Source organism: Etheostoma spectabile, chromosome 1, assembly GCF_008692095.1.
Source record: "Etheostoma spectabile isolate EspeVRDwgs_2016 chromosome 1, UIUC_Espe_1.0, whole genome shotgun sequence".
Lineage (NCBI taxonomy): Eukaryota > Metazoa > Chordata > Actinopteri > Perciformes > Percidae > Etheostoma > Etheostoma spectabile.
The window spans coordinates 6,500,508-6,788,865 of record NC_045733.1 but is presented as its reverse complement, the minus strand read 5'-3'; the positions used below and the strand labels follow the sequence as shown (position 1 = coordinate 6,788,865).

The window sequence follows — 288,358 nt, the reverse complement described above, 5'->3', positions numbered from 1 at the left end:
AATCTGTGATCAGATCACCTTTATTTATACAGCCATGCAATTGTCAAACAAATAACATATACAGACGTAAGAGAGAGAGAATGTACGAAGAATTTATATAGCATGAAGTATGTCACACAGTATTGCGAGCGTTTGTAAATTTCTCTATTAATTAGAATATTTTACCTCAACTATTAAAGCAAGCATCAGCACCAATAATTAACAGCAGTGTGTGCATACACTCTCCAGAAGGAGGGGGATTTTACTAAATAATTAAACAATTTTTTTCTCCTGCTTTTAACCTCATCAGCTCTGCACCAAATGACCAGAATAAAAATCAACAGAACAGCAAAACCAGATGCCAACATAATTATTTAATTGCATATGTTCTACTCACAAAACCGCTAATGAAGTAAAGCGCTAATGACGAAACCTCTAATGACAAGAGAAAATATAATTACCACCCATAAAACAGAGCTTTATCAAAAATGTCTGAATAGACCGTCATTTGTAACAAGCCGTTTGTGATGCTTCTTATCCATGTCCTACAAAAATAACGGCAAAGCAGAGGGTCACAAATGCAGCTTAAAAAGAGATTGTGATACAATTAAAGATAATTACAAACAGAGAGTGAGAGAGAGAAAGGAAGCGTGTGTAGAGCGGAAAGAAAGGCAGAAGGAGTAAAATGGGAAAAGGAAAAAGAATGAAATGTGGTAGAAGGAGGACTTTGATTATTTATAAAATGCCAGGACAACATTGTGCGGTGGGATCAGCCAGCAAAACGTCAACTTAAATCAGCTACAGTCGGATAAGCAGCTTGAGATTCTTCACGCTGTACTGTGTCACATACAGGCACAGCTCACACAGGTTTTGTTGCACAACACTAGGGCTTCTGGTTGAAAATTGAGGCGCTCTCTTTCTCCATGTACGACCAATGAAGAGGAAGGGCAAAGCAGCGGCAAAGCTAATGCCAGGTACCGAGGTTACACGGTAGGGCGCAGTTAGCCAGCCAGCTTACGAGAACTGCTAGACAAAATCATCAGCTTTTGGAATCAATTAACCCAAATGTTAATTAATGTCAAGCCCATAGAAGAAAAAAGGGAGATGGAAGGCGGGTGTAATGGGCATGTGGAAGGAAAGCTAGGGAGAGGAGGAGGGTGGGTAAGAAAGGGACTGAGAGAGAAAGGGGATGGGCAAATAAGGGAAACAACGAGCGAATGCGGTTGATGGCAGAGAGAAGTTGGCACAGTGCCACCCATTCAGTGGTAGCACCAAGGCGGACTTCTGTTCGCTCTCAAGGGTAGATGGTTAGATGAAGCCTGAGAGACAGAAGGGTCCTGTCGTCATTTTGGTAATGTCACATGAGTTTTTAAGTCGTCTTGTTTTTAAATTTTTCTTTTGCGGATGGGGGGCAGTCTAGTATTAAAAGTTGCACTGAAGATACGGTCTTTAGACGTAAATTCATTCTTTCTTCAGTACAGCCATGGAGGACAAGTAAACATCTGCTGACGAAGACTTCAAGATGTGACCTACTACTGAATACATTTTGATAGCTGCCATTCAGATGGATTAGTTGTTGCTGCATGGCACCATGATGGAGGTATAAGGGTGGATATCCAGCATTCTAAAATACAGAAAAACTGTAAATCACAGAAGATGTGAGACAGGAAGTGAACCTACAGTGATGGGTGACACAAATACAGAAGATCGGGAAATGGAAGTGGCGTCATATAGGACTAATGAAAGGGATGGAAATTCAAAAACAAAAACATCAAAACTTGGGGGCTGTTTTGTTGTTCTAGTGATAATGGGGGGGGTAGCACAAAAGGAAGCTCCTCCCATTCGCTCCTTCTTGCTCTCTCTCTAACCATCTGAGGCACAGCTCTCTGTGCCAGGCAGCCAGCCAGCCAGCCAGCCATCTGGGCAGGAAACACCATACTAACTCCTTGTTAACGATAAAGGACGTACCCTTGGAAGATATGGGCGATGACAAACGGACATTTCCATCTCACATTTGACATTTATGGACTTGGATGAAAGTCATTGGTTTGGAGGATGCCCAAGGAGTAATAATTTGGCACTTGCAGTTCTCAAGTGGTGTGCCAGCGGGAATGCAATGGCATCTGGCACGAAAACTGGCAAAGGACGGGGAATCTATACCACAATTAAGACAAATCAATCGGATCACCTTCACGATTCAGTTGCCAAAAACAAAAAAAGCAATGAACAACAATGAGACATTACAGCGCCAGATATGACTAATTAGAGCAAAATTTGCTTTGTTAATCAGGGTGACCCAATCAATCAAGGGAACGACTTGAATCAACACCAAAAGAACCGATAATGGGGATAAAACAACCAAAAACAACATGAAGACAAAAGCGGCAAACTGTTCAACTATTAGTAGAGGGTGTGAAGCGAGTGTCTCTTTTTGTACCAACTCCCTTCCCCCCCCATTTCTGCCAGTGTAATCTTCCATTTCTTATTGCACTGGATGGCAGCCACATTGAACATCTACCATAGACACTGCTGCAACAGACGCTGCCAATCTGCCAATCGCTTGCGTGCCTGCCTACAAAAAGGAGGAGGGGGGATGAATAGACCTGAGGGACTATGCCTGAAGCTCAATAGCAGCTGTTTACAATGTCACAGACACAAAAGACAGACACAAAATGCAAACATGAGGATGCATACTAATGAACTGCCAAAACAAATTCTAATCAGCAGACAGACAGGAATTAATTAACTTTTTTTTCTTCTATTTGAAGTTGTGCTGATCAAAATTAATCACACATCTTGTTTTTTCTCTAGATGATTTTTTTCTGTGATAGGGGAATCTTCTTGGAGCACAAAAGTTTTAAAAAGTCATAAAAAGATCATGAATTTCTACATCTGTAGCAAGCAAAGCAATAGCAGTTAAATGTAGTAACCAGCTGCATGAGAGCCAAGTGAGAGAGACATGGCACAGACACAACAGGAACTCAAAGAAATGGGTACAGAAGGCACAGGAACAAGGAGGCAACCTGAGTTCAAGAGACACTGAGGGGGAGGTGCTGACCAGTCTGCAACAAAATGGGGGTAGGAGAGGCCGTGGGAACTCATTACATCCTCCACACCCACACCCTTTTTTTGCCCCCTTCTTGCCAACCATCCAAAAGAAATGAACAAACTCCACCCTTTCAGGATTTTCTCTCCCGTGCTAAAGTATCATAAACATATGCAACGCAGACTTACCAAATGGTGTGAGTTGCGTGTTCGTGGTACTCTCTGGGTCCGGAGGAAGATTTCTGTGGTTCCCGCGAGGTGTGCTGGCATCGGGCATGGAGCCAAGGATGGGCATCGCTGCAAAGACACACAACAGAGGCTTTCATTAAGTTCGTTTTCATTGTTAATATGCATAGTCGGAATTAAAACAGTAATTAGCGACGCAAGGATATTCATCCACTGGCATCCAACAATTGTTTTCATTTTTTTTCTCCTGGATTTCTTTGGACTAGAGGCATGGTTGTGCAATATCAATTATTAAGGAAGTAATCCAAAGGGAGGGACTATAACATCTTTGTGCTTGCTGCCCAACCTTGGCACTACCAAGATGTCTGAATCTGGTTGTACCACCACTGAGGACGGACCGCTTGAAGGATGGCATTTTTTAGGACATCGCAAATGCAATAATCGTGATCGCAACAAATACAAATAACGGTTAATCTAATTTGTAATTGGTGCCGTATTTTTTTCAAATTCATCAAGGGGAAACACATGGATATTCTAATCTTTCGGAGCTAATGAACTTTGGATAATCACCCTTTTATGTAATTCCATGGGGAAGATTTAATTGTGCAGTCTTCATTACACAAATGGATTACAAAAAAAAAGGGACTGCACGAGAGAGCAGCATGGAATGGGAGGTGGAGTGTGTGTGTGTGTGTGTGTGGTGTGTGTGTGTGTGTGTGTGTGTGTGTGTGTGCGCGCAAGAGAGAGAGTGAGTGAGTGAGTGAGTGAGTGAGAGAAAGGGAGAGAGAGAGAGAAAGAGAGAGAGAGACAGAGAGAGTGAGAGAGAGTGGAAAGCAGGAACGGGGATATTTTTCTTCCTTCGTTATATGCCAGTAGTCAAATAATGCCACAGAACTCACAAACAAGCAGAGAAAAGCTCCTGCATTGCTAGTGATGTTCAAGTGCTCTCTGTTGGAAAACCTGGTCTCTTTGCTCTCTGCCTGCTCTCTAGAGCACAACTCTCACATATGGAGACAACTGACTTTCCTGGGTCTGGATCTTACAAAACTGGAGCGAGACGACACCTTCCTGGAATCTAATTTCTGTCAAATCGGATATTATTTGTGGTATTCAAATGATTAGCGCATTAGCAGAATTGATCGTTATTAGAATGGTTGCTGCGCCTGGCCGAAGCGGAATGCAGTGGAGACAGCAGACACTTTGGTGGGCACTGGCTAATGTCCTCTGTGCTTAATCATCTTACAGCAGAATGGTTTTATGCCTATTTCATTTGCATATTATTAAATCGCAATGGCATATGGGCAAATGACAGCAGTGAGCGCGGGACTGGAAACAGAAAAACATAAAATATATATTAAAAAAAAAAAGCGTCTCATTATGTGATGACAATCTTCAAAGATGTGTGCCTGGTTTCTGGTATCCTGCCAATTCGATTAATTCGACATTAATTAAAAAAGTCAGTGTGCTCAACCTTTCCGACACAGACTAATTGAGCACCTTACAATCTGTGCAGGGAGCCATCTTATATACAGTGATTGTCTGTTCACGTAGAACTAATGGATGTTTGTGGATTTGTGAATGGAACAAAAAAATTATTGCTTAGCCGGACTTCATTAAATATTTGCATGTGACCAGCTACATTAATGATTAAAATGTACAGATGAAGGCAGAGCGTTGCAGGTCACTGTTGGCAGCAGGTGTGAACTAAAAACCTTCTTAATTAATGGGAATAACTTCTATCATGTCTTTCCCATTATCTCCTTGCACAAGACAATAAAACTGCTTCAAGTTATTCCTCATATAAACATGCCCCAAAAATAAACGTCAAAACCAAACCTTGATATTCACTTTAGAACCAGGCCCATCATATGTGGACTAATCAGTGACAAATGAATCCCCCCGACACACAAACAGATGCAGGACATACTGTAAGATTCAATATTATGCACATACAGTATTATGAACTTACAAAAGAAAATAATACATAGAATTCAGTAGAATTCAGGATGTAGAAGGAGATACACACTGTGACGCACGGTAGCACTTGAAGAGTCTCCTCTTAAATCCATTTATTTTAAAGATAAAAACATTTTAACAATAAGAAATGAGACCGCAAAAAGACTTTTTCTAAAGAAATCTTCCAAATGAATCACTACTTTAAAGAAGATTAAGATTACTAGGACTTCTAACCAAGACGTTAAAAATAAATAATTAAGCCAGATTTAAATTGAGTTCCTAATTTGATGAAATCCGAGCTCATACAAAACAATACCCCGGCGAGGAACGACATTAACAGCTCAAAAACATTTCCGTGGTAAAATTTTACTTCACGGAGACCTATGTATCTAATTGCGGATCCTCTATTTTCCAGACATCCTTGCTTAATTCTGCCCCTATACAAGACAAAATCCCCCCAAGCCAGAATATTCAAATGAAGTGAGCTCCACGCCTCACACAATTAGCCATGTTTAGTAATTTGAGAACAGACTGCCGCAGGTGCAAGGAGGAGGGGCAGCACAGACGGGGCGCAGGCTGGCAGGGGAAGCCCAGTGAAGTGGGTGGGTATGAGCCTGGCGCTTTGTAACCATGGCACATGCAGATGTCGCTGTAGTTCTTCCAAAAGCTTCTACCAACTGAATGGGAGGGAGGTAACGAGTTACTCGTTTGGCATCACACACCTCCACCATGCATTTCTAAGGAGGAGTGTTAGTGTGCAAGACTGGTGGACTGTGTGGGAAAGAGGCAGGCAGCAAGGGCCAGAGGAGCTGATGTGGGTGAGACCAGGCTTAGGGGAGATTCCTCCCTGTATGAGGGAATGTGGTTGCAAATAACCATGGTGAAGAATAGGAAAGGTTAAGTAGCACCAGTGAGGTTTCTGTGCATTTCTGAGCCTGTCATAAGATGAAGACATTATGCAGAGTGCTGATATTAATATGCATGCAGGCCCTCTTTATTATGCAGCTCAGCTTGAGGTACTATTGGCGGGCAGTTCCGCCTCGCTTTGGTTACTGTCTGAAAATGTTATCTCTCTCTGAACAAACACTGTCTCCTGTCAAAATGTTTAATTATCAATCATAGCCACAAAGGTCAATTTAAAAGGGAAACACAGAATCTTAAGTGATGACTTCTACCACTGGCAGGAAGAAGAACTGACAATGGTAAATATGTCAGCTGGAAAATATGGTCCATATGTTATTAATGTCATTTCCTGGCTACTATTACCCGGAGCATCTTCAATGCATATATTCAAATAGCAGACTTTTTTTTTTCTATTTGTGGAAACGTCTGCACTTTATCACAATATCTCATATACAATCTCTTGCTACATGAATAAAATAAATTATATGGGAAATTCAAACCAAAGACAATGTATATTTACGTGGCGTTAAGTGCAAGGAGCTCCTTGCGCAATGGAGCAGCAAAGATCTGTCAAGATCCGCCGGATGATGCAAAACTCACCAAAGGTCCCGCGAGATATTGGCAGATCTCCACTGCTCAAAAAAAATCCACGCAGTGGTGCCACGGAGGGAAGCCAAACACAGTTCATCCAAACACACTGCCCACACAAAGATGACACACAGCTTTGTTAAAATTGGCCATTAATGGAACAACTACAGGGTCTGTCAGAATTTAAGCCATTACATAAAATTTGTTTCCTACAGTGAGGTGCATAGAAACAAATTTACTTCATACATACAGAACACAATTTTCTGATATACATTTTTACTATTTATTTTTAATGACTGTAATACCTTTGCCAGGCCTAGTAGTTTTTTTTAAAGCCTGATACGGGTAGTCCCCAGAATTACTTCACAAATATTCCCCATCAGAAAATGTTAGCAGATATCTCCTCAGAATACAGTACATTTAGGCTAAATGATAGTTTTTGTTGAAATAGGCTTTTTAAGTTTTTCTGCCTCACTTTATTTCATGCACTAATAAGTCAGCTTTATACCATGCATTGCAACATCATCTAAACACTTGCACAGCCATGACGCCTCACCTTTTGGCTTATGACGAAGACAAGGGTTTGGTGGGAAAGAACCACTGAAATGGACCTATGTGCATGGACTGCCTCTGCCAAGTAAATCATAGGCCTACACATGCCAACAATCACATACACTACACACATACCGAATCATGTGCACAAAGGACTCTGGGCATTTAGTGACTATATCGGCAAAACCGTACTATCTCTATAACCACTGTCTTGTCTGGGGTCTGCAGATTAATTGGTTCCTGGTAATTCTATCAGATTAGTATTAATACGCTGTCACAGAGGTAATCAAGGTGACCCACTGTATCTAGCAAGCTCTTCATAAACTGGTGTGAAGGTCAACTGTCAATCAACCTACGCAATATGATAATCAGTCTTTAAAGTCAGTATGAGGATGCCATTAACACTAGCAGTAATGGCTGATGAAAGAACTGTCATAACGGCAAGCCTCCGGGGATGAATGCTTATAGATTGGCTGGAAGCAGAGGGAAAGGGGAGAAGGAGGAAACTCAGCCATGAGAGTCAATATGCAATTTGTAAAATCCTGTCTTTGAGACTAAAGGTGCAACTGTAGCACTGCACATTAGCAACACCTTTTAGTCAAGAACACTCTATAACTAGCTAGGGAATATTTAGTAGCCTTTTATGTCTTTACCAATATCACAATTTAATCTCAAAGCTGCAAAGCCTTCTTTTTTAAGTGAAACTACAAGAGAAAAATGCCCTTGTACTTGAAGGACATGTCCAGTAGGAAGTTGACTGTGAACTCACTCCTCTAACAGAGCAGTTCTTAAAGCATGCTATGGCTGTCAGAGAGATAAAGATGTACTATCAGAGTGTGACTATTTTGCCTGGTCTATTGAGAAGCTGCTGCCTGTTTGTCTATTACAGTGAGGATAGACTTGACTGCCCATGAAAAACCCACTGTATACTGAATAGAGTAAGCTATCCTAGGGGATATAGTCACTAAATGTCCCTCTTGAGTCCTGCATGCTCAGTGAGATTCTGTGTGTGCATGTGTACGATTTACTATCTGTATAATAGAAAGAGACAAAAGATATGAGAGGCCTGCCATGGTCTGTGTCCAGGTCAGAGTTTAAAAAAGGAGACAGAGAAAGGAAATGAGGGGGAAGACAAGAGAGAAAGAGAGAAAGAGAGAGAGAGAGAGAGAGAGAGTGCAGGAGATGAGACAGTGAAAGAAATGGTGTGTCTGTGCTGAGTCCCACAGGGCTTGAACTGGGCAGCTGGCAAGGGAGCCATTACATGCGTGTCTCTGACAGCTTACTCTCTCATTATGCCAGTAGACAGTTAACACCACCACTCTTACACCCCAGCTTGGTAATGCAGACTATATCATCCCCCGCCACACACTTTAATTTAACTTTAATTTTAGTGAATACTTTGATATATGATGCGTAAAAAAGGAGCAACTAATAAAGCATGCTACTTTACATTTGAGCTCTGTAGAGCCACTTCAAGCCCGGACCACAATTGATGTCTTTGCCTTGGTAAAGTCAGGATATGACGTCTTCTGATAGACAAACTTGAAGGTAGCTCCGCTCAGGGCTCCCACAAAAGTTTTTAAGGGATTTTCTTTAATGTTTTGGAACCACAAAAATAAAATTTAAAGATAAAGCTAATGCAGCTCAGTTTTAAAATTCACAGGATATTCAAGTTAAGTTTTATTTTGATGAAAAACAAAAATAAAACTGTATTAAACTATAGAAAGATCTGCAGGATCTTTAAATAAATCCAATTTGGTGTGTCCACTTGCCGAACTACTGTCACAGAAGTTGTTGCAAGCAAACATTGACAACGAAGCCAGACGGAGGAGTTTGCAAAGTGCAGAGGTAGGAGATACAACAGGAAAAGCAAATCGTATAGTAGATGACACACGTAAAACTAAAAGGGCACTCAGAGAGAGCAGACCTCTACCTAGAGCCCTGGGCAGGACTATTTTCTAAATTCCGCTCCCACCTGCAATTTGTGTGTCTGATCCCACCAGCAGAAGCAAAAAAAAAAAAAAAAACGTTTTAAAATTTCCTTTCCCTTATTGGTTTTAGGGATATTTGTGATTTGGTAAAACAGCACTCCCACCGGCGCAACAGTAACTGTTCAGTTGGAGAGTGGTACTGCAGCACGGAAGACGGCAAGACTCTTCTAAAACAAAAACCCACAAAGTATTAAGTACTGTGTAGTCTTGCATTGCCCTTCCACACATAGACTTCTGGATGGGAGAAAAAAAAACGTTTTGGGTTGTTTGTATTTCTTTAACCCAATCACAATCGTCTTCGGCGGCGATAAACTCAGATCACAACAACAGTGGATCTACAAAGTGTTCTCCTGAAGGAATATGTTTTAGTGAAACATTTGCACCCGACAAAAGAAAGCGCCACACACATTATTAAATTAAAATAACTATTCCCACACTACATTAACCTAAGCTATTTAAATTAGCTGGATACATGGTTAAAAGTAATTTGCGTTTACCAGTGTATTGCCATGTGTATTTTGTCCATAACAAATCCCTGCCAATCGGCCCCAAAACGGCCCAGTTAAATAGTAAATGCCATAAACACTATATTTCGAAATCTTTACAATACCTCCCAGAAAGAACCATGCAGGCCTTGTTGCACTAGGGCTGCACGATTATGGCCAAAATGATAATCGCGATTATTTTGATCAAAATTTTGATCGCGATTATTCTCACGATTATTTGTTGATTTTAACCAAAACTAATTTTATTGTCACATAGGCTATTTATAACTGCGAGAGGGAGTGTGATGGACGCTACTCACAGAGAGACGGCTGATCATCATGAACAGGTCCAGCACGGGTCGAACGGCGGATACACACGTCGTGTGTATTAAACGTCTGTATCTTCACTGCGCTGCATTTTTATGAACTATGATATTCTGGCCATGGGTCACATCTCTGGTCCTGGTCCAGGCTTCAGTACAGCAGCTCCGTCTCCCACGCTGTGACTCTACCAACTGAAGTTAGCTGCATTCAATAACTTCTTCTGTGTTCTTCGCCGTAGCGGCCGCGATAACAGTTACCCGCGGAAACACTGGTACAAATACAGGTTTGCCCCCTCATACTTAACAATATACAGCTGTGTTAATGAAAAATTAAAACTGTAGACATACATCAGAAGTGTGGACCGGCGGCCGCTGTGTGGCGGGGCGCGGAGAGTAAGAGGAGAGAGAGTAGGACGAGAGAGCGTAGAAAGATCCAACACAGGCACGGCTTTACAGACGAAATGGGTCATGTAACGCAAAATTAAACCGTATCCATATAAACAGCATTGCAGCGGATGCGAGGACATTAGCACCGGTGCGTCCTAGAAGAGCTAACAGCTAACAGACGCTACTAGCTAACAGCTAACAGACGCTAACTAGCACTGGTCACTGCTGTTGTCTGAAAAACAACAAATGGGACAAAGTGTTGCGTTTAATGGTAAACTGGTAAACCTTGAGACTGACGTATTACCGACTGCTATCTGTTGAGTTTTCCTCACGCTACTCTGTCCTCTGGGACTGTCTACATCTAGAAACTTAGCTGCACGGGGTGCAGTGAACTACTCTGACTGGCTCATGAGCAGACGGCTTTATGGAGCGGGAGATTGGCTTTGCAAAAAACCCGGAGCGTTCTATGAAATGACGCTTTATAAAAAATAATCGCTTGATCACGCAAATTTGATCGTGGGAAGTCCAATTCGTGATCGCGATTAAAATTCGATTAATTGTGCAGCCCTATGTTGCACAATCAAAATTTTCTTCAAAATTTGCGAAGCTTGCTAGCTCAAAGTTTGTTGTAGTTTCCCAAAACTAACCGAGTTTTGCAAAGCGGGGGACATAACAAGCTGCTTAAATCAGGAAGACATTTAAAAAGGAACTGTAGAAAGCGCAGGGTTGTGTCATAATGGTGTTTGCAAATCGCACGTTACTCTTGCCGGACTGCTTTTCTTTCTGTCCATTTTGTGTTAATGAGAAACACTCATTTGTTGATTTTAAACATCTTTAACCTCTTTAAACTGCCAGCTGCTAGCCGTTCTCCTGCTAACAACCAAACAAACCGAGCCAAAAACATAGAGAGGTAAAAAGAGGGTAGAGGAGATACAGTGAATAAGATTGAATGTGTACAACATTTTGACAAGTTTGGCTAGGCATATATATCATGTCTGTGTATACAATGATCAAAGCCAAATGTGTGTATGTTTGTGGTTTTCTTTTAGTTTTCATCACCTTGTCATTAGTGGCTTTGCTCTCCCTCCACCTTTCCTACCGCTTTAACCCCAGTTTTCTTCTATCCATTAATCTGTCTGTAATAGAATATGCCTATTTTACTTGGCTCACTCCCATTACTCCCCTGGCTATCTCTACTTTGATAGCTTTGTACTGATGCACTATGGCTGCCAAGATGATCTCCCAGAGCTCAGCATGAAGGATAGACAGCTACAGTACTACCTAGAACAGGATGTTCCCTGTCCCATATGCCATACTGATGTAATAATACTAAAGTCCTGCTAAACAGTATGAGTCTGTGACACTGAGAATCTCTAGAAATTACATGTTACTCACAATTTACAGTACTGTCAGGAGACAACCTGTCTGCCTCTCCGTGTCCCACCCACTCAAAAGGAGCTGAGGCTGTGAATGTGATGAGGAAAAGGCAAGAGGCACTCAAAGCAAGCACACATGAACATGACCTCTGCTGGCAGTGGAAAAAATCTGCTGCCTCCACACTTTACTGCTAAAGGGCAATGACAGACTTAATTGGACTGAAAAAGACATTTTTCTTCAAGTTTCTTTTTGGCAAATCCTCCTGCTAAGGTTATAAGAACATCTCAAAAGAAGGAGCCAACTTAAACAAAAGAATGTGTGAAGTAAGAGGCCATCAGAAATGTGTAGCTGTTGTGTATGCATTAGGCAACTCATTGATACAAAAATATTGATATTAAAATAAACAGGTTCTGCATGGAGCTGTCCATTTTAAATATGTAAAAACATACAATTTAAAGGAAAAAATAAAAAAAGCATTCACATAAAAAAATCATTACGAAAAGGCCAAATACTAAAATTTAAGAAAAAAAAAAACAATCTTCTCAAGTTCAAGCTAGTGAGAGCGCCCTGAAACATCCTGCAACTATAACTTCACAAAGTAACGGTTTGAATGCTCCTGTTTGTTGTCTCCGTAGACTATAAGTTTGCACGGCTGATCTGAGGAATTAGACTTCAGCTTCAATGCCTGCTACCCACATAGGTCCAATCTTACATAAAGGTTTCAAAGAGAAGATGGAGGGAATGGAAATACTGTAGATGAAGGCCTTGTTTAAAAGTGATTGACACAAGAGGCTTGTTAAAGGACCTTGAGACCCATGTTCCTTTTTATTCCCACAAGCCAAAGACATTAAGTAGTGTTTTCAGTGCAAATCTGGAGAATTACCTCAATCATGGAAAGGACAAAAAGGAGGAAATGTGCCTTTTAGAGCTAACATCCTTTTATGCTTGTCACTTTTTAGAATGTTTTATAGATTTGCCTTCTTCTTGTGTGTTGACTCTAAGAAAAAGGTTAATTAACATCATATTCCTATTTCTATTCCTATTTCTCAATGTGATCAACAGCCATATTAGCCAATCTCAGCAGACACCAAAAAGCCAGACTTCCCATGTCCTAAGCTCTTTGGTAATGTTGGCTTTGTTAGAGCACTATGCCACTGCCTGGCTACCATAACACTGGTCACAGTGAAGAAGATGTGCAGGATCAAACAGGAAAGAAAAGGGGGATGAAATGAAAAAGGCACTAATGTGATGATAAAGTGTAAGAGTGGGGCAGAAGAAAGTAAAACTGAAAGGTTGGGAGGAGATGGGACAATATAGAGTAAGCCACATGAAAGACATTAAATGGGTTAAAGATAAAATGATCCAAGACTGGGTTATAGAGCAGCAGACTGTAAAGACATTCAGCACAATTGAGCTTCATGTCACTTTGAATATGCCACCATTAAATATGTAAGCAACATTTAGCCACACCTTTTGCAAAGACCTAACAAAACTTTAGCACTGCCTAGGAAAATATAATGCTGAATGTGTTACAAAAACATTATTCCTAATTCATTTGACTCTTATTATACATAGACAAGTTATATTTAGAGTAAATTGCTAAAGTTTTAAAAAGTTATTTTGGCAATAAGGTGAGGTGTGTAAATCATATTGCAGCCATTATTTGCCTACTCTGATTACACTCTGGCTGGCAGAGTGACAAAGACAGTTGTAAGGGTGGACTTGAGCTTTGTAAAGAACATAAACACTGTTAAGGGCGATAGAAAAGAGAATTACAAATGGTGGCACATACGAGTGATGTAGACTGGAACACCACAGTGACACATTTGCCAGGATCTACTGTAATTGAAGTTGTGGTGCAGAGAGAATGAAAGAAATTAACAAGACAAACATCCAAAAGACAGAGACAAGGAACTGAGATGAGAAAAAGTAAACAGATACATCTAGCTGTCTTCTAGTTGGGGAGAAACAGCTCACTGATGTCCAGCAGTGACAACAAACACTGATTTTCCTGGAGGCCAAAAACTGTGGTTACTTTCAACATGCATTTGTCTTAGAATATATGACTGGGACACTCCTATATTGTACATACTTAAATAATATTGTATAAAATAGAATAAGTCGTACCTAATGGGGGTAAGATGAATAATAAGATTCCTAGCACCTGGCGAAGTATTGTGGCACCAACACAGATCTCTTTCTACATCTAGGGCTGGGTGATATGTTTTTGTCCCGAATTCGATTCTTTCACAATACATGAGTGCCGATTCAATTTCTATTGCCATTTTCATTTATTGCGATTCTAGAAGAATTGTGATTCCATAGTATTGAGTACTGCAATTTTCTTTTCCTTCTTTTACAAAAACAAAAGTTGAATAATACACTCCTGGAGATAATATATCATGGAGACATTTCTAAAAACGAATTGTTTTTTTAAGAAGAATGCACATCACTTGTCAGTCTTACATTTGTTTCATTTGTAAAGAAGTACATAACATGCATTTTCTGCTTTTGGTCTGTTTTGCTGGAAATGGATATGATGTAGTCATTGTCAGCGGTGCAGTAACAGAAGGTATTTAGGTGAATTATTGGTAAACTAAATAAATAAAACGTATTGATTCTAAGGGAAACAAAACACTTTTAAAATCGTTCGCAAAAAAAGAAATCATGTATACAATTTTCATTATTTTTTGCCCACCCTAGCTATAATTGACAATGAATGGTATCAACCACATAATTCCAGATTTAGAAATATATGACATTTGTTATAGCTACAGTATATGAGCAGAACATACAATTGGAGCAATGCTCTTCACAGTGTGGAAGCACTAATCAATAAGATCCTCTTAAACTTTCAAAACAAGTGTACTACATTTTTATACACAATGGAAAAAAATCATTCAGCAAAGAAAAAAAAAAAGAGGCTTTTGACTTCCATTACCTATGTTGTAGCATCTACAGCCAGGTCTATCAATTTGTAGAACTGGCTGCACACAAATAAGTGCTAAAAATCAGGCCAGAAAGTGAGCAGTCCCCTGCAAAACTTCACATTGTAGCGTGGTTAAGTGTTAAACACTCTTTTTTCTGTAAAGAATAACATGTTTTGTCAATGCAAAATTTGTCAGTGCTTCCTAACCATCTCATATGACGTTTCACAAAAAAGAGCAACAGAATTTACAGGTGTCTTCAACTGAGGTCATATTTACAATTAGGGATGTACCAGTCTGAAAATTTAACCTCACAGTTATAGTGACCAAAATGATCACGGTTTCTGGTATTATCATGGTATTTTTAAAAGTGTTTTTAATACAGCATGTTCAGAAAACACTGATAGGCATATACAAGTGTAACAGTGTTTATTATCTTACAAAAATATAGGCAATAGGCTTAAAAATGATTGAAAACTGGCTACTGAAACACTGGCCCGCTGTATTTGACGTTACATGTGAAGTTGGATGTGGTTCGGAAATATAAGCAAATAATAATGCACGTTAATAAGCATCTGACTTACCATTAACATTATTTACCAAAACTAAATGTTTACATTAATTAAAATATTACATAACAGAACACATATCCATAACGGAGCAAACTGTGTAATACACCTTTAATAGCTAAGCACGTGGCTCCACAGGCTAGTCTGTTTACTGCTGGATGCACGTTGCTACCAAATTGTGCTATCACAACCTGAATATCAACACATGGCTGCACAAGTAATATTAAATAATCTGCACATCTATCAGCTATGCAATAAGAAACACAGCAACAGCATTATTATCAAGGGGATAATATATCTTGCTCTTTCTCTCTCCACATAAATGTCATGTTGTAACAAGGGCTAAATGTATCCACATCGTAGCAGAACACTTATTGGAATATGAATAAACATAGTTAACGTTTACACAAATAACGAGGCAGTAAAACCCATGACAGTTTAGCTAGCTACAGAATAGTTTTAACTTACGTTCTGGGCTACGCAAGAACAACATTTTTCCGACAATTGTAGTTCCTGTATTTCTCACCAAAGCATTTGTCAGTAAAATAATTACAATGGATAAAAAAATGTGAAAAATTGCATTGGGGGTTGATTTTAAGGTAAACTACCGTTTTTTTTCAACCTAGACGCCATTTTCCTATGTTTTTGTGTGTAGGTGACTGATAGGAACAGTAATCTTTGACGTTAGTCCAGTATTAGGTGTGAACGCTGTAACCGGCAGCCACAGACTGGGCTGCAATGTAACCCTATGGGGCAAATGTCCACCATCTATTTGGTCCACTAAAAGTGCTGTTTTTGCCATTGAAAGGATCAGAATATTATCCTACGTGTCTGACAACATTATGGAAAGGAGCCCTACAGATATAGGCTTTTTTAAAACATCTTTAAGACCTTTCTGTTTAACCAGAAACAGCTCCTAGGTCGCTAGCGCAAAACCCACCAGACTCCATTTGAAAAAACAATACCTTTTGCATGTAAATTGGTAAACCATGTGTTATTTCAACCAAAACTACAGTTGTGATGGTTGGAAAAGTGGAAAGGCGACCTCTTTAGAAATCCTGTCCATAATGTTGTCAGACACTTAAAATATTAATCTGAGCCTGTCAGTGGCAATCACAAGCACTTTTGTGAAAATAAATACAAGCTGCACATTTGCCCTAATAACTTACACTGCAGCTTGTTTCGCTGCTGCCGACTACAGCAATCTTGCTTAATACTGGACCAATGTCAAAGATTGTTGTTCACATCAATCACAGACACAACAACAAAGGAAAATAGGGTCCAGGTTGAAAAAACAATAGTTACCCTTCAAGGTGTGTGCCTCTAAATTTTCTGCCTGCACCCCTAAAACATTCAGTTGGGGGCTACAAAGTTATCCCGGAAAGAGTCAAAACTCCACAGCAGCTCAAATCATGTCACTAACATTAACCACTCCTCCTCATCCCCTATGGGACGTAACTAAGCCTGCAAAGAGTTCTCTCTATCGCATTTAGTACTTGATCAGCTAATAATTTGTTTAATGTTTTATTTAGGTCACTTTCAATGTCTTCTAATTAATTATAATGTCGAAAAACTAACTTTAAATTCGGGATTATCCACAGTCATTTTGGGACCGCTTAGATTATATTTTGGGACGGTTCCTGGAAGGATGACAATATCAAAACAATAGATAATATTCTAGTGAATACTGACTCATAGACAGGTGACAGGTTTTCTGGATCCAAGAAGTAACACTTGTAGGATACAAAACGTTTCTGTCATGATGGGCAATTCAAATGAAGTTACTGCTCCTATATTTATGTGCAAAAAATCAAACAATCTGATGCAAAAATATACAACATATTTGAATAGGGTCTAAATCAATGCATGGCAAGGAAAGACCACCAACAAATCCTTGCAATATGTATTTACCAGTAGGACTAGATGATTTGTTAAAAGCACACAAGATCCATTATCACATGGCACATTACATTATTCAATAGTGGCCCCACTGCAAATATTACAGCAAAACAAGGGCCTTTAATACAGAACTCTTCTTTATACCCTCCCAACAAGGCCCAGGAGTAAATTGGATTTTCCCTTCACTGTTTTGTAATTTGAAACATCCATCATTTATTATTAAAGAAAGGAAATAAAGGGAAGTACTGCCTTTGGCAGCGTCAGGAAGCCCTTTGCTAAATCACCACCTACTTTATGCTTTTCCACCAGGTAACGTTTGATACACAGAACAGATTAATGCAATGGCAGTCCTGCTATCTTTTGTTCTTTTCTTTTTTTCAATCATTATGGCTTTTAAATGTTTTAAATTTTACATTTAGGTGTTCTGTTACATTGACGATGCATTTCACTAATTGTCAGTGTATTCCATTTTATTTTACATCATTGTTAATGTCATGTCAGATTTACATTTTTTCAGGAAGTAACAAAAGATGGAAGTAAAGAACAAAAAAAAGAAATATCAATGGAATACAAATAATATAATGCGATACTGCCATGGAGATATTTTTCTTGAAATTTAAAATCCCTTTGCTGAACTGATAAAATGTTACTACTGTGTTTACATGTTGGATTATATGCAGAGGATGTACAGGACGTACTCTTTAATTCATTCTTTTAGGGCTGTTGAATTATCTAACAACAGTTTTGCCATGTTTTGAGTATATTCCGTATGGAAATCTCCAGGTAAATCAGGCCTTTTATGAAAAATAGCCAATGCCAAAAGCCAGCATATTTGAAAGGGACGTTTCATCCTTGCCGGGAGAGTTTGTGTACTTTTCTCTAAGGAAACTGTGACTTTTGAAGGAAAAACTATTTTTATTTTTTGTGTCCAAACTTAATAGGTTCAAATGATAAGTTTGTATAAAAAAGTGATGATTTTTATGATAATGGATGCTGAGACAGCCATATGTGTCCATATGCATGATAGATATGTCAGTCAGACAGGACAGGGTGAGGGACACACTGCTTTGAATGGCCCCCACAAAAAGAAGGTGGTGGTGCATCCCTCAGACACCCAGGAAATCCTTCTTAACAAAAGCTCCTCCATGTCCTTTTGTAATCCGGCTCTGTATTATCAGTATGTTGCAGCTAAGTGTTGCAATTAGGCCAGCCTTTTTCATGCAAATCAATTTGACAGCACAACAATCAGTTAGTTATGCTAGCTGCTGCTCTCTCATTTTCCCCTCTCTACTCCTTTACACCCTTGCTCTCTTCGTTCCTTCTACCTCATTTTCTCTGGCATTTGCAGAGGTTGCTACATTTGCATTATTTATCATATAAGGTTAGAATAGGCACCACTCAAAGGATGAGCATATGGTTATAAGCACAGTATTACAAATGTTAAATACAAAATGCAGTCATTTGCCATACTCATGCTTCCCCAATGCACTTTTGCTATTCAAATCAAACATGGGATGATGAAGGAGGGACCCGTCCATGGCTCATACAAAGCCAAGTAAACGGGTCTAAGTACTAGAGTTTTCCTGGTTTACATATTGCACACCCTCCTTTTCTGCATGTGAAGTCCTGATACCAGGCATCCAAGTCAATTTACTAAAAACATGCAAACAGCAGCCAGACTACACTTGACAGGTGGCACTACAGTCTCCAGCCTTGATAGGATTTCAACCTAACAACATGCCAACACAAACACAAACCTATACTGCATGAATGACTATCATATATGTACATGTTAAAGGCTACTTCAGCATTAGGTCCATCTTACATTATGATGCATGTGCTGTTGGAAGGTTGGTCACTGAGAATATAAATAGATACCATTTGTTCATAGGAGGAGTCCCATCAAAAGCCTGCATGGATTTGTGCTAGTATGATGGATAGATGTGGTTTTATTACCATTAAAAAGTAATTTACAAGACAAATAGGGACAAGCTTTTTGAGTTATGGTTACTTTATGAAACACTGGATCTAGAGTTAAAATTTCAAATAGGTAGTTGGTTTGCAGTTGTGAAGACAACGGCGTACTGCAGATGTCTTCCAACACCTGATTGTTTGCATAGTCAGTAGCGCAAGAGAACTAAACAAGTGTGGTGGACACAAGTACAGTACTGTAGGGGGAAGTCAGTATGGCAGTAGCTCTGTTTCACATACACAATTTAAAGTGTGTGTGTGTGTGTGTGTGTGTGTGTGTGTGTGTGCGTGCATCTGCGTGCGTGAGCCCAGAGGGCCTTTTAGTCTTGCAGCATCGGCGTCTCATTAACGTGCCAGCCTACTATAAAAACGATCTAAATTAATCTTTTCATCAAAGTCCTTAGTTAAGTACAGAGGCAAGATGGGGAGACGGCCAGGCTGAATCAGAAGGAAATAACTGCATGTGATCTTTTTTTCTAAGGGTCAAATAAATTAAATTTGACAGAAAAAATATCGAGCTAAAAAAAGAGCTGTGGGTGAGAGATGAGAGAGAGCGTATGTGTGAAAGGGAGAGCAAGAGAGAGGAAGAGAAACATAGAAGAAGTGCTGCAGGATGGTCTGTGTGCCTTTAAACTGAAGTCTCAATCTCACATAGTTTTGTTCCTTAAAAGGAAATCAGAGGACTAAGCTGAGGCATTGCCTTGAAAGTCATGAATAAACATCAGATTGCCATTCTGTGCATACATCATACATCACAAGATGACACTACCTAATGGAGGAGGATTCCTCGCCCTCCGACACATGAAAAGGCAGTGAAATTATCCACCAAACCATGCCGCCGCATGGTTCTAAAATGGACCGCTGAGGGAGAGAAAGGGAGGGGCTGAGGGGAGAAAGGAAGAGAAGTGAAAAGTGGAATCTCTTAGTAAAATGGATCCCTGTGAAAACCGCATTCTCTTTGTGCTGGCGAGCCAATGTACATTGCAGGAAAAATAACATATACTGCATTTACCATGCATAGCTACAATGAGAATTTGGTTCTTTTTGCATGTCTCCAGGGGCTCTCTCTTAATCCCTATACTCCCTTTGCCGTAAATGAGACCCCTCCTCTAATTTCTGTTAATTCTAATGGCACATTAAGTAGTGGGTGCCATTTCAGACCACACATTTAACAATGTCAAAGAGTTTACATTCCAGGGAAATAAATAGTATTTATCAGTATCTCAGCTCAAAGAGTGAATCTGTCATGCTGGGCAGTGGACTGACAACAGAAATGTCAACTAGCCAGCACAGAGGGCCCACTGATAAGAACATCTGCCTGGCTCACACTGTGTCACCTCCCAGAAAGGACATGCGGTCAAGGTGCTGCACCTGGTGAAGAGGGCAAAGACAGACAGATGCACAATTTGGAGAAAAAAGATACACAAAAAGGGAAAGGGGACATGAAAAGAAGGAGGGAGTAGAATACTCACAGAAAGTTCAGCATAGTGTAACGGTAGATAATATCAGACAGCCTGACAAGAGAAAATTGACTCAACCATGATTCTGCTGTTAATGTTTACCACTGTGCTAATTGTTTCAATGTATTTAAAGCAGACTGAGACTCTAAATTCTTTCAATGATTGCATTCCTAAAGAGCAAACTCCTTGTCATTAACACCCTACACATGTGAAAATGAAATGCAATGAATAAACATTAAAATAATTTCTTAATATAACAAAAGACCCCTGAAGAAAAGGTCTGATAAAATTTCAGTAGGAATGTGGTAATATGTCCATAAATAATTTGTGGTCGGGGTATGGAGAACAGACATCATTTTGAGCTCACGCATGTCCTCCATTTCCTATCTGCAAGCGTGGGTGCATCATCATCTGCAGAGAGCCTAAGGCAACTCTGCACAGGACATTTCCACAGAGGATCACTTGGAAAATATCCATCAGAAGGAGATACTAATTAGTGTGAGGCCATGTACGCATGTGTATCTGTATTTGTGTGCATGCCTGTGCATGTGCGTGTTAGGGTAGAGCGATGTACACCTAGCCAGGCATGAGAGCAGTGTTGTGCAGCCAAGTGCAGTAATTTCTTTGATCATTTTTAATGGCCATTCTTTCATGTGAGGCTGCAGCTTGCACACAGCTCCCTGCAGGTGTCATCTCATTCCTTCAGTTGTGGGATTAGTATGCGGCAGGGAATAAAAAGCCAGGCCATTACACTGTGCAGCACACATACATAATCTCAACACAGTGGGATCATTACCTTTTCAAAGGGTATCAGCTCACAGTCTACAGAGAGACACAAAGAAAGTGATAGAAGCTGAGCAAAAGAGGAAAATGAACCAAAAGAGGACAAAAATAAAGAGGCAGCCAACCACAGTTGCAGTGTGGGATGGAGGGGGTTAGAGAAGGAGCTATCAATCAGCTTTCTAAATAATGGCAGACAGGCAGACAGGCTGGCAGGCAGTGGATGATGGTCCAGTGCCCTCCAAAGGCTGGTATGATATTATGGACACAGTGTACCTGTTTCTGAAGTTAAGTAAAGACATTCTCACCTCTACCATTCTAAGTCCTCGGATAAAATATTTAGCCATTTTAGCCTTTCTTTAACTTGCAAAATAAAATAGATATATATTGACGAAAAGACTAAACAGGTGCTAAACTAATACTGAATGTTAAGATTCTAAAACAGTCCATCACAGAAAAAAACAAAACAAATCCAGCTAGCTCAGTACTGCAGGTCAGCAAGCTTGTCATCGAGTGCCACTCTGGCTGTGGTAGAACTTCTAACAGATCATCTCTACAGCACCACACATACGGCACTCTACACACCAAACACCAGTTTCCACCAGTAACTAAAAAACTCTCCACGAAGGCAAAGAGTGTTCCCACTGTGCCTTTCATGAACTCCTATGCTAGCGTGAGCTAAGAAGACAGGTAAAAGGTCTGTAACAGCACCTAAAAAGCCAATTTTATGATATGTGAATTTGTACAAACCAGCATGGTGTTTCATTATTAGTATTTCTCAGGAGGCTCTGTTACTTGAGAAAGACGACTTACTCATCACATCCACCCACACACTGCATCTCCCATGGTGGTCCGCTGGACCCAGTTTAATGTACACACAGTTTGTATCTATTCATTCAACTCCTCTAACCTGTTCCCATCAGCCAGAAGTCTTTCATCCAAAGAAAAAGTGTTCATGTATGTAATGTACAGTATTGTATATACGGATGTATGCAGTCTGAAGTCTGGGGAGGTTGATTGCTGTAGTATTTAATAGGAGTGGTAATTTCTGGGCACCTCACGATTCAATTCCAATTCAGAGGCCAACGATTCAATTCTAAACCGATTTTCGATGCTTGTCATGATTTGAAAAAATATACATATAAATCTGAGTTTGTTAGATTTTGACATATGCAGTATTTGTCACACACAAGTTTTAATGAAATTTTTTTTGTACTGAGGTTTTTTATTTTGTAGTCATTCCACGCTTAAGCCTTAAAACATGCTTGTGAAAGTCACCTCTCACAGTAATCTTCCGTGTCAGAGGCTCAGTCATGTTTAAAGGTGGATAATTGGCTTCTTAGAACATGAAACATAAGGTGGTCTGACGTAATGTGATAAATGAGATGAACAGACTTTTTGTATTTGCCTAATTATTTCATGCATGTCTTATTAGATCATGTGTATATATACACAAGTCAGTTTTGTTTTCACTTTTTGCTTTTAACTTGAAGTCACAATGTTACTCCCTCTTTAGTTACAAGCAATAGTCCATTTCTTTCAAAATTGTAAGTACCCAAGTTTCCCAAGCCCACACATATCACTATTTGGCCTGACATGAGGCACTGGTGCTGTGACCAAAGGGCAAACTCTCACCATGACCAAAGTTTGCATACCACTAAAATGGATTGTTTATAAAGGAACCACAAGAGAGAAATTTTACTTTTTTCCCGTCTCTCTCTAGTCTTTACTTCATAGAAAGCCAAACTGAATACAGTAATTAGTTGACTCCAGGGAAATTTCTTGACTCTCGATTCTTGAGCTTTGCATTCACGCAAAGCTGCTGAGCCCTAGTATTTTTCAGTAATCCCATTAATCACCAGGAATCTGATAATATTAATTATTTCAGTAAACAAGAAGTCTACATCAAACCCTTGCCCTTACTCAATCCCTGCATTAATTCACCACACAGATAGATTTAACAACTAATTGGAGTAAAATGGAGCTTTGTGAGGGATTTCTATACAGTGTGTAGTTGTGTCTTTAGGGAAAAGTAAAAGTACAGTGTATTTACAAGAGAAAAGGGTTATGGGTAACCTGACATGCCAGATGGTTTGTTACACAGGACAATCTGAGAAGCCGTCATTGGAAACGGTTTGGAAAAGGGCAGGCACTTTAAAAAAAAACATCTGGCAGGTCAATGGATGAACCATCTGTCTTTCACGTCCACCACTGTTGTTTTTTAACAAACAGTCACGGCCGTCACACACAGCTAAACTACGCCCATAGTTGCCAGTAACACCTCACCGGATGCCGATTGGTTTGTTAAGCTAGTACTTCAGAAAAAACTAGGCCTGTAACAGTTATTAAATAATTGTCTAATTGTCAATTAAAGCATTTGAGCATTTTTTTTATGAGATGGGTCCCACTTTAGTTTGAAGCCATTAAACACATGTCCAACAGCAGCGTGCACCCTGTAGCATCACAGAACTGTAGCTATTTTACAATCCTATGGATTCGTACCAGAGGACGCCCCAAATTCAGTTGCAAGTTGGCTTTCGAACGTTAAAAATCCACTGAAGCACCTTTAGTAAATTAAGTTAGTCTGTCTTTTTTGTTTAATCTACAATTGTGCTTTTTTAAATTATTAACGTTACCGTAAATGAAAACACTGTAGTGGACATGGTCATGAATTAACATTATGCTACTATAATCTCCGGGGAATGTCTAAACAGAGAATTTGAACACGCTCTGTGTTTTGTTAAAGATTGATGCTTTTGATTTTTATTGATAGGGATAAATGTTTAATAATAAAGGGACGTGGTTTACTTCATAGGCTGTGTATTCACATATCTGGGTCACATAACAGTGATGTATAACAAAACACATATCCTGGGATTCATTCAAAACTTTAATTTGTAAAAAAAAAAAAAATATATATATATATATATATATATATATATATATTTTTTTTTTTTTAATTTGACTGAAAGAGACAATTATATTGTAAATTGCAATTATTTCGGAGACAATTATTTGTACAGCAAAATTCGGACACACGATGCATTACTTGAAGCCTGACAAGACTTTTATGAGATACGTGATCATGCGATTCTCGCTCTCTCCTAGAGTCCAGCCGCTGTGCAAGATCTGGGTGTAAATGTTTATAATGGGAAATGACTGTTACTGTCACATAGACAAAAATATCATGTTTATTAGTGAAGCGATATTGTTTTAATCTAAAAGACAATTCTACAACATACATATTTCTTAGTTTAGTTCACCTGTGTTCTTTTAGTGTACTTCTTAGTTTTTTTATATTAAGGCCCAGCTGTTTTTTAGCAGTTTAATATTTGTTTAAATATGATTTTTCAACATACAGTCTTGTATTGGAAATTAACTCAGGTAGGGAAAAAATCTTACATATTTCCTTCTGGGCTTTTCTATTTCTGAGTCAAAGTGAATTATTTGACTGGCCAGGGTACATGCAGAATCCTGAAGTTAAATGTAATACCAAGTATTACCCGCCATACATTTTGAGAAATAGCCACTTCAATAATTGCATCCCTTCCTTTGTCAGACCAGATGAGTGTTATATGAAAAGTTCACCCTCAAGAGGTACCCATCTGTGCAATCCTGTTATTTCAGCCAGGAAGACGTTCACATATATGAAATTCACACTGTAATGCCAAAACAGCCCCAAATATGTCCTGGTAAAACAATTTGACTCGTAGGTCTCCAGGTACAAAATGATGGGGTGGATGCAGTATTTGGCAGAGGTTGGTCTTTTCACTCGCCAAAAATTGCATGCCCGCTTTCCTCAGTCCAGGTGAGTGTCACACGCGAGAAATGCACACTAAATGCATATGTACTGGTGAAATCATGTGACTCATATGTCTCTAGAGAAGATAGAAATTCTAGAAGTTAAGGGTTAAGGTTAAATAACAGTGGTTGCAAATTCAAGCAGCTGGAAAATCAAGCCAATTATGGGTCTAAACATTCATAAACAATAGACTTTAGATTGTTTACTATCTTGGATAAACCCGCAAAGAAGACTATATTGTATTTAAACAGAACTAGGATGTAGAAATCATCACGTCTAGCAGTTTTAGCTGTGTGTGCTTCTGCAACGTGCATGCACTTTTTGTTGTCATTACAAAGAACTGTGCCCATTGTAGTGAGCTAACTTATATTTCTATGTTTAACGCACAGAGCTAAAGGCCATAATCTTTAAACTAGTCAGATGACCACGGCAACCAGTTCAATGTCCGTTTTACTCTCATTCTATTTTGCCTGAGGGTTATTTCCAGAGACGAGCCTTAGCCATTGTTCAAACTCCTTGCCCTCCAACCATTTGTCCGAAAACTTACATTTTCCCATTAGCTAGGTAGAACCCGGTGTAAAGGGACCTTTGCGTAATGTTATGAAGCAGAAGCAGTCAGTGGGTCAGTGTGCATGCTAACAGTTCTTCTTTTCAAATGATGTCAAATCTAGCAGAATCCCACTACACGTCCACACAACAATAAAATGCACGCAAACTTTACCATACAACCTCTTTGGACAAATATACATTTTTAAAACAAGTTATAGCTACCCAATTTAATACCTTTTTGCTAAATTGATTTATCAATGTTTAGTACTTTTTAAGACTCCATAGACATCGTGCTGACAGGACTTCTGATTCCCTGGGTTCATAAAGGAGGGCTCCCACTGGTCCGATAAAAGACCAGGGTTCCTGCAGCAAATGATGCCTTTTCTCCAGACTTATGCCTACACTCTGCTTTTAATTGGTCTCTTCTGTAGCAGTGAACCTTAATGACTTTGTTCCAGGATTAAAAGCCTCAGTGTTCAGGCAAGGCAATTGTCTTAACCTTTTCTTGGCTGCTCTCTCTCCTAATGCACCCCTACCTTTCCCTAGATTTCTCTAACTCTGTTATTCTTTTTACATTACACCTGTCTCTTTCTATACTCCCCCGTCTTTTTTCACATGAATGTGTTACTTGTGTGTTAAATGTACGTGTTACAGGTCTGCCAACCTCCCATCCACAGTCACTTCACATCAGAGATTTTTGGGCAAAACCACTTAACTATTTATAAAATGTTATACTTATTACATTTTTGTTTTATCCTATAGTAAGCCTTTATTTACATTTTTTGTCCTCACTTTGGAATGTCAAATATGCCTACACTGCAGTCCTCGTCAGTGCCAACTCCACAATTTGCCTTTAAGTAGGTTTAAAAAAGCCCTCTGATATACAACTCCTCACTGGTGGTTGAACAGAACCGGTGCAGGTCTATGACCAACCAGGGAAAAAGACACAATTAAGGATTTTAATCTAAAAATATGGTGAATTTTATTTTTTTTAGCTTTCTCATATTACACCGACATCTCTTTTACATTGCCTATATCATCACATCATTTGTTCTGATCTGCTTTAATCAATAAAAAGATGCAGTCAGAAAGTTTGATCACAGCAACACTACAATATAACACTGGTGTTAAACATGACCTAAAAAAGTCTTTGTTTTATTTGTGTAATTTAGTAATTCATACAGTCATTTAGTATGGTTATGCCATCAGGGAAACTTAACACAGGCTTAGTAGTGCCTAAGAAGACTTTTGAGTGGACTGGTAGCAAGTTTTTAAAGGTATTTAAACAGGCTGTACCCGAAATACTGAAAAGACAGTGGACTGGCATTGCCTCCCCTACGGCTCTCAAAGACCTTTGTCACAGCCTTCTGCGTTTAATACCGACGCACAGGGCACTCACATCACTAACATGCATGCGTGACTGGCTATCAAAACACAGAACAGAGAAACTCAGAGGGAGTGCAACTTCATAATCTGCAAAGGACACTATTACTAAATCCACCATATCCTTCTAGGGCTGCACGATTATGGCCAAATTGATAATCACAATTATTTTGATCAATGTTGTGATCACGATTAATTATCAAGATTTGTTGATTTTAACCAAAACATATTTTATTGTCACATAGGCTATTTATAATTACTTTTACATCCATATTGTGCTACATTTTTCTTATGTTGAAGTTGTATGTTGTATAGACATACAGCTACTACACATGTACAGTTGTGGTCAAAAGTGTACATACACTTGTAGAAAATCACAATGTTATGGCTGTCTTGAGTCTTCAATAAGTTCTACAACTCTTATTTTTCTGTGATAGAGTGATCGGAACACATACATGTTTGTCACAAAAAACAGTCATAAAGTTTGGTTCTTTCATAAATTTATTATGGGTCTGCTGAAAATGTCACCAAATCTGCTGGGTCAAAAATATACATACAGCAACATTAGTATTTGGTTACATGTCCCTTGGCCATTTTCACGGCAACTAGACGCTTTTGGTAGCCATCCACAAGGTCCTGGCAAGCTTCAGGTCGAATGTTTGACCACTCTTCTTGACAGAATTGGTGCAGTTCAGCTAAATGTGATGGTTTTCTTGCATGAACCTGTTTCTTTAGCACTGTCCACATGTTCTCAATGGGGTTTAAGTCAGGACTTTGGGAAGGCCATTCTAAAACCTTAATTCTAGCCTGGTTTAGCCATTCCTTTACCACTTTTGATGTGTGTTTTGGGTCATTGTCTTGTTGGAACACCCAACTGCGCCCGAGACCCAACCTTCGGGCTGATGGTTTTAAGTTTTCCTGCAGAATTTGGAGGTAATCCTCCTTCTTCATTATCCCATTTACTTTCTGCAAAGAACCAGTTCCACTGGCAGCAAAACATCCCCAGAGCATAATACTACCACCACCATGCTTGACAGTAGGCATGGTGTTCCTGGGATTAAAGGCCTCACCTTTTCTCCTCCAAACATATTGCTGGGTGCTGTGGCCAAACAGCTCAATTTTTGTTTCGTCTGACCAGAGAACTTTCCTCCAGAAGGTTTTATCTTTGTCCATGTGATCAGCAGCAAACTTCAGCCGAGTCTTAAGGTGCCTTTTCTGGAGCAAGGGCTTCTTTCTTGCACGGCAGCCTCTCAGTCCATGGCGATGTAAAACACGCTTGACTGTGGAGACTGACACCTGTGTTCCATCAGCTTCCAAATCCTTGCAGACCTGCTTCTTGGTGATTCTTGGTTGACTCTTGACCATCCTGACCAATCTCCTCTCGGCAGCATGTGATAGCTTGCGTTTTCTTCCTGATCGTGGCAGTGACACAACTGTTCCATGCACTTTATACTTGCGTATAAGTGTCTGCACAGTTGCTCTTGGGACCTGTAGCTGCTTTGAAATGGCTCCAAGTGACTTCCCTGACTTGTTCAAGTCAATAATTCGCTTTTTCAGATCCACACTGAGTTCCTTTGACTTTCCCATTGTAGCTTTTGTAGCTGAGTCTAATCACTGGGTCAAATGAGCCCTATTTAAATGGGCTCATGAGAAGTCAACAGCTGTAGTCAATCAGAATCACTTAGAAGAAGTGAAGAGGCCATGACATGAAGCTAATTTGATTGACACAACTCGCTACATCACCAAAATTGACATATTTTGTTGCTGTATGTATTTTTGACCCAGCAGATTTGGTGACATTTTCAGCAGACCCATAATAAATTTATGAAAGAACCAAACTTTATGACTGTTTTTTGTGACAAACATGTATGTGTTCCGATCACTCTATCACAGAAAAATAAGAGTTGTAGAACTTATTGAAGACTCAAGACAGCCATAACATTGTGATTTTCTACAAGTGTATGTACACTTTTGACCACAACTGTAAAAGAAAATTAGCTATGCTATCTGTTTCTGTGAATTTCCTTACGTTACTCTGTCCTGTGACTGTCCACATCTAGAAATTAAGCTGCGCAGTGCAGGGAACGCTGCTGACTGGCACATGATCAGACAGTGGTTTACGGAGCGGTAGATTGGCTTTGCAAAAAACCCGGAGTGTTCTATGAAATGACACATTTAAAAAAAAAAATTAAAAAAAAAAATCACCTGATCAAGCAAATTTGAGCGTGGGAAGTCAAAATCGTGATTGTGATTAAAATTTGATTACTTGTGCAGCCCTATATCCTTCCGTACAGCACCTTTAAGTCCCAAAACACAAACATTTGTCTGAAAATGTGCTAATTCAGTGATAGGGGAACATACTGAAACACTGTTTGTGTACCTACTGTAAGTGTTTAAATGTTGTGTTATGTGTGGGTGTGTGATTTACTTCGTCACTTCTTTAGAATAGCCGTCAATGCTCCCTCACCCCCACCACCCATCCCACCTCCCCCCTAAATGCCCAGACCTGGCCAGTGCTGAGTGATAGACGAATCGATGTGCAGCCTAATCAGCCAGCTTAACTCTAATACCCTGGACAGGTCCACATCATTATCATATCAGCCTCCACACGTTTCGAGGTGACATGGAAGAGGCAAAAGATTAAAGACAATCTTGTAAAGAGGCAGCACAATTTTTAATGTGTTGCCCAACTAAATGAGGCCAGTGAAAGCTGGCAGCAGCTGAGGCTTAAGGTAAAAAGAGTGACAACCAAAAAAAAGAGGAAACCCGGACAAAGACTTCATGTCAGGTTGAGGCTGTCGCTTTCTTGGCTTGGAAAGCATCACGCACAAGGTTGATAATTAGCATTACAGGGGTGCAACCACTTTGAGACACGGGTCCCTGCAGCCAGGACAATGTCAGACCATTGCTGGGTGTCTATTAAAGTGAAGAGTTTGTATAACTTAAGCACATATGTAGGAGAGTTCAAGCAACTTGTATAAATTATCTATAAACTGCTTTACACAAACTGTTTACAGGCAGTAAATTACACATTAAAGAAGAAACACGTTTGAGGTTGAAGCTGGGAGCGCAGGGCATGTGGTACAGTCTGCACACGTAACGCAATTTTCTCCACATAGACACACATATGCATACACAACATGATCTGGTGTTGATTACACTTAGTAAGGGGATGACTAGATATCCACGCTTCCACAAATCCTCTCAATGATAATGTCATTGGTATCTGAATCATTGTTTGTACATAAGAATGTGTAATCACAGATCATCTGTATAATGTATCAACTTATCTTATTTAAACCATGCTAAAAGTTAGTCAGTTAGTTATTAAGTTAGCATTGTCTTATTGTATTGATGTAACTCCAAATTACATTACTCTGTGTGCGTGTGTGTGTGTGTGTGTGTGAGCAAAGATGTAATGAATGAGCAGACTGATGAGGTTTAGATTATGTAATAAAAACGTTCAGCCTTATGTTTAAAGACAAAATCCCTCTAAGTTCATGATTTTTAATATAATAGACACACAGTCAACCCTCTGCAAAAATGTATATTTATAATATTTCAGTTGTGCTCATATATTGGTACTCAAAGAAAACACAGGCAAGTCCACAATAGATGGCGCATTAATACCTTCAAACAGTTTTTTTATGCATTTCATTCATAGTAGTAGAAAATGAATGCCGCTTTCTCATAGTGAGGAGTGTAACTTGAGGCAACAACCCCCCATCATCATTAATGTTTAAGATGGTTAACAACTGTGCTGTCAACAGCTTCCAAGATAATCGACATGTCAATCAATGATGGGTGTGAGGCTGGCTTTTAGAGGGTCCCTAAGGTGGCTGTTTAGAGCATGCTCAGTTTAACACAGTGGCAATGGAAGAGTGTAAACAGAGAAGAATATAGACTCCAGGATTGACTGGCTGATCAATGCCATTGATCATTTAGCCCACAGTGCTTCCACTTCTTTGCTGCTCATTTCCCCCTTAGTCATCCCATTTTTAAGCTTCAAGCTCTGGATCACAATTACCCTACTCAGTCACCAACAAATGTAGCCTGCACACTAGAGGGAGGCAGAGAGGGGGGCCACAACAAACATTACATTTGGTTAATGGATCCTAGCTAAGATATATAAAAAATAAAGACATATAAAGACACACACCCACGCCAGGTTTTATCATGTAAAAACATTAGCCAAAGATAAATCATGTCAGAACTTTTTCCACCTTTTAATGTGACCTATAACATGAACTATTCAATTGAAAAAACTGAAATCTTTGAGAGGGAAAAATAAAAATGTACAATAACCTGGTTACATAAGTGTGCACACCCTTAAACTAATACTTTGTTGAAGCACCTTTTAATTTTATTACAGCACTCAATCTTTTTGGGTAGGAGTCTATTAGCATGGCACATCTGGACGTGGCAATATTTACCCACTCTTCTTTGCAAAAGTGCTCCAAATCTATCATATTGTGACATCATCTCCTGTACACAGCCCTCTTAAAAATCTCCCCACAGATGTTAAATTGGATTCAGGTCTGGGCTCTGGCCTGACCATTCCAAAACGTTGTTCAATCTTCTTTTGGTGAAGCCATGCTTTTGTGGATTTGGATGTGTGCTTTGGTTTGTTGTCATGCTGAAAAGTGAACTTCCTCTTCAGCTTTCTAACGGAAGCAGGAAGGTTTTGTGCCAAAATTGCCTGGTATTTGGAACTGTTCATTATTCCCTCCACCCTGACTGAGGCCCCAGTTCCAGCTGAAGAAAAACAGCCTGAAAGCATGATGCTGCCACCACCGTGCGTCACTGTGGGTATGGTGTTTTTTAGGTGATGTGCGGTGTCGCGTTTGTGGCAAAAATATCTTTTGGAATTATGGTAAAAAAAAAAAAAAAATTTAAATCAACCTTGGTTTATCAGACCATGACACATTTTCCCACATGCTTTTGGAGAACTTGATGTTTGTTTTTGCCAACTTTAGCCAGGCTTGGGTGTTTTTCTTTGTAAGAAAAGGCTTTCGTCTTGCCACCCTACCCCAAAGCCCATTCATGTGTATAATACGGGAGATAGTCACATGTAGCACACAGCCAGTACTTGCTAGAAATCCCTAGCTCCTTTAATGTTACTGTAGGCCTCTTGGAAGCCTCCCTGGGCAGTTTTCTTCTCATTTTTTCATCAATTTTGGAGGGATGTCCAGTTCTTGGTAATGTCTCTGTTGTGCCATATTTTCTCTACTTGATGATGACTGTCTTCACTGTGTTCCATGGTATATTTAATGCTTTAGAAATGATTTTGTACCCTTCTCCTGACTGATATGTTCCAACAATGAGATCCATCTGATCATTTGGAAGCTCTCTGCGGACCATGGCTTTTGCTTTAAGATGCAACTAAGAAAATATCTGGAAAATCTTACTGGAACAGCTGAACTTTGTGATTAATCAGTCACTTTAAATGATGGCAGGTGTGTAATGACTTCTTTTTTAAATGAGTTTGAATGTGACGGGTTAATTCTGAACACAGTCACATTCCCAGTTATAAGAGGGTGTGCACACTTATGCAAACAAGTTATTGTAAGGTTTTTATTTTTCAACCTCAAAGATTTCAGTTTGTTTTTCAATTGAATTGTTCACATTAAAAGTGGAAACAGTATACACACACACACACACACACACGCGTGCAAACACACACACACACGCAAACAGAGTATAGCTGATGGGTGTCTCTTGCACCCATTGCACTTTTTAATATATTTTTATATAAAACATAAAAGCCTGACATTTTTCTCAGGAGTTGGTGTAGAACAAAACAGTTTTCAGTTTGTTTCACTGCCCCCGAGTGGCACAAAAAAAACGATATTACATGGGAAATGTGGAGCACATAGTTTGGCTACATGAAGAATATAGCGGTCCAGATTAACGGTCAAGCTTGCCTCTGCGGCTGAGCTTCAGGCATTAAAATACTTTAGTTTCTCTACTTATCTATGTTGTCTCATTTTTCCTTATTAGCAGAGCTGCAAAGGCACTCATGTCAGTCACGTCAGGTTTAATGTCATGTTAGGATCTATCAGTTAAATGCCATGGGTATATAATAACAAAACATTCAATCAATTCAATGCAACTTTATTCATCCATATAAGGACATACAGTGGTGCTCAAAAGTTTACATACACATGCTTAAGTTGACTAAAAAGAGGAATAAAAAAATCATGTTTTGGAAATTTATTTTAATACCTAAATTAAAAAATGAGGTAAAATCCAACCTTTAAGGACACCAATTTTCTTTGTGAATGAATAACGTATTGTAAATAAATAAATGTTCTTATTTAAAATACAGGGGTCATAAGTATACATACCCCTATGTTAAATTCCCATAGAGGCAGGCAGATTTTATTATTAAAGGCCAGTTATTTCCTGGATTCAGGATATTATGCATCCTGATAAAGTTCCCTTTTCCTTTAGAATTAAAATAGCCCCACATCCTCACATACTCTTCACCATGCTTAGAGATAGGCATGGGATACTTTCTATAAAATCATCTCTCAATGCAAATCAAACCAGGTATTAGTCTAACTGAAATAAAACCATGCCTATCTCTAAGCATGGTGAAGAGTATGTGATGATGTGGGGCTATTTTAATTCTAAAGGCCAAGGGAACTTTATCAGGATGCATAATATCCTGAATCCAGGAAATAACTGGCCTTTAATAATAAAATCTGCCTGCCTCTATGGGAATTTAACATAGGGGTATGTATACTTATGACCCCTGTATTTTAAATGAGAACATTTATTTATTTACAATACGTTATTCATTCACAAAGAAAATTGGTGTCCTTAAAGGTTGGATTTTACCTCATTTTTTAATTTAGGTATTAAAATAAATTTCCAAAACATGATTTTTTTATTCCTCTTTTTAGTCAACTTAAGCATGTGTATGTAAACTTTTGAGCACCACTGTATAAGGGCAACAGTATGCAGCACCTTCCCACCAACTTAGACAAGATATACACAGTAGATAGGAAGAAAGGCATACTGTTAATCACAGTAAAATAAAATTCAATTTCTATGAGCTAAAAAAAAAAAAGTGGAATTTATAGTGATAAATACATAAATAAATAAATGACAAAGATACACAAGTTAATTAGCTTAACAAAATAATAAAACCATGTATAGCTATACTGATGTTAAGAGCTGTTGCCTGTAAGTAGGAACCATCTTTCAAACAATGATAATGCTCTGGTGCTAATTCCAGCACGATTGTCTTTTATGCAGGAATTGTTTATCAAATTGGTTTACACTTAGTTTCATAAAAACTATTGTTACTCTGTCAACAATGAGGCTGAAAATTGTGATAAATGCTCCAATTCTAAGCGATATTTGCTTCTTTTAGTGGTGTGGAAATAAAGACAAACTCAAAGTGGCAGTTGGCATACCTAACTTTACAACAAGACAAGATTCTGCCTTGATGACAGGCCGAGTCTACCACTTCAATGATTGTACAGGCTGATATGTTCTGGCAGCATTCACTATGAACTGTGGACCCAACATGAAAAGCAAGGAACCTCAAACAAAGACCTAATTTTCCTATTCCAATATACTGGTGGGAGCTCTCTTTGTGCCCGTGTGATGGGAAAGTGCATATTGCTTTCCCCAGGAGTGATACCATAGGCAGTTCCTTTTAAGTAGCCTTGCCATCTGTTAGATCGTTATAAATCTTCCAATCCAGCTGTGAACAATTTGACCAACAGATCTTCTGGTTAAGTTAAAATATACTGCTAACCAAATAATAACACATCATCCAAATGTGCCTATTACTAGCCAATCAATTAGATCCAGGGTAGTGGATATCTGTAACTACAAACAGTTCCGTCAGTCCTGAATTCATGATGAATTTTTATTCTTGCTCTTTTCTGAAAGCATCCATTTCAGATGAGATGAAAAAGTAATATTCCAGCAATAAAGCTTGATTTACATCCCTTTTGCTGTTCCCCCTTTTCCTTTTTTATTCAATCATTTAGCCAGGATCATATAACTGTATATCAGACACAAATGAAATCAGGTCCCATGCACATTAAGGCCATGTCTTTCTTCAGCTAACATCCCCTCCAACCCAACCACCCAGCTCCCCAGCAAGCCAAGGGCAGAGTCCCATTCATTTTCAGGCCCATTTCCTCCTATGATTAGGCGATCAATCAATCCCAGCATTCAATCTCATCAGGCAGACGGGATTATCTGCCCATCTTCCCCTCTGCCTCTTTCAACTCACTCCTCCCACACACACAGCAGCACATTAACATCAGATCAAGTATCACCCAACACAAGCAGTCTACCACATCCTCTGACCACAAACAGACAGCTTCTCATCGTGGCCATCTCTCATTCATCTATTCCTTCTCCTCCAACTGGCTGTTCTCACAAATACACATACATACAAGAAATAGTTGGAATGTACTGTAAGTGCTAACTATTTACCTTTTGTATGGGTACAAAGATTTCAGGCATCCTGGTATCTTAAGAAGAAATGGCCCTGTTTAACACCCAGGCACCCAGTCATTAAGAAACTAGTAAGATATGGTAATAAAGTACAATGTGTCTATATTACACCTCTTGTAAATGACCGTCTACGCTGCTTAATTTGATGATTACTATGGTCTACCAATTAAAATGTGCCTTGTGGAGTTTGTTAGTAAATAAATAAATAAAAGTTATGTTAACATTCATAATTACATTACTATGACACACCTAAATAATCACCTATGCAACCAACTGTTTTCAGAAGTCATTATGAGTTGAATGAAGATCACCTGTCACTAATCAAGGTGTGATAAGTGATTGTAGGTTAAATTTAACTATTTGGAAATCCAAATTATTGGTGAATCAACTATTTGCTACAAACTACACCATGATGATAACGAGTCTGTGACAAGTCTACTGAAAGTCTCTAAGGGTATAGTAAAATAAGAAAATGCAGCCACCAGCTTGAGGCGACAATGAATACAACACCAAATCCAAAAGCCGACAATATCATACGCAAACTGAGAAAGACTAAAGACCTGCTCATCCTCGTCATTTTAGTTATTCCCTAGTGGAGATGATAATGATGAAACATCATATTGTGAAATGTTAAAGAGAAAAAAATGAATTAGTAATAAACATTGAGAGACAAAAGCACACACCGGAAAATGAAATTACTTTTAATGCCATCACTAATATTTAATATTTTTTTAGATAAGCATTTGGTAAAATAGACATTTTCCTTGCAGCTAAAATATTTAATGATTTCTCCTCAATGGCAAAAAGCTTTTTGATGTAGAAATGCTAATTTTTGAAAGAACACCGATTCTTTCAAGACACACTACCTTTTAGAAACCATGTGCTAAGTCAATACAGGTTCACGTCTAAAAGGCAGCATTTGCTTCCATGCTAATACCCCCATGAAGGTACAGTAATACCCCAGATACAAAAATTAAACACAATCAAAGCTGGTACAGTCACATAGGCAAAATAACAATTCTGCAACAAAAACTGTGTCACATTGACTTTAAACAGTACTGTGGCAGGGCATAGCCGTGCAAACAAAACTGAGTACACACATCCATGAGTTCACATATAGATTTTACTACCTCGACCTTCTTTACATACCTCCACCATACATACCTTACAGAAAACAGTGTCTTCCCATCTCATGGTTCAATGAATTAGTACAATTTAGTAGCCTGGATGCCAGCCAAACTTAGCCCCGCCTACAACATTTGAGGTTGGGAAGTTCGGTCTGGACTTGATCCGTTGTGGAGCAACTATGCTCGAACCAGAGCTGTTCAGACCAATCAAATTATCAGGGCGGGTTTTATACGATGATGGACAGATATTCAACAGTAATGTAATCCACCATGTCACCAAAGAGCACTTGGGTTGAATTTGTTTACAACAAAGACGGCTTCCGCTGGAGAATTAATATGTGTCATCGCGTCTGTTATAGAAAATATCGACAGTGCATTCATTTTTAAAGAAGAACATAGAACTGCAATCAAGGCATTTGTCGATCGGTAAGATGTTTTTGCCGTCCTTTCTACGGGATTTGGCCAAAGTTCAACAACATACGTCACATACTCCATTGCTCTGATTAGTTATAGCTCTATCCAATTGAGTGCAGAGGCATTTTCTTTCCTGGTTCGGTTGAAACAAGCCCCATAATCACAGCCCAATAGAGCAGTATTAGACTCATATTCTGAATATAATCTGAGTATGACAACATCAGGCAAACAATTTAGCACAAGAGCTAATGCTGTAAATTATTTAATTAATTCACTTTGACAAAAGAATGTTGTCGCAATACTTCCCTTTTTTAACCATTTTCATTCATGTTAACTATTACTTCATTTCCTTAATGCTGCAATATGATCTGTGTTGTTAAAACAATACACACATTAAACAATTCAAGTTTAATTTAATTTCCCATCCATTTTTTTTTTTACACCAACCAATTGAAGGGTGAAATTGCGCAGTGTGACGATGTGAGGTCACCTGTGATGCTTTCCTGTGGTGGATCATCCATGTGGTCGTTGCATGATGGTAAACATGCTAAAGACCTTCTTGGCTGACCATCTCCTCCAGGATGTTTTGCATCAGGGTATCACTGATGTCCTATCAAAACAAACAAAAGGTTCCATCCTACATATTTGAACATCAAGACATAAACAAGTAATATCACAGAAGCAAAACATGATGAAACACCCCATGAATATATTATCAAAAAAATGTTTATCCTATTCAAATATCAATTGCAGCAATAATGTCAAACTCTGTGGGACTCTTGACTATCCGGAGAACTTGAATCCACTGCAATAAAATGCCTTATTAACACACCTAAATCCTCCTCAGCCTTTGTTCTATACATGTCATTGTTTAAATTATATGTTGGGACCAACCAAAAGGTGCTTACTCCAAGATGCAGGTCTTGGTGTGTCCCCTTTACCGGCAACAATTAATCTTAGGTGTGGCAAAGTTTCTCTTAAAATATCATCCACCAAGCCACAAACTGAAATTCAGACAATGAATTTTAGGTTGCTTATAGGCATTTAGTCTCTACACATGATTAGCAGTTTGATCAGCACTGGCCGCTGGGTTAGGCACAGTCAGTGGAGAGAGCTAACCTCAACAGCAATATATCATTATACAATACCTCCTTAATTCAGGCTTAAGCAAAGCAAAACAATGCATACTTATTTTTACCCTACAAATAAAGCATCTTGATCTACTGTAATCTGTTTGGACATGCTATAGGATGTCAATGGTAAATTGATTAAGATCCAGTTGGTTTAAAGTTTAAATCATTTGAATTCTTAGCACAGTGGTAAGGTTTAAAGTCAGAGTAAGCTATGGCTCAAAACTGCCCAAAAAAATCTGTAGATGATCATGTGCATGCAACAAAGGTGGTTGTGTTTATTTCCTTCAGTGTGGGTGGCTGGTGATAACACAGGGTAGGATAAAAGGGAAGCCATATGGCTACATCATATCTTCTTGCAGAGTAGCCTCGACCTGCTGGATGATCTTGATAGAGCTTTCGTCCACTTAATTCATATGGATACACTAACATCCCCAGTATACCTTATCTCACTAAGGCCCAAGTAATATATTTTGGAATGGATTAGAGTGATCCCACGGAGAGAGAGGGAGAGACAGAGAAAGAGGATATAACTGACAGATAGACAGAATGGCGGGCAGACCAACAGGATTGGTGCTACCATCAGCTTCTGACCTTGAAAAAGTAGAACCATTGGAAAGAAACAAACTAACTTTTTACAATTCTAATTTTCTGAAATGAATAATCAATGAATTTAATAATCAAGTTGTAATTACAAAGTGGGTGTCGTAATTATAAGGCAAAATTATGTCTACATAGGAATTTAACCCTGTGCAACTTTATGTCCTGATTTCATAATCTAAATAGGCCTTTTTCACTGAAGATATTTTGACATGTCACAATATTAATGATATTGCATTAAACACTTTGGTTTCAGGGTCCTAGCGTCTCATTTATAAACGTGGCGTACGCACAAAACGGGGCTGAAAATGTTCGTACGCCACTTCCCACGCAAACGTTGTGATTTATAAAAAACAAACTGGACGGGAGAATGTGCAATCGTCCACGCAAACTCTGACCCACGCCTACGCCCATTTTGGAGACAATGGGAATTGGCGACACAGATGAGGAGGTAAACTTATGTCAAAATGCAGAAAGTAAATATGGGAGTAATGATTACAATGTTCAAGTATTGATGCCATACTCCAGTAGCGTAGGCAGAAATAGTATTTTGGACGGGCCATTTTCAAAAAGACGTCGTAGCAAAAAGAACAAACAACAATTTTACTTTCCAACATACGGCAATGGCAGTAGCCTACTGTCTACAACATGCTTAACCAACAAGCTCTAAAAAGTTTGCACACAACAATATAGACAAAAACCTGTTGATTTTGACCTATTCAGAGTAGGCCTACAATATATTTGCACCGGCAAATTGGCTGTGCAGCATTGGCTCTGCACAGCACGGTTAGAAAATTAACCATTTCATTGCACAAAGTGGCAACTAAACATGAACCCAAACAGCAGAGAAGGCGTACATCCTGCGGGACATAGACTAGCCCACATCAGACAATTGCATTGTTGCTTCAGGACTTTTGCCAGAACATGAACAGTAATGCGCTAGCAGCAGTAAAAGAAAATCAAAGAATGAAAACTTCCAGCCAAGCATTGTTTGTATTATGAAAGATATAATGAAAAGTGTCCAGCAAGGCGCCAACTCTTATACGTAGAGTCCACAACGACAGGATAAAGGAAAACTAAAAACTACGTCACGCACAGATCAATTATCTTCTAATTTAATGTGGGCAAAACACAAACGCGTTTCAGCTAGATGTGTTCACCATTTCTTACTAAATAGGAAGGTTACTAAGTTACAAGAAGCATGAAACCCGTTTGACTTAATGTTACCTCTGTGAGGGCCTCCTCTGTCGCTGATGTCTGCACGTGCTGCAGTAAAGCTTGTCCTTATTTACACTCTATTCCACCCAAGAAAAGAGTCTGTACCACTTTAAAGAGAAGCTGTCGCGGTATAAGCAGTGCATTGCTAGCACATGGTACACTGTCTATACAGCCTGCTAGCTAATGTTAGCTGAATACATACATTTAAATATTTTTGATAACAAAACCTATTTTGATCAAACTTGGCTGGACGAGCCAGCGAGTAAAGTGGGCGGGCCAGCTAACAATTTTTGGTTCTGGAACGTTCCCTGAAGGTTAGATTTGGTTGCAGAAAGTTTGCTTTAGTTTTTACTTACATAGAACGTTCCCCTAACGTTGCAACCTTAAGAGAACGTTATTTTTTACATTCTCCTAACCTTTAAAAAAACTTTAACAACCATGATACCAGTTTTATTATTTTTTTTAAACTGTCTGTGCATGAGCAGGAATTATTATATAGTAGCAGGAATAAATGAACAGGCAAACTTGATGGGATTTAAAACTTTAATATAGCCTACAATATAAAAATTTATCGGAATCAGTTTTATTGGTAATATACTGTTGACACATAATAGTGCAAATGTAGTGTACAAGATGCATGTTGGAATGACAAAGTATTTTTAAAGACACCGTATTTTAAAACATATAAGTCACACACATTTAATTAGAAATGTGTTTCAAAAAATCCAAGACCAAGAACAGACATTCAGCACACAGACCAAGCTGAATACGGTAGGTGCCCGTTGTGGGTGTGTAACCAGGTTCTGATCAGCCTCCAATATTACCTGCAAAAAAAATAATAACCTCAAGGTCTGGGATCACTACTACATTTTTTTTAGCAATGTCCTGGTTCGAAGTATAAAGATAAAATGGATATAAAGACTTAATAATTAATTAGTCTTTGGCTTTAGATGAGTATTTACTTCACACAGAACTGAAAATACAACCGCACTGTAACTCTTTAAAAAAAAAATAATATTTAAAATGTCCAACAATGAATGTGACACTCCCACTTACTAACCAAAATGTCAGGTAATAATAACATATGTTCTGGCCAGAAGAAAAAAGAAAAGAAAATTACATGTTTATGTTTTGCTGCAGCAATAGTCCCTTCAATTTAGTTGTGTACAACCCAGTACCTATTTGAGTTCAATTTAAAAAAAAAATTGTATCCGACATTATCCTCCAACTCCACAGGAGGGAAAGACCTCATTGACGAGATGGTAGAAATGGAATTCCAAACTCAGGTCTGAAGTTCAGAGTCCATTCCGCTGTCCACCACGCTCTCTCCCGCTATGGCCGCCAGAGTGGAGACACACCGCTCCTCCGTCACACCCGCGCTGTCTCGCTCACAGTCCACCACACAGTCCTTCAGTACAGCTGTGTTAACAGAAAAGGTTTTTAGACGCCACCATCAGAAGAAAGAAAAAAATAATTCACTGTTCAGGATATTATTTTCTTTTTTCTTTCAGAGCTACGCGTTCGCTGTTTCTCCCTCTGCAACAGGTTCAGAAAAGAAACGAAGAAAAAAAAACAACCACACTGCGCCATGTTCTTTACATTTAGATCGGACTACAGCAATATACAGGCATACTATGAGCTCAACTCTAAATTCAGCACAGCATATGTAATTTAACATTTGGCCACATATGTCTTAACTAATAATATGCATAAACATAAACAGTTTAACAAATACATTGACATTGAACACAAGACCCACGCTTCTTCTAGAACTAGCTAGTACAGCAGCCATTAAGACTGTGTCCCTCCTTTCAACTGAACGCTAACATCAGAGTTTTAAAACTTGTACAGGATAACAGTTAGGAATAATCATGATATATGAGCTTACCTATGTTAACAGAAAAAGGTTTTCAGACGCCACCTTCAAAAAAAAAAAGAACAAAATAATTTACTGTTCAGGATATTATTCTTTTTTCTTTCAGAGCTACGCGTTCGCCATTTCTCCCTCTGCAACAGGTTCAGAAAAGAACACCAGCGTTGCGCAGTGGCCACGAAGTGGGCATTACAGCAAAATGTTTACCACTGCTGAAAAGTGTTGAGAGTTAAAATTATTCAATTAACACAAAGTGGCGTAACCTAAACTATTGGTGTCTAATTAATAAGGTGAACATAGGAAACTCATACTTTGTGTTGTGACAATTATTGATCACACTATCACATTATCCCTACTTAAGTTTGATAAGAAAACCATCAGATTTAGGGTGGGTTATAGGTGCACCCATCTTTGGACCCGTTCCTCCAGCCATCTTGCTTTCAGCCCGCGATTAGCATCCTTTGTTTTCTTCATTTTAGTAAGAGTAACCTTTTCGCCAGTCCCTCACAAGTTTCTGACTCACACTAAACTTTCTTTCTGCTGCTCTATCACCATTTCTGGCTGCATATTTTACTACACACAGTTTGTAACCTTCTTGACAAGGATTTTCTTTTTGGGGGCATTTCGTTTGTGTTCCGTCTTTCTCAGTTGTCTTTAGGAACAGCAAATAGTTGTCACAAGCCTAGAGCGCCCTCTCGCGGCTGTAGACGGTAATGTTTTCAGTATGAATTAACATTTAAAAACATGTTAAATTATATACTGTATATTTTCATATATAAGTCGCACCGGACTATAAGTCGCAGGACCAGCCAAACTATGAAAAAAAATGTGACTCATAGTTTGGAAAATACGGTAAATAATGTGAATGGCCAAAGTTGGGATGACCCCACCAGCAGTTCAGGAGAGTGATGGCAGTGGGAAATAAGCTGTTATTGTGTCTGGTTGTTTTTTTGTGTGCAGAGATCTGAAGTGCCTGCGAGGGGAGGAGGCAGGAGGATGGCAGCAGTGTAGAAGATGGCCAACAGCTCTTTTGATGGCAGTACATCCGGTTGAACCTCCAAGGCTTGTCAGGAAAAGTTATGCAATTATATAGTGTTAATCTTAGGGCAGGGTAGGGCAGGACTATGGTCAATTAATTATCATTTAGTTCCTCCTCTCCTGTTGACCGAGACTCCTGTTGAAATATGACTGGTTCTCTTAAATGCATGCATCAATTTTAACTTACGGAGAGGGATTCCAGACACACGCTGCGTCTTGGAATGTTTTCTTGTTTGTGGAATGGATTCATCTGAAATAAAAGACCATACCATTTGTACTGATTGTAAAAAGAATATTTGAATGTATACAGTCAGTGTGAACATTGTAGTAACAGGATTTCTACATTGTAGCCCAAAGACTTTCTAATGGAATGACACATCATCCATAGAAATGCATTGGGTTATTTTGTAAAAACAGTATGGCAGCTGTGTAGCCTACACACATTACATCGCTTTCTGTTCGCTTTCCCCTTCACTTAGCAGATGGCCGCAGAGTAACTTGCCTAAAAGGACTTTGATTGTACTGGCTTTATTAATGTACTATACACTAAAACTAATTAAAAGAACCGGCATATCTTATTTGTAACAAGAATGCAAGCAGGTTAACCCGATGACACAAAACATACAATGCGGCAAACCATACAAGTTGTGCACAGCAGCAAACAAAGACTCAAATAAAGCGCAATATATATTTTTAGAGTTAGACTCAGTCTTCTCGTTATTAATCTTTTCGGTATGACTCCCACACGGAAATTGAAATTTACAGCATCAGTTTTTGCAAGTATACAGTATAGAAGAAAGTATAAAGATAACAATAATAACAATAATAAAAATAGTAGTAATAATAACAATAAGAACCTTTGGCTATAAACAGAAATAAAAAGAAAACCATAAATTATCAGTCAAAAGTGTCCAGGTATTTATGTAAGTTCAGGTGTGAATGTGTATCTATTGTCCTCTCTGCCCTATTTCCTCTTCCCCCCGAGTGAGGAGTTGTACAGTCTGATGGCATAAGGGACAAAGGAGTCCTTGAATCTGCGGGTCCGACATTTGGGAAGGAGCAGTCTTCCACTGAACAGGCTCCTCTGGTTGCTGATGACAGTGTGCAGTGGGTGGCTGGCATTGTCAATGATGTCCAGCAGTTTGTCCAGTGTCCTCCTCTCTGCCACCGTCACCAGTGAGTCCAGCTTCATGCCGACCACAGAGCCGGTCCGCCTGATTAGTTTATCCAGCATGGAGGTGTCTTTCTTGGATATGCTGCACACCACAGTGTAGAAGAGGACACTGGTGACCACAGACTGGTAAAACATCCACAGCAGTTTCCTGCAGATGTTAAAGGAGCGCAGCCTCCTCAGGAAGTACAGCCTGCTCTGTGTCTTCCTGTACAGGTGGCTGATGTGTGCTGTCCAGTCCAGTTTGTTATCCAGCCACAGCCCGAGGTATTTGTATGATTGGACTGCCTCCACTTCAACTCCCTCTAGCAGGACTGGTCGCGGGCTTGGTCTGGACCTCCCAAAGTCAACAACCAGCTCCTTCGTCTTAGAAGTTTTGAGCTGTAAGCAGTAAGTGTGACACCAGAGAGCAATATGCAGTCCATTTAAAGAATAACTCTCGCCAAAATGCAACTTAGGATCTTTTTGTGAATGTACCCAAGTCAAACTTTCGTTTAAATACATAATTAGGACGGAAGCACCACTTTTAAGATTTACCATATTGTCGTTTTGTTCAAATGGCCTTTTGAATGGGCGTCTTAAGGGCCCTTCTATGGGAACATCAAAATCAACATTTTTCAAACACTAAGAACACTCGACACAACATGGGACTTTGCTCCAAGTCTCACCAGGGGTTTCCACACATGAACTCCTACATTGAGAACATTGTTTGTGCACAAAGAGTTTACTAAAAACTAAACAGTTTGAGCAAATCACTGCTTGACTGGCAAGATGGCGATGAGGGGAAAAAATAACTGCTAAAGTGAGTTGTTTACTTCAGTAAAACTTTTCTTTTTGGTCAACTTGATCAAAACCGGAATATAACAAAGCCCTACAAAGGAAAGGGCTTAAAGTTAAACCACAAACCCTTCCATTACAGCCACAACATCATTAAACTGTATTTCACTTGCTTTTTGTGAGATCGTGAAGCTGCATAGTGTGGCACGGTCCTGTAGCTGTGTCTCCAACACGGAAGGAGGACTTGAATCAGTCACCTCACTGCAGAGGTCTTCCCCCTACTGGCATGGGGGTGTAACGGTTCGATTTGCAAACTGAGCCACTTGTTAGAAGTGTAATGAAAGAAGTGAATTTTCTTAGTTGTGAAAATCGTTCTATTGATAGATTCTTGTTTTAAGTTTTTTCACTAATTCAGTTAAAAAACCGAAGTCAAACACAAAAGTTTTGTTTTAAGCTAAATTTATATCAGCCTTAAATTAATCTATTTATTTAAAAGCAACTGCCGGGTTCATTAAAATACATATCAGCATTCACGAGGTGCTTTGCATTGACTATTTATTGTTAAAAAATGGGCGTGTGGGGGCGGTATAAGAGGCTGATTCATGTACTCACACTTCATGTACGCACACTGGCTAATCTGTGATTTATAAAGGCAACATTGCTTACAGATGTGTGTGCGCAAGGTTTTTATGAATCTGAATTTCTTTTGGCGTACGCCATTTTTGGCTTTTTGGCGTACATACACTTTTAGTAAGGACCCTACACTTTTAGTAAGGACCCTACGCACGTACCTTTTATAAATGAGACCCTTGGTATCACCTTTTAGCACAGCAGACAGTTTGACTTTTCATTGCAGAAAAAGGTAAAACTAATTTGTAATACAAAAAAATATTGTCTTAATTTAAGTAATCAACTGAGGAAGTTTAATGGAGATATCTGTTACTTCAAATATGTTCCCCATCTACTGTAGTGTCACAACATGGGCTGCAATGGGGAAAAAATTGGCATCCCCAATTTCATTTTTCAATACTTTCCACCACTTAAATTTCTTAGGATTTTTCATGTTACAGAGGAGACCTTTGTCAGTAATAAACAACTGTCAGATTTTCTGTTGCATTTTGTTGGAGATTCACCAGTTTTTATTCACAAAATATTTGTACTAATGCATTTGTTAGAGGGGAAAAAGCTACTTTACCCACCTAATCAGCTACACCAAAAATAATCCTTAGGATGAGGGCACGATTACCAGGCAAGGGGTAGTCTCTCCTCTCTAACTCCCATGGCGCCATTTTAATGCTACGAAGCTATTAGCATCCAATTGACTGACATTCATTTTGGCGCCACTTTAACAGTGAATTACTTTACATCTGAAGCGTTTCAAGACTCTATTTGTGCATTGTGTATTTCTAAAGAAACACGACAATGTATTAAAGGCGCCATTAACTTGTAGCTCACGGTATGGCTCCGTAGCAGACATTTTTGTAAAAATAAGCTAACGATTGTGTCATACCGATGCAACTTGCTGCTGCATTGTTGACAAATCACCGTAATGCCAGGAGAAGCTCGCAGACAGTTTCGATTTACATCAGCTGTTTAGGTGTAATTACTGAAGTTAACTAGCATGTTAGTTAGCAGTGATTAGCCTGTGCCTATGTTATCTCCTAACATATACAGTACCTACACACTCCGTCCTTTGAGCATGATTGAGATTTCTCTTGGCACAGCTACTAGAGGACTTACAACTTTCAGACACATTGCCAACATCACAACTACGTCGTCAAGCTCAGTTGGAGGCTGCGCAGTAACGCCTAGCCATCACCGGAAAAGTGCTTCTATTTTTCTTCACTGGTCTCTGTCCAGAACAACGGGATCTGTTGGTCCACCTCTTTAACTGTCTACGGTACCAGGGACAACGTTAGCTACTGTACATAATGCTAGGCCTTTTTGTCAAAGCTAGCTAGCACAGTCACATTAGCCTGTGTAACTTTCAATAGCTCATCATCTGTAGCATTGACCCGCAGCTGACGTACTGTAAAGTAACCTTGAAGGTAACGTTACGACAGTTGTGAAAAAACAGGTAACATTAGTAAGACTTCTGCACTTGATATTAACGCTGGCATACATTACAATCACAGAGAGCTAGCTGGTTAGCTAACATTATCTTTAGCCTACACATGAAACTCTAAACAAAAAAAACAAAAATAAAAAAGCTAGCAAGATTTGAAAGAGGCATCTAATTCTGGCTCTGTCTTTAACCCCTTTTAGTGCCCTTGGGGCTCTGACCTAAGCGTGATTCCTTTTATTTATGACAACCCTGCCTTAATTACAGCTGCCAAGCCAATTACCAATTCGGTGTTTAAGCAAAAGAAATAGCCTATTTTAGCTGGTAGTGTAGACTTAAGGTTACCATTGCTGCATTCCTTAACCTTCTGACTATGTAGGCTAACATTACAGGCAACCGGCCAAGGACATATTTTATTGTGAACATAATAATTTAATATTAAAAAAGGGGAACTATTATATAGCATTTTCAGGGTCATACTGGTATTTTGTGTTTGTACTAGAACATGTTAACATGCTTTAATGTTCAAAAACTTAATTGTTCTTGTTCCTAATTGTTAACTGCCCAATGGCTTCTGCACCTGTATTCACCCTCAGGGTGAGACACTTTGTTGGAGCACCTGTCTTTTAGCCCTTTTCCCGAACAAGTCCAGTCTGCTCTGATTAACCAACACGTTTCCTGGAATCTCCTCTGCTCTCTAGATTTGTTTCATTAATAGCAGCTGCAGCTACTGCAATGGAGTATATAGTAGGACTTGGTACTTAAAAAAATTACAAATAAAGCCTTCTAAACCAAATACTACACATGTGACACGAAATTGGAGAGAATTTAACAACATTGGCAGCCAAGATTACATCTTTTACCACCATTAGCATGTAACTACTATAGTTGGCAGTGGACACTAATAGAATATAGCAGCACTCTTTACAATTAAAAATAAAGACAGATAAAGGCTTTTAGACCAAATACTTTATATCCGAAACAGATTCAGAAGTAATGACCCAGAATTGGGAGAACTCATCAACATTGGCAGCTATGATGACATCTTTTACTTCCGTTAACATGTCACTACATGCATTACACCGCAGTAGCTTAAAAAACAAAAAACAGCCTTCTCCAGTCCATAGATGGCTGGAGAAGGCTGACTAAGTGTAGGAGACAAAAGTGGAAACCTAATGCTCGCGCAGATTCCTAGCCTTGTCTACTTATTTTTTATCAGAAATTTTCTGATTTGACTAATTCATAAATGGAATACTTCATTTTGTACGGCTATTTGTGTTTAGACTACCCAAACACCTTTTTTTGATGAGATAAGTCTGATGTCTTATGGATAGGGAGTGAAGATGCTGGTCAATCAGTCCCCCGTCTTTGACTTATTTGACTTGATGGACACTGGATTAAATAGTGTATTAAATAGTATATTTTTATAGTACAATATGACAATGATAATGACAGTTAATATCAAGAAGCACAAGGAAATTCAAAAATCAGAATTTCTTGATGTTAATTAATACTGATGGGTGAAATGAAATCATCAGTTTAGTCAGAAGATTTTGTGTAAGGAGTGAATTCCTTGCGGCCGGTGTGAATTGTCTAGCCAGTAAAAGTGGCTATGCAAGGCTCATAATGCAACTATGACTTGGCCACATCTTTGTTACAAACTAAGATTATTAAAAATATGTCCCTTGGCAACTCATTATACCATCGGCTCAGGCTATTCTCTTCTTAAGCCTTTAATTAAATTTGAATGATTACAAAATACATAACAGTCAACCGCTACATGACTGCCAGCTAGAACAGCAGGCAGATGACTTATTATTTTTTTATTTTATTTTTCGACATTCTCACAGCTCCCTGGCATGCTTGTTCAATGTTGACATTTATTACTGCCTGTATTCCCCTTATTGTCTCTGTACCTATTCTTCTGTACCTTTCAGATGAGTGTATAAGTCATATCCCCCAAAATAAAATGCTTGTGACATTTAGAAGGGTAAATGTCTTTTGAAAAACATAATGGTTTGGCATGTAGATGAATAGATCCAGGCCATTCTTTGGATACAATAGTTCCCAATTATTATAAAATAAGGTTGATTTATTAACATGTTAAATATAACTATGAGTTTAATTAGAAAAGAAATCAGTGTGTCAACTCCACTGCCCCAATAAGGAAAGGAATTTCACAAATGACAAAGTTAGAGATTGTTTTTGTTCGTTCTTTCCACTGACTTGCTCTTAATTGATTTTTAAGCTGAACATTTTTAGTGATTGGGGTATTAGTGTGTGCTAAAAAGCAAGTAATGTCAAGGCAACTTTTGAATTGTTGTTCCTTTATCCTTTTGTGCTTGTGAGAGCTTGAAATGAAAGGAACATGGCACAAACAGCTCACCAGAACAGTGTACTTATGTGACATACAATAAAACATAATGTCTTTTTAAGTGGAAGCACAGTAGTTAAAGGTCCCGGCATGAAAATTTCACTTTATGAGGTCGTTTTCCATTAATATGCGTTTCTCCAGCCTGCCTATATTGTCACCAAGTGGCTAGAAATGGCAATAGGTGTAAACCGAGCCCTGGGTATGCTGCTCAGCCTTTGAGAATGAAAGCTCAGATGGGCCGATCTGGAATCTTGCTCCTTATAAGGTCATAAGGAGTAAAGGTACCTCCCCTTTCTCTGTTTTGCCCGCCCAGAGAATTTGGCCCGCCGATGAGAAAGAGAGAGACATCATGGCTTTCAAACGACCAAAGTGGCAGTTTGTCAAGGCCACACCCGCACCCCCCCAATGTTATTTTTGTAACATTGCTTCTTACGACCTCATAAGGACAAATATTCCTGATGGCCTATCTGAGCTTTCATTTTCTCAAAGCCATCACCTATTATAGGTGCTATAGGTGATGACGTACTGAAGTTTAGGGTAAGCGTATTGTGTCACTTTCGGTGTTCCCGTGTTACAGACGCTACTCTGCTGCTCCAGCAAAACTTACTCTGCTTTATTGTTTAAATTAGCGGCTAATTGCCTGGATTGCATTTAAATTAAATTAATTATAGTTATAGTCAAGCACTTATACTTCTCTTACAACGACTGCCTCGCTGATCTCACAATTGTTAAACTGCTGTTAGCTACTCTAGCATAGTCATTAGAAATGGCTAACTCCTCTCCCTCTCCTACTTTCTCTTGCTCTGTGTGTCAAATGTTTAGCTATTCCTCTGCCTCCTTTAGTAATAACGACACACGTAATAAATGTTGTATATTCACTGTTCTGGAGGCGAGGCTTAGTGAGTTTGAGGCACTGCTCCGCGCCATAGAATTAAAATCATATGCTTCTGTAGCTAGCCAGCACCCAGTAGCTGGTGCGGGCCAACATACTGCGGCTTCTGTTAGCAGCCCCCCGGCAACGCCCGAGCAGCCGGGCGAGTGGATGACTGTCCGAAAGAAGCATAGCGCTAGCTTCAAACCGGGGAGCGCACACAGCAACGGCCCCTCCAAATCGGAGCCTGGCAGCCAACATCTTTGGCTTTCTAACAGTTTCTCCCCATTCGGTAACACACCGGCTGAGAAGCCAGCTCTTGTTATTGGGAGCTCTATATTGCGGAACGTGAAGTTGGCGGCTCCGAAGGCCGCGGTTGTGTGTGTCCCTGGGGCCAGAGCAAGCGATATAGAATCCCATCTAAAGCTGCTGGCTAAAGTTAACCGTAAATACAGTAAGATCATACTTCACGTAGGTGGTAATGATACCCGATTATGCAAATCGGAGATCACTAAAATTAATGTTGAGTCACTTTGTGCACATGCAAAGACCATGTCGGACTCAGTAGTTTTCTCTGGACGCCTGCCAAACCTGATCAGCGATGACATGTACAGCCGCATGTCATCCTTCCACCGCTGGTTGTCAGGGTGGTGCCCAGCTAATGATGTGGCCTATGTAGACAACTGGAGTGCGTTCTGGGGAAAGCCCATGGTCTAATTAGGAGATGGCATCCATCCCACTTTGGACGGAGCTGCTCTCATATCAAAAAATCGGAATCTTTTATTGGCCATAAACCATGACAACCCAAGTCCCATATTACCCATATTAGTAATCAGAGGTGCAGTGCAATGCGCTCCTCTGTGCTTCCACTGGGTCAGTCGCCCACTCATAATCTAAGGTAAACAAAAGAGGAGCTATACTTAAGAATTGAAATTAAAACTACCACTGCAATGATAAAACAGATTAGGAAAATTAGATGTGGACTATTAAATATTAGATCTATGTCTTCTAAAGCAGGACTAGTAAACGATCTGATATCAGATAATCAAATTGATCTGTTCTGTCTTACTGAAACATGACTGGGCCATGAAGAATATATTAGTCAAAATGAAGCCACTCCTCCCAGTCATTATAATATTCAAATTCCAAGTGACTCAGGCCGAGGGGGGGAGTTGCAATCATCTTTGATTCAATCTTGTTAATCAATCGTAAATATAAACTAAATTATAACTCATTTGAAAGCCTTATTCTTAAACTTCAACATCCATCATGGAAAATATTACAGCCAATTATATTTGTTGTTATTTACCGAGCTCCAGGACTGTATTCTGAATTTGTATCTGAATTCTCAGAGATTTTGTCAGGTGTAATCCTTAAATCAGACAAATACAAATTGTAGGTGATTTTAATATCCATGTGGACGTTGACAACGATAGCCTTAGTATTACTTTCAACTCACTACTAAATTCAATTGGTTTTAGTCAGAGTGTGCATAAGGCCACTCACTGTTTTAACCACACCCTCAACCTTGTGCTGACATATGGCATTGAAATTTAAGATTTAATAGTATTTCCGCAGAATCCTTTTATTATCAGACCATTCTCTAATAACTTTTGAATTCTTACCACCCAACTATACTAAAGTAAATAAAAGCTTCAACACTAGATGCCTATCTGACAGTGCCATAGCTAAATTTAAGGAAGATATTCCAACAGCATTTAATTTAATTCCGTTCCTTAATATAACAGATGACCTTTATGTTAACTTTAGTCCCTCCCAAATTGATAAATATGTAGATGGAGCTACGACCTGCCTACAGATGACTTTAGACTCTGTTGCTCCTCTCAAAAAGAAAATGATGAAGCAAAGGAAACTAGCACCTTGGCATAACTCCCAAACTTCCAAATTAAAACAATTCTCACAAAAACTTCACCAAACTGGAAGAATCTTGTTTAGATTGACAAGACAGTCTGAAATGTATAAGAAGGCCTTCAGAGATGCCAGATCAGTATATTGCTCATCATTAATAGAAGAAAATAAGAACAACCCAAGTTTTCTTTTCAGCCCTGTAGCAGGCTGACAAATAGTCAGAGCTCTATTTAACCATCTATTCCTATAGCTCTGAGTAGTGATGACTTTATGAGTTTCTTTAATGATGAAATTGTAACAATTAGAGACAAAATTCATCACCCTTTGCCCTCAATTTCTAACAATTCACCTTTAAACGCAGTAGAAAGAACAACCAGACCTGACATATACTTAGACTGCGTCTGTCTGTTTATTGTATTTAGACTCACAAGTACATCATTCCTACTTCAAAATCAGCATATTACATTAAAAAAGAGAAAATTGAGAAAATATTAAATAAAATAGGATAAATATTAAAACAAACAAAAGAAAAACCCTAGATGCGTCCCCCACTCCCTCAACTCTGGATCTCTATAATATTATTGCAGGACATGAGAGTCCACAAAACCAACAATGTATTAACAGGTAGTGAATTACAGCAATTTCTTAACCTTATCTGCCATTGTTTGCCACGGTAAAATAGTATTGACTCCAGCACTGTGCATTCTTGCCACTGGTAGCTCCATATCAACCACGTCTATGTATGTGTTAATCCATTGGGACTTAGTGATTGTATGTGGAGGTTACCAACGTAGAGCCAGCATTTTCTTGGCAGCCGTAATGCCTGTTAAGAGTACATGTTTTTTCCAACATGTCATCTTCAGTGAGGAGGTATCATTCAAGAGTAGCACAGTGGGAGAACATGGTACACATTAATTACCTTAAAAACATACCAATGTCACCTTCATCTGTGTGGAAGATGTTGTAGGTTTAATGCGATAGCAAGACCAAGGTCGTCACCCTGAGATAGAGATCGAAACAAACTGTTAAGATCTGAAAGCAAATATTGCAACGAGACAAGTTACAAACTTTAACTGTTCGCTCAGACATCCAAGGAAGGTTTGGGCCATCTTTGGGCCGTTAAGACCTCTGGTGGAAACTACGAATAGCAGGAAAACACATCATCACAGCAAACAGACCCGAGTCTGGGAGATCATGCAGCTGCATCAAAATAGTCTCATTAAGGCTAAAATCTTTTAAGACAGGGCTGCAAATTCCACAATGTCTTAAATCTATTCAAAATAATTACACCTGGAAATTTGGATAGAATATATTTCACAAATGTGTTAAACTGTATTAGATTTTGTTTTAAAGTACTCATATTATGCTCATTTTCAGGTTCGTAATTGTATTTTGAGGTTGTATCAGGCTAGGTTTACATGGTTTACAAAAAAAGACTGTATTTATGCTGTACTGCACATTCCTATAGCTCCTCTTTTCACCCTGTGTGTTGAGCTCTATTTTAGCTACAGAGTGAGACATCTCACTTCTGTTCCATCTTTGTTGGGAGTAGCACATGCTCAGTATCTAGGTAAGGACTACTGGCCAGTCAGAAGCAGAGTATGAGGGCGTGCCCTGACAGTACCTAGGTAAGGACTACTAGCCAGTCAGAAGCAGAGGATGAGGGCGTGCCCTGGCAGTACCTAAGGACTACTAGCCAGTCAGAACCAGTACATTAGATAACGTGGTGCAGACCAACTTAAACAGCTTTATGGCCCATGGCTAAAAAGTATTGCCCCAGTTCTTCCTAAAAGGTGATATAAAACTCTGGGGGAATTCCATCCCATTCCGGAGACTTCCCTTTTTTTTATACCCGCTAAAGCACCTCTCAACTCAGTCAGAGTGATTTGTTCCCCAAGACGTTGTGCATCATCTTGTTTAAGCGTGGGGAGTTTAAGTCTTGTAAAAAGGTGTCACATTTAGTTTATCCAGTAATACTTCAGACTTGTATAGGTCTGCATAAAAGTTTTGGAAAGCAGCATTGATATCTTTGGGAGTAGTCAGCAATTTTTTATCTAAACTGATAGCTGTAATATTGGAATATTTTTCACTTTTTTGCAGAGAAAGAGAGAGCAGGTGACTTGGCCTTGAGCCATTAAAATAATAATTTCTTCTAGCCCTTTGAATTTGAAATTCAGCTCGTAATCATAAAATGTTGTTTAACTTAATTCTGACTGCGTTGATTTTCTTTTTACTGTCGTTTATGGGCCATCCCGTTGCTGAGCCTGTTCTAGCATTTGTAATTAATTTTCAAGTGAATAAATTTTGCTCAGCTTTGATCGATTAAGGTTGAAAGAGAAGGAAATATTAATGTCAAAGGGCTCTTCAGCTAAGCCGTCTCATAGACCCATTCCAACAAGGCTACTTAAAGAAGCGTTACCCGTGGTTAAAACTCCATTACTAAATATGATCAATATGTCTCTATTAACAGGTTATGTACCATGGTCATTTAAAGTAGCTGTGATAAAACCTCTCCTGAAAAAAACCCTCCCTCAACCCAGAGGTCTTAGGAAACTATAGACCTATATCTAATCTTCCCTCTCTCCAAGATCCTTGAGAAGGTAGCTGCTAATCAGTTATGTGATTTTCTACATAGCAATAGTTTACTTGAGGACTTTCACTCAGTATTTAGAAAGCATCATAGCTAGAGACGGCACTGGTAAAAATGACTAACGACCTATACTGCTGCCGACAAAGGCCTTGTCTCTGTACTTGTTTTACTAGATCTTAGTGCTGCATTCAACACCATTGATCATACCATCCTGTTACAAAGACTGGAACATTTAGTTGGCATTAAAGGAATCGTACTAAGTTGGTTTAAGTCATACTTATCCGATCAATCTCAATTTTTTTATGTTAACGATAAAGCCTGCAAGTACATTAAAGTTAGCCATGTTGTTCCACAAGGCTCAGTACTTGGACCAATTCTATTCTCCTTATATATTTTTCCTCTAGGAAATATAGGAAACACTCAACTACCTTTCATTGTTATGCGGATGACACCCAATTATATCTATCAATCAAGCCAGACAAAACCAGTCAGTTAGCTAAACTTCAAGCTTGCGTAAGTGATATAAAATGCTGGATGACTTACAATTTTCTGATGTTAAATTGAACAAGTTATCACGAAGTTATTGTGCTGGGCCCTAAACACCTCCAAACTTTATTATCTAGGGATGTAGCTACTCTGAATGGTATTTGCCCTGGCCTCCAGCACTGCTGTCAAAAATTTAGTTATTTATTTTGATCAGGATACATCCTTTAACGGCCATCTAAAACAAACCTCAAGAACAACCTTTTTTTCATCTTCATAACACTACCAAAACTAGGAATATCCTGTCTCAAAATAATGCTGAAAAACTAGTCCAAGCATTTGTTATTTCCAGGCTGGACTACTGTAATTCTTTATTATCAGGATGCTCAAATAAGTCCTTTAAGAATCTCCAGCTGATCCAGAATGCTGCAGCGCGTGTTCTGACAAGAACTAAGAAAAGAGATCATATTTCTCCTATATTAGCTTCTCTGCATTGGCTTCCTGTAAAATCCAGGATTGAATTTAAAATCCTTCTCCTGACTTATAAAGCTCTAAATGGTCAAGCACCAACTTATCTTGAAGAGCTCTTAGTGCCTTATTGTCCCACTAGAGCACTGTGCTCCCAGAATTCAGAGTTACTTGTGGTTCCTAGATTCTCTAAAAGTAGAATGAGAGCCAGTGCCTTGAGCTATCTGGCTCTTCTACTGTGGAATCAGCTTCTGGTCTGGGTTCGGGAGGCAGACACCATCACCCATTTAAGAGTAAACTTAAAACTCTCCTCTTTGATAGATGTAGCCCTTTGGAAATTAGGCTAAACTCTAAGTTGATGCATAACTATATTCAGTTCATAGAGACAATAAATAGTTAATAAATTACAAATATATGGTACTAAAAGTTAAACGGTTAAACTGTTAGTTCATTCTACTGTAATGCACTTTAAACCCCTGTATTCAGGATGTAAGGGTTATGTGGATAGAGATAATGTTCATGTATTTATTTTCTTATACATCCTGTTTAAGTTGTATGTCTTTCGTTATATGGAATGTTGTTTATATAAGAAAGTACTTGTGGAAATGTAATTTACTTAGCTATAAGGTAGGTAAGAATATTGTAATTGGTTGTTAGATATTTGTTTGATTCTAATTGGTTTACGGGTTAAAACGGGAAAAAAGGGAGCCTGCGGAGAGGAGAGAGATTATGCGTGACCTGGAACTGGAGAAGAACTGAAAAATTGCAAGACAGACTGAGTTTTTCTAAAACGAACTTTGTAGGACTTTGCTGAATCAATCCTGTTGGGAGAGATTGTTGGCTAAACAATCTCACTAACTGACAATTTACAAGAGCGAAGTAGTGAGATTCACGGAGCGGACGAATTACCAAGTTCGACCAGAATACGGTAGACGTTCATTTATTGTTTGTTCACCGGAGTGAAGAGGACATTGTCTTTACTGGGACAATACACGTGTAACGAACAAGGCTTGCTACGCCAGTGTGGTAGGGAGGTTTGTTGTGGGCCTGATATCATTATTATTATTATATCACAACGGAAAAAGGTGAATTTAAAAGACACCATTTCATGTGTGACTACTTTGTACAACAATAGAAAATAACATTTAGTATTAGTTTAATTGATCATCTGGAGATTTATTAATATAGGCACTTAAAGAAATACCAAAGTTAGCTAAACAAACCCAATAGTTACTTTCATTTACCTGGGAAGGGTTAAAGGCGCAACATAAAGCTTATAGTTAGGGAGTGAGAAGTCACAGCGTTTGCCTAGACCGGCGGGGGAGGGTGTATAGCCACAGACATGGAACCACTTCTCTTCTCGGCTTCTCTTTATTGTCGTCAGATTAATTTACCAGCTAGATCCGGCAGGGGAGAGTTCTAGCCTGACCATGCTCCTCTCTTTACCCTGTCTCTCTTAGTTACGCTGTAATAGTTTAGACTGCCGGGTGACTTCCTTTGACACACAGGGAGGCTCCAAAATCATGTTTGCAGCTGTTGCCGGGTTCCTGCTACATGTCCTGCGATGCTCTGTTACATCCTGCTACGCTCTGCGGTGCCCTGCTACGCTCTGCTGTGCCTTGTAACGCCATGCAGTGCCTTGCTATGCCATGAACTACTACAAACTACTATTTTTAGTCACTGTTCAAATATTTTTTACTGTGACTGTTATTGCCACTTCTCATTTCAACCCCAATCGGCCATCAGACACCACCTACCAAGAGCTTGGTATGTCTAAGGTTTCTTCCTAAAAGGGAGTTTTTTTCTTGCCACTGTTGCTTGTTCTAGAAGGAACTACTAGAACTGTTGGGTCCTTGTAAATTTTAGAGTTTGGTCTAGACCTACTCTATCTGGGAAGTGTCTTGAGATAACTCTTGTTATGAATTTATACTATACAATTACATTGAATTGTGGGACCATAGGCAGGCTGGGGAACGCATATTAACGTTAAAAAACCTCAAAGTGAAATTTTCATGCCATGGGACCTTTAATGGATCTAAACGCTGATGAATTTGGGAATTTTGTCTTAAGTGGATAGACATGCTGAAAGCAAGCAATGTCAAAGTAACATTTGATTGGTTGTTGTTTAATCTTCTCGGGGATTTAAAGCAGAAGTACATAAACCACACACAAGAATATTGTGCTGCATGTGACATCAACACAATGACAGAATATCATAGGACTAGAGAACTGGCATAACCCGGATACTCACTTAACCAGGCCAAGACCATACTCTGGTTACCATACTCATACAGTCAGTGGTCATTGTGACATGAGAAATACTTTCAAAGTACTTATGTATAAAAATACACAGAGCTAAAGCATCAAAGTCGTGCCGAGTGGAAAAGTCATGCCACAGCACTGACCACCTTTGTGGAACAAATCTATTCGCAGTGTCTCTCCCCATGTTGTGACGTTTGACTGTCAGTGTTTCGTTCATCAAATCGCTTCGTGATTCCAACTATATTGTTCTACACTGTCATTATACTTGTGGTGTGGACTCCACCTTCCACTGGCGTTAGAACAATTTTTAAAACTATAGCTGTATAATTATCGTTATACTATAGTTATTCTTGGTGTGGACGGTCCACAATGTTTCAAGGATCAGCAGGAGATAAAACATCAAGGGTTTGTGTCATTGATTGTGGCGATGTGAAATGGCTTTTGAAGCTAAATTGCTAAAGTTAAACTGCACTGCTGGCTTAAATATGTAAGAAGAAGGTGAAGTAGTGAGAATAATTGAAAAAGTGGAAATGCTTTCAAGGGTTTAATTTTAAATTTCATTGAAACGTTGAAAAGTGGAATATTTAAGGCTTTCTAAAAAAAAGCTGCACTAAATTGCTGGTTTAAATGTGTAAGTAGAAAGTGAAGTTGTTTGTCCTCGTTGGCCATTCACAATATTTCAGTTATTTGATACTAGCAATGCTAAATAGAGAACTATAGCAATGTAAGGATAAGGCTAACTTTTCAGGTGACTTGAGCAGGCTATCATCTCCATCTGCTTTGCTAGACTTTCAGATTGTAGGACTTTATGTGAAAGAAGGGTGAATTATGAATCTGCTTCATTTTGAAAGTAGTTAGAATTCTTCATTTCTCTTTGAAGCCCTGCAGAAAGAGGCAGTGTGGTGGTGGTGGTGGGGGCGACAGGTTAATTGAGGAATAATTCCCTTCAGAATGATTGATTTTGGTGACTTGAGATGTCAGAATCCATTATAGGAAATTTAAATTTGCAATTAAAGTGGGATGTTGGGTGCAGAATTCTTTCATTTTAATTCCCCCTTGCTTCCTCCCCTGTTATTAATGTTCTGCATTAAATGTCCAGGCCCTCTGTTCTCGGATTTGGCAGTCACCCACCATCTAACAGTTTGCCAAAATGAGGCTTAATTAATGAACTCATACATACAATAAATCAAACCGTTTTTTCTTCAGAATAGCAATGGTGGACTAGAGGGACATTTCATGAGGTAATTGAGAATACACACCTCATCATGTTAATAAAAAGAACTGAAAAAAATGTTCAAGCTTCAACATGCAGCCTGAGATTTGTAGTTACTGCTTAATTTTTTTTTTCCTGTGTTGAGAACTTTTTAAAATGTAATATTTAATCTTAGTCAAATCAAACCTTGTAATCTTTGACTGCGTGAACTCACTTTCACAAGACAGATTTTACTGGTAAAGGACAAAGACTGTAATGTGATGCCAATAAGCAGTTGACTACTGTTGATATTTCTGCAACACTTCATCTGTTTACATAGCTCCTATCCAAGGAATTTTGAGCTTTGGGTGGTGTGTGTCAATACATTTCTAATGTCAAACAAACTAGTGTGTGTCCTGTTGTGCATATGATTACTCTTCACAAATTGCATTTCCAATTCAAATTATTCAATGTACACCTCAAGATGTTATCCATTTTGCCCAGCTTTGTTTTTAGACACTGCTGACAAAAAGTATCAACATTTGGTAATATTGTCAATTTTGTCAAAAACATCTTAATACAGTGGAACAACGGATCAGATCTTTACTCTCGCAAGGATCCTGGAGGGGGCCTGGGAGTATGCCCAACCAGTCTACATGTGTTTTGTGGATCTGGAGAAGGCGTATGACCGGGTCCCCTGGGAGAAATTGTGGGAGGTGCTGCGGGAGTATGGGGTGAGGGGGTCCCTTCTCAGGGCCATCCAATCTCTGTATGACCAAAGCGAGAGCTATGTCCGTGTTCTCGGCAGTAAGTCGGACTCGTTCCAGGTGAGGGTTGGCCTCCGCCAGGGCTGCACTTTGTCACTAATCCTGTTTGTAATATATATGGACAGGATATAGAGGCGTAGTCGGGGTGGGGAGGGGTTGCAGTTTGGTGGGCTCAGGATCTCATCGCTGCTTTTTGCAGATGATGTGGTCCTGATGGCGTCATCGGTCTGTGACCTTCAGCACTCACTGGATCGGTTCGCAGCCGAGTGTCAAGCAGCTGGGATGAGGATCAGCACCTCTAAATCTGAGGCCATGGTTCTCAGCAGGAAACCGATGGAGTACTTTCTCCGGGTAGGGAGTGAGTCCTTACCTCAAGTGAAGGAGTTTAAGTACCTTGGGGTCTTGTTCGCGAGTGAGGGGACCATGTAGCGTGAGATTGGTCGGAGAATCGTAGCAGCCGGTGCGGTATTACAATCCGTTTATTGCACCGTTGTGACGAAAAGAGAGCTGAGCCAGAAGGCAAAGCTTTCGATCTACCGGGCAATTTTCGTTCCTACCCTCACCTATGGTCATGAAGGCTGGGTCATGACCGAAAGAACGAGATCCAGGGTACAAGCGGCCGAAATGGGTTTCCTCAGGAGGGTGTCTGGCATCTCCCTTAGAGATAGGGTGAGAAGCACAGTCATCCAAGAGGAGCTCGGAGTAGAGCCGCTGCTCCTTCGCGTTGAAAGGAGCCAGTTGAGGTGGTACGGGCATCTGGTAAGGATGCCTCCTGGGCGCCTCCCTAGGGAGGTGTTCCAGGCACGTCCAGCTGGGAGGAGGCCTCGGGGAAGACCCAGGACTAGGTGGAGAGATTAAATCTCCAACCTGGCCTGGGAACGCCTCGGGATCCCCCAGTCGGAGCTGGTTGATGTGGCTCGGGAAAGGGAAGTTTGGGGTCCCCTACTGGGGCTGCTGCCCCCGCGACCCGATACCAGATAAGCGGATGAAGATGGATGGATCTTCATAATATAGATGTTTTAAGAAAGTTAATTTAAGAAAGAAAATATTTTTCAGTCTTTTGTTTCCGTTTCCTTTATTGTCATCTAATTTGTCAATTCAAACCGTATTTGCATTAAATTAGATCAAATTAAAAGAAGCTGTAACACCAAGTAGTAATAGGATGAATAAGTGTGTAGAATACAGATGTTATATACACGTAAAGAAACATGTATACATTTAGTATATATATATATATATATATAATATCTAACAAGAATGCATAGATTTAAAAAAACATGAATTGCAGCATTTGTTGAATTTTATATGTATTATTTAGAATATGGATATGATTGAAAATATATTACAGAGGACAGCTGATTTTTTGACATGTTAACAATAATGCATTAAATATTGCATTAAAAAGAAAGGACTGTGAAAATTGAGGCGGTGGGGAAATAAATTCAGCATCTGTTTCCCTGGGAGGACTATCTGCAGCAGCAGCACATTAATGCCACTATCAGCTACTATATCACCAGTCAAAGTGACAAATGGCAGACAAGCGCCTCTCAAATATTCAGGGAGGGTGGAGTAGTGCAGGGGTGGTAATGGGTGATAGTGTTTTTCTCCATTTGGTAGGAGGACGATGTAAAATTTGGGGAGAGAAATGGTTGGAGTAAAAATGAGAATAAGCAGTGTTTGGAGACTGTATGTTTGCATGTCTACATGACAATGTTTCAGAGAGGAGAACAAATTATTGTCTTATTGTCCTTTTTCTGCACTCCCCTCCCACACACCCCCTCATCTCCCCCATCATTCGGACAGCTGGAAACAGAATTCATCCGATTCGTTCTGCTGCTTTTCTCTCCCCCAACTGCCCCATTCCCCCCACCATTCCCCAGTTCCCCTCACTGTTGTAATAGGATCTGCAGGAATCATTCAAAGGCTAGATATAATTTACTGCTTGCCGTGCACAATTCCCCCTCCCACTCTCACCCCCTTTCTCAATCGCACAAGGTGCCCTGCGGATGAACTAATCATACTTGAAATATTATTTCTGCTTCTTATTCCTCCATTTTATGAACAGCTCCTTTTTATGGTGCAATGGATTTAACCCCTGCCTGGTCACACTCACCCCAGTCTGTGTAGAAAGAAAGAGGGTAGGTGGTGTAGGTGGAAAGAGAAAGACATGAAACCCTTTTTGTTTTTATAATTCTTTGTTTACATGTCTCTCCTCTGTGTTTAATAAATTCATAGTTTACCCAAACCTTGATTTTTCCAGGTGATGACTCCATCTTACAATAAAAAGAATTACTTAGGAAACATGCAAGTAACACAGCCGAGCTATATAAAATAATAAAGGAAAAAATAATTCCTTTTACCCATAAACCCCTTGCTCTCTTTATTCAATCCACATATTTGGAGAAGTAACTTCTCTTCATTCATAATATATACAGCACAGTAAATGCACTCATGCATAACAGCTAGTATTAGCATATGAGCTGTGCTACTCTTTGAAAAAGTAGAAAAAAACATATTTTTGAAGCTATTATCAAAATGTTCTTTCTTATTTAAACTATGATGTACTGTATATCAAGACCTTCCTTCACTCTGAAAAACCCCACAGGCTCAATAAGTGTTGAGTTTAACAGTTTTTATTTAAGTCACTTGGCACCAGGATCTGCTTGAATGCTATACAGAGAGAGACAGATCGTAGGCCAACTTCTATGAAAATCTATTGATTTTGCACTTCGTCCATTGATCTCTTGTGGGACAAGAGGCCTGGATTAGGATTAATGTCCTCTAAACGTGCATGGGACCTGGCATCATGAAAGAATTGCCTAAACCTTTTTATTTTCTTTCTTCAAATTTGGTAAATTGAGAGAATTAGAGAGAATTAATCCATGACAGGGATATAATTGTGAAAACTCTCAGTGAGTGCATGAGATCACAGTCAAAGTCAAACAAGCTTTTGAAATGAAAAGGTTATTTAGTAAACAACAATAAAAAGTTAATTTTGTATCCCAAACTGTTAAATCAAAGAAGTAGTTTCAAAATTTGAAATATTTTCCCTTTAGCTGACAAATTTCAACATGTTATCCTAATGAAATATGGCCCACAGAATATTGAGGGTATACGTAATTTAAATATTTTTTTATATGGATTTAAAAGTGGGTCACATGCCTAGTGCCTACATCATATTAAACGTAATACAAATAACTCAGCAAGGATGCTAACATTTACAGAGCCAATTTTATGAGAATATTCAACAATGTATTGAAATTTGTTTTTTAACATCTGGTAAACATTGGTATTTGTACCGGCTTCAAAAGTCCAGTATCTGTCGAGCTACTAAGGTACAGGTGTAGCTTACATACAGTGCTTTATTAGGCTTTCGTTCCAGTTGTAAAGATAAAAGATTAAATTGTCCCTTTAACATTGTTTACCAGGTTTTTTATTGTAGTCTTAGTAATTCTATTAACTAATTCTAATAACTATTAGTAGCTTTAAGGCAGAAGCTATCAGGATATTGTCATCATACCCTCAGTTCTTTTTTGATCCTATTTTCTCTGTGCATTAAAGGTGGCCTGTGGAGGTAATTCTAAATTATTTCTTTTTTTGCGTTCAACATACTACTGCCACCAACCATGTAAATCGCAGATAGTGTTAAACTTTTCCACAGGGTACCTTTTAAGCACTACTTCCTTTTGCTTTATACTGTAGACAATCATTGACAATTTTAATCATAACTGTTGAGTGACTGTAGATTGGTGTCCTTGCATGACTTACTTTGTTTGTCTTTCAATTGTGCATTATATCTAACTTTGCTGATAAGCATGTGAGTAATGATGCATCTCAAAAATACATTCCCATGTCTCAACAGTGAACTGAGATTGCTTCCATTCGGCTCTCACAGACCGTTCCCCAATACATGAACTACCTTTTTTTTCACAGCCAACATGCATGCACAGCAGGACTATGAAGAACAGAAAAGCTCAGATCACAACACACACACAGGAAAAGTGTGACTTAATTCTCTGCTCAGGATGTCATTACTCCACTATATCTGATTCTTTACACAGCAAATATTTGTTTACTGCTAATGTCATTTGGAGTTATTATTTAACATCAATTACAGCTCCTTTAACATTGGCCTACTACATCAACTTTTCAAGTGTTTGTCCATGTGTTTCAAACAATATCTCAGGCAGAAAAAATATACTTTTGACCTAACTGTTGCAAAGGATGCATTCCACCCTTATTTTTCAGCATTTAAATTATAATTAACTATGAGGTGAGCTTGGAGTTTTTTTGGTGCCTTATCCTCCTTTTGTTGGGTAAATTTTAGCTTTAAAGACGTAACTGTAAAGAAGGATAAACGTGAGGGGGGAGAGGGGGATTCCCTTGGGAGGAGAGCACCGTAACGCTAATAGAGGTGTAACGTTACGATTGGCCGCTGTTCTGACTCGGGTGTCTGGGTCTGTTTCCCAATGGTTCAGTGAACAGCCGTTTGCGTCCTTGGCACCGGAGTTAAGTGCTGACCGGGTTTGGATTGCTGTGATGATAGTGGCTGGCTGGGGGCTGACTGTCGATGTGTCCCAGGGCCGGGGTTGTTGTCAGCTCTCATCCCGACTGAAGCCCCCTCTCCGAAGAAAGATAGAATTGAAGTTTGTATGGAATTGTGGGTCGAAAATCGTGATACGAACCGAAGGTTTGGTTTATTGTTACAGCCCTAATAATTAGGCTAACTACAATGTTTTCAGAAGATAGCATACCCAACCCTTTCAAGGGGTTGTCACACTGAGAAAGGTTCAACACCTATTACCCACTGCTTTATCTGTACTTTTTACACTGACATGGCATCTGCTCAATGAACAGACACAAGTAATAGATTGTCTGCACTCCATTTGGACACTGACACAAAATCATGACATCATGTATTTTTTGTTGAGTACATATTGGCTCAGCAGATGGAGAGATGAAGAGAATGTGAACAAAAGAGGCAGAAGGTTAAAGGTATAGAAAAAAGTAAAGAGGAAAAGAGAGATAGAAAGGCAAAGCGAGAGAGGTAGCCACAAGGAAGCTATCAGCTGTTCACTTGTACTTAGGGAGCACATTTACTTTCCATTGATTTCCAATGGTTTAGTCAATTTCCTGCCACTTTTCATTGCAAGTACTTGTGATCTCAGTTTAGCTGCTTGCAGGAAAAAGGAGAAAGTCCAAAATGGATATTTTAGAGTCTATAATACAACTGCTACAGACTGTGTATTTCCTGTCTGCAAAATCTAATATTAGTCTTGGTTGGTGTATATCAAGAAAAATAGGTATTAAAAAAGGTATTAAGCAACATCCCATATATTATTTAGTCAAAAACATCTTTATAAAACCAGTGTAAAGCTGTTATTGTGTAACCAGCTAAATGATCACTGTAGGAAAGTGAATACAGAAAAATAAAAAATAAAAATCTTATTTCAGATCATACTACATAAAACTCGTATACCTTCATACAAAATATAACCAGTCAACAGACAGCTCACCAACAGATGTGGTGTCCAGCAGTATCCATGAATCACTAAATCTACTGTAGCTTTAACAAAAGAAATTTTGTGTTATTTTTTTCTTTGCCTTGGATTCTGCCTCTGCTTTTTCTGAGTAGCAGTTTCTTTTGTGACTATATTCTGTGCACACAGCATACAGATTTGATCTGTATCGCAATAGTTTTTTTTCAATCTCCCACATCTTTTACTGTTTTTCTTTAATGCAAATACTCATTCACCTAGTTTTTATTTTGGTCTTTTTTCTGTTGTCTGCCTTCAGAGAGCATTGCCAACTTGATATTCAGTTTGAAATAGCACAACTCAAAGGGCATTTTTTCCCGAGCACATCTGCTTGCAAGGGAGACAGGGCCTTAACACCTGGAAGTAATAAAAGACCAACACTGAGAGAGAAAATAAGGTAGGATTATTGTTCTGTGTGAGGAAGAGATTATGTTCAAAGAAAAGACAGTGAGGCATACGGCTACACTTTCACCTCAAACAACGGGACTAGAAAGCAGCCACTGATTAAAACGAGAAGGAACCGAAAATGAGTTGCACTTCCATGCCGAGACAAGTAAAAAAGTTTTATCTTAAATGGAAATAAAATAGACTGGAATACTCCAAAACTCCTGTAGTACTATCACTCAGTTACAATGTCATTATCTTACCCAAAACTAAAAAGTTACTAGCTTAGAAAAAGGTGCATGGCATTTTCCTAATTTCAGCCGGTTTCAGCCAATTTCAATCAGCCGGTAATTTCATCAGAGTTGTACAAAAAATGAGAAGCACATGATGTCATCTGACTTTTTACATCAAAGCAATCCTAATTAACTTTCTTTGGGACAGATATTTACTATAAACACCTTACTTCAAACAAACTCTGTTGCATTCTAAAGCATAACGTAAAATGAATCCAAACTTATAGAAAATGCATTTATAATTATTTAGGAGCCAAAGCATGGGACAGGACAAAACAAATAGGGGACAGGTCATGTATTATGTGACATCCAGATCCATATTCCCATTTGCAGGCCAACATCAAAGGATGTAAGAAACATGCAAAGTAAATGTGCTTCTCCCTGGGTATATAACCTATAGCCAGCACAGAGTATGTTGGCCCATAACATCCAGAACAACCCAAATATTCCACACAAAAAAACAATTCAAACTGAGAAAAGGGAGTAAGGGATCCAGCACAGTCTCTCCCTTTCTCATCACTCTCTCTCATGTTGACTGGAATGACATTAGATGCTAGTGCTTGTTTGTGCTCTAATGACAAGCAAGAGGGAACTGCTGTCTCCATGGCAACAGCCAAGGCTCAATACATCATACCTTGTTACAGTAGTCAAGCGGGGACGTTTGGTCAAAAATTAATGTATCAAGGGAAGAAGAGAGAAAAAGGGTGCATTGTGGGAAGACTGTCCAGCATTTGTTATATGAGTTTGATAACTGTAGCATTGAAATTGTGGCCTTATTCATACTTCAGCAGTGTAGGCAACGATTTGAATTGAATGTTCAGTGAGAGTGACTTGATACATTGAGAGTATCATGTCTATAGGAGAAAAACAATGAGAAGGATAAAAGACCAAAGGGTAGGGTATGTGGAAGTGAGTGTGGATTGGGGGTAGGGCTGGGCTCGAGGCAGTATGCTGCAGATTAATTGCCTATGAATCACAACTAGAATTAAGTAGGATTTGCAGCATAACAGATACTCTTAGTCAACCTGCTCAGACTGTGTTTGACATACTCCTGTTACTGTGTTGGTTAGTTGTGTTATTTGAACTTAACAGTATGTCAGGTATTGCAAGGCTTGGATCCAAAAATGCAGAGTTGAGGTATTTTTTGAAAAAAGACTTACAACAAAAGGTGTCCTGAGGCAGGCAGGCACAAACGGAGATAACGAGAAGACATGACAGGGGAAAAACAACTAGAAAGGAGCCACGCAAGGAGGAAAGACAATGAACTGACCTGAGACAAAGACAGCCCAGAGACTAACTACACAAGGTAACGAGGTTGAAACAAGGGACAGGTGACACGAGTGCTCAGGAACAGGTGAAACCCATCAGGCCGGGGCAGACAATCAGGGAGGCAGGAAAACACAAAGCAGGAAGTAAAACAAGACAAAACAAAATAGAGAGAGAGAGAGAGAGAGAGAAAAAAAAAACCAGTAGGCCACTTCACACAAAAGTGAGTTAAAGTGAGTGTGTTGCGTTAGCTCCGTCTATCCTGTCCTGTAGACCAACCACTGCTGGGTGATGGAGAACAGTGATTTACTCTGTGCCGCTTGTGATTTTTCCCGGGAATGTTGCAACAGACACCCAGTTCAAACTTGGAGCAGGCCTTTTGGGTTTCCCCTAAAAAGATCTGGTTTGATTTACCTAATATGAAAAAGTTATATTATAAAACATGAAACTGCATTTTGGCTCACAAGATAAGACATCTTGAGTGACAGCCATTTTAATAGTCAGATAGATTAAATCAAATAGAAATCTGCCTTACCACAAATTTCTCACATTCTCATGAATTGACTACCTTTGCCTGCTTGTTCATATGGCAGACACTGTGATTGCGTCGTATTCATGTGGGAATAATTAGTAATTCACTCACTCAATAAAAAGACCTCAGTAGGACCCTGTTAGATTTAATTATGTGATAATCTCAGGACGACAATAGTCAGTGATGATAAAAGAGTCCTTCCTATTTGTATGTAATCAATGTTTAATATTTAGCATTCAACAAGCTCTTATGTAGAAGGCTTTAATGAGGACTTATCTTCACTTGAGTCCCTCTTCACCATTTTCAGCTCTCTCTTCAACTGACATTTAATGGCCTCGTGTAGAAGACAGTAGAGGGGCAGACTGTTTCTCCCACAATGTCTGCATGGATCTTTGAAATATGTTCTAAGAGGGCTCCTGTAAAGGGTTAAATTGTTGATGTTAAATGGAATGTTGGATTCTGCAAGCTGCCTGCTAATTATTTTTGTAATTACAGCAGAGCTTTGCAAGCCTGTCTGTTCCAATTAGAAACACTTCTGCAGCCAGTCTGCCTGACCTTTCTTTTAAAACTTTTCTATTTTAAATTACTGACAGATACAAAGGGCTAAATGCTTAAAATAGTTGTTCTGAATGGTCAAATTATCATGTTTATGAATACCACAGAGACAACCATTTGCACATAATTCAAGCAAAATATTGACATTCATTCCACATTCTCACATTTCTGAATACAATGTGGTTTTTATGAGGAGAAAAAGGTGCAAATACAGGTGCACCACTTGGTAGGTATGCAACTTAAACAACTTAAGCTTAAACTTAATAAAGTAATTCCTATATATATATTTTACATATAAGTACATACAGTATGTGTGTGCGTGATATGCAGGGAGAAATTGGACTGTGGCCCAGTCAGTTTTCAACAGTGGTAGTGTGCCCTCCCTCTCACTGAGAGGAGCTCTCTGACTGAGTGAGGAGTGTCTCAGGCATCCACAGCACACCTGGTCTACATTATCTCTCCGTTTCACAGGCTTGCACCCCCTAACAGGGCAGCCTGGGAATGGGCCTGGCTCTTTCATCTTCCCATCATTATAGCAGCCAGCCCAGGGTCAGGGCCCAGTCTGACAGGCATTCCAGCAGCAATACATGACAACTGATTTTGGTTAAGGTTTAAAAAAATATATACAAAAACCAAGTCAGAAAAATATTAATAGGAACAAGTCTCAAAGTAATTATTGTATTGAGAATTATTATTATTATTGAGAGTTGACATTCTCCCCAAAGCTATGTGAAATATGAGGCTGCACCTCAAAGCCTTGCCTCCTGCTTCCTCAACAGCATCACCTTCCCTCACCTGTGCCTCCTTTGTGGCACATGTACTCTGTCTCGCTGAAACATACATAGACACACACGTGTTCTACTGTTTACTGACAAACACACAGGAAAGACTACAAATCTTCCAATGTGAAAGTGTAGTGTGTAGTGATAGAACACTGATTGTTAGGCTTATTCTGCAGCTTATCACTCTTAAATCTTGTCCGCAGAGGGACATTCGAAGACAGATCAAGGAGAAGCCAAATTCTTTTCCCTTTTTCAAACTGTTAAATCAATTTAACAGACCCCTTCAGACAATCTGTGAAACACATTTAAGGAAAAAGGATACACCACCTGATGGTTCAGGTCTGACATGGTCCACCCATTATCATTTTGCATATGCGAACAAAATGAAGTGTGATAATTGATCTCTCATGTACTACAGCTCACTCTCTCACGACACTATCAGCCCAGCTTCATGTAAAGGCTGAAGCAGAGCTCACCCAAAGCCTTTTTAAAGCATCATCACTTTGAGGTTACAGAAATGACACCATGAGAAGCACTTTGAAGTGAAGTAAAATTATCCCTTATTTCTACCCCCACAAATGATTTATTAAGGGGGAAAATAGGGGGAACAAGGAAAGGAAAAGGGCAGACGAAGGATAGAGAAGGACAAACACATTCCCAGCACATATTCTCTTCATTACGAGTGAGTGGGGGGAGCCGATCATTCAATTACTGACTGCCGTCACAAGCTAATATTCCTGCCTGTCAGGGTCCATTCTGGCTCAGTTTTGGTCAGAGTTCTTCTGATGGACCTCATTTCCTGTTAAACAGAACCAGAAGGTGCTGTGAAAATGGTGACACCTGATCCTGTGTTCAGGAGACGGGAAATGCTCCGGCAAGGCCCAGAGCCTGCCAAGACACCCTCCACACTTACCCCAGCATGAGTCCTATGCGGGTGGGAAGATAGCGAGGTAGAGTTTAGGCGGTTAGAGGGGTTTCTAGGCCACTCACTTAACTAACACAGGTGGGGGCTAACACTGATATGTATATATTTTTTTCTGGGCATACACTATGAAGTGATGTGAGGATGTGTCAACTCACTTTGATCAGGAAACGGAAAGCTGTAATTCAAAAGAATCTGAGTTCTGCCTTTTAAATTTTTCATCCCTTTAATCTTCACTCACCAATCATTGAGTCACAGATTAGATTGAATTAGTTTGACCTGTCCTCAAGGCTGTAGCGTAATTTGCCTTTGACATTGATAGGAAAGGAAGACAATGTGGCCAGAGAGGTATATGTGGGGGTGGAAACAGGGGGGAGCAGTTGGGTATGTGATGTAGAAAGAAGGACTATGTGGCTTTTAGGCTTGGTGGAGAAATTCCTGTTCTTCACGGTCATCTATGTTATTTCACTACCACTGTCAGAGGTTAACCCTTGACAGTGGCAGTGAAAGCTGCTCATGTGCAAAACAGACCAGCTTTGCTAGGTCTTTCATTGGCTTAGTTGCAAATATATTCAGGATGTGCACAGTATCTGCTGGTGACACACTCCAATTTGTTACTTCAATGCGGTTCAGAACTATTTAAACACAATTCTACTTTAAATATTTTCCTAAAGCCTTCAACCGTTTTAGTATGAGTGACAATGCTTGGCTTAAAGTCTAAATTCTATTTACTTTGCAATTCATCATCAAATGTATCCTCATACCGTATGATGCTGATAGACATAAGGTAGTTTATTGCACCACATATTTGGGTATTTGTGAACACTGTAACAGGTCACATTGGCAGGGACACATTGGCAGACACTTAGATGTAGGCAGGGTGCCCTGACTATCTGTGTGGAATTGAATGCTGGGATGTGTGGTAGTGTGGTTTCCCTCACAGATTCTGCTCCTCATTTTCTGCATTTGTGGTGTTAAATGGTAATACCAACCTTAAGCCAAACAACCAAGAGAGAGCTATGTTTTTTATTTAAGACAAGGCCCAAGATGACATAGCACAACCACGGCTTTTGCAGTCATTTTGACGAGAATCATCCAACATTTGCACCATTTCGTCCCTGCAAAGGTTGAAAGCTGATCCTAAAGAGCTTTGGAAACTCCAACAAGCCATTATCCAAGCAAGAACTTCGGCATGTTAACACCACCCAGCTTGTGTCAGCGTGTACAACAGAGCCTGTGATATTCTATACAACAGAGCTGTGCTTGTCTTCTGTACCACGAAAGAGAACATTCTGGGGTATGTTGGGGGCTACTTGGGATATGTAAAAGGTTGACTGGTCGAAAGAGACAAATGACTCTAGGAAGCTGTCAGCTCCACCTCTGACTGAAATGACTGAGTTAGTGAGGTGCATTGAGAATGATAATTAAATATGGGGCCAAAGATTGGCATGGTGGGCCCTGTACCTTAAGGCCAGGGGAGAATGGGTTTAGGAGCTCACATTGCCCAGGGCCTGTGTTAGACTCAGGCACTAACCCAATTTCACACTGTGTGACTGGACCTGGCCGGTTTCAATGCAGCATATGAGTGTGAGTGCCATCTGGTCCAGGCCTGTGAAGGAAATGGCCTTGCTTTTCACACTGATCGGATTAGAGTGTTTTTAATTCATTCGGGATGTGCCCTTGCGTGTTAATTGGCTCAACATGGCCAAGAAATCTTGCCTGTTGCTTGATACAGGATGGCCTCTGCCTTAAACTTTCTTTAAAGGTTTGATGCTCCTCAATTTTGAGCTGTTTTCATATTTTCCATACAAAGTGCCATGATAGTTAACAAAGTTTCTGAGAAAGTCTTACACTTATAAAGATGTAAAGTAATTCAACCATATTCTCTGAGAAGCAGAGCAGTTCAGAGATCAAAGTGGCTTACTCCTTTTAGGAAAAGTAACAAAAATGGATGTTCATGTATATATATACTACTACTATATATTTACTGTATACACTGTATATATATATATATATATATATATATATATAGTCAATGTTTTGGGTTTGTGCTATGAGGTATTTCTTTACTTAATTTACTTTCTGATGAAATTTAATTGTTATACATTTTATAGCTTTTCTCTCTAATATGACATAAATGTTGTACAAGACAACCAGTGCCAAAAGGAGGAGTGCCAAGCAAGAAATAATGCCATAATCTTATAAATAATGCCTGCCTTAAATTAACGTATACCTTAATATCAAGTTAACGGTGTTCCCATATTTGTTTGTATAAGAAATGCATGCAAAAACTCTTTCATGACATTACATCTGATGCTTTTTTCTAAAGCATCTTACAATTGCTATACATGTCAGAGGCCGCGTGTCTCTGGAGAAACTATGGGTTAAGTCGCTTGCTCAGGGACATATTGGCTGATGTATCACAGTGGGAATTGAACTCAGATCTCCCACACCAAAGATATGTATCATATCCACTGCACCACCACCACCACCCACAACAATGTCTTCAGTTTTGCCAAAATGTCAATTCCAATGCAACTCCACTATTTTAGTGCATAGTCATTATAGTCTTGCCCATACTTGGGTGAGGTAAAACACCCAAAAATGTGGTTATTTTAAGATCACAGTTTTAATGCACTTTTAACAGAAATGATTTAAGAAGCAATTCTTTTATTAATTTATACTCCTTACAAATTTAAATAAAACTAATTTTAGGTTACATTTTTCCAGGCTTCATTATCAGTGCCTCTAATTACATTAGTTACACACAGCCACCTCTAATTAAGACGTTGTTGCCTAAATATGTATTCATTATGCAACTTAAAATCCCTATCAGCTGTCTAAAGATAATGCATGAACAGACATAATTTCAGAGGCTGAAGTGATCTGACAAGTTCCCTCTACATACCAATTAAAACAGTGTTAAGCCATTTTTATTTGTAACACTAAAGATTTAAAGGCACAATCGGTAATATCTTACTTGCTCTTGGTACAAGTTGACAAGTTTGATAACAAACAGTGGGGGGTATAAGTGTTATTAATTATTTCAGTCCCTCTGTTACTGTACCTCAATGTCTGCTGTCTGAGAAACACATTTTGCTTATAGGGATGTTTAGGAGTAATTTCACCCTAGGGTCCTTTGCACCATGACCTCGAGCAGAGAGTAGAAGCCATCAGGCAAGTGTTATTTAACCCTTGTATTGTCTTCACTTTCGGGACACTCTTGTATCCCTCGGGTCAAAGTGACCCGTGACTTTTTGGGGTTTTAAAAACAATTCTGAAATAAAATGTTACTTTATATTCTATTATCAAATATTGTTTTTATCTCAATTTAAAACAATTGAGATAGCATACAGTATGTTTAGGGAATGCAATCAGTCTCTACTAGAACACAATTAAAAATTGGAAGTGTGATTTGTTTTTGGTCATAAGGTTATAATTCATGTCAAAAAGCCACTGTGGCAAAAACATAAGTGGTCATATCCAGAATACTTTTCTGAATTGAGTCAGGAACATATGTTTATCACAGAAAATAAGATAAGGCCATTGATTTTAAGAATTTTTTTTAACTTGAACCATTTTTCTTCTTGTAAAAATTTAAAATGGGTCAATTTGAACCGAATCCCATACAAGGGTTAAATAAACTACTGTTGTACTTACGAACTTTCCAATGCCTTGGTTTGTGAGTACAGCACCTATTTTTACTACTGGAGAAGTTTGGTACTATTCCGGGCATTATTAGTGGGGTAATTTACAAGATACACATTTGGTTCCATTAGCGCCTGCACTAATACATTTGGCTGATAGCGCTAGTCAACCAATGGGAAAAGAGCTTCTGGGGGGTTGTTTGGCTCAAGGTCATGGTGCAAAGGACCCTAGGGTGAAATTACTTTGAATCATCCCTTTAACAGGCAGAGCTGGACCAGCTGGGTTTTCATAGGGAATGGTCCAAACTCCCAGGTCCCCTGAACTACCCACTGCTAACTGTGCTTGTTGTATTTTGTTTCCAGAGTTAACATCAATGCAGCATTTGGAAGGTGGAGAGAGATTCAGACTGTAAAATAGGCACTTAATTTGTCAGGTAAACAACCTATGATGTAGTGAACATTAGCCATTTCAGCTAAATTGTTTTGTTGTTTTGTTGTTGTATGTGACGCCCAGGCCTCATATGCTAACATTTTACAAATATCCAGCAGTACTCCCACTGGGCCTCGTCTTGCAAACTATTTACTATTTTATGCTGCAATTTTAAACATGATGCTATAAAAACGGGGTGAACCATCATGACTGACAGCTGTGATTGGTCGGGCGGGTGTATGGGTAGGACTTTGATGCTCCAGCCCGCTCACTACTGCAATAGTGTGACATTGCCAGACCTTCCTTCATGGCGCCGTGGAGGAGGGTCTGGCTAGACCAAACAGCATTCCGGCATGGGAGAAAAATGTGCTCTGGTTTATTGACATGTCTTTAAACCAATAGTCATTGGCTGCGATAAGCGCTGCACGGAGCCCCATGGCTGCCGCAAAATTGCCTCGGAAAGGAACTTGTTTTGGTGGAACGTATACGTTCAAAAGTTGTTTTAGTCGTTCAAACAGAAAACTCAGATTGGACAGATTTTCTAGCTAGCTGTCCGGATTTACCCTACATAGAGTTGAGGAGCAGTTAACCGTGGTCATCATAAATCCATCAGAGTTTAAAATTCCAACACAAAGAATGTGGAAGTTAACGGGCATCCGGCCGAAAAGATTGACATATGGCAGAATTTCAGTCAGCAATGGAGCAATCCTGAAAGTGGAACGTCGTGGTTATACTGCACAGACGCTGGCAGACTTTTTACTGATGGCGCTTTTAAATGAGTTATAGAACATGTTGATACTCAACAATGGTTCTTGTGTTACAGAAAATATAGAATTACAATGTAATCTATCCTGTAAATTATAGTTACATTTTATCTGTTTTCCTCATAAATGCAAAATCAGTGATCTTGATGTAAACACAGGGTTAGATTTTTTCATTTTTAAAGCAAACCATCATGAAATTATGTGTGCTTCCATTGTTATGGAAACAATGGAACATTTATTTACTGTTCTGATCAAGTACAAAAAAATGAACTAATCATATTAAGATTGAAAGGTCTTTTACAATATTTTTGAATATATCCGTAATATTTATGGTTAAAATAAAAATCTTTTTGGCCCTTGGATCACATCAATTTTTTCAATAAACAGGAGAAAACTAGTAATTATTTTTCGTCAATTCTCGGAGTTCTGCCAAGTTGTAGTTTGTAGACAGCAAGTGATCAAATCCCAAAACAGTCAAAGATGAGTCCACACCAGTGCAATTTATGCTCATACTTTTTTAATGTATCACAATGAGCAAGAAACATACTTGATGAAATATTTTCAAAGGAGTATATTCAATTACCATCTACAATCAACTTAACTAGGACAACAAGGTTTTGTGACAAAAGTTTCTTTAAAAGTCTGAAGTTCCATGTGGTTGTATGTATGTTAGTTTCCATGTAATTTGGTACAGTTTGGAAATCTTCATCATATAATTACAGTAACAAAAAAGCTAACAAGACTACAGTATAGAAAAGACATCAAGAACAACATTTTTGGTTTAACTTGCTCTTTTTTGTACATTGCAAGGCTGTTTTTTTCTACCCTCGGATGGGCTGCCTGGAGCCACAGAGCCATGCTTATGAGGCTCAAAGGAGGAGTAATTCAAGGAAACAAAAAGAAAAACTAAAAGCATAAAAAAACATTGTGGCACCAGAAGTCACAAAAGAAACAGAGAGCTCCAAGTAACAGTTCATCTTTGAAGTTGGAGCAAATGGTTGTTTGGTTGTTAGTTTGGTTGTTAATTTTGGTTAATACGCTTTTTTAGTGTAACTGCCTCTTTAAGAATGAAAGCTTTGAGAACCCGTCCCCGCTCTCTGTTATTAATTTCTCTTTTTAGATTATGTAATCAACAGAGAGAGGGGTGAGCCGCCATTTGACTAGAGAGCTTAACTTGTCAACTAGAGACAAGCACAAGGAAATGAAACGGGTAGCAACATGAACTGGGAGAAATGAAGCAAGCATGTCTGTCCATCCTGTCCTGAAATTTGGAAAATGTCCATCAAAGAGCAGAAGCAGAGGCAGAGCTGGAGAAAGAAATAGACAGACAGAAAGGAGAAAGAGGCTGGAGCCACTTAAGTTCAGTTTCACCTAAGGACTTTCCTCTCTGTGTCACACATGTCCATTGTTCCAGAGTCCATTCCCATTACAGAGTTGTCAGTAATCAAATAAGAAGGGGGTTTTAAAGCTGTTTTGAGCCTGCCTTTGGCTCCCATGTCCAGTTTTGGTGTGCCCACAACCTCTCATGTCCTCTTAACGAGATCTCCAAAGCTTCCCAGAGTCCTTTTTTTCTCTTTTCATTCCTTCTTCATCTCGAAAAAAACAAAAACAAAAGTTGATGTCTTGTTTTAAATATATCTATATCTGTATACAGGTACACACTCATTTTCACAGTGGGCAAAAGATGACCTCTACAGCAAAACCTTGTCTTCATCTCTCTCTTTGTAAGTGTCCATCAAAATCAAGTATCCCAATGTACGTCAGTGGATCCAATTATCCACAATAGCGTTTTGTGCCACAATAAAATATACACTTGTCTGGAGCACAACTTGTAACTTTTTTTCTTTGTGTATCAACTGCATAAAGCTTTGGCCACATTCATGAATTCAATCAAAGTAAAAACTGCTCAGTGCTTCGGTATCGTTTCTGATCATTAATTTAAAATTGGATGTTCTAAATTTCAGTTATTCATAATCCAGCTTTGTGGTTCAGTTTGTTTTGGTGTGTAACATATTAAAAAAATAAAAGGCAAACAAGAAGAAATTAAATTGATGCTGACTCTTATGAAACACACAGACACACAGACACACACACACACACACACACAGACAGACACACAGATAGACACACACACACACACACACACAGTCCATGCTGGCTGAATCTGATGTAGAGACCTCAACGCTGTCTTCCACAAAAGAGCCCAAAAGATTACACTTTGAAAATAAGAAAGCAAAAAGTATTCTCAAGACAATGAATATAAAGAACATTATCATACCATAAAGTGGCCAGGTCATATTTTTTGTTTCATAATTTCAACAATTCAAATTAAAGCTAGTGTTAATTTATGATAAAAAGTCATATACACAAACTAAAATACAAAGACTTATAAGAAAATAATACATGTCTGACATTGTCTGAAAATAAAATAAAGCAAACATATTTGAGAAAACTGTACAACTTAAGAATTTTCCAAAATAAGAAAGTACATGAACAGTATTTCAGGGAACTGGACTTTAGAGAAGTAGCAAGCTTCCAGACCAAATATCCTTACTTTTTAACAGCATGCTGTAGAATTACAACCAAATCACATTGCTCTGCAAGACAAAGCACTTTAAACACACCTCTGAGATGTGCCTTGTATTCATTAGGGCGAATATATTGACTACGCAATAGTGGCCAAAAAGTACTTTTTCAAATTTCAATATGTATTGGTTTTGGTTTTGAAAATAAAAGTTTTAGTTCATTGGATCGTCAGTGAGAGGGTGGGGTTACCTATGCTCATCCATTTCCATTGCAATACAATTAAGTTGGTGACTTCTTTGGACATGAAAGCATCCTTGCTATTTGAAATCAAGGGACATCTTCAAAAAACCTCCTACTTTTTCCAGAAATAATGCTTTGGAATGAAGATGTCCCTTTAAAACCTGTAATCTATGTGTGGAAGTGGCACCCTGCAGACACATGGGACATGTCACTGGTGGATTTCCCAGGAATGGGGCAACCACACCTCAGCAAAACCGCCATCATTTCCCTCTGAGGCTAGTTGTATGTTGACTGGCATAAATGTTACTAAACCTATGAGACGCATCAGTACCAGATGTATTATATACATTTTTTGGTAACCACTATTACTTGCCTTAACAAGTACGATACAACCTTAACTGGATGGAGGGATGTTCAGCAATGTTCCATGCCAGCACAAAATGACATATGGAGGTCACGTTGTTCAGCAAACAATGATGCAAAAGAATTACACAACAGTTTACAGTCACTTTAAAAATGAGAAAAAATAGATTGTGAGAATTAAAAGCAATTAAATGAAATAGGATCAGTCCTTGCTTAAGAAAAATCCATTGTGATATTTGGAATGCACTGTTCTTTACAAACGTTATAGATCATTGGCTTTAAACATTGGTCTGTTCAAAAAGAAAATCAGCAAAATGTCCTTTGGAACATATATTCACAGTCTTCAAAGTTCCGTTTTTGCAACAAGAACAAAAAGGTGTTGCAGAGGCAAGAAATTGGTGTATTGTTTGTTTTAGTTAAAGCTTAGCCAAAAGCAAAATGAGCATGCATCTAGGTACTTTTTTTTCCTTTCAAAATTCTACATTAGCAGCAAAACGTATGTCCTTGAAGACCAGACCTTATACATTTTCTTTAAAAAAAATGGACATTTTAATGTGACAAAAAAGTCAAAAAAAGATGAATAACCTCTATCTTACAAACTGCAATGGCTCTGTAACGGTGCTACTCCACAATGCAAGGACAAGGGCCCTTTTTGGTTTTTGGTATTTACGTAAAAAAGCCACCTGTTTGCTTGCAAAGAAGCAAAAACGGCAACTCTGATGCGTACTCCTTTATCTTTTAAAACTTTGTTTTCTTTCCTCTAAAAACAGCAACAAATTCTCAAGTATAAAGAAGCCTCTTTTCTCATATTTATGCACCAATGGTGAAAAGTGTTTAGTCTTTGGATTTTCTTTTTGTCTTAAAGCGTGAGAATTATTATTAGTATTCTTTTTTCATTTTCATTTATGACAACAAAAATGTCAAAATGAAAATAAATACTGTAGCCACACTACATGAAAAACAAAAGACCTGCTTTGTAGTGTACATATCTACAAACACAGGAGATCAGAGAAAAATAAGTGCGAAGAGAGGAACAAGTAGAGTGAGAAATAGGAGTCAGACAATGATAAGTGCACAAAGGTAACACAAAATTAAATAAAATAAAACTTTCAATATTTCACCCAGGATCATTTTTGTTTTGGTTAGCGCAATACCAACCAAAACATAAAATTTAAATAATTCTAAAAGAGGATCCTGCCTTGTCAGGAGGGGCATTTGGGTGAACATTTTCCCAAAGATTTGAGAATAAGACAGAAATAAAGCTGAGATAAATTACCTGTCCATAACCTAGTCTATCGGAATGACCAAGACAACATCAAATGAAGCGTCTTAAAGTTGAACAATACAAAAGCTAAATGTACACAAAGTTTTTTTTTTCAACCTACCATAATGTTTAAATTCATTTCCAATGCAACAATCTACTTAACACCAAAAATGTTCATATCTATCATAAATACAGAAGGTTGTTTTTTTCAATCAAAACTCTTTTTATCGCCCATTATGTCTGCAATGCTCTCCTTGTCTGGGTATGATGGGATTGCGATCCCTCCCCTCCCCCTTTAGAAGGATTTCCAATGTTAAAATCAGTAAATCATTTACCCTTTTTGAATGCCCAGAAACAATGCCTTATTAAAATTTCATTCAACTTAAAACTTTGTTATTAAATCAAGTTCTGAAAGAAAAAAAAATGCATATCTCCTGTTGGAAACAAAAGGTGTAAAACATGGATTTCTGTAACAGAAAAAAAACTTCTGTGACCTGTTGACCTGAGAATAAAATAGACATTACATTATTCTTTTACTTTTGCAAGCCATTTTCTGAATGCTTAAATAGCAAGAAAACTGATAGACTATTCTCCCATACAGTACATACTGGCTTTTTGTGACTGTGCTATTAAGTAGAAATTATTACAAAACAAAGGGACAGCTTGTTGACTCGTATTTCTTCAAACAGGTTCTTGGGCCATTTGTCAACTTTGAGGCAGTCCATTGCCATACAGTACAGCATTCCTCTAACATTACCCAAAACATCACTGCAGCGATCTTTTCTATTCTCATATATTAGTATGCATGTATTTCAGTTGAGTAAAACAAAAATAAAAAAACAAAACGAAAACCAGCATGTTGATATGGGAAAACAATCCACTAACATTTAAATTTTTGGTTACAAGCTTTGGAATTGCAGTTAGTCTTTACACATCTTTTTCTGAAATTGGTTTGTATACTTTTAATGTATTTTTAACATTGCTGCTTTTTATGTTTTTTCCATTTGTGATTTTTTTTGTCTTTTTTTGTGTGTTTTTTTTTTAAATATTGTCCATCACTGAAAGCTCTTTTACAATCTGATGGAGTCTGTTCCTACACTAGCAAGTTTACTACATCTACTACTGTCTTTGACAAAGCCAGGCTGCTGCGGCTCCTCCGCCGTCCTGCCAAGCCTTTCTGCTGACTTCTGACTGCTGTCAGAGTCAGACTCGTCGGTAAAGACGTCTGTTGGTATCGAGGTCTGAACTCCTGAGGTGCTCAATGAACTTGAGGTAACCGTTGAAGGTGAGGACATTGGAGGAAAAGAGGAGGAAGAAGAGGAGGGACTGGCATTGGGCTTCCCAGCTAAAGCTCTGGAGAAAGGGGCCTGGGGCCATGGTTTCCCGGCAGCTGTGGTGTTGAGTGGGGTGGTAGAGGTGGAGCACAGGGAAGAGGAGACAGCAGAGGATGGCATGGTGGCTGATGTTGTTGGCGGGGGAGGGGGGTTGCTGATGGGATGAGTGGCAGACTGCGAGGTAGATGCGGTGTTAGGATTGGGGAAGCAGGCTGAAGAGTGAGGTAATAAACTAGTAGCGTGCTCTTTGGCATTTCTGGCTGATCGCTTGATTGTTCTGTGTTTGTGCAATGCCGATTCCAGGTGTTGACTGAGTGCTTTCTCCCCATCCAACGTAGTGTCACAAGCCAGGCAGTCGTAGAGACTTCCAGCCCCTGCACCTACGCCACCAGGGACACGCAGCAACATCTCTTGCAGGTTAGCCACAGACTGACCAAAAAAACAGTTTGATTTAATGTGGGTAATAGCCGCTTCTTCCTTGGTGAAAACGGTTTGACACTTGCGGCATGCCAGTTTACACTGCACCTTGGGGACGATGTACTGGTCTAGATGGGGGTCCACAGCTTTGCCATCCATCTCTTTCTGCTCAGAGGGTACTTTATTATGAGAGGAGCTGGAGAAAGTGGGCGGTTCACTATGGGGTTTGCCCTTTCGCTCCTCTGTTTTCACTGGATCTTTGGCAGATTCTTTGCGATCCCCCAAGGATTGAGGGGGAACAGGAGTTTGGCTCGCCTTGGGTTGCTGGATCTGCTGAAGCTGCCGCTGCTGCTGCTGTAGTGCCTCCTGCAAGCTCTGCTGATATTGCTGGTAATGCTGCAGCAGGGACCCTGGAGACAGGCCCATCAGTGCTTGTGACAATGCTGGGTTGTAAGGGAAGAGACTTTCCATACCATACATAGGTTGCAGGTAGCCCCCTTGGAGAGCCCCGGGGATCTGTGGGGAGTAATACGGGGAAAAGCCAGGCATAAAGTATGGCAGGAACTGGTTTGTGAGGAGAGCTGTAGGGTCTGACGCCAAAGCAGCCTGCAGCGCCTGAAGCTGGGCAGGGTCTACCACATACTCCATGCCAGGTGTGGGCATTGAGGTGGCAGGTACAGCTGTGTCTGGTTTCTCCTTCTTGGCGCTGGCAGCAGAAGTTGAAGGGGCAGGCGTGCTTCCAGTTGACGATGGGGTTGAGGGCTTCTCTGTCTTTTCCTTGGACTTCTCCTTCTCTCTTACCTTGTCAACATCACGTTCTTTGGGGGGTTCAGGCCGGGAGCTGGACTGCGAGGTTGAGGAAGTGGAGTTGGATGTGGAGGTGGGGCTTGAGTGGGAAGCAGACGTGTTGGTCTGGGCTGGGCTGGATGCAGCAAGATACGATGAGGAGGGAGGCTTGTTGGGTAATCCAGATGTAGGGAGGCTAGGTGAGGGAACACTGGCACCAGGCATGTTCAGGAGGTTTGAAGGTTTTGGAGGAGTTAAAGCTGGAATTTTTTTTTAAATACAAACAAAAAATTAATAGTTATATTTCTTTAATGAATTCAAAATTATTTAAAAAGAAAAAACACAAGATAAGTGGATCATAATAAGATACATTGTGTCATTATATAATATACACACAAAAGAGGTAAATGAAAATAGAATAATAAAAAACTCATGAAATTTTTTACATAGTCAGTCAGGGTGAGCCATTTGTATACTCTGTTCTGGCATTTGTGGTTCTAACAGTTAAGACAACAAGGAGATTCTGTACTCAGAGATGTCAACAATGGCAAAAGGCCTTACGTTATGTTACACACACTACAGTATGTGTTCCAGTGTAAATGAGTACACGTGACAAGCTGATTGATGGCGTAGAAAAATTTTCTTCTGGTGTCGTACTGTCATTTACTAGGTTTTACATTTAAGTAAAATGTGTGGTTGTTAGTTGGTTAGTTAGTTACATGTTAATTAAAAAACACAACTACAACTCAAATCTGTAAATCATTGAATGAACATACCTGAATTAGATGAGTTAAAGCTGGAAAGAGAGGGGCTGCCAACCCCTGGCAACAGGACAGATGGGATGCCTTGCAGATTTGGATAAGCTGACTGGAGATTCAGAGCCTGCATTGCAGGGTTATCAAACAAACCCTGTTGCTGCATGGCCTGCTGCTGTGCCAATCCTAAAACTTCATTGGCCTTCTTAATGCGGTCCATCTCTTGCTGGGCCATAAGTTGCCGGACAGTGGCGGGGTCAAAGTATTCTTTTTCCTTATCGATCTGGCTGCCAATGGTATCCTTCACCTTAGAGATGTGTTGCTGGGAGAAAATGTGATCACGAACAGAGAGGCGAGCACTGTACTTGACACCACACAAAGTGCATTCAGTCTTCGGCCCCTCGTAGGATGTCTGATTTATTCCGAAGTGCTTGGCCATGTTGAGCTTTGCCTTTTTCTCCTTGGCACGGGCATTTTGAAACCACACCTGAACCACTCTCTTTGGAAGTCCAATGTCATTGCCAAGTACCTCACATTCCAGCATAGTGGGAGTCCTGTAGTCATTAAAACAGGATTTCAACACTTTCAGCTGGAGGTTAGTCATCTGGGTTCGGAAGCGCTTTTGGCCAGGTCGATCTCCGCTGTCGATGCTCCTGGTACCTGAGGCTCCGGGACTTGGTGAGCATGGGTCAGCCAGGCTGGACGTCTCACTGTGATCAATGATATGTTCATTCTCAAAGTCCTTAGCATAATAGCTTGTTGCAGGGCTTACCAGCCCTGAGGACATCTGGTCATCAGTTTCAAGGTTTGGGGCTGTGCCCCCAGACTTAGACAGGTAATCACCGCTATTTTGGCTGTGTTTTGCATCAGCACTGTCATTATCAGCATTGGCCTCATCACCTGTGGTTGTGTCAGTGATGGCTGTGTTCACAGAAGAGCAGTCATCATTATCCAGTTTGCTGTGATCAAAGCTGAGGTTTACAGAGGACACGGTTGCGCTCTCAAAATCTTCCATTCCCTCAACTTTAATGGACGAGGGGCTCAGTAGAGCCCTGGGAGACAAATCCATGCTTTTGTTTACTGGTGACATGGAGGAGCTTTGTCCATCACTGTTTGTTGGGGCCAATTGGGAGTAACTTGCGGTCTCTAGAGCATCTATCTTTATTTGCATACCCTCCTGGTCAGGTAACATACCAGCAAGAGCTAAATTATATCCAGCACGTTTGGCTTCATGCCAGTGACGAGAGCGAATGTGTGCCTCAAGGGCAGTTTTCGCTTTAAAAAGAGCTCGACAGAAAGGGCACCTACGATGTGCTTGAGCTGGCCCTACTGCTCTAAACTGACCTTTTCTCTCTCTGGCTCTGGTATTTTGGAACCAGACTTGCACTACTCTCTTTTTTAATCCCACCTCATGAGCAATGTGGTCAAGCATTTTACGTGTAGGATTTGAATCTAATAAATACTTCTGATAAAGGACCTCTAACTGCTCCGGTGTGATGGTGGTTCTGAGCCGCTTGTCTCTCTGTGGCTCTTCTCCACTATTTGTGCTGTCGTTCTCTCCTGGGCTAGTGCCAGCTTTTTCCTCTAACTTCCTCTTCAGGGAGTTCATGGTGGAGGTAGGGGTGGACGGTGAGGTGGCAGAGCTGCTGGGAATCTGTGGCATTGCCCCAGAGAGTAGCTGACTTGCCAGGAGAGGATTGCTGGGATCAAATAGCATGAAAGACATATCAATTGGACGGTCTAGGAATTGAGGGTGGATGAATTGATTTTGCACAGAAAGGAAGTGTAATTGCTGGTGTTCTTGCCAGTGCTCAAAGGAAGGGAAGCCAATCTTGCATTGCTCGCACTGATACGGGATCATCTGTTGTGCCAGTTGTTGGGTGGTCAGGTGTGCATTGAGGCTCATGTGAGGGCTTTGCGATGAGGCCTGGCTTGTCTGAGAGGCTGAGGGACCACACTGTTGCTGTTGCTGAGAGAAGGAGGGAGATGAATGTTTGATGGGCTTGGAAATAGATTGAATCTTCTCTTCTCTCTGGGGTCTATGGTGTTGTGCATCAGACTGTGGTTGATGCACAACTTCCTGCTTAATAGAGGTTTGGTTTTCTCGTGGATCAGCAGAAATTTCTGGTAATTGCTTGGGCTTCTCATCATAGAGGTTTGAGGTGGATGCTGGTGATGCCTCCTCTTTCTCAGTGGATGGGAGGTGTGAGAATGCGGAAGTGGAGGGTGGAAGTGGGCAGAGACTTGAAGAGGAGGGCATTGGGGTGTGACAGGAAGACCCAGAGGGAGTATAACAGTCATTGGGATAATCCACTGAATCCTCATTTTGGCTGTCATATTGTCCATCTTCATCTTCATCTTTGTAACACAGCTTCTTTTGGTGTTTTATTAGATCAAATATACGCTGGAAAACCAGACTGCATTTCTTGCATTGGTAGTTCAGATTTGAGGTGCGTATATAGCGGTCATTTGACAATTCTCGTCTTTCACCTTCCTTTGCCCCTTCACCCTGGTTTTCATAATTTTTCCTTGCCTTCTGGCGAGCATTTTGGAACCACACAACAATAACACGAGTGGGGAGGCTCAGAAGGTTGGAGAGCTGTTCAAATTCATCATCTTTAGGATAAGCATTGGCATCAAAGAAGTCTTGTAGCACTCTTAGCTGGTAGTCAGTAAATCTAGTCCTTGATGATCTCTTACTTCCATAAAATTCTTGTTTCAGAGGTTCAGGGGAAGGAGGTTTAGAGTCAATTTTTGTGTCTTCTAAAGTTGTCGTTGGTGGATTATTGAAATTGTAAGGCGAGTCTTTGTTGCGCTGTCGCTCTTTAAAAAGGGTGTTTCTAAACCAGTGCTTTATGACTTTTTGTGGAAGCCCTGACTTGTCTGCCATCTCCTTAATCTGTTCCTCATTTGGTGAATTGTTGATATCAAAGTACTGTCGCAGGACCCTAAGCTGGTCATCTGTGATGCGCGTCCGTGGCCTCTTGTTCTGCTGCTGCTGTAGCATGGCTGGTGTAAGCTGTTGTTGATAGAGCTGTGCCAGGTCTGAGGCCAAGCTTGGCTCAACAGATTGTAGCTGAGGAGGCAAGGACTGGAGAGACATGGACTGCATCATGAGCGGCGAGAAAAGGGGCAAATCCATTGGCATGGAAATTTGTGCCATTTGAACTTGTGGCTGTGGGGTATGTACAGTTGGGGGTGTGAGTGAAGCAGCAGAGACCGGAATATTTGGTGTGGGAGCTCTTTGGGGTGGAGGAGGAGGAGGAGGTGGAGGTGGAGGAGGAGGCTGTGGAGGAGCAGGAGCAGCCTCTGGTGTAGGGGGTCTCAGTGGATAGAGTTTATCATATTGATCTCTGTATTCCTTAGCGAATCTCTCGAGGGATCGAAATGGAAAGAAAGCCTGGTGGATATGCTCCTGGTGACTCTTTAGAATCAGTATGTTTGAAAACAGCTTGCCACAGGCTTCACATTCCAGTTTCTCTAATCCCTCAATGGGGTCCACCACTCTTGTTATCCCACCTGGACCACTTGATCCTGCAGGTCCAGCTGTCTTTTTCTGAGCTTTCTGTTTATTTTCATTGTACTGAATTACTAACTCAAACCCAAAATTTTCCAGCAGGGCTTTGGTTGCATTTCCTCGAGCATCTGAAGCAATCCTTGGGGGCAAGCCAGTATCATGGTTTATGTTTATTGAAATATGCTGAATGTCCTTCTTTTCTCTTGGCTTACTGTCTGTAGAATCTTTGTTAACATAATCCTCATTTTTTTCACTTGTGACCTTCTCTCTTTGTAGTTCTCTGTCTTTCTCATTGTGAGAGGAGGAAGGTCTCTGCTTTTTTTCAGCCTGCTGAAGAAGAGCTACACTCTGCTGCAGCAATGCCATCTGGCCCTGAGCCTGTGAGTGAGCCTGTTGCTGCTGTTGTTGTTGCTGCTGCTGTTGTTGCTGCTGTTGTTGTTGTTGTTGATGTTGCTGCTGAAGGTGGTGGTGCATCAATTGCTGCTGCAAGCAACTCTGCTGGGCTGAGTTTTTCAGATCTTCCAACAGTGAGGAGGTGGAGGATCCTGCTAGGCCAAGTGCTGAGTTACTGATGTTGATCTCTGGGTTCAGCTGAAATTCTGCTCCAGGGATGTAGAAAGGGAATAGCAACTGCTGTTGTTGCAGGGGGAGAAGTGCATCAGTTGTCATTGGGAAGTGCTGCAGAAGGGCTGGGTTAAATAGCTGTGATTGTAAAATAGCAGTCTGCTGCTGGAGCTCTTGCTGAAGCTGGGCTTGAGCTTGGGCTTGAGCCTGAGCTAACTGCTGTTGTTGCTGAAGCTGCTGTTGCTGTTGTTGTTGTTGTTGTTGTTGTTGTTGTTGATGTTGTTGATGTTGTTGATGTTGTTGTTGTTGTTGTCTAGCAGACAGCATGTCGGAAATTTTAGACTTTTTTAATTCATGGTTCTCAGATGGTGAGGAATAGCAGCTCACCGAAGAATTCCCCAGGCTTTCAATGCTGTGAGTCTGGCCCATTTGGTTTCCTCCAAGAATACTCTGAACTGTTTTAGAGCCAGAAGAACTGTGATTTGTAGAGCTAGTAGTTGAGTTGATGGCTGAGCTTGGACTAGATGTTGAAGTGCTGATGCTGGAACCAGTTGCACTTGCAGAGCTAGGGATCCCTCCTGCTGCTTCAAGCTTGGCTGCCCTAGCTTTTGTCTGGTGTAGAACAGAGCGCATGTGAATCTCCAGAGTAGAACTCTGGCTATATGCCACATTACAGGTGCTGCACTTGAATGGCTTGTTGTCAGGGCTGCTGGTAGGCTCAGGCTGGCCAGTAGTGGACTCCTGAAGAGCCCTCTTCACCTTGTGCAGGTGGGAGACTGAGTTATAGTGAACCAAAAGAATGTTCTTCTGTGTAAAAGACTCTTTGCATACAGTGCACTTGAAAGGTCGAGACGGATCCAAGAACTTCTCCATGGTAAAGTTAGGACCCTTTCTGAATGGCAAAGCACGTTTAGGTTCAGATCCAGAATCCTCCTGTAGTGAACCGGAGTCACTGCCTGTTGGGCTTTGTTTTTCCTCTAAGTCACTTTCATCTCCCTCTTTGTCATCTTCTCCCAGACTTCCATGCTCCTCTCCAAGGGATGGGTCACCCATTACCATAATGTCACCATTCATCAATAAGCCCCCATAAAGCTGCTGGATATCAGCTTCGCTCAGCTCCAAGTGGCTGGTTTCTAAATGTTTCTTCAAGGCCTGTAGTGTTCTGAAGCTTCGCTGGCAGAGGCAGCACATGGTGGCTGCCCTGATCACATGGTACTGTGAATGGAGCTGTAGTTTCTCTACAGTCTTGAAGGCCAGACTGCATTGGTTACAGCGGTACTTGTACACATGGCGATCTGAAACAGGCAATTGGGGCCTTTTGTTGTGAACTTCATTGAAGTGCATCTGGAGAGAGTTGGAGGACTTGAACACTTGATTACAGCCTTTCTTCCAGCACAGGAATCCTGTGGCATCATCCCTCTCCGACGGTTGATCTTCCAGAGGTGACTTGCGAGCTTCAGCTATATCTGTAAGGAGTGACACACCCTTTTCTTGATCAGCATCTGATGCATCTGTGAATAAATAAACCAAAAGAGAGCAATGTATTAGGTCCCTACATTAGGACATGAAAGCACTCATTGTGTTAGCACTCTTGGAAAGGTGAGGAAAAAAAGGCTATGACTAAATACAAGAACAATTATTTTGAATCAACAGAAGTACATATCCAGAATAAAGCCTCACCCGCCAGAAGTCCCTCACTTTCCGCTCTGTGTGTGTGTGTATTGCAGTTCTTTAAATCCCTTTAATACGGGAAACAACCAACTTTGTGCTTGCAAGCTACACACTGAAAATGGGAACTTTTGAAGAAACTGTAGATTGTGCAATGAGGCCGGCCTGCTTGTTTTTTTTCAATGAATGATTGTTAAGGCAATATATTTGCGGCTTACTGCAACGTTTTGGGACTGATTGGCGGGATACAAGTAAGAGCAAAATAGGATTAATCATGTATGCAGCTAATTTAAATAACTCCCATTACTATATTGTGTTTTTGAATAGTTCACTTAATTCAATAATTTATGTGGCATTTTTGTTTTTTGCAGGGTACAACTGTTTCTCTAAAACAAGTTCCTTCCCAAAACTCTTTTGCGGAGCCACAGTTGTTGCTTCCGGAGCATAGCACCACCCAAGACGATTGTGATTGCTTTAAAGAAATGCAAACAATCCTAGAATGTATCTGTGGTGTACCCAGACCATACTCCCCAGTGCTAATACGTCTGTCAATGCGAGACTAAAGGTCCATGAATATCAACTATCAATTATACTGTCTTGTAAGTGCATTGTCTTTCATATGTCTGTCGAAAATGTTATGAAACCTTTATCAACACAATTATTTTGTAAAACACTGAATACCTGAATAATGATTTCTTACTTACCAGTCTATCTATTAACAACTGACTTAATATTGCACCAGTCTGTGCATACACAGTTATAAAGTGATAACATTTAATTAAATCACAGATCTTTTGTACACTCCACCATGATTTCCCAATGTGATAATATGCTCATTACAGAACACATAGGTTACTACTGATAATTGTTTTATGGTTTTAGAAAACATTTAGCAGAGTATTTATGTGGCGAAAAGTGACCTACTTTATATACTTTATATATACTAACCAGCTTGCTTCTTTGCATCTTCAGAGTTGGAGTTGGCTGTAGCATGAAGGGTGCTCTGGGACTCTCTGTCTGGACTAGGTACAGGTATAAACATGCTTGTTGGCAGTACTTCAGATGCTGTTACCTGGAACACACAAAGCACAAAGGAAATATAGTGTGCATAAAGTGGGCAGAGTTGTTAATATTTACTTTAAATAAATAAAGGAAAATTACAGACACAAACAAGAGAATATGCAAAGTAGTTACCAAGAAGGCGGTTAGAGAGATCAATAAGGTAACATTTTACATTGCACTAAGGATCATTGACACTAAACATGAAAATCAAGAGAGTCCTCAGGTGGACCTCATCTCATACAGTATCTCAACCAGCTAAAAGCTTTGAGGGAAACTAATAAAATAAGACTAATAAAAAACTCTTAAAAAATAACTTCTGTAATAAATAAGAAAAAACATGTATACTACTACCTTACAGTTCAGCTTTAACTTCAGAATTCTCAGCAGTACAGTTGTAAGTGCCAATTAAATAAAAAATATATTCCATTTGAGCAGAACTGGGAAATTAGATTGTGGTGTGTGTTAATAACACACTAAAAGCAAAAAAAAACAATTTAATTGCTGATAAAAAAGTTGTGCATTTTACATTTGGAGAAAGTTCTTTTCTCTTTACTTTTCTAATTCGATTATTTCAAGGACGAATAAGTATTGATTGCAATAGTACAGAGAGGAAACCAGGTTCTCTGCTCTCAAAACGTTGGAGTCACTCTGTTTTCTCCTGCTGCTCTCCCCCAACTTTCTTCCTATTTTTGTATTTGATAACCTCTTTTTCATCCCCAAAACCTTGTCATTCTTCAAAATTACTAATTAACAGTTCCCTATGTGAAAACAATCATCGGCTGAAACTGGGTGAAATTGTAAGATGAGGCCCTGTCTTTATCATCATCCCTCAATTAACTTCACAAACAGAGTAATCTGCTTCCCTCTAAATGCTGCATTTCAATTAATACCACCCCACCTATGGCTGCACGATCATGGCCAAAATGATAATCACGATTATTTTCACCAATATTGAGATCATGATTAATAATTATGATTATTTGTTGATTTTTACCAAAACAATTTTTTTTTGTCACATATTTATAACTGCTTTCACATCCATATTGTTCTACATTCCTCTTATGTTGAAGTTGTATGTTGTACATACATACAGCTGCAACACATGAAAATGAAATTCTTCTGAAATAAATAGCCTAGGATTTATTTAAAAAAAAAAAAAAGTATCTCCGAGAAAGCTCCCTCACTAGTTTTCAACAATAATTGATTAAAAGAGCTAGGGAGAGAGAGAGGGAGTGCGATGGACGTGCTCACAGAGTGACGGCTGACTCACTATGAATGGGTATAGCACAGATCGAATGGCGGGTCAGCGGAGTTACACACTTCGTGTGTATGAAATGTCTGTATAGTCACTGCGCTGCATTTTTATGAACTATGGTATTCTGGCCATGGGTCACATCTCTCGCCCAGGTCCAGCAGGCTCCGTCTCACAAGCTATTATTTTACCAACTGAAGTTAGTTGCATTCAATAACTTCTTATGTGTTTTTTGCCGTGGCCGCCGCAATAGCAGAGTTACCAGCGGAACCACTGGTACAAATACAGGTTGCACCCTAGAGCTATGTGAGCTAACAGACAAACAAACTAGCACTGGTCACTGCTGTTATCTGAAAAACAACACAAACGGGACAAAATGTTGCGTTTACTGGTAAACTGGTAAACCTTATGGCCGACGTATAACCGACTGTTATCTGTTGTGGAATTTTCCTCACATTACTCTATCCTCTGTCACTGTCTACATCTAGAAACTAAGCTGTGCGGTGCTGGGAACAACTCTGACTGGCACATTATCTCACAGTGGTTTACGGAGCGGTAGATTGGCTTTGCAAAAAAAAATGGAGCGTTGGAGAATAATGCATTTAAAAAATATCGCTCTATCACGGAAATTTGATTGTGGGAAGCCAAAATCTTGATCGTGATTAAAATTCAATTAATCGTGCAGCCCTAACCCACCTACCTCCTCTTTTCCCTTCAATTACACTGGTTAACCATACATTTTAACACACTTTTAACACGTTTCACCTTTCACTCTTAGCCTAAATACTTATAGGTAGTCTTTTCAAGTTATGTTCAATTTAGATGTCTCAAATGATGGAGACAAAAGAGGGAAATAAATCTTAAAGAATGCATATTGGTAGAATTTGTACTGAAAAGTAAGAGACTGCAGTGGTTAGATCTGTATGGTTGAGGCTTTGTGCTCATGTACCATCTGCTTTCTAATTATTGCTCTAATAGGCACAGTGAGAACACAGCTGAACGTACTGTAGCATCATGTCATATAGCCTACAGGCCAGATCTAAATGGAGCAAAATCATCCTCAAGCAACAGGATTTTCAAGGTTAAGAAGAACAGTTAACACTCACCAAGTACAGACTACATTTGGTTAGTGCGTTCACATATTTACCAGAAAACACTCCCAAATATTTCCTTCTTTGTTTTTGTTACCACTCTATCTCTTTAAAATGAAAAGTGGAAAAAGAATGCAACCATCATTGAAAGTTACAAAACAAAAGAAAAACAATAATTTACATTACAAAGTGAACTGTTTCTATACAACGGCTTCATTAGGCGATTATTGGAAAGAGCAGAGTATCCCAAGGTCAATTTTAATTTGGACCGCCTAATTGGCAAACATAGTTTAAAATGGCTATCATCCAGCCAGACTCAGAATTAATGAAGCACAATTATTTTCATTACCACTATCTAACATAGACAGAAAATGAGACATGGAGTGAGAAAGGGAGTACTCCGTAGGTGTGTGTGTGTGTGTGTGTGTGTGTGTGTGGTGTGTGTGTGTGTGTGTGTGTGTGTGTGTGTGTGTGTGTGGCATATTATATATATATATACTGTACTGTATATATGTTCTGTATATGAGACAGAGAGGAATGAGACACATGGGGTGGAAAGGAAATGAGGGAAAAGGGAGTGCAAAGACGATAGGTGAATGAAAAGATGAAGGGTGGGATAGTGAATGCATCATTATGCATGCTTGGCAAGAAATAAACGTCACCTATTTCAGAATTAATTAGGCTCCTCTCCTTAGACATGTGGAAAGGATAAAGTACCTTTCTGTCTGCATTCACCAGTTATAAAAAGGTGCTAGCTTTAATGTGTTATATTACCTCTGTTCTATCACGGTCCTCTTGTAGTGGCTCAGTACATTACTAACTCTATAAAAGAAATAAATATTGCCGTCCAACATACTAATGTGCTTGCCATTTACTTTCTAGATGGAGGATGAAGATGGTGAGGCAGCAGACAGAGTAATGTTTTACTCTGTGATTGTCCGGCAGGCTATTTAGCTTCACAGAATACAACAGAGCAAAGATTTTCTCAGTGATTTACAAGAAAACAGGGCAAATAAAATTTTATTTCCTCTTGATTAGCATTATCGAAAGAAAAGAAAGTATTCTCTCTAGGTGGAAAATGATGCCCCAGTGCATTGCAGTTGATAATAAATCTAGGATTACATGATTCAAGATACAAACACTACATATTTTGCATCTTATTTCATGTAGGAATGAACCTGAAAATTGACACAGATTGTGTTTCATTGTCTATAAATCTGTCTATAAATATATACAGTTTTATATGAGACTTGATTTTGGGCTGATTTGTAGTGAATAATAACATTTCCATTGCTTGTACTTGAATTTCATAAAGTGGCAAAACTGTTCATTCAATTTTGATTAATCTGTGTCGCAATTATTTTAACATATTCATCATGAAAAGCTTTGTTTTGACTAGCACACAGGTGATCAAAGACATGGCAAGAATGTCAGTGTTGTAATAAATGAACTGGGAGCTAAGAGACTAACTCATCTTAAAATCATTAAAAAAATACAAAAACAGATTATGAGTTCCCCTCCCCAAATGACTGTGATTAGAGGAGAGCGGGAGAAAGGCTCTCTGATGATGCGCATATTAAGACAATGAAAAAGAATAGAAAAATATGCATCTTAAAAAGGCCCAATCATTTACAATGAGCCAAAGGGATTGCCTGCAGCCATTTCGCAATTAACAGCATTCTTTGTGTTTGATAAAAGACTGAATGTTGGCAATTTATAAAAGGAAAGATAGGAATGACAACTGTTCTCACAGCTAGGCCGCTACTACATGGTAAAGGATTGATTAAGAGTGAGTGACTAATCTTCTTAGCATTGCAGAATCCTTACACTGGTCCTTGACCTGACCCAGTGTCTGCAATCTGACAGTCCATAATATGCAAGTACTGTAGCAATATGTCAGGCCTATACAGCACAGTTTTGACTGGCTGCAGTTTCTTATTAATAACTGTGAGGATAATGGTAGACACAATGGGACAGAGTGGATAGAGAAATTGGAATCAAAACTTAGATTGGTAGTGTGTAATTCAGTTTACCCAGATGGCAAGGCCATACATTTGTTAATCTATAGTGCTTTTCCTCCTCTGCATATCCGAACTTAGAAACTATGGATAATGCATTTCTTAAAGTACTTTTGCATTCTATTTGCTATGGCACTGGATGACCAGAATAAACAATGTGCACATACCAATCTAACAAACTTTAGGTTACCTTGAAATATGCAGATTGGTAAGGAAAATGATTCAAGAGCATTGCTGGCTGAGAAATATAAGAATGATAATGGAGTTAACTTTTCAACCTTTCCAACCACCCAGTATCCAATCACACACAAAACAAACACAACAAAGGACTTACTGAGGCAATAAGCTTATCCACACAGTCAGGAGCCACGCTGTGGAGGTGTGTGAGGTGAAACTGCAGGTGGATCTTGTTGTTGAGCATGTCCTGGCACAATGGGCAGCGTAACATGGGCTGGACAGAGTGCTGCGTCATCACGTGCATTCTGAGACGATTCAGGTCTGTGTTAGTGAACTTGCAGTAGGGGCACTGGTACATCTGGGTAGTAGAGATAGGAACAGAGACGGGAAAAGAGAGAGGGAGAAACAGATCCACTGTGGGTTAATGGGGTGAAATGCTGAGCACGGCGGGCCTGCTTGAAGAGGAGCTGTATATCAGGCGGAAGATTGGGGCCCCCTTCCCTCAAGCAGGCAGATCCCTCTGATCACAGACAACTGTGTAATATTGAGCACCACTGAGTCTCGGCACCTACTTCAAAGTGCTCTCATCTGTCAAATACTATATTGATTTTCCACCTTATACACAATTAGCAGTGCAACTGCAGCAGAAAGGCTGAAATCTTTGAGATTGGAGGTAAAAACAAAATGTATAAAAAGGGTCAGCAAGATAACTGACTAAAAATTATTAGGAGTATATTTTTACATTTCTTCTTTTAATTAATGTGTAAGTTTCAAGCTTATAATGAGGGCTTGGTATTTGAGGATGAATTAACCTTTAGCAGGAATCCCCTAATTCAAAGAGTTTTAAAAACAGAGTTTCATGAACATCTGGAGACATGAATGTTATCCAAACTGTGTGGTTTATAACTCTTACCTGCTCCGCAGCACTCTTCTCAGTTGTCCTGGGACGCTTTGAGGAGAGCGGGCTCTCAGAAGTCTCTGACCGCGAAGAGGGCCTTTTGGAAGGGATTGGAGAATCTGACTGGTGCCGTTCAGAATGGCCAGACACTGCTGCACATTTATACAGATGCACACAAACACGGAGGGGAAAACAGAGGAGAGCAGACATGTCAAGACAAGGTGAGGACTTGGCAGCTCGGGAGCAGGTCAATCAATAACACTGTGGATAAAGGGCTTTGGAATGTCTTTCTTAAATGTGATATAACTGTATTTAATGGGAATTGGGCAGAGAAAGGGTTGTTATACAATTCATGTCTCCCCGTAGAAAATACCACACACTGTTTCACTTGTCTTCCCATGTTGGTGCAAGGGGAGCAGTCTTTTTCTATGTTGGCTTGTCCGGATATCATAAAACACCATAAAATGCTAATGAAAATATTAATTTGCCAGAGGGTGCAACTTTAGGTTTCACACGTATTTTCAGTTCACATGAGTTTTCTAAATTTGAGATAAGGCAATCAAACATCTTGAGACCTCATCATATAGCAAGAAAGGTAAAGAGATCCACTTTGAACAACTTGATTCTGTAATTACTTCTTACCTGTATAACCGTGTAAGGCTATTCATTTTTCAGGTGATCCTGATATTGTAATACAAATAATTTTGACCAATAGTCACAGTTCTGCCTTGCCAAAAGTTTAATTAATTTCAAAAGATTGATTGGAAATTCCTCAGCTATTTGTTTCCAAAAGCAGTGGGATGCGAGTGAAGTCTCTGTTTCACTGGCATTCTGTTACCAGTTAAGCCCTCTCCAGTGTGCTGTAGTTCTGTGCAAGTGGACTATGACAAAAAGAAAAAGAGGACAGTGAGATTAGAAAAACAGTTTTCAAGCTCCTGAGCAAAGCTAAATTTTTCTTCAAAGAAAGATTGCATACAAAAAAAACCTTTCATTTAATTTGAGGATTTTTAAGACATAAAAACATGCCATTGGCCTCAAACATGGCATCAGACTAAGATTAGTCATTCCCAAGCACATTCACAGGATACAACCATGCTTCAGTGCTCAGTCTGTGGAAAGGGCTACAGTACAATTGTCAGGTGGCTGCCAATCTTTGAAAAGATTTCCATTATAGTCACCTATACTGCTACACTCAAGTGTTTCACTAGCTCACACTGAATCACGGGCTAATCCACATAAAACAATATTAACAAAATAGAATCTCTGCAAAGCAAGGCTTCACACAGGAGCCCCTGCAAACCATTTTTAAACTACTCCACTTTATAAAGAAAAAGGGAAACTAGAGGTGGTGACAGAGATACATCACAGCTGAGCACTCAGCGAAGCAAAGGCTCACAGAGGAGCTAAATCTACATGGAGCCAGCACGAGGGAGCAGCAGTAGCATCCCACTTTGTCACCAGTGGAAAGAATTCACTGTGAAACTTAAGGAGGTGTCTTGCCAACAACTAACAAGCCCATAAAGAGTCAAATTTGGCCTGATTTGTACAGTTCTAGAAGGGCAAATTGAGAACAGAGGCCATTGGTCGGGGAGGGGTGGTTTGGTGGGGGGTCAGGTTAAGCAGGGCTGACCACGCTCCTGCTCCAGACATTAAAATGTCAGCTCCAATCAGGACGAGGGCAGTTGAGCTGATTACCCAGTGGGGGACCTGGCTTTGGACAGAGCAGCCTGCGAGATCTCTCAGAGACACCAGGATCAGTCAGGGAGGCCCTATTAGGGTTCAGTCACAGTCAATCCTATTAAACACATCCGCCAATAAACAAAGGGAATGTTAAACAAAAAGAGCCTCCCATTCCCTGACATTAACCTCTCAGTCATGGCACTGTCCTTACCAATTCCTCCTCCTCAACTCCATTTCAGTCCACGCCTACTTCCCCTGAACTCATCTCTTGATGAAAACAAAGATGTACATACATCTCATCTTCACATGTCAACTATCTGGTTGATCTTTTGACTACTTATTCCATTTAATAATGATAATATATTTGCCTTAAAAACTGTTTTCTCTTTTTGTTGGCTTATTGAGTTAGTTAGGAAACACTGATCTCTGTATCTTGGCTTTTTGTCTCTCCATCAGCAGCTCAGTAATACCATAATCAACTTTTGAAACCAGAAGCCTCATAGATACAAAGTAGGTAACTGCTGTAACTGATGCCTGAGGCAAAGGACCCAAACAGTAGCCTAAACCCAACAGCATCTGTTAAAAATATTAATATGAGATTTCAACATTTTTAAGCACCAACTCTTTTTCTTTAAAAAGAAAATAAACAAGTCTCAGCTGCACTGCATGTTTGCATGGACAGAAAAAAACAACAACAGCTGCTACAACTTAAATGTGTAAAATTGGCATTCACTGGGAATGACTTAACTTTTGTAACAGAGAGGTAGTGTAAAAAGAAATTCAAAGATTTAAACAGCAGGTACGCAGGGCTCGTGCCGCAGCTATTAAGAGCATACATACAAAACAGAAAGTAAGCATGGATTAAGTAGACAAGTATCCTCTTAGCCTTGTGATTAAGAGGATAAACATAATTGATTGTAAGTATATTCCACTTTCACAATTACTCAATAAGCACCAGAGAGGTGAAACAAGTGGCTGTTTATGCTAAGGCAGTGGAGAGCGGCTGTATAAGGGGGCCAACCAGCTCTCTAGCTCAGGGTGTTTTATGTTTACGTGTGTGTGTGTGTGTGTGTGTGTGTGTACGAGGGAGAGAGAGAGGGTGGGACAGATGGAGGGCTGTGGAGGCTTACTCGGACACAGTCTTTCTCGTCATGGCCAATTAGGACTCCAATAATCTGATAAATCGCCTTCTCTTAAGAACCCTACTCCCCTACACCATCACAGGCACCATGACTAACATCCAACTACTGTATCCTGTTTTTCTGTGTCAAGGGTGATGAAAGAAATGAGCGAAACATTGAAAAGCTGGGAATGAAATAGAGATTTTTGTCATAACGCACAGTCTAACACGGCAGATTGGACACTGGTGTCCGAGCATAGACGCGTACATGCGAGACACATGGATCTACCATATGAGCAAGAGATCAAGACCAATGACCAAAACAGTGGGTCCTGATGGAGCAGGGTATATAACTATTACAGGAGCTGTGTACTGTCAAGAAAGAACAGAAAAGGACTCTTTGAGATATGCTGTGGATGTCAAAAATAGCTGACAACAGCTAGAGACAAGGTCTAGTTTTACTTTCTGATGTTATATTGGAGGGGGTAGATGAGAGTTGTGAAAATATGTCTGTTTTGTAAAAAAATAATTCCTGATGTTTTTTTTTAAATATATAATATTGCTATCACTCTGGCCAAGTTACCATCGAAGTCAGTGTAACTTTTAAGAGCTTCCTGAATGATAATGGTTTAATAAGGGCTACAACTACATATTTATATTTCTGTATTTAAACCCCCGTGGTTAGTTAGATTAATCATGCTTATCCCATTCACAAGTAGTCCTCCACAGATACCACTATGGTCTCCCCCCTCCGTCACTGACCTTAATGTCTGTCAGGAGTCTGTCTGTTACCCTAACCTCTTCTGCCTGGTCAGAGCCTCCATCCACACCAAAGCTCTTTTGACAAATACAGAGGGTGGGCTTTTGTTTGAAAGCACAAAAGGCAGGGCAGGAGTGAAGAAAAAAACCTAAGAGTCAATTAGGTGATTATTAATTCATGCCCCTTTTCCGTAAACTAGAGGCTTTTGTGCTGTTGAATCCCGTAAGTCAATTGGACTTTGGCACCTTGTTTCACCTCCCATAGCTGGACTGTATTATTCAAGCAGCAAAGGGGCTGTCAGCACACTGCACCGTTCTCTGGAGCAATCACAGCCTTGTTGTGCTTTTAAGGGGAAACAAGATGCCTGCTGGACAGAGTGACTGACACAGCATAGACTAAATTAAGCCCAACAGGTCATCTGCCATTGAAATCTTCCAGGAGTGCAATCAGCTGCCGTTGATCTGCTTTGTCGCTGGGAGAGGTTATCTATATTCTAAAACGTGAATTGCAGTAAACAACATGTAGAGAAGTGGAAGATGGGGAAAAGATTCCTGATGTTTTGGAGGGAAATTCCTCTCCTACTGACAGACAGGGGGTCCTCATCATCTCTGGAGCCTCTGCCCGCACATTACCACAGTTCCTGTTTCGCCGGTGGCAGCTTCAAGCCTCCGTTTGTAAAAAAAACAAAAACATAACCTATCATCCAGTCCGTCAACGCCAGCGAGGCTGCAGAACTTTGCTGTCACTTTGCCCAGAACAGCCACAGTCTGCCATTCACTTCAAAGTGAAGTTCAACCCACAATTGCTCTGCATAGTGAACCTCAAGACTCCTTAGTGTTACACTTACTGAAAATGTATCCTCTAATACCCAACTCCCTAAAGTCTTTCACCTTCACACCGTAGAGGGCTTCTGGCGCACCCTTGCAAAATAGAAAATCTTCACCTCTGTTCCTTCTGCAAGTTGGCCATTAATATGGAGATGATTCAACTCCCCCAGTGTTACAAGTCATTCTCTTTTAATGCTATGCTAACAATACCTGAATATTGTCTTTTCCTTTTCCTATTTCAATCCAGCTTTTTAATCTATAGCCTGTCTCAGAGCCCAGAGCCATAAAGGGCGGTGTTCCATTTAATCTTATATTTCTTAGGTAATTATACTGCATTCACTATAAAGAAATACAAAAGAAATTAATTAAAAAGCTGATATTAAAGCAATTGTACATATGAAATAATTTCCCATTATTTAGGAAGTCCAAGAACAAAACACTTAACCGGGTAGTATAAGAGTGTTATGCAGCCTAACGACATGATTGCAAGAGATGAAAAAAATTGAGAGGAGATATTAATTAGCAGAAGCGTTATTAATCTTCAGGCCACTGAACAACAGGATGACATGGCGTTCACCTTTACAGGACGCTCTGGAGACATAGCACTGGTGCTTGCCCATTAGACACCCCGTGGTAAAACTCATAAACACTGAGCTTTCAGGGAGTTAGCTCACAAACAAGGACAATTTATGGCCTATTATCTTCAAAGACAAAATGAATTACAATTTGAGGGATGACAAGCACTCAAAGGACGTGGTATGAATATGTAAACATTTTCACTGCTTTGTCTCCTGATTTCTCATACTACTTAGGGTTTAAAAGCAATAACAAATCACCACAGCACTGAATATCTCCCAGTTTTGGAGTAACAATAACATAAACTTAAATAATTTGATTGTAACTAACCATAAGCATCAACCACAGATAATAATCTACATATCTGCACTGTTATATGAAGAACAATCCATAACATTTTGTACTTCCGTTTCTAAATAAGCAATACCAGAAGACTAACAGCACAATGTAGCACAGTAAAAAATGAGAAGACTGCAATGCCACGGTGCTGGGTCTAGGGGATGCTAATCATCATGTTCAATTTACAGACTAAATGCAGGATCTACAGTGTACAACACAACATCTGGTTCTCCGACACATCTGGATGTCCACATGTGCCTGCTGAAGCACATTTATACAAACCCACAGGTGGACGTGAAGCCAAACACACACACAGGCACACACAGAGTTGTATAAGCACAACCATCTGCCCAGTCTTCATCTAAACAGTTTCACCGGTATAGTGCAACATTAAACTGGAAATAATTTGGAGAAATTCTTTTAACTGGTCTGTGTAAAAACTACTGCAGGAGCCTCATAAGAAAGAGAGCAGCACAGCAGCACATGGTTGGAATATCCTGGAGAGATAATGCAAACTAATAAGAAAATATGTTAGGAAACGTCTAATTTGTTACTATGCTATAGGCCATCTATTACTATCTCTATTATTATTATTATTATTATTATTATTATTATTATTATTATTATTATTATTATTATTATTATCTCTTACAAGTCAGTACAGTTCATTCTTCAAACCTCAGCATGACAATCAAAATAACGCTTTTGCTGTAGGAGTTTGGTTAGAAATGCATAAAGGTTTATTTATGTATGAATATAGACTTTACCTGGTTCGATTTTATTGATCAAGCTCAACAACACGTGAGCGGTAAAAGTGATGTTTTTCGGCATAATGAAGTAGAAAAATCCCATAATATTAGCTATTTCAACACAGGAAGAATAAAAAGAGTGTACAGCTGATAAAATTCACCTTTTAATTGGTGCTCCACAAAACTATGTCAAAATACTCCTATACACAATAACAATGACATTTATGCCCAAGCTAACAGAAAGAAACAGCATGGTAAGTGATGGTAAAATGTGATTCACATCATACAAACATGTGCTGTGTGCACTAAATAGTTCCATGTGTGAACAAAAAAAGTTTGTGACATGTCTGTGATGAAGGCATCTAAAAAAAAACAATCACTGACAAAATAATTAGAAATAAAACCATTCCCAATTTCACAGAATGTGTTATTCTAGCAGTTCTAGAAAAATACTTTGCCTTTTTGCTCATGTTATTTGGCTTTACCAAACCCTACTCTTATTCTCTATACAGGCTTGCTAACTGGTTTTAAGGACTGTGTACATGGTAACCAAGCAAACAGAAATGTTTGAGTGCAAATTAAAAATACTAAATATTAAAAACTTTTGCATGTTTAAAGACCCCGGACTTCCCGAACGTAAGGAAAGAGGATTGAAAATAATTATTTATCAAGCTCAATTTCAGAGGATTACCATTTTCCCAGCCCCCAAACGGAGACATTATTTTCTTTCCCCAAATATCAATACAACCTTACCCATACATTTATGTTAAATATGTCACATCACATTATGTCCGAGTCTGCAGATGTATTCACAATTCCCTCTTTCCTCCTCCTCCCTATCTACCCTACACTCACCCTGCCTTTCTCCTTCCTGCATTCCCATACATTCGGCTGCGGCATAAATACACCACCTGCTTTAATGAAGGTAAGCATCCCGTACTTATGCAGAAGCTCTTCCTTTTTGCCAGTGCTGCCTCAGCAAGGTGACGAAGGTGTGAGAAGAGAGGAAAGAGCATCATGGCTATCCATGTAAACATATTTAATATCTAGCATTAAAAATGACCCTTTGAATTAGGCAGGATAATCAAATAGCAGCCACAGCTCACATGAACGTCTTTGTCCAAATACGTTAAGATTTTAGTATTCCACTTTTAATTACTTTTACTGTTAATTTGTATTTTCTTCTCTCAGGATATACAGGATATACAGTTATGATAATATACTGTATATAACAAATATAAAGTTGCACTAAAGATTTCCTGCAGTGTAGGAGGCATATGACATTTACATATGTCTGAATGTCTGTGCATGTACATATATGTATTATCTTTAAAGATAAATAAATAAAAAAACAGAATAATGAAGGCATCTTTCAAGAGATGACACACTGAATACATATGCATTTTACAAAGGCTTCAGATGTTCCTCTAAATGATTTTAATGAATACTGAGAAGCTGTAAAAGAAGAAAAGAGAAAATAAGATTGACAGTGGCTTTATAAAGGAAGAAGCCTTTTTTTCTGTGTTCACTCATGCTGTCTGTTTGACAGTTACTGTCATTTGTAAAGGAACAATGTTGTGCTCTGTTCCAACAGCTACATGACAACGATGAGAAGAAATACTTCAGTAGTTCTAATGATGGACCTTAGAAACAGCTCAGCGTCAGACAGTGGGAGACCAGTTCAGATAAATAACAGGTTGGCCAGGATGCTCATACGCCATATTCTAACATACACATGTTTTGTGTGCCTACTTTAAAAACATCTTCAGACAATCACTAGCCCAAACAAGCACTCCTCTGTTTATGCATTGTGAGGTCTTCCTCGCCTTTTCTCTACAAGATAGGTTTTCTGCACTTGCTTTGAATGGGCATTGTATTCATCAATCACAAAAAAAGTCTGAATTACAATAAGGGACCCTTTCTTTTAAACTACAGCTGTCTACCTTTTGCTGACAACACAGCCTTGAACCCACCACCCCAACCTACCCACCCACCTTTTCACTGACATCAAACAGAACCTCAGACCTGGTTCCCTAATGCACAAGCTATTTTTAACTAAGCGTTTCTAATAAGCTGCTGGGAAGCTGTAAATTTTTCATATGCAAGCACATATTTCCTTTGTGAAAACACAGAAACACACTTATTTGGTGATTAGCGACTGACAGAGGGGAGGAAAGGAACTGAATATGCGTGTATCAAATTGCATGCCTTTCAAAAAGGAGGAATCCTAATGCGAGGAGTCGTCTTCCTGTGCACCACAGGTATGAGTGAATTATTAATCGGCCAGCTCATTTTAATGCTTTTTAAAGTGCTTTATTTTGATGTGCTAAAACATACTTTTAGCCATATTCAGTCAGGCATGCATATCATTATTTCTTCCATCAAAGAAGAGTGTCGCCCTTTCAAAGAGCACAAACAACTCAGCCTCATTTAAAATAGAAGTTCGAATATCAAAGACATTTTACAAAGGCTGGGCTTCAAACACTGTGATGAAGTTTTTTCCCCCTCCACTTTATAAAAAACTTAGATATGCAAAAGGTCTGAATTGTTTTCCAGCTTTTAACCTGACTAGTGTAAATCAAAACATCCTGCAGTAACACAAGAAGTTAGACAAGTGAGAAGCATCTATCCAGGCCTGCTGATGTTCAGTGTCATTATTATCAGAAATCTCATCTATTGAATAAGAGACGTCTTAACTGCCAACATTGTTTTTCTAACACAGGGGTTACAAAGTAAATTGTGCATAAAAAAAATGAAACCATATTTCCTTTAGACTGACGTTCAGTAATACAAATACAATTGGTAAACATAATCTTTATATACAGAATAATTAGATGCAGTGATGCACATACACTGTGTGATTTGCAGGACAAAATCTAAAGTTTTAGATTCTTGCTTTACACTTTAAGACCATGTTTTATTTATGTTGTGGAGATAAAGCTGAGCAACACAGTTTGAAAGGCAGCCGTACAAGTATTGCAAGTGTCTTTCACACATCCGACCATCTTTGGGAAAAAAAATAAATAAATAACCACTGGTTCCATACAGTGTTATTAAATTAGCACCTTTTAATACTAGTCCAAACACTGTTCTTGCTTAAGCACTTCTTCTAGTTATAGTACAACCAACAATAGAACCACAACTGCTATTAGAACCTCAACTGATTGTGTACTTCTAAGATCATCAGTGCTGTCCTTTTTTATTGCCAACCAACCTTCTTTTAAAACAATTTAGGGCCTTTCAGACAGACCCCAATCATACCAAAACTCAAACATTACATTCACAGTTTTAATAAGTTTAAATCTTGTATTTTACAATGTGGTGTAGTGATTGAAATAATTGGCCCAACAAACAAACCATTTGTAAGATTAGAACCTAAAATGCTTTTTTAGGACCCATGGCCAGAGATTGTTTTGGCCTAAAGCTCCTCCCCTCACCATGAGCCCAACCCCCTACTTATGATTCACCACCTATACCTGTCAATAAAGAAGCCCACAGATAAAACCATTCTGATCTGATTGCATTAAACAGAGGTAAGTGTTGTCTGTGTGCCTGTGTGTGTGCAGCAAAGTTGAGAAGGGATATTGCTATCACATGTGTGTACACACATGGCTCAGCTGGGATTTCAAATACAGGCCCCTCTCTTCACATTCACATCAGCTATTATGCAAAGACAAAACATGGGTCACATGTCACCTAAACATATATTACCTGAATTGATAGTTTAGCCTAATGGTAATTGATGGGATTTAATGGCTGGAAACCTGCAGCATGAAAATGCACCATTTGAAATTGAGAATTGTACTAAGGGAGTTTTTTTAAGAGTGTTTAATGCTTAAAACGGCTCTCAATATGTTGTTTAAATAGGTTTACTTTAATTAGACAAAAGGCCTGTTGTTCAGCACCATTCAGGTGTAGGGCCACATGTTTCCTGTGAATAGTATTCCCTAAATGTGTGTGGTGTAAATATTGGCCTTACCTGTCCCTTTGGTGAGCTCCTTCTCCCCCCCACTTTCTCTGTCTTTGGTTTGGTCCTCCTGGTCTGCGGTGGTCTCACTAGCAGCCTCCACATCCTCACTCAGCTCTCCTGAAGGGGGAGGGAGGACGGGATATGTAAATTACCACGCCATCAGAATTGGTGGAAGCACTTAAAGGGACGGTAGCGTTTTTTCTATAGGAGCTTGCAACAATTACATATGCTGACACACAGTTGCAAGTCTAGCAGACAAAGAGGGCAGAATCTGCTTTCTGTCCTGTGCTGTCTGATCATCACTGTGAAATTTGTTTTGACCAGAATTATAAAATCAGAGGGGGAAGATTATAGGCAAATATATTGTTAATATAACTATTATTATTGTTATTCTTATGGTATTATTATATTTGTATTGTATATTTGTATTGTATATTGTATTGAGTATATACATATATATATATATATATACACACTATGTATTCAAGAACATGACACTAACATGTTATCCTCTATTTAATGTGGACATAAAACTGCGGAAAGAAAGCACAAATGTGGCCTCAAGTGGGCAGATGGAAACATGGAAGACTAAAGAAAAACCTTAGAAACCAAGCCCCCCATTCTCTTTCTCACACATGAACCCAGACATACACATACGTAACTATCCCCTGCTGCAGTCTGCTAGGTTACTTACCAATACAAGCATCAATTCACTTCTATCCTACTACTACACAAAATATATATCATAAATATTTTAAACTTTCAGAGCCACAATTCATTTTATTTTTATGCCAAGTCAAAGGCAGAATTCCCCTGTAACCACCTTAAAAGCCTCAGCTCGATATATCAGGCCATTTAGGAGCATCAAAGTCAAACAATGGATATCCGATAACGCCATTTGTAAGTAACACACAGAGGAAAAGATAGCAAAAACAGATAATAAAAAGGGCATCAATCTTGTTTATTTCCCTCCAGTGTCCCCTGAACATCCCCTTTGCCTGTTAAGTTTGTTTAAAAGTAGTGGGACTTGCATGCAATGGCATTGATTTGACAACAGTAAACTAGGCCGCAGTCAATAGGCCCTATCAGTTATTACACACGTCAGCTAATTCTCAGCAAATGTACTTAAATGCTCTTTTGAAAATGCTTTCATGCTCAGGTCTCTACTCTATGAGCTATTGATATATTGACAATGCTACAACAGCTACTGAAATATCCTGTTCAAGTATTCAGCCCTGCAGTCATCACACATCCAATCTTAGCTCACCACATGACTACCCACAGCCAAAACCACTTTTATGACGTTACATTATTCCCAACACTCACTGTTTATCCTGTCAGTTGTGAAACATCTCTGAACCACATGGCTATTTTCACAGTCCCTTTACTGATGAAAAGTCTTACTTATAGAGAGAATATTCAGAAAATAATTTTCACTTACACAATTGTATAGAGATGCCTTATGGAAGTAGTGACGTTTGTAAAAGAATAATACATTAAAGGAATTTAAATGTTTAACTACTTTTTAAAGGCACGTGTAAAACTGCCTTGCTTGTTAAAGGTTGACTGCATACACACAATGACTACAAACTCTACTACTACACCTTTATACATAAGAGGTTATTCAGTTAAAAAAAAAATCAAAGTCCATGGAAAAAAAAACTTTGTATTACTGGCAAGACAGGAGCAATATCTTCCATTTCCGGCTTGCTGATAGAAATGCTGTAGCACACAGCAGTGTGATTGGTGGATTGTGTTGTTACACACTATTGGTAAAAAACAATCCTGTGATCCAATGATCCTGCGTTTAAATAACGATATTTAAAATGGATGACTGACTCCTCGTGCAAAAAACATATGTAAGTGTTCCGTGGAGCCCACACACATGAATTTTATTTTTAACCATGTTTCTCTTATGTTTCCAAGGCAACCCATGAACTCCATCCAGTGCAACCCATCCTGTGCTGGTGAGGCGGATCTTTCCCAGAAAATTCCCAGAAAACCAGAGATCTCCTACCTAGTCCCAAAATCCCATCTTACTCCTGCCTGCATAAATATCCACAAATCTGTGAGAATTCGGTTCTGTACAGCTGCATAGGTGCTCAGATTACAAAATAATCCCCAGGTAAATTTTTTCACCTTTAAAAATGGGGCAAGGTGTCATTTCTTAGCTATGTGACACTTGTAGTAAGACTAATTCCCCACCTACACATAGATACACACTTTGTGTTAAACATTACTGTGATAGGCAGCCAACATTCTAATGCTATTCAGCCTCTCTGTACCCACCCCCAACTTCCTGCACAAATACTGTACAAGCTAACATGTGCACTGATATTTTTTCTTCCTCATGTTTTCAATGCGTCTTTATTTAGAAGTTTAATCTGCGTTTATATGACACTTTTAGCACACACAACTCAGAGCACTGTCCATAATTTATGCATAAATGCAGACATTTAATTCCAGGAGCAGCGTTACATCTTTAAGCGGCAAATGGCTTTGCCTATTCCTCATCTCATCTCCAACAGTATTACAGAATGATTAAAGCCAGGCCGACCATAATTAATGAAAGGTCATGAGTGGCCTAAGAGTAGGATGCAAATGGAAGAAACACTAAAACTGTAGCCATAGATTTAAATAAATGAGAAACACTCAAAGCTATGGCAGCAGGCCATTTCTAACCCAAATCTGAGAGATGTTAAGGACAATAGCCTGAAGGTTGTCTTCTAATTAATTGTCTTCATTAACGAATCCTAATACAATGATATGAAACAGTTCCATTAATCTAATCATGCAAGCTGAATAAGCCCATTGCCGACACAGAGATTACACTCATCTGTTCTGAGCATATACATATCAGCTTTGCTCTGCCAGTCACTCAGTGGGGACAGACCATGGGCTCTCTGTTCCAGCATCTCACAGACAGACAGACACACACACACACACACACACACACACACACACCCACACGCACGTGCACACACACACGCACATGCGTGCACACATTCACACGCACACACACGCACACACACGCGCTTAGCAGCCTTCCCCTCTTGTGCTTTGCTAGTGAGTGCAGAGGCGTACTCAGGTCCATAGGTGTCACTCTATACAAGCTAGGAGAGAGCAACTTGCTCACACACATTAATGAGGTGCGGGGTGAAGGGGCCGAGCAGCAACAGACAGAAACACACGGGAGAGGGTGAAAGGGAAGAAATATGTGGAGATGACAAAAGCAGATGCTATGCAAGAGGTGTCCGGTAAGGATGAGACACTGAAAACAGCAAGATTACCTTCAGATGAGAGAGAGCTGCCTTCCTTTCCCCTGAAGAGCAGTGATTACACTAATGCTAATCAGACTGACAAGCACAAACGGCCTAATAAATAATTGATGGTATCCACTGCACTTTCCAGTATTCCTTCCCAGACTGTAGAGAAGAGCAGCAGCAAGTAATAATAGTCACTCTAGATATCTTTCACTAGGTCAGGCTCCTCCTCCATCCTCGGCCTCAGCAGAATACATTGCTATGATGATAACTGCCTTTCTTAAAGTACAGAATTCCAGTCCTACCTGAGAATGGCTCCAGTCTTCCTCAAACAGTAGTGACAGTCTGCTCTGTTTTTATTGCATATACAGTATCTCAGTCAACAACACTGTCTTGTCTGTCTCTCTTGGCTTTCAAAAGTCCCGGAGAACCAGTGCGGGGGCTGAGCTGAGCTTCTCCCTCTCCCCGGCTCTCGAGTAGGGTTGAGCTCTGCTTCTCTCTGGGCTCTTGCGTGGAGCTGTGTGTCTAAGCTGTCATTACTCTCATTATGATTATTGAGGCTGTTGTTATCATTTTAACCAGATGTCACAGGACCGCACTGTAAATCAGAGCGGTGTGCTCCCCCGTGCTTTATCCAGCGCCGGACAGCTTCCTTTTCTTTAACGCTGCACTGTCGGATAAAAAGCAATCTTATTTCACACTTCACAGACTCTATCTTTCTCCCCTACTTTTTCTTTCAAAAAATCCCCCTCTTGCTCCCCCATCATCCCTTGCACCCCTTCCTTATATCAAAGTTGGCCTGACTCTGGACTGGAGGGTGCAAAATGAAAGTGACAGGAGGGTACCATGGGACAATGAGACACAGGACCCATGCTGAGGGCTTTCATGCATTGTCCGCTCCTCATATCAGCACCTCTGCGCCCCTTACGCTAGACCCCCCTTTTAAAGCACAACACACAGGAAAACACCACCACCCCTCATAATGCCACACACACAAACACACACACACTCTCACACACACACACACACCATTCACACACACACACACACACACACACTTCTGTGTTTCCTCACAAGCTACCTCTTGTAAAACCACAACAGAGCAAAACATGCCCACAATCTAGCCAGAGACAAGAGGGGCTTTTGCTTATGAATGCCCAATAAACTACAACATGGTATTATCAGTATCTTCTCTGGCCACTGCACTACAAGATATAAAACTGAGTTAAAATGTGGACATGTTATGCTGTGCATAAAAAAGGTTTTTTAAATAACATACTGGTATGTATGTTGATCAATCTTATTCCATATTCATGTATATGAACTTCAGCTGTCACAAATATGATTCTTAATACATTCTTAATGCAATGCTTAACTGCAGTAATATTTAAATGAATAAAGCGTAGAAAAATACACATAATTGCACATAAAAATAAATGCAGTAAAATACATACACACACACACACACACACACACACACACACACACACACACACACACACACACACAAAATGAAAGTGTTTCCATCTCTGTACTCTTCTTTACTTACTCCCTCTCACACTCTCACATTTTGAAAAGAAAGAAGAGTAAGCTACCTCAGCACTGCTGGTCGGAGTTACGTGTTAGATTCCTGACCTGTCTATGGGGGGACTCGCTGGCCTCTCCCTGCTGGCCCTGCTGTGACCTCAGGATCTAAATGTGAATGAATACTTTGTGTCTCCATGGGGCTGAGGGCAGGAGTGGCAGAGGAGGAGGAGGTGCAGGAGATGGAGGAGGGGTACGAGGATAGGGCAGCTAGTAACTGAAAAACTTTAAACGGCAAGTTAATCACAAACAGCAGTGATAGCTCCCACTGCCTTAGAACAATATTGCGGCTTCCCCTCCTCCACCGCTCTCCTGGTGGTGCCTGCTCATCAAACCAGCCCCATAGGTCTTCAACACTTAATTTGATCCCACCTTGCTTTTCAAAGTCACTGCCCATTTTAAAGGACGCTCAGCGCATTCAGGTCACAGACATAGAAGTCATATGTTCTTTAACAGAAAAAAAAAAGATTTAAAGACTAAATGTGGCTAATTTGTTTCCTTTTTGTGCTCTTGATACTCAGCAAGTTAGGACCTGTTACTGAGCACCATGTAATGTATTAAATATGTTCCCCAATGTGATATCTCATGGGAAATTATACTAATTAGAAATACTTCTCATGATAATGGCATGTTTAGATACATTGCAAATAAAGTCTATAAAGTGAGTGCCGCTCTAGTTATTCTCTTTGTGTTTTACTTGAGTGATAAAAGAGAGGAGGATCTAGGTTAATGTGGCTACACAGGGAGAGAGCATTCAGGGACTGCTCACTCTTCTGTCCCAGCTGACACGCACGCACATGCACACACAACGCTACTTCCTTGAATGTCCAAGATGATGACCGTTCGCTAAAAACATATTATGTCCGCAACGGAAGATGCAGGCTGTACTTTTGCCTGCTAGGATGGTGGGCTAAAAGCCTGAATAGGGAGCAAAAACATCACTGGGCAGTGCTCTTCCATCTACTCTGCCTGAGGGACATTGTCCTGCACAAAGAGTCACTCTGCCACCCCCCCACCATGCATTTATGCTTGTCGTCTTCCACTGCTGCGTCCTCTTAAATCAACCTCCTTTTATTAATGCATCATTTTCTTTTTCCTCCAACTCACACTACAATGCCTTCACCTATTTGAAGCTATTCAAAGGGGCCAAGAAGAATTAGGGTGGGTTGATAGAGTGTGGGGGTGGCTAAAGGGGTGTCTGAAAAAAGTAAAAGAGAAAAAGCATCACTGCCGTCATGAAGGGCAATCACATCAACTCTGAAATATTCACCAGTGGGTTGGAAAATGCGATGGTACAGTTATGACAGGCGAACAGGCAACTCCCCCCACTCTAGCCCACAGTCCCCCGCCCCTCTCTCCATCAGGGCGGAAGCACGGTGGACACTCTGAATATGTATAACCCGGAACATTTATTGATTTTTCATTTGGCAAAAAAGGGACACAAAAATCACATAACCTGAAACTGTCACAGCTCTTTTGTTCATAGCTCATCTCTCCTGATGTTTGGCTTTTACCACAAACTCTCTTTAATTACCAGGTACAGCAGGCTTCAGAGCCTATCTCCACAGAGACACAGCCACATACAGCCTGCTGGGCTTAACAAGACAGCACACATCTATTATATATGACATACACCCAGCAGCTTTTGTTTCATATCTGACTAATAAGCGCACTGAATATGACTATACCCACAGTTTGTTTTGTTATTATACAGAAGATATACTGCAAAACACTTTCTTAAAGAAAACCTTGAAAATGTAAAATATAGTATGCCCCCTTTAAAACAGCACTTTCATAATAAAAACTAATGCTGAATAGAAATGCTTTTCTGAAACGTTTCTGCATAACATGAAATTATATTATCGATTTGGAGTTTCCCAGGTATGGGCAGGTGCTTGTATGTTTGTCTGAGTGTGCACACTCATGTACGTGTGCGTCCATTAACAGGTGCTTATCTGTTTATATCTTCTTTAAAGCACTGCAGACCAGTACAGTGGACTGTCTGAAAAAGATCTCTGCCTGTCGATTTATTGAATGCACCATTTGCATATCTTTGTAGTGCATCCATCTGCCTGTGGACTGTTCTGTGGAGGTATTAGCTCAGAAAATCAATGTTGCCATGGTTGGATGTATGTAGCGCCTACCTCGGCGCGTGTTAGGAGTCCAGCTCACAGCTCCCACATGGGTCCTATTTAAATGAGTCCTGCCGGCAGAGGCTTTCCTGCCGGTCTTTCGTAAATTTAAAGTACACAATAATATTTCTCAGCATGCCCCTCCAGAGCGGGCTGGTTTGCCATTCTCTTCAATGGTCATCCCGCCTCCCTGTCTCTATCCACAGCCCAGGGCCTATCCGGCTGTTTGTTTATGAAAGCGTACGCCCAGATAAAACAGAATCTGCCAAGGTTATGAATACCAATTTTGCTAATCAATTTTATCCAAAATATAGGGTATCATTGATGTGTTTGCTCTCAAAAGTTTAACAGCCTGCTAAGTTCAGATGTTTCAGGATAGTTGAGAGGAGAGGTGGATAATGGTGGGCTTGTGTTTTATCGTATTTATTTATTTATTTATTAAGATTATTTTTATGTATTACTGTACTTCATACAGCCGTCCTGATATACCTGGAGACAGTGTGTGTGGGGACCTCGCTATGGATATATATTTTTCTGGTAGAGACTGCAATGGATACACTGGGAAACTTTTGTTCTAACAACCACCCGGCTGGTTGCTCATAGCTAATTGCTAAAGAAATACAATGATTACACTGCACAGGCACTTTAAAACATCCATGAGGGTGCTAACACTTAGTGAAAAAAAGAATTCTTGCTCTATCCATTCAGTTTCTAATACAAATCAAACACAGGGAGCTTTCTTTCACCATTTGTCTTTCTTTCTGTTTCTCTTTGCATAGCCCATCCATTACTTTCACATGAAATATGAAAAGGCAATATCCTCTCTGTGTTTGTACTGAAGCGTAAATGTGATTGTGTTGTCATTTATAGGAAATAATCGCAAACCTCTCTTTCATTTTCCAGTTCAAATAACCATGAAAAATTAGCCTTCAATGTCAGGGAGGACAACAAAGGGATGCACACAGACTATTGCTTCACCACTGCGCTTGACATTTCTCCTTAATAGGAAAACTGGTGGTTGTTTCTATCTTTCTCTTTCAATCCTTTTCTAAACTTGTTTTTTCCCTAATTAAAAAGTTCTGCACTCCGATCTTTGTAATTCTTTCGTGCGTCTTTATTCAGTGTGGAGGGCCTGTGAGGATGGGTTGGAGGGTTAGAAAATTCTGGTCCCATGCACAATGCACCCTGCTCATTAGCACCCCTACCCCCTTTCTGCTAATGGCTACTGTTAGAGGGAGATGTCGCCAGACAACCACTACGGGGCCTAGGTCGCCGTGACTACCGTCCAGCAGCCTGATAGATAAATAATTCAAGAGCTATCAGACTCCCTGGCAGCAGAGCAGTCCCAAAAACACACACTTAGGACACATCTTCTAAAGGCCGTCCTAACTTATCAGCATTTAGCCCGTACAAATGATGTACAACCAGATGTCTGTACAAGACTACACACAATTAGCCTTAGCAGTAGTCAGAGGATCCTTTCAATTCAGAGAAATCTTTATTTTCAGTGTGAGCAGCAAAGTAATGGTAATTGCTTTCTGTATTACTGCCATTAAAGGCTTAATAGGCAGGTTATTTTCCATTGTAATTATGTACAAAATAATCAAACAACTTTGCAGTGCAGTTATTGGAGATGCATTTAACCAACTTTATGTTTTGCTCGCTACAATAGGCATGGAGAAAGCGAACAAAACTGAATATCAATACTTCACGGTGTATGTACTGTAAGTATGTCAAATACTTAATATTATTTTTAGGAAAGTACAAGCATTATGTCACCTTTATTGCTAGTTTATTAACCCTGTGATAGTATTTATCTGTGATTATCAAGGCAGATGTGTCAATAGGGTGAGCTCATGTCAAAACATCAAAACTTTACTCAGAAATACGTGTATATATGTAGTCATGTATTTATATCTCTTTCTCTGGGTTATGAGCCATGAGTGTTGTCGTCTTTTTCTTTTGACTTCTGTTTCTCACTTATTGGAGAGAAGAGAAGTTAGAAATTTATCAAAACTGTAAAACAAAATCAAATCCAGTTGTCCATTTAAATTCAGTGTTATGACTCTTATGGTTTCCCTAACATAATACTTTATTCTTATTTGCATACTTTTAAGATTAGATTTTGTCTGGCAGGATGGCTTGTGATGCTTATAATGAAGTTTCCTTTCAAAAGGCTAATGAAAAAGACTCATCTCAAGCAATTAGCAGCTTCTTTATTCACTTCTTGTAATGTATTAATTTATTATCACATAATTCTGGCAGCATTATTTATTTATTTGATTATGCACACACCTTACAGCCTTAATTACAAAATAGACTTGGAGCCAGATGATGGGATGCAATGGACCAATTCAACTATCATTTAAACTAGTTATCCTTCTAATCTCAGTGGTATATCCAGCCTGTATTAATCTGAGCTTAATCAGTATGCCAAATTGCTTTAGGCTTTCAATTTTACCTGAGATTCAAAAAAGCCTATGACACATGACAGAACACCCTGCATGACAGCTCCTTTTTTGTTGCTCTAAAGTTTATTCAAATGATGGTTCAGTTGAGCACACCCTCACACAGTAAGTCAAAAATGTATTTCTTTCTAATCACAGTTTAAATATTAGAAGATGGTTATATCCAAATAAGACAAACATATACAATTTAAAAGAATGTGCCTCTAAATTACATGTATGCAAGCTAACTTGGCTTTGTCTGATTCTTCATAAACATGTCATAATACTATGAAAGTGGACTGAAATCTCCTAGAGGGGTGGAACCGAGCTGCCCGCTGTGCTGCTCTCCAGAGAAAGAGACTTGGAGTGATTACAGTCAAACACTGCTACTCAGTTATCTTTGGCTCAGCCACAGGAGAGGGAGAAGAAGAGACAGGCAACAAAGAAAAAGAAAAAAAACGGCAAGAAAAAAATGGAACTGATGATGTGGCAAAAACATGGGCCGCTATTCTGAAATTACCAAAATGACTAGTATGTCTGATACTGTTCTTGTAACATTTACCCCATGCTAAAAAAAGAACCCCACAACACCCCAGTAGCAATCACTGAGGCCAACAGATCATAGGATGAGGACCAAGACTATTTGATGTCCACTAGCTGCAAGACAACTGCTCACAACAAAGTACATTCTTCCCAAACACTGTCAAGAACAGCTCTGTCGGGGAAGAGATATAGAGACATTTCGAATGCCCTTGGATTCTGAAGTGGAGGCCAATTAAATGGCTTTGCAGCATCCATTTTGTGCCAAGTGAACAGGTATGAGCAGGAGAGGGGGAGGGGGAAAATTTAATGGCAGAAGGGAGGCAGAGGGGAGAGAGCGCACTGGCAGGTAGGTGTGGTACCAGATATCAGCAGACTTTACAATACATTTTTAATGTATGCACATTTGTGGAACATTATGATGACACAACATCACATAATTTAAGGTAACTTCTTACTGCTACAGGAAACATTATGTTAATGGTCTAACAATCACATCTGAAGCCATTGTAAAACGTAAGGTTTTCCCACCCGCCTCCTCACGTTGGTTTAGTGCTGACTGTGCATGTAGGTATGGAAATTAGCAGGTTGGTCAGAGTTGTGGAGTCCCTTGGCTCTCTAAGGCATGGTCAGGGATTAACAACCCCTATCCTATGGAGACCAAGCCTGCTGCTAAATTGGTGCTGTGCTACACCACATCTCGCATTTCTATTGTGTGCATGTCTGTGGTTGTTAGTGTTTCTATTGGGTTTTTATAATGGGTGCCATTATAGTTTTTGCTGCAGAAAACTCTTCTCACTCATTACCCAGAGGTTGGCAAGTTAGGGGTGAGAGCCCAGTAAGGTACAACATTAATTAATTATCTCAGTGGTTGATTCTTGGGTACTGCAATGGGGCCTAACTAGAGAAAAATCTTCCTCTGGAGAACTTCTGGAATAAATAATTGAAAAAATGTTATGCCATGGGTTGGGTGTCAGTCACCAGGAGAAAGCAATCACTATTCACCACACTAATCATTAAAACAAGCTGCCTACAATAATATGGCTCTTTGTGGATTCATGGTTCCTCCCCTGTGTACTGATCCAACATCCTAAAGCTTCATCATGTACTCCATCTAGATCCTGCTTCTGGCTCATGAATGGGCCCAGATACAGCCCCCTCCTCTCCATTCAGCCATGTCTTCTTGGCTCCAGCCAGGACCAGTGGCCTCCTGAGAAGGCTGTGATAAGAATTCATTCCTTCCTATTATGTGCCCTTGTCCACTGCCTCAGTTCATCAGTTCAGTGCAACCAAGTCAATGAAAGGGCCTGTAATGAAGCAATCAGATGCAGCCTGGTTCTCTGTGCCCAGCACTCCATTCTCTGCTCCCAGCCCCTAGCTCCCAGTGCCGGGTGTGCGTTGGGGTGGGGGCGGTGGCGAGGGGGTGAATGGACACAGTCTGCGCAGAGGCATTAATTCAAGACCTTGCCTTTCATAGACTGAAGCATAAGCTGCTCTCACATGTGCTTCACACCAGGTCTGCTGTCTCCTGTGGATTTAGAGATTCATCCAGTTTTAGAGAGCCCCATTAGTTAACCAAGCTTCAACGCTGCCTCTGAACCAGCCAGACAGGTTTCTACTGGATTTGCTGGTTACCAGTGAAGGTGGTTTGATGGAGCTCTCTTTCTTCATCTTCCTATGTCTGCATCTAACCTGTTCAGTCCATTGTCTTTATTGCCAACCCGGCTTTCCTGCTTCCACCTCTTACATCTCTTCAACATGTGAAAACTATTATGGGGAGTTTGGGAGAGGAATGTATGTGTTGAATCTTAATCGGTCCCTTAAAGTAGAGGATTCTTGGTCTAAATCTTCTGCTGTGAAAGTTTTATCTCAAATTAAAAAGGGCCTTTTTTATCCACCTAATACTGTTTTCTCTCTTTCCAGGGGCTGAAATGGTTGTAGCATTTTATTGTCTGTGCTATGGAAGGATCAGGGTTCAAGTACAATCTCAGGTTGATAAAGAGCAACAACGGTGCTTACAAGTTTCTAACACACCCAATGCAGAGATAAACTTGGAATCTATGACGCTTAAAACATTTTTGACAGACTCCTATATTTCCCCATCTGCCTCTCTATCTGTACCTCCGTTTCCAACCTCCACAGTTCACCTGCTGCCAGTTTTGGCAGAAAGCCCCTTTGGCTGGATTCTACCTGACAAGAGCTCCTTAACAAGCAGCAGTCATTAACCTCAGGAGCAGGCAGCTGCCATGTGATGTAGTGCACTCGGCCTGCTGCAGAAGGGCCCTATTGATCCAAGACATACTTGGTGCCTTCCTGGATGTTTATAATCAATATGCAAATGGCCAGCAGCATTGATTCAATATTAATTTTCAATTAGGAAATTCTCGGGGGGGTCCTGAGGGGTCAATACAGAACTATTCAGACCAAAGGGTTGAGCAAGTTGTAGGCATTGACGTTCCTCTACCCAAGACAACTTACTTACTGTTTATTTAGCCTGCCCTGCTGTAAGTCCCGATTAAGGCTTCGGATAACAGGCTAAGAGACAGATGGGCCTTTCTGCACTTCTGCAACACCTATTACATAGACTGAATTTTGGTCTAAAGGGCTTGTACCAACTAATAAGTCATCTAACACTTAGTTCTGTTTTGTATTTTGTTATGTCTGTTAATGTAGGATTACTTAAAGTATTTAAATCTTCTAAAATTTCTCATTACCTTAATTGTTTTTACGTATTCAGCACAGCTAAATATACAACAAAAATAACACATTTAAGTGATGCTTAGGCTGTACACAGCTAAACAAACTAATTTTTCAGACAAGCTTCCATAATTAATTGACACCAACTGCTGCCATGTAATGCTCAATGAGCGAAAAGCATTTACTGTAAATGGTCAGAGGAAGTCATGGAGGGTAGGGCTCAGCAAGCAGGACTGTCATTTACTTAACACTCTATTGCTTCCAAAGTCAGACTTACAGTAATGCACAAACTCATACCTTCTTCTTTGTTCCTACACAATAAACATGCAATAAAATACAGAAAACCATGTTTTAATTACATCATATGAAGATGAGATGAATGGAAATATTGAGCAATGAATAAGGTAATGAATTCCAGGTAAGACAATTATTACTTTAAAACATTGAAACAATAGTATTGATTTATAAGCCTGCTATTATTCATGTAAAGACAGTGTGGGTATCAGAGGGAGCTGTGGTTTGTTACTCTGTCTCTCTGGCTCGCTCTTTGTTGCAACTGTCAAGACAATCAGGCTTTTGTGGTTATGGACATGCACTACAGTCATTCTTCACCACAAGCTGCACTGCACATGACATGTATAATTAGAGGTGTAATAATTACATGGTTCTGGATTTATTGGCCAACAAACATATTTGTTATATTACAGTCATCTGTACTATAGGTTAATTGTTTATTTGCGTGAATAGTGGGGGACATGAAACCTCGCTCTAACTCTGTACATCTGAGTCTGCAATATAGATAGACTTAGAGAAGACAACATGAGTATTTAGGTGACAGAATGAAAAAAACAATCCTTACAAAAACAATAACATTTCAGCTCTACATGCATGAATCCCCAAATAAAGGAACAAGATGAACTGTATTAGGTTAGAATATGAAGCTCTGACTACTTTAGATGGTTTGTAACTTCAAGGCAGAAGCAACACATTATTTTGAGTCATACACACACACACACACACACACACACACACACACACACACACACACACACACACACACAACACACACACACACAGAAAATTCCTTTTCAATTTGCTAACCTGTGTAATCACTTCACAATAATCTTTTTTCTATGGACTATGAATAGACTAGACTTGGCGAGAGTGCAGCCTTACAGCCATGTTAACTCCCAAAGCAGTTAAGAGGCAGCATGAGAAAATTGCTAAGAGTATAACAGAGATAACCTGGTTGGACTATTTGCTCCTCTTTCCTGTAGATGCACTGCCTGAGGTAATTGGTTTAGGGATAACATTAATTACCACATTGCTCATTAATGGATAAAGCCTTTATTGGCTCCATTGATCAGCAGGACCTGTTAGCCATCATCCTAAACAATGGTGGATGTAACAAGCTTCCATATTGGCATATCAATTAATGCAATCAATTCCTGTCTAGCAGTTGCCATTCCCCCTGTCCACCCCGCCCCCTTCCAATCGCCCCTTCTTTCTTCTTTATCTTGCATCTGGGCGGCCAGGACAAAAGGCCCACGTCAAACCAAAGTTCATTAAGAGATGTCCTAATTGTTCCTTAAACTGAGATCGTTGCAAAGTAGACTGATTGAGCTAATGTTAGGGTGACGGGGTGATATGTTTCTCTGATTGGCCACTAATAAGAGTAGTCCAACGGATTACAGAACCTGAAATGACACACAGGAGGTGCAATTTACACACTATCCACTACTGGAAGAAAGAATGGTCAACTGATCTGACACGCTGTAACAACTGAAACTTGATATTATAACTTTATCCTTTTATTTTTGAAAAGATTAGGAGTTTAAAGAAATGTGAGTTATATCAACATATATAACTAATTGCCTCTCAAGTAATTACAGTATGAAACCAATTTATTCCATTTAAAAACATTACAGACTTAGATTAAGTTGTTTTGTAGTGAAATTTGGTATATTAATAATATAATCCTAAAGTCATGAAAGAATCCCTAGATTTAACATTTAGTAGGGAGCCTACCCTTTAATTTGCATTTGTATCACACATTGTGCCTTTAACTTTACCCTGGAGAAAAGCTTAGTTTTAAACTTCCTTTTTCTTTTCTTTTAAAGAGTCACTGATTACAACTTGGAATCCTTCTTGTATCACGCGTACTCCAAAGGGGCGATTGACTTTGAATACAAGGCTGGTGTGCCCTGGGATAACATGGTGAAATGGGTAGAACATCAGGAATGAATGAGGGAGCAGGGTGTGATAACTTAGAGCACACCATGACAAAGTGGAGGGATTTACCGTTGGGCCCGCAGCACTTCATTTGCTTAATAACAGATCATTCTATAAGAAAGTGGCTGCTCTGAGGGGGATATCACCAAACGAGGATGTCTCACTCGCAGCAATCCTATTTGAAGACAACACCTTTTGAGCGCTCAGCCTCCTCCATGCCTAAGACGATCAACGTGCATGACAGGCCCCATTAATATGACGCCCTGTGTAACCTTGCTCTTTCTCCCTCTCTTCCAACAGGAACAAAACTGATAGCCAAGAAGGAGGGGCAATATGTTCTGACTGAGCTTGTAACGGGAGGGGTGGTGTTCGTTTTGATAAGATGTCTTACATATCCTCCTCTGAGCCACTTCTTAGGAGGTGAGAGAAGTACATGGAACAGGTGGGAGCTGCATTCAGGAATATTGTTGGATCCAATACTGCCCTCTGTGATGGACATTCCCAGGACAAAGAGGTTATGCCTCTTGAGTCAATCTACAAAAAAGCTTGTTTTTTTTGCATAGGGTTTGGGTTTAACTCACTTCTGACTGCTATCTCACTTCATTAAATCTGTTTCTCCCTGACCAAAAGGCATCACACCTTACATTTCAGAGAACAGAGAAAATAATAACCTGACATAGGCCGACATGCAAATACAGTGCACCTGAATCCATCGAAGAAATACTGCAGATAATGCTACACATACTGTACAAACAGGCTAGAGAAGAGTTTTCTTTCGCTAAAAGGTGTTTACAAACAATCTTTGGGAGAAAGAAATTAATTTTAGATTGGCAAGGCGATCATGACTGCACAGACAGAACCCTTGGTTTACACATTAAAGCCATAATACCTTTTTATGTTAAATATTATGACAATTTAAAATAAGCTAAGATACAGTAAATTAAGCCTATGCTCACTTCACTGTGAACAAAACTTGTTTCATAAGTACATATTCTAGTGCTGCTACAATTTATTCTTAAATACACTATGTGGAACATGCCTCTGGTGACTGCCACTGCCATTCTGTGAAGGTCACTGAGAGTGAGAGGAGACAACATGTTTGTTGGACAGTGTTATGTGCCATGTGAAAGACCAGACGTGCAGGCAGTTAGTCGGACAACCCTTACCCGCTCAATGCGGGACCTCCTGAAGGCCCCTGTCCCCTGAGCAACGCACAAGTGGGCTGAGCAATTAACAATTTCATGCTGATTGCCTGAAGCATGTTTGGCTATGCCATAAAGATAATAGCATGAAGGGTGCAGCGGCAGCAGCCCCCCTTCCCCCTCCTCCGGTGTTCCTCTATTGCATCCATTTCTCAATTCTCTCCTGTGCAATTCACATGTTGGAATGGCGCTCTGCCTGCTTGCTTTATTAAAGACACTCTCACTGCTTAGAGGGTGCATTTAAGAAAAAAGAAATATATAAAGATGACTCCCTGAAGAGTAAACAGGGATGATTATTAAAGGGAAGGAGAAAACTAGAGTCTAGGTCTCCCACTGGCTTCTTGATTTGAAAGTCTAATTTGGCAACTGCACACAACAGGCGTGCAGGTAGACAAAACAAACAGGTTCTATTTCCCCAGACAAAGGGAGCATGCTCAGAGTGGTGACAGCCCTCATCTTCCTCACTCTCTTCCCCACCATAACATGACAGCAATCCACTCTGACCATGGAGCTCACTGCTGTGCAACAGGGAAATCTGTGCACCACTAAACCTGCTATCCATCTGCAAAACAGAGCATATAAAAACGTGCAAAACACTGCAAAGTCGTGGCACAGAACATGAGACCTTTCCCTCCATTACATTAATATTGTGTGTGTGTGTGTGTGTGTGTGTGTGTGTGTGTGTGTGTGTGTGTGTGTGTGTGTGTGTGTGTGTGGCTAAAATGGTGATCGTGTCTGTGAACAGAAAATAAGATCTGAATTATCTTTATTTTACAATTCACAAAATCTATTTGTCTAGCAAAGAAATACTTCATTGTATTACTTAGAGAACTTAATATTTTCTATTGTCACTCTATAATAAAATGCACTGTGTATAAAATCAAACGGACAGACCCTCACCAAAGAAAACCCTAGCCATCATTACTAATGTGTGGACAACACAGGCTGTAGAGCATTGTCTGCAGCCTGGTGAGTAAACATTAACCAATAGAGTACAGAAAAGCCATGAATTACCTCATTTTTTGAGCTGAAGTGCTGCCTTGATGCCACTAATGATGTTCTTATGTTAATGAGTGCAGATTTTATATATGCAGTGTCTTTGCGGGTCGTATTGGCAATGCAAAAATGTATTATTTTTGACTCATGGTATAAAAAGCACAGAGGAAATTCATATACTACACACTATTAATTTAAGGAGGTGTCATGAAGTCATTTCAAGCGTGTATTACACAGTGCAAAGCTTTCTATTAACCACTATTACTTCAGTTTACTTTGTCACTTGTATCACTGGGCAAATGGTCTCTGGATGCCATCAACATTTCCTTTTCTGAATATGCAAGTGAAAAGTTTCGAAGAGAAATTACTTTTTTATTCATTTAAAGGCCCTAGCAAGTGAATGACTGCAGTAAGTCTTACTATTCAGATGGTCATAATATTAACAACCTACCCCCATTATCATTGTTTTTACTATGTGAAAACAAACCCTAAAGACATAAGGAGGAGCTGTGGACAAAGGGTTGCGCCACCAGCCCCCTCTACTCCTCTGGCCCGCCCTCTCTGACCCCCCCTTCACCTCCCAGGCTTCTGGTTGCCCTTCCACCCCCCGGCTGTGTGTGAAAGTCCAGCTGGCGCACTGACAGCCTCCACACATCAGCTGAACATTACAGGCCCCATATTGTTTATGATATGGAGCCTGTCATTAATTTGCATTCTTAAGTGGCAAACACACACATACACACTTAGCATGTGATAAGGAGAAACATGTTTTTGCATTAATTCATACGATACAATGTCACACCCCCAACCCCAGACACACCAACAACACGCACACACTTATAAATTGCAGTCACATCCCCGTGCTAGAAGGGGATGATAATTGCAGACGGCCAATAAATTACTGCTGCCTCCACATCAATTATAAGCATCACGTCTGGCAATGAAGAAAATGAGATCTTGTGACAAATTTCATGAGGCTTGGCTGCCCAGCAGCCTTTCTTAACATGCTACAGATAGCAATCCCTTATCTAGCCTCTGTAATGGGGAGCTACGGATAAAGAGATGGAGCTGCAGCCATTTAATTAAAAAGCTGGGGGTAGGGGGTGGAGAGGTGTAATTCATTGAAAAGGCACAGGAAGGAGACAAAGCCTTTGTCTCCAATACATATTTTGCTCAAAAATTGTCACTCATCAGAGGCCAAGCTTGTATCTCCTCTGACAGCAATTCTGGAGATTTTTCCTGTCTTTGTGTTCATCTCCCCACTATTTTCTTCTGTCTGTGTCTCTCCCGCTCCTTTCCTTGTTTTTTTTTTATATTTCCCAGGAGTCCACTGTTTTCTCCACTGGGACAGCTCCAGCATTTTTTTTTTACGAATGACTGCGGTGGACAGACAGTGGCACTGAATGAAATGGCCCCTGCACCTAATTGTATTCCCACCTGGGGAAGGCAGGCAAGCAGCGGAGGCTTCAAGCACACAGCAATGAGGATTTATGGCAGATGGGGAGACAGCAAAATAAAACACCAAAAGGGATGGCTCTTAAATCTCATTCCCTGTGCAATATTCATTGTAGTTGCAATCGGGTGTGCTGATAGAGCATTGAAAAACCACTGCTGTGTTCAAATTATGGCTGTACTCTCAACTAATATTTAACATCATTAGAAAATCATTAGAAAACCATCATGAAACCTGGGATTATGACCAAAGCATTAAACACAATGGTTATTCAGTGTGTTCATTTTCCACTTTGCCTTGGAAATGAGATTTTCTCTGCAGCAGCAATGTAAGGAAAAGGTACGAATATTTCTCATAATTACTGCAACATTTAAAAAACATTGGCCTGCATGAATTACTATTATTATGCAGTTGTGTTTGTCTGGCCATAAACAAAGTTTTCAATGAGGCTTTTGCATGGGAGGTTAATGCATTTTCATGGGGGCATCAGTATGAAGAAGGCCAATATTTCACTTAACCTGAACCTTACATAATGTTATTGGTAATGTGGAGAATCAGAGACAAACTGATTGATATCATGTCTTAAAAAATATAAAAAATACATATATATATATATATATATATATATATATATATATATATTTGTTTTTTTATTTTTTTGTCTGCATCAACACCTTGATCAGACTGCAGTGTCGAAGGTAGTGGGGCAAGACTAAACTTCAGTAATGGATATCAACTTCTTGTGGAAAAAAAAATTACAAATCAGGTTTTAAGACTGCACATAACAGTGTATATGTCTTCTAGTGTACTCTGATGTACTACTCTACTTGAAGAAAGGGAGGGCCAATAGTGTCAAAGGTGAGTCTTTACTTTTTGGGATTTCTCGGCAGCCCCATTATCAAGAGCAGCCATCAGCACAAAGATAAAAGATCCTAATGGAGCTGGCCCTGGTAGAGATGAAAGGTGCAGAGATGGCACACTGTTATGAATCTCTAATGCAGCCCATGTTCCTAAGGTAATGACTGACTCCCAGGCCCCTTTCACAGGCTTTCCTGTTTTGGGCCCAGACGATAAAGGTCTCTTACATATTTCTTGTCACTAAGTAGTAAGGCAATAACCCTGTGGCCCTTGCTCTCATTGGTTCTGGAAACTATCCTGAGATGGTATACAAAGTCTGTGGAAAAAAAACATCTTTGTCGACTCCAATTTAGTCAACAGATTGACAAAATCAGCTCAAAACATAAGTAATACTCCTTGTCATCCTGAATCTGACTTATTCTCTACTGCTACTCCTTAAATGAATGGTAGTCACTGTGATAGCAAAGAGAAGTGGCAGATGGCTTAATTTTGGTGAAGCTACCGTATGTTAAAAACAAACATCTCACTGCCTTTTAATACACAGGACAGTAAACTTTACTTTTTGATGCTGAAGTATGCTTATTTTACAGTAGGTGACATGAACAACATATTCTTTTTGGGTCAGGATGGGCAGCAAGCTAATGTAAGAGCAATTCATTGTCAAGCTTTTCAGAGTAATTGAACGGACACTTATGAGAAGCAATGTTCTTTTGAATGCATTACTTGGCAGATATTCGGGCTTTTGTCCCTTAAACTTTGGCAGCAAAAAAATGATGCCCTTTGAACAACAGTGAGAGGTGAAAATACACAGCAAGAGAAAGAGCAAGTCTCCCCTCCAGTCACTTTCACAGAACCTAATGGATTGTGAGCACTTAATGCATTAATCAATCAATATCTCTCACTGTACATCAACAACGCGACCAAGTTATGAATGACCTTTGTAACAAAAAAAGGACACTTTAATGCACACAAGATTGCTCCTAGGTTAGTAACTTGGGCCTGGTTTTAATTACGCATGATTACACCTTCACAAGGCGGAGGGCCATTAACAGTGCACTAAATTTACCGAGGTCAATTGTTGTACAATTTGCACATGGATTTGCTGGAGATAGAGAAAGACTGTAAGCTAGGTCCTAATACAGAGAGGCTTCAATTACTCACCGGCTGTTGATTATACCATATTCTTCAAGACACACACATTTAGAAATATCTCTCTTCCATCCACTTTTTACATCATACCACGGCCATTAAATGTATTTTCGCTTATTGTGCATTATAATCCACTGTAAGCAGCAGGCTTGGTCACCAAGCAACATAGGAATTGGTCCGGCTTGCTCTGAGAAGACACCATGATAGGTAAGTGCTATTCTTTGTAGTGTGGCTCAAGCACTAATTTAAAGAAGGCTTCTATCTTTAGATTAAAAAAAAAGAACTTACACTTGAGAGAAATCATTACCATATAAGTACTATATAAGTATAATATAAGTAATGAGTATACTCTATCGGTTGCCAATTGAAAGTAATTTACCGCCATAAAGGTATATTCAATTATCAGTCGGATTTGCATCTGTTTTGTATGTGAGAATAATTGTTTCATTATTATTTTATTTTGCGAGAAACTATTTTTTTCTACAAATCATTCTTTGCACATTTGCAGGTACTCATGGACAGACTGTGAACTTATGGGCAATCCCTTTTAATATTTTCTCATTCAATGATTGGATCTTTAAAACTAGATTCTCTTCCCAGGGCGAAAGTGGACTACAGACAAAGCAAAAAAAAAGTTGTCTTTTCCTTCTCTATCTGTATCTATAATATAATAGTGTGGATAAGAAAGCAGGACCAAAAGGATTGAGGATGGTGATGGTGGGATAATACAGGATAGGAGGAGAGCAAGGTTGAGGTAATCATGATGGGGGGCATGATTCGAAGTCCCTTCCTGAGCACTGGTGGAGCGTGGAGGTGGAGCGTGGAAGTGAAGCGTGGAGACAGAGTGGAACGGACAGGAGCTGACTGCAGAGAGCCAGAGAAAAGAAGAGCCCAGAACAAGAGCGCAAACTAATGCTATTGTGGTCAATGCACAATGGATCCTGCAAAGTGACTGCAGAGGGCCCTTAAACAAAGAAGGTATGCCATTCGCTTTCCCCCACACAATTAGATTCTTTTGCCTGGTTTAACATGACAAAAACACAGCCCATTTTTCCTAATTCTGGCTGCCATTCTGGCCCCCGTGCCACCTTAAATCGAGTAAGCCTCTGAGCGCTGGCTTGTCTCTTAGACTGACAACGACTTGTGACATGGAACCAAACACATCCACTGTGTTCTCTATTCTACATCTCACACACAAATGTGTGCCCCATCTCAGTTTTCCCAAGTACTCGAAATATTCACCACATATATGAAAGGAACTCCATTTTCTCCAACAATCAGGCACTGCTACAGTTAATCATTTTCAGTTTTTTTTTATTGATTTTTACTGATTTATTTTTATGTCCCTATGCAACCAAAAGTTGATCACAGCTCAGAATATGCTTCTGGTAATAGACAGTGAAGAGAAAAATGGGTTAAAAACACCAATGAGTTGATGCTAATGTGCCAGAGGCCCTTAAAGTAGCAATAAACTGTTAAACTACAGTTCAGTCACTATTCATATTATTATGTTGTTGTTTTTTTAAATGGCTTTTGCTCTACCTTATATCTTACCATTTCAAATCACACACCTGAGTATTTCTGGACATAAATATACTTCTTTCAAAATGGCTAATCAAGTGCACATACGTATATTATTAAAATATTACAACTTAAAAAAACAAAACCATCTGCTTCCTGAGTGGAAACTGGAAAATGTTTTTATAGCAGCACTTGGTCCAACATAGCCGACTAATACAAAAGAGGACAGAAATGGCATGTCCTTCCCCCTTGACTGTGCAGTGCAGCTGAATTGACTCGATATGCTCTCCTGTATGCTTACTGAGCAAGGACCATGAAAATTGACCTTTGCTTACTTTCTAAACAGTGGATTATTCATCTTAATTCAAATTGGTCAGGATGGGTTTTTCTGATGTTTTCAACTTGTTTGCCTTCTTTGTCTTAGTACTGTATACAGTTTGCTTGCAAATTTGATTTTTGTGTAAAAAGAAATTTTACAAAAATTATTAATGGATCCATAAATTAATATGTAACAATGTGTAGAAGGCATAAATAGCCTTTTCTTATTATGTAAACAAAAAAACATGTTTTGTCCTTACAGCAAGTATTAAACTCTTTTTCTTGGATTCAGCTGTTTTCACTGTGAGCTCTGTCAACAAGGGATAAACCTATGCAAACGTTTATTGCTTTACTATCCATGTCTGTGACAGAGGATGCATGTCTTGCCGAACACCGGCAGCTCCACAGGGAGTATGCAATTAAACAATATTGCTAGTACATAAAGCAATGGTAAAAGGGATTGAATATGGGTCCAACCTTCAGAAACTGCTAACAAAAATGTTTTTCGGGGGATTGGTTGAATTCATATTGTTGCACTAAAACTCCTTTTCATTCTCTACGGTCGTGGTGGAAATGTTTCTCTTCAGTGTGCATTTAAAGTGTAAATGCCTGGCCGCTCTTTCATTTTCCCCTCACATAAATATCATCCATCACTATGCTCATCCCAGTTCCTTTGCTCCAAGTGAAAAGTAAGAAGAAAATATCCACAGCCAACTTATCAAACAGCAGCGACAGGGCAGCGTTTCCAGCTAGACAAAGAGAGACTTTGAGAGACAGGCCATCAGTTGGACCAGTTGGGACACCATAAATCTTATTGAGTCAAACAGTAAGAATGTCCAAGATTGTCACAAAACAAATGCTATTTTGTCTCAGTGTCACTGGGCCGGCAATCACATCTGGCTAAACAGAGTCGGGTTGTGGGCATATCTTCCCTCCAGACTTCCTTTCTTTAACAAATAGTGCCTTCACAGGATCACTGCTCAATCAGTAGCCACCACACAACACAAGTACTGAATGTGCTTATCCTGAGATAACCACTATTTTATTGTGTGTCAGGTTTACGGGATAATTCTCTGAAAGTACATAGACACAGGTCTCAGACCTGAAGGTGCTTTGTAATCAACGGCAGCCTACTGTAGACTACACTAGTGGTATCACACTCAACGTGGTGTGAGAATTTTTGTCTGTCTGCTGATACCCAGCTACATGGGGGCAAGGGACACAATATTTGTGGAAACTAGACAAATCCAGAATAATTCCCAATATCCATCTGTGTAAAGTTCCCTCAAATGTCACACTACCATCACCAACGTACAGTAGAGACTACCTCCCACTCATATTATCCTTTTGTGTTTTTCACCAAACACATCCATTTCTCTTCCTCCACCCTCCTCTCACCCACCTCAGGTGGTGTGTAGTGTACTGTCAAGCACAGCGTAAATCAATGACTGGTGCTCACGCCCACAGGTAAAGGTTAGAAAGGTTCACTATTGAATTATATCTGCACTTCTCTCATTGTTGGCATCTGCCTGGCTGCTTTTAGTTGATGTGGTTGATGCACTGGAGGGGACTTGCTAATGCACTCAAAACATGGACACGTGTGTTTCATGTGTATCCTGTACGTGTCTGTATTGTTTTTTGTCTGTATGGATGTTTTCTTCAAATACAACTAACATGTCCATTTGCACATTGAGCAACATTCACATATGTGTACTTACACACCTACACTTATACTTACACTTACACTACTCTTGCCTATCTATCAGAAAGAGTGGATAATGAATCACTAAATCTGTGCTTTCAGCCATTCTTTGTTTCATCTGCCTTTATTCTAATGGAGCCTTCGGAGTGGGAGGGCAACATGCTCCTGGATAGGGCATCCTTCACTCTCTGGTTATGTTTTGCTGTCAGCGAGGCCTACTGTCTCTGCTGGACCCAGAGTGAACTTATCCATAGCATAGATCATGCCCTTTGATCCACCAGCTCTCTCTAGAGGGCACAGATAGCCTTATTAAAAATGGCTAAATAAAACTTTCCTCGCCTTGACTCGATAGTTGCCAAACTTTACCCGTTTCTTCTCTGATGCTGCCTATGGTCAAATTGAGCTGCCTAATTCTGACAGCAAGTAGTATTGTTATTCACCCAATACCAGAACATTGTAACAAATGAAGCAACCTAAGTGTTTAACAATGTATTGGTTCTAGTTCCTAGACTACCTGGCATACACAGGCACTACAATCAATATCATAGATTAAAACACAATTGATGTAAGATGGTAATGTCCGCTTTAGGCCACAGGTCAAGAAAACATATAAAAAAGTAAAATATTACAACTACTACGTTTTACCAGTAAAGAAAAGTCACACAAGATAACCTGTATCTCCACTGTATTGCAAACACATGCAAGTTCTTTTACGAACCAGTACATGGTAGAAAATGTGCTGGGTATGTATTCTATGGCAAAGACAATAAACCAAAGTAGGTTTGGAGTGGAGTCGTTTTAGTTACACTTGTGGAGAATCATTTGTCCAAGCATTGGTTGACAAAACCCTGCATCATATTATCTAATGAGAAAAGTCAACCACATTTCACACTAACCTCTAACTGTATTGAAAATATTTTGCACAAGAAGACCAAACTGTGCATTAGTCCTATGCTCTATCAAACACAAATCTATCACTAAAGAGAAGAAACTATGTCACGCTCCTGCATCTTTCATTGACTTGTTTCTCTTTCATCTCATGTACCTGTATGGCAGGGACATGCCTGCTGCTATAACTAAACCCATTACGTCTTTGTCACCCAATCTATTCTCTCCACTAGCTGTGTCTGTCTTTAACCACAGACTTCCCGCCCTCGGCCCTAACTGACAGCCCCTGCGGAGGCTGTGGTCAATCTGTGTGAGTGACATGAGGGGTAGCAGGACTACTGCATTACCTCCTTCCCCTCCCTCCGAGTCCCTCTTGATCCTGCAATCCAGCACCTCACACCACCGATCACCACCTCTGCTCCAATATCCAGCAGCAAATCCTATAGGCCTGAAAATAGAACTCATTAACACGTTTAGTAAGTACAAATGAGATGACTGTCTCCTGATGGACTGTCTATCTTTTGGATCAGCTTTCAAGGAGAGTGTCTGGTAATGACAGGAGAGAGGGAAACCAATATTATAATGTGCTGCCAGTCTCCTCTGAAAATGGGCTTGATGACAGGGAGAGCCTCTCGCACCCACACATGGCCGGATTCTCAAAGTGGACACCTATGTGTGTGCTCATTTATGGGTATGCGAGTTTGCAAAATAAAACCTTGCGCATTGTTACACCTACATGATATAACTGACAGTGAAATCACACACAGGGCATAAAACATACAGGGCCCACACAAGGCAAACTCAGAATGAATAAAAATTCTGCATTAAAAAGAGTTAATGTCATGATTGTAAAAGGCTATTGCTTTTGTTGTATTAGCATGACTCAACTTGTCCTCATTACCTTTCATCACTTTTCATATTCTCTCTTTCTTTCTGCATATAAACACTCATCTTTGACAATTAATGCCGCCCCTCTTCTCCTCGAAGCCGGAGCTATTGGACAGGCTGGCACAACCAGGAGCCAGACTTTACCCACCTTCCAGCCTGGGGGCAAAGCCAGCCAGTATTTACAGAATAAGGGTTCATACAGGAGGGGAGGTAAAAATCTGGACAGAAGACATTTTTATTTGCAGCCCATCCCAGAATAACTTGGTGGCTTTTTGGTCAATTTGCTATTACAGGATGAGCCAGGAGAGGAATTCATACCAAGCTTGTCCATAAAGCAGGGGGCACACAGAGAGAAAAGACTTGCTTGTGTTAGTTAGAGCAGAGAGTCATATGAACGCTGATACACAACTGGAAAATCTATAAAGCCATCATTTTGGCTTTTTAATAAACGTCTAGTCTTTTGTAATATTTTCAAAATGAAAAGTAATGTATTTATGAATATCCTGGCACGTTCTATGGACAGCAAACAATTTCCTATGCTGCCTCGATGCCCTCCGGACAGGGATTAGAAGGCAGGCGACTGACGGAGGCCTGACTGAGCAGCGGGCCCTCTGGGGCTGTACTCATCCAGGCCTGCACAGTCCTCATCCTCATATCCACTCTGTATCACCAGGGCAATAACAGCCTTTATTAAAAGCGCATTGCAGCAGTGTCTGTCTATACAACTTACTTTCAGATTGCCCATAATGTGGCATGTAGAAAGGGTCTGGTGGTTAGGGGCTACAATATCCTGTTTCTGGAAAGGTTTACTTTGCATTTTAACAAGCATGAATAAAGGAGGACATTCCAGAAATGGCTACCGTCTGTTTTGATTTTTGCCCATGGGGAGCAAAGGCTCAGAATATGGCCCTTGCATGCTATCAGAGCGTGGCCTGGCTCACCTCTGATTTTACCTGGCTTTAGCAGCCACTCAACGGGTATAATAGCAGGGGAGAGTAAAGCCCTGTTCATATGTTGCAAGACAGTGGTTAAAAGCAGAGGATAAGACAAAAGGATGAAGGCATGGTTGAAAATAATGCATATTAGATGTTTGTAACAGTAATTTTGACAGACTTCACTACAACACATCCTGTCTGTTATCATTGAATCTCAACGTGAGCTGCGGTTCCTAAAATATGAGTGCCTGCTTTATTAGTGCATTTTCCATGTCCCAGCCCATTTTCCAGCTTTTTCAGAGCGGCGCAAGAATTATGCATGAGGAAGAGAGGAAGAGGGAGACATGTGGGGAGGGAAGAAAAATGCCTCTGTTGTCAGGACAGGCCTTACTATTAGGTGTGTAACCCTGAAAGCGCACCCCTTTTAGCGAAACAAGCAATGGATCTCATTTTGGATACACCTATTATGCAGTAATTTGTATGCATCCTTTCGTCTCATTTCCATTTAATAATGCACACAGCTCCCCTGCCCAGTTTCTCAAACTGGTCATTAAAAGTACCGCTGATCTAAACTACAGGCTTAAGTTCCACTTACAAGCTCTCACCATGGGGTGGATGAAACAACTGCAAAGTCAAAGTAAGATGACCCTTCCCGGGCCAGTCTTCGCCCTTGAATACTCAGGCTTGTGTGTCGACACCAACGGGAGACAATGACTGGTGGCTGAACAGGCAGCCCCAGCCCCAGCCTTCTCCTTCCCAGACTCCTAGACTCACAGACAGGGATTTCCTCCTGCGATGAGAGCCAAGCCGTCACAGCCCAGCGATCAAGGGCCTGCCATCTGTGACTGAGGCAGATTTACAGCAGGAGCTAATCCACGCTGTCAACCACGTTTGTTCTCCATTTCTGCCTTCTCCATACACATACATATAAAAGCACACAAGTAAACCACCACTGAAAAATACTTACATTTTACCCTTATAAAATGTTCTTGCTTGTATCTCTCTCTCTCTCTCTCCTCTCTCTCTCTCTCTCTATCTCACACACACACACACAAACACACACACACACACACACACACACACACACACACACACACACACACACACACACACACACACACTAAACAAAGCAAACATTTCTTGCACAAGGGAATCCACCCTTCAGTGCATTTTAACTTTGCCCTTTTTAAAAGGCTTGATCTCATTCTGTTGTAGGCTCAAAAAATAACTTTTGTCGATTAAATGTTAAGAAATGAGAAACCTCAATATGTCATTGAGCTACATGCCCTGGTGAACATCATTCATACGAAATAGGGTCATCATACGCTCAAGTGTCACACCAGCTCCCACACGCAAGCTCCCCAAACTTGTTTCCCCCACTTATTTTGCATCCGTTGCTCACAGTTTTCTCTTATTCTCCATATATCCGTCTCTCTCTCATACCTATACATCCTGATGCTTTACTTTGTCAGCAGTCACAATTAACCCCTATACTTGTTAAAACCTTGCCACTGGGTTTTACCTTTCCCATCTGCAACCACTAAAACTAAAATATAGTTTGTCCTGTCAAGCCAGATGTCATCACAAGTGAATGCTTCATGGGAGCTTAAACATTTCCTTTAAACCAGAGGGCTAGCCCTGGTGCAGACAGTGCATAGGTGCAAGTCAGTGCTGAGTTTTATTCAGTGATCTCTGCACACAGGGCAGCTGTGTGGGGCTGCGGTCCCTCTGTGGCCCCCTTTGTTTCCCCACAGATAAAGGGTTAAGGAAGACAAATGGAGGTGTGGCCACAGAGAAACATGCCTAAGCAGCACATTTTCAGTTTGAGCAAGAATTAAAACAATGCAAGCTTTTTATCCCTGTGTTAGTCTAATTGGAAAGAAACCTATTTTTTTTGCTGCCCTTGCTCTCCTCGGACACTCAGTCCAGAGGATGTATGTGGAGCCAAATCCCTACAGTCTGCTGCATCTTCATAAGGGGCATTAAAATGCAACGTTTTAAAGTGTAAAACGAACCAGATCATGCATGACCTGGCCTAATTTCATTCCATTGCTATCATAGAAAGGTATCAGTTGACTTGCATACATTATTGTCTAAAATGGAGGGATTCTGGAAGTCTTTTTAAAGAATTATCCCATGCTACCATTTCATACCACGTCTGTGTAAAATGTTGTTACGTGATGATAGTTATGAGAATTTTAATAGGAAAAAGGCTTTCTATGTTTTGTGAAAAAATCCAAAGCAGGCTACAAGTCCAGCACCTAACACAAGCAGAGGACCACTCACAGGATCACAGAACAGCAGCAGGCAAGGGAATTACTGTCTAGGTGACCCAGAAATCCAGGGGCAACTTTGTTTTAACAATCCAAGGAACGTTCCACCACTTTAGCAACTATGCCTCAACCACAAAAGAGCCCTGTGCCACAGAAGAGCTCGCACAGAGGAAATTAAATATTACACAGGGAGGGAATGGTTCAGCGCTATAGTGGAGGGGTGGGGCTGTGAGGTGGACCGGCGCAGCTGAGGCTTTTGGAACAAGGCATCTGGGGTGTGAAATGGTAGAAGTGAGAGGTGTGGAGTCAGCTATTTAAGAACTAACGATTACACATGAAGAGGTTTGATCATTATTGAAGTAATTTGATCAAGATGCATTTTCTTTTCCAAAAAAACCAAATGGAAGTAGTGTTGGATTGTAATCAATGAATTAGATCTAAATAATAATGGATCATAATAATTAATCTTGTGTTTAAACATGTGTATCTGTCTACAGCTTGTTGTAAAACAGCACAAAGGAGGCTTATAGTTTGTAAAACAAAACCAAAAAAATTACATTTTGTTAGATACTAGTGGTCTGCTCAAGTTAGAGAGAGTTATTGTAATTTGACAAAACTGCAGGGGAATAACCGCTGTCTCCTTGTTTACGTGTGTGTGTGTGTGTGTGTGTGTGTCTGTGTGTGTGTCTGTGTGTGCATGTAATGAAACTAGCCCCACACAACCCCACTGCAGGGGCCCAAGCTCAGATCCCTCACCCTGGCACAAACATGGGCATCTAGCACATCAAAGGTTACAATAGAAAAAAGCAACTGATAAACACATCTGCTGAAAATAAAAATAAAAACAACTCCTCCTGTCTGAACACAAAAAACTAAATTCCCAACTCCCAACAATTTTAAACTAAATGGCCCTTCCTATTGCCTTTGCATGTTCCCCTGTCCACTGTACTGTAGTCATTAACATATTTGGAGTGCAGCGAGCAGAAAGCTTAATTGTCCCTAATTGCTCAGCTAAATATGTTCTCTAATGATTTGCTTCAGATCTGTGACTGCCTTTTGCGCAATTTCCCGGCCGCTGGCTTCATTATCCCTGCCTCCTTGGAACAAAGCATCTTCACAGGCTGCCCCCCCCCCCCCCCTCCTCCCCCCCGCATTACATAGACAGCGAGTATGTGTGCGAGGGAAGTAATGGTTCCCTCTTGGAGGGGCACACAATAGAGCCCCTTTGTCAGGGCACAGGAGTTAAAGTCATTGGAAAACCAAATCTCTGCTAAGAAAGGGTGTTAATTGACCACAGCTCACTCTTCCTAATCAGTTGATAATAAATGAACAGCCAAGGCACTTTGTTTCAGCCATGCTACTGTTATTGAAGCTTTAGTGTCTGTGTTGTGGTGTTCTTGTTGTCATTGCTGGAGCTGCTGCTGTTGTCCGGCTCCTCCTCTTCTGGCCTTAATGCCCTGTCTCAATATGTCTTGGTTGGCTTGAAAAGAACAGCTCCCATTAACAGAGATCTCTGCTTTTACTGCTGAAGGCAGGAATATCTTGCGCAAATGACATGAACCTAAAATTGTAACAAAATTTAATATACGAACATTTGAAAAATAAAGTTGTTTGAATCAAACTGAGATCCCAGGAATGTTGTTTTAAATTGTCTCTCAAAATGGGAACCCCTTTCTTCAATGTAGCTACAATTTCATTCGGCTCTATCAAAGTAAAAGTCATACTTCGTGGTGTAATGTACTGTTCTTCCTATCTGAAATAGTAATGCACATTTGTTTTTCATATTTCTATGTTTTAAATATGTTTGTATCACACAGACAAAAACAAAAAACGAATTGAGTGACAAATTGTGTACGCACATTTTGACAGCTCAGGCACATAAAACACCTCAGTGGAGTGGATGAATGTATGTTTATGTGTAAAAGAGACATTGGAGCATAGGTAGAGAGATCAAGAGAGTAAAACAAAGGCAGACGTACATAAAGAGATACTAAGAAAAGGGCCACAGGAGCAGGTTCTGACCTGTATCTGAAGAAGAGCATTTGCGAATGGTGAAGATGGAGCTGAGGTCCTCCTCCTCCTCCGGCAGGCCCTTCTGCAAGCGCTGAAGCTTCCTGAGACTCTCACTGCGCTGGTGCTTCATGGAGCGCACATGCTGGATCAGGTTGAGCTTGGCCTTGGTTGAGTAGTTACACAACACACAATGGTAGTAGCAGGCATCACCCTCCACTGCATTTTCGTGCTGCTGCAGGTGCTGTGGGGGAGAACGGAGAGAAAGAGAGAGAGATAGCGAAAGAAAGGAACACAGAGGAAGAGAGAGTGGGAAAGAGAGAGAACAAGGTTATTGTAGATGGCAGACAGCTGGCTAGGCACCACCAACTCACTTTCACTCAAACAGTTGGCAAATGAACAAATCAATTCCCAATCACAGCCCTGTTGTTTAACATCCAGACCTCTTCCACTTCAGGACAACTGTTTGGACTGCGCACTTTGTCTGCGTGAGTGTCTGTTTCAGTGGGCTAACACGACAGAAGAGGCCTGTGAGGCACGCAAATCTCAGGGGCCCAACGGTGGGCAGGAATCACATCAGCCTGCCTTCAGAAGCCGTGGGTCTACAGCCTCACAGACGGAAGGGAGCATTGATCCCCTTCACTCAACGAACCTCCGTCTCTGAAAGGAAAAACCCCAAACATCTGTTGTTTCACGAGGGGATCAATTTTGATCATGGGATTTAAAATCCCCCCTAGGAGAAAAAAAGGCAAGTAAATGGTGAGCAGGAGGGGATTAGTACACTTAAGGGAAATCGGGAAACTTTCCACAACAGGAGGAAACCTTCAAAAAGGGGGACAACCCAACTTTTGGACCTTCAACCCCACCCTTCCCAAAAGACGCAACAGGCCCCTAGTACCAATTTTCCCCGCCCCCCCCCGCGTGTCCAAATGCCTAACGCCCGTAGTGACCCCCTACCACCACAACCTTTTGTCAAAAACCCCGGCTCCAGTAATTTTCCTGTGGTCAATCAAGGGGCAAACCAAACAATAGGCTGGGCCCTGGGCGAGCATCCAGTTTTTGACCCATCCTAAAGCATCCCCTATTTTTTGGTGTTTTACAAAAAAACCCCCGACCGGGATGGCCCTTGTTTCGCCCGTTTGCGCTCCAATATCAAATACTATTGTCTTGCTTTGGTGTTGTGGCGCAATAATGTCAATCACCAAAAGTTTTCTCTTTGTAAAGGAATCTTCTTGCACCCCGTTCCGGTAAGGCATTGAGATAACATTTTTTTATTTTAAGTAATGTTGTTAAACCAAAATTTGGGAGAACAGATTCTAAAAGTTTTGATACATAAAATTTAAAACTATGGGAAAATTTTAATAAAATTAATTAAAAAAACTCTGCGTTTTAAAGGGGGGAAAAAGCCTGAGAATATTAACCCGCAAAGGGGAAAAGCACTTTTTATATGCTAAAAGCTTAAATTTAGGTCTACTCAGTATTTTTTATTATCAATTATTCATTTAGTATAAGCCCTGCCCTTATTTATTTTACACATTAGGCTTACATTTAGACAGTTTTAGAAAACTGAACCGTTCATCAAGAAATAACGGAAGTATCCTTTGACGAATGGGCGTTTGGCTGATGGAAAAAAGTAAAAAGCAAAGGGGAAAATAGACTTTTACCAATTACATCTAAATCGGGTGTTGACAGGCTGGTAAAAAAAAAAATTCATAATAATATTATGTTTCCCTAAAATGCTCTTGTCCCTTTCCCCCAAATGTTTTATTTTTCTGGAAATTTAAAATATTGCTAGGGGTTTTCTGAGCATGGTTTCTCTTTGGTTTCATATTCCTCACTTCTACACGTAAAATGTGCATTAAGACACCGCTTCCAGGAAAAGGAACAGGAGGTTTTTTTTCTCTCTCCTTTTTGTGAGCCCCACAGCGTGGTGTAATAGAGTTATTAGGTGATTGTAAAAGGCTCTGTGTCCCCGTGTGCTCTCCCTTTCTCGCTCATTTTAAGCCATCCCGAGTCAGAATAGGGTTGCGGATTGGGGAGCTTTCCCTTTTTTCCCATTTTCTCCCAAAAAATAAAGCTTTTTACTAAAGGGAAGAGAAACCTGGAGACAGATCGTATAAAAACACAAATCCTATGCAAACGGCTTTTATCTGCAAAGCTTGAATTTAAAAAAAAAAAGCTTTTGCAAAAGAATCAAGGCTCCAAAAACTCAAAAAGACAAAAAAAAAAAAAAAAAAAAATGCGCACCTGCCCAAAATTCAAATAGTTCAGGGGGGAAAAAATCCGGGGAGTTTTTAGTTTCCCCTAAAAAAACCAGGGTTTAAAAAGGAGGAACCTGAGACCTCCCCCATCGGCATAATTCCCTATAAACTGACTGGGGAAGATGGTCAAAAAGAGCCAAAAGTGCCTGCCCCCTTTGTAGCTCAGTTCATTCAAACCGTTTCACCCGTAAAAAAAACTTTTACCATCTCCCGGCATGACCAAAAAGTCTGGGGCATTTTAGAGTGGAAAGAGGGGGAAGGTCAAAAAAACGTGTCTTTTTGGGGGGGGCCCAGGAAGAGAATAGGGGGGCCCTGATGCAAAACCCCCCTGTCTTCACACGCACTAGCTTTCTAATGAATTCTCACCGGATTTCCCTAAAAATTTCCATAGGAAAGCTAAAAGCCCACAGTAGGAGACAGTAAACTAGCAGTACATCGCCCTCTCTGGTTATGCAGTCACACTCACACTCACACACCACACACACACACACACACACACACACACACACACACACACACACACACACACACACACACACACACACACACGCACGCACTTTGAATGTGAAACATAATAATGCATGAGACAGGGCCTATGTCTGTTTCCTATGAACCTGAAATGAAGCGCCTATAGTTGATAAATCACCTCCAACTGGAGTGCAGGAATTTGGCGGCTTAATGAAAAAGTCATGTTGAGCTGAGAGGAATTGATCGGCCCGAGTCTGGGGTTTCTAAGCGCCATATCGAGGCCCCAACAGGAGGGGAGCTGTGGAGCATAATGGGGGGGAAGCTGGTTGGGTCAGTGGCAAGGATTCAATACCACAGAACTGTCTGGGAATTTACAGCAGTCATATAGGAGATTCAGCTGAGCAAGTATAAATGTGTGACCGCCAAGAATGCAGTGATGTACTCAACAGATATTGGGCATGGGAGACATGCTGTGTGCATGTGCATGTACTCCATGAGTGGTCTGATTTAACAGATAAGATCACACAGACACATTACAAATACTTCAGTTGTGATATAGCAATGTTTTAAAAGAAAGATGCAAGTTCTTTTGCAGACCGCTTCAGTACAAACTGAGGCTGGAAAGATTGACCTGGATTATACTGAACTATCTTTGTTGTTAAATTGATACATCAGCTTCAATCAGTTTTTCCCATTAAAAGCCCAACAAGCAATATGCAATAAGCTTCATTTTGTACTGTGGTGATTTTTATAGTTTAAAAAATGCAATCATGGTTTTTCAAGCCTCTCTCTTCCATGGAGCACCTTATCTCTTTCTGTGGAGGCTGAAGCAGTGCTCTGTGCTTTTTCAGGTAAAGAGGGACAGGGGCGGTGTGGGCACCACCCCATCCTCTCTAGCACAACTCTACAGTGCACCTTGCCCTCTGAGTGGGCAATACACGCCTGTATCAGTTTCACCACCCACCCAGAGCACTGCATACATCTGCATTTCCATCCACTTAAATGCAAAGTAAAAGTGCACCTTTAACACAAAACAGTGTGGTTGCTGAGAGAGTCCAACTAACACAAGATAGAGGTGGGTATTACTGGAAGGGTGGAAGGGAGACAGAGAGCCGGTAATTCCAAAGAATGGCTCCCAATGGAGCTGTATAATACAGCATGTACACGCAACAAACACGTACAATAATATAGACAAAAAGGGACATCAGGAATATATACACACAAACATGCACACATACAAACTCTCACACACACAGCCATATACCATTACGATCATACTCTAATTCTATGCCATTAAATTTGGCAGTGCTGTTAATACAAAATTAATGCATTAAAACAGATGACTATCTGTGAGCTAAATAGCTATCAACTCAAAGAGAGCTGCCAAAAGAGAGCCAGTGAGAGTATCTGCCTGGATATTGGGATATTGCTTTGTTACTGTGCCCCCCCCCGCGGGCGGGCGGGTGCACGCACGCACGCACACACCCACACACACCACACACACACACACACACACACACACACACACAAACACACACATTCTCGTCACTAAAAACTGGTATCTAAGTATGTGTGTGTAATGGGAGGCTTACAACGGTTAGAAAACTGCAATTCACACCTGACGCCATGCACTGCACTGGAATGGAGCAGACCAGTCTCCTTATATAAATGAGATTTTATCCTCTTAAATCACAGAGGCAGAAGTCAGGCTTTCCCTATAACCTGGGAAGATAATATACAAACTAATTCTTGGCTTAAGACGTGTTAGAATACTGTAAGTCAAGCAGCACCATTGTTATTTAAACATAGTGATGTCACGGAAGCCATCATAACCAGTGAGGTAACTGTATTTCCCTCTGAAGGGAGACAATGTAATGTGCCTGCTGGGTTGAAATACACACCACCAACTAAAGAAGAGAAGAAAACACTTTTATTTGGCTTAATCACTGTGTGACAACTGTGGTCATACGCATGTGCTGTGGAGTATACCGTATGTATTTTTCTTACTATCCTGTTGCTTCCAAAAGAAGGCATCTGAAAAGTAGGTGCCGAATTATTGCCTAATAACTTGAGGTTATAAATCCTGCGTAAGCTCAATAAAAAAAAAAATATATATATATATATATATGTGTGTGTTAGTTAATGAATGACCCCCTTTCTTCCCAGCAGCAATGTATTTGTACATGTGCAAAGGTTTGTTGGGGACTTGGTTCTCATAAATCTGCACGCTGGGATTCCCCTGAAATTGTGCTGTGACCAGAGTCAAAGAGTGCTCGTAGATTGGCCTGTGTTTCTCTGTGTGCCAGCAGTACGAACAACAGCTCAAACCACAGAGGCCCCACTGGGTGCCAAATATGGTGGTTGCTTTAAATTAGCCACTGCAAGCTGCAACATGCCTAAAAGTTAGGTTGTGGATTAGGGGACTGTGTATTCTAGACTCAAACTGCCTACCTATTGCTTGCTGAACCGCATCCCCACCCTTGTCCTTTCTTCTCCTTTACTGTTCCTTATCCCTGCCACCCCTCCACCGCATCCTGTCCCTCTGTCTTAAACCCCATAATGTGCAAAGATGCTTCCTTGACTGCCTTGCTGTGGAAATGATGCATCTCAACCGATGAATAAAAAACAGGCTGCATATTTATCTTTGGAAGGGAAGAGAGAAACAAAATAGACCTCTGTGTCATAAGGGAGGATAGCGAGGTAAAGATGGATCACTGTAGGTGTCCTTGGAGAGGATGACTTAACAGAGGCCCATGAAACAAAGTAGCTAGGGAAGGGTCATAGAGATACTTAAAGACAATACAGCTACTGGTGTTCCACACCCACCACTCTTACTTACTTTAACATTAAATAAAGCAATAATTATTGAATTCCGTTTGAATGAGTAAGATGCTAGAAAGTAAACAATGGGAACATAATTGCAGAGGGTAGGCAATCAATGCAGGCAGTCATTTGGGCCATGTTGATTGTGTAGGCTGCTCTATGTGCTTAGTGTGTGTGTAAGTGTGTGCACATTTGTGAAGCCGTTGCAAATCTAAGCCGAGCAATGGGGAGTATGTGCTGTGACAAGGAGCTGAGTAATACACTCTCCCATACGCGTGAACAAAACAAGAGTTGGGTAATCCCTCCTTCAATAATGACCCAGGGCTCTAAACAATAGCTCTCAATCAGCTGATCAATGTGTCCGCATAATTCATGTGCGAGTCACTGTCTTTGAAAAGGCAAGAGGAGGAGGATAAGCAAGCGGGCGGTAGAGAGATCAATGCCCTGTGTGGTGATAACGAGCCTGGGCCTATGCCCACTGGACCCCCACACTGGCGCCCAGGGTCTTTCTCATTAAGAACATTTGGATAAGCATGGCTATACATACATAATGTGCACTTCTAATCGTAGCCAGATAAACACATTTCCCCCCCTACTTAATGAGCTAGGTCCTGCTTTTGTGACACACAGCAATGAATCCAAAACCGGCAGGAAATGATGTCAATCCCCAAAAAAGAAAAAAAAGAGGAAGGCAAATTAACAGCAAGCTGTTGGCCTCCTCTTTCAGTAGCTAATTAACAGCTTAACCTCCTGGTGCTTTTATGAAAGACATGCTGGGAGGAGCTTGCCAAAATTGCAATACGATAAGTTTGCCTGCAGGAGGCGAGAACAGGGTGGAGCCATGGGGGTACCCAAACAAGTGTTACAGACACTTGATGACATATGTACTGGCAAGGTACCATCTGAATGGAGCAAATCAGGACCTGCCCTGGCCCTTCTCTCCTTTACTAGGTGTACTGTCTCATCATCACAACCCTCCATTTTGGACAGCAGTGACAATAATCACTTGTACAGAGCTGAGGAAGAACTTTAATTTCATTTAAGCAAAAAAGGAGGCACACAGCTAGCTGAGATGTTGAGATTGGATGTTTGAATAATAGTTAATTGCATCAGTATTTTACTAAAACTCTTATAACGATAATAACTCATAACATTAGGGAGGAAAAGAACAGATTTTATGTTGCTAGAAGTTGTTTTAGCTAACAGGAATATCTCTAAAACTGTAAAGGCCTCATTTTCAAGAGACTAAGGAAACAAGCAAGTCTGGAGAAAACACATGCTTTCAGGACCCACAGCACCAACCTAACTTCTTATTACTCCACCCCAGTATCTGAGTATTTTTCATAAGTATACCCAGATGACTGCATCCAGAGGCCACTAATATTACGCTAAACACCACTCCCTGTCTACTGGCTAAAAATTGGTCCGCCATGCAAGATTTAAATCCGAATCACAGCCAGTGTGACAAATCTTGTACTCCTCAACAAATGACTGACTATCTAGATCTGGACTCAGCTGTACTGTAGGTCACTGATGTGTTAGCTGGCTAAAGGCAGAGGCAGCCCTGCCCTCACACAGCTGACAAGAGTCTCCAACACCTCACTGCCACTCATTTGTGACTCGCCAGTATAACATTGGCAGCATGGCCTTGTGGAGCCACCTCAAATGTGGGCAGCAAAAAGCTTGCAAGATGGAGCCAAAGTATGAAAAAAAAACCAGTTTGGAGAGGGCGGAGGTGAAAAGAGTAAGGGAATGAGGGAGATGCTGTGTCAGGGGATAGGAGGGTGTTGGATTAAGATACAGGCAAACACCACTTGTAATGATTAATGCAGTCAGTGAGAATTAAATTCAGAGCAGGAACATTACCCAAACACAATTAGTGCTCGAGAACAAACATCACACTCTGCCGGGAATGCAGATTCATTGCCATATTATTGCGAGGGCGTAGCCATCAGAAATCAAAAGGATTCCGGAAGTAAAACTTTACATGTCTGACATGACATCTAGAGAGTCAATGTTACGATTACTTTGTGGGCTACTGTTACCCAGAAACAGCTCTTAAATGTGCCCACAACAGTAGGGGTCAACAAAAGCCATGCTTACTGAACTGCAGGTCTGCCAACGCTCTTGCTTCTAAGCCTATAGTCATTAGCTGATCTCCTGTTTTACCTTTTCGCTGATGTAACAGCAGAGAGTAGACACAGAATACAGTCTCCTCAGGCTTGTATTATCTAGCTTTCACCCCTGGCGTTCTCAGTTTGGTAGTGTAAATATTTTATTACCACATAATTGGTTGCTGCTTCAGGCTACGCAATAAGGTTGTCATATCAGTAACACTGTATGTTTTCTGACGATCCTGTATCCCTTTGTATGTAAAATTCATAGAAATGAGTTTTGGGGAGAGGGTGTATGAGATCTCATAAGGGGAAATGTTTTGTTGTTCATGCACTGCCCTCGCACAAACTTCCTAGAGACACCAGCTAATTTAGAACAGTGATGATGTGCTTAGCCAGTGTCAATATTTAACACTGCTATCTTTATTTGAAGCATTACGCCAACAAAAGGACCAACATGGTCTTTGAGAGGTCCTCTTCTTAAAATGAAAATTAATGAGTGGGGTTGAGTGGAGGTGAATATACAGAGTGGGTCTATATGTGGGCTTATTTGCATGGAACATGAAGTACCTTGTTGGAGTGAAAATGCTGTTGAGGGTTATTCAAAGGATTCCTACACCAAACACCCACCAGTTTCACCTGTTAACTCTTCCATACCGGGCAACTAAAAGCTGCAACTTTAATGAGTGAAACCCTGACATCCCACTTTTGGTGTTATAAACTAGAAATAAAAAGCGAAACATTTGTAAGTGTAATGAAAAATATGATTGCTTCCATAATTTGGATTATTTATAGTGTCAGGGTCTTTCTACAGTGAAAAAAATCACTACGCACATTTTTTGTTCTTCATAAGACCCATCATAGCCTCTGACCTATGCCCACAGGGAGGTAGTGCACTTTTGAAAAATGGTGTTGTGTGCTGTACAGCCCCCCCCCCCACGAGCACGGCCAACTCTATAACTAATACTCATGTGCCTCGCTAACACATATTTCTTTATAGGGTCATTCTGTTGGGCCAGCTCATTAGCCAAAGGAAAACACATAACTCCACTTTCTAAAAAAAAAAAAAGAAACAAAAGTGCTCATTGATCAGGGTGATCAATTGAGGATCAATATCCTAAACCCTCATCATTCCCAGTGCAGCATAATTGCAGCTGAGATATAGTTGTCATAACTAAAAATCAAACACAGACCAGACTAATTGGAAGAGACCTATTGCTTTGCTCACGCTGGCAAAAAGCTTTACAAAGCCCCAGAAAGACTTGTGATGGCCGGTCTTTGGAGCTTCCAAAAATAACTGCTCATGCCATTAGCAAGTGTCATCGTGGAGGTCATTGTGCAGGCTGCCCATTTGGGGACATTTAATACAGGGCATAGCAAGCTCCCACACAAGAGTGCCTTATATCCAGTCTTATGTAACTTGTGCAAGTAAGCTAAAAGATCACATTAAGCCCCACTTTTATTGGACAACTTGTGATTTTAATCTAATGTTTTGGGGGAATGTCCTTATTAGACAATTTGTTGCTGACCTCTGTGTTAAGCAGTCGTCAGAAAAAAAAGACGCCATTTTCCACTCCAGTAGTTCAGCACAGTGAAGAGGCTTAGAGAGCTGGCAAAGCAAAGAGGCGTGCCTGATATAATAGATATATCACAGGCTGGCATCACAGCCAAGCTGCCTTTACTGGCTACACCATATACACTGCTCAATCGTGCAAAAAATCTCAAACTATACTTCAAAGCCTACCACTTTTCCCCTTCCTGTTTATTGATTAGATAGAGCTCTTGTTCAGTAATTGTGCAGTAAATCAAGCATGGTGAGCACTAATCTCAAACCCGGGAGGAAAGTGTTAAAGGTAAAACCTGCTGAAAAGTGCATAATTACGGTGCTGTGTTCAGCCAGGAGAGAGGATATACTCCTCCCTCTCACATTTCTCACTCACTGCCTGCCTGCACAACCAGAGGCAGCAGGGAGAGGGGTTGGCAGAAGAGCAACGGGAAGTGTATACAGTTTCTAACCACCTCTCACTCCCTCCCTTACTCTTTCAATCCTTCTCCCTCTCCATGCATTCCCAACCAAAGCGCCGGGGGCGCCATGCTTGTAAAGAAACCACAGCCTTTTGAGTGCCTCTTGTATTTACAAACGGAGGCATGTTGGAATCAAAGGCATTACCACATGACATAACACATTAAACAGCTGGCAGATTGAGAATTTATAGACTGGATAGATAGTGAGTGAGGTAAACAAGGAAATGTGCCTTTGTTTGACCAGTTTAGCTAGCTATACTTGGTATGAGAGCCAAACTTACCTAAACCAGAGTCAAGAATAGGAGTCAAATGCAGCAGCTCCCTTCTTTCCCTTGCTTTGCTTTCCCTCCTAACACACAGCTCAGGCTATACTCCAGGTGGAGACAGCTATCACTTTCCCATCAACTTCCTGTTCCTCTCGTCTCTCCGCCCCCCTTTTCTCTCTGCTCTCTCACTCCCAGCTGCACAACTCGGTTTCTGTGCCATGTTTGAAGCAATACAAAGCTGTATCTTTTTCCCCCTATCTTCTGAAGTACTAAAATCTGCAGTCAAGAGAATTTTTTTTCTCTCCTAATCCCTCCATCTCTTATCCTCCTCCCCCAACACTTTCCCCATGTTGCAGTTCTGCCTAATCTCACCTCAGTTTTTATTTCACCCTCATCAGCAGGGACCTAAAAATAAATGATAAATGGAATATGATATTTTAAAGCCTTATCTCTTATCTGTTCTTACAGGGGAATAATAGGGTAGTTAATCCTGCAGATCCTACTCAAATTGATTAATCAGCACATGCGGACAATCAAATAAATGATTAATATTCCCCAGTCCTGTGGTCGGACAGTTACCCCTGAAACCATCAGTAATAATTCAGTAACCCTTCGCAGACCACAGGCTGCAGCTAGTCAGCCTCACTCAGCATCAGCCCTCTGATGTTCAGCAGGACTTTGAACTCCCTGCACAGAATCTGAGACACACCAGGGGTAAGATCTGCAGTCTACTCTCTCTTAAACCCTCTGACAATGCCTGCCTACCTGACTAAACTCACACGGCATATACAATATATACAACATTAATGTATGAAGGACTGCAACTTATAAGACAAGGGGTGCTTCATCTAACTGCTCCAAGACTGCAGCAGACCCTCATACTACTAGGTAGGCTTTAGAAACAGATCTGGATTATATATCCCAATGACTGTACATATGCTATACATACAGAAAAAAAACTCTCAAATCATTGTTTTATATCAGACCGAGGCCAACTATACAAATTTACCATGCAGTTGTACAAGAACCTGAACACACGTGCTATGTAAGCGTTAGGTGTAAAAAATAATGCCCTTGTGTTCCCACAGCTAGAGAACCAGATGTCTTCAGGCACTCACACACAGACAGAGAGACAGGCTGTTTAGCAGCAACTCTCCCAGGCCTCACCACACTGAGCACACCCCGTCCTGCTGGTGGACAAAGGGTGGAATCTCCATTGAAATAGGCCTTCTTTTCTCTAATATTAACCATGCTTTTCTCCCTCCCACAGAGGTCAGCGAACAGCCACCTTCATGGCTCTCCTTTGCATCTGCCAGCTATAACCGTTCTTAATCAGGGAGAGGGCCAGAGGCAGAGGAGAGCACCTCTTGCTCCCCCACATTTGCACCCAGGCCAGGAATGAAGGGTAAAGGTGGGGGCTGGGATGGATGGGAGATATATGTGTGCGTATGATATGGGTGGGGGTGAGGTAAACACTGCTTGTAGGTGTGGAATGTCTGCTCTGCTTTGACAGTGCTATAGTTGTGGCTCTCTGTGTATGCCAGGACTTGGACACATGAGGCCAGTAACAAACACACCCATATATACAGTATATACACACACACACACACACACACACACACACACACACACACACACACACACACACACACACACACACACCACACACACACACACACACACACACACACACACACACACACACACACACACACACACACACTTTTTCTCCCTCACCCTAATCCCTTCTCTCTGCTGTACAGGAGGCTTGGCCTTTGTGTTGTGTCTGACCAGCTGGTTGCCTGAATCAGCATGTGCAGCTGTCTAGTGTGACAAACACTACTCTACCACTACGAGGACACGATGACTCTTCACTGCATTGCTATGTTTTAATATGGCTGCAGGCATTACTACAGCCATTTAAAATCCACCTAAGAAGCCAGTGACTTCAGGGCAGTTTACACAGGCTAAAAGCAGGTTGAGTTTTAGCTATAACACTATAGCATATTGATGGCCTTTAACTAGAGTTTGAGAGCCTTGAAGGGACACACTATAAGAACTAGACTCACATTTGGGGGAAGACCAAGCTATGAAGTGTGAGTGGCCATTGAGTACTCTTGCCAATATGCCTCATGATATACAGCTTTGTCTTTAATAGGCATGGGCATGGTGTGTAGGGCAGTGTCGTGACAAAAGACCCAGTTTTATATAAGCGTTACAGTTCACTTTGATCTCTTCTCTTGCTCCACTGTTTATAAATCAGCCACACAAATATTTATGAGCGGAACGAGGAAAATGGCTGGTCTGGTTTGTATCTCTGCCCTCCTTCCCTCCCTCCCTACTGCTTTCCCTCCCTCTCCCTGTGGATGAGGCCACCGCAGACGCAGAGCGAGTGCATAGGCCCCAGGCCACATCCATCATATCTGTTCTGTCTCTGGCTATTGTGTGGCCCCAGAGAAGGCTGACCTAACCAAAGCAAGTAACAGAAAAGACAGCACATATAGTATGAATGTTACCGGTCACTGGTTTAACTTGTATGAATTGATGAATAATAGTTGTCGTATGTGATAGTACGTACCCAATCAAAAAGAAAGCCATGCAGATGCCTGTGTTTGGTGTCCATGCACACACGTGTGCATTTGTGCGCCTGACTAATTCATGCGAGTTCATCAGTACCAGCGCTTGATTGATATACAGCCATGTTCAAAAGATAGTGGCACTGCCTCCCTTTTAGCTCAACTATCTGTTTCTCACACACAAGATACACACAATGGGACAGGCCGAGAGCTTCTGGATCCATCCGCTTTAATTGCTCCCCCCTGCTCTGACCTCTGATCCAGATCACTCTGATATACGGCATCTCTATAAAATTGGGAAGTAGGTACATATTCTTCTAATGACCCTCAGTTCTAGCGACACTATTGAAAATGGAGGAGGAAAAAAAAAATCAATCTTGTTTTTTTCCTTTTTGCCCTTCACTGACTCTATTAGTTCCCTTTTTATCAGACGGTTGACTCCAAACATGTGAAGGGAGACTGAGCAGAATGGAGTGTCTACTCTCATTTTGACAGGGCAATGGACTTTACTGAGATGCATTTCGGTAATGAGATTTTAAACCTATACTCAGAAGGAAATATCTTTTTAAAGGCATCTTGACTATCCTTCAAGTACCACATTGGGTTTACTGAGCCAATAAAAAAAAAATAAAAAAATAAAAAAAATCAGACAACCTTTATCTTAACTCAACAGAATGTTGATACTGCAATCTAGGCTGGAGATAATTTAAAAGATAACGTGGTTCAAACGGGAAAAAGACAAACTCAACCAAATGTTACCCATCACGTAGTGTTGTTGAGATAGTGGTTTATGCAAGGCTTTTTGCACTTGTATGTATCTGTGCACATATGTGGACTGTACAGTTAAAGCTGATGAACTGTGTGTGTGTGTGTGTGTGTGTGTGTGTGTGTGTGTGGTGTGTGTGTGTGTGTGTGTGTGTGTGTGTGTGTCTGTCTGTCTGTGGGCAGGGGTGGGTGGGGGTAGAGAGGTAGTGGTGGACTGGCTTGTCGATCGATGCAGTGATTGGCAGTTAATGGCCTTTCCTGTTCTGCCTTGGTAACCCTGGTCTGATGGCTGTTGCTTCTGATCAGAGATGGCAGATGGTGTTTGATTTTTGTATATAAACCCCTGACTTTTGGCTTCATCATTTTTAATGATTAAAAAGTTAAGCTGAATACTGAGAATACTCCAATTCTGGATCTCTCATATAAAAAGCCCTAACCTCTTTTCCAGATGTAAGGACTGATCTCTCTTAACTATATGCGCCACTCATGGTTAGTATTCTGCTATGAGCCACCAAATCTTTCAATATTTTTCATATGTTTTTTCTCTTTTCATTCTAGTGGGCCTCATTTTACAGTCACAAACTTAAAACAACCACTCCAAAACATCGCCAAAGATCACTGATAATCCTAAACACCTAAATACCTGTCACCAAATTATTCCATCTTTTTCAGCCAACCAGTTGGTAATGGAAATAAAAAACCGAGCTTATGAAAAAGGATAAAAAGTTGTACATTCCGTAAAATTGAATGATAAGCTCAATTTCATGTGTAAGAAAAGATGGGAGAAAATTAGAGTACAAACAGCAAGCAAGCAGCAGTGCTGAAATCTCAGATTTTTCTCAGAGTAATGTTGAATGTCTTCATGTTCTGAAGGGTTGGCCTTTATTTGGCTCTTTACTCAACCAGTTTCAACTGCTTAAGGCTTAAGTTTATGGTTTAAGTCTATTTAATATCCCATAACTCCAGACATTTTGACATTTCATCCCCCCAGAAATTCAGAAACGAGACGATAAAACTAGGAGATGTATTATGGAAGCCATACCGTGCTACATTGGTCGTCTGTGAAATTATACTTCTGAGAAACAGGGAGGTGCGTCTGAACATTGGTGAGCACAAAAGCATTTGTGTGTGTGTGTGTGTGTGTGTGTGTGTGTGTGTGTTTGAGAGATAGAGAAAGAAATTTAGGACACACTGGGACTGATAACTGCAAAATGAATTTGCCCTCACTCCTGAAACATCAACAAATAAGAAAATACTTTGTCTTACAGAACTTATTAAGCTGCTCTCTCTCTCACTCCCTCACGACTCTCGCGCATGCAAATTAATACATTGATCATTTGAATAATAATTTGCATTCTAGAGCTCACAATTTCATGTTCAAACTTTAACAGCTCCCAGAGTTCCCATTTAAACAGTAGCTGCACAGACAGCCCTTATGGTTCGAATTATTTCAACATGACTATTCCAACCTAACAAGCATAAATTAAGGAAATACCTATCTAGTGACAGAGATAGGCTATCTAAAGGGACGATCCAAGTTTGAATTATTCAGCAGTCCTTAATTTTAGGTCTAGTGTTGATTGAATGTAGTGACATTATAAAAAAAGTTTGCTGGGCTGGCAGTGAGGGATGACTGTATATGATCTGGGAGTGAGCTGAGGAGTTCAGTGACTATGGAGACTTCCAAGCTGTCTGCTTCTCTGACGAGATCTCAGAGGAAAGAGGCCTCTGTAAATCAACATGAGACTGAAAAGGACTTTATAAAACACAAATGTGTGGAACTGCTTACACTGAACAAAAGGCTGCACTTCAGTCCCTCTCTTTCAACAGCTTTGGCTAGTAAAAGCAAAGCATCAGACAGTGTGACCCTGAGGTTTGCCACATAAACGAAGCAGGGTGAGGTGAAGGTGAGCAAGGAATGAAGATGATATGTTGGGGTGGGGCTTAAAAGCATGTTTTTTTTTCTCAACCTAACTGTCTATTCTGGGCATCAGTTTGTCATGCAGGAATGTGAAAGCCATAAAATATCGGAGCCCTTGAGAAACTGAAGAGCGTTCTTGTCCCCAACTCTTAAAGTTGACTCTCTCTCTTTTACTATCACTTTCCCCAACTCACTCCCTCTCTCTCTTAGTTTAAAGTAGAACACAGGTGTAGAAGACAGCACCCATGGGAAAGATAACATTTGGGAACATTCCTGGTGTTAAAAAGGCGTTTTTTCCTGATATTCTTCATCAGGGGAATTATGTAATTGCCTTGGTTCCATGACTATGCCTTTGTCCCCTTTGTGCCTCCACCCTGCACTCCCCAGCACTAAGTCTTACATCACAACCTAGTAATTTCCATATTACAATTTAAACAAGATATTCTATTCTCTGCTTTTTTTCATTTTCATCTTTCCATTATATCAATCTTTTGTATTAAAGAATAAAAGGCATGATGAGAAAACAAGGTGCAAAATGATCTTTTCCAGGGACCCCAATAAAAACTGCATGACAGCCTGGGCTGCACCGCTTAATTACAAAAGGATGAAATCGTTTCTTCTACATCTGGAGAAAACATTGTCTGCATAACACAGAGATTTACAGCTCCCAGTTCTATCCCTGGACTCAAGCACACAGCAATTAGGCAAAACATGGATGGATAACCAGCACCATGAAGTTCAGGAAGAGATGGCTATTCTCTTTTGGCACTATGGAAAAGGCCTCTGAGGCCCCACTATTTCAAATAAAAACTCTACACAGAAAATGGTCCTCTGGAAACTGGTGGATGGTTAATTTTTTCTCAAGCCTTGATAGTGGTCACAGAGAGGTGAGGTGAACTTTTCACCACCTTTATGTCATTTTGAGCAACATAACCCATCCAAAATGAATGCTCTAAGGTAAGCATGCATGCAGGCATCAGCACCTCTCTGACCCATCACTAACAACAATGAAATCCAGTAGAGAAAAAATTGCTGTATTTCTGCAATCCAACAGTAATCGATGCACTACAAAATGGAAAGACCTTAGGGGCAGATTTGTTAACACAAAGGAAAACCTAGGTAAAACGAAGGCAGTACATGTTCTGTGCATTTAGGAGCTATTTACTTGGCTGCAGTACTGTAAATCAAGCATTGCTTTGAATCCAACTGCCTCCAACACACAAAGTTAAACTAAATGTCTTCACTTATAAATACATAAATATAAAATGACTTATTACGACTCATATATTGTGTTTAGCTACACAAACATAACTTTTGACTTACAAGTGGAAGATTACAAGGCAAGGGGAATGGAACAACAGCCAGGGTCACATATCCATAATTCTGTAAAATGTATGTGTCCCATGACTCAACTCTGTAGGCCAAACCCAAACATAATAGAGGTCCCTGTGTGCTCATCCTGGTACCTAAGACCTTCTCCCCTCTCCTCATCTGTCTCTTCACCCTAGCTTTGCTTTCATGTACAGCTCCACTGAACACAGACCTCAGAGCTGAGTAGTTTTGTGGCCCTGACCACTCGGAGGCCATTAATCTGGTGGCTTAGCCACTGATGTATTGATGGCACAAAGCCGGTAAGCCTGCCTGCCTCACTCTCTCCATCCCTTCAGCTTAGAAGCTACATAGATTCACAGGAGCCCCCATCTGGCCTCATCAATGCAGTGTTTACCTGCCAACGGCCACTGTTAGTCTTTCAGGTGCGGTGGCTATAGGTCGCCAGATGTATTGACCAGTTGGGCAAAAAGACCTGTGAGACGCTTCATTCAAGCCATGATAGCTGCATGGTGTTTTTGCATGCACTCAAAATACATCAGGTGCTCTAGCAGTAACATCACTAAATTAGGATTAGTGCTACTATATAAATATTTCTTGTGGCCTGTAGGCAACCACACATAATTCCGTATATTAACTTGGCCATCAAACAACACATGTAAACTTGGTTATTGGGGAAGTTTGGTAATTGCTAGACATGAAAAAGCCTTTACCAATCACTTCAATCCAGGCATTTATAGTAATTGAGTCATTTGTGTGCATGTTAATGTAATGAAAGTCAGTCAAACTGCAGTAAAATGAGTTTCCATTTTGGCTAACAAATACATAATAAGTTCATAGCAAAATTGTAGAGACCACTGAAGAAATTAAATCCTAAACAGGTCTTTTTTTAAAGACAAGGGAAAAGGGATACTATCTCTCTGGCATCTCAGCAGTGGGGGTGGTAATAACACAGGGCCATAACTGATTTGTCTTTAATACCATCTTGACAAGATAGAGGCAGGCAGAGCCAAGGTACAGTATAACACTGATTAGATACAGAGACCCTCCAGTTGGTGCAGTAAGAACTTTCTCCAAGATGTAATGACTCCATCTCCTACAATCACTTAAGAGGGAAAGGAAGAACTGTATTTTGCCATTTGTCATAATCACAAAATTTCAAGACAAATTAAAGCCTGAAAGCTTTATGTGTCTCATTATTTAGGGGAGCTAGATCTCAATCAGTGGGTTGACAACAACGTTAACAGTATTTGGCTCTCAAATGAGGGGTAAGGAACTTGTAACAATCTGATAAGTAAGTAGACGAAGTGGGATGGTGGACACAGACAGAGGATTTAGCTGAGGAGAATGTTTAATTTTCCAGCATGGTTGATTAAAGATTTTTTAACCTTAAGTAGATCCTAATTCTAGACCACTCACTCGTTGACTATCCACATACTGGTTTGTTTTATGGGTCCCTTCATCCCCTATTTGTTATATTTATTAATTACATTTAGACAACGAAGATAAGGTAGGAAGAAGAAGCAGAATGGACTGATGATGTTTGACATTTATGTTTAAGAATGGTGGGAGGTACAAAAAGATGTATATCTAAATTATACATCACTGCCCATAGTGACAAATCCCCCTATAGTGCACAAAGTGGAACTGAGGGCTGGCTCCTTATAATCACAAAAACATTTTGATTAAGCAAGTAAACTCATATTTTGTCTCATTTTATGAATGAAAAAAGTATAAAGGAAAATGTCACAGTTCTAGGTGTTCTCAATGTCAATTTGTTGAACTGTTTTTTTTTTAAGTTCAATAACTACAACATCTTTCCCAAAGTCAATGCATAATCATGTTTAACAATCGTGATTATAATTTCCAGCCCTAGTGGAACTTATCTCGCCATGGAACTGCTTTTCTCTATGATGGACAAACACTCTGCAATTACACTTGGCTTGCATACATCCTTCCCACAAAGCAATCCTTCTGCAAAAGGAGACACCACTTCCTTCAGATTAGCAGGAGTGCTCCTGCACTTGCCCACAAAACAAAACAAATCTAATCAACAACAACCATCTACCACATGACAAGGTCCAAACTCGCGAATTAACACATATCCTATCCCTACTCTAATCTCCATCTGGCTCTGTATGACTGGGACAAGGCGAATGCACTTCTCTCCTCCATACAGCCCGATGGAACTGGTCTGTATGCACTGGAAGATCACTACCTGTTAAGCAGCTTCTGCTCCTTCTTCGCTTCTTTCACTGTCACTTTGTAAGTCCCAGCAACACCCACAGTAGGGCGGTTGCACATACAATAAGCAGCAGTAACAGCAGCAACAGCAGCTGTGCCATGGGTCAAAGCCTGACCCTTTCCCTGGCCTTCTCAAGGGGTGGGAGCTAGAAGAGTTGTGAAACTCTTGCACACTGCCAAACATTAAGCCCTACCAGTCCCCCTTACTTGTCTGACAGCCCCTCTCTCCAATCCACACTGAGTTCAGTTGTATGCCATTCCTCCTTGTTCCACTTACTACTCAGAGTAACAGTGAGGTAGGATGCTATAACTCAATGCCCTGCAGGCAACTATTGACGCAAAAAGGGTAACCCGGGGTTTAGGGTCATGACTGTGTTGACTGAAGAGGTGTTATAGGGGGAATTTGGGCAGAATTTAAATACTTCCTTTAGAGTGAAGCCTTTTATTACGTGTACATCACTTGTTTCAAATCATATTATTCATACAAGAACTTCTCTTTGAGCAACTAAAATGATGCATTTCATGAGCCCCATGTTGCCATCTGCTGGAACTTTGTGTGTGTGTGTGTGTGTGTGTGTGTGTGTGTGTGTGTGTGTGTGTGTGTGTGTGTGTGTGTGTGTACAATCACACGCTTGTGCATGTGAAAGGAGAGAATGGGCTGTCTCCCAGGATGTGCAGCAAGCGCTTTATTAGAGCGGTAGTACCAGTAAATCAGAGCTCAGCTCTTCCTGGAACTGCTGCAACCTTTCCCACTGAGCACTATTACTGAACAATCATAGGCTAGCCATGATAATTAGCAGAGTATCTATCCTTCCAACCCCATCCCTCTCTCTTGTCTGTCTCTCCATCCTTCTCTTAGCCCTCCTCTTCTTAGAAATGTCTGGTGGGTGAGAGTGTAAGGCCAGGCGCCCACTAGACGTCATTTTGCCAGAGGACATGTACCTGCTGTCATTTTTGTCTTGACGTTGGCCAGAGTAAGAATTTGGGTTAATCTATCCATGCTATAAGACCACCAAAAAATCTGAAGCATGATATCCCAGAAGAAGAAGAATTTAGGAGCTTGGTATATGAATTAGATATTGAGGTGCTGAACCTTTCACAGTAAAAACAACAACATACCATAATTAAATATCATCTGGGACACCAAAATCCAACATCCTGTCTAGTGGGCACTTGTCCTAAGTCTAAGTCAGCAGTACTAGAAAATAGTCCAAGAGGATTGGAGTCAATCCTGGTGGTTATGATCATTAATGGGGAGAGGTCAACACATTTTGCATTCCTGAGTCTGAGAAGCCAGCGATTCAGCTGAGAAGGATCACCTTAATGCCTTTTCATGTAACCACTAATCCCCTAATTTACATTACTACCTCCTTTCCTCTATTATGTTTCATTGTGATTATTTGCACTTTGCAAAGTGTAGAGATTTTCTTTCCTCAGTGTTCACTGTTTCTTTTGGATTGCACTGAAGGGTAAAATAAGAGCAGTAACTCCATCCAAGATACAGATGTATTGTGTTTGTTAATGGGCAAGCCGCTGGGCTCCACTTAACACTATGTTAGTGCAGTTAAAGATGCAGAACATATGATCAAAAGCCTTGTTCTCATAGGTACAAAGCAGACAGTGGATTTGACTGTGTGTGTAAGGCAGAGAGAGAGATAGGTGAGAAGTTTGTATAGTTATGTGTGTGCTCAATAAAGCAGGACCAGGACAGAGGGAGGGGTGTTAGGACTTTCTTTGTTAAAGATCCCCCATTTGATAGTGACGGCACTTTCTCCCTTTCTTTCCATGGCCAAGCGGCATCTGGAGTGGATTTTGTGCTAGCAGACACCGAGGAACATGATTACATTCGGCTAACTGCGCTCTAAACTGATTATGCATGTGCCAAGCTAATGGACTACATTTGCAAGAGGAAAAATAACATCCAATCAATCTCAATTACCGCCGATTGCACTGGCCCCCGAGACAAGGAAGGTAGCCAGCTTACTCCCCATGCTCCTCCCCTTTCCCCCAACCCTTGACTGGAAGCTGAGGCCTGTGGCTGGGCCTGGTTAGGCCACACCCTTTCTGTCTGGCCAGAGCAGCCAGGGCCTGGGAGCTGGATTAGCTCCACTCATCTCACCTCCACACTCACACATAGCCAAGCCCTGAGGCCTACTGCTGGTGGTGTAGGGGCTATCATATTCAAATATCATGTACATGGCTAACTGTAAAACGAGAATGGAAGCTGGGTTTGTTCAAGATCAAGAGAGTCTCAGGGGAGAGCTAAGTATTCTAAAAACATACAGTACACAACCTAAGATTTAGGTTATCTGGGTACTGCAACAGAATCCATCTGTTTGTGTTTAGTAGTGACCTTACTAGGAGCAGATGGTTGACCATCACGCTATCATCAGAGCCACTGTAATCCCTATGGTCCATGGGAAAAAGAGAAGGTGAAAGTTAGCTTCAGAGCACAGGGATGTGTTGGCAGAACACACCATGCTCAGAATGGGTATGTCTCAACTGAGAACACAGTACACAGGGGAAGACGGCATCACCCCTCACTGTGTGGTGATCCGTGTGGTCAGGATGACTTGCAGGATCTTTCTGTGGTCTTTTGGAACATTCCAATAGTTGGGGTAGTGGGGGTGATATTTTTAGAAAGCCCTAATATGGGCCGCATACCACAGACTCTCAAATTATCCCATCCAGCTTAGCCCTCAGTTTAAACCTTCCTTTTTAATTCCAGTAATTACAGGCTCCAATTTATATGGAGCTGTGCACACAAAGGGCCTGTTTAATGCAAACCAGTTTGATTTGGGTGAAGTGTCCCAAGCATCTCCCACATCATACAGCCTGTTTATGCTGACTTGATGATTTATAATCTCCCAAAAAAGCTTAAAAATGGTGCTATTTGCATCGGATTTCATTGGGGAAGAATAAATGATTGGTTTTCCTTTTTTTCCTCATTGCATAATATACCAAGTTGAGTTTACAGGCTTGTGGGCCACAGTGGGTTTCTGCCTGTCAGTATCTCTACCAGGACAGTAAATCAAATGTAGTACGAAGACTGTGACATTGTCAAGTGGAGAGCCTGTGCTGCCAAAGAGACCTCACAACCATGTTCATGTTGTCCACTAATCACATTTGTGAGTCTTAAATATTGTAATAATTCTTGTCAACTCCAGAACATCTCTGTTTTGGAGTAGTGTCTGCGATGAGGAGAGCTTATGAGGACTGTGGTTTTCTAAGGCAGCAGGTAATTTTTGGACAAATGCACACACTCTTACTCAGAAGATCAATTGGTTTTAAGAAATACAGAGCCATCTTAAGAGGCTTAAGTCATAAAAAATGATCATGCCTGGATGTGTTGTACATATTTAATCCCCCACAGCCTGAGCTGCAGTATGACACATGTCTCTTCTCTCTTAAAAACTTGTGTGGAAAAAGAGACAGAGGAGAAAAAAAAAAAAGATGTTTCTCTTTTGCCTTTCAGGCTCACAGCAAAGCAGAAAGCACAAGATAATGTAATATAAATTGTACCCTATGCTGCTAGTCAAAACTAGTCTCTCCCTCCAAAAGGTGTGAGAAAGAAAGAGAGAGCATGCCAGAGCATATGTCTATTTTGGTCTAATGTGAGACTGTCATAGGAATGTGGGCCAGTAAGTGCGGCAACTAAGGCCAAGAGAGGATGACCATGGGCTGGGAAAAAAACCAAGTATAATGCGATATATATTTCTGCTGTCTCACAACTGGCTTCCATACATTTTGATTCAAGTATGTTGCATATTTGAATCCGTATGCATCTATGAATACCCGTACATCTAAAAATTTCCTGGTGAAAACTGCATATTCACCATTCAACACCTCCTGTGTCCCCTGGCCCCTTTAATAGCTGTACTAGGAGCCCTACATCATACCTTTCCCACTAAACATGATCTCGCTTTTGCTGGGATTTCAGCAGAAAGGCTTTGAGGACAGAAAACAGGCATGGCATGCCAGTGGTTCTGAGGATCCACTCAAAATCCTGGATGATTTTCAAATAGACAGCCTTTTGAGCCTTTTTTGTTTAAATGGACCACTTCACCTTGATTAAAAACACCATGCTTGAAGCAGCACATTTTTCACATGCCTTTTAGTGCCTCCTTTCTAAAAGAAGTCATACTGTAATATATTAAGATACCAAAACATAAGTGTCAAGCAAGAGCTGTTTACATACTTCTTCCTGTTTAATTTTTAATAGTCAAACACTTGACAATGGAGTGGACTTATTATAAATAAAAAGCAACATCTACTGGGAGCACATTACAGTGGCATATGTTAGATTCTGTTGGTGTGTATGTAGGCTAACAGGGAGTGTACATTGTCACTGTTTGTATGTGTTTTGTTGTGTGTTTTGTATGTATGTGTGTGTGCATGCGCAGCTATGCCAGTTTGGGTTAAGCGCAGAGTGGCCAAAGCCGCAGACACACAGGATAGGTACCTAAGTGGAATCAGGCCTGTTAGATTTATGGCCATTTGTTCGGAGAGTGTTCATCCATTGGCTATTATGGAATGATTAGAGGAGAAGGTGAAGCTCCAAGTCCAGCAAAAATCAATACGGCTGTCGAGAACGATTCAGCCTTTCCCGCTCCGAGGAGTATTAGCACCAAACCTCTGTCTCCTCACACTTCTTCATTCGTCTCCTAGTGATTCCCCTCTAAGCCTCCAAACCAGCCTCACCTGCCATGTTCTTCTCATGGTAGCACTGAGGCCATGCTTCTACATGACTACTTGGAAGGCAAGAGCTACACAACAAGGGTATCATTCATGCCTTGGGAGAAAGGCTAGTTTAGTGGTGTGGGCAGCACTGGAACATTTACTGACTTGCTGAAGAGTATCACGTCAGCAGGAAGAGGATTAAGGACATATTTTACCACGTTTGTGAAAAACTCATCAAAGGTTAATAATAATCTAATAATAAATACTCCAAAATATGACACAAACATACTACTTCTCTCTGCAATATTATAACACCTCAAAAATGTTTAGACATACTACCTATGCACATGCTCCTTTCCCCATTTATGTATATATTTAGTAATGAAATGAAAATTGTGATACACTGTCATGACATGGTTCAGTGGTGGGTGTGATAAAGGAGTTTGAGGACCACTAACCTTGTAGAGTTTGAGGCTTGCCTCATGGCGGGTATTGACAGTGTGCATCCTCAGCTTCTCCAGGCTGTTAGTGTAGTAGTCGCAGGCATTGCACTTCAGGTGCACTGGGTTGCCTATGGCCACACATTTCAGTCGCCATTCATTGCCTTTGCCCCCTTCTTTGATGTGGGCCACAAGCTGGTACTTTTGCACATGCTTGTCTGTCTTGCAGTGCAGCTGGAAGTTGGCCTTGAGCTGAGTGGTGTAGTGGCACAACTTGCACTGGTGAGAGTCGCCCACCACAGCACGCCACTCCTCCTCCGGTAGGCTGCGTTCAGCTCCCATATGCATGCCAAGCACATCCAGGTTGTCAGTGGTGAAGCGGTTGCATACAGCGCACTGAAAGAGCTTAAGGGAGGGGTCGCTGGATTGTGATAGACTTTCTCCCAGGGTCATCAGTTCTTCGGACACCAACTGCCCACCACCCAGCCGCACGTCCATAGGGATCTCCCCACCTACTAGAATGCGCAGGGTACACAAAGACAGACAAAAAAAAAAAAAGAGGAGAAAAAAGTTTTAAGATGGCTGCAAACTAAAACGTATCATGTTGTTAGACATATTCAAAACTTACACTCTTTATCAGAGTTCAGTTTTTAAAGACCACTTTAACCCTCAGTACTTTACTTCATGACGTATACGTCATTATTTTATTATTTTTGAGTCAGTACGCAGTGTTTTTTAAAGAAAGTCATACTTTGCACACTCTCTGGATGAATAGCATCTAAGGTAAAGTAAAGCTGTTTAACTTCGGAAAACTACTCTGTTGGTATGATGTTGCATGGAGGACAATGCGCATGTCTGTATTTATGGACCGATAGCTATCCTTGCTTTGAGTTTTTTTCACAAGGACCAAAACCTCACACTGCCAGAGAATGAACGTACACATTGTCCTGTTTGGGCTGGTGCACTGCCATGGCCTGTCTGTAAATCAACTCCAGAGGCCAGGAGCTCCACAGAAAAAGCAAGTTATTTTATCATTACTGAAGAACTAAGGAGTTCCTAAGCACACATTACTGTAAATCAAAACCATCACCCTTGTTCACTGAATAATAAAATGAAAAGAAATCCACTTCTCTGCTTTTTTCACTCCAGATTGCCTCTAAATCAATATGGACCTAAAAGATTAATTCTGCTGGGTACTGAGTGTAAACAATAAAGAGGGGGGAAAACACAGCAAGTACATATGACACCATAACAACCACAGAACTAACATCTGTACAATCTGGGAAAGCTGACTTTAAAAAAGAACGCTAAAAATATGAGGTAAGAGCAGTTTTTGCCTTTGCTTGCTGATCTTTAATCGTTCACTGCCCAGACTGAGCATGCAGGCCTGACCCTGCCTAGCTTTACACTAAATTAATTCCAGCAGCTCCTTTTTATTTATTGCTGCAGTATGCAGCCTGCTCTTGGACTTTTCTCCATTACCTGAGTTTTTATAGCCAGGAGAGGGAGACCTTTGAGAAGCCCTCTGAAATCACTCACAGACCCAGCTCCCCAGTCATGGCTTCTTACATTCTCTCTTAAAAATACAAAGATGCACACACATGCCCAATCACTATCCCAGTCCAGTCTTTTCCAGCACCTTGAATCTCTAATTTCTACCTGGAACTCATGCTCCATTACTAAGCAGATTCAATGATTTACTATAGACCTGGATCATGTTCCTGGTTGTAGACCATATATATATATATATAATGAAACCATAATATTGTAAAGGTATATACTTGTGTCATATACATATATTGATATTATTGCTAGTGCTATGTGAAACTTTAAAAATCTTAACACATTACATGTTATGCTTATTCACTTACTTTAACTACAGAAGCTGAGGTCAAAAATCCACAGTGAGAGCATGAAAGCCGTGCAGTCCCCTGCTATGCCATGAACTACTACAAACTACTACTTTTAGTCACTGTTCCATTATCTTTTACTGTGACTGTTATTGCCACTCTTCATTTCAATCCCAACCGGCCGTTAGACACCACCTACCAAGAGCCCGGGTCTGTCCAAGGTTTCTTCCTAAAAGGGAGTTTTTCATCGCCACTGTCGCACTGTTGCTTGCTCTGGAAGGAACTACTAGAACTGTTGGGTCCTTGTAAATTATAGAGTGTGGTCTAGACCTACTCTATCTGCAAAGTGTCTCAAGATAACTTACTTGTTGTAAATTGATACTATAAATAAAAGAAAATCAAATTGAATTGAAAGTGTGCCCTCTCACTTTAGCTGCTTGGTCTGAAATCTCCTGGTCTTAAAAGGCAAATTCCCTCATTAGATTTATTGGGCCTTGTGTATGTATCATACAGTAGAGTTATATATTAGAGTGTTTGTGTATGATGGCTTCAGAGTTTCTTAAAGTTTAACTGAGAATGACACCACTGTAGTTTATGGGCCCAGGCCATGTCATCATTGCCTCCCTTGTAACATGGTTATTACAGCTCACCTCACAGGAAAATGAACCAGATGGCAGAAGAGGAAAAAAGAATTAGTCACAGCAATCAATTCTTGTTTGTGTCTTTGAACTGGCGACAGTTGGAGACAAGTCTGTACAAACTGTGGGGTTGTAACTGGCCCACCAAATACTTTGCTATGCTGTTGAATTACCCAAGCTGAGCCCTCTAACCTCGCATCTTTGACCAAGATAAAATTTATAGCTGCCATTACAAAGTTAAAAAAATGGAGAACTCCAGTGGTAAAGTTCTGCAGCAGTTTGGGAATAATGACAAAAAAAGCTGAGGCTGGCTGCCTAAGGGGGAGGGCAAGGAGAAGACAAAATAAAAGTATGGCCTGCTAACTCACCTTTTGTGAGTAGATGTCTTGTCATGAAAAACAAATTACCTCTGGGCTTCTGTGTGCTACTTGGCAGAGTTATAACTAAATAGACAGCCTACGTTTAGGCATACTAGTGCATTAGACGGTTTTACTGTGGATGTGAGATTAAGGCATCGAGCATGGGCCTACTGTCATGAAGACTATTAGCATGTACACTATCAGTAAGGACATATGGAAAGGGTCTGGGGTAAGCTCACCGCTGTAAACTTACACGGATAATCTTTCTTTCAACTCTCCCTCTTTATATTTCAGTGACACTCTACTTGTACAATGAGAGAATGATGTCAAGTTCACCAGGACAGGTATATCTAAGGGCATATGAAAGAAAGGTGTTTCTGAGAGCAAAAGAAAAGAAACAATTGGGGCTTACCAAGTGCAGGGGCCAGGGAGGCAATGTTGGGATCAAGGTGAAAGCTCCCCATGAGGAACTGGGCCTCAGCCCCAGCTGGGTCGATCTTGAGGCCTGGTGGAAGGCTCATGTTCTGGGTCAGGTAATATTGGTACAGCTCAGCCTCCGAAGGTGAAGGCATGGCTCCCAAGCCAAGTCGGCCATGCTGCATCTGAGTCACATTCTGCTGGAGCAGCATCATGTTGTGCATGTGCTTCTCGCTGGTCATGTGTATACGCAGGTTCCGTGCCACATTGGTCTCGTAGTCACATACCTCACACCGCCAAGTAGGTTTGCTCTTTGGCTTGGTCGGGGAGGGGGCCCCACACGATACAGCCATATGGGTGGAGGACTGTGTAGGATGGTGGTGAGGAGGGTGATGGCTACTGGCCTGGGTCACTGAGGGGACAGCCACTACTCCTCCTGGGGTATGTCCAAACACCTGCTCCTGCCCAGTGCCAATAGTGCCTCCATTCTGTAGTGTCTGCATGTTATTCAGGTGCTTGTCCGACTGCATGTGGATACTTAGGTTGCCCTTTGTGGTGGTTGAGTAGTTACACACCTAGATAATATAATAGGACATTTACATATCAGTTCACATATTACATAAGCCTAAATGGTTCAACAACATAAACTTATAAACATAAACTTAAATTGCAACCCCCAAAAAAATCAAGCATTGCTACATTTCTTTGCTACATACCTCACAACGGAAGGGCTTGTATCCACAGGTATAGCTTTCTCCACGAGCCAGACGAGGGTGGCTCTGACCACTGGTGCAGTACGAACATGAGCCTCCAGAGTCTGGGTGTTTCTCTTTCATGTGGGCCTCCAACGTCTGCTGGTACTTGTAATGCCAGTTGCATTTTGGACACTTGAGTGTCTTGCATGAGTTGCGTGAATGCATCATGGTCATGTGACCACCCAAGGAACGTGAAGAACCCAAAACGGTGTCACATTTAGGGCATTCTACCCCACTTCCTCCGCTGCCACCAGGCCCATGGTTCTGTGAACACTCACCCATCCCTGTTATGTCACAGGAGCCCCCTGGGAAGAGGTGGGAGTGGCCTTGAGATGAAGGGTGGAGGTGATGATGATGGTGGTGCATGTGGTGATGGTGCAGAAGGGCTCCATTTTCCTCCTCTCCCTCTGCCGAGCAATCATTTGGTTCTGGAGCTGTGGCACTATCTCGATTGGCACTTTCATCAGCAGCAGCATTGGAGGACAGAGGTGACGAGGAAGTGCCAGCAGTGTCATCATCGCTCCTTCTGACGGCAGCTGCCGCAATTGCCGTGGGAACAGTGGGTCCCTGGCAGTTAAAGCTCAGAGGGAGCTCTGAGGTCCTCTCCCCACCGTCTGCAGCTAAACACACTTTCTTGACAGAGGGGGAAGTGGAAGCAGGGTCTTTGCTGTTGAGTGTGGAATTGGCTGCAGAGGTGCAGGCAGAAGGCTGGAGAGCGCTACTAGGCATTAATAAAGGAGATTTGGAAATGCTTTGGTTTGAGACAGCTGGTTCCCCCACTTCACCCCCGCCGCTGCTACTGTTACCACCACAGGCCTTTGCAGTGCTTTCTGACTCCACCTCGTCTTCGTCTTCCCCTAATAACAGTTCCTCTTCTTCTTCCGAGGCCCCCATCTGGCTCGATAGGTTTTCATGTCCCTCATTGTCCCCATCCTCACCCTTGCATGCCAACTCTTTCCCTGCAGGCTCCTCTGTTCTCCCTCCTTGATTGGGCAGGGCACTGGAGTCTTTGGCAGAGCCTGGGGATGAGGTAAGAGAGGATGCATTGGGAATGCTCAGCCCTCCAAGAGAAAGGACTGAGCTTAGCGGTGTGTGTTGCTGCTGCTGTTGGTGGGGGCCAGAGTCAGAGTCTTTATTGAGAAGGCTCTCGCTGTCCCTGCTGCTGCTTCCAGGCTCCAAATGGACACCACTAAATGTACCATAGAAGCTCTGGCTGGAGTTAATGGGGAGCAGGGTAGGTGGCAGAGGAGTGCTCTTATTTTTTGGTTCCAGGAAACTGATGAGGGGCTCTTTGTCCTTCCCAATGCCCTGGATGATGGCAGATGCCTGTTTGTCTGCTAGCAGCTGCCGCTCGTCCTCACACAGTGTCATGCGGTGATCATGGACAGCATGAGTAGCAAAGGAACGAGCATAACCAAAGGACAGCTTGCAGAGAAAACACATGAAAATGGGCTTACCCTTGCCATATAGAGCTAGCCCATCAAATTTGGAGAAATCCACGTTGTTGGGAACATCTTTGGATACACAGGACTTCTTGGCAGACCCATCGCTGTTCAGGTAATCCTTGTTGCTTTTGTGCCGCACATCGAAGACACGGAAACTGTGCAGGACAGGGCTGAGGCCTGCCATGGTTGAGGTATTGGGGAAACCTTGGTCTGAATTGCCAAACCACTTCCCGAAGGACGAGGCTATGTGGAACGTGTTGATGATGTGAGGGTAGACCGAGGATGAAGTCCCGGCAGGTTCCCCTGGTTTTACTCCACTGGTGAGAGAGTTTGTGGTTAGCAGGTTGGGTACCATGCCCCCACCACTTTGGATCAACTGACTGAGGCTCTCTACGATGTAGGCTGAGCCATCTGGCTGGTAGACTATCTCTCCAGCCAGGTTCTCCACATCACTACTCTCCTCTTCCTCTTCCTCCTCTCCTTCCTCACTTCCACTCTCAGGTGCTCCCTGCGGTCGTGAGGGCTGATGTCGCAAAAGACTGGGCAGGCCTCCTCCACCTGTAGCCATCGGCACCCCAGGAAAGGGTTGAAGACTTGGGAAACAGCTGTCAATCTCCATTTCATCTAAATCCTCAGATTCTTCCTCTTCTCCACAGCTTACTCCCTCTTGCTCTTCTTCCTCAAGACCCTCTCTTGTGGGATGCAGCTGGCCAGTGGCAGAGATACCACGGTGGGCCTGGGGTGATGTCTGATTTGGCTGCTGCTGCTGGGACTGTAGTTCTCTCACCCCTTCATGAGGTGCACAGGGGTTTTGGGGTTGAGAAGGGTAGGGAGCAGAGAGAGATAGGGGGTCCAGGGAAGGGGCCTGGTTAGTGCAAGGGACCTGTGAGCTAGAGTGATCGTTCCAGGGCTGTGGTGGTTGCTGCTGCTGGGAGGAGCCGAGCCCATCGTCTGTCCCAGAAACCACAGGAGACTCACAGCTGTCCATGCTGATGCCTACATGAGGCGTTCATCGCATCCAGGCCTGCAGAGACACAAATTGGATGAGATACGCGGTTATTGTTGTATTTAGGATGTTGATATAGACACATATACACAAGCACACACAACTCATCATTTACTATGCAAATAATGGAAACTTAAATGTTTATATTTTCCAAAACATAATTACGTCGATTGAGAAAAGATCAGATATAGAAAATATGAAAGAGACCTTAGGAGCCTTAATAGAAGAAAATCAAATGTATAGAGCATTGGATGTGAGACAAAAGTCTGAGATATAATTGGAAAAAATGACACGATGCTCATTACACTAGATTAGGTACTTAAACACAATACCTGAGACAAGCACTAATAAGCCATCTATGATTCATCTTCCTGCCATATCAGGAAGGTACAATCTTTTATCTTCACCTTCCAAACAACACCCCTAATCTTATATTCTGCAAGTTCTACATCCGTTTTTAATTAACTTGCAGTCAGAAAAAAGGAGAAACAGGCTAACTTAATGGATCAAATAGATTCCTTGTGAGATAATTAGACACTGAGAAGCCACCCATCAGCACATTGTACATTTACATAACTGGAAGAAAAGAGAAAACTGCATCTAAAAAAAGAAATTCTAACAGTATCACCATTATCGCTCCATCTTCAAGTTGTGTACATATAAGAACAATATAACACATGTGCAGTATTGATATAGATGTGTATGAACTTTAACAAGAGCAATAAAAGGCAGTTTTTTTCTTCTATGAGTCAAAAATACATAAGCTGGGTTGGGACTTTACTACAGCTGTGTTTAGATCTTGTATCCAATAACCTCTACGCTCAGCCTGGTTTCAAACACTCCAGCCATCCTCCGCCTCTAAAATAATAAATGGCAGCTGAGCTTTCGGGAGCTGGCCATGCCCCGAGCATCTGAGAGGCCTAACACAGGCTGCAATTTAGAGCACAGAAGAGATAAAATGATAGCACAAGATACTGCTGAGCTAATAATTTTATTAAAGGGATGCAGCCAGCATTGATTAAAGGGGGCAATCGGGCTGAAACCAATAACTCTGGGCTGCCCTTTAACCCACCAGTACTGAATATTACATGAGCAAAGTTTCCCGGCACCAAGCAATGTCCCCGTTGATTAGCACATTCACTGCTTGCACTTGATTTATTTACTTATTTACTTAGGGATGCAAATTTCAGCTGTGATCAAAATGGAGTCTACCCCCACACCCTTACATATTAACCACTGAGGGAGAGAGGGATTGATAATGTCTGTCTGCCTCTTCATGAATGTCTGATGAAGCTTTCCTCCACACAACATACCTGAAACCTCTCTAGTCTATGTGCAACCAAGCTACAAAAATGATGGACTTCCTTTTTGAAGATGTGCTTTTATATTTAAACTTCAGAATCAGCAACAGCTGGCCAGAATAGCATATTGTGGACAAAGTAACAATTCAAAAAGAAGCACTATAATGATAAATCAATGACGTTGTTTAAATTTACAATATAACTGCAAAGACGACGTACATGTTATTGTCATAAATACTCGGGGACAGACATTTCCTGCCAGTATGATCCAGCTGATTGTTTTGTTTACACACCACAGAAGCTAACCCTGATGACCCCTGTCTTGCTTTGCATATACAATGAAAGATATTAGACTGGCTGGCTTATTAACAAGATTGCTTTATACAACCAGACATGATTTAGAGATGGCTGCCATATTGAGTGAGGGGATACTAGCCCTACTGGTCTGTATTTATTATCTGCTCCATTAATAAGAGTCTATGAGCTCAACATCCATTTCACAAAAATTGACTGAGGGCAGTGAGAGAAATGCAAGCAACAAAATATACCACATGTCAAACAGACAGTGATTCTTCAACTAAAAGCACGTGGATAAACTGCACAAAATCCAATGGAAAAAAAGCAGACAAGGTGACTGGTCTAAAACGACTTCCTCGTAGGAAAAGTCGCCATGTGTCTTGTCTGAGCATGGAGTGTTTCACACTTTGTTCCTGTAATCTATTCCATCAGCCCCTCCTCCAGATTCCACTGCCTGTCTCGACCAGGCCTGAGAAACCCTGGGCCCACATGTAACTACTAGTTAAGATTGTTGGTTCACAATGACCTCAGAAGTTCTCTACTCTCATCTTTATATGGTCTAGGGTCTGAACAGAGGGGCAGCGTACTGTAGTGAGTGTATGTACTCATCCATTCCTATCACTGTTATAAGATACCTGTAGCAATTAGCAGTAGACGGGATAACACAATGACTCTTGATCAGTGCTGGAGCTCTGAGCCAGCTTGGTGTGTCCACTGCTTACAGAAAACAGGATTGCCCTTTAAAATCAAGATGGTGTAATTCAATAACCTGCAGTGGTTACTGATGAGCAATGGGATTGTCTGGAGTCGGCAAGTCGCAGATGGGCCAACTGATATAACGCTGTTTGTCTTTCGGAGGTCTGCCTGGCTCAGTGACACCTGTTTAAAGCAGGAAAAGCTTTAATCTCTGGGAGGCACTAAACAAGTCGGGGAGACAGACAAAGAGACGCGGTCGAAGAAGAGGGGAAGTGGAGGCGGCCGGTGTCTCTGTGTGCTGACTGTGTTAATAACCACAAATCAAAATGATGGAGCAGCCCACTAAAGGTGACTACTGCTGAGTGGTACTATGCAACGTTATATACTGTAATACGTCCAAAAGTTGTAATTTTCTTTTGCATACTGGCACTAGTGCTGATTGCACAAAACAAGTGATCCTGTCACGGCCTCTGCCCTTGTGTTGTATCGTAATTTTGAATGTGGACCCACTGAGTTGACATATGCAGGCTGTGTGCAGCCAAAACAAGCCTTAGCTGACAATACAAGATAATCAGAGGGAAGAAAAGGCTGGATTCCTGAGCTGATCTGAGGGAGAGCATGCCGACGCACAGATCCTGACTGTAGAACTCACACTCCTGCTGCCACCTGCCTTCAAAGGCTTTATGCCAGGGTCCCCCTGCTCTCTATTCTCTGACAAAACAATAAAAAGTCATACTCCACCTCCTCCCAACACCCTAACAAAGCAGATAAGGTTGAACTTTGTGAAAAGGCATCAGTTCTAATGAACACTGTCAGAGAGTGGGTCTGGATGTCACTTGGTAGGGATGGAAAATTAGATAAGTTATAATTTATGGGTCCTTTCATTAGGTGGGATTTACCGGCCAACTGAGGGAGGAATTAAAGGCTAAGGAACCATCTGATTATAAGCATGCCTGATCATCTGCCTGAAGGCCTGGCCTTGCCTCCAGAGGACCCTGCTCTCCAGGGTTTTCTGAGGGAATTAGCTGTTACTTAGCCCTCACTGTGAATATTCTTGGGCAGTGGGCATGATGCAGCCCTGACCCTAACTCATATTTGCATAGAGCAGTGAGGGAACAACACTGTTTCTTAATACGCCTAGAGGACCTCTAACAATACACCAGATCTGATTTTCAATTGTCCCTCAGTGATGTTGCCTCTCTGTGCCTAGTCTCACAGAGCCTGGCCAGCCACCGCAGGGTAAGGGGTGCTTATTGGAAAATCAATGGCGTGAACACTAAGCAAGTTACAGGAAGATGTGGGAAGGAAGGGTTCTTATTGATAAAGCAGGGGAAGGCCTTTGATGTTGCACTAGGGACATGCTCATTGATGGGGGAACCATTGTAGTCCTCAGGCAAGTAAGGCCTGGGTTTATCTCTTAGGTTTGTTCCAATTAATCACCAATAAAGGCATGCATGCATTGCACTTTTAAGCATAAGTCCATTTTAAGACATGACATGGCTTAGTAAATTCTGTTTTTAATACTGTGCTCTTGAGGGAAGTTACGTTTCTAACACTGCACTGCAAGTGTCTCTTTTAGCCTTTATCTATTCTGCTCTCTATCTTATCTACCCTATTACCTGCTAAAACTAACTGTAGCCTATATTGAAGACAATAACCTGATACTCAATTTAGGAATAACTATGCTACATCTGAGTGTGCAAGTTTGGCACTAAACTGGCAGACTGCTGTCACAAGATAATTTACTGTACAGAAGAAAAAGAAATGTATTAAATTATAAATACACTATTTTATGAAATAATAAACAATACAGAGACAACTATTCGTCTGAAAAGGAAAAATGCATATTATCTCTCAGTGCTATCACAGGGTCACTTTGTCCTGGAGTTGTAAGCCAAAAAAGTTAGTCTGCCACTGCCATAGACAATACACCATTGTAATTATATTAGGTACGTGGAGTTCTTGTTCTCTTTCATCCCCAACACTGTAAATCAGACAATTAACCATGTGCAGCATTGTTGTTTATTGTGTGCTGTAAATATTCTGTCTGCTATTCTGCTACTGCAGACATAAGGCTGCTCCAGTATTGCTCCAACTGCAGGAGGCAAAAAGTCACCTCAGGTCGATGGCACTCAGCCTGTAAACAGGACTTCCCGTAAAATCAATGATCTTCAGTAGGAGCTATCAGTCTGTGGAACAGAAATAGCCGTGGCTGTGTTGAGTCTGAGCCGAGGCAGAACAGTACTGTGTGTTTACATTGAGTGTGTGCGAGTCGTGGAGGATGGTCCCTGGCATGTCGGGAGTATTTCTCAGCAATAGCAAAACGGAGGCATGCAGCCTGTGTTATGTTCCAGCCAGTGGAAACCTAGAAGCATTAGGTGCTACAGAGACTTCAGCTCACAGATTTCATGTTGTCTTGTATGCATACTTTATGCACTACACTATAGTGTTGGAACAATTATATCACTTACAGCTCAAATCATCCTTGCTGATTACAATATGAGCAACTCAAATACCCATAAGGCAATGTGCTTATAGTTTTACTTTCACAGCTCTCAATTCTAGTAACCATTTTTGCACTAGTAATACGGGCCAGAAAAGGCTAAATTGATTTGTTTGTTGTATCAATTGCCTCCTTTGTTAATAGACTTGAAATAGAAACCTTGAAAATGATTTTTACACTTTACACAACACCATCAAATTCTGTTAATCCATTCCATATTGCAGAACGGAAGAAAAGTGATTTAAGACAGAGAAGCAATGAAATCACAGTGCAGAACTGTATGGTTCTCAGTACTGCACAGGACAGTCTGAATAAATGATCTGATTGGAGCTCAGCTAGCTTTTAAAAATCTCTAGATGGGATTTACACATGGCACTAGAGTGTTTCTTCCGTTGGAGGGTGTGATGGAAACAGCGTGCTGGTGTAATTAGAAGTAGTTAATTAGCTGTTGGTTAATTACTGGGTTCTGCAGAGTGTTGGTGAAAGACCTGGTGGGGTGGCAAAGCAAAGGGAAGCAGCGAACACACAGCAGGAAGCTCCCAGTCTCCCACCAATTAGCAACCAGCATGGGGGGGGGGGGTTCTGTGGTATACGAGGAGTACAAATGCGAGAAGGCTCATATAATTTCACTCAAGCACCCACGATATGCACTTGTACACAATGGAGTGTCTGTGAAATTGCAAGACAGATAGAGAGGGAGGGAGAGAAGGGGGAGAGAGAGAGAGAGAGAGAGAGAGAGAGAGAGAGAGAGAGAGAGAGGAGAGAGAGAGAGAGAGATTACTTCAAATCATATTTTTTAAAATTCTTATCAGATTATTTAGATACACATCCTCCATATCTGCACAATTTTAGACCAACACACATGGATATTGAATGATTTGCAACAGTCTGACATGGATCCTCGCATCGTTTAGCATGCAGTGCTAACGTTCCCATAGTGTGGAATGCAGAAAGGATGAGAGAACACTTGATACTTTGTAGACTGGTCTGTGTGGCACGAATCAACCAGAAGTCAACACACTGATTAAGATCCTTTAGATTTTAGAAAGATTTTTAAATTTAAAATATTTCAAAAACCCATTAAGATATATGTAGATATACAGTATGCACAACTTGGTATGTATAACTGCGTTTCCGTTTGCAGATTAGCAGGAAATAGAGAGGGAAGATAGAGAGATAGAGAAAGTGAGATTGAGATATAGAGCTGGAGAGAAAGTGAGAGAACTAGAGACACATGTCCAGTGAAAGGTCAGGGACAAGGAGGGAATGTGCTGCTGATCAAAGTCTTTGAGCCCCAGGACCTTCATTTCTACTAATTATCAAATCTATCCCTATTTATATCTGCGGGAAGTAGACGTTTTCTCAAGAGAGGATGGAAGTGAAATCTGCTAACTACAGTGCTTTCTGAGCTTCTGTTTACAATCCCTCCTTTACATTTGTTCTCTAGTAACAGGATGAGGATGGCAGAGGGGGGTTAAGGGAACCGATGACCACAACTTATTTGGGAATGTTGTTATTAAGGTAAAGGACAGAACACTATGTACAGAAGACTAAAAAGCAAGATCACATGGTGCCAAGCCACACACACACACACACACACACACACACACACACACACACACACACACACACACACACACACACACACACACACACACACACACACACACACACACACACACACACACACACACACACACACACACACCCCTTCCTTCCCGCAGCGTTGCAGTTAAGGCAAGTAAACCGCAAACACAGTTGTTAAAATGATCAATACCATTGAAATATTAAACCTTAAGAAGCCGCATTATTGATTGTGAGCCCAATGATAAAACGGTTTATCATCACAATTGTGGTGCTTTATGTAAATGTTTTGGAGAGACCATCAGCTGTCCAGCGACCAATGGGATGTGGCTAAATTTCACCCCCTCAACCACACACATACTCTCACTCTCTCTCTTTTTCTCTCTCTCTCTCTCTCTCCTCGTTTACCCTACACTCCAAACCTCGAGGAACTGCAGGGATTGAGGCAAATAGGGAGATGTCATTACCACTACTTCTACTTCCATTAAGGATAGCTGACACTGATCAGCATCCCAAGCCCCTGTTGACAGAGAGACGGGAGAAGGAGGATCTGGCCCCACAGAACAACATGGTAGCTCTGGGATGTGGTCTACGGGATCTCCAGCAGGCATGACAGCAAACAGGAGAATACAGTGGAGCAGGATCCAGGCTCCATGCAGGGATCATGCCCTAACAGACAGATATGGGACATGCATAACATGTCTATAAACCTGGGCCTTTCTGTGTAATCTGGAAAACAAATACCTTAGTAATGACCCAGTCCTGCACCTGGTAAAACACAGGGTTCACAAGCACCTGGAATTAGACAAATATCCACTGCAGAGCATTCTTAAAGAGACACACTCCTTTAGCAAAATGCTTAAGGGAGTTTTAGAAAACATCTTATGAATTAATGGTGTATTTTCTTAGAAAAGGACTGTCCACTGGGCTGGACTATAAAGCAAACAGAAAACAGCTAATCTATAATGTGGTTAAGTGGTTAAGCTGGGACACCCTTAGAGATGCATGCAGTGGTACGATGAGATGAGTTAAGTCACACAGAGGCTCAGCAGTGAGGCAGTGCCAGAAGCCGAGGGTTAGGCCCAGTGTTCAGTTAAGTGTCTAAACCTGAGGAGGGTGATAAGATCCCTTTTAGAAGCAAACCATGTGAAGGCCAAATGACCAGGAAACCTGAGTAATGTGGGTGTGAGCAGAGATGTGGAAAGTCATGCTGTGTTATGTGTGGAAAAAGGAAACTTACTATCTCTTGTATGCACTGAGGGGTGGTACAGTCCTGTATCCATATAGTCCTGCCCACCCGTCCCCCCTCACTCTCACACACACACACGCACGCACGCACGCACGCACACACACACACACACACACACACACACAGGGATTAGATGGTGTCCCAGTGAAACCATTCTGTGGAAATTATTTCTTTGCAGAAAAAAGGCATGAAAGCCAATCGTGACCTGGCCTCTAATTCTAGAGTAGGATATCCTGGATAAATAATTAGAGGGGTCCTTTGAAGACCCTGCACAGCCAAACCATTCACTTCCCACTTCACATTTGCTAAAGTCATTAATGACAAAGATTTAGAGAGGAAAAGCGAAAATCTTTCTGGTACACAAATATTTTTTTTATGAGGCCTGGCCCAAATTCCTCTCTGCTTAGCTGAAGCCCTTATCCTGGGAAATAACTGCACCCGTTTTAAACAATAAACCTCAGGGGAGACGTGTTTTCTATTGCCCCCTCTGCCCCGCTGAATTATGAGAGTTAATAAAGCTAAAAGAATAATGTGCCCTGTGTTTTAAAAGACGCAGCTAACAAGAAATGTTGGGATACTGGATGTCAAAAGACACAGTAAAATCAAAGCAAAAAAACTCTAAAAACAATAGAATAGAATAGAATAGAATGCCTTTATTGTCATTATACACAAGTACACGGTACTTGTGCAACGAGATTAAAGCAATCCCTTTGCAGTGTTGACACAAAAAAATATAAGAATATAACAGTATAAAATATAACAGTATAAAATATCAAAAATATAAAGTCTGTATAAAGACTGTTTTATATTTTAAGATTGCAAAAACAAGCCAGATATTAATGTTAAATGGATCCCTTCCTAAATGAACATCACTGACTTTTTATACATGGCAATTCTTGTGCCACAGTGGCCTTCCTCTCCAGTTAGTGCTCATACTTAGTCCCAGCATGTGCCACTTCAACAGTGAGCTGTGTGGCAAACCATGATTATTCAGTAGGAATGAGCAGGAGGGAATCTGACAGGTGGAATTACATAAATCACATTCAGATTACTCTCATTACCAACAAAGAAAGAATAGACTCGCCAAAATTGTATTTAAGATTCTACTGGATACTTATGGATCAGCTTCATTGAAACATAAGAAGGAACAATAATGTGTCTTCAGGAAGACAAGCCCACTGAGCACTAGTTTACATGCCAATCGGATGCAGAATCTTTTCTTTAGCAGTTCATAAACAGAGCACTTATAAATCAGATCTTGATGCAATCATCATCTTAAAAGGAAAGCAGAGCTTGCCCTACAGTTTACAAGGACAGACTCCAAGGCAAACCGTGGAAGGTGATGTGCATTCCTTCTGAGTAGAGCAGTGATGAGGAACTGTCAACAGAGGAAAAGGGAAGAAAAACAAAAAAAAGAAAACAACTTGTTAAGTGTATAACAAGGTGGCCTGGAGGGCAATGCTGAAAGACATCTCAGCACTTGACTCTGAATTGTGCGAGGAACATCAAACAGCATTTCTCTAGCTACGTTGAGCACTAACAGAGCCGACCACGATGTTCAGAGACCTTTGTGTGTGGAAAGGTGCTTCAGATTGTCAGGAAATAAAGAGATAAAATGTGACTAAAAGACAACATTTCCACACACAGAAGTAATCATAAATGTTCATATGCACTAAATCTGAGTTCTGTTCTGAGCCACAGACTTCAAGGGAGACCTGTCTAACATGAGGGAAAGCTGCTGCCATCAAACTACAAAACGCAAACAGAATTACACCATTCTAAAATGCAATTGCAAACAATGAAGAAGCAGTTCCGATTAGACGTCTAGCCCTGAGTTGTATAGCTAGGTGTGTGTGTGTGTGTGTGTGTGTGTGTGTGTGTGTCACAGAGAGAGATCAGGCTTGGGTGGCAAGCATGGCCCACAGAAGGAGAGAAACAGGAAAGAGTCAAAGCATCAGCTGAATGAAAATCAACAAATACATGACCATTAAAGCTGTTGGCAGCTCAGTGCTTGCACTAAAACTTGGCACAGTGGTGTCCCAGCACTCTGTGAAAGCAGATGCCCATGTGCTGGAAACACATTCAATAATCCTATCTCTATGAGTAGGGGGAAACACACATTGGAAACAGACCAATGAAAGGTAGGGAGCAGCAAAAACTTGCGTGATATTTTAAGAAATCCTTTTCCTCTCCTGGCCTGGTCTGAGTGTTGTGACGGCTACAGTGCTGTGGAGCTATATTTGAGAAAGACCAGGCTTCTGCGTCTCTTCTCCACACACACACACCCCACCCACACACACACCCAAACCCACACCACACCACACACACACACACACACACACACACACACCACACACACACACACACACACAACACACACACTGCAGCCCTTGTTCATCTGCCTTAATGAAATGGCCACATGCCTCCTCTCATCCCAGAGCTGCTTGCACACTGTAGCACCTGGTAGATATAAATCAGCCCTACTGAGCTGTATTTGGGAAGTAAGGCATTAAGCATGGCATAGGCTGTCAAAGTTCAGTTTGCGCCGCCCGCAACATCTAGTTGAACCGCTGCGAAACAGACCCGGAACCAAGGAGCGGGCCTACCATCAGCCTCTTATCTTCTGCCTCCCAGCTCCACAGGACATAGCTGCCACATCTGGGCCCCAGCTGGGCAGCCTGCTGAGCACAGTGAAGCACAACCCAGTAGGGTTAGGGCAACACTGGAGCACCCCTGTTACATGGATTAATGGGATCAACAGCCTAAAAACAGTAAGGATTTAAATGGGTGTTGTTTTCTGCCATTTATCTTTGGGCTTTCTTATCTGTGAGCTGCTGGGGCTTGTGGGTATTATTATAGTTTTTAAGTGGTGTAGGATCATATTATGAGCAAGGAGATAAGTAACTTAGTGCAGTTTTTGTGTGAGCATACTGTATACGGTGTGTGTGTGTGTGTGTGTGTGTGTGTGTGTGTGGTGTGTGTGTGTGTGTTTGTCACGTGAGCTAGGGGTCTGAAGATTACACACATTCCTCAGAGGACAGACACACATCTTAATGCATGTGCAGGTTTGCATTGACTTAGATGCATGCATGTGTAAACATATTATAGCCAAAGCTCCAGTTTTCTGCCACTCCACCAGTCTACCCCTAAGCTTTATACTTGAATATCAAATATATTCTCACTCTGTGCATTATATGTATGGGATGAGTCCTCAAAACAGATACATACAACACAAAATCAGGACAAGCACTCAATAGGAAAAGCTCTTTGAAAAGGGACAAATTGAGCAAAAGGGTGAGGATATCTGTTTGGGATTTGGTTGTGGGCTTTCACAGGGTGTCTTACTCTTCTAAGTTAAGGCAGTCACAGTGGAGAGCTGAGGTGGAGGAAGGGTGCCGAGTATAAGAGAGAAAAGTACATAGAAGAGAAAGAAAGAAAAGGAGATGGGGGACAGTGCAAGAAGTCCATGATGAACTTGAGCATAGAGTAATTTACATTTCTAGGTAATAAGCTTCAGGGTCAGGGGCGCAAGCCAATGACACATGCCTCTGGCAGGGAAAAAGCAAGCATGTGAGGAGGACCACAGCATTACTCGTATGACACATAACATTCATTGATTTAATCTGTCAGAGGGAGCATGTGTCAAGGGTATAAAAACTGCTATGTGTACTGTATAGAATACAAAAATCCATTCATGGATTTGAGGTTATCTTTGGCAAAGGTAAGTAAAGTAACAGAAAACCTGATTCTAAATGTGGGGAAAAAGGATGAGACCCTACAACTGACATTTATTGGATGCCTCCTTGCATTACATTATTTAGGACTTGCGAGACAGGTGACAGGAATAACCACAGGATGAATATTGAGAAAGAAGCAGAAAACATACGGCCACATATAATAACGGCAAAACACATTTGTATAATATTCACATATAATGCACTGACAAAAAAACAACAACCATGACAGTTTTTTTTCCGTAGGGATATAAACCTCACTGAGTTGCAGTAGATTCAGCACTGCCTAGTGGTCCTTCAGAGCTGCACATTTAATACACATTTAATTAATGATGTCATTGTTTTGACATTGAAAGACCACGCCAGCAAACAAGATAAACAAGATCTAACTCCGGGAAGAGTGCTACCAGGATACTAAAGGAAACAGAAAGCTGGGAGATCACAGACAAAGCACTTTGAATCTTAACCCTGGGCTCTTAGCTCTTAGACAGCCCCCCCCCCCCCCCTTTGGTGAGGGAACAATTTACTCACAGCACCGAGCTGTGAGCTCCTCACCAAGATCTGTGTGTGAACACACACGCACCCATGTGTAAGGTAATATGAATGCTTGTGAGACTCAATAGCAGCCAGATACAGTGCCATATTGTGAATGAATTCTCACTATGGAGCAATGAGTTTCCACTCAGGCTGCTATACCAGTGTGGGCATAGCTGAGAGTCTTTACACATGCCAACTAGAACTGGGAATGAAGCCATAAGGCTGGGAGGACAGCCATATACACTGGAAAACACACATACACACAAACAAAACCACCACATACCAAAATATAGAAACAAAGCATAAAAAACATAAGATAACAATAGAAAAATCAATCATGTAAGCATGAGAAAACATGTTTATCCACATTTGTGCTCACCTCCTTTCCCATAAGCTCTGAAAAAATGTGTTAGCAAAGAAGTGAGAATTTGAGCAGGGCCAACTGGCTCACCCTGAAAGTTCAAGTTGAGAGGCACTACAAATTACAAGTTGACAGCTTAAATAATCCCCTGTATGCATTTCTTACAATGTATGAGCATGTTGGAGTTTGCTAACACAACTGCCTCCTGACAGCTGTTCTGATGAGGTATTTACATGTCAGCTATTATCTCATTCAAAACATAACAATATACATGCTTCTTTGAGATCCACTGACCAGCAAATGCCCCAGACCAGCAACCATGTTGTCAATGATAGGACCCTCTGCCCCATCTCTAACAGATGCCCCCATATTTGAGCTGTGAGGAGGGAGAGTGATAGGGGCAGTGTAAGACGAGAGGGTGACTAATTGGTTCATAACCTGTAATTGGGGAGATGTAATTGGAGTGGACTCGCAGATGCCAGGTGCACCTTCAGGAGGTGGGGCAGTGGTTTGCCCTTTGACTGGCTATAAGGGAGCATGTGTGTGTTTGTGTATCTATGTGTGTGCAAGGGGCTAGGCAGGATTAGATGCAGGGGGAAAACAACACTTCTATTGCGAGGGCCCCAAAGGATATAGTTTAGGAGTGGCGTGTGCCTATTAGGTCCTTAAAACCACACAACAGAGCACAGCCACGCCCAATGAGAATAAACACCCAGCTATGAGTACACACACAACAGCTTCCTGTCCACTGGCAATTTTTTCAATCCATTGCTGTGAGTAAGAAATCTGCAGCTCAACATTTTCTCATGGTTCACATGATGGGTCAATGTGATCAATGTGCTCATGGCCCACCTAGCCAATACAACACCTCTCCCAATCAATGTAATGGGGGCTGAGTGTTAATTGGGACAGAATAAGAGGGTGCGTGATGGAGTGTGATGCGCTTTTTGCAGAAGCATCAGAAATGCTGTACAGGGTATAATGAAAGCTGCTTAATGTTGACAGCGTGCTTGTTTAATTGCTTTTTTAAGAAATGTTTTTGTACAACAAAACAAAGTGGATAGAGTGTGTTGACGTGTTCAGAGGGGGGTATTTGCAGGAACATCTGTTTGTCCTGCCCATCACCATATGATTGCCTGTAATTAGCCGCAGCGCCTGCAGTTGCATAGGTGCGGTCATGCATTCCCCTCTTTGGGCAGGTAGGGAGGACCCATAAAACAAAGTACCTAGATCTTGTCTCCGGCTGCCAGTCCCCTTACCTTCCTCATGAGTCACACACTTATCTGCCAGTAGGCCTCTCTAACATGAACCATCTTAGAAACTCACGCTACCAAACAATCACTTATTCTATTACAAGGCAGCGCATAAAGCTGCATTATTTGTTAGGGAAGAATGTTACAAGACAGCACCAAGTGTTGACTGGGGATGGGAATAAAATGAGAAACGGTTTACTGTTGCCAGTGTTCACTGTTCAATGTTCCCTTTGCAAAAAGTAACGTAAGTAATGCAACAACAGGGTTTCCTAGACACTGAGCTCAATTGTGAGGACGTACTCTGGCCTTCACATCCTGCTTTAAACAGGACTATAGGATCCACTTCAAACAGAATCAAGCCTTTGCCCAGCTTGCTTGGTGCATGGTTGTTTTTTCTGATGAGAAGCCGCAGCTGACCACTGAAAAAAGTATCTAGAGCACAGGAAAAACCTGCCTGACAGATATTCTGTCTGTCAGCTAAGTGGAAGTAGGAAGTGATGGTAGTGGAAACAGCCTCTACCAGAGTAAAGGATGTTTCCCTTGTGTTGCCTGTTGTCTCACCCTGTTTATACAGGGCACAAGGTTAGTCAACGTGGCATCCAGCCCAGAAAACTGCTGCACCACACACGCCACTATGAGGTTCCACTTGTTATGTGAAAGTCCTACATGCAGACAATAAAAATTAGAATGTGGTTTTCCTTACATTGTTTTGGAAATTATTAGTAATGAATAAAAAACCTTTTTAGCTTTGCAAACTACATATCAACCCCCTTCACCGTTACCCATCTATCTGAACCATTAGCTGGAAGTGAGGACATCTGATTGAGATGTATTGATTTTCCACCATTTCGGTGTAATTTGGTGAAGATTAATTAACATTTTTTCTGGCTCTGCCTATCTTGCTGACACAATGAACACCGGTGGGTCACAGGAAGGTCTTAAGTCAGGACACAGTCAGTCCAAAACAAGGTGGCCCCTGCAAGACCCCGGCCTACCCCCAGCCTCTAAATTACATAGGCTGACACCAGCGAGGGAGAAGCATGGGCCCGCTTTAGCTCTGTACTCAGGCCAGTGGCTGAGCAGGTCAAAAACCCCCATTAGGGAGCAGGTCAAAGCCACATAACTCTTTAGCTAAGGTGAGGGTCACTGCGATGCTCTGTCCAGCCAGGGTCAACCAGATGTCTCTGGCCACTGAGGTTCATGGCAATACAATAAAGTAATCAATCTGGCCGCTGGACCCTGGTCAATAATATACTCCCAGGCTGCAGAGGGTCACCACCTGTTCCCTGGCCTCTCATTGGACTGTCCTGGCCTCCTGAAATGCTAAGGTCTTACATTTCACTGTCCTGACTGGAAGACCACGGGGGACCATAATCAAACCATGGGTATAGCCAGGCGCTTTAGCAGTAACCCATGGCCGGCATTATGTACAGGTTATTTACTAGGCAGCAATGGGAAGAGATGGGTGTTTATTACTGTAATGTCGACTAATATAGTCAACTCTGGTATCAGTTACTATCCATTTTGTAACAGATGTGGATGTTTTCCTCTGTAGATGACACCTCCATTTACACAGACTAATATCTAATATTTTTGTTGCAGGCAAATGTGTTCAGACTTTTTAAAGTGGATAAAATATCCTTTATCAGTGTACAGTCTAGACAAAGAGACATATGTGGGCCATGAAATTGACACTCACCAATATGAGCTGTATTCCCTTTGAGGAAGTCCAGACGTCCATTATTTCTATTATACTTCTATTGTACAGACAAGATCTCCACATACAGTGTATAGAACACGCAGGATACATTATTGTTAATACTGCTTATTCCTCTTTCTTCCTTATTTCTTTACAGTTTTTGTGACAGCACTGTTTTCCCCCTGTCCCTTTTTGTTCTTTCCTCTCACGCCCGCCACGAATGGAGGCAGACAGCATCCTTGGAGGCTGCCAGGATGAGGCAGCAGTTAATTCTTGGCTGCCCTCCCTCTCTGCTTAAAGGCAGGTATAGAGTTCCCAACAGCTCCAGTTGGCTGGATACAATGGAGATCTCAGTGCTGGGGCAGAGTTCCAAGCAGGTGAACTAACCTGTCCCCTTTCCCTTATCAGTCTACCAGCAGCAGTGCCACTAACACCCCAACAGCTCAGACTGCACCAGAGTTTACCCTATCTTGCTCAAATTGCAGCCAACCCAACCCTTAAGTCTCACACCATTTCCTGGCTGACAGTCCCAGTACCCTGCCTCGCAGAGAACCATAAAACAACAATGATAAGACCGGAAATAGAATCTAACCAGCTAATGAAACAGTACAGGTGTATAGCCCAAAACAATGCTCAAATCTAATGGTATAAAAGAGTGGTAAAATAATTTATAATGTTTATGTCTGTACAAATCCATGCTTCCAACATGAGACAAGACCGGCTCATTTTGTATCTCCATCTTCTTCCTTCTTTTCCCTGTCAGCTCTCTCCTGCCAACAACATGACATGTCATTAGGTAGTATAATCAGCATGCGATTTGCATACATCTGCTTTATTTTATTGATTGCTGCTCATTTGTTAAAATTCAGGGTATATAATTAATGGCCAACCCCCTGGTGCCACACCCTGGGGACAGCTAATTCCACTGCATACTAAGGGGATTTCAGCAGAGGGCACAAGTGGGCTTGTCACAACGGGCACAGGGCCAGTATCAGTCCCAGTCCCCTTCCTGCCTCCGGCTGTCCTTGGTTCCAGCCGGCTCCTCTAACAAGGAGAGCCCTTCCCGGGCCGTGTTAACTAAAAGGACAATTATCTTGAGAACAATGATGCTTTTCACAGGGGCTGTGTTGTCATTAATGCAGTGGATCTGGTTACAACAGCCAGCTTAAGCTAATTATGGAATGCTATCTGTGGACTCTCACTGCTTCTTAATTAAGTCAGTTTCATTTCAAATTGGGCACAGTCAGTCACTTTTTTTGAAGTGGAGGGAGGTTGTTTTACTTTTGAATTGTGTTTCAATTTGCTAATTTGGTGAGTTATTTTCATGTCACAAAAAACTAGCACTGCAGTTAGCTAACAATTCTTCATTGTCACATAAAAAGGTTATATTTCATACCATTTTCTTTCACACAGCCAATCAGTGGACCCATAATAATCAATCTAAGTGTAAATAGCAGTAATGCCAAAAGCTGCTGTTAATGAACAGCAAGACCTTGCCTTCCCTGTCTGACTGTGGTCATAAAATGATTTCACTCTGTGAAGCCTCAGTCCCTACAACCCTCGAGTTTCTCCTGTCACAAACACCATCTAGGACCCCACTGTCTTGCCATCCTTCTCCACCATTAACAGCGCATTGTGATTAGAAATGACTGACTGACTGACTGACTGACTGACTGACAACCTGAATGCTCTGGGAACAGTTGCTTTCCAAAAAGACAGCTGACTCTTTCTTTCCAAGGACCCTGCTGACCTTTTACACAGGAGAGGGCTGTTAGTCACCAGTCACTCAGCACTGACTGACAACATGGGGAAAACTGAATGAGAGCGGGAATGGTTGTGTATTTGTGTGTGTGCGCGTGTGTGGCAAGAAGAATGAGGGAGAAGTCAGAGAGTTCTGAATGTGTAAGATACTGCAGAATTTTTCACATCCTTGTCTGCTCTCTTAAGACAGACTGACACATGTGCAGAGGTTAAGATGACACATAAGCCCAGTTCAAAGCTATTGCATAGCCTATCTAATAACGCATACTTACTTCTGTCGCAGAACTCCAAGACAATCGCTCTGGTTTACAGATGACATGCAGCTTGTCAACCAATCATGTGCAACCTGGTATTATAAAACACAGTCTTATGTATTTTTGGTATCTAAGGGGTGTGTGGTGGTTCACGTGGGAGAGAGCAAATGTGTAAACACAGACACACATGAGCTCAGAGATCTAGTTTGGCAAGTATATAAGTCCTTACTTGCTGGGTATTGTGAAGGAGGTTACAGGTGTTGATTGTGATTAAAATGTAAACAAAAGCTGAGTTCAGAGAAAGGGTGAGTATGTGAGTTTGAGGGTTGATCAACTCTCACAGTCCTCCACACCCAGTAAAAACTCATTCTTCACACAGCCTACAAGGCTGGGCAACTTTAGAATGACATACACATACAATGTACTGTATACAGTATACATTAGAAATAAAATCAACTAAAGATATTTCAGGCGAGACAGCAGATTTTGTCTTGTGCCATTTTTTTTTTTTAGGCAAAAGGCCATATTCAGGAACTGAAAAAATAAAAACATAGCTTCTACCAAACCTAGCAAAACCATTTGCAAGAATTCCAGGAGGCTTCTCCTGAATGAATGTATCAACTCAAAATGAGGATTCATCTTCTCTCTGTGGTGCCCATGTCCGGGCTCATCGTGACCCCATCGTGACTGCTCTTCTCATCAACAGCAGCGCTGCTTCTTCCATTTACCCTGCTTTTAGCCTCTCAACAAGAAAAATGTACTGTTGTAAGTAATCCTTGTTTGTACTGACCGCAATTGATTGGGTAATCCTGGTTTAACATGCACTAAAACCAGTGCTTAAGAATCTATTAGAAGGGCTAGAAGCTTAAAGAGGCAGGATCTATCTGATGTTGACTTCTAGATCTGTGTTTCTGTGCCTAGAGGCTGGACGCGTTTGATGACCCCTTCTACGTTGAGCCATCTCTCTCTTAATTTGTCTCTGTTACTTTTTTCTTTCACTCTGGTTCTGTTCTTTTCTTTATAGTGGCACAGTAACACAGTCACTGCCCAGGCTTATCCTCTGAACTCCACCAGCAAATCTCTTGGCATCCTTCCATCAACCTGGTGACACAGTTCTGGCGGTGTTTAGGCCAGCTTCACCTAGAGCCACAACCCATCTCCACAGATACCATGCCAAAAGTCCCTGTCAACTCGACATGACACACGCCACACCGCGCAATCATCACTGTGACAACCCTGTCATAATCTACACAAATCTCTCAGCGTCAGCATGAGTAGCAAAGGTATTATGGAGCTAGAAAAGGGGGGGGGGGGAGCAGGGCAAAGGGAAGGCGGACACACACTTAGTACAGGTCGTGGTACTGTCATCTCAGTGGCTCTGGGATCAGGCAGCAAGTGTGAATGTGACTGTGCACACAGGACAGTCAGACATGAAGAAGGCTAATTCCTGCTCTTTCCTCCACCCTGACTGCTGTGGTTTCTACGTGACGCAGGAGGAGGTGTGGGGGGGGTGTCTCACACAAACACACACACACACACACACACATAGAAAGAGAAGAAGGGAAGCAGAATAATCCTAACCAAGACCTCTGCCCTAATGGGGCCCACTACTGTAATTACAAGGCACAGATTTCAGATCAGGCACTTAAGTAGCCAGCTAAGAGTGTCCAGAAAACAAAAAGCTCTGTAATTATCGTCTGCCTCCTCTCTCCCCAGTGCAACTTCAGTTACCTGTCATGCCGCTGTTTTGTCAGGAGTCCGTTGTTTCCTGGATTCTCTCTAATCCATGGCTGGAAGCAGCCCTGGCAGTGCGCCTGCCTGTGCAAGATGCACATTTCAGCTAGCGGGGGCGAGTGACGACATGGCACACAAAGATAGCAGAAACCTGAGTCCTCACAGCCCCACAAGCACATGAATGCATTTTCTTTTTTTTTTTTTTTTACAAGAGAAGGGAGAAAAAGAAGGAGGGGGAGTGTTCGGTTTGCTCTAAACAAAAGATCCATTGTGCAGTGAAACTTTATATACATATGAGAAACTCGAAACCCAAAGCCTCTGCGAGCAGGATTCTTGTAACTGTGAACAAGATAACATTACCTACCATTCTTTCCTTCTGTCCACAGAAAAAGAGAAAAACCTTCAATCCTACATTTCTGCAAGAGTCTTATTCTTCATGATGGATTCCTGTTTTTTTTGCAGGGTCATCTAATATCAGCGATAAGAGAGCTGTGGTCTCCAGGCAGTTTTGTGGCCCATTAGGTAACACATTCCCCAGGTGGAGCAGAGCAGGAGGCACAGCTTGTCGACAGAGATTTGCACTCAGCATTCTCTTAGCTTGCAGTCACCATCCGCCTAGCCTCTCAGGTGTTCCAGGAGGAATTTTATGTCCATTCCTACACTTGCTCATTCACCCACTTCAGCCTGGAATGCATGCTATGTGTACTTCTGCTTTAATAATAATACTCTGTTTTCCAAACAGGAGCAAATTACATCTTTTTAAAACTTTCTTCTACCTTTAACTAGTGTTCCGTATTACCTGTAACAATTCAATAAAGGGTCAAGTAAAATATTTTGAGAATAGGAGTCACACAAATCAAACACTTTTTTTTCTATATACAGTATGTTATGGCACAAGTCCATTCTTGTTAGAGTTGTAAAGCTCCTTATCTATTTTTCAACAGGCAGGTAAAACAAGCACATGCACAGTACTAATAAATTAAATCTGAGTCATACACTAAACACCAGGAGGATGTTGGGCTATAAGCAGAGATGATTCTCTGGGGACAATGACTAGGACAGTCCTGAAATAATGGCCTCTCTTTGAAACTTTTGAAATAAGGATGAAACAAAAAAAGAAAAACCTAAAGCGCAAGCAAGTACAACTTAGGGACCGTCAAGACCCACTTCATCTCAGCTCAAATAGATCTGCGTCCGAACAACATGCCTGAGAACAGTTGCCAACATTGTGACATCATCAACATACAGACATGTAATTAACCTATTGCAGCCATGCAGTCAGGGGAAGGCCGGACAGCCAGGCTCATAATGACAGCCCGTACAACTTGTAATTATTTTTCTCAAGGGACAAACACTGACACACAGGTACACGTGCACAACCACACACACACACAGTAAAAAAGAAGGCCTGTGGAAAGTGGCTTTGTATACATGTATCAGCATTTAAGATGTGTAGTAACTAAGTCAGGTATTAATGGACTTCACGTCGGACGGTTCACGCCTCACCGTCGTGCATTAATACCTGACAATGACAATAGACACCTCGAAGGACATTAACCCGCCTCCCTTAGCAACGGAGATGTAGCTACAAGCCAGAAAGCTAACGCTATGCTCGCCAGATCCAAAGTCAATAAAATTGATTACAGTTGGCAATCAGTAAAAATAATTTGACAGCATGTTGAACAACAAGACAAGCTAGCTAGCTATCCAGCCACGCCATTGTCCCAAAAACGATATAAGAACTTTTACAGTTTTATCCGCGATTTGTAGCTAGCTAACGTTACTGTCGGCCGCAGCTTGAAGTAGCAACCTGAACAGTGAATGGAACGTGAGATAACGTTATTTGCTGAGAAATAAAGTCAGTCCTGAGGGGCAGTAGGCTGTAACTTACTTCTTGCAGAGTGTGTGTTAGTGCCATCTGTGGTATTCAGAGGACGAGTAGGAAATAACACATCCACATTTATAAAAAATCTAAATTTAAAAGTTACTGAGGTTAGGGGGATAGGTAAGGTATCACCATCTGTACAGATAATAAATCATGAAACCCTTTATAACTAGAGACAACAGACATGGGAGTGTGGTGACTAATCCTGACGCTTTCCATTTTGGTTCTGGCTCAGTCTTTCTATCATAAAGACATTCTAGAAGTGTTTGGATAAAAGACAGCTTCCATTTTTACAAGTTCTATTAATATGAGCTTGAGGTGGATGATTCATTGTGAACCAGACCTGGGTTTTGTCAGCCTAACATGTTCCATGAATACAGAGGTTAACTTTTTTCCACTGATTTAGATCCAACTAATAACAACTATGACAAGCACACATTCATTTGTGTAAAAACTTCATTATGCCCTGGTGAACATACTGTTCTTTATTCCTTTTGCATTCACTTGTTGTGTGTGCCAGGAAAAAGAAAATGTAAAAGCACTGCGCTGGACAGAGAACTAACCACTATTGTACGATTTGGGGGCCATGACAATTTTGCATGAAGCTACATTAGGTGACGTCCAGTCAAATTATATAACTGACACCTTTTGTGAGAAAGCGTAGGTGACCCTTTGTTACTGCCCTCCACCACAAAAAGATCATATCAAAGAGTGGAAATCATATGGATACTGTGGACTCTAAATGAACAGTGTCTTTGTCTTAGCTTATTCTTTATCTCACACTGGGCTGGGTTAGGGCTGGCTGCACTGTGATTGTCTCGGATGAGAAGTATCAAGCCTGGTTTGGTGTGGTCAACTTAGACCCAGGGAGCCTTGAGAGTAAAGAGGGCTCTAAGTTAGTTTTAATAGGCACATTATTTCTGCCCCTAACACTCGCACAGGCTCAACTCTGAGCCATTGGCTGTTTGAAGTTGGTAACAGCTGTAGTGTTCCAGCCTTTATTTAGAGGTCAGCACACTGACTTCACTTAAAAGGAGAGTGGGACTAAAGGAGAGAGAGACAAAGAAAGAGAAGAGAAGGCAGTGGGCGGAGAAATAAAGAACAGAGAGAGAGTGAGAGGTGAAAGAATGAGTTAAAAAAAAGAAAGAGTTACTAGTGTGGCGAGGGATTAGCTGAGGGAGAGGTTAAAAGTTTGTGGAGTTGCATCTGGCCTCCTGCCTGTTCTGTTGTTTATTGCCGCAGGCCTGAAGATCTGGTGCCAACATTAACCGCACCTGAACCACTCCACAGCGCACAGACACACACACGGACAAAACAGGAAGAGGAATACGCTCAGCCTGCACGACTCTACAATGCTTTGGCTAGATGTTATAGCGTACAAGCCTTTTCTCCTCGCTATACCAAAGTCTTTGCGCATACGTATGTGAGTGAACTACACTCACAGATGCCCATGTCATGACTTCACAATTGTTAATACTACATTGCTTACCCTTGTCTTTCCCTGTTTTATCTTTGCACTCTGTCACTTTGGATGACTGCCTGGCTGGAAAGCCCTAGCCCACCTCAGCCAAATCTTTCTAACTTTGTCTCCCAAAGCTTGGCTTGACAACAGTTCGAAGTCTTCTCAAACTTTCACAATAAGTTTAGTGAACTCAAGGCACATGGGAGTTCCCATGGCCCATATGGGAGTCCTATGTGCCATCAGACAGTAATATAACACTGACACGACCGGAGAAATACACAGGGCCACTGTGGGCAGAAATCACACACAAAGAACATTACTAGGATACCACCCACTGCAGATCCAGGGGACAGACCCTTCTCTGTTCAACTTCTCTCTTTCACTGGAATTCCCCTTAATAATGTGCCAGCTTACACAGTGTAACACGTACAGTACATGCACGCACAGAAGCACGCACACAGACACATAATATATGAGTGGGGACACAGAAGGGCCTGGAGAAAAGAAAGGGAGTTTGGAAGAGGACCGTCGGAAGACACCGGGGGTGTTGGGTTGAGGGTAGGGTATTCCTTTTGCCCCAGGCAGTATAGAGAAGCCTGGCAGCCAATTAGTGCAAGCTGAAGCCACCCCCACAACCCCACTGCCCTCACCCCCTCACCCCCCTCACCCCCCTACCCACTCAGCCTTGCCCTGGTCTTCTGAACTTCGTATGCTCAGGGCTGGAATGTTGAAGCAGTTCATGTTCACATGCACATCAAAAGCGATTAAGTACAAGCCTCCTGGATTAAGATGAGTCTGAGGACCTCCACGTCTTGGGCTAACCTCTTGAAAGCACTTGGCTTCCTCCTGCCACAACAGTATCCATGTTCACCTTGGCCTGACACAGGCCCCTCCTTTGCTTGTGGAAGTAATACCAGATTACAGAGCAACTGTTGTTAAATGTTGATATAATGTTTTTCTTGTTCTTTTTCCCGTCTCATTGTTTGTACAGCTGTTCTTTAACAGCGGGACATCTCGCTGTGCTGGTCTTGTATGGTTTACTTTCTGCAAAATTGACATCTCATTCCAGTTTAATATACATGAATTACATATATAATGTGCCTGGGCGAGGAAACTTCTTTAGGTGATAAAGCCTGTTAAATTGAATTGATGGGAATGTGTGGTACATTTTTAATTATATGGACTAACTTTTCTCCTTCCTTTTCCTGTTGGCTCTTCTATTTCTTAGTTCACCCCAACTGTGCATGGTTTGGCTGATTCTTTCCTTGACAGTTCTGTGAGGGATAACTAATCCCTCTGTGACTCAGGTATATGGGACATGTTCTGACAGGCGACCCGCAACTCCAACACAGTGCAGAGATCTGCGCAGCCCACAAAAAAAGGGGATTTTCACCAGAGCGAGAAGGTCTAAGAAAACAAAAACAGAAGAGGGAAGATGAACACCTCCTTGACAACATTCTTTTCTTTGTTGAATCAAAGAAGGCGAGAATAAAAGGAACACCATCAAAACACCCATTCATAAAACATAGCACCTTTAGGTGCTTGTTGTGAAAGGAGGACGGGAAGCCGATCTAGACATGGGATCATGGACATTGACATGGATAATGGGCATTGCAAAGTTGGAAAAGATATAAAGAGATGGTATGCAGTGTATTAACTGGAACCTGCGCTGTAGCTTTTTTACTTTACCTCTTCCATCCATCCCTCCCTCCCTCCCTGTGTGTACATGTGAGGACCCAGCAGGCTGGAAGCTCTCCCAGGCCCAGATGCTCTCTGTCAACACCGAGATTCCAGAGAGGAAGCAGGGCTTTACAGCAGCAAGCTGCACACACAGCCAGGCCCGGCAAAGACCAGGAGCCAGGAGAGGACAACCTGCTCCACATAAACACAGACCTCCCTGTCTCCTGTCTGAGCCACTGGTTCTGCTTCCTGGCTCAGGATGGGCTTGGTTCAGAGAAAAGCTAGTAGCTGTTAAGTCCTGGGAGTGGGGAATGAGCCACATAGTTCCTCTTGCCAAGCTGGGCCCCATCTCCGCCTGCCACCGTCAAGCGGTAAATAGCTATTGGCTGCTCAATAAGTGGCTTCAGTGCGTTGGAGTGAGGGGCCTTTTTCCCCCCACACTCTCCCAGCCTTGACAAGCATGTATTGACAGAGCAGTTACACACTAACCCATTGGGGGAAATCCTCTACATTGTGCCCCAGGCAGCTGATAAATGGAACTCATACAGTACCTGTAAGCATGATCTCCTACGCATGGACACGCAAAAGTGCCTTTGCGTGTATATGCCACTCAATACTACTATACTAATGCAGACATAAGTGAGGAGAATAAGGGCTTTATGATATATAACGCAATAAGTCAATAAAGCTATGGAAAGGTGAAGAGAAGAAGACAAGGGGCTTACAGATAAGTGTGCAGTGGTTGAGACTACCTTTCTTTCTAACCTATCATACAAAAACTGAATTCTAAAGCCCTGTGTCACCTCAGGTGACTGCAGATTACAAGGATCTTGGAAGTACTTTTACATACAACCAAACATACAGAAATAGAGAGGAAGGAAGTGAAAGAGACACACAAGAGAGAGAAGTTGTGTGCTGTTGTCAGTCAACCTTCCCAACTTAAGCCTTATTCAGTCTTAGCAGTTCACTGCCTCAATAAATCCTCCGAGCCTCCTTGCTGCCTCCATATGGGAGCCACCGGAGTTCAGGAGAGGAGTTGGTGACATGGCAGGAGAGGAGTAGTCAGGTCTTGAGCCCCCAACACGGGGGGAAAAGTGCTCTCCTGTCTCGTCCTCTCCCCCCTCCAACCCTTTCATGTCCGATCCACTGCTGATAAATAGCTGGGGTGCAGCACTCGCTTTCACTTTGTGATATGATGTCAGTAACCTTCATTGATCTGCGGGCGGGCAGGCAGGCCTTATCGCTGCCTCTCCCTTGTGATATACTGTGATCCAGGGCCCTGACTGCTTTTTAATACACTGCACTTTAGGTAACAGTGTCGCAGGCCAACCACCCTGCCTACTAACACCTGAGGCCGTATTTTACAGCAATGCCGTGATGGCCAGAGAGATTACACAGAAACTCACTCTGGGAGAGCCTGCCAGCAAAACGATAACGCTGGCTAAAATGGAACAGTGGAGTTGTGATATTGGGGGACTTCTGTATTCTTCATCATGTCTGATCAGGAGTTCTGGCACAACTTCACCTCCTAGCAAGGTGCATAGAGAAGCAATGTAATCTTGAAGAGGAAAATTCAGAGAATCGTAGAAACGTGCATGTTTAGGTCTATGCACCTCCTATCCTAAATTTAAAAAGGGACACTCTTGTCTTTTCTTGGAACCTTTCAATCCCGTGGCTTGGTCAGAGGTGCTACCTTTGATGTGTTTTAAGCCTAATCAAGCACCTGTGTCAGAGTATCAGAACATAGAGCTTGTGTTGACAGAGGACAGAGGTCTTAACAGGACTAAATTAGTGCTGACAGTCACTTCCTCCCACCAGATTTACACATGCACTCACTCAGAGACAACACCTGGACTGATCGCTGGGAGTCGGACCAATAACGTCAAGAAAATGATCATGAGTCTGCCCTCCAGTGAACTCTGTGCCAACACTGGCATACTGGCTGGTGAACAGTTAGACAATGTCAGAGGATTAAGGCCAGCATTTGGCAATAGTGGTCCAATCCCATCCATAGTGTCAGAGAAAACAACATTTATGACAAATGCAAGCAACATCCACAAAAAGAAAAGTTATGTGTAAGTGTAACTATATAACCTCTAATATGCACAGAGGCATACTCCAGCTAACCACCACCCCCATGAACATGGGTAGAGGAAGACTACAGATAAAGGAGACTGGACGACTAGCGGGAGAATTATCCCAACTATTGATTTTAGCTGTTGGGTATTACAGACGGAAACAGCGGGTTTATCAGGCCAGGATCCCTCTGCACTTTCACTAACTAAACGAGTATTTTCCGGGCTTATCAGGCAAAAAGCCTATTACTGATGGTCTCAGCCTCCCCCACAACTAGACAAAGAGAAAGCGTGGCCACCATTATGCAGCCACTGGATGGGTTGGGTTGCATTGCTCTTTTGGAGACCTCTAACACTTACCCAGCACTTTACAAACCCAAAAACGCTGTCTATAAATTCACCACCAATATAACAGTCCTCAGGGGTGTTGCACAATTTATCATATTTATGTATATTTATTAGCTAATGGACTTGTGACCTCCTCAAATGTCTGCTCTCTATTGTCCTCTCTCGCTATCTGTCTCTCACTCTCACTCACTCTTGTTCTCTCTCTCTTTCTGGGTCAATGTCATTTCTATGGCTTCTGTATATGAGGTCTATAACCATAGATAATGAGAAGTCCTATAATCCCTGTGCAGAGCCGGCCTTAATCACAAGGGGAAAAAAATGTATGTTTTAATTACAGACAAAAAAATCCAGACAGATACCTGTGAGATAGCTATCCCAGGATCCTTACTTAGTGTGTCTTTCTTATCTGTGAAATCTGAGGAAACCCCAGTTCTCAGTATGCATGCTACTCTGTATTAGCTGGAATGAATTAAAAGTGCTCTCATTATTTCTAGATGAAATTATACACAAGACATTTTGAATGTATACCCATTTCCCAATATTAATAATGAAGAAGAGTAGAGACAGAGAAAATTTCCCTCAGCAATTACCGTAAAAATCCATATACTGATCAATGTGCAATACCAAGGATTGTCTTAAGACATATAAAATATAGACTACACTGCATGTGCGTATGAATGTGCATGAATTTATTGTGGTGTAAAATGACCTCAACAAGATGAGAATATTATTGAAGAAATAAAAGCTGGGTGTAATGATTTACATATTTCATCACAGGCAGCAATGAAAGTAAGTGATTAAGCACACAGTGAGAAAGAGAGAAAGAGAGAGAGAGAGGAAAAGAGGGGCAGAGAGAGAATATTGACAAGACTGAACAAGACAAACTGCTAAACAGAATAAAATGATAAAGAAATAAAACTACTTCCCACTTGGGTCAGCCATACTGAAAGTACATCATGAAACAATAAGATGTATTGGATGAATATGTCGACCAGATGCTTTAAACTGTTAGTCTTTGCCTGCCTTGTTCTAACTAAAGACACCAAGAAAATCCTTCATCCATTATGTCAACACTAAATATCTTCATGGTCTGTTCCACAAGACAGAAGTGAGCCTAGAAGTGGTGGAGGCACCAGCAGTGAAACGGGAACAGGACAGAGAACCGTGGCCAGACTTGGCATCCCCATAGGGGTAGAGCTCCTGTGCCCACCGGCCTGCCTTTATGACTCCAAGTCAGCCCTGTAATTTGCTTGGGGCGGAGATAAATCTTATCTTAGAGACCTGATTAAGTTTTTAATTTACACTCCAATCAATAGCCCAGGTCTATTGGCAATGTGTCTAAAACTCTATTTACCAAAGGATTCCCTGCTATCAATTGATCAAGGACCCGGCAGCCATAAATTATGGGGACGCGTGTGTGAGTGTGTGTGTATGTGTGTGAGTGAGAGAGAGAAAGAAAGAGAGAAAGGGTGAGAAGGTGATGTGAGGATTAGAAAGTAAAGGAACCAAGTCGTATGTGTATTTAGGATAGAAAAGAGATATAAGCTGAAGCCTACTTACAGACAGTCACTTGAGACTGGTGCACATGACCTGAGAGCAACAGAAACACACCTTTGAAGCACTGCTCAATGTGCTTCAACAATATTCGGCTCAACAGTTGATAAGCCAACTGTTGGTATTCCATCCACATAACTATATGGTAGTCTACCTATACTGAATCCAATGGAAGAGAGAAGTTGACTGTAAATGAGCAGTAACATTGATGCATAATGCCCAGCTCACTCACTCCAACATGACTTTCCAAAGATTTACACTCAAAGTGCCCATTCTTAACGTCTGGAGACCTCCTACTTCCGGCCCTTTCTGCATGAGTGGCATTATCTGTTTACAGTGTCTACTTTCCCATCGGAACTGTTAAAAAGGACTCTGGTAGGGTCTGGGTTCCCCAAACAGAACTCCTATGTGCAGATCCAACGCCATGATCCATGGGATCCTGTCTGGGTAACTAAGGGAAGGATTGCCTTAACACTGCCATGGTATCAAGGAAGTCATTTTCTGTTTTGCTATTTTCAGCAGTTCAGATGTTTGTTTAGGATTAAAGAGGATGGGAGAATTAGCCATGCAGCTCTGGATCATCAGAACTGTAAAGATCCAATTAATCCTAACTGAGACCATCTTCACCTGATTTCTGAGCCTGGTTTTGCAAGAGAACAAAGGCAGTACCATTTTGCTGCAGAGTGAAAGGGCACAGTCACAGTTCAGACTCTTCTCTGCTGTTCCCATGCAGAGGAAGTAAAGGGGAGGGAAAGGAGGGCAGCGTTATCACCGTGGAGAAAGTGTCGTCATGGCGGTTCTGCTCTGACCCTGCTGACTCGCCGATTCCTTAACATGAGATCATTTTGGACAGCTGACCTCAATATCACTGTGCTCTGAGGACGAAATAGATCCAATGGAGCTTCTTATTCCCCTCACCCTGCCTACAAAACATAAGCAGGGCACACATCTAACACCCACATGCAAAAAGTATCTTTTTTTCCTGCACCACCATTAACAGGAATTAGAGGAATTAACAGAAATAGAATAAACAAGTCAGTTTGCTTCCTTCTCACCATTTCCAGTGAGATATAATTAAACGAGAGGAAAGACAAGCTGGGCTTTACACTATCAGGACATTCTTAGAGTACTTGTATTTCATTATGCTATTTGTCTTAAGTTTCACTCTCTTATTCTCCTCATATTCAACGAAGCAGATGATACAGCATTTGTTGTAGAAGGGAAGAAACTACTCTTCCATCCTATCAACAGGTCTGCCAAACTAGCACTCCGTGTTTATTTTCACCTAGTACTTCAAATTACAACATACAATAATAAAAAGGTAGAAAAATATTGTTGTGGCAAATGTTTGGGAGGATGTTATGTGCTACTTTGTCATTAGTGGAGAAACTGTCTGGTAAAATCAGGCATAAACATGTGTCAGAATTACATGTAATTATAGTTGAAAAACTTCCCAATGAATCACCTCTACAGCTGCTTGGCGTGGCAGGAGAGAAGACAGTAACCTGCTATCCTCATCTTCATAACTGCACTGGGGGAAGGGAGAAGAACACGGGAGAAGTGCAGACTGAAGAAGACAGACGGGCTCATGCTATGTCAGAGAGCCCGGCTTGCTGGTCCTCTGCTGGATTATCTAAAGAGCCACCGACGGATATGTGTAATCATCCCCATCCCCATGTTTCTCTCTCTCTCACTCTCTGCCTCTCTGGGTAATGTCTCCGCCTGATTCGATTGAGACAATTAGGCAGTAATCTATAGAGCTAGGGAGTGATGGAAACATTTCCCACTGTCCTCCTCATGTTTCTCAGAGCTGCTATAATTAGCTAACTTTGTTTCTCATTAAACATCAGAGCAGTATTTACATACCCAGATCCAATTTGGCTCTGTAGAGCCCATTCCTTTTAAACCGTCTTGAAACCCTGAAACATGACTGTAAACAAAGGAATGGGGGAGCTGTAATCTGCATTTATTTCAATCAAACATTTATAACTTATATTGGTAAAACACAATGTATCTAGAATGTACAGATTAACAACAATGTCAGAGTGTGTGTACATAACACAGATGATCATTCCAGAACAGTGTGTTGTTGTGGATGTTGTAATGAAGCGTAGGAAGGCCTGTTATGGCATGAAGCTTGATCTTAAAAATGGAGGACATCCTTCCATCCCTGGTTTCAATGAGCCATCATGGGAAAAGGCATGGTAGGCCAGCTTATATTCCCCTGTGGCTCGTCTTCAGTTTAAAACGTTTTTGCAGGAAACAAGCAAAATTGCAGTCACACAGAACAGTGGAAGCATTTAACTAAAATGCATATGGAAAGCAATCTGTAACCTCGGATCTATCATGATAGATCTGATAGTTGAAAGAAACCTAAAAGTATGTAGTTTGACAACTAATTTTTTGTCTGTTAAACTGCAGGTACTAAAAGTTTTTGGGGATTCATAGAGTAGAACTTTGCTTGAATGCTGCTCAAGGACACTTAAAGCGTGGTGTGAGTTTATGCTCATCTTTCCTAACACATTCCACCTCCCTTTAGTAATTGTGGCAGTTTTGTGTGGTGGTGCAAAACTGTAAACAGGTAGCCAGTTCTAACCAGTAGATAATGTCCTCTCTTTATTTTAGGCCTTGCAAAGATAGATGCAATAGTCAGTAAAACTAAAAAAACAAAGCATGATTTTACACAGTTAAGGTTTTAAACTGTCACACTTTCAATTTTATTTTTAATATCCTTTAATACTTCTACAATATAGATTTCAAAATTACTTTCATTTCGATAAAAGAGGAGCCTCAAAAGGGATCCCAAGTCATCACAAGGGAATGCAAAAAAATCATCAAACCTTCATTCACGCTGAATTGCCATATATTTTGTTTCAGCGCGCACAACAAACAGCCTGTTGAGCTGAACAACAGAGGTCAGAGGAAGAGACAGAGGATCCCTAAAGAGTGGACCTCTCTTTAAAGCTACTCGGGCCTGTAGCAGCTCCCACACAGAGAGTTGTACTGCAATTGTAAACTTTTCTGTTGATATGCAAAGCAGCATGGATCATTTTATGTCCCCATGGTAACACTGCCCCTGCTTTGCAAAAACGTAATGATTAATCATGCTTTTGATAACAATGGACAAAATCATTGTTCCAACATTAACGGAATGTGTGGTGTGTGTGTGTGTGTGTGTGTGTGTGTGTGTGTGTGTGTGTGTGTGTGTGGTGTGGGTTGTGTGTGTGGTATTTTCCAGGGCCATTATCACAGACATTGCAGCTAGTTACAAAGCTGACTCTCTCTCCTGTTTGTGTTGCTGTTCATTTCTGCCACACACTGGAAACAGTTTATAGGAACACATCTACCTTTGAGGTAGCAAACAAACTCAATTAGCTGACACTTTGACAATTAGAACCTGTTATTTTGTGTGGGCTAGTGAACACGTTAAAATTAATGTACTACTACTGTGGCTGTGGGCTTATTTTTAGGTAAAATAATTGAAATCCCTTCTATCATGAAAAGTTCAATATGTTCATATTTAGGCTGCCTACTGCTAAAAGTTAGATACTTCTTATATTCCATTTTATTAGCATCAACACAGCAACTGACTACTAAGACACTTTAACAGGGAGACATAACCATCAGTGAATGTGTACAAAAACCGTCAAGTAACAACTTGATGTATTATTCAAATACAAAATATTAGTTCTGGATACATTTCCTTATAATGGCATGAAACTACAGTGTGTGTTGGATGTATACTGTATATACACTTTTGTTTTGGAGTCCAGCAAAAACAGATTACATTGACCGAATTCTGAAAAGGTCTAACAATCCTATAGCTTTAATAGCTTAATGTTAGTATGTAAATGAAAAACACAGAAATCCAATCTGCCCCTTTGCTTGTCTATAGTATGGTGCAGCTTGAATACATATGCAGGAGTACAGCTAGGACTGAGGAGAAAGATAATTCAATCAGCCCTCCTCCAGCCTGACACAGATTCACTTTGACAGTTGTGCTTTACCAGTAATTCATCTTTCTAAAAAAAGACACTATCCCAACAATAATTTCTTTCAACTACAATACCTGGCAAAAGGGGCTGGTGAAAATTTAATTAAAGGTTTTCATTGGTCAACACCACAGTCCCTTCAAATCTCATCCTATCAAGAGTAAGTTTCCTTTTCGTGACGTTCCTGAGTAAGCAAAAGCTACCCATGGAGAAATGTTCAACAGGGAGACACAGATGGTAAGTTCTGCAATTATCCCTTAACTCACAAGTGATCACACTTTCAAACAGACTATATGAACAAACAAATGCACATTGGCTTGTGATGGAATGCAAAAGTAAACAGTGTGAGGGGTAAAGCTGTGTGTTGGGGTCCAGATGGGCAGACAGGGAGGCCTGTCCTGGGAAAGGGCTGTCCCAAACCCATACGCCCCTCCTCAGTACCCCTCTGGCCCTGTGTGCAGGACTGCAGCAAGCCTGGCCTGAGCAGCAGAGGGTTAACTGCACTGCCCAGTCACAGGCGTGAAGTGAAACAATGAAATAATGGCAGCGAGTGAACGCTCAAAGGCAGGGGGCAGGGTGGGTGTGGGAGGGTGGGGGCTTTTGCCATAGGCTCCTGCAGATGTTGCCGGGCTTCGGCGGGTCACACAATCACACGTATTAGCATTCCTGATAGAGGGAGCCAGGATTAGGGAGCTGAATGCCTTTCTCAACTCTGTCAGAGTTTGAACACGCAGGAGAAGCAGAGCAGAGAGAGAGAAATCCCAGACATGTGGGGAGAAAAGGTGGAGACAAGAGTTTAGGAGAAGAAAAGCACCCTCAGTGTTGAGGAAGGCCTTGCTCACAGAAAGAGCAGGCACAATGTTTAGGGAAGTGAGAGAAAGCAAATGCAGAGTAAGATTGACAGACAAATTGCGCCAAATTGACTAAAACAGCTAATGAAAGACTTTAACAAACAGACAATAAAGAGAAATCAAGCATGTGATAATTTAATGGTTTTGTGAAGTTGGCAGAGGGAGTGTGTATGTGAAACGAAGATTTCTATTTGTGGCTGAATGAGTGAATGAGCATAGACAAACGGCTTTCTTTCTTCTTTGTATGTCTGAGCGAGGGAGAGTAAGAGAGCAGAGACAAAGGCTTTTATGAGAGTGTGTGTGCAATCTTGTCCTTTTTCCCAGGACAGAGGTCCGGAGAGGCCTCATATTTCTGTCTGCTGTCAGGCTGGGGTGAGAGGCAGAGACAGCAAGGGGCAGCTGTTTTCTATGAGGTACCCTGGCTCCCTCACACACGGCCTTTAATCCAGCTTAGCTTCCTTGGCCAGACAAGTCTCCCCATGTGTATGTACAGTATGTATGAGTGTGTGTCAGGGTATGTGTATGTCAGAGGGAGAACACATAAATGTGTGGGTGTAATTGGCGTAGGAAGGGGCACAAGTGGTGGCAAACTATGGAACAAATGGTGAAACTTCAGTAATGAAATGAAATAACAGGCAAAACTAAACCAGTGCTTTTGCTCTCTTTGTTTTTGCACAAGACCAATCATTTCACAGGAATGCAGCAGGACCAGTTTGATATGCAGATATTATAGAATATAGAGGGGACAAGTGACTAGTGAGACATGCTAACCAGTGCAAAAGGGGAGAACACAATAACTCGTCTACAAGTGCAGTTTATACTGTATAATAAAGAAGTTAACGTTGCAGGTGATTTTTGATGGACAACAGAATTAGACCAAATGATCTGCAGATGCAAAACACAGAATAGAAACGGCAACTAATCCAGATTTAATTATGACGCACTGTGCACACACCTTCTACCACAATGACTTGGCTGTGGTTTTAACTACTGATAATAACAGTAATTGTTGGCAACACAAGGAAGAGGAAAATAAACTATTCAATTTGTAATTCAAACTCTAGTTCTACTCTATTTTACAATGATAGAAATGGAGATAATTTAGTATGTGGGCTAACAGAAGGCATATTTTTATATAGGTTTATAGTAGGAGCATATGCAGTTGGAACATTTTCATTACATCCTTCTGTCATAGTCCTTGATAGATCCATGATGACCAAGAAAAGAAAAAAAGGCAGCAACACCAAACACACATAAAAAACCTTCACATTTAACAGTTAAGGGAGGTGTACCTTTGTCCCCAGCCAATGACTATCAGTGACTCTACAAGTTAATATTTGCTTCTGCCTGCTCATAAATTTGCATTGCATTATAACCTGACCTAAATGCATTTTTATCACTCAAAGTAATTAGCTGAGTATTAGTTGTAGAAGAGGGAGAGAGAGAGAGAGAGAGAGAGAGAGAGAGAGAGAGAGAGAGAGAGAGAGAGAGAGAGAGAGGAGATAGAAAGAGAGAGAGAGAGAGAGTACTATGAGGCTTAATTCCTGAATGGGTGGCAGCTAGACAAAAGCTACAGGAGGAATGGCTAAGCAGAGCTGGGCCACCAGATGAAAGAGGAAGTAAACAGGGCCAGAGTGCTGCCTCTTTAATCTACTATATTAACTCCAGCACCACAAGGGGAGGAGCCAGCATGCAGGCAAACGGCACAGCCACACAAAAGGGGAGTGTCAATGAGGGGGTAATAAGAAAAGACAATGAGTAAACAAGCAGGGGAAGTCCAGGCCTGGTGTGCTAGTAACTCTCTGCTTCTCACTGCTTGGCACACACAAAGGCCCTGCTGTAATTAGCCACCCCAATAGGTTGTTTAGCATTTGCATATAAATGCCCTCAGAGGCAAACGCTAAACACTCTGACACAAGCCATGCCCAAAACAGACGTTCGCCACACCTCTACCCCTCCAGGAGGTCTCAGGGGTCCACTTATGTTGGGGTACCCCCTCCCTTCGCCTTGTGCTTGTACCCACTACAGGCAAGCTGGCATCCATTACACAAAATGCGGACAGCACACCATAGCACGGGTACTCAGTTCTTGTTTCTAGAGAGATTGTGAAACAGTATGGCGGGTTTCCTGTCGAAGGCCATCTGTCATGTGAAAGTAAATTTTTGCTCTGACCACAGAACAGTGGGTGCAGGTGTCAGTCTGGTGTTTTGTTTTACAGAAATTCTATGTGGAAGACAAGAAAAATGTATCCATGTACAATAACACATCCATGTGCATATGCACATGTTCATAAACACGCACAGAGCTGTCCCAAGGAAGCCACAGGTCTACAGAGTGTGAAAACAAGTGTTCAAACAACAAATGCGGGCTTGTTTAATGTACCCTGTCAGGCAGCAAAAGAGACAAATGTAGTTGTACCAAGGTAGACCAAGCTGGTAGATAAGAGACCGAGGCAGACTACATGTACACATAATTAAACAAACATGCTACCACTTTTATATTTTTATTACAGGTTAGAGTTTTCAGGCACTGTTGATGTTTAAAATGTATGTAATCAGACCTATGCCTCTGTTCTACATTCCCTCTTCCGTCTAGGGTTATTTTGACAATGGCGATTTATGAAGAAAAAAAACTACAAACTATAGCAAGGAAGGAAGTGATGAGACTGTTGTCTGTGCCCTCTTTCCCTCCCCCTACACTGACCACCGCCTCTCTCTTTTCTGTGCTTCCTCCTTCCTCCCATATTCTCTCCAGTGTAAACAAAGGCTGTGTCATCAACACATTTGTCCTGTTCCTGGTGCTGCAAGGGGAGTAAGCGTCCAGAGCTCCTGCACCACACAAGGGCTACTTCCTGTGTTAATCCTCATCCCAGAGTGCAATTTTACTACTACAGTCTACTCTGCTTTCCAGAGTTACCTGAGCTTTGCTTGTGTCACAGGAAGACCACAAAATGAAAAGCTATCCTCTAGCATTAGAAGGCTGGTTCTCACCTGCCATGTGGCCTGTTGCTCCCCATCAGGGCATGACCCAACATGAGGAAACACCTGGCTTCAACAAAAAGCAGGCAATAACAGGAGCCTATTTTATAGCCTCCTCCTCCTCCTCCTGACACATACACACCTTGCCTGAGTTGCTGGTCCAACACTAGTGAGGAGATGCTGCCCAAATTATACCTCATCTTTGAGGCAATTCCTTTTATTTCTATCAAATGTACATGAATCAGAAGGGCTCTGGGGAGAAAGGGCTTAAACAATGCTCTGAGGGAGCATAAAAGAGTAGCAGAAGAGATGGAAATCAGAGGATGACTTGTCAAAGAATTGGCACTTGGCATGTAAGCAGGAGAAAAACTGTTCTAACAGTCAGTATCCGTTTTGAGCCTCGCTCTTACCTCAGGCTGACTTCCTATATGTGGTCAGGGTGTTTTGTTTTACTGCTTCACACAACAATGCTCACTTGCTATGTGTTACCACCTGAATAAAACAGAAAAGTCAAATGTTTTTAGCCAGCTAGAAAAAGAAGAAAATGTCTTTTTATTAAAACCTAAAGTGCAGTATGACGAACTTACAGACATACAGTAGAGGATCAGGTGATAGAAGGAATGTTTTAAACTCAAGCCATCATTATATATAGGCATAATGCTTTCTTCTGTTAGTATTGGGTCTCCAAATCATCACTAATAGCTGTAGCTAAACTAGTCCAGGCCCCTATCTTCATTCATTAAACAGAAGGGGAAATTAATGCCATGTTGACCAGACAAGGCAAATGACGTCACAAAGCCGAGGTCACCAGTCTGTCACGGGCGTCTAGCCCTGTGTCAGCCCCCTGGGACCTGCCCCACCCCTTCCAGCCTAGACCAAATCTCTGCTTTGTGGCACTGAACGTCAGAATAAAAAAACAAACAGTCGCAGAGGGCTCCGTGTTGAATATGTAAACGCCACAACACTGTCGCTGTAATCCGCCACTGGGCGCAACAGCAGTTAGAGCATAGCCTGCCACATTGGTAGGCACATCAGGACCAGCAGACAAGAACTGGCATTAAACTGGACAAATATACATTTTTAGTTGCTATGTGTGCGTGTGAGGGAGAAGAAGAGAGTTTTTGTCCTCCTCAGGCTAAACACACACACACACACACACACACACCACACACACACACTATCTCTAGTTTTCGGTGTTGCTGTGTGGGAGTCTGCTTCTCTCTAATCAATTTATTATGAGGCACCGGGGTCCTTATGTTTGTTCATTTAACACAGGGAAAATGAAAAAGAGCATTTGTTTTAGGTACAGTGAGACCCGGAGAGGAAACCACATGTGTTTCGTGAGGAAGAGAAGAGAGGGGTGAAGCAAAGACACACAAGACAGAGACACCCTGCAGAATAATGTAGAAGTGAAATATTGTGGCTTTGAGGAAATGCTTGTTTAATTGCAGTTTGGTGCAACATTTAATGCGGTCTGTGTGACACCTGACATAAATGGTTTAAACCTGGGACAGTGCCAATTATAATTCAGCCAATCAGAAATCTTTTATAAATCTTTTGTCATGCCCACTGCAGCAGCTAGATGCTTATTTGACGAGATAAGATGGGACGGCGACAGACGCACATGCAGTATATCTTTATTTTTTTTAATTATAACGTCTGCAAAGGTGGGACTTTGCTATAAACAATCATCTGTGCAATCAAACACAATAACACCAACACTATGCATTATAATAATTATAACATTGTCAAACTGAAGAAAGAAAAAAACCTCATGTACAGTATCTGTATCATTATTGTTAGTAAAACAACGGAAAGACAACGTAAAATAACAGGGTTGTGCAAAGTCAAATAACTCCTATTACAACAGTGGCAGTGGTCAGATCGGCCAGATATACAAAATATAAAATGTGAAAAAAGTGAACACTTTTGAATGTGTCCAATCTTTGAATGTGCTTTTTGAGAACAGTTAGCACTTTATCTCTACTAATAACACTGCAGGTGCTAATAGGTCCTTCACAATCTATATTGAAATTTTATATATTCTGATCATATGTGTTTTGTGTTTGCATGAAAAGCACCAACACAGGTCAAAATAATAAAATAAAATGTACATGCACTTTCCAATAAAGGAAAAAAAAGGAAGATGTGAGCATAATCTCAACATAAATAAATAATGAAAAGGCTAGCTAGCATGAGTAATGACCACTGAAAGAAAATAACAATGTACAGTACACTGTATGTATGCACAAACTGTACACTGCTTTGTAGAAAAAAAGGAAAAATTTGCGGCAGAAGCTGGAAGAGAGCTGACATCAGAGGACTACGGAGGCTACAGCACTTAGAGGCCATTTTATTGCTTTGCTGTGGTCAAGTGAGGTGCACCGAGCTCAATTCCACCGCAACAATGGCAAAGAGGGCCGCAGAGACAAAAGAGGGCTATCCCTGCTTCTTAACCCCTTCACTACTGGCAAATCAGTCGCTTGGGGTAGTGAGCGAGCAACACTAGGCAACCTCAGGAGAATGACAAATAGCATGTCGCAACTTATATACATAGTGTATGACAGACACACACACACACACACACACACACACACACACACACACACACACACACATTTAGTTACACAGTAAAAACGATACATGCACACAAACCACATAAAAATCTATCAATGGGCAGATGGAGTCAGCTGCTTTTCCTGACCAGGAAGAAGCAGTCGGTAGCTTCACCTTGGCCCTCTCTCACACTGAAATGCACTGCAGCGTGTCTTTCCATCTCTGCCCCTCCCTCTCTTCTCTCTCCCTCTCCTCCACTGGGAACACGGACAGGCTACTACACATTTGCAAGTGAATTACACTTTTTGTTGAGTTTTTTTTTTTTTTTTCGTGTGTGAATTGTAGAAATGGGGAAAGAGGGTGCGAGAGGGAAAGGGTGCTCCTGCCATCGCTCTTTTCCTTTCTTCTCTCTATAATCCTGAGGAGGATAAGCTGTGAGGTACACAGAGAGGAAGTGCCATAGACCTGGGGTCCAGCAGATCCTGGCAGTGCATTCCTACAGCCCAGCTATCAGACACACTTATAGACAGATATAGACTAAAACCATCTCAGCCGCACATTACTACTGTTTGTCAGAGTGGGGGGGCGGGGCGCAGTGCACACACAGAAAGAAACTAAATCAAAAAGACTTTAATCTAAAACCAAAACTGGGCTTTAACCTTGATCTGTAAACAGAAGTAAAATTGCATCATACTTGGAAAACAAAACTGAGTAATATTGCACACATGTAATTGTATAAATCAGAAAATATTGTCAAACGAAATCAATCTGTCTGTCTTTCTCTCAATTGTTAATACTAAGCATGTCTTGGGAGTAGCAGTGGAGAATAAGTAGCATGGAGAAAAGGAGTTCTAGATTCTGGAGCAGTATAATGTTCATATCACTTTCACATAGCTCTTTATCTGGCCCTTAAAATGAGCCCCAGCCTGAAAAGCAGAGAAGCTGATAGCTTGATTACACAAACACACACACTGTATTTGGTACTAATACAAGCTGTGATGTTGCATCATTGTGTGACCTGGCTGAAAATTTGTGACAAGGAAAAATGACACCAGCCTGACTACATTTAAACATGTCTTCTTTTATACTAAATGTAGTTTCTTCCTATGAATAGGCCTACAATTATTTCAATTGTTCACATTTAACCTGTGTCAATTGGTGAGTAGTTACATGGTGTTTTTTGGGGAATTTGAATTATATTATATTTTTTGTTAAATATGTAATACAGTAAATAATATAGAACTTAAGGCAGAAGCTATGCAACTGATGCACTTGTCAATTTACCACACACACAACATCCACACACACACACACACACACACAACACACACACACAACCACACACCACACCACACACACCCACACGCACATTTCAGTCACAATGCAGATTTCACAGACACAGATAAACAATGCGAGGGCAGTTATCACTCCACGGAGCACAGTAACATAGAGGAAGAGGAAGAGGATGACAAAGAAATAGGGGAGGATAAAAAGACGGCGTGTGTGTCGTCAGAGTCACAGGCCAGAGGGGCCCATGTATTGTTCCAGGGCTCAGTGTGGGGAGAGAAAGGCGACCTGGGCCGCCTCTGTCAAAGCGTCCTCCATGTTTTATGCATTCTGTCCTTTGTGATGATAAGCGCCAGTGCGGAGGGTGGAATGCTGGCCTCCAGGGTCCAAGGGAAGGGTGGGCTTATGGGGGGCTGGGGTGCAGCTCAGTTCAATTTTGCAGCACTTGGAGTGGTCCCTGTCATCCCTGCCTCACCCGCGTGTAGGCATATGTAGCCTATACAGACACGAAATCGTTGTTCCTCCCATCCCTGAACACTAGAGCTAGCTGCTGCCGCCCCAGATAGGATACATACACAGTCATTCGTAGTCAGTATGCCACACACACACACACTTTTTACAATACTGCCAGCCCTTGACAGGCATGCATCACACCACACAGGTTCTCTGCTAACAGTCGATATAGCTACCCAAATATACAGCAGTCTATGTCACCGGTACAACACAGCTATCCAACAAACTGCCTTGTTTGCTACAAAACTGATATTGTACATTTATTAAAGAAGCAATATTGAGATTCTAGTCAAGGACGCAGATCTCACACAAACAACCCCCCCCCCCCCCCCCCCCCACACCCACACACACACACACACACCCTTTTATTTCCTTCAGTGAAGGAGAGAAAGTCCAAATAGAAACCATACTTTGCTTTAAACATATTATTAAAAGGAAACAGATTTGTATTTTCTTTTTCCCATATCTCTATCCCCTTTATGAGTGCCAGATAATCAGCCCAATGTTGCCTTACCAGAACATACGTCTGCTGTGATTTGCTTGAATTTGAACACGGATTAGATTTTTGGGAAACAGTTTAAAATTAATGAAAATGAATAACCATAAAAACAAAAGTGTTACAAGGCCTTGACGTGGCACATTCAAAGTAAATAAAAAATTTTTTTAATGCCAGCATACACACAAATCAGAATGCAGCTGTCTACACAAACATGCAAAGACACAAGCGCATCTTCTCAGTCATAAATCTAGTCTACCACAATGATTTAACCAAACTAGTTAACATGATAACATATCGTGAAAGAGCAAACCACAAAATAAATCTTGTCAACTTCACTTCTAAAAGATACAATGATGACTGAAAAGCTCTAAAGAAGGGAATTTTAGAGAAAAGGGGTGCTTTCTGTGGATGAAGAGGAGCCCTTTGGAAACTGAAAGCTTCTGGTATATCACACACACACACACACAACACACACACACACACACACACACACACACCACACACACCACAACAACACACACACACACACACACACCACACACACACACACCACACACACGCGACAGTGATGTCTTCCACTCTTTCCTTTCCACTGTCTCGCTCACTCCCGTGCTAAGCCGAGAACCTGCCCCCCCTTGCCTGTTTTTTTTTCTGCCTTTATAACAGCATGACATGTACACTGGCCTCGGCTGCAGGACAACTGAACGAATTGGTCCTCGCTGCACGACCTTGCATATTCAAAACCACACATTTTGATTTCAAGCTATCATTTGTGTTGACTGCCCTCATCTACATATGTCCATACAGCTAATGGCTGACACTTTACATTCTTCACTGATTTCAGTGAAGACACAAGGTACCTTTGTATTTGTAATTCTCTGCCTCTCAAAAGGAATTAATTAAGAATACCTGACTTATTAAAATGCACAATAAATAATAATAATAATAACATAATAATAATTATAATAATAAAACATTATTTTAACAACAACATAATTCAACAACACCAACACATTCTATTTTACTCAATAGGGCATAATTAGGTGGATTTTTGTATTCTGTGTGCATAGACTACCTCTCGCAAACAAACCTAAACTGTGCTGAATCTCCCATGTAAGGCCTTAGCCTACTAGTGACCCAAAGAGGGCTCTCTCCTGCCGATAACATGGCAGCGTGCTCCCCACGTAGCCCATGCCCAAGCACGGAATGGTGGGAGTTAAGGAGTAAGATATGCAGAGCCACATTAAGAAGGAGAAGGAGAGAGAGAGAGAGGCACAGTGAGAGGAGGAGAAGGGGTTATGACAGCCAGAGGCACTATCTCCTCTTTCTCTGGGTTACCCCCATACCACGAAACAAGCCAATCCATGACAACTGCTGCTCCCTGTAATTCCTGATCATACATTCAATTGACATTTGAATAGTCTGAATATTCGTTCATGTCATCGAATATGGTAATATAACCAAGTTCAAACAGACAGCCGTATGTTACTGTACAGGATAAGTGGCAATTATACTATAAACTGTGATCACAGCACAGCATTACAACACCAAATATTTTCTCCATGATAGGAATAACAAACACAACAACACACAGATGGCAATTATACCACATGCACTTACATGGTTAATTGTATAACTAAAAACATGTTCAATCACTAAATGCACCACTGTCACAAATAAACAAAATTGCACTTTTGAATTATTGTGATCTTAACAGACAAAGGATTTTGATATATGTCTAACAGAGTCAAATAACAGGTTAACAATTTTGTATTGTTATAGCCATGGTTTAAAACAGTTGCCTGACGTGACAAAGATATGCTTTAAAAAGCAATTCAGAATAAAAAAAGAAAATGTAATGATATTAACTAGAACAATCAGAATGGTGAAATATTTGCATTGGAGTATTTGTATTTATTTATTTTGAACAAAGTAATATAGTTTTCTAATTTTTCTTTAGCTATGGTAAATAACCTAACTGCACCAAAAATGTGTTTATTCAAATTGGCTTAATATTTAAAGGTTTTTGGGAAAAAAATATTTCAAAATTCAGTCTTGAGAAAAGATATAAGAAGGAAATATCTCTGACCACAAGTCAAGTAAAATGAAAATGGCCCATTTTCAACTATTTTTCAAAAATGTTATGTCTATGGTACAACCATCACTCTGACGGCACTTACAGTTCTCATGAAGGCAATATTTCAAATGTTACAGCGAAGGATGAGCATGAGATAATATAGTTAGCTACACCGAACACACATCTGGTAAACACTTAATACAGCCAACGGCATTCCTATACCTTTGCCAGGAACTGTTATAATTAAACATAAATATGACGAGGAAGCAAGACAGAAACAATGAGACAGGTGAAATGACAGTAAACATTTCTGCTGTCTTTGTTTTGTAACAGAAGACGGAGAGAGAGGGAGGAGGAGGAAGAGCAGAGGAGTGTTACTGTTAGACAGGGGAGGAAGGGAGATCACTCGAGTTTTGGCACAGCAGCCTACCTGACTACACATTACGACACCTTTGGGTTTCTGATCACCAGAATCGAAACATACACAATTTAGTGTTGCGGACACACATTGAAAAACACCGGGGGAAAGAACTACATAACAATACAAAAAGAGCTAGATATGAATAGTATCAATTTTACATTAATCAACCAGTTTCCCCTCTTTCTACCTAATCTCTTTCCGTCTGTTCCTCCCCAGTCTGAAAGGAAGGAATCTGTTTATCTGACCTCTTCTCCTGATTCCTCCTCTATGGCCTATGGCTATTTGACCCCTCTACCCAACCCCCTTCAACACTCCTACCCCAAGTCCCCCCCTCCCCCCTGCCTTTCTCTTACTCCATGACAGCCTTAACGTTTTATTTTATAAAACCTGTTATAGTCTATTTTGTTTCTCCCATCCTAAACTAAAGCCAAAGTCTTAATCCGACAGATGCTGACAAACCAAAGTGCTTTGTGGGGCTTCCAAAACATGCCAACAACTACCATCACCCCTTTCTCCCAGCAAGACCCACTCTCTCTCCATCATCCCTGGCTGTTTGTGCGGGGGTTTCCTCTCTTTCCTTTTTATCTCTGCACTCACTCCATGACCCCTGTTCCCCCTGTTTCTTGCTGTCTGACACACACACACACACACACGCGCGCGCGCGCGCGCGCACATAAACACAGCTTCTCGCCCCCCTTTCTGTTTCCCCCAATGGTACAAACATCCCCTCTTCTATCTTTGCCTCAGCTCGCTCGCAAAACCCTTTTCCCTCTTTCTTTTCCCGTCTCTCAGTCGCGAAAATTATCCGAGTCTGACTAATTCTCGCAGCCTTTTTTGACTGCATAGCTCCATCCGAAAAGCAGACACAATTTTTGATCATATTTATGGAGATTTTCGGCATGCAATTAGCCTACACCTAAACGTCAATGTAACAGTTGCCTTTCCGTTTTCACTATTTTCCGTTACATCCATATTTCGGCGAGGTTGGTAACAATGTAGCCTAGTCATAAACTATTTTTGTTGTTGTTGTTGAAAAGGCCCATTTAGCAGATAGACTCTCTTTACAAGCCTCGTTGTGTTCTCCTCCGAGAAAGCAGCTTATTCTATTTTAGGTAGGCTGTGTGGACGTTTCTGTAGTTCAACTTTAAAAAAAGATAAATCCTACAAATGTTAACTGGCTAAGCGGCTACTAAATGCATGCAGTGACCTATAGGTGTAGCCTGGACCATACTATAGGTTTCCGGCAGGAACTTTGGGATGATTATGCCTGCTTAAGGTCAGACTAATATGGCAATGTTTTGTTTTCATTCCGGCTCAGCATTTCTCGGGGAAAAAATGTTCTCCTGAAAGTCTGACACGGTAGCCAAGTAGTTGGAGGCAGCAGATCCAGCCTGTCTGTGTCTTTCCTCAACCACATGTCTGTTCTCCAAAACGCAGCTCAGACTCTCAGGCTGTCCGTGTATAAGGTCCTGCTGATCCGCTCTTGTCATGAAGGAGACCCGGGGCTTCGTTTATCTCAACACACCACATTCACATAACACACACACACACGCAAACACGAACCCCTTCGCGCACGCACGCACACATGTACACACATGTCGATCGATTTGCATGTGACTTCGTCTGGGAATGAGCGAGAATCGACTTAAAAACAACGCTTCAAAAGAGGCAAACAGCGATGAAAAATAAAAAAAGACAAGATGGACAAAGTGGGGTAAAGGGGAAAAGTGTAGCTAGAAGAACTGAGACAGGGCGGAGGGATTGCACATTTCTGAGAGAGACGTGTCGGAGAAGGACAAAAAAATGTGTTTATCAAGAAGAGGATTTTATAAGCACGGCGCTGAAACAACATGGATGTGCAAATTGTCAAATCTGTCAAAATTAGAAAGCGAGAGACGTTTCCATTCGCCGGACGCACACGGACCCACAGGCTGGACTTGGAGCTCCTTTTCTGGGCTGCGCTCATGTGGAGCTGCCGCTGCCCTTCGTCCGCTCAACACAGCCCTATTTCTTATCGCATCTGTGCCTTAAAACACGTTTCTTGACACCCATAAGCCCTCTATACCTTTTCCCGATCCCACCGAAATGCACATAGCCTATTTGTTTTAAAACCGTGTTTTTCTACGCGGTCAACTGCTTGGAGAGGATCGCTGTCTTGCCCATTTCTTATCTTCCATTCATGAGGAGGAGAGGACGAACGCTGATGTAAACACAGGTAACGATACGAATAAAATCAAGAATAAACCAAACTACTTGCATGAAATGAACTTGTGGTCGCCAGTCATTTCTCACAATGTGAGAATAGCCAGCTCCGCTACACGTAAACTACGAACAGATAGGAAAAGAGATTCAGATAAGTCCACAGCGACAAGAATAGGATCGTGGAAACAGAGAGAGGAAAAGAGACAAACGCAAAGTTGAAACTTACAATTTCTCGCTGCCGCTTTGTGATCCTCGCTTTTTAATCCAGTATTGAGATGATTTAGCTAAAGATCCCATCAAGGCAGTCCCCTTTTGGTCAGTTTGCGCTTAGGGTGGCAAAAGAAAGATCATTGTTGTTGCGGAGTGTAAAAAACCGAAGTAGCCTTATTAGTTGTTAAAGGCAATATAAAAATAATTTGGATGCAAAGCAGGCGATGAGTCTTGTGTTAGAGGGAGCGAGGAAGAGGTGAAAGTGAGATCTGATGATTGAAAAGAAAAAACTCTTTGGATCTTTATTCCTGCTAATTAGTTTCCTGCAAAAAATGGCTGTGATTAATTCAGTGCGCATGTGCTTCATTACACAGGCACGAAGGGAAGGGCTAATTAGCCGCCTTCTGGATCAATAAGATTCAGCAAAGGAGAGAGAGAGAGAGGGAGGGAGGGAGGGAAGGAGAAAGAGGAGGGAGGGAGGGATAGATGGATATACACAAGTAGAAAAAAGAGGAAAGTAATGATCAGGAATTGAAAATATGGAATTAAGAACAGCGGAAAGTAAGAGTTTGATTAGACGGAAGACAGTGAAAGTTAATACTGGAGCAGGCAGCAGCAGCAGGCAAAGCCCGACGCTACAGGCTCAGCTTTTCCTCCGCTCTTTTTCCACTTTTACAAATGTTGTCCCGGTTTTTGCTTCTTTCTTTTTTTAATTGAAAGACATGCATATAGGCCTACTATTGAACTAAAAGAAGCCTACATAAACAATCATGCTTTATTTGATTATGTCTCTTTCAACCTAAGACTATTCGTGTCAAAGCTGCACGCGGGGCTGTTTCAGTTGTCTACGTTTGAACAACTTATTAAAATACATAACTGAGTTACGGCGGTTGCAGTGACTAAACTGGACGAATGCTATTCTTCAGTATATACTTGTAAATATGTAAACAATTATCGGGTTTGTAGACAACAGAAACAAAGGCTTGCCAAACCAATTGAAGCACGTTTAAAGCGATTTCTACATGCAAAAGTGTAGTCTACAGCCTACTGTAACAGCAACATGCAGGCTGCCTCGCTCGGTGTATACCATTGTAATCTGCAATGAACAGAGCTTATCCTAAGTACGTGTCACCTGGATATTACCAGAGCTAACGCTGTATTTGTATTGTTAAATATATATATTTAAGCATTACGAGAAACACCACTTGCTCAGAGACAGTAGCTGACAATAAAAAAAATTCAAATGTTTAAACTTGACGTGACCGTAACCCCAGTAGCATATGTATATGTTTATGTTTAGATGGCATACAAAAATATTAATTTTTACAATGATAGACTTATTGATAAGACTAAAGACTACTTTAATACAACTTAGAGCGGTGTTCAGCAACTCAGAATTAGTATGTATGCGTGGAATAATTTGAACATAATTAAGAATCATAACTACATTTAAAAAAAAATGAAATTCAGATTAATAAAATGTGCCATAGATGAAAGTATAACAGAGATGACGTGTCGGTTTTACAGTTACTGGGAGCTCAAAATATCAGTCCAAGTTCAAATTCAGGTTACTACTTTATAACATCATTGTAATATAAAATAAATTGTTCCAATGATGTGAGGGAATTCACAGCACACATTTTTTAATGTGTTTCCAGTTAAATTGGGAAACTCTTGAGAGCTGCGTTGTAGTTAGTAGCCTATGCAAAAGCAAGTCCAGCTCGTTTTTAGAAAAGCTTGTTGAAGCCCTGTTGTAGCCAATATGGGGCGTGACACATATGACACATATGGAAATTGTACTATATGTGTCGCAAGTGTTTAGAACATATAAGCAGGTGTATAGTTCTTACCCACCACACCAGTGAAAAGCTCAGGTGCAAAACAGAGGAATGCTGGGAAACAGGTTATCGTTTCATGACATTGATTACAAAATAGCTGGGAAAACGTTGTCAATACATGCAGGCTCTTTTAAATAATATAATAATAATAATTACAATAATAATAATAATTACAATAATAAGACTTTAAATTTGTGACAAAGTTGCATCAAGGCGTTTGGTCAGCTCCGGCCTGTCTGCACTATATTATTGTAGTATGATAGTTATTCTGATACAAGGACAAGGAGTCCAGATGGTCAGTGTCTCATCTCATTTTGATGTTTAGTGATTAGGAATTTCTGAACGCCTTTATGATCAATACCAACATACAAGGTGTGGAGGGTCTCTCGTTTGTTTTTCTTAATAGTCTTTCCGTAAAGCACCTTCGCCTCTGTAACTGATGTCCTCTCGTTTTCTCCCGATGAAAAGACTGTATTGCAAAAATCTACCTTTGAGTCTCTCGGTGCTCTTTGTTATGATAATTTTATTGTTGATTCTGTGAGGAAATGGACAATCCCTCACTCTCAGTAGGCACCCTTTCTGTGCAAACAGCTCCATATTGAGTCCTGGTCCACTTGAATGCAAGTTGCAGTTTTCACAGATCACATAACCTGACGTGCTATGCTTATTGAAACAATACGGATTTGATAGTCTGCGCCAATAGGACTGAATTCCGATACAGAGTTGATAGTTAAATGGCACATATACTCGAATCCAAACATTGTCCAAACCTGCTAGATCTTAAAGTGACCATAATACAACAAGATGTAAGCCATACCTAGGTTATTAAAACGGCCTGGAATATTTTTTCCAGACGTGTGTTGGATAGACATGCATGGCATAAGTAAATCTAATTCCGGTTTTTATTTTCAAAGACAACACACAACTGATATGTTTAAGCAGTCCGTGATGTATAGTGGTGAAGATGGCTGTTTAAATATAAAGGCTATATTTTATATTTTCTAAAGGCCGTCGACTTTAAGGTTAGAAAGGTTATGAAACCCCCATGGGACGTGGCGTGTCCACAGATCCAATAGCATATATCCCTTAGAAGAGCCTATGAAAATCAAACTTCTTATATGACCAAGACCCAACTCCCCCTTTCATACCCCCCCTACCTTCCACCTCCACCCCCTCTCACTGCTGCTAGAATATATGGTGTGCTGTAACACTGTAACGCAGCATTTCCTCAGCACTTGCCATCCATAAGCCGAGACAGGCACTGGTTTTAAGCAATGTAGCATCTGCTGTGTGGCATGTCTTTTTTAGAAAAACAAGAAAACTGCATCGCCCCGTCGAACAGCTCACATGTTTGCAGTGTGAAAAGCAGACTGCAGGAATCTCGAGGATGTGTGCGTGTCTGCTCTCTCGGGAAGGAGAGATTGTAAAAATGAATAGGTTGAAAATAGCGTGCGAGAGGAGTTAAAGGTGCTACGAGATAATAAAAAAGTCCGGTGTACTCTGAGGCTTGCAGGAGGCAGTTTTGAGCCATTCAGTCGCCTAAGGCCTGACAATGCAAACTTTAGTTTACAAATGTATGCAAAGGCCTATTTGACATTACTCCGTCAGCGACCATGTTGGGTATGGTGTAGACTAAATCAAAAGAAGACCAGCCAGGCGGAGGCCTTGATGCTCTTAGGGCCTATGCATCACTGAAAAGGAAAAAAAAGGGGGGAACTGTCAGGGTCTGAAGCTTTTGTGTTACCAGCGTTCAATTGCGCCTCTCTGTGGGAAGGAGAACTGTCCACGTGCCAGCCTGAATAGGCATACATCGATGAGTGGCATTGCAAATTCAACACAACCTGTGGCTATGACAGCCCGTGGACATGACAAAGAAAGGCAGAGTAGCTTAAAAAGCAAAATGCTGCGTAGATGTGGGGCACATGGAAGGCTTGACCATCAGAACTGCAAGGAACAACACAGAGTGTATTCAGACAGAGGGCAAAGTCCCATAATCCTTTCTACCGTTGTTGTGACGGTTTATTTCGCAAATCCATGTGCACTTTTGTCAACTTTGAAAAAAATATTTATTTGAATATCTTCAAATTAAATTAAATTTCACTTAATGTTATTTTACATATGTATTAGCTACTCTGTGTGTGTGTGTGTGTGTGTGTGTGTGTGTGTGTGTGTGTTGTGTGTGTGCGTGCGTAAACGCATGCATGCGCAATTCCAGACAAAGCACAAAGGAAAACAGAGGAAATGAGCAGGGGGGGAAAGCATTTAGAGATAAAAGCTGCAATCGAGAAAAGTCGTATAACTTTATAAAGAGATAACGACCATTATATTCCGAAGGATTTGGGGATTTAAGATGCTTATAGGCTGCAATATTAACAAGGAGGGTGTCAGTCATATGTCCAGGCTATGGTAAACAGAGATGAAAAGGGCATCCGACATTCTTTAGGAACCAATCTGGGTGAGATTATGCTATAAAAATATGTCTAAATAAAAACATAGTGTAGGTGGACTGGAAGCTCAAAGCGGGACACAAAACAATAAAAACACTGGACTTATTTTTAAAACGAAAAATAAATTGGTATTTTACTTTAGAGATGAGGTTAACGAAAAGACACCTTGTTTGTAGCCGTCTGTAGGTTGGATTCTTATTTGGGCTGATAACAATTTTAGGAGGGTCGTTTGTTTCCTCTGGAGGACAAACCCCTTCTCACTTCAGCTTATTTTGTTTTCTTTGTTAAATAATGATAATCCACATTTAATTACTTAAATGAATAGCATATCAGGATCAAAGTATATTTTTTTTTACAAAAGGTACAACTTGTTATGGGGGGGCGCCTAATTTGAATTTTAGGAAAATATATACATATTTCCATATCAGTCGTTCTTTGTTTTTTCATGATCATCGACTGGATGAGACAGTTGAGGCTGCGCTGTTTCCCGCTACATCACTGCGCACATGAGAGGCTGGTGTCCGGCTCTGCATGTGTCTGGGTGGACTGGGCAGCGGAGCCAGGTGCAATGGGAGCGCCCTCTTATGTTCAGCCGGACCACTGGGATCAAGCAGCGCATCAACTCCTTAACAGGAGCCAGGCGCCTGCGGACCAGCTGGTCTTTGCAAAAGCGCACCTTTGCCTTTCAGTATAACATCATATATTGAACTGCCTCGCGTGTGAATGATGTAAAGCAACATGGTCGGGTTATTGCGGGTTCAAAAAGACATGCACACTACCCAGGGCGGAAAGGTAAAACATTTCAGATAAACATATCGCCAAAATATAGTTGAACTATACTAATGGCAGTGCATGCACTGTCCGAAACTGCCATCGTTTTTAAATAGCCACTTGACGTTTTGGTTTTGTTTTGGGAGTGACAAGGAGCAGAAGCCCAACACAGATCAAACTTGAACTTGGCCTAATTAGCGGAGCATCCTTCAAAAATCAGCTCAGTTGATAGACACATCCATACTCAGAAAAATCGTATTGCAATAAAAAAATGTGTATATTTAATTACAAAGTAACTTTTTTTGATTGGTAAAATTTGTATGGCGGTAGGTGGACAATGTTTTAAACATGGTCTTCCACCATCATGCTTAAAGCATATGTCCCTGGTGGACAGGAAACTCCTATTTATGTGCATTTTTATCTCTTCGACTTTATTTTCTAAATCAGTATTTGCAAATATTCCAATCCGTCTGTGGACTCGTAGTTCCCATTTTTTAATCTTTGTGTCATGTTTGGCACACGGGGAATGTTCTTGAGGTAGATAGCCAACAACCGAGTGTGGTGTCATATTTTGTGTAGCTTTCTGTATCAAACTGAAATGCAACGTGTGTAATTGCTGCTGTTTGGTCTTCCCTGTATTATTATAGAATGTTATGTCAAATCATGTATTCGTCATTCAACTGGTTTTTACTTTTTTTTTTTTGTTGTTTTAGAAGTGCAGAAATGTGTCCCCAGGAATCTGCCCTCAATGTTTTACATGACTAAAAATTGTACTGTTCATATTGGTGGATATTTTGTTAAACGTTTTTCAAATGCTGTTATGTTGAACGCATGTCTGTTAATGGAGTTTTTTTGTTGGCTGTTTTTTTTTTTTTTTTTTGTTCCAGATGTTCTGTATGTCTTTTTATGGGAACGTTTTGGCTACTGTTTTTCTATTTCTTGACTCAATGGCTGCATGCAATTCATTTTTAATTTATTCGTGGTTTATGTTGTATTCTAAGTAAATACAATATTAATATTAAACTGCTCCTGGACAAAATTCGATGTATCATCTCCCTGTTTGTTTGTTTTTACACATTTTAACATTGCATCCTGAGATTCAAATATTTCTAACGAAAATGGGAAATTGTTTTGAAGCCTGCATGTTAATATCGTATGTAAACCAGCAACACTGGAGCTAACCTGACATATTTCTGAAAGCAGTTTGAAGTGAAAAACAGGACCCGTTTTCTGCTGCTGCTTTTGTGATTTTAGAGTAAAAAAATAAAAAAAATGACGAGCGACCGTCTGGTCAGTCTGCCTCATTAACATGAGAAAAAAGACGGCATATCAATTCCTCTCCCTCTCTCTCTCTCTCTCTCTCTCTCTCTCTCTCTCTCTCCTCTCTCTCTCTCTCTCTCTCTCTCTCTCTCATCCATTTACTCTTCCTGCCAGTACTACCTTATTAATGATCCCATGCATTATTCAAAAACAGTTTGGACGTTTGGATTTTAGAAAAATAGTCGTGTTAACACATAATCAATGCAAATCTGTCTGTATGTCAATATTTGAAAAATGTTCGTGGAACATTCAAAATGTCCGATGCTTGCTGACTTTACTTGAAGGTCCAGATTATTCAATCTGACCGCTGGAATAAAATCGAATATTATAACAGACCCCCCCCCCCCCCCCCCCCATACACACCACACACACACACCACACACACCCCATCCCCCCCAAAAAAAATCTCTTTCTCTCTCACTCCCTCCTGTGTGTGTGATATTTCAAAACAGAAAATAAAAATGAAGAAATATTAATTTCGACATGTTATTATTGTTAATATTGTCATTCCTATTATTACAGATGTGCACAGTTACAAATGTACCTAAAACCAATGTAACAAACACACACACGGCAACAACAACAACAACAAAACTGTGAGCCTGCCAAGCCTCACATCATAGTTCATAATACATTTTTGTAAGTAAATCATTTTCAAAGAGATTTTTTCCTTCAAACTAATTGATATTATGATTAAAATGACAAGGTTCTGTTTGTCTATGCAATCATTCTTGTTGTATGTTCCAAAAGATGATGCCTTATGGTGGTGTCAGTTCTTAACAAAGAGCAAAAACACTTTACAATCAAATGCACAAGAACACAGAATAAATAGTGGCAAAAAACAACAACACAAAGGCAAGGGTTAAAATGCCTGAAATGTAAGCACAGTATTTTAATTTAATAACTTTTCATTTCTAATATGTAATTTTTAAATCATTTTAAGGCAAATACAGCCTTAACTGAACTCAATTTGGAAACAAAGATCTGCCCAGACCAGGCCTTCTGATAGTACACTGTTCAGGTAGTGAATAATAGTGAATAATGGAGAAATCCTGAGAGCTGCTGTCACAGACTCGGTGAGAGACAGGCGGGACTCGTGGGGTTTTACGTGCTTTGGAGAGGCTCACTGAGGGATCCCAAATCAGAGCCATATGACCACTCCAGGCAACAGCAACACGAGCTGGTGGTAAACCGACCCAAACAGAACGGGGAAAGAGGCACAGAGCCCCACAATGCCGAGCCCGTTCAAATACAACTTTGTCCTTGCTGCATCTTGCTCTTGAATATAACAAACTTAAAGAGAGTAATTTTCCTTGATGTGGAAAGGAGCCCTCAAACAACACTACGAGATGAAAAATGACAGGTGGAAGCGACACAAGTACAGATCTAGGATCATCGCCAGGGGTCAAATCCAAATACTGCGTCACACACACAGCCTCTGGATGCCTCAACATCATTTATCTAAAGTATACGACCTGGGTCAAACAATAAAACCAAGCTTGTCATCTGATAATTCATGAAGAAAATAAAAATCACACTAGAAATCTAGAAAATGCAGAAAAGGAAGAGGAGGGCTTTTATTCATTTTGTACACAGAGTTTTAAATATCCTATAGCAGCTAGGTTTATAAGGCTATAAATATACAAAAGGACACACCCAACTGCTGATTATTGGAAAACAATATGAGTTTTACAATAAAAAAAATTGACGTTAATATGAGGACAACAATGATGCTGATCATCAAATAATGATGAATAATCTATATACTAACAACAATAGACAAAAGTAGCCTATAACTACATTGAATAAAATGACAGATTTTTTTCCTTTAGACTATTCATTGTTTAACAGTGACATGGACACAAGTTACTACGTGCTAACAACCGCACATGCGGTGGGCTGTAAGTCAAACAAGTGAGAGAAATTAATGCAGACATGGATGGGATCATGCAGAATGTTACATGGGTGGATCTAGTCGAGAAACAGACCCGACAAGCCCATCTGAAGCCTCGTGTCATCAAACCTCCAGAGCTGTGAAGGAGCCCCCTGGACCAAAAGCCACCAAGGCTTGTGTGGAAGTAATTTTAAACGGTCAAAGCAACTGAGGCAGAATTATGGACATTTAACCCCTCGCAGCTCTCCTAAACTTTGCCTCTGTGGCAGGGGATCCCACCCATCTTTGCTGTGGGTGGTGTGTTGGGAGGGTCAGGGTCATGGAGCCCTGCCTGTCCATCAATTGGTTTGGTCCCTGTACTCTAAATATCTCAACCCCACAACCCTTTTAGCCTGAAATGTTCCTGGAGCCAATAAAACCAAGTGATTAGTGGAGCTGTTCCAGTTTTAGGTGCTAGCTCGTTAAGTGAGTTAATAGTGAAGGTGTTTACTTTTGCATGACAGGCACACTACAGGAGTGGTGGGCTAAGACCTTAAACCAGGAGCCCTGCACCCATCCATCTACCAATTCTCTTTTCACCTGTGGCATGTACTTCCGTATGTATGCATGAGCATATGTAATACTGTAGTCAAAATAAACACAATCATTAAGCTCTTTTGCCTTGCATACCAGGTATGAGGAAGACACACATAATTGACACCTGTGTCCTCGCTAACTACAAACCCAGCCAAGACGGCCTGCTTCCTGCCAACACTTCTGAGTTATTAATTTCAGCATGTGTGTAGTCGGCTGACCTCATTCCTGTGGCAGAAATACTACCCTTCACATAATTCAAACACATACTGTACATTTTGTTTAGCTCCTCTGTCTGTCTAAGGTGTATGAGACAAACGCACTACAGAGAGTGAATCATGGCAGTAAGGGGCTATGTTCCTCTCTTAACTGTGTTCACATTCACAGGAGTGTGACTGAACTCCTGTTAGAAGAAATTAGCAACAATTTTTCTAACAGACTAATTCAGTCAGATATGTGGTTACTAAATAATTTGTGATGTTGTTCATTTCTACAACCTTGCACCATTTCACCTGAATCAAATCCAGTAGCTGCTTATAAAGGCAAAAATATATCAACGTGAAAAACGATCATAGAATTCCAAAAGGTCATACCCTCCCTGTGGTCAAATGGCAGTCAGAGATGTGATAGTCATAGCTTAGAGGATAAAATGTGCGCATTGGATAACATGCACATTAATTCACTTTATGGCAGCTTGTGAATTAATCTGGAATCATCGAGTTGGTCTCTTGCTCACCTTGAACTTGAATTACAATTTGCAGTGATTTCATGAATAAATTAGCTATTTTCAGGATCTATTTTGCCATGCCAGGACCTTTTTAAACACCTCACTTTGTCCAGATTTCAGACAACAGAAGCATATCTGTGTTGATTAAGGCTTTCTCAAATCCAACCACAAACATTTGATTTCGCACAATCTGATTTACAAAAATAACTTCTCAGTCTGAACACAGATTGTTTTTGAAATGTTGAATTAAAATGTGATGCAATTCTACATTGTTCCACTGTTTGTAGTGTCTGAAGATTGTGGTTTAATTTGAGAATTCAAACAAAACATACAACCAGCATTATCCACACCATGAATATATCTGTGGATCTACAATGTTTATTCTGCAGATTTTGTTTTGTACTTACAGTGCATTTTCTGCTTTGTAAATAGATTAAAACGCGTTATTTGATGTGTGTTGGTCAACTATTTTTATATCTATTGAATTTAAATACACATATTGACTCTGAGGAGATTATTATTAATTGTAAACTAAACCATCATGTGCGGAGATGAGTAATATTATATAATATCTATAATAACATCTAGATATTTTCTCCTAACCCCAGCCTAGTTTATATTGCTATACATTCCAGAAGCCACTGCATTTCTCTGTAAGCTACAAAATAACCTAAACCACACACTGAAAAAGTGGAATTGGGAGCTATATTGCCAGTGAAATAAAGCCTGTAACAAGAATTATAACCGGTGTTATGTCCATTTTTTAATCTTAAGTTTTTGAACATGTGCAAATACATTTCCTCAGGAAGAAAAGAGGGTGAGACAGAGAAAACTGGTTTTAACGTATTCTGTTTAGAATTGTAAATGTTTTGCATAGGCCCTGCTGTCCAATTACATATATCTTTCATGTATGAAATCATGCATGTCTTTTGCTCTAAAAGGGGGAGGGCTGGCACAAAGGGAGCAACCCCGAGTGCAGCAGAACAGTGTGTAGCCCACATGAAAAATAAGGTTTAGTGCTGGAGCCCTGGAGCCCTGGGCGAGGAGTGCAGCTCCATCAGTACACAGGCCAGGGAGGGGAGCTGCTTTCCTCCAGACTGGAGCCCTCTCCACTCCTGACTCCTGATGCATTATCATTGTCCTATTGTGAGGCAGCTGACCCTTTGGGTCCTAAATCAGACTTTATAGAAAATACATTTCAGATCACGTCCTTAATTAGCTCAGCCACGATAAATATTGTTTCTTTCGCTTTCAAGGGTTTTATGTTTTTCCCTTACTAAAAATAATCTTTTAAGCTGCAGGAGAAAAAAATAAATGGTTGTTCATCTATTTATTTTCTCTTCTTTTATTCTCATTTTAAAAACAATGACTTGCTGCTGTGTACAAACTTTCAGTGACCCAAATTTTATAAAATAACTTTGAACTTTTCAAACAATCTTTATCTTTAGATCCTTAACTTAACTCATCATACTTGGCATTTCATGTTGCTTTTTGCTTTCATCAATTTCCACTAATACATATTCATAAAATTGTTTTATTGTTTTAATTTTAATTAGGCCTATTTTTAGTCTCTGTAGCTAAGGAGCTAAGGTTACCAGTTTAACCTTTTTGTATGATGGAGGCAAAATGCTTTGCCACAAAGGTACAATGCTTAATCTCAATATCCTTATATCAGGTGCTATTTGATTCCAACTCATTGCCTGAGAAAAATGTAATCACACAGATTCCCTGATCAAGCAGAATAATTTTATATAGTCCAGATAACCTGGGATCAAATCTCAATCACTGACTGGACGTGTGTTGTAAGTTTTCTACAAAACAACTGGGAAACCAGACCCTAATAAAACTAGAAGAGTGACACTAAGCAAAATCAATTTCAAAGCCACTCTGAATGCAAATACTCATTTCACAACCAGGTTCTATGCCCAAAAGTGCATGTATGCATCAGAAATGTGCCATTTTTGCACATTTCCAATACAAGGCTCAAACACATACTGTTTATCGATTGTTATACACACCACACACGCAATACAAAACATAACATACATCTGTAAATGCACACACAAACAGCGATGACATTTCATCAACGAGAAAATACCTTTTTTCTCCTTAGCAAATTAAAGAACACCCACATCTTGGAACATTCACGCATCCCATCACTAACAGCAGTACTGATAAGTGTTATAGTAGACTAGAAATAATAATGTATAGTGTATACTGTAAATGTGTCATTGTGTGAAACCATGAATAAAATGTGAAAAAGTCAGTATTTCTTTGCACATTTAAATATAATGTAATTGCATTTCCATTCAGTGTGACATATACAGAAGCTAAGGAGAATGTGCTCATGTATGTGTTCCACCTGGTCACGCATGCCAAGTCGGGTCACGTTTGGAGCACATTTTGCTCTAGCTATGGTCATTGGAAGAATCTGCAAGGGGCCAGGGAAAAACCTATCAACTTCAACATATTCAGAGCCTCTAATCTGAGAGGAACAAACAGGCGAGCAGAGCATGAAAGCAGGGCATTTATCAGCCAGCCTTTCCTTTACAAAAACTCTAAAGGTAGGCTAATTGTGTTGGGGGCACAGGCTGAGGACAAGTTAGCTTCAAAGCCCCGAAGAAGTTAAAGGGCTTAGGGCTTGGACAGCAGGAGCAAGAGGCACTTCACAGCCTTACCTGATGGGGTTTTTGGTCTGAGTTGCCACCACGCGGAAGCCTCTCTGACAGCGTTTCCTTTTCAAGTGTCTGTTTGAAGTCTGCAGGCAGAAAGGTCACGCCCTCTCGGTCACAGCAGGTTCGTCGAAGCAATGGCGGATGGCAAAGGCTACTGCTAATGTTCAGACTTTTGTCTCTTTTTTGTCTTTCTTTGTTTAAATAAAATAATAATAAAGGAGAATGTAAAGCTAATGATCCGGTGCCTGGGCACCTTAAGAGGTTTTGGTGATATACTCCTAGAATTCCAGGTATTTCCAGGGTTTTCCAAAGCTATATGGTTTGGGATTTAGGGACTCCCGGGTCAGAATGAGAACATGTCAGGATGACACCGTCAACTGAAACAAGAAACAAAGAAAGAAGAACAGTCAGAAACATGATCAACACAGTTAGAAATCATGACAGCAAAAGAAAGAGTTTCATATCAGTCCACCTGCATTTTCTGTACCTCATCCCTGAAATGTCTTTCAGGAGAAGCAAACCACAGTAATATGATACCATTAAGACTTAAGAATTAATAAGCTGTTTTTAGAGCCAACAAAATGAATCTATAATTATTTGTATGCTACTAAAGCAGAAAAGCCTTTTGTGATTTCAGGATGTATCGGCAAATGTACTGCTGTGAGTCATTTCTCTTCTCATACCACTGAAGACTTTCAAAATGAGAAATGAGAAAGATTTCCGGAGAAACTTAATTTCCCTGTAACCAGAACAAGACATATTCCTGTAATGGCATATATAATTGCCTGTTCTGCAGAGGATCTCCCGTATATGACAACAAACTCTCATAGACAATACATATTTATTCAACTGTCAATTCCAGCGATGGAAAAAAAAAGACTTTGAATTCCACATGGGCCTGGTTTGTGAAGCTGGGTAAATATGCTTGTCATATGTTCCAATAGTTGCACAGCGACCGAGATTTAGTTAGGGAATACAGGCAGGAGAGGCAGACAGTTTGTGATAACTGAATGGCTCATTTGAAGCCACTTCCATTTGGAAACATTGTACGATTATTTTTACCTCTGTGGTTAGACTTGAGTTAAAGCCCACGTTTAATTGTTCCCAAGAGTTCTTATTGTGGTGCTGATGAGGTGCTCGGGGAGCAACATTTAAAACTACAACAAAAATAACTAGACTCTTGCTCATTGGTCACAGGTCTGAAAGAGTGGCAACAGAGGATCCACACAGTCAGACTGAAAGAAAAGGCGGAGAGGCAGACAGACAGACAGACAGAGGCCTTGAATGGTTATGATAGACTTGCATCTGTTTCTCTTGGATCTGATTTCAATGTGTGCTCGGCTTTTTAGAATCTGTTTGAAATATCAACTTGAATAATGATCCTTTTTATCTTAAATAAAGAGTATATGCAGAACATTCTGTGCTAATCCATAAATAATTTAATTTCCATGACAGTTTTTTGTCAGCAGTTACAGCAGACAGAAAGCACCGCTGTTAATTTGTCATCTCTCTTCCTCTTTCTCTCTCCCACTCCGTCCGAGGCCACGACTTCCCAGTTTGTCAGAGCGACCTGTGGGAGTGTGTGTGTCGGATCAATAGCCCACCCACAGCAGAGCCGCGGGCCATCCCTGACCTGGGCTATTGATTAGGCCTGGCTCAGCTGCCAATAGCAATGTGCTGGATGTGACACCAGGCTAAGACAGGAGCTGAGGAAAGGGGGATTCTGAATTGCCAGTGGCAGCCCCACAGCACACCGCAGATAAAAGTCAATTCCACTTAACCAAATCACTGACAACTAAATAGTTAGCAGACAGAAGAATACAGAGTCTCTGATGGCAGCAGCTGGATGGCTTTGGGGATTCCCTAGCTCCTGACCTGTGTCTGGGAGTACAACAGGCCATGGGAGAAACTCTTTGACATATGCATGCCTCTAATTGGGCAGGCTGCATGACCTCTGCCTTGATGTCTGTCCGTTTGTCTTTTAATCTGGTCTTTTCTCATTAATATAGCAGTAAACAAATATTTCTATGTAGAGATTTGTTGGAGTAATGGCGTCCTGGGCAGAGAAAGAAGTCACACTCCCTCTGTGTGTTGCAAGCTGGGCTTCTGTGTTCTTTGTTTTGATGGCCGGTCTGGCTGTGTGCGCATGTTAATGCATCTGAGTGCGTTGTGCACTGTGGCAAAGCATGCGTATTTGACATATTGGGGAACGGTCTCTGAAAACCTTGTGGAAGCAGTCTCATCCCTTTGTCCTCCTGAACATCGAGTACAGCCCCTTTAATACATATGGGACACGTTCTATCAGCCACTCTCTCTAGAATGATTATCTAGGATCATCATCTTCTTCCATAATTATTGATGTCCATTTTTTTCTACAGTACATTTAAATTAATCTGCAAATACAATAACTGAATAATTTGAAAGATATCTGAAGTAGCATTTTAAGCATAACGTAACGCTGCTTCCAGTGAAGGAGACATACAATAATGTTATACTCCATAACTGTTTATTCTTGCAGCAAATCATCAGAGTTTAAAAAACAGCTATTAACCATAAGCTTTACAGTAGTGTCTCCTGTGCCCGCATGCATACATGTACAGTATTGCAGTCCCACTAAAGTTGTCAGACTCCTTTCAATCCATCTTACTCCCAGTCATTACCAGTCCATATTAGAGTAGTTTACATGTCACTTTACCGGTCCTTTGCCTTGTGAATGTAATTTTGTGGCCGCTGCCTCCCTGTGCATTCAGCACCTATCTATGGCTCCATATCTCTCCCAGTAATTGCTGAGTGACAGAAAGGCAATACTGACCACTTCATTATAGGACAGCCAGACTGACTGGACACTGGCCTCTTGGCTCTAAGTCAGTCTGGCCAGACTGACCTTATCTGCCCAGGTCGTCAGGGGTCAGTCACCCAGAATTTATAAGGACTTTACTAGAGTTGCCGTGGGTGCCATACAGCAAGGTCGCCTGACCCTGGCGGACTGCTTATATCAGGTATTGATTGCAGTTTGTCTACTTCAGTTGAGGTTGGACTAATCTCCCAACACTAGGGTCTCAGGGGCAAAAGCTTCAGTGTAAAGTTAAGTATTGGAAGTAACAAGAGTGATGGTGGGGCAAGTGGATACTAGTGACCATAAGAGGGACACAACACAAGAGTTGTGGGGCTTTGGGGTTTAAAAAACAATATGTGTAAGAACAGGAACATGTAGTAGTAGGACTGGAACTACGACTGCTTTTCCAACTTGGAAAAAAATTCTATTTTTAGGGTGCACTTGGGGGATGAAGCTCTGTGTACGACCATTTTATTGACTAATGAAATAGAGGATGTTGTAGCAAGATATATTAACCAATTGCAGTATAGTAATGTTTTGCTCTCAAGATGGTTAGGTTAAAGGAATAAGATACTGATCCGTATTTGTTCAAATCATCATTACTTATTCCCAAGAAAATCCATTAATCCAGCTGCAAAACAATTGGCTACGAGTCTGACAATCCTCTTGCTACAACATATGGATAAAGACATCTATGATTGTTAGTCTGTGACTAAATGTGTATTTGTGTGTGCGTGTGTGTGTGTGTGTGTGTGTGTGTGTATGTGTGTGTGTGTCTACACCAGCTTGTGTCTGTGCGAGACCCTTTATGTACATACTAAAGCATCCCGATGCTCGTTAGATCTCATCTCTCGGCAGCTGCTTGGCACCGTTCATATTAAATCACAATAATAGCAGATGAGCTCTCGCGCTAGAGAGACAAGCATCTGTTTGAAACTGCACTTTATTACACTTTGTTCCTTTAATCAAAAAAAAAACTACGCGAAAAGATAACCCGGTTTTAAAAATCCCAGATAAACAGCAACGATTGCATCTTTAAATAATAAATGATCCCCTGCCTCTTACAGACGGGAATATAACTGAAAATAATTGAAGACAACAATGTCCTATAAGAGCACCACTCGAGTAGTGCTGATTCAGAATCCCTCATAACTTCAAACATTCAGTCATAAAGTATGGATAATCCGTAAAAGAAAGGCGTGCGTCTGTTTACAATTTCTTTCTAATTAAGGCTACAGGATAGGGTCTACCTTTGTTAAAGTTTGTGTGTTTGTTAGACTTCCTGAGAAACTGTACCCCTGGCAAATTAGGGTTGGAATACAAAACGAAACAAACAATAAGACTAATATGATCTGCAGTCAAGGAATAAATATTTTACAATCTGTCTACATTTGACACACTTTCAGTTGAGAACAAAGGATTCCTAAACAACAAATTGCCTAAACTTGGTCTTGAGACAATAACCTTTTGGACCTGCGGTAATTCACAAAATATGGTAGCAACTTCCACTTCACGGCTGTATATATAATCTGTCCTCAATTTGTTTGGAATTTAAGTACACATTGTAACCTACTTTTTAAATCAATAAGACATTTCTGTTTGTAGTAGTGGAAGAGAGCAGATTGAAACAGATCAACAGGGTAACAAACAAAAATCCAGAGTAAGCAATATAAGGATGGTAAGGCATGTTTAAAGATGCAAGAAAAAACAACATAATGGTGTGCTTCTTTATAACCCAGCACTGATTAGCCTCTACATGGAGCCTGAGTGAATAACTGGTCTTAAAACACCGTTCATATCCTTGAGATGATCATACACTACAGCATTTGACTGTATATGGCTAATGGTGAGGGTGAACTGAAGAGTATGGAAAATCAGGCAAGCACAGTGCTGATGAAGGTGATATTTCCCATTCTATCCTCCGTGAACCAGGCCAGCAGTGTGCTGTGTGTCTAAGAGGGATAAGGGCAGTGCTTGATGATTAATCACTGGACATAATAAAGCTTCTCACCATGAGCACACAGTCCAGCTGATTCTGTGATATGATTGGGGCCGATTAGAAAAGAGAAATAATCATTCCTTACAGTGCATTCATAGTACACTCTAATGATATCTTCTGATTGGACCTTGCAGAGAAGATAATAAGGACCGTCTTCAGAATGGACTCTAAGATTATTTCTTTAACTTCATGAAATGGGCCACAGGCCTGGATGCTGCAGATTTGAGGATTAAGATAAGCTGACCTTTCACATTATGTTGCCATGTATAAAAGATGAAGTTTACAATCCCTCATCACATTAGACCTTATCAATGGTTAGAGCCTCTGTGAAGCCCCTTTGAAAATCACAATGGTTTTTCAGTATACAACAGGCCTCTACCCCCTAGTGTGAGATTATGTGGTTGTGCGTGTATATATGTGTTGTGTGTGTGTGTGTGTGTGTGTGTGTGTGTGTGTGTGTGTGTGTGTGTGTGTGTGTGCTGAAAGCGGTGTGTTGTGAAAGCACATGCATGCTTGTTGGACAATAATAAAGTACTAATCCAGTATGAAAACGTTGTTCTATTTCCTTTTTTTCTTTCTCATGTAGGACACAAAAACTACTTGAGACTGGTAGGTGAAATATCAAACGCCTCAGTTTATTATAAAACAAATTCGACAGCTACGGATTATTAGTACCGTGTAACTAGAAAACAGTCAGTGTGTATCAAACATTTTATGTTTCACACAACACCGTCAGGCTTGGCCCCTGAAAGCCCATGTTAACTCCTCATGTTGTTGGGACAGGTCGCTCTGCCCCACTACTGAGACACTCAAGAGGAGAACAGCAGAAAGAGCATTTCATTTCCAAAGTTCTCCAAAATATCATCGTCATACATCTTAACATCTAAGTATTGTATGAAAAATAAAAAGCTGTCAAACAGGAGGCAAAGTGTCACTTGTTTCAAATGCAAACCAGCATACTTAAAACATTTACTTGGATCAAATGACATGATGTTGAAACTAGAGGAGTAATCCACCTGTCAGTTACAAATACTGTCACTTGATTCAATCTCAAAACAAGTGCAACTATATTTGAAACAAGTCAAACGATCTCACCCTGATGGCAGATTTATTTTCTCTTGTTTTTGAGGAGACAAAACTTAATTGAACTAAATAGCTTAAGTTTTACAAAATTTTGGGAACTCGTGACCAATCTGATAGTGAGTGACACTTTTGGATCATATGTGTTCAGAAGAACCACACCTTCTGCTGGGCCAGGCTGAAGAGCTGTAGGCTTTTACAGGCATCAAACTACTGGCCAACTCCAGGCTTCTTTGATGTTGGAGGCATTGCTTACCCCTATAACTTACAGCCCAGCTCTGCAGGGACTTATTTTTATAACCTCTATTATTTTCTATCATAAATATTCAAATCCAGATCTTAAATCCAGAGCTTAGTGAGGAGAATAGCCAAAAACAACACACAGCTCTTTGGCTTCCCCCAGCTCTCGCTCTTCTATAGATAATCATTATGAAGATTAATACAGAAATCAAACAGAATGCTGAGACGAGACTGTAGGACCCCGTAAAAATAATGCACTCATGTGAAAGACTCGGGATGGAATTTTTGGTCAAGGATCCTGGGCTTTTTTGTTCTTTATTTGTTTGAGCATTTTTGACATATTCTGCATTTCCTCCTTTTGGCTGTGAATTAATATTTGCAGCTTGAATATTAATCCTGATTCAGTAGTGGATTAGTTTGCTATTGTCCCCGCTGTGCTGAGCCCTAAAGAAAGACGCTGACATGGAGAGGAAATCTTTACCTCTCTGCCCTGCAAACAAAGACCTCTGCACCCAGAGATAACACATGTCCCTGCAACACAGGGACCCACATGCTGGATTCTCCATCTCCCTCTTCCTTGTCTTTCTCCCACAACCCTCGATTCAACATATACCCTTCTTCTCCCCTCTTTCTCTCTCTCTTTCTCTGAAAAACTTTGCCATGGTAAATTTGCAAGGCAATTGTGCCCTTAAACCGCGCCTCTTCCTCAGCTTATACCATTTCTTTTCCAGAGTTTATCAAAGAATACAATGGGGTTATGCTTTCACCATTATTCTGCAGGCAAGAACAGTAATTTAAATGCACCAGTACTACTGAGGCAGGGTGCAGCCCTGTCTCACTATGGAACAGAGAGAGATGAAAATGCGTTACAAAAAACGCACTGCATTACTTTGTTGACCTTTCCTGTTCTCATAGTTTACAAACAGCTGTGAAGCTCCTTCCTCTGGGCTCTTTGTACATCAGAGACTAGGACTGATGGAGGCACGCCATGCTTAAATGAAGGGCTTTTTCTAACTTGCCTCTATTGTGGCTCACAAACACAACCTAACAAAAACACGTTTAGTTTATCTCTGCCACCAAAGCAGTTGCCAAAGTGAGGGAGGAAAGACATAGCGAAACAGATATGATGGCATCCTTTTATGTAAGTATATATTTTAACACACAGTCTGTTCAACATGAAAATAATAGAAATCTACACATATGCACACATTAACACAGCCACCCACACACAGAAACAAGTTTAATATTTTCTTGTAATAGCACTGGCGATTACTTTTCAAAAGTTAATCTGTGTTCATAGTAATTGAAGCTAAAGTTGCACTGCTATTTTGATGTAACTAAATTTGTAGAACACAGTTCATCTCAGATTCTGCAAATACCTGCAAGCTCAAATAGTAAGATATCGACACACACACGTACACACGTACAGACGTACACACACACACACACACACACACACGTATCATCACGGTATTGTGAAAGTAATACTGTACAGTGGTTCTATATGTATGACCTGATGCTAAATGCCAGGTGAATATTACAGTAACAGGGAGCTGAGAGAAAGAGGAAGATGAGGTTCACAGAGAATAATGAAGACAAGAATGTTAAAGAGGGAAGTAAAAGAGGGAAAGAGTGAGATAAAGAAATAAAGAAACAAAGTTAGGGAGAAGGGAAGGACGGAAGTACTAAAAATACAGTGGAGAGCCAAAAAGAAACACAGGAAGAGAATGCAGCAGACAGTTGGAGATGAACTGGACCAGGCTGCAGACCTGGTCAGACTGATGAGAACTGGCACCCATAGTGATGCCATTATGGCATCACTATGGCTATTAGTGGCTGTGTGTCTGGGTGGGCAGATACTCACAGTCTAGAAGGGGTTAATGGGAAATCAATGAGAGGGATGTGCTTATGATCAGGACATGGGGAAAGAGGGACAAGGGGGAGAGAGTGAAGAGAGATAGAGGGGCGGGGAGGGGGAGATAGGAACATTGTTTCCTGTGATAGCAGCAGACTTCCCAGATGTTATCTGTCATTCAAAGGAGCACTCTGGTGACCAGATGTTTAGGCTCAACATAGTGGAGTGGGTATACATCCTACTGGGGGATCAATATAGGTCAAGTGCTTGGCAATATTTCTCACTACTCTACCCACACACAACATTGATGTCTTTGCAACACAGACACTTGTGCTGAGCAGGAAGAAAATTATGTTTGTTTATTAAAAAATCACACCCTGGTGATGTTCTCATTTATTTCAGGAGGTTGCATATCTGGCTCAACCGTGTTTTCTCATTAATATGGATCGTATGTCTGGCCTGCTTCAGCAATATTCCTCCTCTTTACGTCCATTACAGGAAACAAAGAGGAGCGCTGATTTGGAAAGAAAGGTAAAATAAATACAGTGAAGATTGAGCCAGAGTAGTTTTCTTAAGGCCTGGGAGCATTTGGGGAGGCAGGTGGGGGGTTGGAAAGGGAGAACCAAGAGCAGGTCCCAGTGCAGTAACGCTCTTTGTAGTTTGAGCAGTCTGAACTAGCCAGAGGCTTACTGTTCTAACCCCTACCACTCAGAGAGACTGTTTGGGGAAATTACAGCACAGAGTAATAATTAATCAAGTAAATGCTGAACTGCTATGATCTGGATTACATTAACATATTATCAATAATGTATTAAGCAAATACAAATAAACACCTCTGCATAATAGCATACTTAACTAAATACATTTCCACACTTGGTAAATAAAAAAAAGGTCTTCTTTAAGCGATGAGAAAAGCTACACTCGAAGCAGCAGAGTTTCTGTTGTTTTGGAAGCAAAATTTCTTGGCAGTGAACTGTCTCTGTTCATCAACTCCCTTCTTCATCACTGCATCACCCATTTCAAGAGCTTCTACCAAGAGGCAAAATTATGGATTCATTTATTTATGCTTAACAATGGCAGAACGCATCATGCAGAATAAATAAACAAGCCACTGATGAAGCACTGAAAACACAATGCACGTAATTTGTGCAAAGCTACTCCAGGTTTGATTCTAAAAGAAGTAGCTAAGTGGATTGAGGAAACGAGTTAGTCACTTTTATCATTTGCAGAGGAGTCGAATCAGCTCTGCTTTTGTATTTCCACTTAAATGCATGTTCTGTTTTTCTCAGATAAGTTGTGTTGTTTAAAAGCATCCGTTCTCGCCTAACGCTTTGTTCATTGGGGAAACTTCATGCCCAGGGATTTTCTAAACACAATTCATCAAAGTGGAACGGCAGTCTTTTTTTCTGCATTCCTAATCCTTTTTGCTGCAGATGAGAGATTTGCTGTTCAGACTCATTAAGATTAAAGCATTTTGCCAGAGTTATTTAAGAATGCAAAGTTCCATGTGAGACCTCTCAGAGTTCGGAACAGAAGAAAATCCTATCGACACGCTCGGTGCACTGGGGGCTGATCTTAGCCTATATTTCTATATTTGGTAGTCAGTGATTGAGTGATAGCCTGCTGCATGCTATGGTTTATAGTTACCATTCTTAACATCAGTAGGACGTTATGGGTGTGAGTGCTCTTTTTGTCTTTACTTAAAAGATTAGTTTGGTTACCTGTAAATATGTTTAAAAACCATGCTTCTTACTTCTGTTCTGAAGTTGCCAGCAGATTTGAATCAGGTTAGATAACTACGTATAAACTGGCAGACAAATTACCGATAGTTGTCTTTGAAAACAATTATTCTCATAGATTGTAAATGTGCAGTTAACAAGTTTGCATTTTGGCAGCAGAGATTTTGGCTGCGGTAAGGTTTTCAGTCATCTGGTTGGACAGACAATGGTTAATATTTGGTTGGAGGAGTTTCCAGTCTCTTAGCTGAAAAAGAAATCATTATTGTGTCGGACTAAGTGTTAGTCTTCTGCCTAAGAAGTTTTAATATTAACTTTTTTGCTGGAGACACTTATGGCTGCTCTAAAGCTGGAGAAAGACTCAGATCTCGCTGTCGGTAGAGCAGAGTTCCAGTCTCGGCATCTTTCCCAAACTTTTAAACTCCAAGTGTCGCAATCTGGTTCCATTTTACAGCTGGCCTTGAGATTGTAACAGAGCTCCTTTCTCTCCCTCCTCAACCGCATATTTAATCCCTGTGCTTATGTCAAACTTAATTACAGGACCTTGTACAAAAAAATAACAAGTGAGCCTTGTAGGGGTGGGAGAGAGGAAAGGAGAGGGAGAGAAAAAGAGACATGGGGAGAATGCAAAGAGGTGTGAGGGGGAAAAGGAACAACAGAGACATTTAATCTGTAGACTCAGTATGTTAAATGACTAAAAAAAAGCTTTGATGTAGAGTATGTCTTTTTTTAGCTGACACAATCTATTCACAAAAATCCATAGTGATATTTATTGATAACTAAATCCATAAAACTGCCCTAACAATGTCCTGCCTTGCATCTACTGTACAAATCATTTTCAAATGAGCAGAGGCAGAAAAGGTAAAAAAGTGTCCTAAGTCCTAATATCTTTTAACTTACAACCCCAAAAAAATATTCTGAACCCCCACAAACCAAAAATAATCATCAGAATAAGTCAGTCACCCAGTTGTGTGTGTGTGCGTGTGTGTGTGCGCGCCTGCCTGCCTGTCTGTCTGCCTGCCTGTCTGTCTGCCTGTCTGCCTGCCTGCCTGCCTGCCTGCCTGCCTGCCTGCCTTCCTGCGTGTGTGCGTGTGTGCGTATGTCTGTGCAAATGAAACTATTTACTCTGTAGAAGTGGAACAGCCAGGGAGAGAGATGTTTAGTCTGTCAGTTTAAAACTATTACCTCAAATTCTGAAAATATGAGCTGAGCCTGTCGTGCATCGACACAGGGAGACAGCACTGTGAAGAACAAACCTTTGAAAAGTCTAAATCAATTTTTGGGGGAGTAACATAACAAACGCTTCATCGCAGTGAAGAAAAGAGGATCTCTTTTTTAACAGTTTGAAAAGCACATATTCATACAATCTTCATAAGGCAAACAGCATAAATGCAGTATACATGAAGTCTTTTGAAAAGGGAGATGACATAAAGGGTGCCAACACAGGGATGCTCCTCAGAGACACAGACAAAACACACAGAAAGACCACCACTTCCATACACAGTCCTCCATACTTTTTTCCTACACCACCCACATTGCACACACCTACCCATGCACCCACCCTTTAGGCCAGCCTGTCGGCTAAAGCCTTCCCAGACTGGACTTGAGTGGCCAAGCAATGGCCAAGAGGAGGGAGAGAGGTTCCCATGCCACTGGTGCTGGAACTGGCGCGCCACCCGGAGGTATTTATAGCAGACTAGCACTAAAGGGCCGGGAGAGAGGGCATGCTTGTTTTCTTTTCCATTCCCCAGGCACTTTCACCAGGCCTCACATGTGGGTGTTAAATATATACCCAAATACTGGGAGCAACATTGTGGGGGCAGAGAATAGGAGGCAGTGGGCTTCCTTAGAATAGGGGTGGGTTGGCGGTGGAGGGGGGCAGGGAGAGATGGAGAGTTGAGAGAGGGAACAGGAGAGCAGAGTAAGCTGGATGCAGACGTGAAGAGCTGTGTGGTGTAGAGGTGGAAAGACAGAAAGACAAACAGAAAGAATGAAATGCTGTTAATAAAGTAAAAAGACAATTAAGAAAGAAAGAAAGAAATAAAGAAAGAAAGACTGTTTATACAGTAAAAAGCCAAATAAAAAAGAAAGAAAGATTGTTCATACAGTAAATTGCCTAATGTGAGGTTTCCAAATTCCAAAGATCCTATGAAAGTGAGGCCCGCTCTGCAGCAGCTTCTGGACCCAGTCAAGGATCAGAGGTAAGCGCCGAGCTGAACCCAGTTCATCTGGAGTCTCCACAGTGGAGAAGCAGGGGAAAGTCCAGACAAAACAAGGGGGCATTTGCAAGGAGGGAGTGGAGAAGTCCTGTTGTTGTGGCCTCCGTAACATCAAATGATATCTGGATGCAAGAAGCAGCCCTCCCTATATCCAGCTGCTTCCTCTATATACTCTATGATGTATGCCTCTTTCTCTTTAGCTCTGCCTGGGAATTCCAGAGTGACATTATTACTATGATGAAAACAGACCCTATAAATACTGAGCACTATGATGAATATAACAGCGATTATGGGGGCAGCGATAATTAGATCAGGAAAGAAAGAGAGTCACTCATTGAAGTTTGCTCTGTTTTTGTGTTTGGGAATTTCTTTCAACCGTGTGTCTTAATGTTTGAAGAATTACAGAGGCAACGGTAGCGTGGTAATCATCTGGGAATCTCGCAGGGCCTCTTGGGGCCTCTTCAGTGATGCTTCTCTCCTGTTTCAGCTCTCTGCTCCCTCTGATATCACTGTAAAAGCCACCCTACTGTCTGCTTTTTTAATGATGGTTTGGCCAACAAACAATTAATAGGCTGCCCCACAGATGCCTGTTAAAAATGAAATAGTAGGAACTATAGAGTGCTCCCAAATGGGGTGATCCAGCAGCTCCTGCTATCTTTCCATCCAGTTTTGCTCATCAGGTTTTACCCTTGTCAGCAGATTCCTAACCCACCGAGGTCCAGCTTAGATCTTTAACTCCTAAGACTACAGCTTTAACAACACCCTGACCTGAGCCCCTGTCCAAATCCCAACTGTACAGCAGCCATCCCACTAGCTGATTGCGTCAGAAAGATTCCACAGCCATGGCCTCTGTTTTTTTCATACTTGTGGGAAAATCGCAGTTCATGTTTCCTTGGGTGCTTCACACATTCCTCACCCTGTCTTCACATTGCGGGGCCCCATAGACTGGGTAGGGCCAAAGCCACTCAATAGGAGGTGCTTGGCAGATAAGAGGTGTGGCTAAATGAAAAAGGAAGGCAATGTTTTTTATTGTTTATTTAGGAGTTAGTTGCTAGGCTATGTGATCTCAAAAAAGGCACTAATTACATTTCCCTGAGTTTGATGAGTATAACAGAACTTGGACAGAAACTTTCCAGCTCATTTAACCTCTCAGAACACAGCTGGGAATTATAGATAACAGAACATCTGGAAGTCACAAAAATACTTCTCTAGCGTCTGATCCAAACTAATTCAAAAGTTACCACATCCTGCAATGAACGACATCCCAAAGCTAACTCAGTGACAGCTCCAATATTTCAACTTTTACAAAATAAAGAAAAAAAGAGAGTGTCACCATGTCTGAATGGCATTCCAGTTATGTGGGCAAAAATTCATGCATTCTAGATTATGCAGCATCTTTTGCTCAATTTTCATCATTAGACTAAAATGGGAGTCATGAAAAAGCACCCTAAACTTCAACACTCTTCACACAAACTCACACATAAATGTTTGCACTGTATTTCTTTGTGCAACATATGTTCACACACACACACACGCGCACACACACACACACACACACTCTTTCTCTCTACTTGGCCACACTCAAGTTTGGTCTCATCCGAAAATCCTGACCTCAAAATTTCAAGACAAAGGTAGTTAGTTTTGATTTATGCATGATTCAGCTTAGGATGAATCGAGCAGGACACAGTAGCAAAGCAATTAATGTTGATGCTGAAAACATTATTAATGGTAATGTTTAAAACATCAAAGCACCGGCTGACAGAGACACAGCATCTCCACTCTGACAAGATGGAACAGATGAGCTCACTTGAGTCAGTCAAGGTGAGACACAGGGGGAAATGTAATTTGTCTCTCCGTTGATTTTCATTGAGATTTCCTGGAGAAGCTGTGGTTCAGAGCAGCTTGAACTCTTGTAGCTAGTGTCTGTGGTATAGTAGGACTAGCCACTATCTGAAGGGTATATTCTACTGTATGTCACTGGCTTTTGCATCTGTCTACATGCCACAAATGCATCATGCTTTAAATTTTCTTTTTAATTAAAAATATTGTACACAGTCAGCATTTGCAGTTAGGAGCCAGTAGTTGCTCTTTAGAACAGAGGACAGAATTCAACGATTCAGCAACAGCTTGGACATGGGAGGAAGGGGACAACAAAGGACACACCATCAGTTAGAATGCATAAATCTTAAGTTGATAATGACTGAGTGGGCCAGTGAAGAACCCCCTCCTCTATCTGTGTGGACTCTTCATAGTAGCTTTGGGCAAAGGGATAAAGCTTCTCCCACTCCCACATATTCATTTACCCCCCACTATCACAGCAATTGAACCAAGGAGTCTGGGGGGAGCCACATTGATATTCACTTCACATCTCCATCCCCCAGCCACAACCATCCCCACTGGAAACATTATTTCATTACATATATTATGCATTCAGCATAAGGGAGTTGGTGAACATGCAGTGTGCAGATGTGTGTGTGTGTGTATGTGTGTGTGTGTGTGTGTGTGTGTGTGTGTTGTGTGTGTGTGTGTGTGTGTGTGTGTGTGTGTGTGGTAGGCAAGCGCAGATGTTTTCTTCTGTGTATACATGGCTGTGACAAGCCTGTTGTAAAAAGAGTTTTAAAGAGGGTGTAAAATGATATAACGCCTCAGGGGTCCAGTGTTAATGGTACTTAGTTTACTTTGTGAGAGAGAAGACAAAATATTTATTTCGTACTGTTTTGTGTCAACATTTTATAAGGGATTTTGCAATTTTTTTGGACTATGTAGATGGATAACGTGTCCTGCAGAGTTTGCATGTATTTTCTCAGTTCGTTTGTGTGTCCATATGTGAATGTGTACTGTTTTTCATGCAGAGTGGGAGATAAAGAGATACACAGAGAGAAGAAAACAGAGAAAAGAAACCAGAAAGAGATTAAGATAGAGGCAGACAGACAGATCTTTCATATGGCCCATTGCTCTTTGGGCCCTGGTCCAGATGTTACCAGAGCAGTTTTTATTTGTTAATGTCTTATTTTAAAAGCCCTCCTAAAAGCGCCTGCCGCCGTTCCCTTAAGTCTTTAAGTGGCTCAACACAAGACACTCTTGTCTGATTCAAACTGGAATCAATTTGGAAAAGAAACCATTTCACCTCTGATTAAGCACTGCTCTGTCTCTGTTGTGGCATTCTGACCTTTCCAGAGGTCTGTCTTGTGCTGCTAGCAGAGGCAGGCAGATGATATGCCGGGCTAATTAGACTGATTGACGTCAGAAGGCAGGGTCTGAGAGTGGCTTTGAAACCCCAGCCATTCACAACCTTATCTCTGTCAGGGGCCATTTACAGTCTCAGAAGTCAGATTCAATGTTGTACCCCCAGTCACTTTTTGCAAATATCGCATATCGCTTTTCCCTTTCATTTTCACACATTCTTATATCAATAAACTTTTTCCTCTGACTTCAAGGGCAATCACAAAGTGACACCTGCCCAATTTCTTATGATGAAGTGAGCCGGGTGTTATCCTTGTGTATTTTCAATCACAAATAAGTTGTTAAATATTCTAAATCTGAGACACCACTTATACATGTCAAACTCAGCCCAGTCTGCCATTTTTGCAAAATTCTGCCTGCCTTGACATCTTCGAAATGGCTGTATCTGCAACAACGTGTCTTTGTCTGATCGGTGTGATCACCACCTTCATGGTCTTAGTGCATACATTATCAATTTCTTCATCTCTTACCCATTTCTATAGCAGTGTAGCACTAGTTCAACATCTGTATGTATCATGAGTTTGCGTAACATATATAACATGGAAGTCCCTATAGAGCTATAATATGCAAACCCAGAATGCTTTGAGAAGAGAGATCAGAGGAAAGAAGTACACCAGAGATCCGAACTTGGTTCAAGTTCCAAGCACTTTGCCTTATAGACCCAGAGAAATGTTGCCTACAGAAAGGCCTAGTAGAGAGAAACCTCACCTCTAGTTCAAGCGGATTCCTCTGCACTTTTATTTGCTCTTGTTTGGCTGCAGGGGAAACGTGCTCCACTCTGACCTGGGGGCACTCATCCAATCAGCTCGCTATCTGCTGTAAGGGCCTCCATAATAGTGACATTTTTCCACCTCGTCAATAAAGTGGTGAAAGCCACCCTCCACCTGCTACTTGACCGTTTAACTTCTTCCTGAAAAGGCCCTTTCTTTCTGTCTTTCTCTATGTCTAGCTGAAATCAATAAAAGCGGAGCAAGGGAAGAGGCCAATCCAGCGGTCTCAACTGCTGTACAAAGCGGATGGCTGGCAGAGAAAAGGATGAGAGCCGGCCGAGTCTTTCTCATTCATACAGCAGTGGAGAAACCTGCTTCTTGCCTACACTCTATGTTGTCCCCCAGTAAGGAAAAGGAGTTTCTGAAAGTCCTGAATGAAAATGAAAAACAACATGCTATACACACTTGTGTGTCCTAAAAGCCACAGAGAAAAAAATGCACTGCAAAAGGGTGTCTAAAAACAAGATAAAAACACTAAATCTGAGGGAAAAGGTACTCAAAACAAGTGAAATTATCTGTCCATATATCAAGATAATTTCACTTCAGGATTTAAGATTATAGTGTAAAGAAGAACACTTACAATAAGAAAAAAATCTTAAAACAAGATACATAAATAAGATAAATCACTTCTAAGTTTTTTTTTTATCTTGGTAAGAACCAAATAACTTGCAGTGTGATATAACTTCCATGTATGCACAGACTGAAAGATCACAATCATATGCAACAAAAGTGGCATATACATTAACAGATGTAAACTTTCTAGTCTCTAATGGTCATTGCTTGCCATGACTCATTTAGTAGCTGCATTCACACATCACCACATGTCTGTGGTGATTGACATAATGGCATCAGAGTGAGAACAAAATGTCTTCCAATGAAGGAGCAGGAGGGAGAAAGTGAGAGAGATGGGTAACATCTATGCCCATGCTGAAATGAGTACAGCGCTTTGTTTGGTTATGCTGTTTGAGCTGAAATTGATTACTGTGAGAAGCATGCCGCAAAGAGCCCCTGCATTCAGATGAAATAAATAACACACTCTCTTAGAGATGGGAGGGTATGTGGACAAAAAAACAGAAGGGGAAAAATGGGATAAGGGAGGAGACAAGAAACAAAGATGGATGGGGTCATCAAAATAAATTTACAAGGGGACAAAAGCAGAGATGAAAAAGTGGGAAATGGCTAAAGGTGGGGTACTGAATGTCATGTCTTCAGTCTAGTGCAGCAATAAAAAAGAGAGACAGCCTGGAAGACATCTGGAGTAGTGGAGGATGACAACCACACACCACTCCCCAACCACAGACAACATGATGAGGGATAAAACTTCATTACATGTTATGGTAATGAATGGGCTGTGGCCAGTTCTGGATGTGTTAGAATAATTGCCACGCTTCAGCGTATGTGTGAGTGACACTTCCTACACATGTCTGTCTGTTTGTCTGTCTGTGTAAATGTGTGCCAATCATATTCCTGGCACTCAAGGTTTAGTGAATTGGATGAGGCCTAAGAAAATCCAGGAGGACCTTTCCACCATGGGCCAAGAAGAAGAAGCCACTATTGCAGCTAATTACAAGAATGCAACACTGAGACAGCTACTGTCATACGAATCATCTCCCATAATTAGCTTAACACGGTTCTTAAATAAGAAATGGTTGTGGTTTGGGCCAGTATCTGGGGATCTGGGTCTACCGTAGGTGCCAGAAAAGGAGGAGGACAGACATAGCGACACACCCCACAGGGTTGAGGTTGACTCTGGGTCACAGAGGCTGCCTTGCCTTATGGATGACAGATGTTAGTCTGGTTCAACAAGAGTTGTGACTCTGGAAAAAGTTACACCACACTGTGCTCCACGCTGCAATTATCTTCTGTGTAATGAAACATCTCATATATCATCACTCAACAAGACATTAGCAAGAGCCCCTCCCTGGTTTACAAAAGCCTTTGATAAACCCTGTCACTTGAATCTGCTATCTAGTTGTACTGCAGTTTTGTTCCAGTATTTGAGTACTGTAGCTATATTCTCTAGCATTCCCAAGTGGAGCAACAGCGTGCGTGCTGTGGCTAGTGTGCTGCTGCTAATGTTGCTAATGATCCCTACAATAGAAAAACAAAGACTAGAGCTGAAGCACTTCATTTACAGTAAGCTTCAAAGTGTGAGAGTGAAGAGGGAGACTGAGAGCCAGGGGAAAGGACTGTCCCCAGACTGCTCCCTGTTCCCTCATGACGGTACAACAGGGACATGCTGTGGATATGTGTTTCTCTACACACATCGCCAGCTTATGAGCTTCCCTATATTTGTTCATGCTGGGATCCATGGTGTGTGTATGTGTGTTGGTCTGTTGGTGAGTAAAACAGGAGCAAGGTTTCTGAGCTAACCCATTTGCCACAGTGGGCATGTGAACATGTAGTAGGCAAGCACCAGGGCGGCATTAAGGAGAAAGAGTTTTCCCGCAAAGACAGGGGAGAAAGGGGGAATGAAACGACAGTAGATCATTAGACTGGGATTGCCTGCAGTTTGCTAATTTATGCAAATTAATTTCTTGGCTGATGTTAAAGGAGAGGGAGCGGGCGACACGGCTTGGCAAGCAGTCAACACCGAGCAGCGAGAAGGTTAAACTGCCGCTGCTTTGGTGGACTGGGAAGTTTAGCGGCGTAAGCCAGGGAGGGCTGTGGTATACCAAGCAACAATAACAAAGAAACACAGACTATGCCAGCCCTCTTCCTGGCAAGGCGGGTAGACACACAGCCAATCAGGTTTGTGCTGGCTCTCTCATAGGCGAATGGCATGGCATGCTGGCCCTCTCGTCGCCCCGCCTCCCCTCCCCACTGCACTGCAGCTGCCCAGAAAGATTTTATAAACATTTTGCCAGTGGATCAATACCTGTATTGATCAACCATTGTGAGAGTGATCCGTCTAAAACCCAGAGCAGCCTAGAGCTCAGAGATGGGAGGAGCGAAAGAGAAAGGCTGCAGAGAGGATGGAGAAAGAGAGAGAGTCTGCAGCCACAGTGAAAGGGAGAAGAGGTACAAGGGAAGAGAAGCAAATCTGAGAGAGAAGCAGACGCAGAGCTGAAGGCAGGTGGGGAGGCAGGTTTTCGGACAATGCTGCCAGGCCATTGGGATTGGGGAGAAATCTATGGTAATTGCTTTCTCATTAAGAGAGAGAGGGTGAGAGCGACTAATGACTACTGCTTTAAGTATGCGGGTAAGTGACAGATGGAGAAATAGTGCAAAGAAATGTGTATGTGTGCAAGAAAGGGCGTGATTCCCACACCTGAGGTTGCTAATGCCTGCATTAGTTTGGCCTGCAATATAGCACTGCCAGGTACATTGTTGCATGTGCATAAGTGTGCATGATTGCATGAGGTTCAAAGGGAAGGTAAAGGGAGGTGGGGGATGTGGATGGTAGGTGATTTAGATATTCTGTACAGACAAAAAAAACAATTATCTTGCTTTATTTATTATATTTAATTTTTTTATGTTTTATCTAGAAGAAAAACTCCCCCTGAACAGAAGAAGCTGGAGTCTGAAAGATCTGCAGTTTGCCTTGGTGACAACATGGGACAGAGAAGGCCCAGCACATAACTGGAAATTCCTGAGAAAATCAAAGAATGAAAGAAATAGCATTCATCCTGGATACAAAGATGAATGGAGGAAGTAAAGGGAACATTTCTGATCAAGAGAAAGTTGGATGCATATTCCAACACTGATTTCAACTTTAAGATGAAAAGGACTACATTATGGTATTAAAACTGTGGGAAATATAGTTTTGCTGTTTTGAACTGGTGTGGATAAAGCTAGCTTTGGGATTTTTTTTGAAAATTCATTGGATTGGATTTAATTTTTATTATATTTTGAATTTTGCTGGAATTCAACAGTACAGACGACTGGACCACTTCAATTCAAGGCCCCAAGCTGCGCTGCACTGGAGGTGGAGTCAAAAGGCTTCTGGGATCATTCCCCCAATGCTAGAGGGAAATCACGTTTCCATTGATTGATTTTAAATGTGACTTCCTTGTGCATAATTGTGGATTTGAGGGAAGGTATATTCCTCTAAAGTGTGGGAGAGTACCCTGATGCTCAAAACTCACTTTGCACTCAAGCTCTGCTGCTCAGAGGAAAAGGCCTACAATCTACAGGTTCAATCCTCTGGGAACATGCAATTCAATTAAAAGAATGAACATTGTGTACCAAGGACAAAAAGCACATACATACAGTTCTGTAAAATAAACTGTAAATCTAATTAAACACGATTGTGCAGTACACAATGCAATTGGTGTGTGGTGGTACATATCCTTGGCTGTGCCCCAGATATACACTGCATAAGAATGCACTGTGTATGTTTCACAGTATACTGTTGTGACAGTTAGAATACAAGAAATTAATGACAGGAAATGTTACAAGATTGTCTCCAACAGACGTCATTAAATTAAACTGTGATTTTGGAACTCCACTGCTATTTTTAAATTAGGAGTAAAACAAAAAGGACACAAAATGTTTTCCAAAGGTTTAACTATTCCATTGATTTAATCTCTGTTTTTATTCTTTCTCACCACCGTTCACACACCACACTCAAGACAATCAGGCAAATTAAGAATGTATCATTTAGGAATATATGCATTTTTAGTGTATTCAAAACATTCAAAACTTCATGTAAATCATATATATTATGGAATTGGCATGCAGCTCTTGACTCAGAATTATGTATATTTAGCTAAACACAAAGACAAGTGTAGACCAGATACATCACAATTTACATTACATAAACACTCAATATGTGTTTAAATGAAGAGAGGAAGATAAACATCATAGTATAAGCTTGCTTGTATTAAAGTTGATCAACATACACACAGATTAGTGTGTGAGTGCAGCTCATAATTAGTGCAGCAACAGCAAATATACATTTTTCTCATTATCTATGACTGTTAAACTACCTTAAGGTTATCAGTTGCAAAAGTCTCTTTTTTTGCTCAAGGATGGTTAGAAAGGAGAAAAATATGAGTATGGCCAGTGGTCACAGGCAGGGGCGTAAGACTGGGGTGGAAATGTGGACTGAGTAAGCAGGGCCCTTATGGGAAGAGATAGAATAAATTAATAGAGGTGGATGCATAGAGGGACCCACAGAGAATGCAGATTCTAGAATGCTGTGCTATGCCCCTGGTCACAGATCTGACATCTGATCCAGATTTACAAAACCCTGATCCAACGTGGACTCAAATATAGGTCAAATGCAATGTTTTTAAGCAAACACACAAAAAATTACATTTATTTAAGAGGATCCTTTATAATCAAACTATGCTGATAGTGTTTGTAGCTCACAGTTAGTTGGCTAAAAGGCTGTCTTAACTGTGAAAGAAGGGGCTGTAATTTTTTAAAATCTCTTTTAAAAGAAACCCCATGGCAGGATAAATAATGCTTAGTAATTTTGCACTACCTGCAATACCTGCTCTGTGCCTTAAATCAGATAGTGTTGTAAATGAACTAAGCTAAAGTCTTGCAAAATTCAAGCAAATGACTCATAGTGTAACATAGTGTAAAAGCTGAATATGGCTGCCAGTCTTCTCAGCCATGCTCTCAATCATTTTTGGTTAATAGCATATTGATATCTTGAATTGGAAGTGATATCTGTTGCTTTTTCGGTATAATTTACAGCCAGTATACGTAGTCATAGCATTCAAAGGTATAGCGAAATAGGCCTATTATTTTGGCCCGTTAGGACAAATAACCAAAAGACTTCATGGATTTAAACACTTACACTAAACTCTCAATGGTTTTTACTTATAACGGTGCCTTACTATTGTCTACATCACTTAATTTCAGGGAGATAAACTAACTCTGAAGTGTTATCACCTTACACAAAGATTTAATTAATGTGCTATCAAAGCAGCACTAAGACACTAAATCATTTTCTTGTTTCCTTTCATCCTTTTTGTTTAATTCCTGCTCTCAAAAACAAACCCTTGGATGAGTGCCAAACCATAAATTAGGATCTTCATTAGACACATCAAATCTAAATTACTATTCAATTAAAAGGGCAGTCAACCTGAACTAATCAACCAATTAGGCTGTGTGTGTTCACAGAAAAGCTAACAAAAGCGCATGAGTCCCCTGGGAAAGCAGTAAAACACTGCAGAAGAGTGGCAGTGCAAATGAGAAGCCAGTGGATCAGGGAGAAAAAGGAGCATCAGAAAGTGGCTAGAGGATAAATGTGACACTGAGATCACATCCCTTTTCACCCCTCTCACTTTCTGGGAAATTCAACTTCAAGTTATAAAAACAATTAAAACTGGTAAAAAAGAAAGAGCTAAATCTGAAACAAAAGAATTTATAAGCGCTTTGAACAATTTGCATTGTAAATGTGCATACTGTTGTCAGGTTAATGTGTGTCTCTGTGTGTTTATGCTAATGGATTTTGATTAAAAGGCATATTATTCCTCTGATGATAACTCATATTGTGCAGTCAGTCAGCTAGGACCATTGCAAACTAAATAAACACTGTGCACAAAAGCATAGCTACTCCTCAAACTATACTGTTTGTATAGTTTAATTGATTAAGGAAATTGCACCAGCAGGTAATTTAAAAAAATATATATCCATGACTGTGATAAAAAGGTACAAAATGAAAATGTTATATCTATATACATCAACTATCTGCAGATCAGACATTATTATGATGTGCAGTGCCTATACTGCCCAAATCTCTTTGTAGAGGATAGACATTCACATTCACCAACTCCTCTACAAAGAGATCTACAGAGAGATTTGGGCAGTATAGGCACTGCACATCATAATAATGAAGACTAGTTGGAAACGCTGTCACATAATGTTGTCTGCAGTGTGCGGCAACCATCTTTGGTGAATGCTGTGGCAGAGTGAAAGGCTTTGTGATGCCCTATTGAGTGTGGTAGGGCTGCTGGGACATCTGTATTACACATACCTTTGGGCCACACGAGATCTGGTAGGCAGCACAGGCTGATCAAATGTCTCTTCAAACGAAACCGAATGTAACCTGAGAGGGAAAAAGACATATTTCACATACACATGTAGATACATACATACCTACATGCATACAGAATAAAGCTGGACTAACACAGGATTTTGTTTTAGGCTATTAGCGATATTGATATTTGGGTGAAAAAAATTATAAAATAAATAAATAATCTTAATATGATCTCTTAGATGGGTTAGAATGGGACATCTCAACCCCTTCCAGCCCTCACAACTAAAGGTCTGGGGTCTGATGGCGCTCCAGTGCAGGCCAAAGGGGGTTGTAAAGAGAACACCCTTATTGTACTAGTAAATGTCAGAACAACACCATCTAATTGTGTCATTACTAATTCATGTTTATTAATGCAGTGATGTATGATGGCTCTACAGACAGACAGCGCTTGTCTATGCCTGTCATGTGTGGCTTATTCTTTGCTGGTGAGGGCTGCAGGGAGCGTGTTAGGGACTGGGTGGTGGATGTTGTGCGTGTGGGGCATATGGAGCATGCAGTGGGAGTGCCAAGTGGTGTGTGACTTTAACATGAAGGCAGAGGGGGTGAGGGAGTTGACTGATGGTGCTAGTGTCTTCTGTTGGCCTAGTGCCAAGGCCCATGGTCCCCAGTGCCCCAGCCCATCACTACCCCAGAGCCTCTGGGCAAGTACTACAGTTATTGTTTTCAGTGCCAAGCAATTAGCAGCACTTAAGATTTATTTAGTCATGCTCTAATGTGTGGTAATTAGCTTGGGGCCCAAACAAGCCCCTTCATCCCATCACCTTGTCGCTTACATCAGCGCAATGCATCAGCAGGAGACAGTGACGGAATGTGAGAGAGAAAGCAGGAGGTACAGAGGGTTGGTATTGGAAGAGGGAGGTGGAGCAGAGCTAGAAGGATTACAAGAGCACCAGTCCAGCTCTGTGGATCAGCACTTTTTAAGAGATCTTCAGGGGCCTGTTGGCTGAACTCATAGCAGGAGGAAAGGGCAAATACAGCCCAGTTACACTTTTATAGAATGCTTTGTGGAAAAACACCCCTGACACACACCTCAGTGTGGCAGCTCGGTTTGTCATATGGCCCAGGGGGCTCCGCTGGCCTATCACATGACCATTCTAGTGACCTTAAAGGGCAGCTTCCTCAACAAGCTCAGGCCACTCCCACTGGCTAGACTGCTCTTTGGGAAATGCAGTTTGGGTCACTGCATAACAAGTGATGCATTTGGCCCTAAGGCTGAAATTAAAAAATAAAATAAAATGTAGAAACAAGGCCAAAGAGATTATGCAAAAGCTACCAAGAAGGGTAAAACATAACAAAACAATGTCAGCCAAATGCTAGTTTCTCTACTGTTGTTGGTTCAAGATTCAAGATTCAAGCTATTCATAATGCTTTTGGGAATAAACATAATAAAAACACATGATATGAATATGCAAGTTATGTCATACATTTGTTTTAGGTGTCAGGGGCACCTGTATTAAGAGACAGAAGTTGTGTGATTAGAGATCCATTGATTTATTATTTGGCATGTAATGGTTTTAGCAATGTGGGGTGCTTTGGTTTTATGATTATATGCATCCTCTGGGCTGTGTGCACTTAGATACCGGGAACCATGGTCAATCTCACATGTGTCAGCTAGAGTTTGGTCTTCAATACATTCATATAACAGCGAGTGGTGATATTCTAACCATTGTAGTCAAAGCATGAATTAAATATTACATTCAACAAAAAATCTAAGTCAGTGTAGGTTCATCCATTCGACCTCAGCGACATCACCCCACATCTCCATAGGAGCACGTAGAGAATAAAGTACTGCAGATTTTGAATAAACATACATGGAGGCTTGAGAATTGAGAATCAGCGCAATGAAAGGAGTATCCTAACTTACAGTATCTACTTTTTTTATTTTTTATTCTAAACACTACAATGCAGTGTTACCGCAGTAAATCACTGAATACGTGTGAGCAGATAAGGTCAAAGGCAGGTTCAACTGCATATGCATATCTTATACATATTCATAAACAAAACCCATCAATCTTTGCTGGTTGGTGGGGGTGGGAGAACATTTTAAAAACTACATATTAAAAACAGCATGTGAAAAACTATACAACACAAGGCACATGCCTTTGATCATAAAAAAACAGCAAAAAATTGCCAATGCAAGACATCAGAGCAGTCATTTTTCTGTTAGCGTGTTTGACTGGTAGATGCACTCTAATCATTGCAGAACTCGGCCTCCTCATGGAACTATTACCTTAAATTGCGACGCAGTCTGGAAGGGTGGTGCTATAAATGAAATATCACTTTCCATTTTATCTCTAGGGGCAGTGTGAGGCTCCGAACCAATCAAAACCTCACAAGCCAACCCTTGACCTTTTTCATCTCAATATGACTACCATTATCTTGCAGAAAATTAGAAGTGTCTCGCTATTGTTCAGTAGCGACAGGGGTGGAGGTTATTTAAAGATAAATGCTCTAGTATTCATGATCCATGCAGCAATCACACACAACCAACATGGAGCAGATGAGAAACATGTCCGCTAAAATCGTGTGGCTGCATGAGTGCACATGTGCACATATTAAGGCTATGTGTAAATGGATTCATGTTGATTGTTCAGTGCTGATATAGTTCTGCGATCGCCTAGTAAACCTGTCCGTCCATGTTGGGTAAGCAGGTTTCAGTGAATGCTTCAGTTTTATTATGCAAGTACTAAAATGAACAGGTTGCACTATTTACAGCACACATTTTGAAAGGAAAGCCAGACGATTATACAGCCTTGATTTCAGTGGTCTCCATAGGCAACTGGATCACTGCTGGCTGTCTTATAAACATGAGAAGTGAGAGGGATAATATCCTCCCGGTAACAAAGCCATTAGGTGACGAATGTGAATAGATCTGATGTAGGACAGAAATGACATGATGTGAGGCTGTGAATGTAAAAACTGATTGTTAGCCTTTTTGCACACTCTCCCACAAAGGTAGGCACACATATGAAGAAAATATTTTGGGAACACTTCTCGATTTAGGAAATTATTTTATCTCTTTTGAATGTGCCAATCAAAGCCATATTTTGAGGATCAACAATATATTTTTTAAGCTAAAACCCCAAAAGCTTTAATCTGTTGTATGTACAGATGTTAGCTTGACTATTCACAATGAATTATACTCAAAACAATGTTTACCGTATTATGTTTCATTTCAGCAGCATTTTAATAGGTATCTCTTATACAGAAAGAGATTTGTAAAAAGCACAAGCTTTAAACTCTTTCCAACATTACCAAAAACAAACTTTCAGTAGTTGAAATTGTTGTCTTTGAACCTCCCACTTTTTGTTTAAATATGAGCATGAAATATTTAAATGAAATGAATGTTAAGCTTTGTTAACAATCCCATACATTCTGCGGCAGGCACCTTGTCCATGTTTGCAGTTCCAATGAACCTAAAAATTAAGTATGTTGTTGTTGTGATGGGGGTTTATGGGTTGTGATGTTTTATGTTTACCTTAAGTGATGAAAATATATTGGCTCTTGGTTTATTCTAAAACTATTAATTATCCATACGTTAAACAAATGTTCATACCAAATATTTAATTAATATATATATGGGAATAAAAAAAAAGTCTTAGTCAAAGTAAAACAAAATTAACTTCCAATAACTATTTGCTCTAATTGTCAATATTCACTATTTAGTCTCATAATCAGAGCAATATTATCAGTACACAAAGCAGTGTCAGAAACCACATGATGTTCATATTTTGGTAGTTTAAGCTCCTCTAACAATGGCAGAATTAATAATATCCAATATCTTAAATGTGCACTGTTAGGGGCAGGAACGAAACTGACCATGAATTTGCAATAGTTCTGCTGAAGGACTTGCAAATGTCATAACAGCAGGAAATCTGCAGTTCTATCCAACATATGTCAATAGCAGGATATGTTTCCTAAATAAATGAATATATTAATATTTTTGAACTTATTTCACTCCCAACATTAGTTATTATCTATTATGATGCATGCATAATGTTACAGGGGGTCGCAGAATAGTTCTGCTTTAAATGTTATATTTCCATGATTGGTTCATTCTCTCCATTTCCTGTTCATTGTGTGCCAGCAAACTCCATTGTCTGTAGGTAGGTTCTGCTCGGCCCTCAGAGGGGCCATCCCCCGGGAGCACTGCATCTTTTATTAATCAGGGGGGCTGCACCACAGCCCCGCTTATCTAATTTAGCAGCCCGCCTCAGATACAACTATGTTGGGCTTGGCGTGGAAAGAAGGGACAGGGTGTGGGGGTGCAGTTGGGTGTACATTGGATGGGGGTTGGGGGGCTTCCTTTGGTTTTTACCATATTGTGGGTGAGGTAGGGGGGCTGTGAGGGAGCCGAGGAGACAGAGGGGAGGTAGCGACTTATGAGACACCTCGACATCAAGTTTTAGGACTGAATCACAATAGAGCAAATTACCTTCTGCTGACAAGAAAAAATGAGCATGGCCCCCATATGAAAAAAATAGGATTGTCAGGAAGAGGTGACACATTGATTGCTTAGTATGCGCATCCAGAAGGCTGGGGTTCAGAGGCGTCCTTCCTATATATATGTAGAGGAGGTGCAGCAGTGCACAGCACAGCCATGAGGGGAGATGAGAAATTGAAATGCCACGTTAGATTGGAGTCCTTTCCTCAAGCCAATCTCTACGGTCTAGCCCAGTCTTGCCCATAATAGACCATACTATCATAGTACAGCCGTGTGTTGTGGTGAACATAAACCTAAACCTGTAGGTACCAACAACCACTAAAGACAAGACAATTGGCATTAAAATGTGTTCAAAGATACAATATATGCATTAAACTTATTTTAACACAAAACATAAAGACCTGGTAACACAAACAAAATACATGAGCGTAACCTGGTCTCTAGGTGTTTGATGCTTCTTTTCTGGTTGTCCCTTCTCCCCCATCTGTGTCATAGCTCAGATGAATCAGTGTCACCGGTGTTGAGAGCACTTACTGTCAACCCTGGCGCCCCGGGCTACGGCACTGATGGACACAAACTATAAAATATCAGCCCCCTGGGGAGACATCGCTCAAGCACAGCCCCACAGCCCTGAGGGGGTGTGATCTGGTCAGTGTACGTGTTTGTATGAGTGTGGTGAAAGAAAGCAATAGGGCAATGTGTTCCTGTGCATCATTTCTGATCCTGTGAGTATGGTCTAGTGTGTGCAATCATGTGGGCTGTTTCCACACCATTTGCATGAGAAAGAGGTAAAAATGTGTTCATCATGTCAGTGCATAAGTCCCTTACTGTTTTAAATACATTATTGTTAATATGCGGAATACAAAATACAATAAATATGATACTGGGGTTTCTGAACTTTCCATTGCTATACCACAGTAACAACAATGAAATCTCACCTAGTCCTATTGAGCCCCTTAACCAAATTCCATAACTATGTGTATAAGCTCAGCCCCCTTGACAAAAACTACAAGCAGGTGAACCATATGGGAAAAAACCGCAAATGAATCAGTCAATAAAATCAATGACTCTGTCTGAGGACACGTCCCGCATCGGCTGATAAGTGGTATAACCTCCCCCCTCCTGTTCTAGTCAGGCCCAGGGAGGGTATGAAGAGTGCACGGTTAGAAATGGAAGAGGGAGAGGAGGCAAATCAAAAGGAGAGGGAGAGAATATATTTTTTAGCCCTCTGATTAAACACCCCCCACCTTCCATTGGTCACTCGGCTGGTATTCCTTTCTTTCAATTCTGCAAGGTCAATGTTTCAGCTCGTCAGTGTATATGTCCAAGCATGTGCACAACTGCCCTTGTATAAAATATAGGGAACACACCATAGATGCACACGCTTATAATGCATGAGGCAAAATATTCCAGGAAAAAAACACCAATTTACACAGATACACTTGTCTCTTAACATGCCTCTACCATATCTCCAAATATTGACTATTCATTTACACAGTCTGTTGCTGCTTGATTTACCTAATAGAACTATATTAACAAGGCCCCTTAAAGATTCAAGGACAAAGACATTAAGGTACAGAATCGTGTATGTTGCCTTGTGCCAATGGGACACAGGCTTATGTTGCGTTTGTACTTCTATTGTACTATTATACAATACTCTGTTAGTGGTGGAGGTAAAGGACATCTCGAGTGCTTTGGTTGAACATATGAATGCAAATAGATACAATCAAAGGAAAAATCACAGATTGCTGTTTGTCTTCATTTTTTCAATTTTTTTCATTTCTCAGCTTAGTGCCATAATGGAAGAGCCATGAGACCTAACATAAGAAATGCATGATCAAAAACAGTTATTCTTAGTGTCTGGCAGGTAAATGACAGAAGACAAACAAAGGCGTCTATGTTTGATCAAATACATTCAAAGGCAAGTTTAAGTATTCAACAACCAATTGATTACAACTGTCATGGGTTTTGTTTACGGACTTTCACTGGCTTAAGCCTGACCAATACTCACAAGACTGCATTTCAACATACCAATCTCCATGTTGAATGAGCAGAAAGATTTGACACGATTTTAACAAATAGGAGGAATTTAGGACTCCACCGCTGTCTTCTGATCTAGCTAAGTCACTGTACGGTAAGGCAGGAAGGGCAGTTTCCAGAAAAAAAAGGTAATTTTTTTAGCAATGTGTGGTACAAAACCCAAATGCCCGATGTTAGTACAGAGAATCTTAATAAATATTACTTCCCATTGGAGGGTTGAGGACTGTTTCAGAGGGAAGGAGGGAGGGGGAAGGCAGACCAATGTAACAGTCACTTAAGTTAAGCACTAGTCTGCCAGGCCTGCCGCCACATAGTAAAACTAATCTATAATTTGTGATGAGTGTAACGCCATCTCCACTTCATGATTATGTGATATTCCTCACCTCTGCCATAGCCAATGAGGCCAGGAGCTGGCAGCCTTAATGAGGTGCCTCAGAGTTCAGCTTAGGGGAAGGAGAGGTGGGAAGATGGGAGTAGGGAAAGAAAAGGAGGAGGAAGAAGACCAGGGGTGCAGTCCTTATGCAAGCTGGAAAAAATTGATAATCACTATATTGAGAAATGCAGTCAATCATGAGAATGTTTTGTGAACTATCATTTAAATAAACTAGGATGAAGTATAGTATGCAGAAAGATTTTTAAATCTTAAAATAAAAATTAGGACCACACACCAGATTGCACCATTCATTGTAATGAGACATGGTCACAATAAAGAGAAAGTCATTAAGTCCTTGCTCAGAGACACAGACCCCCAGAAAGCCTTGTTAAGGGAAGCATGGCATGCTGGTTTGTCGAGGATCATGGCCACCAAGGAGATCTCATGAGAGAGCCCCTTAGTCTCATTTTCAATTGCTATGCTCTTATGGCTGCTCTAGATGTTATGAATAAGTAAATAACAACATTTTTCCAGTCGTTTAATCTCTGAGCACCGCAATTAGCAAGTCTGTAGTTTGTGCTGCCTTTTCCCTGCCCTTATTATTGTTATTGAAATGTCATGGTCTTATTTAGCTCAAGGATGAATAATAAATAAGCTATAATTACTGTCTTGAATGAGCCGACGGCTTGGCTGGGTCAATGGTGACCCCCCCCCCCACACACACACACACACACACACACACAACACTCTCACACACCACACACACACACACACACACACACATACTGTACTCTCTCTTACTCTCTCTTCTTCCCCTTCTTTTCCCTCTCTCTCTTTAATTGGATCTTGTAATTAGTTTCTCTGATGGATCTGGGAGGTCTAAGGCATCCTCTACAGCGTTCATTAGTGTTCTTGGAGGAGGGTGCAGCTTTTTAAAAGCTCTGTCTGCTCCATCCCTCACATGTCATAAGACTAGATATGACTCTGCCCAAATACAATAAGAGCACCATTTCTAGCCTAGCCCGGGTTAGCCCATATACCACCAAAACAAAGTACTTCAGCATGGGCCTTGGGGTAAACGATGAGTTCCTGTATAATACACTTTTTTCCATCATTAATCTATTTAGGAGAATTTTTCCAAAAGATGTGCTCCATCTAAGAGAATCCAGCGCTGTACAGGTGGTAAGCACAGTGAGAGATGAAAAGATTCTTATTTCTTTTAAAAAAGCAAAAGGCTATCAGACACATCTAGACAGCACATTGCTGCAGGTAGCAGAGTGATCTGAAATCTGAAGTAAAATGTCCTTTGGCTTACTATTAGAGAACTGACCAGCCTCTACAAATTCTTTTTTTAGATGCACATGTACTACACACACACAACACACACACACACACCACACAAACACACACACACACACACACACAACGTTCAGACCTATAATATACAACCCCCCTCTAGCACCCCAACACCATTTCCCCCTTTTTCTCTCCACCCTCGGCTGGCCAGGCTACACTAGACATCTCTCCCTAATCAGCAGCCTTGTCTCGCTCAGACTGGTTGCCATAGTAATATGCCGGCTGGTCGACATGGCAACCATTCTGAGGTCCACTATTAAATGAAGAAGAGTAGAGGGAGGCATTGGGAGAATGGAGTTAGGATGTGAGAGAGAGAGAGAGAGAGAGAGAGAGAGAGAGAGAGAGAGAGGAAGAACGGGAGAGACAGCAAGACACAGAGAGAGATTGTCCAAGATGGAGGAAAGGGTATCAGGGGTGGGGTAGTGGGGGGCACAGAAAAATGAAAAGGGGGGGGGCATAGAAAAATAAGAAAAAAAGAAGGGACAGCTGGTGGAGAAAGAGAGTATCAGTAGTGCTGTTTCAGCTACCTATTGCATTGCACGGTATTAAAAGCTTCTGATACGTGTCGCAACAATGCCATTAACCTAATGCATGATGTCAGTAACGTAATGCCTTACACTTATACATTTATAAACATGAAAAATGCATGTGCAGCCTGTCCTAGTCTAGATAAAGGATCGTAAACTAACATCATGTTTTAAGAGCTACTTACAATATTATTGTTAATCCACATCAGACATACCTAAAAAATGATATGAATACATTTATATTAATATTTATAAAGTATAAAGGTTTTATGGACAGCAGACCTATAATAATGATCAGTAAAGGCATGTGAAAAGTTAATGTTAGAAAAAGATAAAGGGGTCACATTACTTCTCCTCTGATTTTATTGCCAATGGACAACAAGGAAGCGGTTGCAGTCTGCTTTATCTACCGTACAACATTTAACCTTTAAAATATTGTTACTTTTTGGTAGCATCCCAAATTTGTTCTATGGTTCTATGGTTTAAAAACATTTGGTACCTCCCTTCCATTCCACTTAATATGTCAGATTGGATGGAATATGTGTCCGTAATTTCTGACTACTGTGCAGGCCTGGCAGTTCCAAGAGCCATTCTGTCATCGTGTCATCACTGGTGCACTCTCTCCAAACTGAAGTGAGAATTCACTGGGGCACACATATCTTTGTGTGTCTCTATTGCAATCTACCTCCATCCCTCTTTCCTCACCCCTTCTCCTATCTTGCTTAACTCTCTCTCTTCACATTTTTTATTTGCACCTCACCTATATATTGGTGTTCCTGCTACCACTGTGCTCTCCCCCTCTTTTCATCACAGTCCCTCTTCTTTCTCTTTGACTGGATCTCTCTGTCTTGCCTTCCCTGGATGTCTGATTCTTTAATGAATGAAATGCCATTCCATCAACATGCCACCACAGCAGTGACACAAAATAGCATTTGTTGCCTTGTGTGTGAAATTCCTTTATGAATTGGAGCCCTGTCTTTCCCCCGGAGCGTCTTCTGAAAGATAGCTAATTGCATGTCCACATTGTGCCGTCAGTCCCTGCTTCCCTAGTGCACCATTCAGAGGCAATTAAAGTGAGCTTAAACAGAGTAAGAAAGTGCGTCATCCTCTTAATGCAATTAAGGAAGTGTGCACACAAACATGCGGTAATACTAGGAAACACAAGAACAGAAACACATAGAAAGAACAGCAAAAAGAGGCAAGGGGAAAAGATTAATTTATCAGGCAATGTACACTCATGGCTCGGCTTCATCATACGTGACCGCAACTTTCATAGTCTGGGTTTTATTGCAAAACTAGGTTTTGTTAAGGTTATTAAAATGCAAACATAAAACCTCAAACTACTTTATATCTATATCAATTGTAATACTTTTAAATACTGCACAATGCTCACTATATTCGTGTTGTACTTGCAAATTAGCATTTTTTACATTTATACTGATTGATTCATAGTGTTATACCTGTTAAATTGGCAAAATAAGGCCAATTTCTAAAAACTTTAGAATTGCAACAAAGTTGCCAATCTTGAGTTATTAGTCTAGAAAACAGGGCAATCACCATGCTTCCATGTAGAAATTTGCTTCCCGAGCTCCTGAATAAAGCACTACAGGAAGTATTTTAGCAGTCAGGGTCAGTTTTACTTCCACTCATCATCCCTTCTGATTCTAGTGGTGGAGAAATGTAGCTTGAGTTCTTACAGCAAAGTCAATCTACAAACTGGGGAAGGACTTAGGAAACGCGTTTCTCTCACTTCTTGTGGTAGCCTCATCTCCTCACTACCTTCATTACTATGTTGTGGGACAGTCAGAAAACCTGGGCCAGACCAGACTAGAAGCTGCTCAATCTATGGAGGTCAAACAATCTTATACTACAGGAACTAAGACTTTTTCTTTAAATGACAACACTTGTGTGAGACTTCATGTGCTTCACACTACACAGACTACAGCAGTAGTCATTCACTCATTTTCTTTTTTTCAACTGTGTTTACACAGGCCATAATAGCAATAGAATGATACACAGTGTCCTTTGCTAGACTGAATACTCCATAGTTATTATTGATCACACACACACACACACACACACACACACACACACACACCACACACACACACACACACACACACACACACACACACACACACACACACACACACACACACACACACACACACACACACACACAAAATGCTGTGAAACCAATTATGGTATTTATTTTAAACATGCAATAAATATTTTTTGTGCAACACAATTTATCTTTTATTATCTTGCTCAACAAAATAAAGGTTTAAAGTTGAGCCTTCAAGGGTTTTATTGTGTTCTATGAAATCAATACAAGAAAATCCTTTAAAGTTGGCACACTTATCTTACAGGCCAAAACATAAGGTATGCCTCCCAGTCTACACGTACAATAACCAATCCAAATAGGAGTAAACCAACACCTCTGGTTATAGGCTCTTGCATTAAACTTCAAATCAATCTCAATCAATATATTAATTCATTTTTACATATTCTTCACAGGGTGAAGACCCCAATTATTGGGATTCATCTGATAGACCAATGTGTAACAAACATTTAGCAAGGTCTGTGAGGGACACAGGAAGACAAAAAAGAGCAGTACCGCCATCCAATATTGAAAAGATTTGCCCAAACGGTGTTGTGCATTGTGGAAACAAGAGGATCTTTTCTTTTGGACTACAAATACTGTATATGTTTGTACTGTCAAAAAGCAAGGCTAGGCTGTGGCCTCTGTAGCCTGGGGGGCAGTGGTTCTTTGTGGCAGAGGGGGCATACTGTCTGTATGTCTGTGCAGTGCATGGACAAAGGCAGGAACTGTGACCCTTAGGGTGCTCACGGCTCTCTTCGATTAGTACCCAACAGTGCCTACCCAAACACACACTCCTCCACATGCAATTAAAAACTGGCCAATTTATTAGACCCCAGAGTTTGTTTCCACTGTGCCGTCCTTTGTCTCCAAAATCCCCACAGTCACTAATTTTCTTTTTACTTAGATTTACAGTGAATAGAAAAAGGAGGAAGAAAGGGACTTTATCATGGACAGTATATACTGTATATGCCAATAAAATATATGATGTAATGGATAACAATCAAGTAATTGAATTTCTGTTTATTTAAACGTGGTAGATGCAAACCATAATCGGTTTATTCTAGCAGTTAATTTGGATAAACCAGAATATAATTATTCCAAGACAGAAGGAGAAGAAAAAACTACAATTCTTTTCACAGTGCAGTTTGCTTAGGGCTACACTGTAGACCTTTTGTAGTCCTGGATGAGCTGGGCTTTAAGCCCCAGGGCATCCTGAAAAGAGCTAAATCTGAATTCACCTCAGTCCTACTGTTAGCCCAGAGCTAGCTAGTCCTGTTGGGTGCGCCAAATTATTCTATAATTTAGCCACAACATAGCAGAGTGCTTCTGAGTGGTTGAGAGGTTGACAATCTCCTTCTGAGACCACTAAGAAAAAAATAATTCATATAGAGCCAGATATCATTGCTGTAAATGCAAATTTTGTTTGTTTGAAAGGTTTTGCGACAATAATATACTGTATGTGTTGCTTATCCTGTACACTGGTACATGTTATAACAGATTTACGGGTTTGAGGGTTTTCTATGCAGCTTCTTTCGAAGCCATTGTAATGAAAAAGATTACATGAAATTACAAAATGTCACAGAAAGAACAAACACGACTCTTTATTACATAAATAAAATTGCAGTATATATTCTATGAGATACAGAGCTGTGTCTTAAACTTTGTTCATCACAATTTGCTATGTAAACAGACACTCCAAACAACCATGAATCACTGTAAGAAATAGTAATAAAAGTCCAAACATGTGGGTTCAATATGATTTAGGAATGTTTACAATATGCTGAAATAGCATTTGAGCCCAAGCAAAGATTTGTGCAAAGACTTCTAGGAATATCTTGTTAAAAGTGTGGTGGATTACTTGTTTTAGCTGCATGGTTTCCCAAATTATGCCACAACACTTCCCAACGGCAGGTAGACAGTAACAAAGCAGACATGTATGCAGACTATTCATAGCTGCCTCACAATGAGCTACTTGACTGCAATGGGGGCTTTGGCACCTCTGTTATTCAGCCAGCACAGTCACCATCACAACCTATTCTGATACCAAATGTAAAGTCCAACTGCCCTCCAAATCCCTCCCAATTATAAAAGGTCCTTGAGTTGCTGTTTTGCCCCCTCTCCAGCTCCTGTCTGATTACTGAGTGTGGGGCGAGCTGCGCAGGCAATCAGCCGCAAAGCGCAGAGGACCAGGAGGACTGGGGGAAAAATCAAATCCAAAACACTGCAAAAAATAAACTTAAGGGGGACTTCTGGACCGCAATTACAGGCCATCCAGCCAGGCCTGTGCTCCTGCAGTCAAGAGCTGCCATGATTTCCGACAGAAAAGGTTATTAGTTTTTATTGGAGGAAATAGATGCTGGGTGGCTTTAAATGGCACAGTAATGTGGGGGGATGGAGGGAGGCCTCCTGACCCAGGTCTCCCAAGGGTCCCATTTCACTGCCAGAGGGACACAGAAGCCATCACACACCCTCTCCCCTTCCCCAGCCATTATGCCCTACAGCTTCTGCTTCAACTCTAAGGCAGTGTTCTGGTCTTCGGCCTTGAACTCAACCTGGACACGCACTTCTTTTTTTCTGACATCCCTTTCAACACTAGTATTGTTGCTGATTAGCTTTCACAGCCTCACATTCATATTGTTTCTCTGTCCTAACTTCACAAGTGAGAATGTCTAAAAAGCATTGTCATCCTCGCTGTTAATATTTTCTCTATTTTTACTATTTTAAGACATTTTCTTTAAAAAATGTAATGTTTAGGAGAATGAGTAATATACATTTTACAACTACACTTTAAGCTGTATATGTGTATCTGTACACACATACAAGTGTGTGCCTATGCCTTCAACACAGCAGCGGCACATGTGAAAACATTATCAGTGAGGGTGGCGGCTGCGTGTTTGCTTGGCTCGGGGTAATGACTGCCTGCAGATTTCCTGTCACATGTATGTGAGTCTGCTGCTCCAGAAGGAGAAGAAAAGTATGCAACCGTATTTGCTTTTGTGCTGGGCTGCCAGCGTGTGTACTCTGCTGTGTGTGACATTATTTCAGAATGTGTAAGCTATGATCTGCCTGCACCATATGAAGTGCTCTCCACAGGCGTCGGTGTGTCAGTGTCCAGTGATAGGCAGTCATCAGACATGTATGCTTTTATCAGCCAAAGGAAACATACTGAATTTTTTTTTAATGATTAGACTATTATACCATGCATCTCATATAAGATCTTAGTCTTTTAGGTGTGCATAATGCAATTACTTTGATTATGAGTGTCTCAAAATATGTCACCGTATGTCAAAGTAGATAATGTCAGTATTATCTTTTTAGACTGTGTGCGTACATGTGTGTTTGTCTTCATTGTGCTTGCTGCCCATACTCTTCTGTCCTCATCAGTATTCAGGGCAGGTAGGCTCCAGCACGGATCCACAGCTCAGTAACTAATGGAGGGGCTGATGGGAGCCGGATGACGACCACAGGGCCATTTGCACGCACGCACGCACGCACACACACACACACACACACACACACACACACACACACACACACACACACACACACAACACACACACACCAAACACACAAACACACACACACACAATTTCCAAACACATCTGCACTATGCATGCAGCTGGCAGGTAAGTTAATTACATTGACCATTTAATATTGGTGATTTTTTTCCTTTAGTGTGTAAGGGATGCAATTTGATCAATTTGATCATCTTTCTGAGTAAGCGACCAACAATTACAGTGCTCTTCTGCATCCGTTGATTTTCCTGCTGCTGCTGTTGTTGCTGCTACTTAGTTTTCTCCCTTTAATTGCCTCCACTGCAAACTTTTCCAGGGAACCACTGCCCCTCTAAGTTGATTGCCAGGAAGTGCAGGGAATTAGAAAATTAATGTCACACCAGGGTCATTGCATTAGAGTGGCATACAAATAAACTACAACAATGTGTGTGCTCTGTTACCTGCAAATAGGCTTTTACACATAAAAACATTTTGTTTTGCACAATGTTCTGCATTAGAACTAATTCACAGCATATTAGACCCACTGCATAACATGAATAGTTATAAGCGGTCACTTCTGTTTTAAACAAACATCGGTGCAAAACAGAGACCAAAAGCAAAACAAAAAAGAGTGGTGTGTATGGTCATTCAAGTCAAACATGTACCAAAAGACTACGCTCTAAAACTCAACAGCTCTCTTTCATGTACCAGCAGGCCTGTTTCCATCCACTTTTCTCCTGCCCTCTCGTGTTCTGTCTTGATATCTTCTCTAACACATACTGTGGATCTCACATTTTTTTCTTTCCTTTCTCTTTTCCTCCTCATCTTCCTCTGCTGAGCTTAGGCCAAAGAACTGACAGCCAGTGGCCTAGGGGCCTCCAAGCTCCTAGGGAGAAAGGTAATGGGCCCAACCCCGGAACGCATTCTCACTCTCGGCACACATGGGGCTGCCGGCAGCTTTGATCCAGTAGCCCCTGCTCAGGTCTCCTGACGCCTGGTGAGGAAATTCATAGGAACAACTGGAAGAGGCCTGTGTTTATTCAGCTCCTTTAATGAGTAGGGAGACGGATTATCAGGGGCCTAGATCTCCCCGAAAAAACACAAGGAAAGAAAACGGCTGCTCCTTCCAGATGTTGCTCTATCACTGGTCACTCCAAAAGAATCCGTAAGACAGAGAGAGAGAGAGAGAGAAGGTTTATGTATGCAAGAGGGAGAACTAGCGGTCGGCAGCAGAATTTCCTGGTGCTTTCTCTGTTCTTCTGTCTGGCCAGATGTGGGAGCTGGCCAGCCCTCTCTGAGGAGAGCAACCGCCCAGGCACATTGGGGAAAGCTGGGGGCTCTGAGAGGGAGCTTGCAGACATGTGTTATTTTTTATTTTTGGGGGGGCGTGGGTGGGGGGGGGTAGATGGTGTAGGTTACCAAGCTCTCAGGCATAAGCTTTACTTTAAGCAATTTGTGCTGTCTTAAAGAGAAAAAGAAGCTATTTCCTGAGCCTGTCACACAACCTCTAATGTGTTATTTCTTTACACATAGCCTCATTGTAATCCTTATTAACGTAGCAAAGCAAGTGACGTGGGAACTAACGTATATGAAGCCTGACTGTCCCAGGAATTGAAGCAGAAGCCTGATTCACACGTAGCCTCGCAAATGACTACAGGTGGTGGTAAGCCAAATGGAGCCCCAGTTATGGTAACACCACTCTACCTGCAGACACAAAAAACACTCAGGCTGTGTGTCAGGCCCTTGACCCTTTTGCCTGAAGAGTGACCAGATCAATATGTCTCTCCATTGTCAAACCATTTAGGAGAGGATTACAGGTCAGCCACTGGTCACAGATCCTCACACACAAAGGACAAAGGTCAGTCTGTGGTGCACATTTACATGTGATTTTCACACATCAGATCTTGTTAAGAGTATCACCTGTGGTACAAACAGCTTCGTAGTGCATTCCGGTCATTCCACTTCTCATGCTTTCTTTTGAGGCCCCATTCGAAAACCAGCCTTTGTTATAATCTACAAAACCAGAATGTCCTCATCTTTGTCCTCTGAACTGCTAACCACTATAGATCCACTGTGTGTGTTTGTGTGTGAGAAGGCTTGTGGGGAAAAAAAGATGCTGACAATTAAATTACTCTGTAATGCTTAACTAAATCTATGCGCATGTACATATCCATAAAGAACTACTGGGCTTTTATGTGTGTGTGCAATTAAACAAATGATCATCTACGTGCAAATAAGTGTTCTTCACAGCTATAAAATTACACTTGAGTAGATTATTGAACTAAACAAAATAAAATACCATTTCACTGGTGTTGATTATCTGATTAGTGCATCTGCTCAGCACAGACAGCTAATTAGAAAGGATTGCTTGAAATGCCAGTTATATTAAACCATCATGAAATTATCTCAAAAGAACGACTTGTATTTCTATAATTACCATCTTGCCTTAAATCCAGTCCAGCTCTGACATTAGACATTTAAAATGCAGAATGTTTATCTAAGATGCCAATAAACAAGTCTTCGGTGAGATATAACAATTTAATCTATAATCTCTACACATGAGATTGCTTGCTTAATATGATTTTTTAAATTTTCTTAAGATTTAGATCATTGCACACTTCACTGAAGTTCATCCTGTTCTGATGTTTTATTCCTGATAAATTCTTCATGTGAATGGGAGATTTGAATAGTGCTTTAGAAACTATAACAGGGATACAAATGCTGTAAAAAGCGTTAATGAAAAAATGAAGAAATCATACCTCTGTTGCTCTTTCAATCATCATCAAGTTCATCCCTTCTACCCAATCACTTACTTTGAAGACATTAAAGACATGATGATGTGTTTCAGACTGTGAATTATTTAGTGTAAGGAAAGGGTTTATTTCAAACATGTTCCCCAAAATAACCTCAACCAGATCTTTTTTAACAAAAACATGGGTATTGGTATGGTGTGGTATGGGTATGGTTTAGAAATAATGTAATATGAGCATGTAATGGATATAATAGTATAAGTAAAGACTTTCTGCACACAGTCTCTAATAATTTAAACTATAACCCTTTAGTTGACACTTTTTTCTTCATTCAGGTTTTGACAAGTTTGTTTTGGAGAAATAAATCTATAAAATACAAACTTTCCTCAGAAAAAGTATTTCCCTTATAGTCTCATTCATGTGGTGAAACTACAATAAGAAAAAAAAGTTTCCGGAAACACTTACCAACCGTGAAGCAGAGGAAATCTTCCCTCACAGTCCTGCAAAACATAAGAGAAATGCATCAGCATCCACACAGTCTTCAGTCATACTGTATATCCTTCAAACAAGTGTCTCAAAGAAAACAAAAGTGAACCACAGGTCTCACTGTCCATGCTGGTTTTATTACAATTATAATGCATAACCTTTTGCCAACATCCATCTTACTGACCAATATGTTCTGCCCCAAGGCTGTACTAAGCTTGCAACAAGATCGTATGTATGGATAAAACTTGAATAATCTGGCAAATCACAGACAGCTATTTTCATCATTTTGCACTCATTTCTGTCTGCAGGCTCTGTGCTGTTTGTGGAGAAGTTAAATTACAACCTGAGAATAAGAAAAGGACACTGCACATGCTTAGTATGCATAAAATACATAAAAGCATTGTATCTATATATGTAAATCAAAAACTTCTTCTCTTGTATACATCAATTGCATTCTCATGTCATTCAAAACACTTTTGTACAGCAGCTCAGAAGAAACATGCAAACAACTCAAGGACATTGTTGCTCAGTCATCCAAAATCTCAGGCCTTCTCCAATCACGGTCATCGTATATAAAGCAATGACTTTGTAAAGCTAATATAGTGTATAGTGCCCACTATTAGATGCTCAAATACAAACTGTTTCAAAAACACCCTTTTCTTCTCTGCTACAAAGGATTGTACTTTGCATTTGGAATATGTGTTAATATGATTTTCTTCTTCTGTTTATCATATTGTGTGTATAAGTGTGATACATGCCCTGTTGTCACAAAGACATACGATACGAAGCTAATCACCATACAGTACCAAAAGCAAACCAATTCAAATTCAAACTTTCAATTTTCAAGAGGCAAAATCTCAATTTTGAAAATAATTTCCTTTCTCTTTTCATTAACTATGAAACCAAAATTAACTGATTTTGGTGAATAAGCCACAGATTTAAGAGCATAATTGCTGCTTCACATTGGCAGAAGAAAAGTTGTGCCTCAAGATGCTATGAATGACAAATGGACAAATTAATTCATTAATAAATGCAATGTGAAAAAAACTACAAACTCTCTACTGGGTTTACAATAGCAAAACGTAAACTACAGTATTCCCTGCAGTACTGACATTCAGAGTTAATTTTGAATTATAATAGTATTATTTATGTTGAGCTAAAACCAACTTCCCTGTTTCTCTGTACAGTATGGTGCGATGATGCTATAGCCTTAATCAGCCTTTAACCTCTGCCCTTAGACAAGGTAAAAGCATCCATTCCCCTGACTCCAGGTCAGTAAGTAAGCTTGTATTTTTGGATGGCTGCTGCCGATTGTGTATGCACTTTAATAAGCGGGCTACAGGTAAGGCAGATTTATAGGCCCATGGTGGGATGGAGGGACCGGACTCCCTTGGCCTCCAGCTTCCCTCTGCGCCATTACGCCAGAGTGAGATATAGTGGGATATTGATCCCAATGCCACTTCATTTCACAATAACTATTACACGATATTCTCCCGGGCTGCGCGTGGCTCCTGATTTATGCTGCCTTGCTATTTACATTAGCAGTAAGTGTTTTTCTATACCAACTGAGGAGGGTCTTACAGCCACACAAATGGACATGTGAACATTCACATTCCATACCATACCTGTCTTTTTGCTGCCTTTGATGCCTTTTCACAGTAGCAGCGGTGCTTAACACACCGCTGCCTGCCAGATGAGTAATGGAAGATGCAGACATAAACATATTGAAGAATACATCTTACGCCTTCATTACAGCTGCGCGATTGACCTTGAGGCAATGTTAGTCACAGGTATAGCTTATTTAAAATACCTACTTGATCACATCCACTCTTTAGAACACTATTACATTCAGGGAGATGTTTCTAAATTACTTCATTCCCATTTGCTGGTTGGAGTAGTTTATAGTCAGCATATAGAAAGCAATCAAAATAGAGGTGACTTCTGTATATGCGTAGAGAAACAAAATCATAATTAGTGTAGTGTATTTGCATCAAATGGATTTACAGTACATGTACAGTACAAGTAAAACTAAAATAAGAGGTCAAACTCAGAAGGAGACATTACAATTCACTCTGGGCTACTGTGTGAAAATATGTCTTCAATCAGAAATACAATTAATTGAATGCTGCCAATTTGCAAATTATATCATATGAAAGAAATTGTTGCCATGATCAGGATAATTAGGATAAGCACCCTGTGCCTCCTGAGCCTACACTGTCACCAGCTGCATACTCCAGAGTTGGGTCTTTGCCAAAGTGGCTTCCCTTGCTGTGCCAGGCTGGTGCTGAGTGTTTGTTTACACACAGTGAAAAGCTGTGTCAATGGCAGAGTAGGAGAGAAAGGGTGGGAGACAGACCCTGTTAGTGCTGACATTCCCATAGGCAGCCTCCACAGGGGACACTGCGTCTCAGATGCTGCCACTGTTACATTGTGCCACAACAGAAAACAAAGGGACTAATGACTCTTAATTGGTTTGGAGGCATTTAAAATCAGATGAGTGTCGCCTAAACTGCAGTATGTAAATCAAATCCCCCTCCTCATCCCTCTTTCCGGTCTACCCCCTAAGCTCTGTCCCCTGGCTCAATCAAGTCTTTTTCTCATAAGGGGGCGGGCAGCTTAGCAGGCTCGCTGCCAAGTGAGGGGAGCTGGCAAGCGTGGTAATGTGTAGACACTTGTTGCTACAATGCCTGCCTGTTACGCCAGCACATGGTAGAAATGGGGCGGCTGAGGGCCGTGTGTGGAGAGCAGATGGGCATACTATAGCCTCCACGTGCTTCCAAATTAAACATGGTAATAGAAAAGAAGTGTGCTCTGCTCTTGGCTTTCAAAGCTGGCAGACACTGCGTGCATGTCCCATTCATTAATAGGTCCATTCATATGCAGCATGAAGTTAGATGAAGGGTTGGTGGTTAGTGAATACAAGTCAGTGTGCATGTGTTTCAGTGCAGTTGCTTGTGCTTATTTGTATGCGTGTTTGCAGATCTTTAAGAGTTTTCTTTGTGTATGCTTAAAGGGATTGTATAAGGTTCAGTTTTTGAATGTACATTTTAATAATACAAATGTATATAGTTTTACAGAGATCACTCCACTGTTGAATAAAAGTTTTAAAAAAAGTAAAAAAGATAATCTTTTAAGATTGTACGGGATGCAAGTCTTTGACAAATCATATATATATATATATATATATATATGTATATAATACATATATTACATAACAATAAAACATAATATTACATTACAAAGAAAGTGGAAACAACTAAAGCCTATGAAACATGTGTTCATTTCAAAAGGTTGGGATAAAAACACATTTGAGCAGTTAAGTCTTTATCAAAACAGATTGTTATACTGAATAATATCAACTGCTGAGTTCAACCATAGTAGATGTTGTCTCCAGGACTGAGCCTTAAACCAGTCAGGTGTCCCAAGCCTGTGATGCGATGAGTGGTGAGCGATGTCCTCCTGCGCCCCTGGGTGTCCCACTGCTCCCACCACTCCCATTAACATCAAGCCTTAATGCATTTCCTATATCTGCATGCTTCTCTGCTATATGGAGTCACTGGTGATTTAAAGACAGCAACAAACCTGTCCCATTTCCAGAGTGACATTATTGATAGAATGTCACTTCAGATAGTAGGTAATTGCTAATGGTTATTTTATGGTGAATGTGTCAAATCTGACGTGTACTTTTTTTTTTTGTCCTGTCTCTTACCCTCCCTTTTTCTGTTTTATATGAGTCTAATGACTGTGTCAAGATCATTGTCACACTTTTGTTAGAACAGACAGAACTCCCTTACTATGTAATAACATTAACAAAATTGACCTTTCAGGAAAATGGCCTGGCAAATACCAAAGCAAAAACAATGTGTGTTCTTTGAATGATGTGTTGTTGATTGGTTATCTTATTTTGACTAATTGTTTGTATTGTTCAAGTTAATTGTGGCCTAATATTGTAAGCATTCTGCAAAAAGCTGATTCCTTGTATGTGTACAAAGCTGAATAAACAAATAAGAAGTAAGAATGAAAAATGATTGCAGTTGAATCTGAGCAATGAAACATGTATATGACATGTATTTAGTTTCTCTGTCCATCATGCTGTTTTTAAAGCCAGCTTCCCAAACAGACCACCGCCTCTTCTTCACCCCGCCACTCTTTATCCACTCCAGTGTTTTCTCCCTGTGAACCTGTATCCCCTCTTGTCATGGATTAGCCTCCATACTTGTGTGAACAAAGAGTCAGTCAGCATGTGTTTATGTGTTGGTCCATGTGTCGTTTGAAGAGGGAACGTGTCTCCCACTTATGTCCGGATCTTAGAGGACCCCAATTTGTTAGGCATTAATCAGAACACCTGCTCAGAGAGCACCCTGTGTCAGAGTCTCACTTTGTGTCCCAATGCTTTCCTGGCTGCGAGGCTTTTTGTTTCACCACTTGAGTCATCAGGGTTGTTTGAAATCAATTTAACGATTGTGCCTTAGTCTGATTTGAGTATGCAAATGCTGCATGGGGAGAAAAGTAGTAAGCAACACGAAGAGAAAGAAGATAAGAGGGGGTAAAAAAGGGCCAAGGAAAGAGTAGCTGGGTACTGTGCATTACTATGGCATTAAAGAGCAATAAGTCATCAAGTGGTGTTCCAGGTGGCTATAAAGAAAAGACAAAAAAAGCTGAATTTGGCTCTACACTGTAACAATGACATTATCCTGCTTCTTGCTGAAGGACATGGTCTTGAAGGAGAACAATGTTTGAGAAAAAAAAATAAAAGTAAAAAGCTGTGACAGGACAAGGAAGACTGGGTCAGAGAGCAGCCAGGAAAGAAAGGGAGTACAAGAAAGAGGTAGCAGAGGAAACAAATGAATAAATTCATGGGGTACAAAATGAAAAGAACGATGGAGAGGAGCAGAGTAAAGGAAGGGGGTTGGAGTCATCAGCGGAAGATTTTTATTGTCCGGACACAGGAGATGCACACAAAAGCACTGGGAAGATTCAATTAAGTATCATATGCAGTGACCTTATTGCCATGGCTACGGAACAGTGGAAAATATTAATCAAGCCTGCACTTGCAAGAGGGAGAAAGATGTTGGAGAGAGAGATAGAAGAAAGACAGAGTGGTAGGAGAGGGAGAGGATAATGTAGGACAATCTCTATTTGATGTGTTCAATTTGACGTGTGTTTTACTGAATACAACAACCATGACTGTTCCCACCAAGCTTTAGAAAATCTGAATGCAGACATCGAACAAGCCATTTTTGGACTGGATTTTCAATTCCTTTGTCAAAAACCTTTTTAAATGGAAAAAATAATGCTACCATCAAAACTCGTTTGGCTCACGTTTGCACAGAGAGGAGTCACAAATGTAGAATGAGCTCAATTCAGAATTCATTTCATACAGAGGTGAACTCACTTTTCAGTTTAAAAAGATTTGTTTTAGCAGCCTCTCTGTATTTCAGGTTGATTCCATGTGCCCACATGTCTGTTGATGCTTTCTTAGTGAGGAAAAAAATCTAGAATCCATCGCACAAGAGTGAATTCATTAATAACAAACTTGCGAATGTTTGCCACATGAAAATGAAATGTTTTATCAATCAGTGTATTTTATGTGCAATGGTACAATTGCACATGGTTCTAAATAAATCCTCTAAAAACCAGTGCTTGCATATTGTTACAGACTGAAAAATTATGACGATTGTTTTCAATCATATTCCATTATGATGTTTCTCTCAGTCACATTTCCTTGCACACTGCGGAAGGGGAAAGTTGAAGATTGTTCTGTTTGATGAAGCTGTAGAGTGTTTGCTCGCTGTCTGCAGGGAGTGTCTTGAAAACAATCTATCTGAAACTCCCCCGCTGAGCAAAATGTTAAATAAACAAAGGCGGGGATAAACAAAATCCCTCCATCTCAATGTCACTGAGAAGAAAGCTAACGTTGTAATGCTGCGTTTGTGAAAAGGAAGTGGCAGCCATAACGCGATCATCGTTTAAACTTTGGACAAAATAAAATTACTTTTTCTCAAAATAGTTCATTACAAACATGTGTTGTGTTTTTGTCTGTGTCAGCTGATAGTTTGTGGAGCTAGAATGATGAGAGGGTCAGACTGACGTATACACCTGATGGGGCGTGTTGGTTGATCTGATTCAAAACTGATTTACACACCTCAGAGCGGGCTGGCGGAGAAGTCAACGTGGAGACACTGGAGCTGCTTGGAGCTCTGAGCACAATAGCAGGCTGTCCCTGCAAATGACCAGTGCACGCAGTCCCAGCTCCAGAACACAGAACACGAAAAAACACGGTGGCTGGGTGAGTCAGTTTAACAACACAACAAAATATTTATTTTTAACTATTCTAACTATTGTTTAAGTTACAGTGGGGCTTGAAAGTTTGGGCACCCCAGGTAAAATGTTGTATTAATGTGCATAAGGAAGCCATAAAAAGATGGAAACATCTCCAAAAGGCATCAAATGACAGATTAGACATTCGTAAAGTATGTCACAAAAACTTTATTTCCAGGTCTGTCCATAGATTTTCAATTATGTTGAGGTTCAGGAGATTGTGAAGGCCATGGCAAAACCTTCAGTTTATGCTTCTTGATGTAATCCACTGTGGATTTTTAGGTGTGGTTAGGATCATTATCCATTTGTAGAAGCCATCCTCTCTTTAACTTCAGCTTTTTCACAGATGGCATCAAGATAGCGTCCAAAATTTGCTGAAATTGTTTTAAATCCATTTTTCCTTCTACTTGTGAAATGTTCCCTGTGCCACTGGCTGCAAAACAACCCCATAGAATGATTGATCCACCCCCACGCTTAACAGTTGGACAGAGGTTCTTTTCAATAAATTCTGTGCCCTTTCTTCTACAAATGTACCTTTGCTCATTGCGACCAAAAAGTTATATTTTAACCTCATCGGTCCACAGAACTTGTTCCCACAATGCATCAGGCTTATCTATATGTTCATTTGCAAACTTCCAATGCTGATTTTTGTGGTGAGGACGTAGAAGAGGTTTTCTTCTGATGACACTTCCATGAAGACCATATTTGTACAAGCATCTCTTTATAGTGGAATGGTGTACGACAACTCCAGTGTCTGCCAGGTCTTTTTGGATGGATTGTGCAGTCAAACGTGGGTTTTGACTTGCTTTTCTCACAATCCTGCGAGCTGTTCTGTCTGATATTTTTCTTGGTCTTCAATATCTTGCTTTAATTTCCACTGTTCCTGATCACTACCATTTCTTAATTACATTCCAAACAGAGGATATTGGCATCTGAAAACGCTTTGCTATCTTCTTATAGCCTTCTCCTGCTTTATGAGCATCAACTATTTTCAGTTTAATTTTTTTAGACGACTGCTTAGAAGAACCCATGGTGCCGATTGTTTGGGCAAGGTCAGATGAGTCTGGGCATTTACAACCTTAAGATTGACATCACCTGGTCTTTCCAGACAATGATTGAGAACAATCCATGACACTGTCAGGTCTCAGCTTTCCATAGGGGGCGGTGCATGCTAGAAACTCTGCAGCGTGCCCAAACTTTTGCAGACGCCATTTTTTTGTTTTCTGTTATTTTGAAAGTGTAAATGATGGAAATAAAATGTAACTTATTGTTCCATCTTTTCTTGGCTTCTTTATGCACATTAATAAAAAATTTTACCTGGGGTGCCCAAACATTCGAGCCCCACTGTATACTTAGTCATCTTTGACTACTGTGGAGCACCACATGGTACTGCCTTTAACCCACTGATTTTTGCCATTTAATCCACAGGGGTATATCATTCACAGACACAACACTCAGTGGCACGTAAAGAAACATTTTAATGAACCGGTAAACAGTCATTCATGCTTTTACTATACGGTGGCTTGATTGCTTCAATTCACGGCACATATTTACACCATAACAGTGATTTAGACTGCTGTTAACACTGCAGTCAGAAATGCAAAACAGGAAAGATGTTCCTCCTGTCTTGGTGGCTCCAATATCCATATCAATTTATGCTGTCTATTGTTTCAGCTTCAACTTCACCCATACCATCCAAGTTGATTGCTCTCTTTTATTGCAGAATTAAAAAAAGAGTTTTAAGTTTTAGCATGCAGTAACTAAACTCCAAAAAATATAAATATTGAGCTGCAACACAGAACTTCAAAGTTAAAAAAAAAAAAGTTTACACAAGTTATTTTACAAGTGATATGAAGAGTGACAGGCAGTGGTCATGCAGGACATCAGCCAATAAAGTCCTAACTGAGTGATTTGAGTTCAACACTGGTTCCATCCTTTGCTTACTCTAATCCTGAGCCCTAGTGTTTGAAATTCCCCTGCCCATCCCTGTGGCAGAGCCTGCAAGTACCTATGGGTGAGCCACAGACTGAGGTGTAAGAGCAGAGGGCTGTTAAAGTGCCTGATGTGACCATGATCACTTCCAGAAACAATTTAACTCTACAGCTTCAGCCATCTCCAGCTGATCTACTCCTCCAAGGTCATTAACTGTGCCACAGAAGGTCACATGATTAATGAGTGACAGACCCTCTGGTGCAATAATGTGTATGAACGTATCCCATTAATTAGACAGGGGGGCCAGAGAGGATGAATGGCCAGGGACAGCTTGGCCCCCTCACAACCCCGTCTTTCCCAGACCCCATTTTTCATTTTCATCTGCAAAAACAGACACATATAACCACTCATGATATACCCGAAATACTATGTATTCTTTTACAAACTTCACCAATAATTTGAAACATTACTAATAGTTCAAAAAGGTACATTATAACATATTAACCAACCACACAATAATAAAAGCAAGAGATTTTCTGAGCAGGAATGGCCATGGTTCAGTGCAACTACATGGGTCCAACTGCTACATATAAGTGCAAAGAGTTTTGGCCTCAGGTTGATCTGGGTATCAAACATCAGAATGTCGCGTTGTTGCAGTCCTTTTCCAGGACTAAGATAAGCGCTTTGTATTACTGAGGGCAATCTCCAAGAGGAAATGAAACATTCTGCTGCCACAGACTGGCTATATTAGAAGACAACAAGTCCGGCCTCTCAGGATATACAGATCAGGAGATTTAATTGATGCTGACGGACTGTCAATACACTCCTATAGCTGGAAGAAACAAGAGTGTTTAACACTGCTCCACTGTAAATAGTATTCATTTCTCAGTCTAATCAGCTTAATGCAATTCCAATAAGTCCATTTCTTAGAGTGGCCGTGTTGATTTGAAACCTCATAGCCCATAGTTTTATTTTCACCAGTGCCAACAAATGTAATGGCTGCTAAGTATATTGAGCAATAATATAAGAATGCTCTACATCCAGTGCATGCATTTCAATTTTACCTTGAGGTCACAGAATTATGGATATAGCCCAGTGGGGTCATTAATCATAACTACGTACACTGTATGTAATAACAACCAGTAGGGAGAAATAGACTTCTGGGAAGGATTCAGATGTGGGCTTGTGTAAGACAACGGGACACAACGGCTATCTATGTAAACAACTCTTATCAGTTCACCCGCTGTACCTGGGTCAGTGTTTTTTCAAGCACAATCAAGCACTCAGTATATGTATTTAGAAGTACACATTTTCAATTGTCATTGTCCTACAAACACAATAGTGACAGGGTGAGCCAAATTCATTTAGTGCACAACCAGGAAAAAACATATTTTGGAAAAAAACAAAGATGTTGAGATATGTGTGGTTGTGTAATGATATTTTATCGTAAGATGAATATACAGTAGGTCATAGGATATTTATCTGTAGTTATGAATATGGATGAATAATAATTTATGAGGCATGCTGATAATAAACATAAATTTGAAAGGTACTGCTGACATTTTTACACTACTTTTTATAAATGAATGACAAAAATAAAATGAAAAATATTCTTCCATCTTATCAAACATTCAGAGAACCCCTTGACCCTTCTGAATAAAGCATCTCTCTGGAGATTTGACACACATCTCTCAGCAGAGATCTGAAGACAGCCATGGATGTTGTTTGCCCTCTGATATATTTTTAATATTTAGATCATATCAAATATGTCCTCTTTCAATAATTGATCTATCTATCTATCTATCCACCAGCAACATAACACATGCTGAGCTTTGGCATGTGATTCCTATGCCCCAGTCAGTATATCTTCTTCCCTCTATTCACTATGAGAGCTCCGGCTGCTCCCTAGATGTGACGCACGTGGCCAAGGGAACTACCCATGGCATGCTCGCTCCAACAAACCCTGCAACCACAAGCTAGCTGTTGTTCCATAACATTGTCAAGCTACATTTGTTGTGTCCACTCTCAAAATCAGAGATAAAAATGCACTGATAGTGCCACTTGTATGGGAATAACTATGAGTAAGATTATATATTTGTGTATGCATTGTTTTATTAAATATTCTGTATCTTCAAAATCACACAAAATTTAGCAGTTGTAATAAAATGTCTGAACAAGATATCTTGTATTCAGAGTATGTTGTACTCCATGTTAGCATCCTGCCTGACAAAAAACATGTTCATTTGTTAAGGTCTTAAAAGCATTTAGGAATTTTAAAATTACATTTGCTGTAAAACCAAATGTTGTGTAAGATATGTACTTTAGAAAACATTTCTATTCTAAAGAAACACACTGCAACACAAATGTATCAGATTCTAATAGAGTGAGTGTTTTCCATCCTTTCTTTTGACCAACAGCATCTCCTGTGGTGGCTCATTTCCTTAGTGCAAGAGGTTCCCACCCTCCATTGCAGCCAAGCTTCGGGGGGGCATGGTGGAGAGAATGTGAGATAGAGGGAAGGAGCAAAGTAGAAGAGGGAACCATGCTGGGAGAAAGGAAATCTTCCATGTGCAGAAACAGAGTGGCTTGAGGACATTTCACGCTAATGGCGGCCGGGCCAATTGAAATGACTGCAGCACTGCATGATTTGAAGGTCAGGAGACAGAGGATTATATTCCAGTGGTGGCGAAGGGGGATTGGAGGAGTAAAATGGTGCCTCGCAACCATCCAGCCCCTCCTCCTCTCCTGAATTATTGCAGAACAACCAAGATGGGATCAACATAGCACCAAACCCCAGCATCATTACTCTTGCACACAGCGCACCACGAAACACATAGCATTGCTCCGGTCTTTTTTGCACCCGTACATTATAATGAGGAAATTCGCTGTGCAAAATTCAGAACATCAGCTTGTGAAACTAAACAACACAACATACCACTCTACAGCATACAATGTTTAAACTGCCTTTCATAATGCAACTAAATTATATTTATGAGCTACAGTCACACAGCACCATTAAACGATTACAGTTTAAGGTCACGAGTAAATTCTGATAAAATGCTTTACAAAAGATTTTTTTCTTTTTTGCTTGTGAAGGCCACAGAATAATTAGACTTTTTTTAGTAAACTGAAAATTCTCTTATTTTTATCCTTGAGAAATCATCATAACAAAACAAACAATTAGATTTCCTTCTGTAGACATGACACTCTGGATAAAACAGCATGGCTGAAAAAGCACAGTCTGTGGTCTGGCTTACAGTTGAGGGTGAAAAAGTTACTCACACATGAGAAAAGCATGAAGTGATTATGCACATGACTGCAGTAATAAGCTGTAATAAGATGTGGAATGACCATACGTATTTACTCATGACATTGTGCAAGGCAGGCCAACATGATTACATTGTAGTTTTATCCAATGGTTATTTAGGATTAAAGGCAAAAGATCCTTGAGCCTAACATGCAAACAAATATGGAAACAACAACAAATGAGGCGACAAAGATGTCAAGCAGAATTTCAGAAATCAGGGACATTAATGTAATTAAACTAATCCCTTAGAGGCATCAGCTTCTCTATCTGCTTGATGTGATTTCATAGCTTCTGGAGGCTGTGAAATCTTTTACAATTCCCATTAGACATTGCACATGTCACAGGAATCCTGACCATCAAAATGTCAACACTTTTATTGTTAATCAGACTTACAGATGCACCTGTTTTATTCAGACAGACAAATTGTGTTCAGATCAGCAGTGACAGGCATTTAGATTTAGCTCTTTCCAGTGACAGTAAACACTGTCAGTAAATACTTGCGGGTAGCATCCAATCCGAGCTGCTCTACAACACTGATAGCACTCAGATGGACATCTTATAGGAGGAGCGGGTGCCACTCTTGGTGAGCAGCCAATAGAGCAGTATGTATCATTCAAGGCTTAAAGCACAGACACTCACTACCACGCCAGCATTCACCTGCCAACAAAAGACTCACAACCAACTCAAATATATTGTATTGCTCTATTGTATTGCACTATACTTTACACAGAAGAAGGAAAAATGGCCAATGCTTTCAATATTGTTTAAAAATACAGAGTAACTTTGTGGAGCCCACATGTTAAAAAAAATATCTGTGCTATTGATTTACTGTACCTGTTTAAATGGAGAAAAATAGAGTACATATGTTGCATGCTTCTGCAAACCTATATGGATTTGTGAGTGTATATATATATATATATATATATATATATATATATGGTAATACAAATCTAAGAAAATTTAGTTCCTAGTTTGAAATTTTTGTTCATCATATTTATAGGCTTGCAATTAATTATTTAATAATTAATTATTTCTGATAAGCTTTAAAGTCCTCAGAATATTAAACATTACACTACAAACAGTAAATCAATTTAACTGTAAAAAGGTGGGTTAAAACATTAATGTAGCTTTAGCTCGCACTTGAAAGTGTCTCTATTAGATTTAAATATTCATGCATCTAAATGAAACTAAATGAAAACTGGAGGAGATAATTATTAAGTATTTATTAATTACATAAAAGTTTTAATTATATAAAAGTACATCATGTTTAATTAAAGTTTTAAGAAGAAGAACACAATTGTATTAAAAAAAAAACATTAACAGGAACAAAAAGGATTTCCAAAATATCCATACTGATATGCAAGAAGTACAGTTGTGCCCAGGTCAATACAGTTTTATGACCTGTGCACTAGTATACATGATAGAAAAACACAGACAGTTATGGTGTTAAAACTCTACTGCTTGTAAAACTCTACGGGACATAACAGGCAACCGAGGTAGCACAGTCAATCCAGTGCATGTCTGAATGGCTGACCATGTTAAGCTCTTAAATCAGGCATTAATCCAGGATTTTGGGAGCAGAGCTAAGTTTGGCAGTTTATCATGGCAAGGCCCAGACCGTAGCTGAAGTTCAATCACTATGCCAAAGCACTGACAGTCACACAGGCCTAAGACATGACTAGCACTACAATTGGATGAAGTAATAGGCATGCTCATGAAAGAAAATCCTTAAGTTCTGAAATAATGTATATGGGGCTTTCCACATGATATATTAGAATCTCAAATACATTTTAGTGTATCTTGATATTCCAAAAGCAGAGACTACAATGGATTTCTACTGATATGTATCATAATCAGCATTCAGAATATCAACCAGATGCCAGTGTGTAGTGTTTGGCAAAGCATTGCTAAGAGTAGTGACCTCTCTGGCCAGCCTCAGCCTCAGCCCCCCACTCCCCAGACTCACACACAGGCCAGACCAGAGCAGAGCAGAGCAGAGCACACAGCAGCTTTCTCTGCTCTACTCAATTCCAGATACACATAGTCCAGCTCAGATCAACATCTAAGATAGCTTTGCAGACAGACACACATATTAAGAGCTGACAGCTCCTGACCATGCATTTGCAAAAGGGGCATCATCATGTTTTAGCAGTGGCACAAACCCACCATCCAATTTGACGGCAGCAAGCACAGTCACGTAATATGCACAAAGAAACCCCCCCCCCCCCCAACACACACACACACACACACACACACACACCAATCCTAGGGGTGCAGTCATAGGGCTTGGGCCGGCCAAGGCTTAGGGCTAGAGCTTGGGCTTAGGGAACCTGGTGTGCTTGTTGGCAGATGGGGGATATTATTAGGGGCAGTGTGTTGACTGATAAATCTTCCTGTACAGTGTAGGACCTGAGCTATCATCTGACATATGAAAAAATACCAGAGAGGCTGAGGAGAAACGAGGGGAAATTAAATGAGAGGGGGATGAAGAAAGGGAGCAAACCAGCATGGTAGCAGGCATCTATTTTGCTCCTCATCCTCACCCACAAACACACTCTTTGTAAAAGCACACACACAGTCAATTCAATCTACATATAAAATTTAATTTATGTTTCTACATTTATTCTACTTGTGTCATGAGCACAACAGTAGCTAAAACACTGTATGGCTAATACACATGTCAAAAATAGTCTTGTATGCTTGTAAGAATACCTGCTACTTCCTGTGTGGGATTTATGGAACTTAGAATCTGGATCATCACTGTGTACAAGTCTTCATTTATGTATAGTATTTACTCTATTGCAGAGGATAAATAGACACCTACTGATAGTTTTTTTTTTAAATCATATTTTGATTTAAACTTTAATTATGAATATTGAATTTATTTATATTTTGTGACTTTTATTCTTAACTTGGCAGATAAACCTCATGAAGTAGAGAGCCTGATGGCTTCTTTTTGTCCCAATGTGTTACAAACATGGAAAATGATACACCTTTTATTTGAGATGAGAAAACAAGAAAAATATGATGTTCTTTATCTGTGAACATTTATTACATTTCCTTTAACTGCATACTTAGTTTCCAGTTTATTAAGTACACCTAGCTAAATCCAATGCAATCAAATACACCAGCCCTGCAATACATATTTAAAGTTTAAATATTCAGCCTCTGTTGAAAAGGATTTAGAGTGGTGTTAACGTTTGGATTTTAAAGTTAAGTTTGTGTTGATGTTGAATTGTATTGTATTATACTGAGAGGTGCTTCTGTTTTTTTTCCACCCCATATATATCAATGAGGGTAGATTAATTTGTATTTCTTATGAATATGCCTCCATATTAACAACGCAAAATGGTGCTTTAAATGCATTAACAAACAAAGTGATTCTTGTGATTACTTATATTCATGCACAGCCAAACTTTCAGGATTAATAATAATATATAATACTATAAGTAATCTTGGAGTGCAGACTCGCCAGCCAACACCTGCCCCACAGCCATGTCAGCAGAGTAAGTAGACAGATAATTCTCCAATCAACACTTGTCAAATCCAAATAATTGCAAGTGAAAACTGAAAATAATCAACCGTTATTAACACTGTGGATGGAATTTGGGTTTATGTGTGTTTGTAAGTGAATTAGTCAGTGTGTGTGTGTGTGTGTAAGTGTATGTGTGTGTGTGTGTGTGTGTGTGTTTGTGTGTGTGTGTGTGTATGAGAGTGAGAGTGAGTGAGTGAGTGAGAGTGAGAGAGAGAGAGAGAGAGTGAAGAGAGAGAGAGAGAGAGAGGAGAGAGAGAGAGAGAGAGAGAGAGAGCGAGACGAGAGAAAGAGGAAAGAGAGAGACCAAATAGATTTCAGCCCTAGAATAAATCACTGTCGCCACTGAAACAAGCCGACAGCTGTGATGGATGGCTGAAATTTTTGTGTTGATGTCTTTAGTATTGCTGACAATTTGGTAGTCCTGGCTTTTCCACTTTTCCTGTGCTTGCGTGTGGCTAAACAAATGTACATGCCCATACCTACACACAGTATTTTGCACCTGCTCAAAAACTTCCTTTAGCTAAAAATCATCCTTTGCCAGATTCCTATAAACAAATTATACATTAGTAAAATATTAAATTATTTTTGTTAATGAAACTTTTACCCCATTGGATGTTGGCACACCATAAGAACATCAACTTTTTCTGAATAACTTCCCAAAAGTGTAACATAATTGCAAGTTCAACCTTCTGTAGTGAAACAGTGGACACAATCGTGTGTGTATGTGGGTGTATGTTGTTCTTTTTGCAATTGTATGCACTGACGACTGTACTGTACAAATTCCCAAAAAAACACATTTCTTTTTTTAAATACGCTGTAGGCACTGTATACACAATCTATACACCTGTGCATTAAGTTATGTAAACACTATAAACCGTCACACACACTCTCTCTCACGCACACACACGTGCACGCACACACACACGCATACAAACAAACGCACACACACCCAAGTAAAGTTGGGCCGCTCTAACCCAGCCCCCCCCCCCCCCCCCCCCCCCACACACACCACACACACACACACACACACACACATCCCCACATCCAGTGGTTCCATCTGCTCTCACCTGGCAGGATCAGAAAGAGCACACTTCCCACAAACTTACAAAGAATCAATACTTTCTCCAGCAAAACAGCAGTCCCAGCCTCAGTTCCAGCTCCATACTAACTGTACTCAAAGTACTGTAGACTGACTGTAGACTGAAAGAAAAAATCCACAGAGCAGACATTAAAAAAGGATTTACTGACCTTACTGTCTTTTTTTTTCCTCCCCTTTCTCTCTCATGTCCAAGCCCCTCTGCTGGTTCTTGTCCTCTAAACCTCTAGTCTAAGTAAGTCATGCAGGAGCGGCTTCCTGCTCCTGCTCAGCCCTACGCCACTGTATTAGTCTGATTTCACACTCTGCAGCCTAGCCTCTTGTCCTGAAGGGGATGGTGAATGTGCTGCTTATTTAGAAGACGGCGCGCACTACCTGGGCTTGTAGGCAGCTGTTTAAAGCATGAGGCAACATCCAGGGTGCATAATACCCCCTCTTCCTTTCCAAACACACACACACACATACACACACACACACACACACACACACACGCACACACACACACACACACCTCTACTCTCTCTCTCTCTCTCTCTCTCTCTTGCTCACACACACATACACACACTCACTAACTGGCTGGCTCGAAACATACACACACGCGTAAACACACACTCATGCACACGAGCAAAGTGAAATACACACACATGCAAGCGGTCTGTCAGAGGTCTCTCTACCTTGGCTGGGATAGCTGGCAGTGTGAGAATACACACACAGGCACAGTGAGATGGGCTGGCTGCTCCGTTCTGTCTCCTTCTCTCTAAGTGTTTAGAAGACAATTTCAACAAGGGATTGCTCCCAATCTACTAGGGTGATCCACATGGATGAGTTATAATATGCTTGCCACTCTCTACCTCTCTCTTGTACCCACCTCTTCTTCCTCTGTTCCCTCTCTCTCTCTCTCTCATTCTCTGTCTCACTCTCTCTCTCTCTCTCACTCTTCCGCTCTCATGCTCGTTGTTTTAGCCTATTACCAAGCCGTCACTGCTTTCAGTTCAGGAGTGAAGCTTTCCCTTCTTGGATTCTATATTTCTCTTCTCTCTGGATGTGCACGAGATGGGGCCAAAGACTGACTCAACCTGAATGCCTATTAGTAAAATGCATTATTTATTTCAAAGCTGCATTCATTTTTTTTTCTGATACGCCGGTGGACACGAGGGGGAAGGGAGCACCAGTTGTGGCTACATTAGTAGTGAAGGGGTGTTATTTGCGATGTGTGTGTGATTGGGGGAGGCAAGGGTGGATGAGGGGTCCGGATTTGGGATAGTGGGGGTCTGAAAGGAGGTGAAAAGGATATCTAAGATATGATTTTAATTTATTTATTTATTCAATGACAGGGATTGCCTTATCATCCAGGATGCTGCTACTTACTTTTTCATCACAATTGCTTCAATTTATATACACTGCATGTGTGTGTGTGTGTGTGTGTGTGTGTGTGTGTGTGTGTGTGTGTGTGTGTGTGTGTGTGTGTGTGTGTGTGTGTGTGTGTGTGTGTGTATATTTCTTACTATTGAAAAAAAAATCAGAAAATGTAATCTATTAAGTATAAATTACATTACATGTAAATTGCATTAATAAAACAAATATAAAACACACACACACAAACTTGAACACTGTCCTTTATCTACATACAATGTCAGCCAGTTTGACAGCATGGGTATAATTGCTCTTAATTCACTTTCTAAGATAATTTAGTAATTTTTGTAATGAGGTTATCGAATTCTATTACAAGTCATCAATTACTCCAGCCTGTTAATTACATGTTTTATGTAAATTACAAGGCTCTTTCCTTCTATAACATCAGGACGATCTGTATCATTACATGTTTCTAAACCATACAGTTATTTAAATGATTAATTTGTGTAAAATTAACCATGTGAATTATGTGTATGTATGTAATTAAGTTGATCAATTCAAAACAACATACTGAAATATTGAAGTATTAAAGAGAGATAAAACCTACCTTTATCTTTTAACAAACAGTTATAGATTTTTAAGAAGATTAAAACAAATCCCTAATACAAACTCTGCCCTTTTGGTGAGCTTTGTCAGTTTTACTTTCAATAAGATGTTATGAATGCATACAGTATATTAGTATTAGTCTACCATTACATTAAACACATCAAAGGTGTGGGCCTTACATACTTAAGGGAAGTGCAACTCTGTGACAAAAACACATTCTACCCCATTTAACTATGTTCTACGGGCTAAAATTATAATGCTAAACTAACTAAAAAACAAGATACAATACTTTACTCTGTAAATTTTAATTATAGTGGCTGCTATGATATAAAAAAGGTTCAACAAGGAATCAAATCATATCACAAACAACAAGTGTGATTGGTCAGAGCATGGCCTGGACTCACAGACACAGAGAGGGGAGGGAGGCTGGAAGTGACTGTGTAACCTGGAGTTGCCACGCTGGTCAACAGGCTGCCACAATGTGCACCCATGGGGGCAACCAGCCAGGCAGGAATCATGACTGCAGAGTGGACCTCCAAGACTCTGTCAGCACTGTCAGCCTTACTTCTCTATCGCAACAGGAGAACTAGACCAACACAACAGAAACACACTATCTGGAAAAAACATTCAGTATTAGAGCAGCTAGCCTATGCTAAATATGGAATTGTCATTTTCTCCACAACACAGTCAAACTACACAAATAGATGTAATCTCCCTCACAAAAGCTTCAGAAAAATAGCAAAGCAACTGATGATAACACAGAATTGGAAATCCCCCAAAAAGTTAACTGTTTTTACAATCCATGAGACGCTCACTGTGCTAAACTTTATAATAAAGATGTCTAATTCAGTCTTCAGCTGTCCGTTAACAGCTTGGTCCTTAGCCACAGGATGCCCATCTACTGTACTTGTGAAAGGAAATGATATGTCCCAGGGCCCAGCCAGGCCATTCTATCACCACTATTAGGGCTTAAGCCGAACTGGAAAATTACTCCATTGGCATTAACAGTCCACCTCAATCATTCTAATACTATCATAATCATGAGACTTTCTAATATTATTTTTAAAAGCCTGTGTACGAAAAAAGGAATTTCATTTCCTTTGCCTAACTATCTTAAATTGAGAGAGAGTAAGTGAATGGAGGAGAAAGTGATATCGTATGAGACAGGAAAGAGAGTGAGTCACCTCCAACACCCCCCCCCCCCCCCCCCCCCCCAGCCACTCCTCCAACTTCTTTCACCACCACCTATTGCACTGCCACACACCTCCATCTGTCTGCAGCATCTTTGTGCCCTGCCAGCTTCACTATGTTACAAGTCACAAGAGATAGGTGCTTGAAATATAAACAAGGAAGACAATTAATATTAATGAGTGGTCCGGTCTAACTACGGGATTGTTAAAGTAGCCTTCTCCACACAGCTGTGACCTTACCACCCCATCTGACCAATGATATGTGAACACGCCCTCCTGTGTTCTGTTAGCCACACTGTGTATATATGCCAGACCATAACCAAAAAACACCACAAAACAATCCAAGACTTAATGTTTCCTTCTCTCTTCTCCTCTGTTTTTAAACTTTCAATTTTCCTGAATAGCATTATTATGCATTATTAATATCTCTGAATTATTACTCATTTTCCTCTTAAAATGGAGTGCTTTAATTCACATTTGAAGTACTCATCAAGGGTGTGCAGTGAAATGAATGTGGAAGGATACATTATATTTGCAAAAATGCAAAGGGGGAATTAAAAATATATAGCAATACTAAAATATTAACTATTCATTTCAAAAAGATCATTTGCCCAGGAAAAAAGCCTTTTCATTACTTCTATGACTCTCTTTCTTTTTTGAAGTGTACCTCTCTGATTGTGGGTCTTTGAATAATATGCAATTATCATGTACTGAATATTCACCTGTGCATCAAATACACTGAATATTCTATTTCCATTATGAGACAGCCTCGCGGATGTTCACTTTCATGGCATAAAAAGGGACATGGGTGCAGTGTGGCAGAGGTGATGCAGTGTAAAATTCATGTCCATTGGTATCAGATGGAGGTTCAGTCAACAATACAAAAAAGTGCACAAAATCAAAATAGGATAAAAAAAATGATAGTTTTTTTTTTTTATATATATATATATATATATATATATATATATATATCTCTGCTTCATGCTCTCTCTTCGTTTTTTTAACAATAGTAAACTCTAATTCACCCTTGAAAGCATGACCTTGTGCTGTGTGACAGGAGATAGCCGCAGCATGAAGACAGGACGCCACTTATCATCAAGGGACGAGGTGGCTGTTTAATTTCACACCACCAGTGGCTAAAACCCCTGTTAGTGTGGAGCATCACAATGGCAGCTACGCTGGGGGAGCAGATGTCCTCGTGAAGGGGTGTAAAGAGGGAGGAGATTGGGTTTGGAGAAGGAGAGAAGAGAAGAGAAGGAGGAATGATGGTGTATATGTGTGTGTGTGTGTGTGTGTGTGTGTGTTTTGCGCAGGGTAGTCACACTGTCGCTCAGATTGTACTCGGAGCCCAATCTGACCCCCCATGCGCATGGCTGGATAAACAGCGCCTCTTTCTTTGGCACTCTCAAAAACAGCACATATATATACACACACACACACACACACACACACCACACACACACACACACACACACACCTTCAACGTTGCATTTGGTCACATAGCTTATGGGCTATAATTAAAAGTAGCAGGTTGAGCATGAGAGAACACAAACTGGACTGGGAGAAGACAGACAAGAGCTAAGGTGCAGCTGTGATGGCGGTGGATGAGAGGAGTGTCTTATAGAGCAGTCCACACCACAGAGGCCAATATCACAGAGCCCAATTGCTTTCTGAAGAGCTTTCTATTGTCTGCAGTGATGAACTTGAGCTCTGGCCATCAACCCAGAGGTCTTTCCGTCTAATCCCGGGTACCTCTGGCTCCCCTTCACAGCCTCTTCCTCGAACTGTACTAGCGCACGCACGCACACACACACACACACACACACACCACACACACACACACACACACACGGACAGAGATATTACACACCCTTCAACTGATGCCTGACATGACTGCAGGGTTGAACAGTGACCCGACCAGCGCCTCCCAACGCAGTTGAATATAAAACACAGAAATGAGCGGGCAAGAAAATGGCTTCCCTCTCAAACATGGCTGCTTACTGATGGCTAGATCCAAGCCAGTGAGAAAAAGGTCACTTCTCTCATTTGGTAGCATCCCCACCCCTCTGTCTTCTATTGCGAGTACTGTTTTTTTTTATTATTATTATTATTTTTCTCTCCCCCCTTCTTCATCTCTTGCCTCCCTGGCTAACACATTCTATTTCATCTCCCTAGTCAGTTTCCCCACCCCATTTCATATGCAGATGTTGGCTTATTCTTTAAGAGACAAAGGAATGGGCTCTTCTAAAGAGACAGGTGGCTGTGTCTGAGTGATGAGAAAATTACAAAAGTAAAATTGAGCTTCCAAAAACTCTCTTTCGTGAAAGGTGATAAAAAAGGAAAATACAAATAACTGTGTCCCATCCCTTATTTGGTACAGCTCAGCAGGAAAAGGAGAAACCCCCACTCCCATCTCTCCCCAGTATGATTTCAAATTCCCTCTGAGCACCGCAGTCCAGTCAAATATATTCATTTTTCCTCACTTACTCCCCCAGTGTCATTTTTCTCTATTTTCTCCATCGGTCGGTTATGCACAGAATGTTCCAAACGCATTTTGACGGCTTGATTTCTATTTTCATAATATCAGAACATCAAGTTAAAGAATATAAATGTTTATTCAGCAGAGTGGGAAATGCTGGTGTATGGGTGCAGTTGATCTTGGGGGACAGAGCCCATGCTAAATCAGTAAATCACTGCATCTGGAAGATGAACGGTGTGTTTTGGAGTTCATTGCCTCCTCGTCTCGGGCGAGTGGCTGGTGCAGCGGCAGGCCCGGCAGGCTGGAGCGGAGGTGTCTGCTGATGTGGATGGTTACAGAGGGATAATGAAGCGGCAACCAGGGGCTTGGCCACTTTCTGTTCACCCTGTCCACCCTGCTGTGAAAGGGCCTGCTGCCGAACACGGCTATTTGTCCGTCCTCGTTCTGAGCCATCATAAGGCCTGCTGTATACTTCGACTGAAGTGCTGCTTGGAAAGTGCTTAGGTGTGAAAAATGATCAAGGTTTCAAGTCCTCTGCGACTTTCATCTTTTTCCTTTTTTCAGTCAGCACCACGTTGGACTGTTAAACTGTTGCTGGTGCCCATCTTTCTAATCCCACCTAGCTTTATGACAGAGGGCCTGCTAACCAATACCTGAGTTTTCAAACTCAATATTAAATTTTGTTCAAACCACACAACATACAAACTAGTTAAAAGCATGTATCAACAGCATCAACCAAAAGACACGCTCTATCACATACTCCAGCCCCACTGCGAGCATTAATTATTGCCAAGAGGGTGGAACAACCCCTTCTCCATAAAACCAAAAATATACAGTATATGTTGCTTTCTTTAGCAGTTGATGCATTTTTGTTTGAGTGCCAAAAATGAACAGCCTTTCTCACATAGAGAGTAGAGTGAATACACAGATAATTAGAATGCTAGATATGGAGCCGTTTAGCAGAAACCATTGAAAACATAATGGTAAATCTACTTGTTCATAACTAAATCTTTGTGTTAATCAGATTTCTCAAGGCTATACATAAGTAAACAGACATAAGTTCACAATCCCACTTTATTTCAGTGCCCAAAGAATAAACATACACATATTTGCTCCCAGCCCATGCTTGATGCTTTTCAAACTTTTCATTTTTAAGTGCATTGGCCCAAAGAAAGATATGTTCTTTTTACTAATGTACAGTATATTTCCTAATGCAATGTACTTTTTGCAGGACATTACGCCTTTTATGTCATCTCTGTTCCGCTAACCATGTCAACAAAAGGCACTTGTATCAGACGTTTTAAACCGAAAGAAAGTGGTGAAACACATCTAACTAAATATTCAATCTACCACATCAAATACGACATGAAAGGATGCCAATAGTACCAATCTCCTCACCTGCACCTCAAACTGGGATGTGAGGCACAACAAATTTAAATAAGTTGATAGATTTCATCAAAATGACAGGTAATTAGACTGGCTCTGACCACGAGTTTGCATGCTAAATGAGTCATTTAAGTGGTGGAAGCCATAGATGTTATATGAAAGAGAGAGATTTCTGGAGCTCCATTTCTGCTCCTGGACAGCACTAAATTAAATATCCCCAAAGTCCATTAGGCTAAACAGCCCGAGGAAAGACTTTGTCTCACCACAGAAAAATGACAGTAAACTCAGGCAATCATGCCGCCAATCAATTATGCATGAATTATATTTTTCTTAGACAGTGTAAAATGTCTTATGTTAATTCCCCAAATAAACAATACCTATTACTTTCG

The 288,358-nt window shown here is 40.8% G+C and overlaps 1 protein-coding gene and 1 long non-coding RNA gene across 5 annotated transcripts; both read right to left on the bottom strand.

Annotated features, from left to right (window-relative positions):
• Positions 1-75,494: 75,494 nt before the first annotated feature.
• On the bottom strand, positions 75,495-212,371 carry zfhx3b (zinc finger homeobox 3b). Of its 4 annotated transcripts, XM_032519125.1 has the most exons (11): positions 211,987-212,371; positions 163,928-166,435; positions 163,207-163,786; positions 159,966-160,462; positions 136,048-136,279; positions 104,957-105,064; positions 94,942-95,078; positions 94,186-94,386; positions 89,377-89,500; positions 82,701-88,271; positions 80,458-82,184 (listed from the first exon to the last, which is right to left on the bottom strand). In XM_032519125.1, the coding sequence occupies exons 2-11, from the start codon at positions 166,397-166,399 to the stop codon at positions 80,458-80,460; spliced, it is 11,649 nt and encodes a 3,882-aa protein (XP_032375016.1). In that variant the 5' UTR covers positions 166,400-166,435; positions 211,987-212,371. The 4 variants fall into 4 exon arrangements, with proteins under 4 accessions (XP_032375262.1, XP_032375104.1, XP_032375016.1 ...); XM_032519371.1 differs by lacking the exon at positions 104,957-105,064 and having other exon boundaries at positions 75,495-82,184; XM_032519213.1 differs by lacking the exon at positions 211,987-212,371 and having other exon boundaries at positions 75,495-82,184; positions 163,928-166,399.
• Positions 212,372-224,223: 11,852 nt separating this feature from the next.
• On the bottom strand, positions 224,224-264,781 carry LOC116692543 (uncharacterized). Its single transcript, XR_004332727.1, has 3 exons — positions 264,744-264,781; positions 247,128-247,199; positions 224,224-224,592 (listed from the first exon to the last, which is right to left on the bottom strand). It is a non-coding gene; the product is annotated as an uncharacterized LOC116692543 (long non-coding RNA).
• Positions 264,782-288,358: the final 23,577 nt, after the last annotated feature.

Excerpts from the sequence above, each read along its gene's own strand:
- zfhx3b (XM_032519125.1), bottom strand. The coding sequence starts at position 166,399 with ATGGACAGCTGTGAGTCTCCTGTGGTTTCTGGGACAGACGATGGGCTC. Across the intron at positions 105,065-136,047 it reads ATGCTCTTCTTCAGATACAG|GAGAGCTGAGTGAGGATGTG; the intron begins GTCAGAACCTGC and ends CTCCCCCTTCAG. Across the intron at positions 88,272-89,376 it reads AGATGCAAAGAAGCAAGCTG|ATGCATCAGATGCTGATCAA; the intron begins GTTAGTATATAT and ends ATTTATTCACAG.